At 31.8% G+C, this 210,597-nt stretch overlaps 2 protein-coding genes across 5 annotated transcripts; one reads left to right on the forward strand and one right to left on the reverse strand.

Moving 5' to 3' along the window:
- Positions 1 to 22,923: 22,923 nt before the first annotated feature.
- On the reverse strand, positions 22,924 to 104,422 carry Afg3l2 (AFG3 like matrix AAA peptidase subunit 2). The gene is made up of 17 exons (XM_085827413.1): positions 104,266 to 104,422; positions 99,849 to 100,023; positions 98,591 to 98,696; positions 94,019 to 94,178; positions 89,398 to 89,469; positions 84,006 to 84,130; positions 83,744 to 83,920; positions 70,711 to 70,813; positions 70,464 to 70,601; positions 69,660 to 69,813; positions 48,604 to 48,733; positions 48,407 to 48,504; positions 45,253 to 45,363; positions 39,396 to 39,592; positions 39,186 to 39,305; positions 37,710 to 37,904; positions 22,924 to 23,249 (listed from the first exon to the last, which is right to left on the reverse strand). Exons 1-17 carry the CDS (start codon positions 104,323 to 104,325, stop codon positions 23,022 to 23,024), a joined length of 2,349 nt encoding a protein of 782 aa, XP_085683539.1. The 5' UTR covers positions 104,326 to 104,422; the 3' UTR covers positions 22,924 to 23,021.
- Positions 104,423 to 104,634: 212 nt separating this feature from the next.
- LOC118198965 (nucleolar protein 9) lies at positions 104,635 to 189,194 on the forward strand. 4 transcript variants are annotated; one of them, XM_085827416.1, is made up of 10 exons: positions 104,637 to 105,065; positions 114,090 to 114,319; positions 135,555 to 135,792; positions 147,632 to 147,754; positions 151,461 to 151,596; positions 153,337 to 153,526; positions 154,939 to 155,067; positions 165,774 to 165,950; positions 170,196 to 170,339; positions 188,839 to 189,194. In XM_085827416.1, exons 1-10 carry the CDS (start codon positions 104,735 to 104,737, stop codon positions 189,097 to 189,099), a joined length of 1,959 nt encoding a protein of 652 aa, XP_085683542.1. In that variant the 5' UTR covers positions 104,637 to 104,734; the 3' UTR covers positions 189,100 to 189,194. The 4 variants fall into 4 exon arrangements, with proteins under 4 accessions (XP_085683545.1, XP_085683542.1, XP_085683550.1 ...); XM_085827421.1 differs by lacking the exon at positions 104,637 to 105,065 and adding an exon at positions 110,217 to 110,268; XM_085827419.1 differs by lacking the exon at positions 170,196 to 170,339 and having other exon boundaries at positions 104,635 to 105,065.
- Positions 189,195 to 210,597: the final 21,403 nt, after the last annotated feature.

Genomic DNA, 210,597 nt, shown 5'->3' on the forward strand with positions numbered 1-210,597 from the left:
ATTCTTGCACGTTTCAAACTGTTTTTCAGCTTCTTCAGTCCATTCGATTTTACGTTTGTCCCTCTTTTTAGCTCCCTTGAGATACACATGTAACAATGCTTGATTCTTCGCTGCATCCTTTATATAACGACGATAAAAGTTAAGTATTCCAAGAAAGGTTCTAAGTTCATGAATTGTTTCTGGTCGTTTGTAGTTAGTAATAGCTTGAACTCTTTCTGGCAAAGGACGGGAACCCTTAGGTGTAATTAGGTAGCCTAGAAACTCGATTTGGGGAACAGCAAAGACAGATTTTGAAACATTAATTCTTAACCCAAATGTATGTAATCTTTCGAAAACTAATTTAAGGTGATTTTCGTGTTCTTCATGGGTACTGGATGCAATGAGTATATCGTCTAAATAGGGAAAAATGAATTCTAATCTTCTAAAGACTTCGTAAATAAATCTTTGGAACGTTGCAGGAGCATTTTTTAAACCGAAACTCATTACATTAAATTCGTATAAACCGAAAGGAGTGATGATAGCCGTTTTACATTTGTCTTCTTCTGCAATGGGAATTTGAAAATAAGCTTTGAATAAATCAATTTTAGAAAAAATATTTGTACCTCTTAAAATATGATGAAAATCTTCAATGCGAGGAATTGGGTATCGATCAGGTATCGTCTGCGCATTCAATCGTCGGTAGTCTCCGCAAGGACGATATGAACCATCCTTTTTCGTAACAAGGTGCAAGGGGCTTGACCACTGGGAGTTTGATGGACGAATTATTCCATTGTCAAGCATAAATTTAAATTCCTCTTTAGCTATAGCTAAGCGTTTTGGATCGAGCTGTCGTGCCTTTGAATAAACGGGTTGACCATCAGTCGTAATAAAATGTGTAACACCATGTTTAATTTGTGTAGGAAAAAGGTTAGGTTTAGAAATTTCGGGATATTTCGACAGTAAATCGAAGATTTTTATGGATTTATTTAATGTGGTTATTGAGTAATCACTGGAAATAGCAGCGACATCACACTGGACACAAAGCTGTGTTACGCCATCAATTAATTTTTTCTTATTTATATCGATAAGCAATTTATATTTGTGAAGAAAGTCAGCTCCTAAAATACCTTTTGTGACATCAGCAATTATGAATGGAAACTGAAAATCACGACGTAATCCCAAATCAAGAGTTAGCGTTTTTATGCCATAAGTGGAAATATCTGTGCCATTAGCTGCATACAGTTTATATTCAGTTTTACATTTATTCTGTGAAGTAGCAGGAATTATGCTTACGTCAGCTCCGCTATCAATAAGAAAGTGCAAATTTGATCTTCGGTCACGAACGAATAAACGAAATTTGCGACAATCCTTCATATTTTCTGCAGCAGCGTTTGCCGCTGAACCTACTGCAGATTCGAGTTTTCCTGGTTTTTGAAATCGTTTTTTACCCAAGCACACGGAGGCTTGCATTTCTCTGAAATGCATTTTGCTCCAAAACGAAAGTGATAAAAACAAAATTTGCCAGTAGGGTCATATCGTTTACGAGATCGGCTTCGAGATCGTGAACGTGAATTACGTAAATCCGAGTCCCTGCGTCTTGAGCAAATGGTTATTTGATCAATTTTTTGTTCAAGAAAGGTAATTTTTTGCAACAAATCATTTGCGGGAACGGAAGGAGCATTAGTACTAAATACTTCTGGTTTCCGATTCATATCACTAATTTTATCTGCCATAGACGCTAACTATGGTTACATCTTCATCACTAACTAATAATATATTTTTTATGGAGTCAGGTAGCTTCTCCAGCCATAAAGTTTTGATTAGATTTTCAGACACATCTGTAGTAGCAACTGATCTCAACTTCTGCAAAAGTTGGCTTGGTTTCATGTCTCCAAGTTCGATACCAGTAATCAAACGTTTAATTCGTACATTTTCACTTTCTTTGAATAAATGTAATAACCTAATTTTAGCATCCGAATATTTTGTGGCACTATCGTTCGTTACAATGTCCCAAATATTTTCGACGAACTTAGGTTCAAGCTGTGAAACTAAATAATTAAATTTCGTTTCTTCTGAAACGATATTACTAAGTTTGAACTGAGCTTCAACTTGAAAAAACCATATTTCCGGTTTATCAATCCAAAAAGGAGGTATTTTTACACTCACCTTATGAAGCTCCGGTGACTGCATCGTATCTTTCATAGCAGTTTCAGAAGAGTCATTTGTTGACATTTCGAAAATTAATCAGGGTCACCACGATGTAGCCTTGGCTACTAATGTTTAAAATTAATTTATGACTAGTAACAGCATGAATTATAAACAAATAGCTAAGTTATTGCATTTTATTTTCCAGCTATCGAAATGTGACGCTACGAGCAACGTTTTGAAACCAAAACCTAGCAATCATGAATCAGAACTAGAACTAGTTGCCATTCAGCATAAAGAAATTTAAATATAAATATGAACTACTTATTGCCATTCAGCATAAAAGAAATATAAATATGAATATTAACAAAATATTAAAGTTAATTTTATAAAATAATTAAATATGTGAACAAATATATGAAATAAAAAATAATTATTTCTCATGCACTAACTGGGCCACTACACTTATCAGTTTTTAAGATAAATTATGATTCTAGCCGGAGCGCACCGAACCCCAAAATAAGATGAGCTCTGGCATTTCTTTTTATAAAATTGAACTACAAAATAAAATTCTTTTAATTTCATAAAGTTTTATTTTCACAATAAGTAAGACCTTGCAATGCTGTATTTACCTGAGATACAAACTCATAAATAGAACATGGGACGCTCAAGAAAAGCCCCCTCAGCCATATGTGGAAATCCTTTCCTTTAAGAAAGGCAATAAATTTATGAGAACTTGTTCAGAAACGCGTAAATTTCTCGTCTTGCCATAGTATTCTATTGCTTTGTTATCGATGGTTACAGTTAATTATTCTCGCAGGACGGGGAATTTATATTCTTAATGCTCGTTAAGGTACAACGGGCATAGTAGAGCCAAATACTGAGATAAACTGCTCAAGAACATCCTATACTATCCTATATATATATATATATATATATAATGCTGTATGATCTTAAATCCATTTAGTGCGAATACAAGTTATTATTACTTGCGCAATTGCTGCAAAGTTAGTTAATAATTTATTTCCTAAACAGTATTGATTAATTGATTATATTATCTCCTAAGTTTAATTAAAGTAGAATTATTTTAAAAGTGTGCATCCATACTGGTAAGTTATATTTTGAAAGATGTTTTGAAGTAATTTGAAAGCAAAATGTTAATAATGTTTTAACGGGGACTGGAGTTAAATCATCACGAAGAATAATATTTCAATTGTAAAAGGAAAAATTAAAACATGTAATCATTGTCATTGATCGGAAATTAGTTGACTTTTCAAGGGGAACAAACCAACTCCCGTTCAATGAACAATAATTGATAAAAATACGTAAATACGAAAGTGTTTCGTCTTTACTCGAGTTATAAGTTAAAGCCAAAACCGGCAATTCTAGTCAGCCCAAATATTTCCGCGAATAGTAGGAATTATGAACCAATGCTGATACTCAAAGAACTTATTCTCATGAAGCATTTTAGTCAATTCAATTTGGAGTAAAAATCAATTACTGTAGAGAAATCCTGTAAAACTCGAGTAACCGTCCCCGACACTTTCATTTTTATGCATTTGAGTACTATATTATTTGTAGAAATTAAACATTGGAAATTGTCATTATGAAATCGAATTCAAAGTAAAGTTGAAATAAACATAGAAGATTATAAAAAAGATAAATGGGACGGTTACTCGAGTTTTACAGGATTTCTCTACAGTAATTGATTTTTACTCCAAATTGAATTGACTAAAATGCTTCATGAGAATAAGTTCTTTGAGTATCAGCATTGATTCATAATTCCTACTATTCGCGGAAATATTTGGCCTGACTAGAATTGCCGGTTTTGGCTTTAACTTATAACTCGAGTAAAGACGAAACACTTTCGTATTTACGTATTTTTATCAATTATTGTTCATTGAACGGGAGTTGGTTTGTTCCCTTGAAAAGTCAACTAATTTCCGATCAATGACAATGATTACATGTTTTAATTTTTCCTTTTACAATTGAAATATTATTCTTCGTGATGATTTAACTCCAGTCCCCGTTAAAACATTAACATTTTGCTTTCAAATTACTTCAAAACATCTTTCAAAATATAACTTACCAGTATGGATGCACACTTTTAAAATAATTCTACTTTAATTAAACTTAGGAGATAATATAATCAATTAATCAATACTGTTTAGGAAATAAATTATATATATATATACAATATTTTAAATACTAACTTATTGTTTGTTATTTATCTAATAAAACAAACAATACGGTAGTATTTAAAATTCCGTTCAACCAAGGGAAAAAAAAAAAAAAAAAAAAAGACTTGCTATGTATACAAAGATACTGATACTGTATTTGTAATTTATTATTTTAAACAGAAATATAACGCTTGAGTTCTTTTTTAACATTTTCTTTTAAATTTTAGTTCATGGAACTGAACAGCAGAAGTTGTATTATTATTAGATTGTAGATATTATTCGAATCATTTAGTAGATATTTTCACTTTTTTTTAGTCCAAAGGGGCTTTGTTCCTGAAGGACTATTGTTTTCGTTTTGCGATTTTGCGTTGAATCACTATAAATGTCCGTTTCACTTTTCAAACTGTTGTCACCAAATGTTTAAGTCCTGCATTATATTTGAAGAAATTAAATAATGAAAAATCTGCATAAATGTATGTCTATTTTTCTCATTGTGATAAAACAACGGTAAATAGAGCAATCGAATTTTGAATGACGTAATCATTCTACGAATATGGGCATGTAGAAGACCAAATTTGAAATTTGTTTTATTATCGATTTCCTATTTTGTAGAACTTTAACGAATTTTTGATCAACAAACTCAACGATTTAAAAGCGAGCAATGGCAACACTCTAACGGCTTTGTATCTCAAGCGGGCGCGGAACTGTGTATCGAAAATTCTAAAGATATGCTCATTTAAAAATTATTTTGTGACATTGCTACTGAACTGAATTTTATGATTTATGTGCAAAGAACATGATATTTAATAAATAAAGGTAACACACAAAACGTTAAAAAAACGCCCCTTTGGACGTAATTTAAAATCTGAAAACTTTCAGATTTTTAAAAAAAAAATTTTAAATTTTTGATCCATCTAGTAGATAGAAGATTTGTTTTTGTTTAGATTTTGTGCCTCTCGTGGCATTTAAAATCTATCAAACCTGCGCAGTTAAATGTAGGTACTTATCATTCGATAAATGTCGGTGTTATCAAATCTGAGTAGAAAATTTTATAAATTACTGGAAACTTGGAGTTTGGAACGTAAATCCTTAAGTCAGAAGTAATTTAAATTTTGTATTAATAATTTTAGTTCATATTATACAATTATATTCAAAACTTCTTATGATTTTGGTTCAAAGCTTCTTATAATTTTGGTTCAAAGCTTCTTATGATTTAGGCAATACAAAAATGTTTCTACTTATTTATTAATTTATCTTAGTTAAAAATGCAAAGAAATCTCTTAAAATTACACGACCTTTATTCTTAACAACTGAAGCAAATATTATCTGAAGCATATTTAAAGTAGCTCAGGGAAAAAAAAAAAAAAAAAAAAAAACTACATTGCGTGTCAGAACACAAGATTCAAATAAAGGCATGAAGAGGGGGCAAGACATTTTTGTCTTATGCTCACTGGAGAAGACACTGCACATAAATTTACGAAGGTCTGCTCCGTTGTTTCGTAAAACAGCTGCATTGGAATGTGGAATGGTTGCTGAAGCACTTGCCATTGGAAAAAGAGCAGCAGAGTACGAGTAAACTTCTTTCGTTGAAAATCTCTTTCGTTTATTTTAATTGAGCTTACTTCAGCGCACTCCTCTCGAGATTTTAAACGCATGTGAAATAAATTATTAGAAATATTTGTTATTGAAAACAATAAAATAATGTTCAAACGTAAAATAAATTATTATTTTGAACCCAAAGCAGGAAATATTATTAATGCGAATTTAGCTATTGCAAATTATAATTATGGTGAAAAGATGAATAATGATGCAGAAGGTGACTTCCTGTTTTTCGAAATCGGAACCAAGAATCAGACGAAAGCAATTTGGCTGAATCTTTGCTAACCTGCTGGTCCGTTCACCATGATATAGAATTTTCACACACACACACACACACACACAAAAAAAAAAAAAAAAAAAAAGTGGTTAATTTTTAAGGATAAAAAATTAGGATGCCAGTGGTGTCAACCAGTGTTACACTAGGCTCAAGGTTTCAACTTTCAAGTCGACAACAGCTGGACCAATATTAGCATTAAATCAAACGGTGATTCGAAATTTAAACAGCAGAAATCGCTATAGGGGGAAAAAAAGTGAGCAATCTAAAACTCATAAATTTCCAGAAAAGGTAAAAAAATAACAAAGAAATAGATGAAATCGGCAGAATTGTTTCTGCTATAAAAAAAGTTATATTTTTAGGACAACATATCATTTGGCAAAACTTAAACAAACCTTTCTATGACTTTGATAAGGAAATCTATGTCCAGATATTGAATGGATTAAATAAGGGAAGGATTTTGCACTCAAACGTGTCAGCTATAAATATAGTTAATCATATTTTGGAAAAATGCAAGTATTTTTATCTTAGGAACCTGTAAAAGAGAATCAGAAGTTTACCTTAATTTTAGATGAATCAACAACGTTACCTGTCTCATCCTGAATACCTCTCTAGGATACCTGTATCATCACACACATTCGTACGCAATATTTTAGTATGGAAGATCTAGTTAACATATTTTTATGTGCTTTGGTATTTTGAATAGGTTGTTTAGTGAATTAAACTGACATAAAATAGACGACAATATTCTTCGAAAACAATTGATGGCTTTGCTTGCGACGACGCATCCGTATAGCTGGGGAAAATTGGTCTATTCAAGCAATTACTTGACAAATTTCCAGATAAATCATACGGCATTTTCTAAACAATAGACTCGAACTTAGTGTTGGAGATGCTTCTAATTTTATTGGTGGAATAAATTATTAAAAATATTTTTGGACAAATTAAGGAATATTTACCATAATTTACAAAAAAAAAAAAAAAAAAAAGTGGCGTAGCTATGGTGGGGCATTGGTTCCCGGGCGCAGCATCCAGGGACCCCAAACTGATGTTACGAAATTTTAGAATGAAACGTTTTTCATTCTTGGCACACAGAAAGGGGCACAAGATCTTCAATCGTCCCCGGACGCTGAAAACCCTAGCTGTGCTTCTGCCAAAAAATCAAAAAGAACTGAATGAATATGCTGCGCACACTGATCAAGTGCTCTTTAGCTGAATTCTAGGTTAGGTTAGGTTATTCAATTACGGCAAAGCCTCAAGGGCTCTCTGCCCTAAGGGGAGGGATGCCTTCGTGGAGGATTTTCTAAGGGAAACTGGCTCGTATACACGCTGAATTCTAGATACTCGTTGGGTAGTTTCAAGTTTTCGTTCCGTGAAAGCTGTATGGTATGATTACTCAGCATTATATGAACCTTTTTTCTAGTTGTTCGAAAAGATGTGAAAAGAGATTCAAAAGAAAAAACTAAAATTTCGGGTTTCTCTTTTGAATCTCTTTTCCTAAAATTTAATAAAAATTCAAAATACGGATACATTTGTTTCAGATCTTCGACTTGGATATGACGCTTTTCAATAATTACCGGAATTATCTTATCAACTTGCCAAATAGGAGCACGACACTTATGCTCATCGTCTAATATGTCTGCAAATACAATAATTAAGAATCAAGAAAATCGAAACCTGAAAAGTACGCCTCCGAAGCAACAGGGTGAAGTTAAAATGAAGTTAATGAACAGCGTTAAAAATGAAGTTAATTTTAATGAAGGTTAAAGCATGTGAGCAAAAGCGGGAAATCTATTGCCCAAATTCAGTATTGTCAATTGTCCACTGCGGAAAAAAAAAAAAAAAAAAAAAAAAAAAAAAAAAAAAAAAAAAATCTGTATCTTCCGTTTTATTGGGCCGACTGACGAAATTCAAATTGCGATTTTCATGTCTCGAAAGCGCGACTTAACGATATATATTAGGCTTATATATAACACTGTTTTAATACAGGTATTTTGACGCAAAATCGGAGTTTTTCCGAAGTGACATGCCAATTTTTTTCCCATATTTCGATTCTACGACTCTAATTATGCCAAACTGCCAAATTTTGTAAAAATCGCACGAGTAATTTTTTAAAAATTAGCTCCTCAATGTTAATTGAATTTCATATATATTTATTAATACCTATTTTTTTTATTAAACTTACTTGATTCCTTTTTAATTCGAAATATAGGCATAATGCAAATATAATTCGCACATTTTTTATTATTTATTTTAAAAAATTTGTATTTTAAAATATTTTTTATAAATTTTTCGAATTTTTTTTTTTTTTTTTTTTTTTTTTTTTTATTATAACCTATAAGATATTTAACATCATCTTAAAATAGTAGATGTTCCTAAGCCTATCTGCGAAAAATTAGAGTATTTTATACGAAATTTTCTAAGATATACGTGAATTTACATATTGATACGTTTTGAAATTTGGCGTATTTAATATAAGTGATAATAACAAAATGGGACTTTGTTAAAATTATTTGAAAGAATGAACGATGGACCTTTTTTCCTCTCGTGCATCAATGAAAAAAAAAAAAAAAAAAAAAAGAAAGTAAGTTGGTTACTATAAATTAAGGATTCCGCCAAGTGACTTACTCTTTGCGGCAAACTGAAAAAAATGCGCAAAGATAATTTTCTCCCCAAAAATTACAAAATTTAATACCTAGGCGTAATTTGAGTCTTAGAATCGAAATCTGGAAAAAAATTGATATATTATTTCAGAAAAGGTCCGATTTTGTGTTAAAATACCTATGTTACATTAATGCTATATATAAATCTAATACATATCTAAGTCTCGCTTTCGAGACATGAAAATCGCAATTTGAATTTCGCCAATCGGCCGAATAGAACGGGAGATAAAGAACTCCCCCCCCGGACGGTACGCATATTTCACAAGTGCACATCAGCGTAGCCACTGAGGGAGGGGTTTCGAAAATGGACCAATGAGATTCTATTGCTCTTATCACGTTAAATCTTCGTGCATGTGAGCATATGTTGTTTATGTTTTAATTTGCATTTGTTTCGCAGTTATAAATGCATGGTGTAATAGTAGAAAATCTCGTAATACTTTCGTTTCATGAGTTTAATTAATTGCTTACATTTCATTTTCGCGATTTTTATCACGCATTATTATTTGATTGATGTTCACGGCATATTATGGTTCTTTACATTGAGAAAATGACTCACGCTACAATTAGCCTCGAATATTACGCATTTACTAACACCTGTGGATTAACAGAATTCAAGTGTATAGCTTTTTTTATTGAGCAGAGAAGGAATGAAAGTGTTTGATGAGTATTTCTTGTGTAGACAGTACAGTATACTTAAGAGTGAGCAGTTCTTAAATGTGGAATTTAAGAATGACTAAATGACTATGAACGCAAATTAGTAAAGTTCACTTTGAATAAAATTCTGCATTGGCTATTAGTATAGAACATCTTTTTCATATGTATTGCAATAGAAAGTGCTGACTTCTATTTACATATATAATTGGTGTAAATATTTTTCTCATATGGCTAGTTTTATGTAAAGATAGCATTTATGATCAGATGTTCATCACATATTTCTTTCTTCACCTTATTTACCTTTTATTAACTAATATTTCACATGGACATTTTTGCGGAGTGTCCAACATGTGTTTGTATTTATTTCAAATTCTTTCAACCAGGTAGTGAAATCTTCACAATTGCTTATATTTGATCTTCACAATGAAGATTTTCAGAAGAAATCGACGATGCTTTAATTATTTTGTACAGAAAACTGCGTGGCAAAATATTTTCGACCATCTTGCTTAAATCTTAAAGCACGCGAAAGGTCATGTGACATGACAGAAATATTACTGTATGTTCATTGGTCCAGCCTAGAAGCCACTCCCTCGGTGGCTACACAGATGTGCACTTGTGAAATATGCGGACGGTACTTATGTACGTTCGCGGTTAGCAACAGGTCATCATAGCGCGCAACGTACAGTCAGTTGAAACAGAGAAAAGAATAGGTAGAAGATAAGAAAATGGATTTGAGTGCATTAAGAAAAATATTTCAGTGACCTTCTTCATAAAGGCTCAATACATAATTTATTGATTATTAGAAAAATGAAATTCAAACAATTTAAAAGTTATTAACAACTGTAACCCAACGGCTTTCATGCGTGTGGTCATGATTAAGACAAAATTCAGAAAATCGTAACAGTAAGAAAAAGTTTAAAAGAAAAAGATTTTTAGAATAACAGTAACTGACAAATATTTGTGAAGATAAACAATATTTTAACGTTGTTGAAGAAAAAGACATTGAAGGATAAGTGTTAGCTATGGGACAAGAGTTCTGTGGATATTTTGTCTTCTGGTTTTGGGTTTTTACATGATTGTTAATTTTTTTGTTTGTTTTATATATATATATAATGTGAATACATTTTAGCAATAAACTTTTCTATTTTAATACCAGCACACATAACTTCAATGTTATGCTAGTTTTAAGAGAATAAAATATTTAAGAAGCTAAATTATTTAATTATAAAATATTTAAGTATAGCATTTTGGTTATACAACGTAGTTTAACAAAACTTTGAACTAATCTATCTGAAAATCTGAATTCCGACTATGTTAAGAATTATGTTTTTAATAATATTACTCATTTTTAACTGATATTAAATAGCTTTGTTTGCATATATTATGTTCGTATTTCCTATTTCAAGCATTTGTTATTAATACATTTGGAAAAAATTGCTTAATTTGTAATCTATGCGAAAAAATACACTTCATTAATATATATTCTTACGGTTTTTGTATTTAGTTTGCTATTTAAAGTAGAATTGTAATTAAATTGTTTCATTCTCCGCGCGACAAGTTTTAAGAGAAAGCTAAGCCGAAAAAGTAAAAACACAGGAGCATGCAAGTTTAACATTTAATAAATATATCATAATTGTACTCTTTCGCTATCCAGAAAAATCGAGAAAATACCAGAATGTTCTCGTGCTTGATTAAAACTCTTATAAAAGCCGGATTAAAACATCTCAGTTGAGATGTTTTATGAGTTGCTTACTTAGTTCTTGTTGTTGATTGTAGCGAATTCGCGATGAGATTGGATTAGCTTTCTCTGTTTTGAATTGAGTTCTGTTTAACGTTTTAGTACTTTAAAATATAACTACTGTGAGATAATGCGATATTGTACGAATATCTCTGAGGAAATTTCAGCATTTTGTTTTATTTCTTGGGATAATAAATTTTATTAAAATTTTATCGACTTGTGCATTCAACCCATTACGAACCCGTACTAACGCAACACTTTTTGGTGTCACGAGTGGGGTACTGAATGCCAATAATACGAGCGATAGAAGAACAGTTAAGGCAATTGATGGCAGCCTGCTGCATTTCAAGAAAATATGGAAACTGGCCAAGCATCCTTTAAAGAAGAGATAAAAGCGAGCCAAGAATCCGTTAAAGAAAAGATTGAAGTAGGTCAAGAGGAAATGAAAAGAGAAATTACTTGCGTAATATGAAATAAATTCAAAGCTATGAAAGACAGAACAGACTCTGTCTAAAATAAAGTCGGACAAATTGAAGAAAAAGTTTCTTCTGTCAAAGATAAAATTAGAAGAAAGAGTTTCTTCTGTCAAAGATCAAAGAGAAGTGAGAATTTCTGTTGTAGAACAATGAATCGAAAGAAGAGTTTTTGCTGTCCAACAATAAATCGAACAACAAATTGATGACAGGGTTTCAGCAGTTGCGAAAGAAGTTGATACCTTAGAGAAGTTTGTAGCGACGGCAGGGAGCAATACTGATAGTTTCAAATTTTTACCTATGCCTGCTCGTCCCTCTCTGAAGCTATCCACTTATGATGGGAAGATCTCCTGGCAATTATATAAGACACAGCTTTCTATAGCGGCGGATGCGAATGGATGGGATTCCGAAGCTAAGGCCTGTCATCTCGCCGCTTTTCTGAAAACAGACGCAGCGGATATTCTGTAGACTCTTCCCGAAAACGAAAGGCTAGATTTCGAAGTTCTCTCCGGCGCACTGGAACTGCGCTTCGGGAAGAAATGTTTGAAAGACTACAGCAGCCTTTAATTAAAGTCCTTCCAAGAGAAGCCCACTGAAACATTCCAGGAGCTTGCCACGGATGTTGAAAGACTGTCTCACATCGCCTTTACGGAGTGCCCGAGAGAAACAAGGGAAATACAGTCCCTGCAGTATCCGGGATTCGGAAATACAGCAAGCTGTACGAATGGCGGATGTCAAGTATATAAAAAGCGCTCTCTTGCACGCCGTGAAATTTGAGGCAGCCCAGCAAGCAACTTGTAGAGATTGCCATCCAGTCAGAGCTGTGCGAATCCACGAGCCAGTGGATCAATTGATGGCGTGTTATCCAGACAAGTCAGTGCTTTGATACGGAGTAGGAGTGAGAACAAACTGGCTCTAAAGTATTGGAAATGTGGTATTGAAGGCCACAAATGACGGAATTGCAGAACACGCAAGGGCTTACAAAATAAAACAGATAATTTGACCAGACAAACCAGTGTCTTGAGACGGAATAAGAGTGAAAAAAAACCAACCCTAAAGTGCTGGAACTGCGGTGAAGGCCACGTACGGAGGAACTGCAGAACAGCCCAAGGCATGGAAAATAAGACCATTCCCCAACAACTGCACATGAAACAAGTTAATGACCATATCGCAGAGAGAAATTTGAAGGATAATGAGAAGCCCCATTTCAAAAAGCTTCAGATTTCTACAATAATGGACTCTTATGGGACATATCAATGGAGTTCCTTGCAGTATCGTGATTGATACAGGAACTAATGTTACCATCATTCAAAAAGACTTAGATCAACAGTTTAAAGATGAACTTATTCGGACGCCATCCTGCGTTATCCTCCAGCCATATGGTGATAAAATCGACATAGATGGGAAGTTAAGCGCAAACATCCTGTTTGGAAGTGCTGCCTTCTCAGGGGCGTAGCTAGAGGGGGGCATCTGTCTCCGGGCGCAAAATCCAAAGGACGCCAAACTGATGTTACGACATTTTATAATTAAATGTTTTCCATCCTTGGAAAGCAGTAGGAGGCGCGAAATCTTCAGTTATCCCTGGGCGCTGAAAACCCTAGCTACGACTCTGTGACTTCTATCACGTGGCATATGTGGCAGATATTGCAGATCCTTTTATGCTCGGATTGGACTTTCTTATGAAATACAATTTTTCCTTGGACTTTAAAAATGCCGAACTGCATTCAGCTTCTGAGGACATAACTGTCTGTAATCGGAAGGGATCATCACATGGAAGTGCCGACGCTCTGTCTAGAAGAGATTGCCCAGAATAATGCCGATATCATATTACGGTCGAAAAGAAACACGAGCTGCTTAATCCGGTCGCACGACAAATTATAACGTCAACATTGGATGATCGAGACTCATGGAGTGACAAGACCAGCTGAAAGAAGGTGAAATTAAACCTGTAATTGGATTAATAGTCTTCAAGCAGAAAACTTACCTGGCAGGACGTTTCCATCTATAGTCCTACGACAAGACAATATTGGGCTCTCTCCATATTCGAAACGGCGTTTTGTACCAGAAATTCGAATCGGATGATTGAAAGGCTTTCCGATGGCAGCTGATACTTCCAATTTTTCAGATTCCGGACGTACTAACAGAACTACACATCAGCTCCACATGAGGCCACTTCAGAATAATTAAGAATTTGCAGAGAGTTCGAGAGAGCTTCTAGTGGAGTAATGCAAAGGATGATGTGCAAAGGAGCCGATCTTGCGATGCCTATGCAAGTCGGAAAGGAAAAAAAGAAACACAGCCGAGGCAAGCTGCGACGTTACAATGTAGGAGCACCTTTCGAACGTATCGCCTTTGACATCTTAGGACCTCTTTCACGAACAACCGATGGCAACAAATACATCCTCGGTGTCATAGATTACTTCACCAAGTAGTCTGAAGCGTATCCTGATCAAAAGGCTGTCATAGTAGCAGAGGTAATGATACAGCACTGGATTTCCAGGTTCGGGGGTGCCTCTTCAATTATGTTCCGATCAGGGAAGGAATTTTATCTCGGCTGTAATCACAGAACTCTGCAAGCTACTCGGCATTGACAAAACCCAAACGACGCCTTTACATACCCAGTCAGACGGCATAGTAGAGAGGTTTAATCGAACCATCCTTAATAACTTCCCACTGGTGGTTTCCAGAAACCAACAGGCCTCGGACAAGAAGTTACCACTGTTTTTACTGGCTTATTGCAATGCTGTCCAGGAGACTACCGGCTGTTCCTCATTTCAGATGCCCTTTGGTCGTGACCTTCGTTTGCCTTTGATCCCTTGTTTGGTTGCCCTCCGGATGCGCGTTCATTGCCTGACGAATACATCCAAGATCTACAGGCCCGGTTTGAAGTGATGCACAATTTTGCGAGAGCGAGTCAACTTGGCGACAGAGAAGATGAAGACCCGATATGACACAACAGCTTCTGGACATCAATTCAACGAAGCAGATAAGGTGTGATCGTGGAATTCGACTTGACGGAAAGGAGTCTGTCCTAAACTACATCCCCCGGGGGGGGGGTTGACTCAGGGAAACACCTGGGAAGTACTGGTTAGGATCTGTACCTAGGCAGTCTCAACCACGGGGGTATATAATTTGACTTCACAGGACTAGAACCCGAGTATTGTACTCAGGTAGGTTCAGGCTTGGCAGAAACCGTATTGGTACTGTCGTGTCTGTTCCTTCGGCTGCGGTGGAGCTAGATCGGAGATCGTCGACTGAATCCCCAGGGGTTTGACCGCATCCAGTTGAGACAGACTGACAGAGTGGACAAAGCACTCAAAACTAAGTATGTTTAGCCAATGGAGTGGTGCCCGGAGGCAAACTGACTAAGTTCGTTCTGCTCAATGTATAAAGCTGGGTGGGGGTTGCATCCACGAGGATGAGGTCCCTTGGACCATAGATATCTAAACTCTGCATGGGTTCGCAAGTCGGACCAGGGCTGGAGATCTATGTAGTCTGGTGGGTCTGTCCTAAACTACAGCCACCCTAGGATGGTCCGTGCACAGTCATAAAACAGGCTGAACGACGTCGTGGTTCAGATCATCGAATTCTAAGCCCCAAGTCGTTCATTACGACAACCTAGCTCTTTGCTATGGCATAATACGTAGTGTATATAATGTAAATAGTATAAGACCATGGTTCTTTTTGTTCTAAATTTGTACACTCATTTATTAATTTGTGCACTCATTTATTGATTTAGGATGCGATTTGTTTTAAGTTACTTATTGCAATTATTGTTTATGTTTGTTTGCTATTGTATTGTAATGTGTATTATTGCATTGATGCTTTAGTTGAAGTAAAGCTTCCTGTCCAGGAATTGCACTGCCAGGGACATGCAGTCCTTGGGAAGGGGACAGTGTTACGAATCTTGTATTTAGATAGCTTTTAGAGACATTAGGTATTTTTGGAAGCAAGCAAGATTGAAAAACGAGCAATCGCCTTCGCCGGGAATCGAACTACGGACCTCCAAAATACCGGCCCAGCGTGCAGAACTACTACACCACGAAGGCACGCTAGGACGTCACATCAAGAAAAACCTGAAAATGTTCATTCTCCAGGATTTGAGTCTAACTAACTGAACTAACAGTGTTCAGCAAAGTGCCCACTGGTAGATTATAATAAGACATTATTTCAAATTGTTTATTACCAACCTTATTTATTATCAATTAATTTTTATCACAGTTATGCATTTTTTTCCAGTATTTGCTAGTACTGGAAATACTTGACGAGAATGTTTGAGAAAATCAATACATATATTAGTCAGTTATTTTAGAATTAGTCAGAAAGGTTTGTGTTAATTCTTTGATAATGAAATTCAAAACTTTACACCTTCTTTTTTAATTCTTTTCATGTTAAAAAATTTCAAGAATGACTCAGAGAAAGAAAAGACCTGTTTAACTTATCTCTTGATATTTCATTCTTGATGGGAAATTGAACTAAGATGCCAATTTGCTCAACTCATCAAAAAATAGCAATAATTGTACCTATTCAATGAATTATCATGAATAATTCTAAGAGAAGTTAAATTACAGTTATAAGAAGCCATAGACTTGTAGGATTCTCCACTGTGTAATTCTAAATTACAATTAAAAGTGAAGAATCTTAAGTAAGAACTAGTAAGCGAATAATCGCTTGAGTTTGTGGGACAATAAATAAACTTGGAAAGAGTTAAAAGACCCTTTATTATTCAACTAAGATTTAACAGAACTCCGTCTTGGACTTGTACAATTAAGCTGACACTTAAGCTTGAATTTAAGAGATTAAGAATCAAACTAAACTAATCTTAACTAAAGAGATATAGCCGAAGACATCAAGATTCTAACAGAGTTGGCTCCTTAACGCTAATTGACTGTGAAGCTATCAAGGGCCTAAAGTACGGCCGAGCATAATAATAGCTTACGAGAGAGCAGACTAAAAAGGCGGACACGTCCAGCCAGAATATCTGGTATATCTCTCACTAAGACAGTAGAACTTCGTGGTTAAATACCGCTCTTTTTCATTAGCATTCAGACGTGATTCTAAAACTACGTTCTGGCCTGAAGTGGTAAGCTGAAATTAAGAAGCGATAGAAAAGGGAGTTTAACTCAAAATTTAACTGTTAAAAAAACATAATCCTTACAGACTAAAATTAAACATCTCTTTCAATGGTAAACTTTATAAGAAAAAACAGAACAAGGCAAACAGAAAAATGGAGGAACAGACTGATAATATGGCTTATTTTATTTTTAGACACTCTTACTCAAGTCTATTCATGTCGTTCCAATGGACTTTGTATTTAGCTGAAATAAAATTTTAGGCAGCTGCCACCCTTTCCACATTCAGTTTCTGAATTTTGGAAAACTTGTTACAGCAAAGTTGAACAAATTTTTATTTTTAACAAGTTTTCTTACACTTGAAACTGCAGCAAGAGCTACAATTCAGATAAGTGGAAGACAGTAGAGTATTAGTTATGGTGGCAGCATGGTGTTTTCCAGTCTATGTAATTCATTACCATAAACATAAATCAACATCAATACTTTAGTTCCAATAAAGTATGTAGAAAATAGTTTATAAAGTACTGTGAAACCCAAGTATACCTGAGACATCATTAATTTCTTCTCTTAATTCAACTGGATTATTTATGATACAAAATATTTCTTTATTTCTATCATGGCATTAATGAAAACCATGAAGCAAAAACTACACATTAAAAAATATCTGACAGCAGAAGTTATAAAATTGGTAAACTGTCATTTAAATAATATTATTGTTTATGGACATTATATTAACAGTCACATGCAGAAGACTGTAACTCAAGTCCAGGGCAAAAAAAATTAGCGGCAAACTGTAATCTTAGTTACATGTTAGACAGTAGTGAAACATTGCAATCTGTGGCTTTACAAGAAGTTATGTTTTATTTTGCAATTTTACCCAATTTGGGAATGACTTTGCATCATTCCCATAGTGATTAATTACTGATAAATTACCACACTACCCTTATAATAACTGAACTGCAAACTGTAATATTGTCAGCTATCAGATTGTGACAATAATTACTCAAGTGAAAACTGATATTTCTACAATGAAAAAATGCCATCATACACATTATTTTTCAGCAATGATTCAGAACTAAGTGAAAATGATTCAGACAGTTGTTAAAGATATACTGCTCTATATATAAATTTGTAAATATTTTAAGGATGTAAAAAATTTTACCATCTGATTTCACACTTATTTTCGACTTTTGTTAGTCAACATGGGCAATAAATGGATTTGCTTGCTACGTATTCAAAATTGTCGAAAATCACGCCTGCCTATAGTGTTAACATACACATGAACTGAGATAATTTTTTTTTTTTTTTTTGATAAAAAAGATGGCTGCGAAAGGCAATACCCAAAGCAATATTAATAACATAATATCTTTAAGTTACTGTAATTAGTGTTAACAAAATTTTATTACTAGCTTTATTAACTTTTTAAGCATGATGTTTAAAACTATGCTTCTTCACATATTTTTAGGGAATTTCTAAATTTTAGATACTTTGCACTCCTTCTACTTACTCTCCCTTGACCCTTTTGGGATGAAATATTGTTTCATTGCTATTTTTTTAGTTAAAGTTTAACTGTAAATGGATAAAAGATTTTACTTTCACTTTTGCTGGTATGCAAAAGCATGCATCAGTAGTGTTAGATAAGAAAATCATACGACCGGGATTAGTTAACAAAACATTCAGATATATTTATTATAAACATATCATACTTAAGATAGAAAGGAAACTTAAAAGATCTATAACAAATTAAAGTCATAAATTTATCTTACATGCACACACATGTATTAAAACCCAATATATATACATAACAAAAGCTTCCTGCAACCGCAAATATTGTAGGCGCAAACAGTTCGCGTTGGCATGTTTAATCAGATTTTGTCAAAGGATTTTTGGCATTTGAAAGAAACGGACTTGCGTTAGAGCACTGCGTTGTGAAATTTGTTTAAAAAAAAAAAAAAAAAAAAAAAAAATTTTATCATTAAGTACAAGGTGTCTGAAATGGAACTATCATGCTACCGGATTACAAACATCATTTACTTCCAGTTCTGTTGCAAAACGTCAGCTACATAATGTCACCAAATTATTTATTATTTATTTATCAAATGACTGGCCATTGACAATCAGGTCATTAGACAACAGGCTCTCCAACACTCCTTTAAAATACAAGCTCTTAAGTGCAGAGCACACATCCAGATGAGCAGTATCCATGACTTGTCCAGAATCATAGAAAGCATATAAAGGTGAGACAGTCAGATTAAAACAAAACAAAAGAGCACCAAGGCAGTCATGTCCAGTCAATAGTCTTAACCACAGCAGTAGTACAAGGTGAGTCCGAGACACAGTCGACTTTTAATAGCACCTTCCATGACTTATTTTCAGTAGCACTAACAGCAGCATTTACGAAAGAACTTTTTATAAATTCTATTGATTTCAAATTTATGTCACCAAATCATGTATACAGCTTTAGGTACTAATGTTGTATCATATGATACTTTGAAGGTTTAGTATTGAAAGTTCAAAAACAAGGACTATGACATTTGAGAAGCAGAGTGCTCTGACCAGTCTACTGATGTTGTTGAGGCCCAACTGCTAGAACTTGTGGAAGTTCAGTATGCAACCACTCGACAGCTTGCTAAGGAATTACACATTAGTGCCATGTCCATAAATTACACTATTTATCGCATAAACTTGGCATACAAGTTTAACCGATGGGTACTGTATGAACTGACTCAAGCAGATACGGATGGACATGTTCGGGCCTGCACTAATCTGCTTGAATGTCAACGCAAGGACAAAATTCTCGATTGGATCATCACTTGTGATGAAAAGTGGATTTACCTCAACAACACAGGCCAAAAAGAGTGCTATTCTGCACATAGTAAACCCATCGGCAGCGTTGTTAAGCACAATTTAAATAAAAAGATCATGCTTTGTATCTGGTGTGACTGCAATACAAGAATATATGTGTCTGCATTCACTGGCTGCACTCTATGAAGACTCGAATGTGATCTTTTGCCCCACCCACCTTATAGACCCGGGATCGCTCCTTTGTATTCCTACCTTTGTTTCACACCTGCAGTTATATCTTGCTGGTGCTATCTTCCATTCTGAAAAGGGCATCTGAAATGAGGTTGATCTGTTTTTGGATTTGTGACCACCAAGTTTCTGGGCTGAAGGTTTTGAAAAACTACCAAAACGTTGGCAGAAAATCATAGATTTAGGTGGTGATTATTACCCACACTAAGGTACTGCTTTCATTTCCCCTTAACCTCATTAAGAACGTGTTTTTTTTTTTTTTTTTCCCCTTCTTGGAAAACTTTTGATACAAACAGACATGTTACACAGGGACATGTTCTTGATTTCTAATACTGGTTATATTAAAAAAAATATGCACATGGACACGTTCTTGATTTCTAATGCTTGTATTTTTAATAAGTTATTAAATAAAAATTATCCAGAAGAAAATCAAAACCATCACATTATATAACTTGCAATCAAGTTACTCTTTTAAATGTTTATTCGATTCTGGTGAATTGATATGCATACCAATGCAGGTTAGCACATAGACCAATATGATCCATTTCCATAATTCAAGTTTCAAAAGCATTTTTGCTGCTGAGAAAACTATTGATTGAATGCTAAAATACATGAAGATGATGGAAGAGATGTTCCCTTATGTATCCAGTGTTCTTCTGGATATCCAATGCATATGTTTCAAGAGCTCTAAGAGAGACAGAAAGTTTCCTATAGCATAATTCTTCTTACCACTTCAAGAAAAAAACATAAATATTAACAACTGCATCATTTATCTGCACCAATATTTGCATAAGGAAAAAATAAAATCATATAAAATGAAATAAAAGCTAGAAACCCTTAAAGAATTCCATATAGAACAATGGTCATGTTTCTATCCAGATTCGGTTCTTATGTTTGTTTAATATTACAAAAAAAGTAAGTACAAGCTATATAAAAAGCTACAATGACTTCTTTTTTCCCCTTCACCTACCTAGAATTGAACACAACGGTATAATGCAATGTACTTTTAGGGAGGGGAGTATGAAATACAGGCTAAAAAGATTAAGATGATAATGCATAGTTGTTTAATTAAACACACACACAAAAATTTATTTTTGAGACAGCCTTTTCACTGTACAAATTCATATGTACAATAATTTTGATAATCATGCTTTGCATATTCCAGAAAAAAGGGATACATACGATGCATGCAATTATAGCATATGGTTATTGCTCCACTTTTAGTATCTTTAAATTATTAACTCAAAACACTTTAGAATTCAATATAAAAATAGAAATCGATGATAAAAATTGCTCAAGTTATGGCACAAAAATTGACAATACTAAATATAATGAGAATAGACCATATTATGATTAAAAAAAAAAACTTTTTTAAAAGGCAGTTGTTTACTTCTCCTTAGAGAATTCTTAAAATGAAATATTTCTTCACTATTCATATTTAATGCATAAAAAACATTTAGCACTGAATGAATCCAAAAAAGATTAAGAATGTTATAATCATATTATTTAAAATGCTATTTCTGATGATAGAATTATGTATATTTCAAAACTATTCAGAGAAAATAAAGATTCCCCTTCTCCAAGAAACAAATTCAAAAGTCTTTCTTAATTATTTATTCAATTTTTTATAAAGATCGCAATTTAAAAATATATTTAAACAAATAAGGGTTTAAAAAAATTATTACACAATAGAAAGCAAAATAAATTCTATTATATTATCTAACATTACACACTTAGTTTGTTCTGGCTGTTTAACTTTAAAATTACATTGATTTTTCTCTAAATTTCTAATTCTTCTTCAGAAAGTTGTCAAAAGTTTCTTCAAAAAGTCTTCCATGTCCTAATTATTTCATATGTGGATTTTTTATCTACTATTAGAAGGTCTGATGTTCTTATTTAAATTAAAAACATGTGGATCATATGCATGTCTATATTTTATGAATAATCCTGCTTTTCATATATATATATATATATATATATATATATATATATATATATATATATATATATATATATATATATATACAAGCCATAAATATTTTTAATTATTTCATTTATGTTGTTTGAATTTTATTTTGGTGTTTTCAGATAATCAAAAGCCTTTTAATAATGTACTACATGAAAGCTTAATGCTTTATGAAAAATTTATTAAATCTGATTTAAAAAAAAATCATTCAGACAATTTAATGCAATATGTTTTGTGAACACAATGCACATTTCATTCTTTTTTTCCAAATATTAAATACATATCACTATTTAATAACTGTATTTTGCAACTTTTGATTAAAAATAAATTGGAATTTGAATTAAAATTTACTTTATCCCACTATAATCTGTTTGCTAAAATTTAAAATCAAGTCATCAAGTAGAATTATAATAGATATCACCTACACATAAATCAAAGGTATCAATTTACAAAATTTATTATCAAGATCATTTTCCCAATATCTGTACTTCACTTGACAATATATAAAGTACAGGTGAAATATATGAAGAAAACCTTCAGACCATATTTATATATCTTAGCTGATTATCAGAATTTAAATTTTATCAAGTAAGGGATTAACTTTTATATAAAATAAGTTATAAAAAAGTGTTTAATTATAAGAAGACTAATAATCTTGTAAATTTTAGTTTATAAAAAATAAAATTATACTGCTTAAAAATACCTTATGATACAAATAAAAAATTATAGCAATATAATTTTAAATGAGCATTAGGTTTAAAAATACCTTTGCTAGAAATATTCAAAAATTTGATTACTTTGATCTTTTTGCTATCTGACTGAGAATGGCCAAAAGATTTTAATAAATTAAATAAATTTAAATATATTTTTAGAAAAGACTTTCTTTGTTGTTATTATAAATCTACTTAATATGCAAAATTTTTATTATTAACAGATCTTACGTCAATTGAAATAATGACTAAGTATAAATTAATTTGAATTGATAATGTTGATTAAAACATAACGTAACTTTATAAGACAGGCCACAAAGAAATCCCAACGATGACTTCAGGAAAACTTAATTTTTACATTAATTCATTAGAAAAGAGAGAGAGAGAGAGAAATTCAAACACAAAAATGACAATAAAACAAGAGAAAGAAACACAACTTAAATAAGAAAAGTATAATTTATATCTATGTACACATTTTTGACAGCGTTAATCTATAAAAATGTTCAGTCTAAATTCCTAATCGTGAACTGTACAACTAACTTAATGCACTTGGTGCCTTTTTTGTGGGAGGCTCTGGACTTTTGTCTTTCAGTTCTTTATTCCAGTCTTGCAAACCTTTTGGAAGTGTAGTATCTTCTTCAAATGAACCTGTACCTTCAACAAATTCTTCATATGTAGATTTTTCTTTAAATGGCCTTGGGCCAAGAAGTTCTATCATGTCTTCTCGACTTAGAATCTCTTTATCTAATAGACGCAATGCAACCTAAAATACAGCAGTAATAAAAGATTAGGGTAAATTTAAAATAACCATAAATTTTTACAATAAAATCAATCACTATTACAAATTTTTACCACTTAATTACTTAGTTTATCACTCACTAAAATATCAAGAGAATCAATCACTATTACAAATTTTTACCACTTAATTACTTAGTTTATCACTCACTAAAATATCAACAGAATCAATCACTATTACAAATTTTTACCACTTAATTACTTAGTTTATCACTCACTAAAATATCAAGAGAAAAGTTGTTTGCAAAAATGTTTAGACATTGCATACCATGAGGTATTTGAAACAGAAATGTTACACAGACTTTCCTGTTTCTGTCAACATATGACAAAACTAAGAACAGGAAAAGTTTTTTTACAAGCCATTACATCCATAAAAACTTATACTAGTGATATTCATATGGAATACCATTACCTTTAAATAAATATAACAAAATGTACAGGAGTGGTGGGATAGCTTTTCTGCAAAGCAGGTTTAGGGTTGCCAAATAGCAAGAGAAGGCAGGGTTGCCACATTTGGCGACAAAAATGGCGGTATACCATGGACAGATGGAGAACCTTCTGGAACGAATTCTTACCGGTTTAGCCCAGAATGTTTTCGAACACAAGCCGAAAGCTATATGAAACCTGCTGGCTTGCAGTTAGTGTGTGTGCCTCATAGAGTGCGAGATAGTTAGTGTCTCGAGTTAGTCAGTCCGTGCAGAGTTGATCAAGTTGACAGACGAGCAGCGAGTGCCGAGTGGGTCATCGAGTGCATCGAAGAGTCTCTTAGTGTATCGTCGAGAGAGTGTTTTAAGCTCCAAGAACAACTGAACCGAAGAGTCGGGAGCTGTGTTCTGTGTGTCGTTGAGTGCATCCCGAGTTCTAGTGTGGAGAGTCTTGAGAGTATGTGGAGTTCCAAGAACGACTGAGCAGAGTCGGGAGCCATACTCTGGTGCTTTGCAGTGAAGCTGCCTCCACCGTTATTGCCTGACAGTGTGAAGGCAGTGTCGCTGATTGTTCCAGCATATTTATTGTAGATCTTCAACTGTAAAAGTGTTTTGGAGCTGTCCTGATTATTATTAGTAAATAAAGTGTGTTTCAATATTTCATCAAGTGTCGTCGTTATCCACTCCAAATCCACACGAATACCGTACGAACGTGAAGGAAGAAAATAACGTAACAATTAGTGTCAGAAAAAAATGTAACAATATATTTGTCATACACGTACATACGATAAATTATTCATGAAATAATAATATCTTTCATATTACATGTCATGAAATGTTCCAATCAAGTAATTAAAATAATCAACTGACTATACAAGAATCGATAGGTGCATCTTTTATTATATCAACAACTTGAAATCTTGACCCTAAAAATGAAATGATTCCAGATGCCTAAGCTGTATTGGTGTCCTAAACTATTTTTAAGATTAATATTTAACCTTATACTAAGAATTTCAGAACATTCTATTAGTCAGCAAATAACACTCAACCACAATATGCAGTCTTCCTTAAATATTTTTTTTTTGTTTTCAATGGATAGGATGACGAATATTGCTAAAAAGGATATAATAATAATAAACTCAGAAGCAGAATATACATGCAGACAGAATTAATTGTATATTCATTTAGTACTCGCAAATCAAACATGATATGCATTCTTAAATAATTCAGCATTATTTATATAAATTTTTATATAAATTTCTTCAAAAATTCAGCACTACTTATATAAATTTACAGCATAATGAAAACTACACAAAGTCCACTGCTCAAGTGCTGTAATTGCTATGATGAAAATTACCACAAAACTGTTAAATGAAATCTTTTATACAGCAAATGCAATTAATGCCCACTATTGCGTAACTTAAATTATATTGAGAAGGAAAAATAAAATACACTTCCACCGAAAAGACAGTAATGATTAGGTACTTATGAACACTGATTATGCATGGAATGAGATACATCAGAATCAAACTTTAGCTGTACATGCTAGCATAGCAACTAAGACACTTTCATCTGATACTGACATTTCCATGCTGTGAAAATGCTGGAAATAACAACATGCACCAAATCACAATAAAAAGATAATTGAGAATCTATAATTCAGGATGCACTGAGAACTACAAGAAATACACACATATACAATGAATGTGTCCAATCACTGAAATTATCATGCTGAATGCTACAAAATGCATTGTGTGATAATTAGTCAAAGGCATCTGGTTAAAATCTAGTCAGCGTACAGTAGGTATCAGCCTATTTAGTATCAATCAGCAAGTAGGTTGCTGGTAAGCAACTTGTAGTAACCAAAAATCTTAATTTGGTGCAACCTTACACCAAATTAATTAAGATTGTTAAAAAAAAATCTGCTCAGTCTGCATTCATTCATTATTTAATTTTAACAGTCTATTAAAATTGTTAAAATTACATAATGAATGAATGACATCAATGAATGCCAAGGTCATTGGTAACAAGTGACACTATGGATGGGAAAGTCACAAGAGTAGAACAATGCAATGTTTGCTGCAATAATAATAGTTGCCACAGCAAGTAGATAATAGGTATGTGGTAGTGAAATATAACATTAAAAAAATTTGAATTCGGCTGTAGATATTTCTAATGTTTTAAAATGTTTCATAACAAATAAGATTACCAAAAAATGATGTGTTTAAAGTGATTTTTTTTTTTTTAAATCTTTGAAAAGCACACTTTTTATTTTATCTTGTTTTTACAGTGCAAAATAAACCATTACAAAGATTTTAAATCGTGTACTAAAGATGCTTCATAAACAAAATATAGAATACAATCAAAATATAAAAATATAATCAAAATTATATCAATATAATATAATTTCTGGAAATTACACTATCAAACAGCAAAATTCATCTGACAAGAACATGTACACTACGTAAAGATCCTTAACACATTGAGTACCATAGCATTTTATATAAATTGGTTAAAAAATGACTATTGATTTTCAGACTTATTCTGTAAGTCTATATAAACATAATTAGTATTTTATAATTTTAGCTCATTTTAAACAAAATGTAACTTTTTTTAATACAGGTTTCGTACATATTTTTGCACACGGAAATTAAGTACTTTTAAGGACCATTAATGAAAAAAATTAAGGACCTGTGAGCAAATGGGAACTGAATAAATTCAATTAAAAATATTATATATATGCCTGAACTTCACTTTTTAATACCCTCCTAAAAATAAAAGAGATTCGTAAGTACGATGCATTATTATTAAACATAGCCTATTTAACATAATTATTAATGCGTTTGAGAATAAAATAAATATTATCAAATCTATCAAGTATCATTAAATATTTTACACGTATAACAACTGGACATATTTGAAAGAAGATAAGTGACATTTTAGTTACGTTTTACTAACAGCTTTTTTATTTTTAATGTCTCATTTTGTCACATACTTGCTCAGTCTAGAGGTTTAGTTAATAGTAAGCAGATTTTATGTCAAGCAGCATAGGTTAAAATGAGCATTAAAATCATAATCAGCATGATTCATAACAAAAGACTGGCTGTTGTCACCGCTCCTGCTTGCCTAGAGAGAGACCGGCTGATCAGAACAAACCTGAAAGGCCTGATGTAGGCACAGTTAGTAAGTTTTGAAAGTTAGCTGAGCTCTGTCTGACGCAGTTAGTGTCGTAGCTTCATGTAGAGTTCCAGGGGTTGTAACTCAGTTAATATACTTTAAGATTCTATTAAGCCACTAAAGCCCTAGAGGTGATAAGTTGTTTTTCATTATTTTAAGTTTCACTAGATGCGAAGAATAAGTTTTACATGAATTTTTATATTTTTGTGTCTTACCTTGTGACCACTGTAAAGGTTAATAAAAGGCAATAACTCCCTTTAATATGAAAATATAATTTTAAAGGGTAACTTAGTTATAAGTAATTAAATTAGGTATTATATAATCTTAGTCATATGGATTTACATGGACACTATCAAATTAAATTTTTTTGAAATAATGTTTGTTAAAAAAACCCTATTAATATCACAATCTAATAAAATTTCACAGTTTAAAACACATGCAATTTACGACATTGAATTTTAAACAATATTACAATAATTACACTTTAAACATTTATATTTTGTAGCAACAAAACTCAACAAAATAATTATGTGGCTTTTTAATTTGAAGCCCTGCCCAGACATTTTGGCTAATTTATATTGAGTTCCTTCTCTTTAAGCATCTTTTCTAACAATTAGAAATTTGTCTCAATGGTAAAAGTTAAATAGTCGCCCCCCCCGGACAAACGTGAAACAAATTATGGCTATGTCTGAAAGTAACTATAAATCAGAGGTTTAAATAAGCTTCTTATTTAAAAAGAACTTAGAACATAAAGGCATGTTCTTATGCTAACAAAATCAATTACAGCTTATGGTGATGTAATTAAACAAGAAGAGTCAAATTCACACTAAAAATATGGACCAGTGGTCAATTTAATTTCAATTTAATCTGGTTCATTAACTCATATATCGTCATAATAAACTTAAATGTCAGCAGCGGTAATGGAAATTATCAGAGCTGATAGGAACTAATACAGGGAGCAAGCAGAGGTCAGAAACATACTCTTGTCTTACACTCCAAAAATCTATAACTGTCTCAGTACTTTGCATTTTGGTGAGGAAATAGAAATGGGAAATTATAGTAAAGGCTGAAATTGTTAACAACTGGGTAATTTACATAATAACAACTAAATATCTCTGAAGAATAATTTTCTTTCTCTTTATATATTTAGTTCGTTTCTTCAACACGTTTCCTTTTCATTATATGAAATACATATTGTAAGGTCTGGTCACAGAGCTGGTGAGGCATAACTTTTAGAAATTAGTGACACACCGAGCAACAAAAATCTAGAAATGACAAAACTTTTAGAATTTAGATGAGGAATTGGAAGCAGAATTTAGAAAGGCACCATGCAGCAGAATTTAGGATCCACAGAGACTGCATCAGGTGGCAAAATGCCTAGCACCAGCCCTGTGTATGATGCATTAAGACATATTAGATGAAACTTTTGAATTGTCAGTTTTCAATTTCTTTATTAATAACAAAACTTCTTTCTATAATGCCTGTCCATATGATAAGATTAGAAGCATTTTTGATATTTTCCATGCTTGCATCTAGTGAAAAGTAGAGAAAAAAAAACTGATACATATTCTGAGAATTCTGAGAAATGGGAAAAACTCTTACTATGAAAAAATTAAAAAGACGTTTCTAATTAATTACATAGCTATTTTGCTTTTGCTAAAAACTGTTTTGTAAATTGTGCTTTATAGCATTATACCTTGCTTATTTTTCAGATTCAAAACATTGTATAATATGTGGCCAAAATGGAACTTTATAATATAACAGTGAAAAATAAAAATGCTTTATTTTAATGTTATTTCTTAAATATAATTCCAATACATTGCCATTATTTTAATGAAATTTATCAGTGTTACAATGTTCTAAAAAAGTGGTCAAAATTTCCCAGAGTTCGGAATTAAAATTTTTCCATAGATACCGATCTTAAAATTGCCATGTTGATAAGTCGCCAAATTTAGAACCATTTAATAAAAGAATTCACATCCCCAAAAGCGGAAAGTTGTTTGAGAGCTCTTCAATTAAAAAAAATGAAATAATTTCGAAATTCTTATGTTTCACTTCTTGCTCAGAAACTCGAGTATCCCACCAGTTACATTACAAATAGGAACAAATTATAACCCATGAACCCATTCAAAAAATAACCATATTTGTCAGTGAATCGTCAAAAATATTGCTGCAAAATGCTAATTCACACTCAAAATGGCAGTCATAAAAAACAGACAGAAATTTCAGATTATTAAAATAATACATTATAAACCTTCTGCCGATTTTGGCCAAAATTAAAGACTTTTAAGGACCAAAAATCGATTCCAAAAAACTTAAGGACTTTTAAGGACTCTTAAGGACCATACAAACCCTGTAATATGTGATCACCATCATGGTGCAAATGGAATAATTTTATCGCATGTGCCAAGCGATTTTACGCACTTTACTAATGACCCCCCACAGTGCTACTGAAATAAACAGATGTTAAAAATTTCTAGATACAGCTACTTTCTCTTGTCCAAATATAGAGATGGCCAGACAAAGCCCAAAATAATGATAAACTGTTGTACATTTTAGGCATTGATATATACTGTGGTATATTTTGTCTGGCCAATTTGCAAAGCGAATACCTGTGGTTTGGAGCACTTGAAACCACAGCTGTACCTGTGGTTTGGAGCACTTGAAATTTTGGTCCTAACATTTATAAAAGGAGTAGATGTTTTTATTTTTATATGCTTTCAGAATTCAAAAGCTAAATTCAGCATGTATTACCATAGATGCCAACCTTGAAATATAAAAAAGGAGGGAGGTTCTCGAGTGAAAATCGGGACCTTTCAAGTGGTTTTTCATGCTGCATGGTGATGGCATTTCAGAACAACTCCAAATACACTTAAATCCATTTTATAATGTATTATTCAGGTTACTGATCTATTTACAATACAGTTCTGAAGAAAAATATACACTGGTGTGCAAAACTTAAGCAACAGCATGGTTTTTTGCCATAACTCCACGAGAAATCAACTGAGAGACATGAAATGCAGAAATGAAGGAGAGTATTATGTACGAAAAGGATGACGAAAGCATCGGAGCTGAAAAAGGAATGCAATGCATACGGTATGGAATCAAACAAAAACAAGCTTTATTGAACGCATAGTATCGTGACTCATGATTGTCTATCCAAGACGAAGAACAACAAGCAGATGTTCCTTAATATGGGATATGCCCTCCTCTCACTGCAATGGTTGCTTCGCACCGTCTCCGCATACTCAGAACCATCTAGTGCAACATTTCTTGCAGTGGAGTGCCCATTCCTCAATCAGCATCTGTTTGAGTTGTTGGGTGTTCTCCGGAGGATGTAAGCATGCTGCAATGTGTCTCCCCAAAGCATCCCACACATGTTCGATGGGATTTAAATCTGGGGAGTACGCTGGCCAATCCATTCGAGTGATATATTCACTTTCCAGTAGCTCCTCAACAGCAAGAATCCGATGTGGCCGTGCATTGTCATCCATAAAAGTTAAGTCTGGGCCAATGGCACATCGGAACAGACGCACATGGGGAAGGAGTACCTCCTCATAATAGCGATCCCCGGTTACAGACCCTCTGTCAAAAATGTGGAGCTCAGTTTGCCCGTTCAGCATAATGCCTCCCCAGACAAGAACTCCAGGACTACCGTTAAGGTGTCTTTCCTTGATGTTACTGGGATAAAGCCGGGTTTCAACCTCTCTCCAAATCAAAACGTGTTGAGAATCGCTTCTGGTACTGAACCGACTGTCATCCGTAAAGAGGACATGACTTCATTGATCATTTGTCCAGTTTTTGTGCTCTCTGCACCACTGTAAACGGTGGCGTCGGTGGCCAACTTTCAACGGAAGGCAGCGTTCAGGACAGCGGGTGAATAGGCCCCTTTTGTGAAGGCGTCTGGCCACAGTAAACCATGACACTTGTCACCCTGTTACTGTACAGAGTTGCTGAGCAATGGCGCTTTCTGACTGCTGACAGCCTCTTTTCGCCTGCAGGACGATGTATTGGTCATCCACTGCAGTTGTCGTACTCGCGTGGCCATAACCAACCATTCTAACAGCTGTACCTGTGGTTTGGAGCATTTTCCAAGCGCGTGAAATGACACTTGTTGATTTTGAACTCTGCAGCTACACCGGTGACAGTATGCCCCTCCTCCAGCTTTCTGATCATTCTTCCATGTGTGAAGTCGTCTAGGTGATTTCTTCTAGCCATATTTCATGAACTGACTCACTGGCACTTGCAGCGAATATGTTGAATTGCGGCTCCGTCCTTCCTTTTATTCTACTGTTGAGCTGTGCGTGCAGACATCACGCATTTTGTTTACGCTCACATCGCTCACCTGTTCACTGTACTGATCTCCAGACCTCCTTTTCTGCAATTTCATAGCTATCTGCTAAATTTTTACATTGTTGCTTAAGTTTTGCACACAAGTTTATTAATACAATACAAAGTCTGTGATTCAGAATCGCTGGGAATGGATTTTAGATCATCAATTTAAATCTGATAAGATGAAATGTAGCAATTATAAAACAGTTGTTTATGAACTAATTGTTGAATATCTGAAAATTAGGGGTTTTTGATAACTTTTAACCTTAACTGACTCATGGTGCCGGACAAAAAAACTAAAAAAAAAAAAAAAAAAAAAAAAAAAAAATATATATATATATATATATATATAATCATAACATTCATATATCATATCGAACAATCGTATAGTAGTAGTGCAAATTAAGTTTTAGGTTCACGTTGTGAGTAACCTATGCAAAAGGAAAATCAATAATCTAAATTCAGTTAAAGCTCCATGTTTCTTAAAAGCCTACCGGCTCAAACAAATGGAGTGGCATGACAAACCAAAGTAAGTTAACACACAAAATAAACAAGTGCAATTAAAATTCGAAATCAAACACATTTATTAAATTTTTGAATATAATAATAACAAATATAGGATAAACCGCTCACTATTCCACCACATGATTCTACTGTGTAAAATAACACATATGTCTCACAAAATTACAGCTCACATTAATTAAAAGTGAACATTTTCCTAACTCACATATAAAGCAGGTGTAACAAATTTTAATCCTCCAAAATAACTGATTCCCTTAAAATTTCTAATCACTTCTTAATATTACCAGCTAGCAATATCTAACTTATACAAGTAATAAAAATTTATATATGTGGATGAATGGTTATTAACTAGTCCACCATGGCATTTAGGAAGACACAAAAAAGAGAGAAAATAATCTTAAAAAATCACTCGCAGACAGTTTTGCCGGATTGAAGGATCTTTAGTGTCCAATCCACTGGGAAATGAGCAAACACATTTTTTTTTTTTCTTTTTTCAAAACACTTTCAGAAGCGTCCATTGATTTCAGGAATCACAGGTGTAGTATATTAAAGACAAAGTCTTCAATCAGCCAGGAATCACTTTAAATATGTCCATTAAGTGAGACACAATTTCCGAACAGAAAGATCTTTAGTGCCCAATCCAATCCACTGGGAAATGAGCAATGACCATTTTTTTTTTTTTTCCTTCTGTCAAAACACTTTTGGAAGCGTTCATTGATTTCAGGAACAAGGGGTGCATGATACCTCCATCTGGAACAAATCTCGGTCTCTTGACAAATTCCTTCAACTGGAAGGTCTCAAACATGACTATTGAAGTTCTCAAAAATACACGATGAAACGGCAAAACTATATTTTGCGTAGAGCACTTTCGGCACAAACTTCTAGCTGTAAGAAATCTCTTTTGTCTATGACGAACAATTCTAAACTGGAAAGCCTCTAACATGATTATTCAAAAATCTCAAAATACATGATGAAACGGTGAAATTAAATTTTGCATAGAGCGCTTTCTCCGTTCGAACAAATTCTCATCAGCGGAAAGCCACGAGAAACCTCACCTCAGACCACAGGCGCAAGCCCCCCGCAGGAGGACAAGCCCCACTGAATCTCTTTTCTGCTTTACATCTTCGCAACTCAAATCTGTTTCCAAATCTGGCTCAATAGCCGGCACTCGCGAGAGCAAGACCCTCAAGTGATCTTGAGTGATCTTGATCAAGTGACCTCTCTCTTTTCTCCTCTTCCTCTTAGCTTGAAAATCAGAATCAGAATCAACTCTAGCCTCGTGCAAGCACTGAAGTAAACTCTCCTTTCAGCCCCCTGAAAAATTTCATTTGCTTACAAAATATCATAAAATTAAAATCACACCAATGCCAGAATTTTACTTGAGAAAATTACACCCCACAACGAATCAAAAACAAGAAAATCTGATAATGAAGCCAACATCTGTACTCAGAAAAAAATGTGTGAACTAAAGTGGACCCCCCAACTAACAAGCAGAAACTAAGCTTTACGAGAATCCAATTACCTAAGTTCACAACACCTCCACTGTCTGAAGTAAGCAAATTGCAACTATAACAAAGCGAAAGCAAGACAATTTTTGTTACAAGCGCCATTAGTAAAAGGCGACAACACAACACCCTACTGCTTCCACTGATAGTAAAAGGCCATAAACCAATAAACCAGGTGGCTCTTGCAACCGTTTCCTGTCTTTATTACACTACCATACTTGCCAACCTATGACACTCAAAAATCAGGAGATTTTTTTAAGAAATCAGGAGATTTTTCACAATGTTAAAAAGACTTTTTAAATGATAAAAATGTAGTTTTTAATAATGAATTAACTTCAAATAGTTACTAATTCTTAAATGCAAGCAACACAAAAATACCTTACACATAAAAAACATTTTTAGTACTTGCATCGTTTAAGGAGGGGGGGAGAACCACACTTTAATCAGTTTTCGTACAAATGTTATGAACAGTGGCAGATTTTGCTTTCATTAAGAAAGAAACTTCATAATTCTGTTCATAGCAATTGCCACGTAGGTCTGCTTTAGCTAATAAAAGTTTTTCTGATGTGTGATCACTAATATTAGATCTAAATTTAGTCTTCATTTTCGCAACAGCACTGAAGATCCTCTCACATTCTGCATTACTATGGGGAACTGTTAAAATGGCCAACATAATTCTAGACAGTTCAAGATATTCTAAAATTCCATCAGCACCTTTCAGTTTTCCAATTAAACTCCACTGGAATCCTAGCTGATTTTATAACTTCATCCAGTTTTTTAATTGTAAACTACAAAATTACGACTGCAATATTATCAGTGGCAACATCAATATCATCATCTTTCATGACTAAATGAAGTAACACAGGAAATCTGTTCAAAAAGTATCTTATATCAGAAAAAAGATGCATTTGCTACAGCAGAAACATCAGCAACTTTAGCATGCAAAATCACTTCATCGTTGACTGGAAATTTATGTAGTATGTAATCACATACTCGACAGAAGTAACTTCTAACATAAAGATAAAACTTATTTTTGTCTTCTTCTGAAAGTTCTTCTACTTTTGTAGTTGCAGCTCCTATTATCAAATCTTCATCTTTCTTCTGATTTTCTATTTCACCATAAATCACATCATATATAGAATTACAAGACAAAACAAAGACTGGTTTTACAAACTTTGATAAAATGTCTTTAAACAGATCATAAATCATTGATTGCAAAACATGAATTAATGGAATTCTGCTTTGTAGAACTGTGTTAAGAACATCGAATGATGGCAAAATGAATTGTAAAAAAAAGCAAAAAGCTTTTTAAGGTCCGAAGAAAAAAACATAAATATTCGTTCTTCACAAGATAAACATATAGTAATCAGAAAATGTTTCGTGTGTTGAGCAATTTTTTTTATTTTGAGAGAAATTTGTATCAGCTTTACGCTTATATTTTGCAGTATTATTTTGAGAAATGCCAGTTAAATTGGTAAATTGTGCAGAAATTACTTTATTTTTTTCAAACCTATTTTTAACAATGGAAGTAGCAACTACATCTCCATTTACTTTAGGTATTTTATAACTTTCAATAGAGCCTTTTATCTTAAATCTCGAAGCATTTACTTCTTCTTTAAAAAATGCAAGAAGTGCGTTCCATTGATCGAGGATTCTAGATAAGCATTTCTTTAAAGACAGCCAGCATGTACACACGTTTCAAAATGTTTCTCATTTCAGTATTATGCAGCTGTTGGAACTGTTTCAATTTTTCCTTCCTTTTAGAACTCCTTTCAAGATTATAATAAATATCAAAAATGTGTTTATAAAACATTTATTGGTAAAGAAGCTAGCCCTTTTTCAGCAGCTAAATTTAAGAGGTGACAGGTGCACCTCATAATCTGCAAATCTGAATTTTCCTTTCTTAAGATGCCTGCAACATCAGTCTTCAAGCCTACCATTACTGGTGCATTATCGGCACCAAGTGATCAGCAATTATCCAGAGGGACTGCATTTTCTTTTAAAGTTTTAATAATTAGCTGTGCTATATTAAAGCCTGTCGAATGTCCTTCTCAATTGGGGACATAAAGTAAACAGCACTCAATTTCTGAAGACTCTAGATTAAAAAAAGAAACAACAATTGGATACAGTTCTGAATCGGTATCATTGCTTCCATCCGTAGAGAGGCAGAACGAAGTTGTTTTAATGCAATCAGTAACTGAAGATTTATTTTTCAAACCCATTTTTTAAACAACTGCACCTGTTTTGGTCCTTGCACTTGAGTATTTCTTAGCGACAGGAAACATTTTTCTAAATAAAGCTGCAGCGTGATCCAATGCATTCAGTGGCAGGTTGTGCTCCAGTAAAAAAGCACAGAACAGACATTCTGCATTAATAACTTTTTGGTTCTTTGTTTTTGAAGAAAAATTTAATTTTTCGTTTTTTTTTTCAAAACAATTTATGTTGTCCTTGTGTTTTTGTGTACGCACATGTTTGAGAACATCCACCCTTCCAACATGCGAAATCGAAAAATCGCAATGACAGACAGTACACACCGCAAATTTATTACATTTCCTTGAGGAAGTAATGGAAGGAAAGTCGAATGTGTACGATTTTTGAAACATATACGATTATTTCACCTTTCTCGCAGACATAACAAAAGATGATAATTTCTAAAACTATTTCCCGAAGGCACATGTACGCACACAACTCAGCACAAGATAAATGAAATAACTAAAGAACATCCAAATAACAGCCTTAAGCTTGCTTTGTGCTTATTGGCTAATATACATGGACCTTATAAGAAAGGACTCTTATGAGGTCCATGCTAATATATACCAGATAACATGCAGTGGAGCTCGATGCCCATTGGAGAACTGGAGAATGACGTTTCTTGATATGTATATGCTTTCACTCACAAAGCAGAAGTTCTCATCTGATTCACAAGGTTTTGTTTTAGATATAATCTAGAGAAAATTCAATTGCTTTCAGACGTCCAAAATTACTTTTTTTTTTTTTTTTATAACGAAGTACTAAGCCAAGTTCCATAAAAATCGTGAGAAATTTTAAGAATAAGAAAAAATCGTGAGAAATATATTGTAAATCAGGTTGGCGGGAGAGCTGTTGAAAATCGGGAGTCTCCCACCTAAATCGGGAGAGTTGGCAACTCTGCACTACACTTTCAAGAACTACCAGTTAAATAAGGCTTTAACAATTTAAGAACACTTTTTTTTTACAGATTAAAATACACATGAGTACAAATAAAAATACAAGAATAACGATAACTTAAAACACATATTAATATAATTAAAATTCGCAACGTAACATAATGAAGCATTTATGATTTTAAGGAAATCGAAATTTATAAAAAAGCTCAACATTTATTTGCCTGTTTTATTAAACATTTCTCCTAAGGGAACTGTTTCCCTTTTTGTACCATTTTCTCTTTAATTTTATGAAAGAGGCATAAATTATTTTTACTTACAAAGTCCACTCCTCAAGTTCTGTAATTGCCAATATGAAAATTTCCACAAAACTGTCAAATGAAATCTTTTCATTCTCGAAAATCTCTCTGTCACATTTGTCACTATTTGTAGTGATATTTTCTGGATTTAAAACCATACTACAAATTTTGCTGTATGCTAGCTGATTGGTAATTTTGGTCATTATCACTGCACTAGAAAACTGGTTATATCACCTTCAATTATTATCACTCCTCCACATTACTTCATAAATGCCATATATCAGAAAATTTCTCCTTCTATCTAAATCTAAGCCAAAATAATGTTGTTGTTTTCCTAATTTTGAAATTGTACTTTCTTAAGCCCAAATTGTACTAGTGCAGTTTTCTCATACCACTAGAGAAGGCAAGTAATTAATGAAAAAAATAATTAAATACAAATATTAACACATTAATCAATGGTTGAAATGTTCATAAGAAGTTCTAAAGTAAATTAAAACAATTCAGATCTAACAATATTATGCTAAAAATCACTAGAAGAGGGGGGATGTAATTTATACAAGTAAAACTTCACTAGTTAAATGAATTTCATTCATTGCTTAGTAAAGGCTAAAAATTAAAAACTGGGTGATTCAGTTATCTGCAGAAGATATGGTCAAAAACTGAGAAAGTTGGCAGTTATGAACTGGTTTCACATATAATGTCACATTTACGCTTCTTAAATAATAATAATACAAATTAAACAGGCCATTTCCTGGAGAAAAGACAATTTTTACATCTGATGCTCTCCCCCCCCCAAAAAAAATAAATTTTGCTTACAATTTCACAAAAAATTGCCCACAATTTCACTAATTCACTGAACTAGTGAAATTTTTACTTTATAAATTCCATTCCCCCCACATCTAGTGATTTTTAGCATAATTTTCCTTTAGAATATTACTATATGTTTGTAATTTAATGCAAAACAAATGTTGTAGGAAAAAAAGAAAATAAAAGCAAATAACTCTATTTAAATAAATGACACCTACCTTTTCTACATCTTTCCTGCGTTCTTGCAACAGTTTCATAGTTGCATCATAGGCTTTTGATACTAAATTACGAACTTCTAAATCAATAATCTGAGCTGTTTCTTCACTGTATGGTTTGTCAATAACAACATCTCCAGGCTGTGGCAGGTCAAAAGAAAGGTGACCAACTTTTTCATTCATACCAAATTGAACAACCTGAATGGGTTGGAATATTTTAAATGAAACATACATTACAGCACATACTAAATTAAAAGGTTAATAATAAGTTTAAAAAATAAAAATTACTGAAATTAAATCAAAATTTGTTAAAATTAAAATACATTGTTTTTCCAACAATAAGAATTACATATTCAAACCAAAATATACCACTAAGCTTCTTTTTAAAAAAAATCAATAGCAACACAGATATATGGAATTTTTTCATATATCTGTGTATTTTTTCATATATCAGCTGGAGGATGGGACATTATCAGAATCATTTTACAAACTGACATTCGTGCAAAGAAAATAATCATAAAAATATTTCAATTTTAAAAGCTTGATAACTCATCTATCCATTTCTTTTTAAAAAATTGAAAACTGTTGAAATATTATTAAAATGTACATATTATTTTTAACCTGTTCACGGCAGGCACCTCAAGTCACCGAACCGCTCTCTCAGGACGATGCACTGACTTGATGCACTGTCTGGTAAAAACAGGCAATTCACACTTCTATGCCTAACTTTGGAAAAAAATTCGCATAAATTAAATTTCTGGTTCAACTGCTCTAAATATTCATACATTATGAGAGGAACACTCAGGCAGTTATCAGAATTAATTTTAAAACTTTATCATTGCATTTTTCTTAAGAATTTTATAAAATAATCCATTCTGGAGCAATATAATTTCTGACCTACCTTAAATAGATATATAGCGAAAAATATCCAATCACAGATTTAACACAACATATCAATAAAAATAAAAATTAAATATCTTTCATAAAAAACCAGCCTGTATAATTTTTGGCTTCACTCAAATAAATAACTCCATATAAGAATAGCTATAACTATCACTTTCCAATTCTGAAAAACTATTTTTGAGTGCATACAGGTTCGTAATAGATTGAATCAAGTTACCAGAATTGATGTAACTTGATAAAATTGTTTTACCAAAAGGAATGCTTCACAACTCTGGAACTTTCCAGAAAAATACTTGTACAACACTTCATAGTATCACAAAGTACAATCAATAATAACAATTCAAATTTCTAAGAATGTTAAACACAATACAATGCAAAGCGCATCTAATGAAAGCTAACACGTCCCAATACTTTGAATTCAGCTCTGAGCTAACAACTGAGAGCAGATGCTCTTTCCGGTCTTATCATAATCTATTGACTTTGATGTGTTCTTATTACATACACAACCTGAATCAAATGAAAAACAGTAGTAACTGTAAAAAAAGACAATAAAACTATGAATTAAAAAATCTTTACCTGTGCATATGCACTTTGTGTAACTTTCTTTAGATCATCTTGAGCTCCTGTTGTAATTTTTCCAAAAAATATTTGTTCTGAAACTCTCCCTCCTAATGTCATGCACATTCTATCAAAAAGCTAAATGAAACAAATGCTTCCTTTTACAATTTATCAGCATATAAATTAAAAGCATGTAAAATAAAATATATGAGATAAGCTTATCATTACCTGTTCCTTTGTATATAAATACTGTTCCTTGGGAAGATACTGTGCATATCCTAAACCTTTACCTCTTGGTATTATAGAAACTTTCAGAAGAGGATCAGCATGTTCCAAAAACCAGCCAGCTACAGCATGGCCAGCTTCATGGTAGGCAACAGTTCTTTTCTCTTCAGGTTGTAAAACATTGGTCTTCTTTTCCATACCTTTATTAAAATTAAAATTCTTGATAAACTTATATAACATGTAAAATATCTCTTAGTAATCTTCAACAGGGTTCATAGCCACATTTTAGTTAAAAAAATAAGCACCTATAAGCACTTTTCAAGCACATTTTAAGAAAAAAATAAGCACCTGTCTAATTACATTATACACAACTGCATAACCTTAAAAATTAGACTTGTAATTTAAAATATGAGAAATGCAGTATTTATTAAGAGAGAATAAGCATTACCTCAACCATGGAAAATAATTACTTTTTTTTTTTTTTAAATTTTAAATAACAGTTCAATTTACATAACTAGTTTACAATGAGAGAAAAAAAAACTATGCAGAACTAAACTATATTACATGATTTAATGATGAAATTTCAGTTCAAAATAGAGAAAATAAATAATAATAAGGGATATTTATTGTATTTGCTTGGAACCTAATAATAAATACAATTAATTTTTCCACTCATATTGATATTCAAATCTTTATTTCTAAATTCTGAACATTTTATAATTTTCATTGTATATCAGTTTTCCCTTAACAGATATTGAGAGCAAAGTAATTTAAGTAAAAAAGGGGAACATTTCTGAAATCAGAAGACAGAAATTTGCTTCATGCAGTCATCCTTTAACAGCAAAAGCTTAACTAACCCGCATACTAGGAAATTGGTGAATATTCAGACAGTTGAGCATAACTTGAAAAAGAGGAGTGGAGGGGGGTTAGACTGTAGCCTCTCTTTAAATTTTTCCGCTAAATAAATGCTTTTGACATTTTGATATGCGCATCATATAAAAATAAACCAATGGAACTGAAATATATTCTGCTTAGCAAGCACAGTAAAACTCTTTTAAGTGTTCATAAACAAATCTTGGACAGAACATCAAAATTAATTATCTCTGAAAAATATTGCAAACGTTATTGTGCAATACGTGCACCATAATTCTTCCCTACGTGATATTACGCAATCGGAATCAACAGCTGGCTGTATTGGGAGAATAAAGAACTAAATAACTGGGGTTTTTTTCATTCTAATTTTCAACAGACGACATTAAATTTCCGGAATAGAATTGTTCTTCGCTTGGGTTGGTAGACCGCAGAACTTTTAGTCCTAAGTCCTATTCAATCCAGATTGGAAAGTGACCCCCTCAAAAAATCCGTTGCTTGCTTTGCAGCAAACTTTAACAGTTTAAATATTCGAGATTTTGCGGAGAAAGGGGAGAACCTCCCACTCTTTGTAGTGTATAATGTATTGGCCAAAAAATGAAATTATTTTGACTATTCGATTACTTTCCCTTTATTTAAGCCATTCCAAATATTATTCCTTAGAAAGCTCATCTGTGTTAAAACACAACCATTTTTGGAAGTTTACTATACTTCAGCAGTTATTGCAACTATGTTATTATAAACATTCATACATATGCTCATAATATAAGCATAACGATCATAATAAACATGAATATGAACTGACCAAGCGGAACGAGAATGCAAATTATTAAGATCTTGATAGAAATTCAAACGTGTTAAGTATTTGAGTAGGAGGAAAAGAATGCCCAATGTACCGGAATTTTCTACTGCTTTCACAATTCTTTGACCAATAGAACGACGGGCACCTGTCCGTACTCTTCGTGCACACCAAAGGTTATGTTAATGCAGAGAAAGGGGAAAAGCTATTTCCGGGAGCATGATTCACCATCTGACATTCCATATTAGGAAGAAAAGTTGTTCATTTAGTTTTGGCTTTGGTACGGGGAAAAATAGCACGCTCATTAAAAAAAAAAAGCACTAAAAGCAAAAAATAAGCACTAAAAACAAAAACATAAAAGCTTTAAAGAAAAAGTAAGCACCTATAAGGGCTTTTATATTTTATTTTCAAATATAATGACTTATAAGCACTTATAAGGACCGCTACCAACCCTGTTCAACAGTAACTTAAGACAGAATTGGTGGGTTTGGGTAAAATTTCAAATGGCAGCTTAAAAATGCTGCCATATCAAATTAAACAAGAAAATCAATAAAAATATTAGCAAGTATAAAAATTAAATACTATATATAAATTTTTCAATACTGTACATACACCCTAAAAATGGAAATAAATTCTGATCATTAGCTCATGTCATTAATATGGAAGAAACTTACAGATATTTTAAATTGGTGTTGTAAAACCTCCAGTATCAAACACATACATAAAATATACTGTAATATTTAAAATATAATTATAACTCATCTTAAACTAAACTGAGCTATATAAATTATTGAATAAAAACTGAACTACATATCCTTTGCTACTAGGACTAAAAAAATATAAAAAATCACTATTGAAAACATTGGCCAAAAAATATATATATATATACCACAAATAACTCCAGAATAATTTAATGCTATTAGGAAAAGATAAGGATGAGGTGAGTGAGACTCTTGTCTCAGATACATAAACAAAAAGGACACTATGCTGCATACAGAAAATAATAATGTAAAGAAATATTATAATTAAAATTATTTACAACTCTTATAAATACTTTATGTAATTGAAGTGATCTTTTTACACATATAATTGCCATTAGTGAATCAAAGAAGAGATTGAGATGATATCTGCATCTCAGAAAATTTTCTCAGTTAGAAATGTTCAAATTAATAATATTAATTTATCTTTATAAATATTGCAGTTTATTTTTACAATACTGTAAATAAGATTTCACCTTAAGTTAGTTCTTATTTAATTAAGATTCCTTTTAACTTTCAACTGAATTGCCTTAGAAATCTCGAAGTACAGACTAATAGCAGGAGAACAATTATATATTATCAACTGAAAGAAAACACGTGGTGTTCTGGAAATTAATTGAAAGCTGGAATTCCTATCCCGAATAGAAAATTGATAAATTTTTCAGCTATGATGTTTGACACAAGATCTTTTACAGTGCTTTCAACTTTTTTATGAGAAATTTTATGAATATGTATAATATATACACAAGAGATAAAAAGTAAGAAAAAAAATGTGATAAATAATTAATGGCTCCTTTACCCCCAAAATATTCCTAAAAGAAATTATAAGAAATATTCCCTTTAATAAGTTAATTCATTAAAATATTATGTTCAAAAAATTAAATTTTATGTTTAAATAAATTCATTAATACTTAACAGGGAATTTCCATATACAGCTTTCTAATATAAAAACATATATTTTTGTTCCTTGATTAAAAAAAACACACACACACAGAGAGAGAGAGAGAGAGAGTTAGAGAGGCTTATGTTTGCATTCTTTAAAATGAAATGGAGGAAAAAAAAAAAACCCTCTATAAAACTAGTCTTAATATAAAAATTGAATTCTGCCTGATTTTGAAATGGAAACATATTCTTAAAATTTATGTAAGATTTTATTCAAATGCTGGCCATAATACAGATTGGCATGAATTTTATTTAAGAACTAGCTGTATGAAATTTTCATGTTTAAGATTAAGACACTTTTCCTCGCAGATAGATAAATCTAATTCTTGAGATAATCAAATAATCTCTGATCAATTAATTATAATTAATAAGTTTTCAAATGTGAAAACAAATTCTAAAAATACTCTTATACAACTTTAATTTTTTATAGATGTTATAAAAATTAAACCAGAATATGTGGTTTTAAGAAATCATGTCATTTTAATAGTTCTAAACATTGAAGAAGATAAAAATTCCTATCTTTTAACCATCTGTGTAGGATGACTGCTTTTACCATCATGAGATTTCTTTTGTCATTTGATGTATATTACTTTATTATTCAAAATATTTTGTTTTCTTATTTTTTTTCATGGTTCAGATGTTACTTTTATGAATGAAAGTTTATGAAAATAGAGATTAAAATAATTAATTACAATTACACAAATTTAGCAAACAAATGCTGCTTAAATACAGTTCTTCATAAGCAGATTTAAAAAGCTGTTCCACTTTGACGCGCGGTGGTCGCGCTTTGAAACCACCAATTTTTGAATCTTTTTCTCTTCTTTCCGAAATTTTTGAATGAAAATCGATTGATTACTGATCTTTTACCTCTAAATAACACAAAATAACTGCAGAATCATACATGTTTTAGGTCTTAGTACTTCAAATCAGATGCCTTTTAAAATTCGTTTTCAATGAGACAAAATAACTTCCTTTTATTAATATAAAAAAACTTTAAATTTAAAAAGTTATTCATCGCACATCATGGTTTCTATCATAAACAATAAAAAATAGCAATAATTAAATTGCATATATTAAAAAAAACCCTCTCTATATAAGGCACTTGCTTTGTAGTTTCAGAGTGCGACCACTGCCACACTAGAGCATTGTGTCACAATGATCACAATGCTCTAGAGGCTCGGTGGTCGCGCGTTGAAACCAGTGCTTTTCGCAATGGCGTTTGCTTGCTTCTCAAATAGGAATGTTTATTTTTACCAGGATATAGATAAGGGGTTTTGAAACCACAGAGTTATTTTATTACTAAACAATACATGCACTTGCCCAGTAAAAAGGTCTTTCTTTTCCAGAGAATTTTCTATGACCTCAACACACTTGCTCCCCAAGTTAGTATTGTGGTTTTATAAATTATTTCCTATGATTGAAATTTAATGTAAATATACTTTGCTATAATTAAAAATAGGAATCGCTTAAAGTTGTTTTTAAATTTTAAATATTTTTTGAATATTTTGGGAAGAAATACGAATCAAATAAATATGAATGGAAAACAAATGTACCGAAGCCAAATGTACCGAATCCGTACCAAAGCCAAAAAGACCATGCCCCCCTCATTAACATAAAAAAACACAAATTTCATGTGCCAGATGAAAAGAAACTAAATAATGCTGGACATATACCAGTGAAATTTAGATCCAGACAGTGTACATTTTGTAGCACAAGGAAGAAACCTCATAGAAGATATATGTGCGAGACGTGCGATGTGGGTCTATGCATGTACCAAAAAGACAAAACATGCTTTGAACAGTGTTACCCCCCCCCAAAAAAAATAATCGTTCTTTGAAATTTAAAAAAGAAAAAACATTAAGTCTTTTCCCCCTTATTTTACTGAGTTTTTTATACATTTAGCCAAACATCCCTATTATGTAGGTACTTATATTTTCACCCCTATAGAAGAATTACATAAATGTTTATTTTTATAATTTTTTTGATGATTTACTTTGTAAAATAATGTAAAAAAATTATATACATGCAATTCTTACAAAATTTTTTTAAAATTCATAAATTTCATAATTTATTGGAAACGTGCACGTAGAAAGGTAAGTCCCCCCCCCTACAACCTCGGTAAATTTCAAAGTCCTAGACGCGCAGTGGTTTCGCAGTGCGACCACCACCCACAGAACAATGGGCAAGAGTAGATTTTTTTAAATTCATATATTATTTGTCTCTAGGATCATAATATTCAATTTCTAGAGTTTTTAGTTAAAAAATTATAAAAATAATATCGCGCACGTCAAAGGGTTAAATTTGGAAATTATTTTCAGACTTTTTTAATGATAACATTTACTCAAGCTACAAGTGGGAAAAAATGGATAAATATAATGTAACATGGTATAATTATACTATTAATAACATTAATAAGTATAATAATTCATAATTCCAGAATTTTAGGTAGCATATACATAGTTAAAACAGCTTAATATGTAAACAGAAATACCGGCAACAACTCTTTCAATGGCTTGTTCAAAATGGTTCATCTGTATTGTTTCATTTAAATCTCTGGCTGCAATCAAGGCAGCTTCATTACAAACATTTGCTATATCAGCCCCTAAAAAAATTCATTTGACATTTAAAACAAGCAGTAATAAACATGTCAAAAATATAATAGATAAATAAAAAACAAAAAAGAATGAAATAACTTAAAAAAATTACAAAATATATCTTCTGTTTACATCATAAAGATTAGTACACTGGTGTGCAAAACTTAAGCAACGGGTGTTCTTTTTTGCATAACTCCACGAGAAATCATCTGAGAGACATGAAATTCAGAATTAAGAGACAGTATTTTGTATTTAAACAATGATGAAAGCATAATTGCGCTACAAATGAATACAATGCATACAGTATGAAATCAAACAAAAATAGGCTTTATTGAACTCATAGTATCGTTATATGTGATTGTCTGTACAAGAGGAAGAACAACAAGCAGATGTTCTTTACTATGGGATATGCCCTCCCCTTACTGCAATGGTTGCTTCGAACGGTCTCTCCATACTCAACACCAGATTGTCCAACAGATCTTGAGGTAAGAGTGGCCATTCCTCAATCAGCATCTGTTTCAGTTGCTGGGTGTTCCCCAGAGGATGTAATTGTGCCACAAGGCATCTCCCCAAAGCATCCAACACATGTTCTACAGGATTTAAATCAGGGGAGCACCCTATCCAATCCATTTGAGTGATATCTTCACTTTTCAGTAGCTTCTGAACAGCAGGAGTCTGGTGTGGCCGTGCATTATTATCCATAAAAACGAAGTCTGCATCAATGGCACCTCAAAACAGACGTACATGGGGGAAGGATCACCTCCTGACAATAGCGATCTCCGGTTACAGAATTTCTGTTGAAAACATGGAGCTCTGTCCGCCTGTTCAGCATAATGCCTCTCCAGACGAGATCTTCAGGACACCATAACGGTCTCTTTCTGTGATGTTAAAGAGATTAAACCATATCCGACCTCTCTCCAAATCAATTTGTGTTGAGAATCACTTGTGACACTAAAACGACTCTCATTCATAAAGAGGATATGACTCTATTGATGAGATGCCCAGTTTTTGCGCTTCTTGTACCACTGTAAACGGTGGCGCCAATAGCTAACTTTCAAAGGGATGCAGCGTTCAGGATGGCAGGCGAATAAGCCACCTTTGTGAAGGTGTCTGGACACAGTAAATTGTGACACTTGTCACTCCGTTGCTGTATACAGTTGTTGAACTATGGAGTTTGGTGACTTGTTTCGGGCTCTTTTCGCCTGCAGGACAATACATCGGTCATCCACTACAGTTGTTTTCCTTGGGCAGCCACCTCCAACCTTTCTAACAGCCATACCTATCGTTTGTAAGGCTTTCCAAGCGCGCAAAATGACACTTTTGTTGATTCCGAACTCTTCAGCTATACTGGTCACACTTCGTCCCTACTCCAGATTTTTTATCATTCTTCCACGTGTGAAGTCATCCAGATAATTTTTTCTAGCCAATATTTCATGAAAGAACTTCTTGTACTTGCAGCGAATGTCTTTAATTGCATCTCTATCCTTCCTTTTACGGTAGTCTCGAGTTGGGTGCGCCGACCATACGTGTTTTGCGTACGCTCACCTAGCCTGTGACGTTTTTTCTTGACATTTGCATATGCATGACCTTTCTACTGAATTGCGTTGTCATTGTACTGAACACAAGAACCCCTTTTCTACAATTTAATAGCTATCTGATTAAAATCTACATTGTTGCTTAAGTTTTGCACTCCAGTGTAAAATAATGATATTATCACTAAATTTTTTAGAATTTTAAATTTGTCTCAGTATGGAATAAGAAAAAGCACGGCAAAATATCAACTAAAGAGCAAGGGAATTTAAAAAATAAAAATGGATGAATAAAAAAAAAGGAGCAATTATTATCCCACATCTAGTAACCAACTGAGCAATAACAACAGATTATCAGAAATTAGCATAAATGGGGAAATAAACTAAAAGTACAATTTTATACTTTTCATGTGTGAAAACAAATCTATGTTTAAGCCATTTATATAATTTAAATACTTTGTTTATATTGTTCTGTAGTATTCTGGAAGCAGGATTCCAGTTTGAATATTTTTTCACCACATTCTACATAAACTTAACATTAAAAATGTTACACACAGCTAAAAACTGTTATGTTAATCAAGAAAGAATATGGCAAAAGCATACAGTCTATTTCAAATTGAACTGAATGGATAAAATGAAAAACTGTTAATCTTGTTTTGGTCACTACTTCTAAAAAATAGACTTCTAATATACAAATAAACATTACTAATGACTATCACCTCCCTGAAATGATTCTTCAAAAGAAGACTCAGAATGTCTATGTCTATGGGTAGTTATTTAAGAGAGGATTCATTACCTATTATCATATGCCTGTAACACTGAACAATTGAAAAAAAGGCTAAAAAAGCAATTTTATTCAAAGATAAAACATAAAACATAAAAATTTCAGTTTCAAACATAAAAAATTTTGCAAGACAGCTTTATGGTGGTAGAAAAATTTCAGAAAAATTCATTACTTTCTTTACACTTGAAATCGTGCATATTAATAATATGAATATGTACAAAAAGGCTACAGATAATATGACCTTTTTGTTACATTACATAATATAGAGAATTTTGTTTACAAAACAAAAAATATATAGTAATGTTCTTTTGTGAAAAGCACCATTATTAATCACCTAACTTCTATTACTGAAGAGTTAATGTATTACTTCCCAATAAATAATTAAATAAAAGTGAATGAATTATACAAATTGATTCAGGTAAAAGTTATCTATTAATAAAAATTTAGTGTCTTCAGCTAAAGCTACATTTGGCTAATATAGTTCATTTATTGTAATACAAAACTTTTTAATATGTAACTTCTAACGATATTATAATATTTGACAAATACAAGTTATTATACTCCAAGTAAGTTCCTGTCTAGGATTAATCCATTCACAAAACCAATAATCTAAGGAATTTTAATTTAATCTGATTTCTTAAATACAAATCTAATAACTAAAATTTTCACTTATACTAGCAACAAAAAATTAAAAGTAAAAAGAAAATGCATTATACTTAAAAATATATATATATATACCAGTAAATCCAGGTGTCAAAGCAGCCATCTTTCGAGACAATTCTATTTTGTCTAGCAAAGTTTTTAATGGCTGTAAATGTACTTTAAATATCGATGCCCTAAATAAAAAAACAAAGGGAGAGTATGAATATTAAAAAACACTTTTAAAATGAAATGCAAAAAATATTTTAATAAAAAAATAAGAGCCAAATCATTACCTTCCTTTAATATCAGGCGCTGGCACAAATATTTGTCGATCGAATCGTCCTGGTCTCAATAATGCTTGATCTAAAATGTCTACTCGATTGGTTGCAGCAAGAACTACGACATTCGTAGTTGTGTTGAACCCTAAGTATGAGTAACAAGGTATATATAATTTTATTAATATATTACAAAACTGGCATGCCAAACAAGAAAATCAATTTTACTGAAAAAATTAATGCTTATTAATACTAAGAATATTTTAAATAAAACATAAGTTAATATTTACATTCTAAAATTTAATTTCAATATGGATCCACCCAATTATTCTCTACAAACATCCTTTGTTTGATATTTTTTAAACATTAATTAAAATTACTGTTACTGAAAACATGATAATTGTGAAAGCAAGAAAATATTTTGTCCTAGCTTTTAAACTACTCACATTATTTTTCATGCCTTTATGGATTTTGAAATGCATGGAGGTAAAATGTGTCTTCAATTTCTACAGTAAAATTGATACTGCTTGAGTAACTGTCCCCCGACACCCTCGTGTTTATGCATTTTACTTCAATATTATTTGTAAAAATTAAAAATTGGAAATTGTTATTATGAAATAGAATACAAAGTAGTTGAAAAAAAAAAACATTAGAAAATTACAAAATATAAGATAAATAATGCAATCTTTGTAAAAACAAATCAAAATTAAAAAATAAAAATTTTAAACACGATTCTTGTTCATTTGCGGTTTTGCAGCTGATGGTTGCAGCGGTGGTTCGGTAAAACCATCGAAACTAGTCCTGTGAAAATTTTGTAAATATAACGCTGATTTTTGTTTTTGACTTCTGAATTAGTATAATCAATATTATTTAGTAAATAAATTATTACTTACTTTGCAGCAATTGTGCAAGTAGTAGAATAACTCGATTTCACACTAATGAATTTAAGATTATATATATATATACCTATACCTATATATATATATGCACACACATACATACACACATGCATACATTTCTGAATATAGTCTTGATAAAAAAAGAGTACCAACAGCTCACTAGGATATTTATTAGATTTGTTATATTATTCATTCCAGATGATTAAATAAATTTAATTATTTGCAAAATCAAATAACATGTACACTGCTCAAAAAAAAAAAAAAAAAAAAAAAAGGGGGGGGGGACAGTCCTATATCTCCCGATCTACTGGGCCGATTGACAAAATTCAAATTGCGTTCTTCATGTCTCGAAAGCGCGACTTAGGATATATATTAGATTTATATATAGCACTATTCTAACATAGGTATTTTGACACAAAATAGGACTTTTTCTGAAATAACATACCAATATTTTTACATATTTTGATTCTACGACTCAAATTACGCCTAAATATGAAATTTTGTAAAATTTGGAGCGAAATTTACGGAGAAATTCACAACTTTATGTTGGCACTTTTTTGTCAGTTTGCGCCAAGAATACTTCACTTGGCGAACTTCTTAATATATGGCAACCTAGTTTCCTTTCCCGTGAGAGGAAAAAAGTCACCATCATTCCTTTTTTCCAAATAATATTCTTTATATTATATTTTTAATTATAACTTATTATTTTAAGTAATTTTTTCTTTTTCGAATTTCATTTTAATTGTTTAAGTTGCATGGTTTTTTCGAATAACTGTTTTAAAAATTTCTATTTACCTATTCGAACTGCGTAAATAAAGGTGCAGCGTTTATTTTTTTTTCAAATAGTTTTCTTTATATATATTTTTTGTCTTAGTTATTATTTTAGGTAATTTTTAAATTCTTATACTTTTATTTTAATTGTTTGTGTTGCATTGTCTCTTCAGATAATTGTTTTAAAATTTTCTATTTATTCCTTCGAACTGAGCATTTTAAATATATTTATTAATATAAATTTTCCAGAATTTGATTTTATTTATTTGAATTGCGTTTCTTTCGGAGGAATACTTTGCAACCCAGACTACGATGCGTTTGAAAATTGCATTTATTAAAAGAGAAAATACAGTAAAGCACAGTTAACACGCCTTTCAATGTTCCGTTCAGAAAAGATATATATAAATAGGAGAGATGTATAACCGACATTTTAACTTAGGATGACTTGCATACACTGCTTTAAACAGTTTTACAATTGTGCCCATTGCTTTACACAATTTTATCCTACATTTGGTTTCTTAAATGTTACTCATATTTTAGACAAATATTTCATTTTTGAAATCGTAAGAATCAAATAGCATAAGGTTAAAAAAGTTTTAAATTTAATAAAAAATGCAAATACTAAATTTTACCCAAAAATTTATTTTTTCTTCTCTTTTTCTTCAGGCATTATACTTTATTCTTGCTCTTTTTCTTTAGGCATTCTGCAAGTATATTAAAAAGCATCCAACTTTTCGAAATATCTTGATATTTCTGACAATCATTTTAAATAAAGTTATCGCCTTCCATTTCATAAAGGCCCATAAACGGCCGAGCGGTAAAGTCGCTGAACACTGGTAGTTCACTCCGGGGTTTGAATCCCGGTAAACGGGCTGGTTGCATGGGCGTTTTCATGGATTTTCTCATGTGTATCGTGTATGCCAACTGGTTTCCCTTAGAAAGTTATTCACAAAGGCATCCTTCTTTTTAGGAAGATAGCCCTGCTTTGATGTAACTTAATAATCCAATTCAATCCATTTCATCAATATTTGGTCAGAGCCTTTATCAGTCTTTAGAGGCTAAACATTTTGAAGGTATGAGATGAAAGGAAAGATTAGTTTCATCAAGAGGTTTTGGTTTATTTAATTATGACAAAGCACACCAGGGCTATATGCCTAAGGGAAGGGATGCCTTCGTGGAGGACTTTCTAAGGGAAACTGGCTCGCATACACGTTACACATGGGAAAAAACCACGAAAACGCCCATGCCACCAGCCCGTTCACGGGATTCGAGCCTCGGACCGAACTACCAGCGTTCAGCGACTTTACCGCTCGGCCGCTGTTTCACCAGGAGGAAAAAAAACCTCTTTAGGTGACACCCACATACATCACTGGATAAACTCCTGAATCTTAAAATAATTCAAATGAGAAAATCATGGGATTCTCCATTTATGATACGATATGATGTTCTTAAATTTATACAACAATATAGTCTAAAACCAGTCGCTTTTCACTTTAATCTGCAATGATATATCGTTTTTATCTTTTCTGTTAACACAAACCCAATTGATGGTATTTTCTAGTGTACACGTCCAAGTGTTTTCTCTTTGAGCACCTAAATTCTTTGAAGTATACTGAAAGTATATTCAAAAGCGTCCAACTTTTTGAAACATCTTGGTATGTTTGACAGCCAAATTTCCCTGCAAATTCTTGCTTACTTTTCTCCCTAATTTTCTTCTTTCCTTCTACAGTTATTTTCAGTGCTCACACAAGAAAATTAAAATTTTTCGATTGCTAGACTCCCATAAATTTTGCATTCTTCTCAATTTTTTAAAATATGAATTACATGAATTGCGTTTCAGCTGAAGACAGCTTTTCATTTTCTAGTCATTTTAACTATAAATAAAGTTTAAAGCGAAGTCCAAAGGATAAATATTTTAATTAAAAGATTTTTGCTAAATGACAAAGAAATAAAACAGTCCAGCAGGGTTTATTCTGTACCACCGAGTGACTCGATTCTTATATCGGCTGAAACAATCTAAATCATATTAAAGATCATGTTTTTTATACAATCTATAACGCGAGAAAAAAATTAAGAGGATTAATATAAAAGATTATATATATATATATATTTTTAAAGCTGGGACATGAACCAAACTGTCAAACTTTTAAATTTACATGGTGGTTATAATTAAAATTGCAATTTGAAATGGTCATAAAAGGAAAACTACCGGACCAAATGTTATCAAACTTGGGAATCGTGTAAAGGAGGTTACGGGAATTTATTTTCCGCAAAAAAAAAAAAAAAAAAAAAAAAAAAAAGAGTTCAAAAACTCACCACCAGGGCGAAAATGGCGCTGTATACGATATTGTTAAATGAAATAACACATGAAAACATCTGTTTAAAATGTGTTTAATAGTTTCCGAAACGTGTTACAAAGCATGTTCAATGTAGCGTCCAGCATTTTCCAAAAGCAAGTTAAATCCTGTTACTGCATTCTCAACAGCAGCTTTTAGCATATCAGGAGGAATGTTATGGACATGTCAGTGTATCACATTTTTCATTTCTGCCAAATTGTTTAGATTATCACCATAAACAGTGCTTTTGAGATAACCCCATAGTCACAGAGGTTGAGGTCTGGTGGGAAGAGGGGAAGTGTTGGCCTATAAGACGTTCATTCGTGAAATGTTGCCTAAGTAACTGTGCGACACACGTGAGGTTAGGCCCAGCTCTGCATAAAAATCGTAGTATCTAAAATGCCGCGTTACTGCAGTTCATGTATCACGAAACATTTTAACATTGACTCTAAGTGAGCTGCAATCACAGTGGTCCAGCTGTCGACTGCTCTTCAGAGAAAAATGGTTCAATTATAAAACTAGCTGTCATTCAACACTAAACGATGTGGAATGACCGCTATGCAATCGAATGCAGTAGGAGAATGCAATGGAACTAGGTAGATAGCATGAGGGACTTCTTTCGCCCAAATCGATTAAAAGCGTTTTGAATCAGTGTCTTCACGTTTGAGGGCCGAATTCAGCGTTCAAAAATTACAATTTAGCGATCTGTCAGAAAACGATTTCCAGATTGTACGCACTTGTGCGAGTGATTTGCGATCTCACATTTTCTAATCGGTAATTCGTGGTTTTCACGGAAGAATTTCTCACTTACACGGATGGCGCACTCGAAGTTTATCGAATTTAACGCCTTTAAATGATATATTGCTTAATTCAAAGTTTCTTAAGGGTATACAACATATTAAACGCGTGTAACAAAAGGTTAAGTTAGATTCTGACCCATATTTCATTTAACAATATTGTATACAGCGCCATTTCGCCTTGGTGGTGAGGTTTCGAACTTCCTTTTTTCGCGGAAAATAAATTCCCATGACCTCCTTTACACGATTACCAAATTTGATAACATTTGATCCAGTAGTTTTCCTTTTATGACAGTTTCAATGTGGAACTTTAATTATAACTACTCTGTTTATTATTAAATTTTAATTTGAAGCTATGCATTATATGTATACCATGCGTAAATTTTTTGCTTTTATGGAAAAATAAAGAATCGAAGCAAATACACTTAGGGTAATGGACCAAAACTGAAAAAATTTCCCCTCCCTCCGAAAATCAAATATTGAAACTTCGACCTTGAATTTATTGGGTTATCGAAATATTTAATTTGACTTATTTCTAAGTCCTAGTTCTGACAACAATGCCGTCAAGAATTCTGAATTACTTAAGCTGAAGTAAAAGATTTAGTATATATTCACTGTATGTTAATAATGTAATCAGAGTGTAATAAAAATAGATTATAGAATTTGCGCTGATGCAACTTTTTGTCTGACTGCACAACATGTAATGGAAGAGAAGGCTTGTAGAGATCTGTTTTTGACATGCCTCTAAAATTAGATGTCATACTTCTTTTGTCTCAAAAAATGTCAAAAACGTGAAAACAACGTCAAAAACATTTGTTTCAATGTCAAAAAAACTTTCGTTTGAGAGGCAACTTTAGTTTTTGGGAAAGAAAAAAAAAATCACAAGAAGACAAATTTGAAGAACATGCAGGACGATTGAGTACACATACTTATTTTAGGAACAAAAGCGGTTCTCTGATTGGTTATTGAATAATGAAAAGATGCATTGTCATGCAATACAAAACATTTAGATTACGTTTTCTGACTGAATAACGTAAGATTAAAAGTCATCTGCTTAATTCAGAGCCATTTACAAGTCAACTACTTGGTAATTGCAGAATCGTTTTGATCCTGAGCTTGTAAGACAAACCTAATATCACTGGATTTAAACATCCATAAACACTTCTTTAATCTTGCAAGAACATTCCTTCTTTAGCTCATATTCCAAGAATATTAAGTGAATACAATTATTGCAAAAGAAATTGAATATTCATTTGCACTACGGCTTGGTAGTTAACTAACGAATTAACAAAACTTAAATTCTGCTTTTTGTGTCTAAGAATACAACAATATTTTTTAAACATTTACAAATAAAATATTAAATTGGAGATTTACTTGGAGCCTCATCAGTTGCCTAGCATTTGAAGATTGTTAAATACTAATTGTTTGTTGCAACGTCTAACCCAGGCTTGCATGGTTGGTTTTCATAGTTTTCTATGTTCTCCTTACAAAGGTTCTCTATGAAAGCATCTTAATCAAATAGCTCCCATGTTCTTTCTATGTTCAAATAACCAACTAACTTAGTTTAAGCGCGATTTCCAAGGGAAGTTACTAGCAAAACTCGAATACTCATTAAAAATCATGTAGCTTGCCAATCGGGAGTAACATGAAAGATACGGTGCCAATAATTGAATTGCTGTTACGGTACGCTGTTTCTAAACTTAGATGGTCATTCCTTAATTAAATAGCCCACCAGCGGCTGAGCGGTAAAGACGCTGAGCACTGGTAGTTCGGTCTGAGGTTCGAATCCTGCTAACGGGCTGGCTGCATGGGTGTTTTCGTGGATTTCCCCATGTGTAACGTATATACCAGCCAGTTTCCCTTAGAAAGTCCTCCACGAAAGCATCCCTCCCTTTAGGCAGATAGCCCTCGTGTGCTTTGCCATAATTAAATAATCCATAAAATCCAATTCAATCCTTAATTAAATATTATTGATTTGTAACTTCTACTTGAGTTGACGGTAAAAATTGAAGTGTAAATAAATAATATCATGTGCAATCTTGATTAATATAAAATTAAAAATATTTGCATTCAGACAGAAAGTTTTTTGAAATATTTGCAGTTACTTTATAAGAAGGATTTATTAATAACTGTAATAATTACTTATTATACTACTGATGATCAGGATTCAGTTCTTGACAATTACATTCTAAATTAGAATTTTAAGGATCATCCACAGAACCTGCTGACTTATCCAGCCATTAAGTAGCTGCAGATCATTTCTACATAACCATTGAACTTCCATTAATTCAGTCTCTAGAGGGTTGTATGTTTATATCATAATTTGACTATTATAAAAATGATTATTCTAAATCTTATATTTCTATAAAAATACACTGTGATTTAAAAATATGGATGATAGTATCAGCCGCTCTTTCAGCCACTTCATAAGCAACAGTTTGTTTAGAAATAAATTATGCAGTTAATGTCATAAAATATTTTCATAAAATTCAAATAAACATCAAATGAAAATTCTCAGTTTTGGACAATTCGAATTAAGCGAAGTTAAAGTAAAGTAGCAGACGATAAAACGCTGAAGGTAAAAATTTACTCTTACAAAAATTTACTTTTATTTTTTCTAAAAAAGGAAGAAAGAGAGAAATTTAAAAAATAGTTAAAAATTTGAATAATATCATCTATAATTTAAAAAAAATAGCTTTTCATATAGTATTAAAAATATTTATTACGCATCTTTGAGAGAAACAATATCATATTATTAATTCTCCGTAAAATTTTACTTGAAATTTAAGGTTAAAAATAGCTGTGGCAATTCACTGTAACAAAAAATCCATAAACCACATTTGGCGTTATTATCGCTCAAAAAAAAGATGCCAAATTTCAAAACGCGAAAATGTATAAATTCGTGTATATCTTAGAAAATTTTGAATAAAAAAGTCTAATTTTTTGCAGATATGCTTAAAAATACACCTACTTTAAGATGATGGTAAAAATTTTGTAGGTTATAATTGAAAATTTTTTTCGAAAAATTTATAAAAATTATTTAAAAATAGAAATTTAAAAAATAAAACTCAAAAAATGGGTAAATTTTATTTGGAATGAACCTAAATTTCGAAATGCGAAAGGAAAAATAAAAAAAGTTTAATAAAAAAAGAGATTAATAAATATTTGCCAAGTTCAATTAACATTGAGGAGCTAAAATTTTGAGAGCTAATATTTTAAAAACTACTCGTACGATTTTTACAAAACTTGGTATTCTGGCATAATTTGAGTCGTAGAATCGATATATGGAAAAAAATTGGTATGTTATTTCAGAAAAAGTCCAATTTTGTGTCAAAATACCTATGTTAGAATAGTGCTATATATAAATCTAATATATATCCTAAGTCATGCTTTTGAGACATGAAAAACGCAGTTTGAATTTTGTCAGTCAGCACAGTAGAACGGGAGATATAGCACTGTCCCATTTTCTTTTCTTTTCTTTTTTTTTTTTTTTGAGCAGTGTACACATCATAATATATCAAACTCCATCATATGCATATCATAATACATCAAACTGTCACATGGAAAAAAAAATAATGCTATTTATTTTTTAGCATTACTAAAATGTTTTAGAACGTTTCAAATATATAGCATAAAATAAAACAGAAATACAACTCAGAAGGTAGCATGTAAAAGCTATCAGTATCAATACTTGGTACTATTTTAATTTTTATCTTATCTTGTTTAATGGTATCAGTATCACATCATTAAATTGAGCAAACTATGCTTTAGACAAAATCAAATTAATTCTGAATATCATCTGCTTTCTATTTTTACCAGGTAGGCTAATTTCTGCAGTTGAATAAAAGCCTGGATGATACCTGTTTTTCTAATTTTATATTTCACATTTATTCCTACTATGTTGGAACAGGCAATTTCTAATTTATATTTGTTTGAATTAATTTTAAATAACTTTTGTTTAATGACAGATGGAAAGCAATGCATGTTCAGTAGATATCAAACATTAAACACAGCATAGATGCTGATAGTCAACTATGGGATGCCTTTGTTTGCAATTAATACATATCTTTTTGAAGAAATTATGGGTGCTAAATTCTTAATAAATAAAGATTTCCTTACAAGAAAATGCAACTGATAATCTTATTTTCTATGATATTCCTGGGCCTATCATTCAGCAATTAATTTAAATTATTCAACTATTCTTCAAGCCACTTTACATTAACAATGATTATCCATAAACCAATTTCCTGCTCAACAACTTTGCCACATTCATTAAATTAAATTAGATAGTTAATGCTTTGGGTTTTGCATTATTTTATTCACTATATGATAATATAAACCATTTAAAAATTTCAGCACATTTAAAATTTAGGCTATTTTATATTAAAAATTTAAATAGGTTATCATTCTAGTGAATTAAGCATAATAGATGCTATTACATATTTCCGGAGTCATTCTGACTAGAGGGCGCTGCATTCGTCCTAATAGTCAGTGGCAGGCAGGATACTAAAGGTGTAAGACGTGGAAGGGAGAGATGCCTAATAATATATCTCTAATTGATTGAGATTTTCATATATTTTCTTGTAAATAAATGTTGTTATTGTTTACAAAGACTCTTATTATCTCTTGGATGCACCTTTAGTCTCACAGAACCATTAGATGCAAAATTGGTGCATCTTGTCCGCGAATGTGGAATACCGGAAGTAATTAGTCAACATTACTGGATTATATTTCTGAGAAGTTTGGATACTTTACGCACACTTTTGGATACGTAACATTACATACTGGACTGTGGAGGTAAGATCTTTTGAACTCACAAATTCGCAGTTAATATGGATAAGCTTTCGAAAATAATTGAAAAAAGAAGTAACGTTCGCGCTAGTGTTACTAAACAAGTTAAAAGAGTGCAGAAGCTCGATGAAGCTGTCGAAGACGTAAGTTCATTATCAGAACTACTGGAACTATTAGAAACGAAAGAGCAGATCTTGAAAAGCCATGATTTAGAGGTGGAAGCACTCATAGACGATCCGGAAAAATTTAAAGGTGAATTAAAAGCTTCAGAAGAATACGATGACAAAATATTGTTAGCTAAGATTAAACTAAAAAGCAAAATTAAAGAATTAGCAGCAGAAAATGTTCAGCGGACTTCTTCAGTTCTTAACACGTCTAGTGTTTCGGAAAACACCGTTACGGCTTTAAAATTACCAAAGTTAGAAATTTCGCGATTCTATGGTGATTCTGGCAAATTTATAGAATTCTTAAACTGTTTTGATAGCGCGATCGGTTCAAACAATTCACTTAAGAAAATTGAAAAATTCCAATATTTAAAATCTCTTCTTTCTGGTCCTGCATATAATGTTGTTGCGGGTTTTGAATTAAATGAGAAAAACTATGACTCATGTCTTGAGCTTTTAAAACAAAGATATGGTAGAACTGATTCTATTATAAATTCTTACATGACTAAATTATTAAGCTTAGAACCCGTGAGAAGTTCGTCTAATGTTAAGGGTTTGCGTAAATTATATGATGAAATAGAAGTTAATATAAGAAATTTGCGTTCATTAAATATAACGGAAGGTTCATATGGGCATTTATTGAATCCAGTATTATTGAAGTTGCTACCACAAGATTTGATGTTAGATTTTTACCGAAAACGAAACAAGGAAGTGAATTGTGAGGTTTCGTAAATTATTACGTTTTTGAGGAATGAAGTCTAATCTAGGGAAATTGCCGAAAGTGTGATGAGCCCCCTAAAAAGTTACGAAACAAAACGATCCTTTTCCCAAAATTATCAAAGTGGTCAAACTTATCAGAAAAACTATTCAAAGCCTAAAAATATATCAACCGCTTCAGCGTTAAATACACAAATAAAAAATGCTTGTTTATTCTGTGACGGTCATCACGATTCCGTAAGTTGTAAAAAATTGGATGTAGGACAAAAAATAAATAAGCTTAGGACTGAAGCTAGATGCTGGTGTTGTTTTCAAAAATACCACATGTCTCGCGTATGCAGGGCAAAAATATCGTGTAAAAATTGTTTAAGCAATTTTCATCATGAGTCTGTGTGTAGAAAAAATAAACCTGTTAATGTTACGATGAAAGGTTGTGAGAAGCGAGTGGAAAGCGAAACTGTTTTGAATGACTCACAATCTAAATCTAATAAAAACGCCGAGAATATTTCTGTGTCTCATAGTAATATATGTACCAAAAATAAGCCCTTTTTACAAACATGTACAGTTTTAGCCTGTTCGGATAAAAATTCAGTCTTAACTAATGTTATTTTAGACAATGGTAGTCATCGAAGTTTTATTTCATCTCGATTAGTTAAAGAATTAAAATTAAAGCCAATACGCTACGAAAGAATAGCTATTTTTGCTTTCGGAGACAAAATAGCACGTGAGAAGGAATACGGTATCATTTCATTGACGTTGCGCAATAGGGATCAAAGTTCGAAATCGTACGAGTTAGAAGCTGTCATAACGGATTATATATCTAATTTGTCCTTGAAAATTCCTGATGTATCTATTCGCAATGCGTTGAAGGAAAGAGGTTTACCTTTGGCTGATTCATTTTCTGGCGACTGTCAAACGGAAATACTTATCGGATGCGATTCATTTTGGGATATTGTTTATGACCAGAGAGTCAAGTTAAATGAAAACATTACTGTGATAAAGTCTTGTTTCAGTTGGTTACTAGCGGGAGTGGATGGAAGTAATAAATTAACTAATAATTATGAAAATGTATGTTTAGTCATGGACTCTTCTTCAATTTTGTGCGATTTGAAAAAATTTTGGGAAATAGAAGAATTTCAGTCAGACAAACAAAACTTTTCTGAATGGGACAAGCAATTGATTGAAAAATTTGAAAATTCTCTGGAATTTAATGGGGAAAGGTACGTTTGTAGATTGATGTGGAAGGAAAACTTGGGACCTGCAGTTGGGTTGAATTCTAATTATGAGGTTGCGAAAAAGCGTTTTGATTCGTTAAAGCACAAACTAAATAAAAATAAAGAAATTTATGACCAGTATAAACAAATTATATTGGATCAGTTAGAATGTCAGATTGTGGGAAAATGTGTTAATGAAGATAAAAATTCAGGATATTATATGCCCCACAGAGCAGTAATTAGGGATGACAAGGAAGCAACTCGAGTTAGAATTGTTTATGACTGTAGCAGTAAGGCTAATGAAAATAATAAATCTCTTAACGAGTCTCTAGAATCAGGAGTAAATCTTTATGCAAATTTATTGGACATAATTCTTAAATTTCGAGAATATCAAGTTGCATTTTGCGGAGATTTAGAGAAAGCTTTCCTTAGAGATTGCGGAGGAAGATAGAAAAATACTTTAAATTTTTGTGGTTTCCCGAAGAGGAAGGTGATTCAACCGAAACTCTCCATTTAAATCGTCTCCCATTCGGTTTAACTACTTCACCATTTTCCTTGGCTTGCGTTTTGAAATTTCACATTAAGAAATTTAAGGAACATCATCCAAAATGTTATGACATGTTAAATTCTTTTCTTTATGTTGATGATCTCTGCTATGGAACCAATACCGTTCAAGATGCTTATCATTTGACGTTTACGGCAATAGAGATATTAAAAGCAGCGGGATTTCATTTGAGGAAGTTAAAAACTAATTGTCCGGAATTGTATAAACGTTGAAATGAAAACGGATATGAGGAAAATACTGACTTGGGGCAAGGAACAGGTTTCTTGGGATAGAAGTGGGATCCGATTGAGGATAAAATTAAATTAGATTTAAGAGATGTTAGGGATTCCATTGATGCTAGAATCACCAAGCATCACGTTTTGAGAGTTATTTCAAAGATATTTGATCCATGTGGACTGATCAGTCCCTTTGTAATCACTGTGAAAATTCTTCTGGGTGAGATGTGGGAATGTGGTCTACAGTGGGATGAAGATTTGCCAAGTGACCTACAAAATAAATGGAGAACCTGGTGTTCTGAACTTTGTGAACTTGAATCAGTATCTATTGAAAGAAGGTTTTTTGAAAGTGTAGAAATAAGTGAAGTTTCTCTTCATGTGTTTTGTGATGCCAGTCCCAAGGCATATGGGGCTGTTGCGTTCCTAAGGTACGTGAATTACAATGGCCAAATCAAAGTGAGCTTTATAATGTCAAAAAGTAAAGTTGCTCCTTTAAAAACTTTGACTCTTGCAAGATTAGAGTTAATGGCAGCTCTCCTCGCTGCACGTTTAGGAAATTATTTACAAGGTCTATTTCCTAATTTCGTGAAACAAATTTTCTTTTGGAGCGACTCTCAAATCGTCCTTCATTGGTTGAAAGGATCTTCTAAACAATGGAAACCATTTGTTGCCAACAGAGTAGCTCAAGTGCAGTCGCTGACTCTACCAGAGTGTTGGAACCACTGCAGTGGCTCCAATCCTGCAGACCTTACTACTAGAGGAGAATCAGCTAGGAGGATTCTTACAAGTTCTCTGTGGTGGTCAGGCCCTGTCTGGTTGTCTAAACCGCTTTACTTATGGCTTCTTCAAGAATCGCTACATGATTTTAATGACATCTGTGATGAACGCTTATAGGGAAAGAGCAACGGACTGCACTGGTTAATTCCATGGTAAACAGTTCAGCTAATGGAAACCTAACTATGTCGTCGTTACTGGTCGTTAATGACTTCAGCGAATTAAGTAGATTACTGCGTGTTACTGCTTGGATTAAAAGGTTTGTGCACAATTCTAAACCTAATTCTACAAAATTAAGTGGACCTATATGTGCTCCAGAACTCGAGCAAGCTTTGTGTTTTTGAATCAAAGCTACACAATTCAAGCATTATAGTACAGAAGTTACCCAAATTCTTTCTAAAGGAACTATCGATAAGAGTTCACGCATATTTAATTTGAATCCTGAACTTGATGATAATAACTTACTTTGTTTAAAGGGACGTTTACAGTTTTCAAGTAACGATATGCAAGCCAAACATCCTTGGTTTCTTCCACCTAATGATAAATTTGTTGAACTACTTATCTGTGATTCTCATACTAAAATGTGCCATTTAGGTGTTGATGCAACTTTAACACATTTACGAGAAAAATTCTGGATTTTTAAAGGTCGTCAATTTGTGAAAAAAGTGTTAAATAACTGTCTGATTTGTAGCCGATTCAGAGTGAAATCTGGAATGCAGGTGGTTGCCCCTTTACCGCCTGATAGAATTCAAGAGCATCCACCATTTGATGTATGCGGTGTGGATTTTGCCGGACCATTTTTTATTTGGGATTTTAATTCTAATGTTATTTACTTATATTCAGCTGTGCAGTGACAGGAGCTATCCACTTAGAAGTAGTTCTTAACATAAGTGCTGATTCTTTTTTGTTAGGATTCCGACGATTTGTTTTTCGTCGCGGATTATGTTCCACTATATATTCTGATAACGCCAAAGCTTTTAAAAAAACAAATAGTGAATTGAAAAAATGGTGGAATCAGATAGATAATGATCAAGTTAAAAATTTGTTTGCTTCTAAAGATATAGTTTGGAATTTTATAGTTGAAAAAAGTCCATGGTGGGGAGGTTTCTGCGAGAGACAGATACAAACGGTTAAAACATGCTTAAAGAAAATTATTGGACGATCCTCTTTCTCTTTGAAGGAATTGGAAACTGTTTTTTTTTTTGAAATTAAAGCTCTGGTTAATTCCAGGCCTATCACGTATCTGTACAACGAACCCTCAGAACCCTCTCCACTCACCCCATCTCATTTTCTTATTGGTAAAAGATTGGTGTCTTTACCTGTAATAAAACATAAAAATGAAAATTTTAATGTTAATAGGGATTCTTTGGTAAAGAAATATAAATATCAGCAAACACTTTTGAATCACTTCTGGTGGAGAAAGGAATATTTACTTAATCTAAGATCAGCTTCTATTTCTCCACAACCAGGTAAAATAGTTTCATTTAAAGTGAATGATATTGTTTTGATTAATGATGAGCGTTATCCCAGAAATATGTGGATGATGGGGAAAATATTAGAGCTATATCCAGGAAGAGATGGAAAAGTTCGTTCTCTTCTTATTCAGACTCCTAAAGGACAAATAAGACGCTCAGTACAACTTGTGTATAATTTGGAAATTAATCCTTAATTGTGTTAGCTTTATTGAGTTGCAACCTGTTAATGCTCTATCTATGTATTAATGATAGTTTAATTGTGCTTATATTTTATTGCTTGATATTTGAACAATTTTCTTTGGAAGTTAAAAGTGTAATTTGTTTTTGTATGTTAAGTTACTGAATAATTTTGAAGCTTTGTATTTGATATAATATGCTACTTATATTCTTATTCTTGTAATTTTAAATGGTTCCTGAATGTAAATTTAGTTAAAATTCAATGGTAAGTGAACTCAAGTGAGTTCAAGTGGGGAGTATTACGTATTTTCGGAGTCATTCTGACTAGAGGGCGCTGCGTTCGCCCTAACAGTCAGTGGCAGGCAGGATACTAAAGGTGTAAGACGTGGAAGGCAGAGATGCCTAATAATATATCTCTAATTGATTGAGATTTTCATATATTTTCTTGTAAATAAATGTTGTTATTGTTTACAAAGACTCTTATTATCTCTTGGATGCACCTTTAGTCTCACAGAACCATTAGATGCAAAAGATGCATTTCTGATTTTAAGATATTTTCATTGTACAATCAGGGCCGTCTTAAGGAATTCGGCACCCATGGGCTACTAAAAATAATGCGCCCTTCTTCCTAAGAAAATACACAGAATGGCAAATGGGAGTCGGAAAAGTTATACAAAACAAAAGTGTCAGAACTAGAAAAAAACTATTTATTACTTTTATAATAAACTGTTATCTTTATTGTAACTTTTCTTTAAAGTCACTTATTTAAAAGATGGGTATAAATGTTTACCCAGATTTGAGGGGATTATCTCAATAATGACAGTTCCGATCAGTTTTTAGTCTAATCCTTAGAACTTGATCGGAACTATTATATGATTCTCCATCAGTGCATAACATAAACAAAAATAAAATTTAATTAAATAAAAAACCATTTAAGAACAAAAACACACCTTAATCTAAACAAATGTAACTTATATATTTACTTTCCTAGCTTTTTCTTTGGCAAACTGATCAATAATATTACTAGTATTTAAATTTTCAAATAAATCTCTTTCAATAGACAAAATACTTAAATCATTGAGTTTACTCTGTCCCAAAGAAGATCATAAGTAATTTTTTATTCTTTTGATTGCTGAAAATGATCTTTCGCTACTGCAGTTTGTTGTGGCGATACGTAAAAATATGCGCAGTGCTGTGGTTACGTTTGGAAATGTAGATTCAATTTTTAACTCGATTATTGTCTTTAAACTTAGTTCTGTGATAGATATATTTTCGGTATTTTCCAATAAATTCACATGTTTAAAATGTAGGCATTCTTCAATAAAGTTGTTTTCTAAATCATTTTGATATATTTTGCACAACTTTGCAGCATTATTTCTAATTATGTCTTCATTTATATTTTTTAAATTAACTAGAAACCCAAATGTTGAATAAATGTCAACATGTGCACATTTTCTCTTTTGTACTTCTGCTAGAATTTTATCAATAATAGCATAATATGTTTTTATGCGGAATTCGTCATTTGCATCAAGTTGCACTTCTTCCGACGTATTTTCGTCGAACTGTCTTTTTCTTTTCCGTAACCGTTTGTATTCATAACAGCCAGATAATTTTATACCTTCTGATTTGTAAAGGTTAAACGAATCTATATTTCGTTTCGATTGTACAAATTTTTCTAAAGAAGCATATAATGAAACAATGCATTCAATTGTAATATCAACTTTTTGAAGCGATATATTAGTTTTATCGATGGTTTCCAATATTTCACTCCAAAATGCTATCATAATAGCAGTTTCCAATGAGTTGAACTCATTTAACAACCCCTGGGCTTCAACTTTTGTTGCAGGCTTTTGAAAATTATCTTCGTAAAGTTTAGTTAAAGCATTTTTAAAATTTTCATAGCCCGAAACCACTACTTTCACTGAATCAGCTCTTGCTGACCAACGAGTGTCGCCTAATTTTTTGGGAACTTTTTTTTTTGCTGTTAGCGTATTTTTTAAAATTTCCCATCTTGATGTTGATGTGGCAAAGAAATTGTATAAGTTTTGTAGAAACAAAAACAATTTAGTTGCTTGTATGCAGCATTCAGCTGCTGATTGTCCAATTAAATTTAAAGAATGTGCCGCACAGGGCACGTAAATGGCAAGATTATTTCTAGATTTAATGCGTGCTTGGAGGCCATTATATATACCCGACATATTAGAGGCATTATCATAAGATTGTCCTCTACAATCTTTCAAACTAATATCTAAATCAGATAATAGCTTTAAAATACAGTCTTGCATTTATGAGCTCTTATGGCCAGTATTCTCCAAAAATTTTAAAAACCTTTCAACGGGTGTTCCATTTTTATTGACATATCTTACGACAATGGTTAATTGATCCATATGGGAAATATCGGGCATCGAATCTACTATAATAGAGTAATATTTTGCCTCTTTTAGTTCCGTGATAATAAAACATCTAACATTTCTGCCCAATATTTTTAGAAACTCATCACAAATATTTGCAGATAAATAAGAAATATTCCCAGTACCTTTATTTGCAAAATTAAATATATGTTGTTGCAAAATAGGGTCAAATTTTGCTAAAAGTTCTAAGCACCCTAAATAATTCCCATTATGTTTATCACCAATAGTTTGATTTTCTTCCCTAAAAGCCAAACCCCTTGAACTTAAAAATTTTATGACTTCGATGATACGTTCTAAAATATTTTTCCAGTAATTCGTATTTTTTTCCATTGATATAATAGAATAATTTTTGAAATATTCCCATTTTTCTGTAGATCTGTTCACAATTATACAGGTGTTTTCTTTATGAAGGGCTGAATTTTCATGGTCCGAAATTTTTTCACTGTGTTTCCAATCGTTAAAACCTGCACTAAATGGATTATTGGCACTACCAAACAGTTTGCAAGGGATGCAATATACTTTTCCTGAAGTATTTGAGTATAAAAGCCAGTTTTTTTTTTTTTTTTTTTTTTTTTTTTTTTTCCCCCGTTTTGTAAACGTCTATAAAATATCATTTTTGTAGCATACTTGCTCTGTGATTTGTAGACCACTTTAGATGCAGAAAAGTCTAGTTCTTGAATGTCTACCTCTACGTTAGATATGTTCTTCATTATATCTATAATTTTATCTTTGCTTAATCTTCCCCATAATGCTGGATCAGTATAATTAACACTCAACATATTACTAAGTTCATCTTCATCTAAATATTCTCTTTCTTGATCTTCTGGCTGTGGCTGTTCCATGTTTTGTTGTTTCTGGTCCTCTTCTTTTTCTTTCACATTTGATTGCTGGGCATTATTGTCATACTGTTGTTGAATTTTTTATTTTCCCTCTTTGTGTTGCTCATCTTTTAATTTACGGTTGGCGGAACCAGATAATTTTTTTCGTTTATGTTCCATGGTTATCTAGTTAGTTAGAAATAAAAATCAGTTTAATATTTTAAGAAGTGTTTTAATTTAAAAATAAGTAAAAACTAATAAAATGAAAAATAAATTTTTACTATATCGCAAATAAAAAATTGCCGCCTCAAAAGGCTTGCGCCCTGGGGCTATAGCCCATTTAGCCCTGTGGTTAGGGCGGCACTGTGTACAATAAAGTATAAAACCAACTTGAGTCAAGGAAAATCTGCATATCAAAATAATAATAATATAATTATAAATAAAAATCTCAAAGGTTTCAGATTTTAAATTACGTTCAAAAGGGAGCTTTTTTAACGTTTTGTGTGTTACCTTTCTTTATTAAATATCATGTTCTTTGCACTTAAACCATAAAATTCAATTCAAGAGCAATATCGCAAAATAGTTTTATATTGAGCATATCTTTAGAATTTTCGTTACGCAGTCTCACACGCTGGAGATAAAAATGTTTCTTCCATACAAAGTTGCGATTGCTCGCTTTGAAATCCTTGAGTTTGTTAATCAAATATTCGTTAAAGTTTTATAAAATATGAAATCTATAATAAAACAAATTTCAAATTTGGTCTTCCACATGCCCATATTCGCAGGAGGATTACGTCATTCAAAATTCGATGGCTCTATGTACCATTGTTTTATTACAGTAAGAGAAATATAAATACATTTATGCAGATTTTTCATTATTTAATTTCTTCAAATATAATACAGGGCAATAGTATTTGGTGACAACAATTTGAAAAGTGATATGCCGTTTACAGAGTTCCAACACAAAATCGCAAAACGAAAACAATAGTCCTTCAGGGACAAAACCCTTTTGGACTAAAAAATATTCTTAAGATCATTTGTTACTGGAAAGTATACTTTATTTGTTAAAATTCTCACCATTACTCAATTTCTACACTATATTTATAGTCTACTCTAACACCTGTACTTGATTTTTCATGATGATCAACATCTGGCTAGATCTTATGATATTAAAGTACTAAATAGTAAAATGAAACCCAATAAAAATATATGCATTTATTCATTAGAAAACATCATATATCATATATATTGGATATTTTTTCAAATATTTATCAAATTATGTAAATAAATGCAAGTATATTGTGAATATACACAACCTTGAATAATGATTTTAAAAAACAAAGTCCAGCTGAAATATATTAAAAACTCAAGTTACCATCCTGACATCTACTCAACTAATCATGAGTTACTTATTTACAACTATGTAGAACAAAGATTAGGTATTATATGCAGCAATTAGCCTTAGGATATATGCTTTTATAGAGAATATTTCATTTAAAGAAACCTGACTTATTTTACTTTAAATTAGACAAACAATGAAGATGTTTATAAAACCAACATACTCAAAAATGCTTACGTAAGCAACATACTTCAACAACAATCAAACACTGGCAAAAAAAATTTCAATGACTTTACCAACCTGACAAATGTTGGGTTCATGTAAGTAGAAGACAAAAATAACGGGTTAAATTTATCATAACATTAGTAAATGGTAAAAAGCAAATTACATGAAATTAATGTCAGATTTTTAAGTGGAAATAAAAGCCATGAAATTAAAATATGTCAGTTAAAAAGAAAATTAAATTAAAATAGTTAATTAAAAATTAAAAACATTTCTTTAAATTTCATATTTTGAAAATGTATTTAAATAACTCTTAATTTATAGTAAAATAAAGCAAAGAAAAATTCTGAAAGGAGGTAGGTGGAAAAGATAGTACAGTCAAACGTCTTTAATCTGGACTCGTCAGGACTTCGGCGATTCAAAATTATCGGTTTTTCCGGATTATAGATCATCAGTTTAAATCTGGTAAGATGGCATGCAGAAATTATAAAATTAAAAATATGAAACTGTAATTTATGAAATAGAGCAATTATGATCTAAAGAGTATCAGAATTTTAAAAAAAAAAAAAAAGCTTAATATTTATTTGTTTACTTTATAAAACATTTCTTTCAATGCGCGCATGCATAAAGCATACATTACGCATAGTCGAAATTAGAAAATTGCAACCAGAAAACTATTTGATGTGTATTTGTGATATTTATAATGACGAGGAAATTGATTTAAATTATATCGTAGTACATCGAGATGAAACATTACATTTAGTGAGGAATTATAAGCCGAATAAAATAAAAAATCTGCCCTGAAGATGAGGATTGAGCTGACAGATCAACTTCAAGTTCATTGCGTGCTGCGACGTCCCCCCCCCCCCGCAGAGCAGCGCGAAATTGATAAACAGATTTCGGAATGGTTAGAGAAACATATCACCACTCTATCACTTTCTTCATGCCTTTATCCATTTTTTGCAGCAATTCCACTTTTTGTTTAATGGACATCGAAACATGCTTTCGCTTTGTAGATCTTTTGGCAGCTTCAGAATTGGAAACTCTTTTTGACATAATCAAAAGTTCAAGCTTACTTTTTATAAAATTGCTTTAACAGTGCAAAAAATAATAAGCCGGATCCAATACGAAGATTAAAGAAAAACACAATCTGCAACATTAACTGAAATAGATAATTAAATAATTTTAGCTTAGCTTATACCGTCCGTTATACATTAAACGCGCATGCATAAACGTATTATGTGCATGCGTAAACACATATGCACATGCATAAAGGTATTATGCGTTTATGCATGCGCAGAAAGTTTGTAGCTTTGAGGTCCGGATTATAGATCATTCCGAATTATGGACATCCAGAATAAAACTTTTGACTGTAAATGACATAATTACCATCCATTTCGACCAAAAGTTGATTCAGAGTATTTTCCTGCTCACTATGACCTCCAAAACTCCTGCCGCCTCTCTTTCTTCCAACTGCATCAATTTCATCAATGAAAAGGATACAAGGAGCATTCTTCCTAGCCATGGAGAACATATCACGAACCTGAGAGGTGAGGAGGAAATGAATGAATGATAAAATCTGAATGAATCAAAGGCAATCCTATATACAAAATTCAGCTTGTATAAAAATATGCTCAATTTCACATACAAAGGCTCATTATCACTATTTCCATATTTGATAATCTGAAGGAGGAAGGCAGAAATAAAAGAAATTACACTTAACTCAAACAACTCTAATCAGATAGAAATTATAATGATTTTTCAAATTATGCCAGATTTCAATCTGTTTTTACACAAAAAAAATGATGAAAAATTAAAACTGAAATATGTATTAGCTATACAATTATTAAGTTACAGAGCTAGTATTCATAATTTTTGAAAATTTTAGATCCTAATAAATGAAATACACTTAAGAAACAGTAAGTACGCACTACTGTTTCACACTAATAAAATAAATAAAGAAAGAAAGATAGCTACAGATAGTATAAACAAAATCTTTATATATATCAAAATGTCATGCAAAAGCAATTTTTTAAAAGTAAAACTGTCACACAGAGTTTATTAACAGATGATTTTATTTCCTTTTGAGAAAAAAAATAAATCATGCATTGGACAATAGTGATTTTAAAAAGTATGCATGACAGTAGATATTATTTTTGTGTAGAAGAAGATAATGAAATATGTGAAAATTACCCTTGAGGGACCAACACCAACAAACATTTCTAAAAATTCTGAACCAGAAACAGTAATAAATGGTACATTTGCTTCACCAGCAGTAGCTTTAGCTAAAAGTGTCTTTCCAGTTCCAGGTGGACCAGTCAGTATTGCACCCTAAATATGTAATATAGAACTATGCATATTCATAAAAATAGGATGGTAAAATTACATTAACAATGTAAAAAAAAAACATTGTATAATATCATTTACAGAGCATACTCACTTTAGGTATTTTTGCTCCCAACTCAATATACTGCTGAGGATTTTTTAAAAAGTTAACAAATTCCATAATCTCGACTTTTGCTTCTTCACAACCAGCAACATCCCTAAAAGAAGGAAATCATCAGCAAGTATCTACTTAAAAAGTTCAATATAATACATATTGTTTCATTTTTCATTTTTTCTGACACCAGTTGGATTTGGAGTGAATAATAACGACAATACTTGATGAAATATTGAAATACACTTTATTTAGCCAATATTAATCAGGACAGCTCCAAACTCACGTTACAGTCGTTGAAGAACTACTATAAACATGCTGACACAATCAGCGACAGTCTTCACACTATCAGGTTATAACGGTGAAGACGGTACACTGCAAAGCACCATAGTACAGCTCCCGACTCTGCTCGGTCGTTCTCGGAACTCCACGTACTCTCAAGATTCTCCACACTACAACTCGCGATGCACTCGGCGACACACAGAGCACAGCTCCCGGTTCAGTCGTTCCCATAGCTCAACACACCCTCTCGACGATGCACTAACCACGATTCACTAAGAGACTCCTTCGGTGCACTCGACGACCCACTCGGCACTCGCTGCCCGACTGTTAACTCGATCGACTCCGCACAGACTGACTAACTCGCACTCGACGAACTCACATACTGCGGGCTAGCAGGGTTTATATAGCTTTCGGCTTGTATTCAAGAACATTCTGGGCCAAACCGGTAAGAATTCGTTTTAGAAGGTTCTCCATCCATCCAGGGTACATTGCCAATTTTGTCGCCAAATGGGCAATTTCTCGCCAAATGTGGCGATCTTGCCTTCCCTTATCATTTTATGGCAGCCCTAAAACTGCTTTCTGAGAAAGCTACCTTATCGCGCCTAGACATTTCATAACAATATGGTAACAATTTCCAACCACTTAATTTGTGAATGCCTATAAACTACTTTCATTTTTTTATGAACAAATTTAAATTTTAAGATAATTTAATGAAAAGTTTTTCTTATATATGTATGCTAATAAATGCTTTAGCAAAAATTTAGCAAAATATTTGCAGTGGCGTAAATAAGGGTATGCAAGGAATGCCGTCGCAGAGGGGCCCTTTAAATGTCATGCTGAACTACATTTACATGTTTAAACTTTAAGACGGATTCCATTACACATATACAGAAGCTTTAATTCATTTTCACTTGATGAGTTCGGAATTAGAATTTCTATAAAAGAAGATTAATTATTATTTTTATATTTTTTATCTTGTATTTTTTTTTTCCTTTTGCTTTTCATTTTTATTTTTAGAATTTGTACTACTATAAATTCTTATTTTAGTTTCGATATGTTTTGATTTTGTGTTAAATCCCTTTTACATGATTGTTAATATTAATATAGTTGAGGAACAGCCTTGATTTGACTCCAATTTACTTTTAACTTTAGAATCTTTAAGTATATGTAGATAATAGAATTCGTTTTCTTTTAAGTTTTTAAGGGCCCCCTTACCTATATGGTGCAGTGACGCAGATAGCAGGCCCTTGGAAGCACCTGAAACAGCTAAATTCAAGTGTTTGCAAAGGTTAAAATTCCAGCATTCGACTATGAAATAATAACTTCATGACCTACCCCAGCTTAGGGATAGCAGTGAGCGGGAAATAGGAAAAGTTCCTTTGTATTCCTTAGTCTCAAACCTGAAAATTATTAAAGGCGACCCCCCCAAAGGAAAGATTTCTCCTTTTGCAATCTTAAATCAAAAAGCGATGGAAGTGGAAATTAACTGTAACTATTTATTATAAAGTACTTATTTTATATATTAATTTGTTTCTGCATAATTCGCATTATGATCGAATAATCAGTAGACATATTTTCTAAGTATAAATCAAAGAAGTAACTAGGCAGGATTCTCGTACTTTGGAATGAGCTTTGCAAGTTAAGAGAAATCGTGGTATATTATTTGCAGTTCGTAATTTTCATAATATGTCATTCCATAGCGTTTAATTTTGTTCATATATTGAATCTCTTACTAGCTTTTCCATTAAATGCAGGTCCAAAAGTCAGTCCTAATATTCAATTTGAAATTGAATTTATTAATGTGAACAATTCTTAGAATTTAATATAACATGTATTTCGTTGGTTCGCTATACACGGCGTATCACTTTTCAAATTATTGCCACCAAATAATTTCACCCTGTATTATTTTTAAAGAAATTAAATAAGGAAGAATCTGCATGTTTGAATGTATAGTTCTCACAATGTAAAAAACGATGGTACTTGCAACCTGTGCAGTCGCACGAAGAGGCAAGGTAAGGGACAGAAACATTTTAGATTTAGAAGCACGATTGACATTACAAAATGGCAAAGTTAAAGGCGGATTGATTTTTTTCCTCTGTTTTTTACACTAATAAGCTGGAGGGGAGGGGAATCATTCGTAAGAATTAATTGCTAACTCCAGAATACATGCTTTTCTTTCTTAAGGACACAAAATCATTGACGTAAGTTGAGCAGTTGTGGCATGAAAGGACTTTGCCCCACCCCCATGTCGAATTGCCGTTTAGTCCAGAAAACGCAAAGAATTTATGGCACCAGATTTGGAAAGGAGAGATTTTCCATTTGGCTTAGGGATCTTTGAATGAATTCAAAGTCCGAAAAAAAGGAGGGGGAGTTTTACGACAGGCTACGAATACACAGATGCTCAAACATCAAGCGGCCAAATATTTCAGTTAATTGCCAGCGTAAATTTAATGAAATTTTTTTCATTAAACTGATCGAAATTCATTACTTTTTTACTCATGGGGGGTTAGGAAAAGGAATGGATGAATATTTTTACTTGAAATAATGAGTAAATAAATATTTATCCAATTTTTTCATACCAAAATTTTCAAAATATTCTCACATTGCAGATAAAAAGCAGGTTAAGAATTCTTTAAAATTTCTAATCGAGTATTAAATCTGAAAGCACAGAACTCGTTTGAGGATTTACTTGATTTGCTTTAGAAAAGAGAAGTGCTTTCTTAACCTGTAACTTACCCATCTACGAAAAATTCACACGTATCTGTAAAAGATAATTTGAAGACATTAAATTTGTTTTGAAAGTAATATATTAATCTCTCTTCGTTTGAAAAAAATATGATAAATGCAATTTATTTTAACAATGTGAAACATTTAATCATATAATTGTGTAATGCACAATAATTTGTACGTTATTTAAACGGCATCGAATTGAATTATTATATAATAATAATAAAGCACTCGAGGACTATTTGCCTAAGGGGAAGAATGCCTTCATGGAGTACTTTCTAATCGTTATTTGAAATGAAATTTAACAATTTACTTTACTTTCCACAGCATTCAGTACATGAAATCATCAATAATAGTATAATAATGATAATAAAAATGGCATCACACAACTAAAAGTATATACTACTTCATAAATTTTGATGAATTAATTATTGAAAATATTAAACATATCAATGGCAGCATTGCCCTAATAGTTTTAAGTTGCATTTCAACATCTGAAAGAACGTGAATTACATTGCTATTTTCACTACACAAACAAATGGAATATTTCTGAAAAGAATGCTGCCCCGTTATTGCAATATTTCAATAATTTTTGCAAATTAAAAAATTTAATTAACACGTTTTAATAGTAAAGATGTGATTTTCACTCATAAAATCCCTTTGTACGTTATTGTCTTTCATTTCGGCATCACTGCATAACTTTTCTAAGACATAAATAGCTTCCGTTAATATATGTTCTCAGACATTATATTTATTTTTTATATTTTTGTCATTAATAAATTAATGATTAAGATAAAAAATTTATACTGCTTAATTTATAAGCAATGTAAAGACTGGAAATCTGAGGTCATTAATTTCTGAGCCATAAATAGCTTTCTAAGATGCAAATAAAACAGATAACAATAATCATAAATATTAATGCTCCTAAAATATAGCCGCTTTTCCTAACTGACTTTTGCTTTCTGATCCACCTGGAGTACAACAAACTTATTTTCATTAAATGAAGTTTTGCACATTTCTCTACGAAGTACGCAAAACTTGTTTCATACAATTTTATTTTTACTAATTATGAAGAAACTTTATACTGGTTTCCTAAACAAGTATTTATGTGTACTACTTTTAGAATCCATGTGATAGAGTGTGAGTACTCATCTTCAAATATACGTTAGTGTCAATAAGCTTAACTGTAAATTATTAAACATTTCTGGGACTTTGAAACTTGGAAGGGAATCGTCATATTTTGTTATAGTGGATATTTAAATTTAGATAAATCCTCATACCATAAGTATTTTGTGTTTAATTTTAAAATTTCCATTTCATATTACATAATCATTTTCAAAGCTCTTTGGATCCATATCAATAAAATTTGTTTCTACCTGTTTATGATTTCATCGTAATCTTGTGAAGAATTTCCTAAACATATTCGAATATCCATAATTTTTACTGTCAAAATATTTAATAATTATACATTAACTGAAATGCATTTATAGTACAGAGGAAATGTAGAGAGATATTGCAGGTGATGTATTATGTATCACTGGAATATGGCAACAATAATAGTACAATTTGACTAAAGGGAAAAAGAAAGGGGAGGGGGAAAAAAGATGTTTCAGCGTTTTAAAAGGGAAATGGACAATGGACATCATTACAGTAAAGTCTTGGATGAAAGTTTTACTGTGCCTCAACTTGGGAAGACACTGTAAATTTACAGTGGAGGCGCGGTCCCTTTCTTTGTTAAACAGCTGCATTGAAGGGTGATTTTGGGTCCCTTTCTTCGTTAAGCCACTGCATTGAAGTGTGAAACGATACCCCTCAAGTATACTTGTAAATTGGCTGATGACTTAGAACAGTAAACTGTTCCTTTTTTTACTTCCTTGTACGAAGTAAAAAGGAAGTATTGTAATCGCGAAAAGTTTCAGGCAGCATATTTCAATGAAAATATCCATTTTGACCGCTATCGAATGCAATTTAACGATGTTTTTGCGTGATATCGGTACGTAAGGACAGAATAAAATACTCTTTTCCTTTAAAAAATTATAAAACTGCTTTAAAATTAATTGTGAAGAGAATTTTTCGTGGCATCTGTACGAACGTATGTACTTAAGTGCGTGCGTACGTATCTCGCATAACTCAAAAACGAGTAGCCTCAGAACCTTGAAATTTTGTATATAGGACTGCTATAACATGTAGATGTGCACCTCGTATTTTGGTTGCAATCGGCTGCACCAAACGTATATAAATATATTTATATATATATCCACTCTGTTACCTGGCTCAGTGATCTCAGTTTCTTTACTCTTATATGTTGGTAAATTGTACATTTTTTGCTTTAAAAATGATTGTATTATGTTGTTTTTATCTTCCAGTTAAGGATTTTATGCCTTTAGTAAATCTGTGTGCAATATTTTTAGAATTATCAGCAATTTTAAAGTTGTTTAATTGCCGCTAAGCCCTTTTTAATGGCGGCCATTTATGTTTACATTTGAAACAGGAGACTAGTGGATTTGTTGCCAATCTAGAGAAACTTAGCTTCGTAACAACAAAGATAACGCCTTCATTTATTATTTAAATCATGCTTAATCCTTTCTGGAATTTTTTTGAGGAAATAAGCGTTTAAGATTTACTTCGCAATTTTTAATATAGATATTTTGAGTTTTTATGTATTTTTGCCTTCTCGCAAAGTGAGAACTGAATTAATGAAATGAGAAATACTCAATGGTCTGTGAAAAACTGTTTTGTTTTTGTTTTGTTTGCTTAATTTCTTTTATACATCATTCTAGCTTTATTATAGTTATTTGAATAGAACATGTGGCAATGATTAGATAATCCTATTCTTTAAATGATATAAATTTTGTGCATTATGAGTTACAGTATGAACAAAATATATAAGTTAACTGTTATATAATTATTGGATTATGTAACAGTTAACTTAGTTTCCATTATGTAATTATTATATAAGTTAACTGTTATATAATTATTAATACTGTTAAGTGAATCTATTCAGTGTGTCGCTATGGTAATCAAATACTAGAGTGAATTTTAAAGAATGCATTTATTCTATTGTGGTTTATGCGCTGTCGGCGAAGTAGATTTAATTCAATCCAATAAGTTTAAATGAAATGCAAGAAAAAATGAGTATAATTTAATATTCCAATACAAGGAAGTCATGTGGTGTACACATCAGATTTTTTTTTATATAGACTTATTCATTTATTATCAGTATGCATCTCAGTGAAAGGAGAGAAAAATCTGTCTCTCGCACTCACACAACAAGTCTTAAGTAACTGAATTAAAATCATCTGACGTCAAATACCCAGGCTAAAGCAAATTTTCATTTCACCAGTTGGTCAAGGGAAATTATTTTCCTTTTTATTCTTTCTTCATGTTATGTACCTTTCAACAGGTTCCCTAAGAACGTGCTTTTATTTTTTAACAATTAATCCAGATATGATAAAAATCATCATGAAAACATTGCCTCCTGGAATCCTTGAATTATTTTTAAACTTTTCGCCTTTTTTTTTTTTTTTTTTTTTTTTTTTTTAAGCACATTAAAGTTATTGGGAAAGGGGCCCAGGAAAAGTTTTTGCATAGAGGCCCAAGAGTTCTAGTTACGCCACTGAATATTTGTAATATAGTTTGTCTGAAGAAATGAATTTATTTTATTTAAGTTATTTAGCATGTTCTGCATGCACATCAGAGCTCTTATATAGTAAATGGATGTTATAAATCTCTTCCAGCAAGTGTGTTTATACTGGCCACATATAGAGGTAGATTACTAAAAAAAAATAGCACATGTAGAGGTCTTTTGCTATCAAAAATGAGAAATATAGTAAAGGAACATAGTTTAAAAACATTAATAATTCAAAATTCCAATTCTAGCACTTTTTGTTAATGGCAAAGTCAGTGAAGGAATTAAATTTAGAAAAAAACCTTACCTTGCAAGGACTTTTAAAAACAGGATATTTTATTTATGCATAGATAGGGAACAAAATAACATGAACATCTGTGAAGTTAGAGAAATTTTTGATTAATGGGGGAATAAACCGACCCTTTGGCTGAAGTATACAATAAATGACATATGGGAAAGACAAAAATTTACACAACATCTAAGGAAATATATAGCTATTCCTACTGTATAAAAGTCTCTAATTTTGAAAGAGTAACAGGAGGCAGAGTTTGAACATGAAGTTTGGACATCAAATAACCTCACAAATTTTCAATAATGTTTAATTCAGGGGACTAAGGGTTAAAGAAATGTCCTACTGCCTCATCATGACCTTCAAATCATGCTTGAATGCACAGAAAGGTGCTTACACATTTTTAGAATGATTTCAATAAAGAATTTTATAAAAGTAAATGCTTTAAAATAAAGATTTCAGGCAACTGCTTATTACTTGAAATGAAATATATCATCTGCTACTTTTAAATCTATTCTTCTTTCAAAATGCCACATGTAAACAAGCTGCAGATTGAAGGATATGTTTTTATGCTTTTATTCTTATTTCATTAATCAAAAACATAGTGAAATGCATGGTATTAAAATTTCTAAGTGCAAAATAGGCAACATTATTAACTGAAAAGGAAAAAAACGTCAATTGTTACTTTTACATGAAAAGAAGACGAACAGCTGAAAAAGATAAGTACTGTTTCTGATGTTTCTAAAGTTAAACTGTAGATAGCAAGAAAAAATCCACCAATGCAAGCTATCATATTGAATATTTAAAAGAGTACTCCTAACATTTCAAACTTTAATTAAACGGCCCCAAAATCATTCTAAAAATGTGTGAACACCTTCTATAGCAGTGGGAATAAGAGTGCTGTCGTCTTGAAAAAGTAGCCGCCTCTCCAGGGAAAGTGTGGATGAAGAATGGATATTTTTGCAAGGATACTCCAACAGCGATAGGTTTATCTTTCTAAACAAAATAAAAAATGGCCCAAGATTGCATTAAGATGCCACACTCAATAACAGCAAGAAACTGCCTGTATGCTTCACAGTTAGCAAAAGATAGGTAAGCATAAATGTTTCTTTGGGCCTTCAGACATAAGCACATGTCTGAAGTTCTGATATAGAATGAATGCTGTTTCATCAAACCAGCTTGCTTTTTGCCATTCTTATGCGGTCCAACCTTGGTGAACTGTGCATTCTCTCAAAAGCAATATGTGGTGTTACCAAAGGTTTATGAATTGTCACTTTACCACATGGAGTTTCCATCTGACAGTTTTACTTGAAAGAGTTCAAGAAATGAATGTTCATTCTGGATGTTATTTAGAACAACAATTGCTTGTGCTTCTAGGCTATTACGCCCTTTAATATCCATCTATTATTATTAGTCAGCTTTGCCTTTCATACACTGCTGTGCTTTGCAGTCATCTACAGGGGGGTGATCTTTCTAAGTTGCTCTAGGCTACGAAGGCAATTACAGCAGTCAAAGCAGATGATGCAGTTATGAAACCTCCATCAGTCTCACAACAAACATAATAACTTGTACAGTTTTCAATGCCTTTATTTTTCAAAGCTTAACATTCAAAATAAGCTATAACAATAAACACAAATTTAATAGCAAAAAGAAAGTAAAAATGATTGAATATACATATAAAAATGGAAATTGCAAAAAAAAAAAAAAAAAAATAAAATAAAATAAAATTAATGAAGTGGGAAGGGAACATAATGCATATATACATGTAATTTAACCATTCATTTACATAAAAGAAGAAAAATAAATTGTTATTTCATATATAGTATAAAATATAACATATCTTGCTGATAGTTAGATTTATTATAAAGTGTACTTTTTAAGTATAAAAAAAATTATACTTAGATTATTAATGTCGCCTTAATACCTTAGTCGCAAAATTTTCAGAATGTACCAAACTAAACTTAATCTCCTTAAACAGGCAACCATGCTTATACCAATCCTTCAGTTAAGCAACACTGCCATTTTTATCTGTATTCCTTTTTGTTACATTCCAAGTTCCAACAGTTTTTATAAAGAAATCATGATATTTTTTGCCTCAAATTCAGTTTTAAAATATTAGCTTGAGGAATTTGCCAAAAGGGGACAATGAAGATATGCGTTTCCTCAACAGCCGCTGTTGACGAGGGTTGCACTAAGCCAAACCTCTGCAGTTCTCTGATTTTTTTTTTTTTTTTTTTTACGCAAAAACAGATCGCTGCAAACTTCAGGAGAAGTCTAGCACAAAAACATTACAGAAAGATTTGAAGTAGATAAGTGTTTTATCTTTTCATTATTTAATAGTTCAAATTTGTAGTTTAAATTGATAAAGTATTTTTTTCATATGCTGATAATTAAGATACAATAACACGCCAAACAAGTATTAATTTAAAAGTCAAACAACAAAAATTAGCATTATATTTTCAAATTTTCACAGGACTAGTTTTGACGGTTTTACCAAACCTTCATCCTCAGCTGCAAAAGCGCAAATGAACTATGTTAAATATGTTTTAGTTATCGTTTCATCAACAGATAGTGTCAGTAACTTAACTCCTGTCATGTCTTTCTTATCTTATTCAAGCATTATATCTTATCTCGTTCATTTGTGCTTTTGCAGCCAAGGATAATGGTTCTGTTAATTACAGAATTTTCAAAAAATAAATAAACATTTGTTTTTAGTGGAAGAATCAGAAAATACTCAGGTGGATTTGAACCTCGAAATCAGGTGGTTCATGCAAAATTAATGCTTCAATAAATGTGTCAAGCAATTGAACTAGTTAGACCTAGCACAAAAGTTGAAAATTCACAAACAATAGAAAAATGGAAATATAATCAAATGCAAATAGATGATTAATTAAGCTTTTCTTGTTTGCCAAACTTCTCAGAATGTAACAATACAGTAATCTCCTTAAACAGGAAAAATATTCTACCAGTTTTAATTAGTGCTAACAAATGAAGTAAAAATAACAAATCATATGCATAAAGGTGAAAATAATATTCTATCATTTATAAAAAAAAATCCATTGGAAATTATGATAAAAAATTAATGTTACATCATAAATCAAGTTTGTTAAAATAATAGCAAAACTCCAAACAATTTACTGCATGTTATTTAGTAAGCACAATGGTGATTCAGCAGCTGTCATTGCTTTTGAGACACGATTTCCATATGCAATTTAACTGGCTTTCACCATATAAGTCTCCCGGGAAGAATAAGGAAATCTTATTTTCAGATAACAAAGGTAATGAATCCAAATGGTAACTTTAATGCCTGTCACTTTCAATACAGATCTGGCAAAAACAAATTTCTATAATTTTTGGCTCCTTTAGATAAAATTTAAATATTCATAAGAAATGAGTTTTAACTAGTATACAATATTCATTCATAGAAATGATTAAACATAAAACTAGAATATTTTTGTAAAAAAGGAGAGGGAAAAACTGTAAAAGTAGGCAAATATCTAATTCTTTAAGTATATATTATTTGAATGTAGTGAAAACAACTATGTTTAATTAAATGTTCTACAGCCCTAAATCAAAGTCTGATCATCTATTTAAAGCAGGGGTAGGCAATGCGGCGCCCCCCCTCGATTTTTAATGCACCCTCGCTGGACTAATGTAAATGTATGATAGCCACAGTGATTTACTTACTCTTGTCAAACGGTGATATACAGCAAGTACTGTCTGACCATGTATTCCAGATCTATGTAAACATCCGGTTTGGGGCGGAAGTGGGCACAGCTATCAGTTATGTAGGGGTGAATGCAGTAGCCCGGTAGACACTAAATGTCCCCTGACCTTCGATTTCACCCACACCCCTTCAACCTTCGAGAGGGGAAAATACCCGCGCTTTTCGCCCACACACCCCTTCAATTAAACTGACCCATCTTGGCCCTCAGCCAAATTGCTCTCGCTAGCGTGGTTAGGCAGTAGTCAGTTGAGTTTAGGATTGTGCATAGATTAGCAGTTTGCTAACCTTGAGCGTATCTATTAACACGCACGTATATTTTGTTAGTGTGTGATCGTATTTCGAATAGACCATGCATAGACCGTGAATTTAAAACTACCAAGTAATCCGAAATAATTCTTTTCTTTCAAAACCCTTCATGGATAAATGTAAAAGAAAAAGAACATATCATTTTAACGATGAATGGGAACATCTATATTGTTTCGTTGATTACAAAGAGAAGTGTATTTGTTTGTTGTGTAATAATAGTGTTGCGATTTCCAAGAAAAGTAATATTGAACGACATTTTAAGACCATTCATACCAATTTTGATAGTAACTATCTAATGAACTCTGAAATTAGAAGAAAAAAAAATTATTTCTTTAAAATCTTCAAAAACTAACCAGCAAAGTTTTTTTACTAAACCACTGCAACAAAATAAGCAGCAACGATCGCGTCATATAAAATATTGCACTTGCTAGCTATGAATAAAAAACCATTTACAGATGGAGAATTAGTGAAAGAAGCCATGTTAGAAGCTGCTGATTCACTTTTTGAAGAATTTAAAAATAAAAAGGAAATAGTTTTAGCTATAAACATGTTGCAATTATCAGCACGAACTGTTACTAGAAGAATTGAAGTAATTGCGGAGAATTTGGAGGCTGAATTAGCAAATGATATGGAAAGTTGTATTTTCTTTTCGCTACAGATGGATGAATCGGCAGACGTGACAAATATATCACAATTAGCAATTTGCATGAAGATGGTATTTTCTGATTTTACAACAAAAGAAAAATTCCTTAAAGTTCTGCCATTAAAGGGAAGCGCCAGAGGAGAAGATATCTTTTCTACTTTTCAAAAGTATATAAAATTACCTGTACAAAAGTTATTGTCAATTACAACAGACGGGGCACCAGCGATGACTGGTAAGAAAAAAGGATTTATTGCCTTATGTAGGCAGGATTCCTTATGCCCGAAATTTATTTCTTATCATTGCCTCATACATCAGGAAATGTTATGTGCAAAAACAATCGGCTTTCAAAATGTATTTACAATAGTATCAATTAGAAAATAAGGATTGGCTAATCGACCTCGGATTTCTGACAGATATAACAGCAAAGTTGAATGAATTAAATTTAAAAATACAAGGGAAAAATCAGCATATCGCTGACATGATTAGTGCAGTAAATGCATTCAAATGCAAGTTAGTGTTGTTGAAATCCCATCTATTGAAAAAATCATTATCACATTTCCCAAATATAAAATATACTGTTAAGAGTTTAAATTTGAATAATGAAAATTTTACTGCTACATCATATTTAGAAATTATAGATAAGCTAATAGAAGAGTTTTCTTCTAGATTTGAAGATTTTGCAGCATTAGAACCCGTTCTAAGATTTTTCATAAATCCATTCCATGTTACTGAAGATGTCTTTGAAATAGTTTCAGTGTATTTCGAGCTTCATAATATAAAAGACCTAGAATTAGAAATAATAAACTTGCAAAGTGATATTATTTTAAAAGTGCATAGTAATGATAAAATGTTTTGGAACTTAGTCGATGAAAATAAGTATCTTATTTTAAGGAAATGTGCGCTAAAAATTTATTCATATTGTGCAACAACATACAATTGCGAGTCTTTGTTCTCAAATATGAAATATTTGAAATCAAAATACCAAACAAAGCTTAATGACTCACATTTAGATAATTGTTTAAGGACTGGGAACTCTAAATACATCCCCAATTATAAGAAATTAGCTGAAAATATGGACACCCAAGTTTCACACTGAATTATATATATTATTATGTTTGACACCAACAAAATAAAGTTATAAAAAATCTGTTTTTTTTAATGCCTATTTATACCTGTTGATTATCTGTAAAATATGCGCCCTCGGTGATTTTCAAATTTAGTATTGCGCACTTAAGGACAAACAGGTTGCCAACCCCTGATTTAAAGGCATATCCTTATATAAGTAGTTGCATGGTTTTATTATAACATTAGTTTTAAAAACATTTTCCTAATTTAAAATGTTAATAATATGATTTAAGGCATTAATGATTCTTTTTAGCAGACATAATTATATAAACTAGAATTCTTAAAAGAAAGAGTATGAAAATAACTTACCTAAATTTAACACCTATTTCTGAAGGATTAATAAGCTTTGCAGTAGTTTCACCCATTCCAAATAAACCTCCCACTCTTCTTCCACCACCACCTCCCATCATACCAGTAGTTCGTCGCATACTCCAAAATATGACCCCAGCAATAATTATTCCTGGGAGATATGAAAGTACTCCAGCCCTTCATAAAAGAAAATAATTTTAGGTCACATGCCTAATTCAGATAGCTGGTTGTTATTTCAGTTTAGAGCTATATAATGAATTACCCATCCATTTCTGTTTTATATATAACAGGAACAAAATTCGCTGGTTCAATATTCATTTCTAACTGTACATTTTCCAAATTTCTTTCAAAGGTGTCAACACTACCAATATTAAACCAATATTTATTCTAGGAAAAACACAAAACACTATTATAAATTATTCAAAATTAAGAAACTATATACAATTTAAAAATTTTTCTGAAAAACAGAATTAACTCTCTGAGTGGCACAGGTTTTTGGATTTGTCATGAAGTATTTAAACAGTCTTTACTAGGTAAATCTTTAGATTTATTTGATTTAGTCTGTATTTTTACAAACTTGATATTTATGATATTTATGTTATTAAAGATGATATTTATGTTATTAAAGAAAAATAGTAAGCAAACTATCCTAATTATAAGCTAATATATACCAAGTGACAAAAAATCTCATGACCAGTTAAAGTTAGTCATGGCACTCAGAGGGTTAAAATATATGTAATAAATAAAATACAATAATGGAATTTAAGTTACTTTTTTTCCTCTTTTGCCAACAGAATTTTGAAACTAATTCAGAAGTCCAACAAAAATCAGCGTTATATTTACAAAATTTTCACAGGACTAGTTTTGATGGTTTTACCAAACCACCATCCTCAGCTGCAAAACCGCAAATGTAATTTTGAAACTTCACAATGAAAGAACATACAAATGATATAACAGTTTTTTCCAATAGGATAAATAGTAAAGAAGAACACAAAAAATGAAGAACTCAGAATTTAACCTCTTGGTATTTACTATCATTCTCCTTTACACTGTAACAGGAACTGTAAAATTCAGCTATTATCACAAGTATGTCTATCTACCTAATGTACTTTACACAGAGTTATATCTTTGATGTTGCTGAGTTATATCCTCGATTATTATTTAGCTTGTAATCACAGATAGAGTAAAACTTTACAATATGCTTATTTTCTCACTCCTGGCAGATTACAACTAAAGCCAGAAAGTACAACATAAAAAGATCGATGAACTTACTGATGTAATGTTAAAAAAATTGAAGTGAACTGCCTTTTAGTATCATAAATTAGCAACAAGTTCTTCTGAAGCATCAAACTTGGTTTCTTCCTACAAAATAAACAAGTTCCTTAACAACCTGATTAGCAATGAAATACTGTGGCTTCAATCAATACAAACTTGGAACTAAATTTGTAGAATTTGCATATAGGTATTCATAATAGAGTTAAAATTACCTAGTTTTTAAATTCTTTTTAACATGCTTTTAATTCGCATGAAAGAAGCAAATATATGTGATGTGAAACTAAGATAGAAGAGTGTTTTAAATTAAGCTTAGCTATTAGCAAAACTTAAAAATAACTATCCAACTGGAAGCATATTTTGGCAGTTAAGAGATTTTTACAGCACACTCTCATTATTCATACCTTCTTCCCCACTAATGAGTCATGAAAAGACATTCATTGGCAAAGTAGTATGCCACCAAAATAGTTATGTGGCAACCCATGATGCTGCCAAAACGTATTTATGCTGTAAGGATTTTAAGTTTTACTAACGTTTATTTTATTTTAAAACTGTAGTGTCCTCTCTTATTTTCTTCTTCTGGCCAGAATAAACATGTTAATTTGTTTATGCAAGTTGTACTTGCTAACGTCCAAGTATTTAAATTGTCGCTTTTTGCCAAGAGCAGAGTTAGATGGAGAGAAAGTGAGCTGCCTTGCCACTGTATTTCACCCGAGCTTGCCATCAGTTGCTGTCTGCCTTTAAGGCCAGAGGTTTTATTTCTTTCAAAAGCTACAGATGTATTGTAGTTTTCCGCGGTTTGTGTACTACATACGTAGTAATTTAAAAGGGCAGTCTTAGCTTTAGTCATTTGTGTAAAGGACTCAAAGTTAACTTTTTTTTTAGTTAGTAGATTTTTATATTTTTACGTTCAGACCACAAGTGGCTGGTCTTCATATCCCGAAGTGCGGGAGCACCTATAATATAGTGGAAAATAATGGGTAATTTAAACCTTCTTATCTTGTTATCCTTGTTGTACTCCACAGGACACAGCTTGTAGTCAAACTCACGTCATTCAGGGCACGTCATGTTCCCAAAACAGATTAAAAGACATAAAGTCCTGATAATGTGGCAACTTAAGTATGCATATAGCACATGTTTGTTTTGAATGGTGTGCAGTACTGATGCTGTATGATGCCAAATTTGTGCAATTTTCTGATTTTAAATGAAAGCAAACATTGTATACTTGGGGAAAACAAAACTTCCAAAATATGTCTATAAAAAGGTAACTGTTTCATTACCAATATTTCTTCCCTCTTCCTTTTTTATTGACTGCTCTTGCATGGTATTCATTGTGCATCGAAATTTTGAAAATGGCAGTTGCTTTTCATGCATGATATTGGTGAAAAATTAATAGTCAACGATTCTGTGTTTTTTAACAGTTGCTGCAAATAATCAGAAAGTACCAGTTAATTTTTTGAAAAGAAAGTTATGTTCTATATTTCTTAAATGAATCCTTGTTCTTTCACACATTAATAAGAATCCTTAAAATTCCAATATTCATTCAATATGGAAGAAAACACATACTAAAAGCATCTCATCTTGAAAGATTAAAACATATTTCATAAATAATGATAAATAAATAAATTAATAAATAATACATAAATATTTAGCTATTTGAAAACAGATATCCTTTTGCTAAAACCTGCAAAATGTTTTCCCCATTTCTTCACCTGAGGTAGTTAAATTACTGAAGATTAAATCAACTATAAATTGCAATACAGATACATCTGCTTTATATACATATTTGTTTTATATTCCACTCTTACAACAGGCCTCCATTAGTATTAATCTTAACAAAACTGCAAAAAGTATTTTTACTTTAAGTCATGCCTTTAAAAAAAAAGCAGGCACGACAAAAATGAAAATATTTTCTAGTATTTTTTTATATTATGATTGAAGAACATATCTTTAATTATGAGACAGTACATACATTTAAGACAGTTCAGTAGGATATTTTGATTGTTTACAAAAAACTGCATAATAGCAAAACAAATCACATTCAGGATTCAAGTATATTTAAAGCTTCTCACCTCAACCAGAGCAGATGAGACGAGCACTGACTTTTGATACTTGCATGGACAGACACAGAAAGTCTAGATGTAATTAGCAATACCCATAGGATACAAATGATAATCAAATCTGTATTCAGTATACTCTACTCTACAACAAAATTCAAACTGTAACCAGGCTAATCTTTCACATTATTTCCTATATATGATCTAAACTTTACCTCAAATTAAGTAAATGGATTTAATCAATGTTATGCTAGACATGCCGAATTGTCATTCTATCATCCTGTGAAACACCTCGGATGCAAAATAATTCAAAAACAGTAAATAAAAACTAGACAGAAAAGAAAGACAGTAAGAATAAGAAGCAAATTTTACACTTAAATGCAGATGAAAAAGAAACTTATCTTCTAATTCATTTTTCAGTTTTCATTTCTGACTTTCATACATAACTTATCAGGTGACTTTCATTAGTTTATCTTTAATATTCATAAACATATTAAAAATAATTGTAAAATGCTGGCTCATTCTAAACTTAATAATAAGAAAAAAAAAAAGGGTAAGCAGATAGCTGGAAAAAATACACTACATTTCAGAGTAAAAACTTTTTCTCTTTTAAGCCGTAGCAAAATCAGCATATATAAATATTTACTAAAATACAAAATCTACTATTTAGGATAAATCTGCAATAGTAATAGTGATTATTTACTTTCTTATAAACAGCAAACAACTACCGTTACAATAATTCAATTAATATTTAATTATTATAATTCCATAATCTGATATTCTTGCATTTATAACTTTTTTCTTAAAAACTTATACAGTCAAAAGTCGTTAATCCAGACTCGTCGGGATATCGTTCCGGATTATAGATCATCAGTTTAAATCTGGTAAGATGGCATGCAGAAATTATAAAATTAAAAATATGAAACCGTAATTTATGAAATAAAGAACAATTATGATCTAAAGGGTATCAAAATTTACAAAAAGAAAAGCTTACTATTTATTTGTTTACTTTATTAAACATTTCTTTCAATGTAAGTTGTTTAAGTTGCATCGTTTCATGTGATAATACTTTCTCTTTAATTCTATTAAACAGACATAATTTCTTCTTTAGTTACAAAGTTCCACGGTTCAAGTCCTATAATTGTTGTGTCCAGAATACCGACTAATTTGTCAATCGAAATTTTTTCGTTTTCAATAACCTCTGTGTCACTTTCTTCACTATCGGAAGCGAATTATAATGACGAGGAACTTGATTTAAATCATATCAATGACTGAGTACATTGAGATGAAATACTACATTTAGTAAGGAATTATAAGCCAAATAAAATAAAAACATCTGCCCTGAAGATAAGGATAGTGCTGACAGATCAACTTCCAATTCATTGTGCGCCACGTCGTTTCCTTCCCCCTGCAGAGCAGCGTGGAATTGATAAACATATTTCGGAATGATTAGATAATCAAAGGATATGCCTTTATCCATTTTTTGCAGCAATTCCACTTTCTGTTTAATGGACTTCGAAACATACTTTCGCTTTGTAGATCCTTTACATATTAGTAACTATATATCGAAAATTCTATTTGACATAATCCAATTAGATAATTTTAGCTTAGCTTATAACTGAATTAGATAATTTTAGCTTAGCTTATACCGTCCCTTATACATTAAACGCATATGTGTAAACGTATTATGTGCATGTGCACACGCATATTCGCAGCCGTAAAGGTCTTACGTGCACGCGTAAACGCCTATGCGTGACGCATGCACAGAAAGTTTGTAGCTTTGAGGTCCGGATTATAGATCTTATAGATCATTCCGGATTATGATTGTCCGAATTAATGACTTTTGACTGTATCACATTTTTGACTGTAAAAGAAAGTTTTACATTAATCAATTAATTATTTTTTTTGAAGAATTCATTCCTTTAGATTATGAAAGACATTTAAAAAAGAATAAAACTTCCAAGATTTTATACATGGTACACAAAGGCTGTTTAATAGAGTTAACAAAAAAGAGTATACACAAAGAGTTAACAATTTATACTGTATTATTGTATTATATTTACAAAGTTTATTGTTCCTCTACATTGTAAAAAGTTAAACTGGCTGATAACTAGGGAAAAAAGGTAATGACATTAAATGTACAGTTGTTCTTTGCTGTTTATTTAAGGGTTATAGTCTCAGTGATCAGCAAAAAATGGTGATTAAATGCATGAAACCATTTAATAATAAATTTTTAATAAAAACTACAATAATATGCAGAAAGTGTGCTAATAATATTTCACAACTAGAGAAATGATGCAACTACGAAGTAACAAAAGTACTTACATTATCTATTTGATTTCCAGGTATGAATTTTACTCGCACCCATTTCTTATTTACAACCTCAAGTTTTTCAACCTATGCAATTTTAAAAACACAACAATATTAGATAAGACAACACCTGTAAGCATAAAGAAAAGATTTAAAATCAATGCAAACGTTGAAAATATTTTCAGTACTGTTCTGTTATCAGGACCTGGTCCAGAAATGTATGTATGTATGCATGTATTGGATGGATTGATGTGTTCACATATGCATGTATATATGTACAAACATATGTGTCTGTGTGTGTATACACATATATATGGACATACATACACATGTGCATACATACCTACACTTCTGAATCCAGTCCTGGTAACAGAAGAGTACCATATTTTCTTCTAAAAGCGAGCATTACAATATTATAATGCAAAATACAATGTTTTATAATTTTAACAATATTACACACTACATTTCAAGGTATCTGAAAATAGTTGGATACATTTCAAAACTATATATAAAAAAGTATGATCCCTTAGCTGTTTGTCTATCTCAAGCATTACTAACACATTATTGTAAAGTTTTGTTTTGCAGAAATGTTTTGTACAGGAATTGATAGATGGTCCTATGTGTGATATCATGAGAACTGCACTAAATAATTTCAATCAGTAGGCATGAAGTTCATACAGCAGAGAGCTATGTGAGTATTATGGCTTACAGATTTAAAATCTATAATTTCAAATAAAAATATGGCACTGCGTGGAAGATAATTCTAATCCTCTGTCAATCAGTTAAGCACTAGACAAAACAGTTTAAAAAAAGTAGCAGCATGTGAGTATGTAGGCTACAACAATGAATGAAGTGGTTTCATAGCATTTTTCAATTAAAACCACAAAGTTTCTTCATAGACAAGCACAGAATTGAGCATTCCAAATCAACAGTTCAATGGTATCTTACATAAAAAATTAAAACTTCAGGTACATAAAATTCAAACAATACAGAAGATGTTTCCAAATGATAGCAATGTATGATATCTGTTTATTGTGGGTATGCTGAATCAAATTGAAAACAATAACTTTCCTTATACTGCTATTTTTGGTGGGGAATCTACATTTCACATCTAAGCTACAGGGTATCATCTCAACTGTCAGATAGCAGCAGTGAAATGCTGGATGCTTCAATTGAAATGGAACATGATTCTTTGAAATTTAATGTGTGATGTACCCTACCAAAAAACAAAGTGATTGTCCCTTTTTCAAAAATACCATAAATTGGTGACATCTAATTTAATACTTTAAAAATTTTTGCTGCATCTAGATTATAAGATATGTTTTCTAACAAAATGGCATGTTTCCACATTCATCAATGTGTGTATGTAATTGCCTAAATGAGAATTTTTCCAATTTTCAATGGATGCTCATAGAGGTCTCATTCTGTGGATCTCATATTGAAACTTACTATCTTTTGTAGTTACACTGCAAGTGACTAAAAATATTTTACATCTATTTCTTAAAAAAAAAAAAAAAAAAAATACCTTTAATTTCAAAATGTGTTTAGTAGCTCTTGAGCATATGTATTATACACTATATCACATGGATATGCAGCTTCATTAATAAACATATGGAGATAATTTAAATTGAGTTTAATGATTTTGCTCTAAATTACTTGTTTTTTTGTATTATATTGAATACATGATTTATAAAAAATCTGCATTAATACAAATTTTCTTATGATTCTTCCATTAACATGAATTTGAAAAGCCTTAGCTTCTGAAACTCAATTTTGGAAATTAGTGATGTTCCCAATATGGTACCGATTCTCCTGAATAAAATACTGGCATTCAGAGTTGCCATATATTTCAAAGGATAAATCAGTTATATATTATTACATCAACCATAAAAGTTGGCTATCATCAAACCATACAATTTGGTAAAGATTCCTCCAAAGTTGTGGCAGGTCGTTCTAGAGGAATTCTGAGCCTCACTTCTATCTGCATCTCTTACAATAAAGCATTTGACAGTCTCTGCACAATCTACAAAGAGGCACTGTTGCAGAAGCATACTACCTCTTCATTTCAGAGCTTTGTAAAAAGTCACCAATTTCTACAATTTCGTTAGACCTTTCAATTTTACTAGAATCTCTGTTTAGAGAACTATGTGTAACACAGGTGACTGTTCCAACTTATTAAAGTTTTGCTGTCCATATTCAGGTGTTTTCCCCATTCAACAGATTTTAATTCTCTAACTCAGCTGTAAATAAACTGAAGTGCAGACACAAATGTGATTTTACAGCCCTCAAACAAATTTTTCTTTTTTTACAAAATGTAAGAAAAAATACAGCAATTATAGTTAATTTATATTTTTGTTCATAAACACTAAACATGGTTTATGAACAATCCATTGGGGTTACATTAAATGAAAGCACAGAATGTGTGAGAAGCGTCTGACATCATGTTTATCCATAACTGATGCTAAATCGACATGGCGACAATTTCAGAGATGATGGGATAACATGTTAATTCAAATATTCTTCTATCAATACATTTTCACACAAAAGGGAAAATTAAACTATTAAAAATATTTTAATATTATTAAACTAGCTTAAAAAATAAATTTATTGTTTTCTATACAATTAAAAAAAATCTGATATGTACACCACATGACTTCCTTGTATTGGAATATTAAATTATACGCATTTTTTCTTGCATTTCATTTAAACTTATTGGATTGAATTAAATCTACTTCGCCGACAGCGCATAAACCACAATAGAATAAATGCATTCTTTAAAATTCACTCTAGTATTTGATTACCATAGCGACACACTGAATAGATTCACTTAACAGTATTAATAATTATATAACAGTTAACTTATATAATAATTACATAATGGAAACTAAGTTAACTGTTACATAATCCAATAATTATATAACAGTTAACTTATATATTTTGTTCATACTGTAACTCATAATGCACAAAATTTATATCATTTAAAGAATAGGATTATCTAATCATTGCCACATGTTCTATTCAAATAACTATAATAAAGCTAGAATGATGTATAAAAGAAATTAAGCAAACAAAACAAAAACAAAACAGTTTTTCACAGACAATTGAGTATTTCTCATTTCATTAATTCAGTTCTCACTTCGCGAGAAGGCAAAAATACATAAAAACTCAAAATATCTATATTAAAAATTATGAAACAAATCTTAAATGCTTATTTCCTCAAAAAAATTCCAGAAAGGATTAAGCATGATTTAAATAATAAATGAAGGCATTATCTTTGTTGTTACGAAGCTAAGTTTCTCTAGATTGGCAACAAATCCACTAGTCTCCTGTTTCAAATGTAAACATAAATGGCCGCCATTAAAAAGGGCTTAGCGGCAATTAAACAACTTTAAAATTGCTGATAATTCTAAAAATATTGCACACAGATTTACTAAAGGCATAAAATCCTTAACCGGAAGATAAAAACAACATAATACAATCATTTTTAAAGCAAAAAATGTACAATTTACCAACATATAAGAGTAAAGAAACTGAGATCACTGAGCCAGGTAACAGAGTGGATATATATATAAATATATTTATATATGTTTGGTGCAGCCGATTGCAACCAAAATACGAGGTGCACATCTACATGTTATAGCAGTCCTATATACAAAATTTCAAGGTTCTGAGGCTACTCGTTTTTGAGTTATGCGAGATACGTACGCACGCACTTAAGTACATACGTTCGTACAGATGCCACGAAAAATTCTCTTCAAAATTAATTTTAAAGCAGTTTTATAATTTTTTAAAGGAAAAGAGTATTTTATTCTGTCCTTACGTACCGATATCATGCAAAAACATCGTTAAATTGCATTCGTTAGCGGTCAAAGTGGATATTTTCGTTGAAATATGCTGCCTGAAGCTTTTCGCGATTATAATACTTCCTTTTTACTTACTTCCTTTCGTACAAGGAAGTAAAAAGGAAGGCTTGAGATTTTATTACTAGGCTTAGTACATATTATTTAATAACATAAATTTCAATAATATGCCAACGATTTTGCAGATGTTCAAACAATCAATTTAAATGACACACTTATAATTTTATGCAGGTTATTTAAATGTCTTACATTTCTTTAACACCACCACAAAAGAAAATTAAATTAAAAGAAAAAATCTTAAATACTTATTACATGATTATTAATTTAGAGCTTATTTCCTGAATTACACAGTACCTAAATAAGTAAAATAATAACTTAGAAGAAAAGAGATAAAATTTATCTCTTTTCTTAGACTAACAGTTAAAATAGCTCAAGTATTTAACATCAAATCGCACTCAATGTTTCCTTCTACCATGTAATAAAAGTGTATTAATTTATAACATGATAGAATGAAGTATTAAAGTGCAATAACTTCATTATCAAGATAGCTCTATCTTTATTTAAGAATGTGAAATATCCATTGCCTAACATATAGTCATACTTTGGGGTATGGGTGAATGCATGTGCATGTGTTAAATCAATTACTTCAAAAGTCTAATTTGGAATAAAACTAAGCTAATAGATTAAGTAAAGTTTAGGACTCAGAATTTGAAATGAATTCCAGATATTTGAAAACTTTATTTATATTAAAAAATAATATTAAATTCAAAACTTACTATATTCCTTGCCAAATAAGAATTAACAAATTCTTTCCATGTAATTTCTTTATAGCGGAATTCATGGTAAAGTAAAAATGAAAAAAAAGCCAAGGCACCACATAATGTTAGAGCAATAACTCTATTATCATCATCAGGACTAAATGGGTTTTTTCCTCCTCTGAAAAATACACAAATTAATTAGCTCAGTAAATTACTCAATTAAAATATATCAGCAACCTTGAAACCACAAAATATAACCATGTCTTATTTTATAAACTGCTCTTCGTGAAATCTTGGAACTAAAAATTCATATTTCAAAAACCAAGGTCTTCCAAATCCCCCCTTCCCCAATCAAAAACATCTAGTTACATATATTGTTATAGCAAAGACATTAAGGAGGTAAAATTTAAATTCATAATTACACCTTACTTTAATAACTAGGCAAGGTTACTGTACTTTATGTATATTCTATTACAGCAATTCTCAACCAGTGGCATGCAGAAAAACAAAGTATTTTTAAATATTAAATTCAAAAATCTCGCAAAGAAAAAGAACAATTGATAAAATTTCCTGTGATCAAACTTCAACTGAAGATTTCAAAAATAATACACTCATTAACTTTTGGCTGAATCCCCCCCCAAAAGGATTTAATGGCATTTCAAATAAAGTTATTAAATTTTTATTGCCTTTATGCACATTTTATTGCCTATTTGTGTGAACAATGATTTTCTTCCACGTTATATTTGAAATATAAATACAGAATCAAAAATTAAAGTGGATCCTTATTTACGGTTAAAACTATGTAAAATAAGGCAAGACATAAAGAAATTGATCTCTCTTAAATGGGCCCAAATTTCGCACTAAATTTTAGAATTAAATTATTATAACTTAAATTTTGATAATTAAAATGTTAACTAATTCTTAAGCTAATATTTTGATGTAATACAAATAACCTCTCGGTTGTGCAAATGGCAAAAGATATTTTTTTTTTTAATATTGAAATTGAAAAATATTCATTGTAAAATGTAGTAGTGGCACTAAAGTTTTTTGTGTTTAGATGATAGGTGTTAGTCAAAAGGTTGAGAATCGCTATTCTCTCAGATAGATACTTAGTGATGCTAGTTATACTCATTTAATACATATAAAATTTATTCATGTAATGCATAATTTACATTTATATGACATATAAATTACATTACAGCATGATTTTGACCCTAAGTAACTTTTTGCAAAACACGCTGAGAAGTCTTGAAGTTCCTTATTGAAGACACTGGTCTTTCATATCCTTATCTGAGCTGTGGGCATGACAAATTTTTATCTCTGAATGCACCATGATTATTTATAAAAACACATTTCACTACATGGGTTTGGTGGGTTCATCAATGCACCCATTACATGCACAGGCACTTTTCCATTAAGCACCTGCCATGATTTTTGTTGCCTGTGAAAGAAAGCCAAACCTTAGGCAAAGCTGAGACCCAATGATTGTGGCTTCTGGACTATAGTTACATGTCTGTGTGTATCTAAAAAACTATTCTAATAACTCGAAACCTTTTACGACTAAAAAAGGTCCACCAAAATGCATGGCAAGTGCATAACAGAAAAGCACCCATGCACAAGAGTGGAGACAATTCTACATTTTCCCTGATCTCAATATATTAATTACATTGCAAACAATAATTCTGTTAATGATGCTAACACTTTTTTTTTTTTTTTTTTTTTTTTTGTCTCAAGCCTTTACTAAGCTGACCAACAGAGATTAATGGCTGAAAAGCTGAACTTTAGTATAGAATTACAAGAAAAAAAAAAAAAAAAAAAAAAAAAAAAAACTGAGTATGGCAGAGTACTTAGTTATGAAGGAAATTTACTTTTGTTGCTATTACATAAAGAAGCTATTTTTTATTGTACTTTAAGACTTTTCTAATGGAAGTCATCATTATTTAATCTATGTTATATTTTGAATCCATGAAAGAATACAGTTTTTTATTTGGCACCTAGTTTCTCATAACAGAACTGCCATTAATGCAAAAAATAGCAATTGCAAACATCTAGTCATCTTTTGGGTGAGTGTATGCATGTGCATGCATTAAATAATTACTTCAAAAGTATAATTTGCAATAAAACTATGCTAATAGATTAAGTAAAATTTATAACTCAGACTTTGCAATGAATTCCAGATATTTAAAAATTTTATTTATATAAAATAATTATTAAATTCATAAACTATATAGTTTATCATAGCAGAACTGCCATTAATATAAAAATAAGCCCTCCTGCAGCTTGACTTGTTAAAATATCAAGTAACTTGCAAGAATGATTCAAAGTTCACAACAACGGAATATGAAGAAAGTTAACAAATTTTTCACTGAATTTAAAATTTATATATATGTAAAATATAAAAAATAGGACGGTTTCGCTCTATGTGAACAAGCAACCTCTAATTAACTTTCCGCAATTTCAGGATCTTCCCCCTAACCGCTTCTATAAATACAGAACTCATTTCTGCCAAGCTTCATTCATGTGCCCGACAGCCAAAATATTACATATGACATTATTTGTATGCAAATTATGAATTTAAATTGAAGATATTCCATTTTTTTAGAATTACCATGATCAAGGTTAATAATATTATGCAAATATGTTTATAACATTAAGTATATTATTATTACAGACAATGTTATGTAATTTATTACAGTAAAACCCAATTATCCAGCATTCAAGTAACAGAAATATTTTAAGAAAAATTTAATAAATGAGAAATTTGTAATGCCATTATAGAGCTCAACTATTAATACATATACATTGTCACCAAGCAGTGTAATTTAGTGCCAATAATGGATAAGTATGATCACAATACTATGAAGTTTGTTTTGGTTTAATGCAAATTAGATTAATTTTAGATAAGTTTGTTTAATTTTCATAAAGATGAATGTAAGTTCTAAATTTTCTTCACATTTCTAAAAAAATTATTAATATTTGGGACTGCATGAAATGCAGTGTTTTCAAGGTTACAAAATCCAGCCATTAAAAAAAAAGAGAGAGAGACAGCGTTATACGCGATTTTGAAAACAAATAAGCAATGATGTGACATGAAAAATTATAATATGGAATTATTTTTTATATGCTTATATCCATAATTTGTACCTCTTTATTATCTAACTAAATAAAGAACAATATGTTCTGGCACTTCAACATTCTGAAATTTCCAGTTAAATTATTTAGTAGTTAATTGAACATATTGGAATTACCTAAAATAAATGTCAACCTAAAATTTAATATTTAGCTGTCAATATATTTCATTTACAAAATATAACGGTACTTACGTATTAACACAACCAGGCCAAAATTCGCATAAATTGCCAAATTTGGCGACCCTACTTATGGCAACCCTACGTGTTATACGTAATTTTGTAAAAAGAGCATGTGGAGATTCACAAAATTTTCCTGCATTTTCGTGCAAATTTTTGTAATTTATGAGAAAATAGCAGTGTACATGGATAAAGTCAAGAGTGTGCGCAATGCCATTTTTGTGCAATTCTGGGATGTTTTTTTAAGTAAAAATAAGTCGACGTGTACATGGTTATGGCGAATACGGTTTTCAATCAGTGCTAAAAGCAATAGCCAAAAGATTTCCGCCGAAAAAATAATTCTGCAACTTATTCAAATTCGAAACCGGAAGGGTTTAATTGCTATTTTATATTTTAAAACAAAATAATATAAAAAACTGTATTAAAAATTATCTGTAATTAATAAATGTACATTTTCTTTCTATTCATACTTTTTTACACAAACTTACAAATAGCGCCAACCTGGTTGCGATAATACGTAAATACCAATATAACCAACAGAAATTTATTGCAGGTACTAATCTTTAGACATCAGATAGAAAAAAATGTAACTTTGAATATTTTCCTTTCTGTTATTGCTTTGATAAACATTCAATAAATGAAATTTAATACTTATTTATTATTTGTATATTAAAATTTTATCAGAAAAATGTTCATATCATTGGCTTTCAGATCGAACATGTGGCCCGCAAGCAATTCGAGTTTGAAGCCACTGACATAAAGAACTTAAAAGTATTACAATACAACGTCCGAGATCAGAACTTGTCAAGACTCCAGCAGTTCCAGGTTTGGGAATTTTATGATTTTTAGATCATCAGTTTAAATTTAGTAAGATAACATGCAGAAGTTAAAAAATCTGAAATAGTTGTTTATAAAATAATAAAGCATTTATGATCTTAAGAGAATCAAATAAAAAAAAAGGGCTCGATATTTGTTTGTTTGCTCTGGTAAACATTTCTTTCAATGCATATTGTTTACTATGTTGCTAAATTTTTTTGCTCTTCTTAATTTTATTGATAGGCATAATTTCCTGTTCAGTTACAAAGTTTAATTATAATAGAACTTGCATTTGTCAGTGAATTCTGGCACTATTTATCAACAGCTAATTGACTGTATTGACTTTTTGCTTGCATTTGTTGTTTCTACATATTAAATGCATATCAGAATATAAAAATCTTTAAAATTAGATGCAGAATATGAAAGTCTTCAATTTATGTTTGAAAATATTCTTATATTAGCTTACTTCTTTTGACCACTACTCCCGAAGTTTAACTTAAAAATCCAGTCAGATGGGGGTACTGGCTTTGAACTGCTGGGAGAACTCTTTGAAGGAGTTTCTTGCACTGGTTCTGCACGTACAAAATAAAGCATTAAAACAGAAGAGCTATTACTTATTAAAACAGAAGACAAACTGATTGTTTTTAGAAGCACTGCTATACACAATTTCAATTAAAATTGAATGAATTTCCATTGAAAATGTTACATCTTCTACATAGTTATGTAGAAGATAGTTATGTTCATAGTTATGTAGTAGTACATAGTTATGTAGAAGATATAACATTTTCAAACGTATGTATTTATCTTCTACGTATTCAAAAGTTTTCAATTTTCAAAACTTGTCATACAACAAAATACACATATGTAATTTATCAATGCACATAATTTCACTGAAAAATTTCACTAAAGCACTGAAAGTGACAACAATGCTCTGCTATACATTTCGAAGGTCTCTAATAATCAAGCACATAGGAGTGAAAGTCTTCAAAATCTAAAGCATGAAACCAAGAAGTGGCTATTGTCACTCATTTCTTCCAAAACTTTATGAAGCAGTTACAGTATGTTTTCAAATAACTATATTTCATAAAAAATACTTCAAAAAAAGAAAGAGAGAGAGAGAAAGCTTTACTCATGTACACACACATATGTAGATGCATACTTGAACACAGGCATACATGTTTATACACATACACTTCTGAATTCAGTCCTGATAATATAAGAGTAATAAAATAATATTCTTAAGAACTGCAACTACTGGTTTCTAGTCGCTTAGTCTGTTAATCAATAGCAGACATATTATATTTGGACAACAAATACGTCACATTTTGTCGAATGCCAACAAACAGGAAAAAAATTAAACAATACAAAATTGTGTTTCGAGAATAACAGCTCTTTTGGGCTAAAAAAAAGTTTAAAATGAATCCTCTTAAGCCATGAAAATAAAATGATCAATGGTTGTCATCTTAGCATTCACTACATACTAACACCTTAATTTAACCAAAAAAAAAATTATGTAACTGTATTTCCCATAATGAATAAAACTATGATTATCAAGATTGTAGATGCCACTATACATAAAGTGGTTTAATAAGTAAAATAATGACAATGTAGAGGTAAATGATATTTTAGTTATTAAAATAATTACAATAATTCAGACAAAAAGAGTGTTTAGTTATATTCAAAGCTTAAAAAAATATATATTATTCAATTTTATATAACTATACCTTCTTTTTTTTCTGAAGATACATCCTTTTCAACATTTTTTGCTTTTTTCCCACCAGGATAATACTTCTCAAATCCTTTCGGAACTTTTTCACAGTACGTCTGTAACTGAACTAAGTATCTAGATAAAGAGGCATCTAGAGTAGAATTACGGATAGATGCAAGCCTTGGATTTATCTAGAAAAGGTATGGGGGAAAAAAAAAAAGCACAGCCTATTCAGATTGGTAATAAAATATGACACAATTTTAAAAGGTTTTAAAATGTAGCAAATTTTGCAAATACAGTTTCAGATGAAAATTTCAAATGAATTAATTCTAAGTTTCATTTACATTACACTGAGTGAATAATGTTCAAACCTCACTATAACTAACTTCAAAGCACTGGAAGTTTGGTTTTCTATAACTGATTCGATTAGAAAAATCAATCATCTCACATAAATATGTAAAAATTTGAATGACGAATCAGGGAAAAAAATGATTAACACTGTCATATCAACCAAAAGAAGAGAATAATAAATATAATTTTTAAAAATATTAACATTTAATTACAATTATTGTGTTATGCAGTCATTAAATTTGTTGTTCTGTTCCAGTTTCACTAAACATTAATAATTTTACTGACATATTACTTAATTTATATCTATGAATAATTATTTTATTCACAATAATATAAAAACACAAAAAATAATAGCAAAAAATACTGACAAATTTGCTGTTAACTTTTACTTAACTCCTAAATGCAAAATAATATATAATTTTCTGATGTCGCAATTTAGATGGCAGAAAAAATTTATCCATGGTTTCAAAACAAAAGATTCAATAATTTTTATTAAGAATATTGTATGTCTTAAAAAACCTACAGAATGCAAAATTCTTATTCAAAAGACATAAACAACATTTATACAAAAACAAAACAATCCAATAAGCATCAAAACTTCATTCCTTAACTCTTTGAAAGTCAAAACAACCGAGACAGACTTTCATTCAAATGACCACAACCACACGGAACAGCCGAGACTGTGATGTTGTTCTTTTCCCTTCCCCTAAGATATGCAGTAATAACAGATACATTTTTCCCAAATGCATTGGATCAGTTTATTGCATACAGCTTGTCCTAAAAAGCTAATGGAAACTTCTTTGTTAGAAAGTATAAAGGATGTCATTTGAAATCTTTACAACTCTTTGTGTGTTAATGAATTTGGAGGGGAGGGGAGGAAACGGACATTAAGGGTTGTTTCTGTATTTTAAACATACAGGTTAGCAAAAGGTTGTTTTTTTAAGGGTTAAAAGATGAATCAATTGCATAGTCCCGGCTCATAAAATTCAGTACACTCAAATAGTGAAATTTTCAGAATTTTCATCTGAGAAATAAACTTGGATCATCAGAAATCACCTTTTGGATTTTCAGAAATTATCACCTTCGATGCACCTCTGCTTGACAGCTCAGTCAAAGACAGAATCAGAGAGCTATTCACATCCTTTGATTCAATGGTCAATTAACACCATATGGCTTGCTCTCATATACTTATCATGTCATCAATGTCTTAGAATTGGGTTCACACCTATCTTGCAGAGCTTTTGTTTAGAACAAAGAGAAAAATAAAAAAATGAAAGATTTAAAAAAAAAAAAAAAATCACAGTGTTTTTCTTTACAAATGGAATGTGGATCTAACATTCCTAATGTGAATGATTTTAAAATTCAGTAATTTTTTCATTTAACCTTGCAGACATTCTAAAAAATAGGAAAAACAAAACCCCAAAAAACGTTTCTATTGAAAATATCCATACAGGTTGTTGCATCTAATTTTCGTATTTTGGAGATTCACTATAAGAGTATAAAATAACATTAAGTGTACAAGAAACTGGATGGGTTCATTTGCTGTATCTAGAAATTCATTATCTCTTTTGCATTGAGACAGGACCAAATTGTTTTCCCTCAAACACTGAAAATGCCCATGTGTACGAATTTCTCTTGGAATAGTTTTCCTTCCCCCATGACAAGTAGAATACTACAGTTAGGTGACAATTTCTTTTTTGGATGCTTTCACCACTGCATTCAGTTTCTTTTTGGAACAAGACTGCAACTTCAAGTATCAATAGCTAAACATTGACAGTAAACAAAGGAAAAATAAGGTGCATTAAAATAACAGAACTACTTTTAGTTGCTTCAAAAGAATGACTGGCATGTCATTTAACAACTCCTGGAAGCAATGAGCAATGCATTAACGTGATGGGAAAAAGCAACAGGTAGAAAATAATTCAGGTGCTTAGGCGACCTGTCGATATCTGAATGGTCGGGTGTTTGGGGCAACTTCGATGCGAAAGAGTTAAAATGGAGTTTGAATGTATTATAAAATTTATTTCAGCAAATGCACTCATTCAGCATTTGATTTCTCATTTGTCATTTAAGAATCCATACATTATCATTCACATAATTCTCACCATTTCTACTTATTAATCCATGATAATATTATATTTTTTAAATTTTATTTTAATATAAATCTCATTGTCGTACATAATGAATGTTCATTTTTTATTTATTATTGTAAAGCAGTATATAATAAAAAATTGCATTAGATTAAATTATAATTAAATTTATAGTGTTTAGAGAGTTCTTATCACAATCATAATTTAGTATGTTTTATATACCATATATGAAGTAAGATGGCCAGAGCAAAGTTTATCTGAAAGTGTAGGAAGATAAAAATAAATAAATATGCATCTAAAAAAAAAATCGTAAAAACGACCTTGTATTTAGCATAAGTATAATGAAACACTCAATCGATTTTGAGGGCAGCTATTATACTTACGCTAAATACAAGGTTGTTTTTACGATTTTGATTGTCACATTAGCATGTTTCTCTTCTAGTCTAAATATGCATCTATCCAGAAAAATATTCTGCAACAATATTTCAGAAAAAAGAAATTTTATTAGAAATAATTTAGAAAGCTGTTAATAGAAGAATAACAACTAAATCAATTATTAAAATTTATATTTATTCGGTTTTATTGAATATTTTTTCAACTTCTACTTTGATGTAAGGATAGATTATAATAAAAATAATCGTTATAATCATTTAACTTTTTAACGAACATAACAATCATTTAAAGACTAAATGGCAAATTCATGATAGCAAATATACAAAACATTAAAAAAATTCTGGGAAACTGCAGAATCGCACACTGCTTGGTGCGTTTTTAAGAATTGCACATACTCGGTATCCATGTACACATCGACCTATTTTCACTTAAAAAAAAAAAATCCCAGAATTGCACAAAAATGGCATTGCGCACTCCCTTGACTTTATCCATGTACATCGACCTATTTTCACTTAAAAGGTCAGAGAAAATTGACAAAAATCCAATTCTTACTCTCGTAAAAAGCGTCAAACAAATAAGTGGGTGATTCTGCACTTTACCCAAAAATTCTTTAGTAAGAATCTGAATGTCAATTTGTGGAAGTTTTATCAACACATTCTACCACTACACCTTCTTAATTTTTTAATCTTTTCAAAATTGAGAGAAATTTTAAAAGCTATGAAAAAAGAAGTGACCATAAATAGATACACAAAGAACAATTCACACCAAAAGGAAGTTTCACCTGAAGTAAATTAAACAGCAATAAATAACCTTATGTGAAGCATCAATGTCTCAGTGTGAAAAAATACATTATCAGTAAATCTGCAGATCTGACCTTTCCAGTATTCTCAGATTAAATTTGCCTTGAATACATATTGTTGTACACAGATTCCTTTAGTAACATAAGCACAATTACTTTATAATTTTGTGATGTGAGGAACACTCTCTTTCAATCAACATAGCCATTAATTCTACATTAAATAGGTAGCCCTCAGCATTTGTTAAGCATCAAATACATATTATATTACATTTGCAACTTATTAAGGCATTGACACAGACATTACTGTCATCTCAAATGTTTGACAGTCATCATCTTGCATCGCAGACCTATAACTAATAGTTATATAACTGAAAGACTTTCAAAAGTTATTGCCAATTACATAACCTAAAGAGAAATAGTACTTTTTTCCCTGACATTAAAAACAGACGTTAAATTTGTAAAAGATGAAAACAAAGGATCTATGTAATTTTCTAAGATACTAAAACAATATTAATTAAAGATACTAAAACAACATTAATCCACCTCTGAATTTAAATACAATTAAAAAACCAAAAACGAGTTTTCCCTAGTTTAATTCTTTAACTAGTAATTTTACAATCATCATATTTAACGCTCTATTTCTTAATAAAGAACTCACAAAGAACAAGCAATATTTTACTACAATAAGGTTTATTTAGGTGGTTTAAGCTCATTTATTTTGTAAATAATACTTCCAATGCAATTACCGATTTTGGATGAGTTTCAATAATTTTAATTTTACAAGCAAAATTATCACTTACGATCAATTTTAAAAAATACGGTTCCAAATACTGTGCAGCACTATACAGCCTATAAGCCATCACTAAAAGTTAGGTAAGTCGCGTTTTGTAAGCATTCACAAGAAAACTAACATTACATAAACAATTCAATTTTTAGTTCAACGGTTACAGTTTTGATTCCAGTCGTGTACGTGGGAAATGTATATTTCTATTTCCAGTGTTAAAAATGGTAAACGAATAATTAATTCTTGATTAAATATTAGGAAACTAGACACACATTATAAAACACAACTAACAATGCATCAAAGTTCGCTCATATTTTCTTTTTTTATGTTATTATTTCATTTTCTTTTCTTAATTATTGCTGATAAAAAAATCGGGAAAGCCAATTTTGACTGGCAACACAAGAAAGCAAGTTGAGCAAGTAAATGTAAACATACTGTATTTAAAAATTTAGTTTTATCATTCTAAAAAAGTTTCTTATTTGGATATGCCGAAGAGAGATCGCAGTCATTATTCCAAGTTTCCGCGTGATTCATTTCGTGGTAAAAATGAAATTAATACTCAGGATTTCGAAGAAGATGGTTTCCTGCACAAACAAATTAAACAGGAATCATTATCTAGTATGAATTTTAAAAATATATCCAACAAAAAGAATAAACGTATTAAAATTGAAGGCAGGAGTCGGAAAGAAAACCATTCGAAAGAGCGTTGTAATAAAGTGAAGCCTTCTGATACGGAATTACAAGAATGTGTAATATACTATGAAAATTTATTACGCACTTTAAAGCATGGGCAAACAAGTAATTCGATTGATAGAGGTAACGTTTTTCAAATTGTAGCATAATTTTGTTAACAATAATAAAATTGTATCATCAGTTTGTTTAAGTTAAGGTGGATATTAGGTAAAATATGAGCTAATTTTATTTCATGGTTTCTTTTCAGATTAAGTATATATTACTCAGATCAGAATAAATTTGGCTCTCAATGAATGAATAAAACACTTCGTGAAAGTATTTGACATGAAGTGTTAGACCTTGTAAATGCATTGATATTGTGTTTTGTTAAATGAATAGGTAATTAATTGCATTGTTGGTATGAATTGTGTACATGAAATAACCGATGATTTTAATTGTTTTGCAGAACTTTTTTTATAACTACAATTCTATATTCAGTGCATTGTTGCATTAGATTCATGTGTCCTGTTTTCTGCATTTTTACTTCAAAGTAAATTTTTACGCAATGCTTGAATCCTTATGAATCCTTGCAATACATTTCAAAATGAAACAAAGTCTATTCACTATTTCAGCAATACACTGCAAGATAATCAATATTGCATCCAACAAAGTTATATTTCGATCATGAAGACTTATAATTGGTATTGTAACATCTGCACATATTGAAAAAATGTTAGATTATGTATAAAAAGTGGGTTCAAAGGATGCTGTGGTAAAGTGCAGAACCGACTTATTTGTTAGGTGCTTTTTACAAGGGTAAAAACAATTGGATTTTTTTCAATTTTCTTTTACTTTTTGAGTGAAAATAGGTCAATGTGTACATAGATAATGTCAAGGGAGTGCGCAGTGCCATTTTCATGCAGTTCTGGAATTTTTTTTAAGTGAGAATAGGCCAATGTGTACATGGATACCGAGTATGTGCTATTCTTAAAAACGCACCAAGCAGTGGGTGATTCTGCACATTCCCCGAATGCTGTATAGCAGGGTTTCTTAAACTTTTTTCAGTCGCGACCCCTTTTTATCACTGAGATTTTTTCGCGACCCTAAAGTCCCCATAATATTTACAAACATTTTGTGGGACCCCCCATAAGTACTGTGCAAATCTGATACACACGTGAGTGAAACTGTCAATTTTTTTCATTTGTACTGTAATACACTATTGCAGTTCTAGGTAATTAATTTCTAATTTAAAGATATAGAACAATGTAAAAATTTTAAATAAGTAACAGACAAAGGGACGAAGTCACGTGCAAAGCAAGGAAAACGAACGTTTATATTTTAAAAAGAATGTGTTGAAACGTTTTCGTGTTCTTCTTTATCTGTATTGTCTCATCATTATCTATTTTCAAATATATTGTATAAAAATATTTGGTAATTGTAAAATTATCATAATAAGTTAAATATCAAAACTGCTACAATTTTTGGTGACCCCCTGCTGCAAGCCCTTGGGAGTTACGACCCACAGTTTAAGAAACCATGCTGTATAGCATATACAACAGCTTTATGATTTATTGCAGGTTTGAAGAAATACATCAATCAAGTTCTGCCAAAAGCAGGAATAACAGACAAAACAGTTTTTAATTGGAATAATTATCTGTGGGAGATATGCATCCTTGAAATGGTGGAACAAAAACATGAAACATTTGGCGGTGTTAACTGCATTGTAGAGATTAACAAAAGTATGTCCACAAGACATAAAAATAATATTTGAAAAAAACTCTTCCCAAAGAATATTTGGGGACATTTGTTGTGAAAAAACGTTTGGTTGATCTTTGGATTATGGTAACTTGGCGATTTCTTGGCGAAAATTTGGCGACCAACTCTGCTACAGCAACCCTCTATTTTTTTTTTTTACGCCGCCATTTTGTCTTCACGAAGTAAAGACATGTTTCTTTTCTTTTTATTTACTGAACACTTTTTCCAACAATCTACTAGCCAAATTACACTTATACTAGAAATTTTATCTAACAAAACTGCTTAATCATGACAAATATTCACTGCAAAATTGGGAAAAAGTACACAATCGCAAACTCCTTGCGCGTTTTTCACAATAACACATACTCATAAACCATGTACACGTCGACTTATTTTTACTTAAAAAAACATCTCAGAATTGCACAAAAATGGCATTGCGCACACTCTTCACTATATCCATGTACACTGCTTTTTTCTCATAAATTAGAAAAATTTCACGAAAATGCATGACAATTTTCTGAATCTTTAAACGCAGTAAAAAGAACATATATGAAATTATCTTATCGCGAAAAAGTATATACCCTTTCCAAATATGAACATTTCCACGTATAAAATAAATAAAATATCTAAAAACTTTTACATCTAAATTATCTATTATATTATAAACGTCACCAACGAATTCATACCGCAAACATTACAAATACTTAGTGTCAAATATTTAAATTATTTCCATGCACATTTACTTCAGCTAAAACGTATACCAAATTCCTACAAACATAAAATTCACAAAATAACTATCATTTAATTAAAATATCACTAAACCATGTACACGTCGACTTATTTTTACTTAAAAAAAATCCCAGAATTGCACAAAAATGGCATTGCGCACACTCTTCACTATATCCATGTACACTGCTTTTTTCTCATAAATTAAAAAAATTTCACGAAAATGCATGAAAATACTCAACGTATACTACTCAACTATATTCCAAAATACTACAAACATATAACTCACAAAATCATGATCATTAAATTAAAAAATACTACGTAAAATATAAATAAGCACATACATTAAATTAATAAAAATTAGATTACAATCCTAATTACTTTAAACTAAATCATTGCTAATAACAATTTTCAAATAATACCATTTTAATTTATTTACTCCTTACATTTAGAACAATGCATAAAAATAATATCCTAAAATGATTAAAAATACTAACTTACCTAATCTTCTTCAGAATCTTCATTACGTCGCTGCAGTACTACTGTTAATTTCTAAATCCTAAATCCAGTAGTCAACTAGAAGTCTATTCACCAAGTAATAAGAAGTTAATAAAATTTCACCTATACTCAAACTACTTTCAGCAAACCAAGTACCCTTCCTTACACTCCTTTTCACAAAATGTCCATTTTCACCATATTTCTTGCACCACCATTTAAACTTGTAATATCCTTCCTTTCACACAATCTCAACTTATTATTATTATCAGATAAACGCATTAAAAATTTAGAATTCACTTTGCAAAGCACCATGCAATCGAAAAATTAATCAACACTATTTCACACAACACACAATGAAGCTTTTCCAAATTAACCCCGTTTTCCGATTAAAGAACTGTAATTCGTCCATTAATGTCACGTTTCACACAACACAGAATATAGCTAAATACGAAATTTCCAGATTTCCCCCCCTTTCCGATTAAACAACTGTAATTCGTCCATTAATGTCACATGACCATATCTCATGATCTCTCATTTCCCTCACACAAAATAATGCGTAATCGGAACTGAGTGCTTCTCACATTATTACCAAAGTCCTAGGTAATAACCTTTATCGCCTCCAAAATCTCGCCAAACTACCAGTCACCATATTCCAAAGATCAGCCAAACGTTTCTTGTCATGATCTTCAACCATAGTGCTGCCACATTAATGAATGAAATAAAATGCATTAACGATAATTGATAATTTTTTCCAACTATTGGTAGGGTTATAAGACAAGAGAACTGGAACAATCTAGTTATATTCACTGTCAAGTGAACCCAAATAAAATTTCATTGATCCTAAAACTGGCAAGCATGTGCATTATATAGAACACATCTTGGCAAAATGAAAAACATGGAAGAATATTTTGCCATCACCTCAAACCCCAACCCGTGGAATTTATGTGGAGGATCAAGTGAGAGCATTATCAGGACTGGATTCAGAAATCTTTGTACAGTCAAAAGTCGTTAATCTGGAATGATCTATAATCCAGACCTCAAAGCTACAAACTCAACGCATAATGCGTTCATGCATGCGCGTAATACTTTTACATATGCGCGTTTAATGTATAACGGGCGGTATAAGCTAAGCTAAAATTGTCTAATTATCTATTTCAGTTAATGTTGCAGATTGCGTTGTTCCTTAATCTTCGAATTGGATCTGGCTTATTATTTTTTGCAGACTGTAAGAGCAATTTTATAAAAGTAAGCTTGAACTTTCGATGATGTCAAATAGAATTTTCGATATATATTTACTAAAATGTAAAGGATCTACAAAGCGAAAGTATGTTTCGATGTCCATCAAACAAAAAGTGGAATTGCTGCAAAAAATGGATAAAGGCATATCCTTTGTTTCTCTAACCATTCTGAAATCTGTTTATCAATTTAACTCTGCTCTGTGGGGGGGGGGACGTCGCGGCGCGCAATGAACTGGAAGTTGATCTGTTAGCACTATCCTTATCTTCAGGGCAGATGTTTTTATTTTATTCGGCTTATAATTCCTTACTAAATGTAGTATTTCATCTCGATGTATTCCGTCTTAGATATGATTTAAATCAAATTCCTCGTCGTTATAAATATCACGAGTACACATCAAATACTTTTTTCTGGTTCAATTTTCTAATTTCGACTATGCGTAATGTATGCTTTGCGCATGTGCACGTTGAAAGAAATGTTGGTACAACTCTAATATACGCCCTAATTTCACCAAATGTGGCGATATGTGTTCTGCGCTGGTTTTTGGCACGATTGCGTGTTCTATGGCAACCCTGTTGACGTTGAAAAATCTTTCGCTGGAGCTCGTTGATTCGCCTCTGTGTCTGAGAAGATGGGGGGGAAAGATAAAATGGTAGTTATTAAATTGAAGTTCGTCAAAAGGAAATATCATTGTGGCTATCCTGTTGAGGGGTAGTGGGTATTTGGAAGTGGGGAAAGAGGGTCTGGGAGATTATTTTTAATAGCAGTGCATGATAGAAGTAGAGATTTGTGATTTTATTTATTTGTGAACCATAGTATAAATTTTCTGGATAGTGTGTCTGGTTGTCACGTAAATACGATAGTGATTACGTGGCGGCATGTTAAAGGCGGTATGAAATTTATATTTCTGCTATTTGAAAACGCATTAATTCATGGTAAGTGCATTTTATTTAATCCTTGTTCTTATTTTGTAGAATGTTATGTTCATTGGTTCTTTAGTATGAATTTCTGTCGTTATTGTTGTTTTTTTTTAAATTGTTTGAAATTTATTTTAGTTTATTTTGTTGTTTAGTGTCTAGACTGTGCAATTCGTAGATGTTTCTTAAAGTTGAAACAGAACGCTGTGTACATGGTATTATTTGAAATTTATTGTTGTTATGTTATTTTATTAAAGCGAGGAGTGCGTAGATCATAGATTCCTTCCTTGCCTAAATTGTGCAATTTGTAGAATTTTTTTTAAGTTTAAACAGTATGCTGTGTACATGGTATTCTTTGAAATTTATTGTTGTTATGTTAATTTATTAAAGCGAGGTGTGCGTAGTTTGTAGATTTGTTCGTTGCCTACATTGTGAAGTTAAAACATGTCGCTGTGTACATGGATTCTTGTCAAATATTTTTGGTTAGAAACTTTACGTTTTTGCTATCTAAATTTTTTGTTTTTGTTTCGGATTTTTAGCTAAATTGTATGTTGAAAATGTAGTTTTTGCATGTGCGAAAACCACGTTTTTGGAGACATTTTAGGCTAAAAGTTCGAAATGTAGACAAAAAATTTAGATAGTAATATGGCAGCGTAAAGTTTCTCTCCAAAAATATTTGGCGCGAAATTTGGCGACTTGAGGGCGCATATTAGAATAGTTCCAAAATGTTTAATAAAGTAAACAAATAAATATTAAGTTTTTTTTTTTGTAAATTTTGATACCCTTTAGATCATAATTGCTCTTTATTTCATAAATTATGGTTTCATATTTTTAATTTTATAATTTCTGCATGCCATCGTACCAGATTTAAACTGATAATCTATAATCCGGAATCGCCTAAGTCCCGACGAGTCCGGATTAAAGACTTTTGACTGTATGTGTATGCACACATATACATCTTCAGAATTAAAGGATAGTGGCAGAAGTGAAATGTAACTGGATACTTAATAAATATTATCACTAAAAATATGTACAAGAGCATTACTAACATAAATTATAATAGTTGGCAGTTGATTGTTTGTAAAATATCGAAATTAAAACCAAATAATAAGAATAGAGAGAGGGCTACGTCTTGTATTATCGCCAAGCGGTGGTTTATTTATGGTAACCTGAGTAGTTGTATGTTATGGGTCATGAGCAGATGATCGGGATATCGCACAAAACAGATTGATTTTGGGCAAATCTCGTACATGTTCAATGACTGCATGTGGGTTCTGTAGGCCCCAAATTCGAACATTGTGTTTGTTTACATGATCACTAACATGAAAAGTTGCTTCATCACTGAACACGATGCATTGTGCGAAAGTGTTATCATTATCAATAGCATCAGTAATCTCGTTACAAAATGTTACACGTTTGCGTTTGTCATCAAGATGCAGAGCCTGTAAAAAATGTAACTTGTACAGCTTCATAACCAACTGACGTCTCAAAACATGCCAAATTGTTGTTGTAGGCAGCTGTAACTCCCGACTGCCACAGTGAGTTGATTTTGAAGGACTGCCTTGGAAAGCAGTTTGAATTCGTGCAACATTTTCGTCGGGAACATGAGGGCGGCCAGGACTTTTTCCTTTACATATACATCCTGTATTTACAAATTGTTGATACCATCTGTGAATGTTCCACCGATTCGGAGGATCACTTTGGTACCTCAACTCTAAACATCTTTGCACTGTAATCACGGAATTGCACTTCGTAAACTCAAGAACACAAAATTATTTCTACTGCGGCGTAGCCATTTTTAACATGTGAGGGTTACCACACAAAACAGAAGACAACTGATATCTAGCGTCTATTAATATAAACTAGACTATGTATTTGTTTCGCCAATAGCTGAACCAAATCGCAGTGATCGATAGTTTGGACAAAATGACACTTTGTAAGACGTATATTCTTTTTGAAACACTCTGTATTTACTTATTAATATGTCAATAAAATAGAAAATAACTATTTTTTAATGTATATACCGTCTTTTTCTGAAAATAAGACATCCTCCGAAAATAAGCCCTATCGGGATTTTCGGAACTTTTTGTAAAATAAGACATTCCCTGTAAATAATTCCTAGTTAAAATAATGTGACAAAAAGAATTCGTTAAAGAAAGTGGGTTGATTTTATGCTGCCACCACTGTTGAGGGTTCAGAATAGAGGTTTACTAGTTTGGGATTCAGCCAGTACTCACCGCGCTAAAGACAAACTTTCTTGCTGAGAGGAAGATTGATCAAATAATGATTCCGGCAGGAATGACTGGTTACCTCCATACACTTGACATTGCAATAAACAAGCCATTCAAGGATCATTTGTGGATGAAAATCAATGAATATATTGAAAACAGAATGGTGAGAAATCATCGAGGTAATTTTGTAAAACCAGGCTTACAAGAAGTTGTGAATTGGGTAAAAAATTCATGGGACAAAATAACTGATAGTGATGTTTCCAATGCGCTAAGAACAGGCTGCTTAGACAAGAAGTATTCATATAATGATAGCTATATTGCAACAGGAAATGGATTTGGAAGAAAATCAGAATATAATTCAGAATTTTATTTATGACGATGTTCCAGAAGAAGATGACATGGCTGTAACTAAATAAATTTAAATTTCTGTATTCTGTGTAAAATAAATATTAAATAAAAATATATAAATATAATTTTATTTTTGCCCTTCCCCGAAAATAAGCCCTAGAGTGTATTTTGGACCAAATCAGAAAGTAAGACAGTCTTATTTTCGGAAAAAGATGGTAGTTCATAAATAAAAATATTAACTCAGTTTGTCATTGAAATTTTTTTTCAATTCACTTTAATTTCATTTCAAATTCAAACTGTCCAACAAAAACTGGAGTCAGAGCCAAATTGTTTTTAGCGACTCCAACTCCGACTCCTTTTACCCAACTCCAATTCTGACTCCGACTCCACAGCCCTACATTTTATTGTGAAGGCACCTAATAGACGGCCACCATTACCTCCTATGAAGGGACAGACACTTTTACATTCATGCCTTCTCTAGGATTCGAACCTGGGCCCTACAGTATTGCAGTCAGGCTTCCCTAACTACTATACCATCTGGGCGGCATATTAGCTTATAATTTAAGATATTTTGCTTTTTTACTTTCTTTAAATGTAATTATCATCTTATTGAATGTATGTTTATGAAAATAGAGACTAAAATAAGTAATTTTACAAATTCAGTTAATAAATGCTGTTTGAATACCGGTCTTCATGACAGATCTAAAATCTTGCACTGCTCAGAGGGTTAATTACTGCAGTACTAAATCTGAAACACTAGATTCTGAAAAGCAAAAACTGTTAAATCTTGCATCTATGACTTCATATTTATCCATAACTGGCATTAAATTACGCTGCTTGGCAATAGTTTTATGGTCAGTAGAATAATACAAGAGTGCTCAATTTTAATTGATTATTAAAAGAAAACTTATTTGTTAGGCATATTTAGTTTACCAGTCTTCTACTAAATGAATCAAAATTAAAAAAATATATAAAACCTTGATTTTCCATGCAACCTTGCACACTGAGGATTTTTAGAATGCTGCATTTGACAAAGAATTATGCTTTATTAATTAACTTTTAAATTTAATCAATTGATTATTGAATTACAAATGGATTAATAATTAATGTACTTCTTAACACTTTTAACTCTTTTACTTTTTATAAAAATTCATGTAAATTATAATATGTGCAACTTAAAAATTTTATGATTTTTATGAAGATTTGCAACTTTGTTATTATTTAAAAAAATTTTCTAATGTTAAATGTAATCTAAATAGTACAAAATTATTTTTTATTAATTTTTATTGTTTTATGTAATTTTTAATATAAATTTTAAAAAGTTTTAAATGATAACTTCTTTAGTAAGATGTTATATTGTAAATCAAAATTTCCATATTGCAGTTTTCTTGTTTATTTATTACAGTTTTTATTTTATTTTCATAGTTTACAAGTGTAAAACTCTGTTATATTTACAGATGCTTTTATTATAAGTGCTCTTCAAGAAAGTGTGCAGAAAGAGGTGGAGTTATGCTGTCGTTGTTCTAGTAGTCATTGTATTGAACTTCTATTGTCTGAATGTCAAGAAGAAAGCATACATAAGCGATTCATGGCAGCCTTTGCACAGAATAAAAATGAAATATTCTCAAATGCAAATGCCAGCCACATTATGGAATTATTAATACACTTTGCATTTAAAAATATCAAAGTAAGTTATTATTGTCAAATATTACTACCTAAAGTTTAATTTATTAAACCTGTAATGATTGAGCTTAATGAAAACATTTATTTGATAAATTTTCCAGCTATGCATTGTTTGTGTTCTCACATGCTATGATTTGTAATAATATCATTATAACATTGACTTGTCAAAATAAAATAATCTTACAGTGCATATAAACAAATATATGGATCAGAATTTCAATTAAAACATATTAACATCTCTTAAATATATATGTTTCTGTCAAACAGAAAATAATACAGTCAAAAGTCTTTAATCCAGACTTGTCGGGACTTCGGCAATTGTGCAATCTAAAGAAAAGCTTTCATGTTCACATCAAAAATTAGAAATAAAGTCTCAACCAAAAAGGACAATATATAAAATGATAAGGCTGAATAAGTGATAAGTTCATGATCAAATTATGGGGCGGGAGGATAAAGATTTATAGATTCTTATACTGTCTAATTTAACATGATGAATTCAGTTACCAAGTTTTACTTCTTAAAGATCTTATCATTTCTTAAATATGTACTATCATTTTTAGCTTATACAGTCAAAAGTCTTTAATCCGGAATCTTCGGGACTTCGGTGATTCCGGATTATCGGTTTTTCTGGATTATAGATCATCAGTTTAAATCTAGTAAGATGGCATGCAGAAATTACAAAATTAAAAATATGAAACCTTAATTTATGAAATAAAGAGCAATTATGATCTAAAGGGTATCAAAATTTACAAACAACAACAAAAAAAAAGCTTAATATTTATTTGTTTACTTTATTAAACATTTCTTTCAATGCGCGCATGCATAAAGCATACATTACGCATAGTCGAAATTAGAAAATTGCAACCAAAAAACTATTTGATGTGTATTCGTGATATTTATAATGATGAGGAAATTGATTTAAATTATATCGGAGTGCATCGAGATGAAACATCACATTTAGTGAGGAATTATAAGCCGAGTAAAATAAAAACATCTGCCCTGAAGATAAGGATAGTGCTGACAGATCAACTTCCAGTTCATCGCACGCCGCTCCTCCCCCCTTCCGCAGAGCAGTGTGAAATTGATAAACAGATTTCAGAATAGTTAGAGAAACAAAGGATATGCCTTTATCCATTTTTTGCAGCTATTCCACTTTTTGTTTGATGGACGTCGAAACATGCTTTCACGTCGTAGATCCTTTGGCAGCTCAGAATTGGAAATTCTTTTTGACATAATTGAAAGTTTAAGCTTACATTTATAAAATTGCTCTAACAGTCTGCAAAAAATAATAAGCCGTATCCAATTATAATATTAAGGAACAACGCAATCTGCAACATTAACTGAAATAGATAATTTTAGCTTAGCTTATACCATCCGTTATAAATTAAACGTGCATGCGTAAATGTATTATGAGCATGCGTAAACGCATGCACAGAAAGTTTGTAGCTTTGAGGTCCGGATTTTGGACGTCCGGATTAAAGACTTTTGACTGTAGTAATCAGTTCATATTCAGTTAATATAGGTTAATTAGATTGTGAAGATTTACTGACTCATAAAAGCACACATATCCAACACATAGCATTGTATGTTATTTACACTTTTAATCTGATCATTTTGGTACAGCATTACAAACTTACATGTTCATTGTTCAGCATTAGACAAGGAAAAAGTGAAACTCTTGGCTATCAGTTGTGGGTGGCCAAAATACTTCATCAACAACTTGACACTCTGAACTCACAGTCACAGATGATATTGTTATATCATGTTGAACATAATGCCTCACTTCAGTGATGACAGTAGACATGATATGATCCACTCGTATGAAACTATGCTAAAACAGCTGTGCATTAAATATCAGTGCATTTAATAGAAAGAATTCATTTTAACACTACTGAGTTATTTAAAATACAAAAATTATGTTTTTCCTTTTAATAATCAAAACTAGTAAATTAACTTATTGTACGATGCCTTCTTCCTGCTCATAACTAAGATTTAGGTTTATGTTTTTTGAAATATTTTGTCTTTATATTATATGTTTTAGTACTGTCAATTGATATAGCTAGTCATTATTTTAAAAATGTGCAACATTGCTCTAAATTTTTTTTCTAGCCCTTCAGGTCAGTCATTCTGATATGCAAACAAAAGTTAAAACAATTTTAAAGTATTTTGATGGAGAAGAAAGCTTAAATACATTATAGCACGTTAATCTTATTTAAAAGCTCTGGCCAAGTGGGAAGATTGATTATTCATATTATAACCAATTTTTATTTTTCTTTCAAATGTTACATATTTTGAGCAATGATTAACATTGAAATATTCAGTGTAACATTTAGTTTTTTTATTGAACCTTTTGAAGGTCACCAAAACCAGCAATCATCACTTTTCTATTATGTATAGTATTTCATTGCTGCACTGTTAAAAAACACAACCTGTTTCTCCCAACTGCTTTCTTAGATAGTACTCAACATCATCAGTGCTGTTTCAGGGTTGGTCCTGTCAGACTTGCATTAATCATTCCAGCAGAAGTTTGAGGTAACAAATTGGATACATTACAAATGCAACATATAAAAATCTTAAATAAATATGAGCTCGAACTTGTGTCGATTATTCCAGCAAAAGACTGAAAAAAAAAAAAAAAAAACAGATTTTTTCTTATTTAGTATTATGTTATTATTTAGTTATAAGGTGTTTCTCCCACTTTCCTAGCGTCCTTCGTGGTGTAGTAGTTCTGCACGCCGGACCGGTATTCCAGAGGTCCGTGGTTCGATTCCCGGGGAAGGCGGTTGCTAATTTTTCATCTCTCTGGCTTCCAAAAATTAACCTAATGTCTCTTTATAGTAAAATATCTTCATGTTTTTTTAAATTTTATTTACTTGTTTATTTATTTTGCGAAATGTTCTTTGTGGTGTTGTTAGACTATAATCTAGAATTTCAGTTTCAGATTATAGATCTGTAACTTTTTAAGTTACTCATTTCAGTTTAAGATAATAAAAAGATACAATATTTCTCTGTTTTCTTCTCTAGACAATAATTGATACTTTTTTATACCTTGAATATTTATTCAAGTGCACAGTTACACATGGCATCACCAAACTACACTACTTACAATTAAACTGTGGGCTCCCATGAGCCCTTCTTTGTCTGACCTTTCGTCAGGTCTATCTCAAAACTAATTTCTGACATTTCTGTAAATCAGATGCAGCACTTCCTTTGCATTTTGATTTTCTGACATCACCTATACATCACACCCCACATCCAAGATGAAAATTGGGTGAAAACCTATTGAAAATATGATAAAAGAATGGTGATGCCAAAATAGAAAAAATCACTTACCTATTAATGCCAACAAGTCAGTTAATTAATGCAATTAAAAACTATATTATGTACATTTATTTTTGACTCTGAAACTTCTTTGTCTGTGAATTATAACATACAAATAATTAATAATTAATAATCAAAATAATTCTAAAATGCAATAGAATGATAATTGTCTTTCGTTGTCATATAGTGTCTAAAAAAGCAAAAATGAAGGGGAAAAATAAAGAGTTTATAAGTGTCCATAAAGAGTCTGTTTTCTTTTCACACTGGTCATTTGATGATCTCCAGTCTGGACAATCTGTCAACATTGTTCAGTCTGTCACCTGGATAATGCAAAGTTATATTATCATATATCTCTATTGTTAGTGCCCATTGCTGCAGCTTAGAAGACTGGGAGTGATTCTTGGTGATGAAAGTTAATGGATTGTGATCAGTAATCAGTTCCATGGATGATTCGGATATCCATGTTTAGAACTTTTTAAAGTTCCAAACCAGTGTAGGCTTCCTGGAGGTTGTTGGCCAAGTCTGGTGTGTTTTGATTAACTTCTGGGTAATATATCTAATTAGGTACATCACACCATCCTACCACTCTGATAAGCAGCCAACAACACCTGAATTATAAAAAGATACATCTCACTGAATTTTGAAGGGTATATAGGCTGGCCACCTCTTTAATTCCTCAAATGCCATGTTTAGTCTCTTCCTAAGGACATCTCTTTTGGGGAAGCTCTATTAGTGGATAAACCGTCTTTATGTAATGTGGAACATAATCTCTGTAATAGTTATATGGACCAAGAACACCTTTTAGTTGCTTTTTAGTTTGAGGCCTAGTCTGTTTCATGATAGCCTCCACTTTATCCGGATCAACGTGATGACTGCCAGAAACCAATATGCCCCAAATGCTTAATGTAAATCTTAGTAAATGAGTATTTCTTAAGATTTGCTGAAAACTTTAGTTCTAACAGTTTTGAAAAAATTATGTAAGGATATATTAAATGTCCGGTCCAGCTCTTTGAATAAACCACTGTACCATCGAGGTAGCCTTAAGCAAAATCTTTATGCTTAGCGAGTGCGTGGTTAATCACTCTCAGAAACCTTGGCAGTGTACAGCCTAAAAGGCATGCCTTTAAGCCGATGCTAACCTTGATGTGTCTTGAAACATGCGAACTCTTGGCCTTCCCTTTCTAAGGCCATGGCTGAATATTTTTTGATTAAATCAGTGGTTGATATCACATTGGGTTTACCAATATGGAATAATGGTTCTTTGGGATTTTCCGTAGGGAAGTCATTGGGTGTCATTACTCTATTTAGTGAATTTTAAGTCTACACATAGATGGAGAGCACCATCTTTCCTCAAAATACAGACAATAGGGTATAAAATTTCAGCATTAGTTCAGTCAATCCCATTGCTAACATTTCCTTGATTTGTTTATCTACTTCTGGCTTTAATGCTTCAGAAATTCAATAGTGTAGGGTTTCTTTCATTCGATGTCATTGAATCTTAATTTATTTTCATTTACTTTGGCAGTTTCTATTTTACTTATAAAGAAGTTTTCGTTTTTTCTCAACAGTAAGATAAAAGTAATTGGGCTTATCATTCACACTGGGTATGGAATGGACTTCTCCTAGTTCCTCTTCATTCTCAAATATTACACCCACCACCTGTATCACAGGATTAAATTTCTTGATTTTATTTACATATGAACCCTCTTTTAAGACCCATCTGTTAATTTCACTCTATGAGAATCTGGATCTGTAGTAATGAGCTAGTATCTCTGCAGGTCCTGTCCACCTAGCCTATAATTTATTACTACAGTCTGGTGTCAACAGACATGTTTGGTCTCCCAGTCTGAATTCTTTATATACTGCCCTATGATTAGCATATTTTATCTATGTGCCTTGCTTCTATTCATTTAAATGGTGATACTCTGGTAGTAAAATTTGGAATCTCTCTGTAAGCATATAGAGGTAATGAGATATGTTTATCCCAATTTTTGTCAGACTCTATTTGAATGAGATGATGTAGAACTTGATTGTACTGTTCAAGTAACCCAGGACATTGTGGATGCCTGCCATTGCAATCTGAGTTTCGCTCCCAACCCAGGATTAAATTGAGCAAATGGCTGATATTCTTCTAATACCAGTTTTTAATGATTTTGTAAATTTTAATTTTTCATTATTAATATAAAATGTTAATTGCCTTGTTATCTGAAATGTAATTTTTGGATTTGTGCTCTTCTGATATGTTTTTTGGTAATGAATACTCTCTCTAATGTTTTGAAAAACAAAATAAGTTTCCTGATCATTCTGAAACTTGGATGGTTAATGTTTTGATACCTTTTATCAGATTTTTCTAAATAATTTCTCAAGCCTGCAGTGATATCTTTATTCAAGCGATTAATCTTTGACCACATTCTCATTTCTGATTTTTTCAGTTTTAATTCTTTTTCTAGCTTGCTGAGTTTAATTTCTCAGAATTTTTTTTTTTTTTTTTAAACTTTTAAGGCTAATTGTGTGTCATTAGCTTTTATCTCATTCTCTTTTCTAATTTTTTTCCCCTCAACTACCGAGTTTAGTAATCCAATTATAAATTCTAAGTTATCTTTAAATGTTTTACTGTCATCAGTTTTATTTTTTAATTAACCGTTGTTAAAGCAATGCTGGTATTAATTTCAATAAGATGTTTTGCTTTTCTTTTTGCTTATATCTCCAGTAAAATTATACTCTAATTATAAACAAATCAGAAGTTCCTACCTGCAGCTTCTATTGAAGTTTCTCTGCTTCTCTGGTCTGCTAGTCAGCTCTGGTTGGAAAAAAAGGCTTGTAATATTCCATTATCTTCTTCTCAACATAATAATTGGCACCTCTTTACATCTTGAATATTTTTTCAAGCACACATGGAAACATATGACTTCACTAAATTACTAACATAGACCTTAGAAGAGATAGACTAACCCAGTGGGCGGGGCGCGCGTCACTGACATGTCGCCAAGAAAGAGTAGGAACGATCTGGTTTACTTTAACACTGAAACCTATGGCGTTTGTATCACATAACTCTTTTAAATTATTAATTGTGATACATTGTATAATGATGAGATTATGAAAGCCACAGTTTTTTCCAAATAGGATTTAATATATCTCATTAAAGCACTTTTTACTGCATTTCACGAATTTTTTTCACGCGTAATTCTTGTACAAACTTCTTTACTTTGGTAAAACGGTAAAAACTCTAAGCACAAAATTTATGAACTTAATTTTGCGTAAAAATAATGTAAAATTAAATAAGATTGATAGTACGTGATGCTTTGAAGTAAATAAGGTAAAATTAAACAAGATCTGATAATATTTTTTTTAATTTAATGAACATTTTCAGGCAGTGATTTACCAAACTATAATAACATTACCAAACATCATATTTATTTGATTATATGATCATTAAATTATTAACATTAAAGTGGATTAGTTATTTTAATAATTCAAAAATTTCGGAGCATAAAATTTTCTGAGCGAAATGAAAGGAAAAAAAAGAAAAGATAAAATAAAATCTAGAAGCACTCAGATTTTATATTACGCCCAAAAGGAACCTTTTTTTTAAAGTTTTGTGTGTTACTTATATTTATTGAATATCATGTTCTTCACCCGTAAACCTCATACATTTGAAAACAGCATATCTTTAGAATTTCCGCACTGGAGATAAAACTGTTATTTTCCGTACAGTGCTCGCTCTGAACTCGTTGAGTTTGTTAATCAAAAATTCGTTAAAGTTTTACAAAATATGAAGTAGATTGAAACAAATTCGAAATTCGGCATCCAGATGCCCATGTTCGGGTGTAGGATTACATTATTCAAAATTTGATGGCTCTAGATACCGTCTTTTTTATCACAGTGCAAGAAACATACATGTATTCATGCAGATTTCTACATTATTTCATTTCTTTACATATAATGCAGGGCGATAATATTTGGTAACAACAATTTGCAAGGAGACACGGACACTAATATAAATATAACTATATATATAGTAAAACAGCGCAAAATGCCTCTTCGAAACTAAGAGCCTTTCTAGGCTACCGCCGCTTTGGGTTAATAAATTAAATTAACAGTAAATAAAAAAATCTTATGCAGAACTAAAAATAAATTAAAAAAAAATAATCACTATAAAATACAAGCAAATTAATTATTATGGTTAAATACAATTTTAATATTAGAATTAAATGTATAAAAATTAAGATGTCAAACTTGCTTATCACTATGATGTATTATGAAATATAATTCCTTTATAGAAATTATGCTATAATACTCATCTATAATTTTAAAAAAGCAGCAAAATTTAGAATTTTAAACAAAACTTTCAAAAATTCGTTTTTAATATTTTAGTATTTTTTTACTTATTTACACCAATAAAAAGCATAAAAATTGCAAGAGAAAATTGTTTGTTTGAAATTTTCCGTTAGTTCAGATTTAAAATATTATTTTCTAAAAGAAGTAGTCACAAATTTCCTTGCAGCATAGGAAAAGCTAAAAAAATATCCAGCCCTGAAAGCATGCAATAGCTTTATAATTATTTGGAATGTTAATTATGCTTGATAAATATGCTAAAATTTTAAAAATTAATCTCAATTTAAAAAATAAAAATATGTCGAAATTCTAATTTGTGAAATGAAGCGCTACAACCAGCTTTTTCTTGACAATTATACATGCTGCAATAGGCAACCAATGTTAAATTTGTGCAAGTCGTCCCTACTCCTCTGGATGTGATCAAGGAGACAGCTGGCAATGCCTCAGACGAGGGAGAAAGCCCATTTGGGTTAGTCTATTTCTTATAAGGTCCATGATTACTAAAGCGTAAATTCACAATTGAAGCACATGCAATAATTAAGGTACTTACAGTGTGATTTGTCATAATTTTCATCTCCCATGAGCCCTTCTATCCTCTCACCAGATCACTTGCTTAGAATTAACATCTGGCATCTCCTTCAGTGATCGCACCTCCTATTTGTTTCATTTTCTGTCATCACCCATACATTAAGACTTCAATTCCCCTCCCCAACATATTTTCTTTTAATTTTATTTTGTTGATTGTTTTCTTTGTATAAATTTGTTCCAGGATTATGATTAAAGCTGAAATTAATTGCAGAAAAAATTTGCAGAAATTCCCATATCTTGTATTTTGTTGCGGTAATAACAGGAAGAGTGGGCAGAAGGGAGCATTAATTTTGTTCAGCGTTTTGTTTTTTATTATTATATATGCCAGCCTCTTGTGCAACCAGCTACCTAAAATAGTTGTTATAAAAAATATGTAATGATCCTAATGAATTCATCTAATGTAATTTTATATGCATAGCTGGTAATTAATAATATAGAGATGAAGATTTGCATTTGCTTCTTTTAAATTGTTTATTTTGTTAATCAATAACAGACTGATTAAATTCAAAAGAAAAATTGGTATTCTGTTATCAGAACTGGGTTCAGAAATGTATGTGTATAGGCATGTGTATATATATATATGTATATATACACATGCCTATACACATACATTTCTGAACCCAGTTCTGATATATATATATGTATATATATATGTGTGTGTGCGCGCACAGACACGTACTTTCATATACATACATGAAACACATATATATATATGTGTATGTACATATATGTGTCTGCACACAGAAACATACTTTCATATACATACATGAACACGTACATCCATACATACATTTCTGAATCTGGTCCTAATAACAAAAGAGTACCAAACAATTGATGCTTTCTAATTATCTGCTTAAGCCTTCTGAAAAGTCACCTATCATTGGTCACTAATTTTTCACCAATCTAAGATGCAAAAGATAGCAGCCATTTTTAACATGCTCGCTGCCAAGCGACCTACAAGACCTACTTTGATCTATAAGATAACTCATGGTTGGCAGCGAACATGTTAAAAATGGTGGTACACTAAGAATTACCGTAATTTCGCCCCTATAGTCTGCAGACTATCTGTGTTTAAAATGCGAATTTTTGAAGCTTCGGACTATCCACCAATGCGGATAATACGCTGGTTGTTCACGGTTAAAATCATTGAAATTTAAAAAACACACTGTCGTGAATTGCCGATGATCAAATATAAAAAAACCGCGAGATTCCAAGAAAACATTTATATGTATCGTATCGATAGTAAAGCATAGAGCATAGTGCAGAACGAATGAGTAGTAGCAAGTATAGCTCCTAAAATCCAGGCTGGCGCATCAAGCGATGCCGGATATGAGCACTCAGCACAACCAGAGTCTTGTATCCCAGTATCCTTTGCACTGCTTTAGCGCAACTGCCGGGAGGGGGAAAGTAGTTGATGCGTCAGCTCGATTTTTAGGAGCCTTAGTAGCAATTACCTGGAGTACGAAAAAAAAACCGTGATTTGATAGCGTGGTTTGGCAACACCGAGTGAGTGGGGTCAAAAGTCACATTTTATTACCACTTATCACGAAGATACCACGTTGCACAGTATTTTGTTTTCATATTTTGTCTTTCATCTTCGATGACGTTGATGAAACATCGCCGGAGTTTTACTGCCGAGTTTAAACTCAAGGTAGTTGAGAAAGTTGAAAAAGATGGAAATAGAGAAGCGGGCCTTTATTTTGAAGTGGACGAGAAAGCGGTGAGAAATTGGCGCAAACAAAAGGATGTGTTAAAAAGCATGGGAAGAAAGCGATCCAATTGGCACGGAAAAGTAAAATGGACAGCTTTAGAGGAAAATTTACTGAGATGGGTTCTCGACCAAAGAAATGCCGGATGCTCCATTTCAACAGTTAAAATCCGTCTTCGAACGAAGTCCATGGTAGAAGAGATGCAGATAACGGATTTCAAGGGAGGGATAAATTAGGTTTACCGCTTCATGCGTCGTAAAAACTTGAGAGTTCGCAGCAGAATGACAATGTGTCAGGCTGTTCCGGACGACGTTGATGAAAAAAAAAAGCTTCTTTCCTTCAGTTTACAAGGAAAGTTATTGCAGAAGGGAAGTACTCCCTAAAAAATATTATAAATATGGACGAAGATCCATTAACATTTGATTGCCCACCGAATCGCACCGTCGATACTTGTGGAGTGAAAACAATATCAATAACAACAACTGGTCAAGAAAAGACCCAATTCACAGTGATGCTTGCCTGCTGTGCTGACTGCACAAAGTTGAAGCCGCTCTTAATCTTTAAGAGAAAAACAATTCCCAAGGAAAATTTTCCTCGAAACGTCGTAATACGGTGCAATGAAGAGGGTTGGTGCAACGAGGACATTATGCTCAATTAGTTTCAAGAAGTTTGGAAGAAGAGAGAAGGTGCCTTTTTCAATTCCAAAGGAGTACTAATTATGGATTCCATGAGGGCACATAAGACAGTGTAAAGGCGGAAGCTAAAAAAAAAAAAAACATCGGTGCTGAACTTAGCGTTATTCCAGGAGGTTTAACAAAAATCCTGCAACCTCTGGATATTAGCGTGAACAAAAGTTTCAAGTCCCATGTACGTGCTTGCTGGGAGATCTGGATGTCGGAAGGTTTACATACTTTCACAAAAGGAGGAAATATGAGACGCGCTTCATACAGTGAAGTTGCCTAATGGGTCGATAAATCCTGGAAAAGTGTTAAAGTGTCAACCATCTGATTGGGATTTATAAAAGCCAGGATTGTTAGTGAAAGCGAGGAAATTACTGACAGTGAAGATTGTGATGCTGAAAATGAACTTTCGGACACTCTTCCTGAAAATATATTAGAACTGTTTAATTCTGATACCGATGAATCGGACTTTGAAGGTTTTCCTGAATGTAGTAGAATGGGTAATTAATTAAAATATGATTAATTAGTAAGCACTGTTTTTATTTGTATTTAGCGTTTTATTTCTGAAGGTATATAAGTAAGCAAGTACTTTTTTTCTATTTATACTTAGTTCTTTGTTTCTAAAATACATTAATATCGCCGTATTAAAAAAACGTAATTTCGGACGTATAGTCCGCGGACTATCTGACGATATTTGAAATTTTTTTATATAAAATCGTGTCTGCGGACTATACGTGCTAAATTACGGTACATGAAGCAGCAACCAGTTAACAAAATTAAAAATGCAAGAAACATCCATAATAAATCATTTACCTTTTTTTACACCGTTTCCCTATGTGCACATCAATTTAAATTATCAATTTAAATCAATTTATCATTAGCTTAAAAAAATATCAAAGAATTGCAGAAACTTGGCATCTTAGTAAAATTTGGCAGTGTTTGTTCTCTCTGTGTACACAGTGATCTGTTTTTGTTTAAAAAAAAAAAAAAAAAATCAGAGAATTGTTCATGTAATGCTGTTGTTTTCCCATGTGCACAGCAATCTATTTTGGTATTGGGGGGGGGAAACTTCAGGAAATATTTCAAATGCCAACATTGATTGTCAAATTTGATTGTTTATGAAAAATATCTTCATGGAATGCAAATTTCTGCATATCAGGGAAAACACCATATTTCTGAAGAAATGCAATGCTTTCTTTTTCCTCAGTCAGAAAGTTTCACAGGGGTGTTACAATTCAATTAAAAGAAATAAGTATGCAAAAATTCATTAAGCATTAATTAGAACAAGTATTAAGCAGAAAAATGACTGTCAAATTTGAAATGCTGAAATCTGCATGTGTTCTGCGCATGCACATACCTGAATTGCCAGATAAATACCTTTTTGTGACCTTCGTGACATAATGCATTACCTGGTGAATTCTTTTTAGGATTTGGTGGGATAATCTGAAAGTACTGAAAAATTAAATACTTTTAATGCTTTCCAAATCTCAAAACTCTAGTGCATAGAAGAAACATTTATTTTATTTTCAGGCATGGCAACACACTTTCATTAAATTACAGAGTTTTCTGATGAAATTTGAAACAGAAATATCTTACACGTTGGTGATTGGCAACATATTCATTTTAAAATGATAAGTTTTCTGATGAAATTTAAAACTTAAAATATTTTATGCTTTGCCAAGTGGCAGCATACTGCTTTAAGTCATCAATATTGTTAATAAAAAATTCATTAAATTTACACAAAATACAAAAATAAAAAACAAATTTGGAATTCAAAATTCAAGCTGTAATGTGCACATTTTAGGATGGCCTGTGTGTTAAAAATGTGGCGACTAAGTGCTGCTGTTTTTTTTTTTTTTTTTTTTTTTTTTTTTTTACAGTGTGAGGAACATACATGCATATGTGCATACAGGTTCTTCATCATTTATTTCCCTGTGGAACATGCTTGTGTGGATATCATATACATGCATGCTTGTGTCATATACAAGATTGGTAGAAATGGAAATAAAGAAATTTTGAACGCTTGTTTGTATGTGTATTATTATGTTAAAAATGATGATAAATCGTTAATGTATTGTCAGCTTTGCATAAGAATAGATATTTAGCACCACTTTTTATAAAAGCTTAGTTTTTTTGAAGTTTGTACATATTTTATGTTGTGCTTGAAAGCAAAATTAATTTGTGCATAATTAATTTTTTGTTTTATTTTTTAAGTCTCCCCCTTTTAAAATAATGTAAAAGCATTGAAGTGTAGATAAGATCTTGGTACACGTGAATGCACACAACCATATCAGCTTTGGCAGTAAACATGTTAAAATACACAAAATTAGATTTTATGATCAGATCATTCTTCTTATATCGTCTGCATTAATTATAAATGATCTTATATAACTGCAAGAATGTCTATTGATAATTGCCAAACCTTTATAGATATCACCAGTTTTGATAGGCTCATAAACTTTCTGTGTTAAAGCTTATCAAACATATTTAAAATACCCGCAAAGAAAGAAACTTATTACAGTCAAAAGTCGTTAATTCGGACACCCATAATTCGGAATGATCTATAATCCGGACCTCAAAACTATAAACTTTGTTGTTTGTGGTGATAAAGTCAAAGCATATTTTGCTTCCCTTAAATAAAGCTAAGACTAAACTAAATAAAATTCATGCTTTATTCCGTAAACACTGTAGCCTTTACATTTAAAATCATTAAGTGAAAGAAAAACTAGCATAATGCTAACTGATAATCACACAAGAGAACAAGAAGCTTTGCCGATACCGGCGTACATATATATTATACTCGGCCAACCCGCCGATCTTGACGTCATCGGCCAATCAGCGGCAACCACGTTAGCTTACCGCCGATCGACCTCCGATCAAAATTTGCATGTGGAAAACTAAAGCCAACAAACGGCCCTCTTTTCCCCATGCAAAGACAAAAACAAAACTTTCACAGAAGTTCATAGTTCAATTCTATTATACGAAAACACTTATTGTCTTTAAACACTGAAAACATCTAAACAAAACTTTCTTAAATTAACAGCAGTCACTGCTTTTGTAAATAAGTCGGAAGTATTTAATTTACTGGTGATAAATTCAAGGTCAAACACTCCATCATTTACTAGTCTTCTAACAAAGTGATATTTTACGTCTATGTGCTTAGTTCGGCGATTTTCTATTGGCAATCTAGAAAAATCAATGGCAGACTTGTTATCACAAAATAGTTTACACTTCTTAAATTAAACTTTAAAATTTCATCTTGTAAGACATTTTTCGTCCACATTAATTCCTTCGCTGCTTCAGATAAGGCGATATACTCTGCTTCCATGGTTGATAAACTTACACATTTTTGTTTAACAGTTTTCCAGATTACCGGTACTTCATCTAAATATAATATAAATCCTCTCATGGACACGCGGTCATCTCTATTACTTGCATGATCAGTATCTGAATAACAATATAAATTTAGATGTTTAATCTTCGATAAGTTTAGCTTATATAATTTAGTACTATTGAGATAACCAAGCAATTTCAACAATGCTTCCCAATGCCTAATTCCAGGATTCTCCTGAAATTGTGATAAGATATTCATTGCATATGTAATATCAGGCCTTTTCCTGTTAGCTACAAAAACTACACATCCTAACAGATTTCTAAAGGGTAATGTATGCATTTCCGCAATTTCTGCACTTGTAGATGGACAATCTAATTTTGTAAGAATAGTGCCCTTAGCTATGGGAAGTGAAGTTATTGGTATCTGGAAATGTTTAAATTTTTCAAAAATTTCTTCGATATATTTTTGCTGATGTGTAAAAACCCCATTCTCATTCTCTAAGAATTCAATTCCAAGTAATGTTTTAGTTTTGCCTAATACTTTAAGATCAAAAAACTTACTCAGCTGTGAAATTAGTTTATCTATACTATATTGATCTTTACTAAAAATCACAATATCATCTACATATAACAAGAGAATTACATTTGAACCCTTATAAACACAATTACACCATTGTATTTTCTTAAAATGTAGATTTTCTAAAGTACTTTCAAATTCACAAAACCATTCACGGCCGCTTTGATGTAGACCGTAAATGGCCTTGTGTAATAAACACACTTTATTTTTCTCTTCGATAAATCCCTCTGGTTGGGTCATATATATTTTCTCATTTAGGTTTGCATATAAATATGCGTTTTTTACATCTAACTGACAATTAGTCCATGCATATAAACATACCAGGATAGTGAAAAATATTCTTATGATTGAAAAATTTACTACAGGACTGTAAACGTCATCAAAATCTTCACCTCTTTTCTGCCTGAATCCCTGTGCTACTAAGCGTGCTTTGTATCTAACCACTTGATTCTTTTCATTTCTTTTTAGCGTATAGACCCATTTGTTTCCTATTATAGTTTTATTTTCTGGCTTTTCGACTAATTCCCAAACCTTTCTTTTCTTTATTGTGTCGATTTCTTCTTTCATAGCCTTATCCCATTCTTCGGCATTTACTGATTTTCGTGCTTCTTTAAAATTTTATGGGATAACTATTTCTACGGAATTTGCCTCTTCAGACACAGAGCTAGTCTCCTGTTCTACGAAATTAACTTTCCCTGAGTATTCGTTTTTTCCACTAAAATTGAACCTATCTTTTTCATATTTAATATTTCTTGCCTCACAATACTTTTCAATATCATTATAGGATCTAAAACGGGTGTCTGTTCCCTCTACATAATAATATATGTCTGTACGTGTTCCATCTGACCTTTTAACTGCTTTTCTTTGCCAGTTTAAGTCTGATACTTCTTTCGGAGTAGATTTGTCATCTGACAACTTTATTTCTTCTCTAGAAATTTCCTGTTCTTCATCTGATTCTGCTAATAGCTCAGATTCCTCTAGTCTTTTAAATTTAGGTTTTGATTTCTGTTCCAGGATGCCATTTGCTGCATACAGTTTTTCATCGAACTTCACATTACAGGTTTCTATTAATTTGCATTCTTCTGGCAGCCATATCCTATAACCCCTAGTTTCATTAGCATATCCTACCATGATTCCTTCTTTGCACCTCATTTCTAATTTATTCCTAATCTGTTTTGGCACGCCAACATAGGCTTTACAACCAAATACTTTAAAATAAACAACACTGGGTTTTCTATTTAGGAACATTTCATAAGGGGTTCGGTTGCTTTTATGACATACTCTGTTCCACGTATGTACGAAACAGCCAAGAGCTTCTGCCCACCATTCTTTTCCCATTTTACCATCATTAAGCATAGCTTTAACTGCGTCTAATGCCATTAGGTTAAAACGTTCACACACACCATTCTCTTCTGGGGTGTATGCGTTCGTACGTTCAACACTAATTCCATTTTCGGCTAAGTACCCTTCGAATTGCCTGTTACAGGATTCCCCACCATTATCGGTGCGTATACTTATTAATTTTTTATTCGTCAGTCTTTCCATTTGCCTATGATAATTCTTAAAGTTGTAGAACGATTCGTTTTTATTTTTCATACAATACACTGTTACTAATCTACTATAGTCATCTACAATAGCAAGAAAATATTTACTCCCACCCTTAGATGGAACTGGTAGTGGGCCACAAACGTCTAAGTATACCAACTGCAATGGTTTATCCGATCTCTTTGGAACAGATTTAAAAGTTATTCTACTAGATTTAGCAATAATACACGATTTACACCTCTCTATTGGTTTTTCAATTTCTGGTAACCCTTTCACGCTTTGATTCTTACTAGTTTTCTTAATATAATCAAAATTTACGTGGCTAAATCTCCGATGCCATAGCATTGCATCGTCTACTTTATTTAACTTTCCAATTTCTGTACCGTAACTAGCTTCCCTTTTACCTGTTGCATATCTAAATGGTTTTACGTGATAAAGTCCGTCATATCGTTTAGCGTAGCATAATCTATCCCAATTATTAAAGTATATCCACATCTTCCCTTTTGAAATCACAAAATGAGCACCAGCCTTTTCTAACCTTGCTCCCGATAATATATTTCTTCTTAGATTTGGATTATATAACACATTATCTAACTCAATCCAATTTGATTGCCTACTTTTACTGCAAATTTGACAGTACCCTTTCCTAGTACTTTACTTTCACAATTTCCTACAGCTAAAGACATGCGTATATCGTTTATTTCTTCGAAATTTGTCATTAAATTTCTATTATTACAGAAATGAGTTGTAGCTGCAGTATCTACGACCCAATTAAATTTATCTGCGTTACCTCCTTTATCTGTAGTTGTTACATAATTTTCTACTAACATTAATTCTTTATCTTTAAACTGTCCATTTTTATCGTCTATTTTAAACTTCTGATTTTTACTTACATTTTCTTTACATTGAGCAATTAAGTGCCCAAATTTATGACATCTGAAACAAGGTCCTATTCTCATATTCCCCATTTTTTTCTTAGATTTAGTTTTATTTTCAACTTTATCTTTCCCTGCGTTTAAACTAATAGTATTAAACACACTTACCTTGCTGTCTTCTAAATCGGCAATTACCTGGCGAAGTCGGCTTTCTTCCCTTACCAATTCTTCAGCAATTCTTTCCAGCATAAAATCTTCATCCTTCCACCTATATATCAACTGTACAATGCCGGAGTATTCCTGAGGTAATCTCCTTATTGCCTGGAATCCTTTAAAAAGATCTGCCAAGTTGTGACCAGCTTCAGCCAACTTCTTTGCAGTCATTCTTATCCTTGCGATAAATAATCCTATTTCTTCATTTGGCGTATATCTAATACTAAAAAATTCATCCAGTAACTGAATTATCCTTGCTCTTGTTTTGGGTTCGAATTGCTTCTGTAGAACTTCCCACGCTTCTTTACCACTTGAACATTCTTGTATCAGCAGTCTGAACTCACCTTTAATTCCGTAATATAATGTAGTGAAGGCTCTGTTCTCTCTCAGTGTGAACTCCTGCTTTTCACGCCTTGTTGCACTTTTATCTAATTCTTCTTCTTTGTCTTCTATGAAGCTCTAACAATTTCTATCCAGTAACAGCATTTTCATGTCGACTTTCCATCGATCCCAGTTGTCATGGTTTAACAACTCAAAACCTTCAGGTAGTAATGACATCTTCAATTAAGTGTGAGCACAATGTCTTGAACAAACTTCTAAGACAAGTCAGCTTCTTTTCGTGGATAACGGCCCTCTTCACCTACATTCCTTTAATGCTGAGTTGAACTGGATGACTGATTAGCTGTTGGCGCTGGGCCCATAACCCTGTTGTTTGTGGTGATAAAGTCAAAGCATATTTTGCTTCCCTTAAATAAAGCTAAGACTAAACTAAATAAAATTCATGCTTTATTCCGTAAATAAAATAAAAGAGCTAACACTGTAGCCTTTACATTTAAAATCATTAAGTGAAAGAAAAACTAGCATAATGCTAACTGATAATCACACAAGAGAACAAGAAGCTTCGCCGATACCGGCGTACATATATATTATACTCGGCCAACCCGCCGATCTTGACGTCATCGACCAATCAGCGGCAACCACATTAGCTTACCTCCGATCAAAATTTGCATGTGGAAAACTAAAGCCAACAAACTTTCTGCGCATGCGCCACATTGACACATGCGCATAGGCGTTTACGCGTGCGCATAAGACCTTTTACGACTGCACATATGAGTGTGCACAAGCGCAGAATACGTTTTCACGTGTACGTTTTATGTATAACGGACGGTATAAGCTAAAATTATCTAATTATCGATTTCAGTTAATGTTGATGATTGCGTTGTTCCTTAATTTTCGAATTGGATCTGGCTGATTATTTTTTTGCAGACTGTAAGAGCAATACTATAAAAGTAAACTTGAACTTTCGATTATGTCTAATAGAATTTCCGATTCTGGAGCTCCCAAAGGATCGCACAAAACGAAAGTATGTTTCGATGTTCATCAAACAAAAAGTGGAATTGCTGCAAAAAATGGATAAAGACATGAAGAATGTGACAGAGAGGTTAGTGAAAACTGTGTTTAACTCTTATAAACGAAAACGAACTTATGAAAACGAAACATTTTCGATTGACAAGTTAGTCGGTATTCTCGGCACAGCAATTAACGGGACTTGAACAGCGGAACTTTGTAACTGAACAAGAAATTATGTCTGTTTATAGAATTAAAGAGAGAGTATTATCACATAAAACGAAGCAACTTACATTGAAAGAAATGTTTAATGAAGTAAACAAATAAATATAAAGCCTTTTTTTTTTTTTTTTTTTTTTTTTTTTTTTTTTTTTTTTTTGTAAATTTTGATACCCTTTAGATCATAATTGTTCTTTATTTCATAAATTACGGTTTCATATTTTTAATTTTAGAATTTCTGCATGCCATCTTACGAGATTTAAACTGATGATCTATAATCCAGAAAAATCGATAATCCGGAATCGCTGAAGTCCCGACGAGTCCGGATTAACGACTTTTGACTGTATCAATTATATTCATTCATTCTTAGTTGATGTCCTTGAAGAGACTGGATAATTGCTGCAACAATATATCTTATTTACTTTATTCATAATGTGGAAGATCACATTAATTATGGCAAAGTGTGCGAGAACTATCTGCATAAGGATTGCCTTTATGGAAGACTTTGTAAGGAATTTTTACTTATATTTACATTTCTCAGGAGTAAACCGCAAAAACCTGACACAGTTAGTTATTCAAACGTCTTATGATCTTGCTATATTCATAGCTTTGGCCACTTAGTGAAAGAGAGACTCATAATATAAGAAAATAGGTGTGTATAAGATCAAAGAGTCTTACTCATTCGTTATTAGGTGTACATATGTTTTATTATTAAAAATATGTAGAGAAAGAGAATCCTTTCATGTCCCAGTTGTATTTTTTTTTCCTTCCTTTTATTTCTGTGTGGTGTGCTAGATTTCTACCTGTTTTCTTTTAAATAATATATATATATATATATATATATATATGTGTGTGTGTGTGTGAGATAAAAAATATGAAAGCAAACTTCTAAATTTAATTCACTATAACCTCTATTTCATTTGGAACTTCATCTATCTGTCCTAAAAATAGCGCTTCAGTCTAAACTGCATCATTCAAAATAATCATGTGATCTTATGTAACCCTTAATGCAGATGCCTCATGACTAATCACCAAACTGTAAACCAAAACTAAAGAACTGAAACTTTTGACTCCCTTCCTTTTTTCTATGAACTGATGCATCACTTTTGCTTGTGCTTTCCTCTGCACCAAATGCTTTACTGCAATTATATATGAAATGCTATATTCACTTCTATGGCAATAATATCAAAAATTGTAAATGTTCTTTAATAGGCATGAGTGGAGTGCCAAGTGAATTGTATCCACAAAATGGGAATTTAAATAAAAAAGGAATTTAATCCGGCTCAACTGCTTCTTCTTCAAAAATGGATGGATGCTTTAAGCATCAAGTATCTACGCAATCAGCATTTGTACGCATCTATGTATCAATGTTCTTATTTCAGTGCCTCCGAAAGTGTTCTGTCATTACATTCTTCGGGCAATTCTAATTATGAAAAATTCTACATGTTCATTAACCCTCTCACTGCGTACACTTTTATCAAAATAGGTTCAAAAATTGCATATTTTTATTACATATTTCAAATCTACATATATTATATGAAAACTTTTTGTAAAAGAGTTTTTTTTTTTTTTTTTTTTTTCCAAATATAGAACTAGATCATAGAAAAAGGTTGTCAGAATACTGAAATTGAAGAGTAATGATATAAAAGGAAAATTTTGAAAATTAATATTGGTTAAATTATGATTTCTTTTATAAAATACAAAGGTAAAACATATATACTATGAATATATTTGCATAATATAATATTTTGCATATCAATTTGCACCACTGTCGAACATTTTCAATAGAAAATGAATTTCCAGATTCATCACTATCTACAGAGGAATCCGAGAAACTCTCATCAGTTTCGCTATAACTATCTTCAGTATACTTGAAATCAGAGTCAGGACTACTATCGGTGTAGGAAACATCGTCAGGAATATAGGTTAGATCACTCGCGAAATGCTTCCTGCCAGACATCTTTGAGCTCTGAAAAGCATGCGCAAAATGCTACATTATTTATTCTTGTATATTTGGCAGAAATGTGGACAACTAATGCCATCTGTTAGCCCACATCTAAATAAACAATTAAATGTCACAGAAAAGCTGAAAGGAAACCTTGAACTGGGAAAGAGCGGGTTGCACAGTTAAATAGACGGCAAAAATTCATCTCCGCGGAAATCGCGGGTTGCTCAAATTTTGCTACATCTATGTTGCCTGTGGAAAACGCAGGATGCGCAGCAAGCGTGTTAAGCTTTGTTCACAGTGAATCATGAGAAAAGTCCTGTTTCATCGGAAATTTTAATGCAAGTTTTACCGCATTCACGACAAATCATTGATGTCGTGTCATCCAACCTCAGTTTCATTACATATATATATTACTTTTAGGAATAAAAAGGAGTAAGTTAAGTAATGTACATCACATTTAATAACTATTATTTTGATTTTAAGGCCTACTGTGTTATTATCTTTTTATGGTCTTTTTATGGCTAACTTATTTCCCCCCTTCCTATTCAGATACCTATAGTAAATGAAGACAGTGAAGAAGCTAAACTTGTTTCTTATTCCGAGGGCTGGCTTTGTGATTTTGGACTGTTTGTTGTGGAAAACTTTTTGATCTGTCTTGATCGGCCATATACTTGTCACATACTTTGCACAATGATACAAGCTCTTGGTGGTGATCTAAGCAGATGTACAGAATTCCAGAGCAAAAAATCCGAAAATCATAAAAAAAACTTTCATCAAGAGTATTTAGGTTTGTTTCTTTTTAATATATTTGTGTTTTTTAAAAGTGTTTCTTAGTTATAATACTGTGATTTAATCAATAATTTAGTAACTAACATGTTGGTCTTTTTTATTTTGTATTGATTGACCAAAGCTTGGAAAGTGTTAGTCTTTAGTAATTTTGAAGTCATGCTGTTGTAAAGTTTTATGTAAATCTGAGCTACTAAAATATAATTAACTTTTGCTGAAATGCTGTAGGTAATATTTCTTTCAATATTATAGATTCTTGAATAAGAAAGAAATGACTGCATTCAATAATTATATAATCCAGCGATTCTCAACCTGTGGTACGCAAGAGCAAAATGGGTGGTACGCAAAGAAACAAACTATTTTCAACTATTAAATTAAAAAATCTCATAAAGAAAAAGAACAATTGACCGAAATTTCCTGAGATCGAACTCTAACTGAATATTTAAAAAATAACACTTTTTAATTTTTGACTGAACCGAAAAAAAGCATTTAAAGGCATTTCAGATAAAGCTATTAAATTTTTATCACCTTCTTGCAAAATCTATTTGTGTGAACAAGAATTTTCTTCTATGTTATACAGTACAAAGTATGTAATCCGGATGTCCATTATCCGGAATGATCTATAATCCCGACCTCAAAGCCACAAACTTTTTTATGTATGTTTTACGCATGCGTGTTGGGAGGATGTGTCTCAAGATACGTTAAAAAATGCTTGGCATAATTTATGGTCAGCTAACCATATTTCATGGTGAAGATGAAGATGATAGCCGCGAATCTGAAAGGTTTTCGGACATCGCAAACTAAAGGTGAAATTTTCCAGTTATTGGATTTTATAAAGAAATGTGGAGTTGTGATAATAAATGAAGATGATGTAACAAGTTTTTCATTATGACAATGCCTCAGTCATCAATGAATTAACGGACGGTGAAATGTGTTGTATGGTTCTAGATCCAGAAAATACCGCTTCCGATAGTGAAGAAAGTGACAAAGAGGTTATTGAAAACGAAAAAAGTTCGATTGACAAGTTAGTCGGTACTCTTGACACAGTAATTATAGGACTTTTAAACAGTGGAACTTTGTAACTGAACAAGAAATCATGTCTGTTTATAGAATTAAAGAGAAATTATTAGCACAAGAAACGAAGCAACTTAAACAACTTACATTGAAAGAAATGTTTAATAAAGTAAACAAATAAATATTAAGTTGTTTTTTTTTGTAAATTTTAATACCCTTTAGATCATAATTGCTCTTTATTTCATAAATTACGTTTTCATATTTTTAATTGTATAATTTCCATATGCCATCCTACCAGATTTAAATTGATGATCTATAATCCGGAATCGCCGAAGTCCTGACGAGTCCGGATTACGGACTTTGTACTATATTTGAAAAATAAATACAGAAGAAAATTAAAAGTGGATCCTAATCTACGGTAAAACGAAGTGAAATAAGACCAGACATAAAGAAATTGATGTTTGTTAAGCAGGCACAAATTTCACACCAAATTTTAGAATTATAATTTAAATTATAACTTTAAGTATTATAACTTAAATTTTGATAATTAAAATAGTAAGCAATTTTCAATCTAAAATTTTTTATGTGTATCTAATATTTTTATGTATGTTTTTATTTGAGAAATTGAAACATAATCAATGTAAAATGTAATGGTGGTACTAAGGTTCAGTTTTTGTTTAGATGGTACGCATTAGTTAAAAGGTTGAGAACCGCTGATAGAATCTTTTGCATCTTTGTGTTAGAATTATTTGGTTTTCACTTTTTTTTTTTTTTTTTTTAAGTTTACATGGGCAATTTGCTGTGAAGGACTATTATTTTCGTTTTGGCATTTTGCGTTAGTTCACTATAAATGTCTGATTTTCTTTTCAAATTGTTGGCACTAAATATTATCGTCCTGTATTATATTTGAAGAATTTAAACAATGAAGAATCTGCATAAATGTATGTACATTTCTCACATTGTGATGAAACAGTAGTACCTAGAGCCATCCAGTTCTGAATAACATACGTTTCTACCTGAATATGGGCATCTCGAAGCCCAAATTTGGAATTTGTTTTATTATCTATTTCATATTTTGTAAAACTTTAACGAGACTTTTAGATTAACAAACTCGGTGATTTAAAAGCGAGCAATGGCAACACTGTACAAAGGGACTTTTTATCTCCGCGTGGAATATGTATCGGAAATTCTAAAACTATGCTCATTTTTAAATTATTTGCAATATTGCTGTTGAACTGAATTTTATGGTTTAAGCGCGAAGAACATGATATTTAATAAATAAAAGTAACACACAAAACGTTAAAAAAAAGCCCCTTAGGACATAATTTAAAATACAAAAACTTTCAGAGTTTTTTTTTTTTTTTTTTTTTTTTTTTTTACATTGAATTTAAAATATTGTATATTTCTTTGTATACCCTGAGAATTTCTAGCAATTTTTCCTAATGAAGTTTGAGACTAGTATATATGTTGTAGGATTCAAAAGTTCCCGGACTGAGTCTATAATGTAAAGATTTTTTGCAGTAGTGCGACTACGAGAACGTTTTTGTGTGAGAATCTTTTGCATCTTTGTGTTAGAATTATTTGGTTTTCACTTTTTTTTTTTTTTTTTTTTTTTTTTTTTTTAAGTTTACATGGGCAATTTGCTGTGAAGGACTATTATTTTCGTTTTGGCATTTTGCGTTAGTTCACTATAAATGTCTGATTTTCTTTTCAAATTGTTGGCACTAAATATTATCGTCCTGTATTATATTTGAAGAATTTAAACAATGAAGAATCTGCATAAATGTATGTACATTTCTCACATTGTGATGAAACAGTAGTACCTAGAGCCATCCAGTTCTGAATCTACCTGAATATGGGCATCTCGAAGCCCAAATTTGGAATTTGTTTTATTATCTATTTCATATTTTGTAAAACTTTAACGAGACTTTTAGATTAACAAACTCGGTGATTTAAAAGCGAGCAATGGCAACACTGTACAAAGGGACTTTTTATCTCCGCGTGGAACTATGTATCGGAAATTCTAAAACTATGCTCATTTTTAAATTATTTGCAATATTGCTGTTGAACTGAATTTTATGGTTTAAGCGCGAAGAACATGATATTTAATAAATAAAAGTAACACACAAAACGTTAAAAAAAAGCCCCTTTGGACATAATTTAAAATACAAAAACTTTCAGAGTTTTTTTTTTTTTTTTTTTTTTTTTTTTTTTACATTGAATTTAAAATATTGTATATTTCTTTGTATACCCTGAGAATTTCTAGCAATTTTTCCTAATGAAGTTTGAGACTAGTATATATGTTGTAGGATTCAAAAGTTCCCGGACTGAGTCTATAATGTAAAGATTTTTTGCAGTAGTGCGACTACGAGAACGTTTTTGTGTTACTATGTTCTCTCTCTTTTCTGAAAGTGATTTGTCCCAAATCATGTGGCCAAAAACTTGCGTCAACAGCATTTCTTGTAGACAAGTGCATTTAGTAACTGGTGATAGAAAGAAATGCCATCAGTTGAGCAGAGAATCAATATCAAATTTTGTGTTCGCTTGAGAAAGAGTGCTACAGAGACTTTCAAAATGTTGAAGCTTGTGTATGGAAGTGAAATGTTATTGAGAACACAAGCTTTTGAGTGGTATCATCGTTTCAGGAAAGGCAGGGAAAATGCCGAAGACGATGAACACTTTGGCCGTCCCATGACTTTACGCATCGATGGAGACATAAAATAGATATCTGTGGCAGTATGTGCAAACAGGCAGCAAACAATTTGCCAAATAGCGGAATCAGTTGGGATATCAGAGGTCGTATGTCAGCGGATACTGACTAAGGGTTTTAACATGCATAGGGTGGGCCAACACATCGAATTTCGCCAAGATCGTTCTGAAGGAAAGGTCATGTTAGAGGTATTCTTTGATATCCAGGGCATTGTGCATCTGATATTTATCTCTGAAGGATGAACTGTGAACAAAGAACTCTAGATCAAAATCCTGCGTCTTTTGCGCAAGTCGATCAAGAAGAAGAGACCAAAAATAGGGGTTGAGCAGTAATGGGTGCTGTTGCATTACAACGCTCCTGCTCACCGATCCCTACTCGTCGATGACTTTCTTGCAAAAACGAAAACAACTGTTTTGCCTCATCCTTGTTACTTACCTGATCTCACACCCTGCAATTTCTTATTATTTCCTAATCTGGCAAGAGGCTTGCAGGGTCGTAGATTTCAATCTTCAAATGAAATTAAATGTGCTTCGTAGACTGAATTAAAGAAAATGGATTCCAGACATGCTTCAATGAACTTTACAGGCATTGGGAGACAGTGTGTTGTTGCACAAGGGTCTTATTTCAAAGGAGGATATGTTTCTGCAATTTAATTCATAATAATTTTACTCCAAAGTGGCAATTTGTCCTGAAGAACTATTAATTTTTTGTAAAAACCTTTAAAAGGCTGAATCACTTTTCAGATCATTGCCACCAAATATTATTGCCTGTGTTATATTTGAAGAAATTAAATAATGAAGAATCTGCATAAATGTGTGTATGTTTCTCGAATTGTGATAAAAACAATGGTGCCTAGAACCATCAAATTTTGAATGACACATCCTACTGCGAATATGGGCATCTGGAAGCCCAAATTTGAAATATGGAATTTGTTTTATCATTGATTTCATATTTTGTAAAACTTTAACAAATTTTTGATTAACAGACTCAAGGTTTTCAAAGCAAGCGATGGCAGCATTGTACAGAAAAAACATTTTTATCTCCAGCCTGTGAAACTGTGTATCGGAAATTCTAAAACTATGCTCAATTTAAAATTATTTTGTGATATTGCTCTTGAACTAAATTTTATGGTTTAAGTGTGAAGAACATGATATTTAATAAATAAAAGTAACACACAAAATGTTAAAAAAAAGCCCCTTTGGACATAATTTAAAATACAAAAACTTTCAGAGTTTTTTTTTTTTTTTTTTTTTTTTTTTTTTTTTTAACATTGAATTTAAAATATTGTATATTTCTTTGTATACCCTGAGAATTTCTAGCAATTTTTCCTAATGAAGTTTGAGACTGGTATATATGTTGTAGGATTCAAAAGTTCCCGGACTGAGTCTATAATGTAAAGATTTTTTGCAGTAGTGCGACTACGAGAACGTTTTTGTGTTACTATGTTCTCTCTCTTTTCTGAAAGTGGTTTGTCCCAAATCATGTGGCCAAAAACTTGCGTCAACAGCATTTCTTGTAGACAAGTGCATTTAGTAACTGGTGATAGAAAGAAATGGCATCAGTTGAGCAGAGAATCAATATCAAATTTTGTGTTCGCTTGAGAAAGAGTGCTACAGAGACTTTCAAAATGTTGAAGCTTGTGTATGGAAGTGAAATGTTATTGAGAACACAAGCTTTTGAGTGGTATCATCATTTCAGGAAAGGCAGGGAAAATGCCGAAGACGATGAACACTTTGGCCGTCCCATGATTTACGCATCGATGGAGACATAAAATAGATATCTGTGGCAGTATGTGCAAACAGGCAGCAAACAATTTGCCAAATAGCGGAATCAGTTGGGATATCAGAGGTCGTATGTCAGCGGATACTGACTAAGGGTTTTAACATGCATAGGGTGGGCCAACACATCGAATTTCGCCAAGATCGTTCTGAAGGAAAGGTCATGTTAGAGGTATTCTTTGATATCCAGGGCATTGTGCATCTGATATTTATCTCTGAAGGATGAACTGTGAACAAAGAACTCTAGATCAAAATCCTGCGTCTTTTGCGCAAGTCGATCAAGAAGAAGAGACCAAAAATAGGGGTTGAGCAGTAATGGGTGCTGTTGCATTACAACGCTCCTGCTCACCGATCCCTACTCGTCAATGACTTTCTTGCAAAAACGAAAACAACTGTTTTGCCTCATCCTTGTTACTTACCTGATCTCACACCCTGCAATTTCTTTTTGTTTCCTAAACTGGCAAGAGGCTTGCAGGGTCGTAGATTTCAATCTTCAAATGAAATTAAATGTGCTTCGTAGACTGAATTAAAGAAAATGGATTCCAGACATGCTTCAATGAACTTTACAGGCATTGGGAGACAGTGTGTTGTTGCACAAGGGTCTTATTTCAAAGGAGGATATGTTTCTGCAATTTAATTCATAATAATTTTACTCCAAAGTGGCAATTTGTCCTGAAGAACTATTAATTTTTTGTAAAAACCTTTAACAGGCTGAATCACTTTTCAGATCATTGCCACCAAATATTATTGCCCTGTGTTATATTTGAAGAAATTAAATAATGAAGAATCTGCATAAATGTGTGTATGTTTCTCGAATTGTGATAAAAACAATGGTGCCTAGAACCATCAAATTTTGAATGACACATCCTACTGCGAATATGGGCATCTGGAAGCCCAAATTTGAAATATGGAATTTGTTTTATTATTGATTTCATATTTTGTAAAACTTTAACAAATTTTTGATTAACAGACTCAAGGTTTTCAAAGCAAGCGATGGCAGCATTGTACAGAAAAAACATTTTTATCTCCAGCCTATAAGACTGTGTATCGGAAATTCTAAAGGATATGCTCAATTTAAAATTATTTTGTGATATTGCTCTTGAACTAAATTTTATGGTTTAAGTGTGAAGAACATGATATTTAATAAATAAAAGTAAGACACAAAATGTTAAAAAACTGCCACTTTGGACGTAATTAAAAATCTGAAACCTTTCAGATTTTCTTTTTATTTATGTTATAGACTCAGTCCAGGAACTTTTGAATCCTACCTCATGAGTTCAAAATGACTTACAAATATGACTTACAAAATTGAATGAATAAAAAAATATTAGCATTTGAAATTATTGAACTGAAAAATAGTCTTTTAATTGTAATATGTACCAGCATAAGCACACAATGCAAATTAGTAATATAATAATTAATTTAAATTGAGTTGCTCAAATGAATTGCAGATGCAATTGACACTATACTAATATCATATGTTACAGCCAATCATGATTGATTATCAGAACGTATGCTGTTGTTGAAGAATGTTTGCATTCTGAAGAATTTGGAAAGGTTTATTGAAATTCTGATATACAGTGTTTATGGGTTTTGTAAGATAATTTTTTAGGATATCCAAGTTTGTTTTGCCAGAAGAAGATAAATGGCTGACAGTGAACACTGACATATTGTGGGATGCATTGAAACAGGACACCTAATCAATGATGTCAGACTCTTTTCTGTGGTTCATTCACCAATTTCTTGACTGTGGAAACACTCCCAAGCAAGTCAGACACTTGTCTGGAGTGCTGTGTCTACTCGACTAAGAATTGCCACCTTTTCTGAAAATTGAAATATTATTACAGTAGCCAAGTGGAATTGACAAGCAGCCTCCACAACTGACAACTGTTACTTCCATGCTTGCAGCATCACTTGCTAAGATCAGTACTGTGTGCCGAAGTTTTCAGATGAAGGGATTGTATGTCCGAGTACTGAGTGTTCGTGTTCCACTAACTGTTCATTCCAAAGAGGTGAGATTAAGGTAGTGTCATCAGCATCTTGATTGGACTGTCCCAAATTGGCACAACATCCTTTTTGAGGATGCATCAGGATTTGCCCTGGAATCAGATGATAAGCATGTAAGGATCTAGAGAGAACGAGGCACAATTTATTAATATACCACTTTTTTAGTTGAGATATTTGTCTGTTGTGACATAAATATACTGGTGTCCAAAAATGTTAAGCATAATTCATAAATATTAATTAAATTATTCAAAATTACTTGTGGAGAATCATTGTTTGAAGGTGAAACAGTGTGCATATGCAAAACATTTCAGTCAATGTCGCCATGTGCAAAACACAGATCAGAAAGATTATAAAACAATTTCTCGTGTCATATGAAGATCAGGCAGGTTATGTGCAATTGCTGTGCTGAGGAGTGAGTTAAACGATAAAAAATACTGAAGGATGACATAAAAATGCAAAATGGACATGTTTTTGAAAGGAAGAATTATTGGAATGCTGGAATGTGGACAATCTCAAACAGAAGTGCGTTAAATTCTGAATGTGCCTCAGTGTGTGATCTCAAGACTGTGACAGAGGTTTCAACGTGCAGGAGATGTTACTCAACAACCAGTACAAGGTCAAACAAGAGTAATAATCATTCATCAAGATGATATTTGGTGAAAACTGTGTGATGTCAGAGGGACAATTATGGCTGAGAACTTGGTTCAGTTCACACAGCCGCCACAGGAGCAAAGTTTCAAGACAAACTGTGTACAAGAAAATCAGTCATGCTGGTCTGTATGCCAGATGATTAGCCATTTGCATGCCTATCGTGCCTGTGCATAAAAGTGCTTCTCTAAACTGGAGTTTCAAACATCAGCACTGAAGTTTGCAAGAGTGAGCCAATGTGATGTTCAGTGATGAGTCTCAGTTTATTTTGAACATTGGTTCTCATAAGGTAATGATATGGAAAGAACATGGAACTCATTTTCACCCAAAAAACATCATGGAAAGACATTATTTTCCTTCAAAGGGCATCATGGTGTGGGCAGGCATAATGTTGGTTGGTCATACAAACCTTCATGTCTTTGACACGGGGGTCTGTTACTGCTAAAAGGCACAGAGAGAAAGTCCTTGACTCTTATGTTCTCCTGTTTCAAGGCGCTGTTGGTCCTGGATTCATATTCATGGATAATAATGTGCCTTGTCACTGTGCAATCCTGGTTGACAACTTCCTTAAAAGTGAAAATATCCAATGCATGCAGTGTCCTACTCACTGTTCTGATCCTAAACCTATTGAGCCGTCCACATCCACCAAACTGTGTTATAGAACTGAAAAGAGCTCTCCTTAATGCTTGGATCTGTTTGTGGCCACAACTCATCCACACTGTCATAGCATGGCAGCTATGAGAGCCACATGTGCTGCACAATGGACAATGATTGTGCAGCCTATGTGGCTACTAGAGGCAACCACACGCCATATTAAACTTCCAAATAACTTTTTTATTTTAATTTTTTTTCACTTAAGTACAAATTATTAGTTTACATTGTTTTCTTTCAAATATAAATTCTTTGGATAATAAAAGGGATTAATAGCCTTCGTTAGCATTATTTTCTTATGTTATAACCATATTACGCTCGCATATCATGTTTTCCCATTCTGACTTGGATTTCCTTAAATATTCACGTAAACATCAATTATGCTAAACTTTTGGACACTTATGTAAATAATGCATCTTTATTGCATGTTGATATATTTGCAGTATTGTCCTGTTGCTTCAAGCCATAATTACTACTTTCCATCTGTAGGGGCATTCTAATAAAGCACAAAAGTATTTTTTATATTATTGGTTTCCATTTGTATGTCAAAAAGTTTACATTAATACTAACCTACTGACAGTTATTTTCAAATATTAGAATGTTGATTGCCAAAAATTATGATTTGTAAATGTTTATAAAATCATTGGATTGTTAAAAAAAAAAAAAAATCTGAAAATGTAACTGTTTAATGTGATTTGTCTAAGAAGTTAGTAAAGGTTTTTGGAGACACTATAGCCGCAAGTAGAAGATAAGCAATTAATCAGTTTTTTTTTAGTTTTTGATTTAAAAAAGAAAGTACTTTTCAAGTTTAGATAAAGTGTCAGTTAATATCAACCAGTGAAAATGGTGTTTTGAAGGCTAAAAATAATTTTATAATAGATGTGTTCCAAAAATGAAAAAACTTTTATTCAGTGCACATAAATTAACTTGTTAGATATACTAAATATAAGTGTTAGTAACTTCAAATGCTCCAAAAAATTTAGGTATTAATTATTTTAAATTACCAGAGTAATTACAAGGTAACCAAAAAGGTTCTTGCCATTTTTGATATGACATTGGAAGAGTGAACCCCAACATAAAAATAGGAGCCAAATCTGTCAATGAAGTGGTTAGGATGGGAGTCCGGACATTGACCAAGAGTATAAAAGCGCATTGCATCGATACTTCAAACGTAACTCGCAACAAATTGAAATGGGTGTGCCAAAGGTGCTCATTTGTAGTTGTTTGCTATATGATTTTAAAGTGGGCTGATCAGCAGCAGAATCAAGTGAACGAATTTGCCAGTCCTTTGGGAATGAAGTTAACGAATGAACTGCTAGGCAATGGTTCCAGAAGTTCAGGTCAGGGGATATGTCTCTTAGTGATGCACGCAGCAGTTGGCCACAAGCGCTGGACGATGAGGCCGTGAGAGCAGCTGTAGAGAGTGACAGTAGCCAAACATATGGTGAGCTTGCTGCACACTTCCAGAAATCTGATGAAATGATCGGACTCCATTTGCATCACATAGGAAAGGCATACAAGCTGAGCAAGTGGGTACCCCACTTACTGTCTGATGCAAACAAGCAACAACGTGTCGCTGCCTGTTTGTCATTGCTTACTCGGCACTGCAATGCATCCATATTTGATCGAGTACTTATCACCGATGAAAAGTGGGTCCAGTATGACACACCCAGGCTTTCCAGACATTGGTTGTCACCATGGGACCCTGTGCCTCACACTGCGAGACCTTCTCTCCACCCGTGCAAGATCAGGCTCTGAATCTGGTGGACTAGTCACCAAATGGTGCACTATGAGTTCCTGCCAGTGGGCCAAACCATTATGGCAGGCCTGTACTCGCAGCAGTTGGAACGTGTGCATCAGGCACTAATGCATAAAGAGCCAGCATTGGTCAGTCCTATTGGTCCTCCTCCATGACTGTGCAAGGCCACATGTGGCTTGGAGGGCCAGGGACACGATCCAGCAATTGGGCTGGGCCCCATCCACCATACTCCCCAGACCGCGTGCCAACAGACTACCAGCATTTCCATTCCCTGGAAAACTATCTTCATGGGAAATCCTTCAACAACCAGCTAGACCTCGAAAAGTCCCTCACAGACTTCTTTGCAACCAAAGCTCCTGTGTTTTACCATAATGGCATCGCACAGCTAATCACTCATTGGCAAAAGGCACTGGATGCCGATGGTGATTACTTTGAGGATTAGTGGTGATTATTATTTGTTTCATGTCTTTTCTTTCTGACTCTTCAAAAGGGCAAGAACGTTTTTGCTTACCTTGTATCTCCATTTCCATGGGTAACTTTAAGAATTAATTTATTTTTAAAGATTTGTATGTTGAAACTGTGCTCAACACATGTCTACTAAATGTTTAGAAATTTCATCAAATTAAGTTACATTCTGTAGTGAACTAAATCAATTGCTTGCAGAATAATTTATGTTACTAACATGCTTTTGTAAGGTAAATTATGTCAGAAATAAGAGCGAAGTACTGAAGAGATGTGGCAAACAGAAATAAAATTAATTTACTGCTTTAATAAAGAAAATTTTTTGAACAAAAATATTTTCCTCTAATGATAATATTGATGTAAATCTGATGCTTCAAACCTACATATGGCCTTTTTGGCAAACCACAAAATAATGTTTTCATTTTAGACTCCACTTTGCTCAGAGAACTAAAAATTTAACTGTCCACTAGTATATATGTTATCTTCTGTGGCTGATTGTGTCAAGTATGTTTTAAATGTGACAAGTATTATTATTCTATATCTTTTTTTAATCTGTGGGTTTTTTTAAGTTGAATTATTTAATTAGATTAATCTGAAAGTTTATAGGTATAAATAAAGATGTTAGTACATGGTAAGGAATGTTTAATCATGCTGGAATGTTAAAATGTATGTTAAAATGTATTCAAAAAATCATATTTATTAAATAGTAATTAAGTAAAATGTATGAATATGCAATTTTAGAATGCTTTATTCCCCTCTCTTATACTTTAAAAACAACCATTTTTGTTTATAATGATAGTTTTTTTTAAAGGGAAAATCGTTTCTGGAACTGAAGAGCAAAATTCAGTACTTATTCTTGATCAAATACCTGAATCATTTGCTAAAATCTTGAAGAAGATTGCAAAATGCATAAAAAAGTTGGACAGTGTCTTAGGTAAGATATTTTATGGTGGAAATAGTTTTTACCTGAACCATATCCTTGTTCATAACTAACAATGTACATATTCTTCACGTAGGGAAAAATAAAACTTTTCTACAAGACATAAATAAGATGTTCAAAAATACCCATAAGAGTTCAAAATGAATAAATAAACCAAGTAAGTGAATGATGAAAGAAAAAATTGCATTATGTATTGGAATTTGTAATGCCACTGGCTATTAATGCCCAAAGTAGTTTCATTAAACTCATTCATTTGTGCTTGTGACTTATAAAGCTTGTAAGTACTACCTAAATTGGGGGGGGGGCTGTTGAATGAGAACACTGGTAAAAAGTTTGCAGGAAATTAGTTTCTTGAGCTTTTCTGAAGGAAGAAATATTTCTGGGCCTAAATTCAGTACCTCATTTGCCTTAATATTAGATTGTAGTCTGTTATTTAGAATAGGCAGTTCAAAGCTATACCCCCTTCTGGTATGCCTCATATCCAAGGCAATGACAGCTTTAGCAATAGGTCAAGTTGTGTAATTTGCTAAAATCCTGCAGTCCCTTCTATGCAATGATGACAACACATGGTGTGATCATGAATGAGGGAAAAATCAGTACCAACCATAAAGTGCCTGCGTACTTTAAAATGACAGCCTATATGGAAGAGAAAAAGTAAAACTTAAAATCGAAAAAGCAACAACCTTGTGTTTGGCATAAATTTAGTCAAAAACTTTATTGATTTTGATGGCAAACAAGTACAAATCTCTCTTCATCAGGAGCAAAGAAATATGCCTTCATCAGAATCTGACAGATTTCTTTGTTTCTATTGAAATGGGACTTGTACCTGTTTGCTCTCGAAATTGATTGAGTTCTTGACTCAATCTATGCCAAAGTAATTGCTTTGCTGATTTAACAACCTGTAGTTTACTGCTTCTGTGCTATCGGATTTGCATAAATGCAGCATCTATGACTCATGCTAGCATGATATTTTGATCTGCTAGGGATCCATAGGTTAAGTCACATCAATGTTCTCTCCATCACTTCATTGATGAATAACCATCGTGTTGCATACATTAGTAGCTCCTTTCCTAACTGTCTTACCCATTTTATGGGTTGCTTCTTCAACAAATTTCATCTAGAAATATCTATATCATTGATTGCCAGGGGAATTTTTTGTGTTCTTGTGCATAATAAACTTTTTCTTTCTCTGTTCCTAAATCTGAATATCATTGGCTCAAGTGAACATTTAAGAAATGCTGAGCTTTTGAGTAGTGCTAAATAAAACTTCCAAGTATTAAACTGTTATATAATGTATGATTTACGGAAATAAATTAATTGTGACAGTCACAGGTATATTTTCATTTTGTGCCATTTATTTTGAATTATCCTGCGTTTTCATATAAATTATACTGCTTTATGTATGTATTTTTAAATATTTAAAAATATATAGTGCTTCATTTTTATGGTTAAGATGGCTTCCTTTCTCCTTATCATGTGTGAGATTATATTATTAACTTATTTTTACTATTCCAGTTGACACATATGTGAGTCAACTGTTAAGATAGTTCTCCAAATACTAAAAATATACCAGAAATTTTGTAAAAATGTCTTTTTTTTATGTTGACTGACCCCATAATTTTTACTGCCTTGTACAAAATATTGTAATTACGAAAAATTTCAGGTGTCGTATTTCAATGAAAATATCCATTTGGTCACTCCTGGATCCGCTTAGATGATTTTTTGTGTGACATTTGTACATACAGATAGAATAAAAATGTTCTTTTTTCCAAGATGGATTCAGAAGGAATTTTTCCTTGACATCTGTACATATTTACGTAACTTTCTCAGCACGTCTGCAAGCAGCTTGGCCTCTGTGCGTCTCTGCAGTGCCATTACTGCACTATGCAGAGATGTAATAAGAAACAGAAAAAAGTTTTTAGCCCAGAATTGCTATTAATTTCGTTTGGCATTTTGTGTCGAAAACTTTAAACATCCATTTCACTAATTAAGACACAATAACACACTGAATAAATACTAATTCAGAAGTCAAACAACCGCAAATTTTTGAGGTTTTGCAGCTGAAGATGGTGGTTTGGTAAAACCATCGAAACTAGTCCAGTGAAAATTTTGTAAATATAATGCTGATTTTTTGTTGTTTGACTTCTGAATTAGTATCCATTTCACTTTTCAAATTGTTGCCACCAAGTATTATCGCTCAGTGTTATGTTTAAAGTAATTAAATGATGAAGAATTTGCACAAATGTATGTATGTTTCTCACATTGTGATAAAACAACAGTAACTAGAGCCATCAAATTTTGAATAATGTACGTCCTAACCCGAATGTGGGCATTTGCAAGCCCAAATTTGGAATTTGTTTTATTATCTATTTCATATTTTCTAAAGCATGTATGAATTTTTGGTTAAGAAACTGAATGATTTTAAAGCAAGCAATGGCAACACTGTACGAAAAAAACATTTTTATCTCCAGCATGCGAGACTACGTATCGGAAATTCTAAAGATATGCTGTTCTTAAATATTGATTGATATTGCTGTTGAATTGAATTTTATGGTTTAAGGGCAAAGAACAGAATATTTAATAAATAAAAGTAAGACACAAAATGTTAAAAAGCCCGCCCCTTTAGATGTAATTTAAAATCTGAAAGCTTTCAGTTTTTTTTTTTTTCGTATCTACATCCCATGCAGTAAAGCTTCACGATGCCCACAAAGGCTTACCTAGCAGCACTGATGCTGTGAAGGATGTAGTGAGTTTTGAACCTGTATTGAAAGCATGAGGTAAGATTCTGTGTGTGTGAAATAAAAGAAGGATACATCATTGGACTGTCGCTCCATGCACATTTCCAAGGTGTGCTGTATCACTGGCAGATTCAAGTTGTATGCAGCATGAATGTTCTGTGATCGTAAATATGCTTTGCTACCTGGTTGTTACTGCCAGTAGTCATATGCTTGTCTCAAAAGATTAAGCCATGCTTTATGTATCTCACCATAACTGAAAAACGATTAGTTGTAGAACATTGAAATTTTTGTATTGAACTGCTATAATGCCTAGTTGTGCATCTTTCTTTTTTATTGCACTTATATAAACATTTGTATATGTTTTATCCTTATATTATATAAACATATGTATATGCATCCGCCCCTTTATCCAGCTTAAATGTCCTTATGTGGCCTTTATTTTCAGAGTCCTTTGGTCGTAGCCATATACTTTCAATTACAAAAGTGTTTTAAATGATGAAAATATTCATGTTTTCGCAATGTTGAATTTTTTTAAAAAATTAATTTTCGACAATTTCCTGTATCTTATATTTGGGAAAGTTTTATACATGTTATGAAAAAATAAAGTTATAAGAAGTATGACAGTAAGAAAGTCAGTTTAAATTTTCATCATATTCTCCTAAGACAAAAACTGACCGTAATATTTGAATTCCAAATTTGTAATTTTTTATGTAATTTTCTCTTTTGCCTTGAAGGATTGGTTAATTGACCATAATATTTAATTTCAAAATTTGCAATTTTTGATGTTATTTTCCTTTTTGCCTTGAAGGATTGGTCAATTAAGTTAGAATATTTAAGGAAATAAGTTTAAATGAAGTACAGCAAAAAGAGTGTATAATTTAATAGGTTGTACGAAGAAGTCATGTGGTGTCTACATCAGATTTTTATTAAATTGTTTTGATAATAATTTTTCTCTTATTTAGATTATGCTACTGATAGTTCTGCTGGTGTTGTTATTGAAGCTCTTCTGTTTATATTAAAGAAAAGACTTCCAAAGAGGTGTAAAAAACTTGTTTCTGCATTAATAATGAAAATATGTTCTGAAAAAAATGCAGAGTGGTGAGTTAATGATTTATACAATAATTATGTATTATTCATATTTAAAAGTTTTTATTTTAATCCAGGGAGCTCTTTTTTTGGAATGCAATAAAAAAGTGGTCTGTGGCCTTAAGTGAAAAATAATCACAGAGTCAGCTACTAATGTGTAAATATAGATGAAAAATTTCCTAGGTCTGAGGAATAAGTAAAAGATTAGGAATGGTTAATTTAATACATAAGTCAATGTGTACTGCATTCTTGGATTGAAATGCTGTTATGATTGAGGCATATAGTATTTATAATTATTAAGAAATTTTATATGGTAGTTTAAAACACAAAATATTTATTTTGGCTTCAAAATCTAAGCTTAGGAATCATTTACTACTTTCACTTTTCATAAAGCCAGCTGTTAACTACTTTGACCAAAGGCATATTCATGCACTGTATTTCTTTTTCTTTTCTCTTTCCCACCTCTTTTTTTTTTTTTTTTTTTTTTTTTTGCGCGTTTGTGTGTGCGTGCATGCTGATATTTTTGTTTATGCGTCTTTTTTCTCATTCTCCTACAATGTACAAAATCTGTTTAAAAAGCTTTTGAACTTTTGCAGCATGTTAATGATGACATTGATGTAACCAAATTTCACACACTTTTATATTCAAATAATAGACTGATTGTTTGAGAAATCACTAGTAATTACTTTTCCGTTAGATTCTTTCATTATATTTTGAGTGAAAAATTGCAAATGGACTAAATAACTGCAAAATTTTTCCTTTTACCAAAAGTTAGTAGATTGCATGGTGAAGTGTTGAAGTTCCATGAAAAGTTATCACTGGTGATTAGGCTTGGGTTTAGGGCTCCAAAGTCAAAACGAAAATGCAATCTTCATAGTATATTCAATAAAATTCCCCAAAATGAGAGAAAAGTTAGCAAATTGCATCAAACATGAAGATCATATTCACCAACCTTTTTTGATATCCAGGGTGTATTACATCAGATATTTTTACCACAGGGACTAAAAATGAATAGATGTTATCATCTAAAAGTACTGAGACATTCTACAAGAAAATTTCAAGAGAAAATGATGCAGATTATGAGTAAGCAAATACTGGTTCTTCCATCACAAAAACAGATCTTTTGCATTGATTCATGACTTTTATACCAAAACAAACTTATTTTCCCAGCTTCATGTTTCCTTGACCATGCGTTGTTTGACTTTTCCTCTTTGTAAAGTTAAAATTCACTTCAACAAGACTGTATCTCAAGATGCTGAAATGACATGAAAGAAAATGACAAATATGCAATCTAAAGAAAAGCTTTCATGTTCACTTCAAAAATTCGAAATGAAGTCTCAACCAAGAAGGGCAATATATAAAAATGATAAGGCTGAATAAGTGATAAGTTCATGATCAAATTATGTCACGGGTGGATAAAGATTTATAGATTTGTATACTCTCTAATTTAACATGATGAATTCACTTCACAAGTTTCACTTCTTAAAGATCTTATCATTTCTTAAATATGTACTATCATTTTTAGCTTATATAATTTCTTTATTAATGGAGTATATATCTTCCCTATAAAATATTGCTAGTATAATACATGTGACAAAAATGCTTTCTTCGAATTGTTTCAGTGTAAATATGTTAAGAAAGCATAACATTAATAATCATTATGCTAAGCATAACATAATAAGCATTTTGTATATTAGAATGGTTTCATTATTAAATTAATATAGCATTTTAATAGCTTTTTTTATGTTGTAGCATTCCTTATGCATTGCTGCATAAAAACTGTTCCTATGTAATAGAGAATCTTCTTATGGCTGCAGATGAAGATATCCAGCTTATGTTTTGGAATGAATATGTTGCAAATTACTTAGAGCAACTAATAGCGCATCCTATTGGTAATTACTTGCTTCAAAGGTTATTTAATGCTACTGTAAGCAAATCACAAGTACGTACCATATTTCGAAATGTTTAAGTATATTTAATTCATTTTAAACATTAAATTAATGTGCTGAAATTATAAGAAAATTCTTTAGCTTGAATCTTATGGGCATATTCTCCTTTATTTATTTTTTTTCCTCTGATAATAGCCATTGATTATATATGTATTTTTTGTTCAGAATTTTCCCTACTCTTTTTTACTTGTAAACAACATAAAAATTACTGCTTTTCATTTTGTCATTGTTAATTTATTTCAAATTGAATTAAAGAGTTTAGTTAATTGTTGGAAGTATATGAATTCATTTATGCTAATCTAAATTACTTAGAAAAACAATAAGATTGATTCTTCAAAATTTACAATTTAAATAATTTTTCTCTTTATTGTTTGAAGTCGGTTCTTATTTTGTTTAATTTATAATAAATTAATCTTTTCTAAAATAAACTAAAATTTTATGATTACTGCAAAATTTTAGCTGCAATCAGCATTCATTTTAACTGCAATATTCTCTACTTTTCTTAAATATTTGGACTGCTATAGGATTCGAACCTGGGTCGAAAAATGTGGTTGCCAACAGCATCATTAACCATTATACCAATCAAGGTGGCTCTTCTTATAAGAGGAAAAAAAAGTCTGTTTTCTTATGTGAACATACAAGACTGAAATGTGAACACATAAGACTGGAACAGATCTGCAATACTTGCAACATTTGCACGAACAGCCTCTTCAGGCTTGGCAGTAGTATGGAACTATGTATGTAATGTATATAAATTTGGGTCATTAGCACATGCTTTTTGGCAGACAATGTTATTGCTTGTGTGTGCAGATGCTATATGTCAGTGTTGCACATTTTCCATGTGCCAAAACTTTATAAACATTGCATTCATCTACATCCTGTGTTGTTCCAGCAGGATGGATTACAAATCTATGCAGTGAGAATTGTAGTGGCAGTTATCAACTATAGGTTTTTTATATGTCATTTCCCATATGGTGACATTTTACGGCCACTAATGTCGCCAGATCTCTGTCTATGGCTTCTTCATTTGGGAATGTCTTGAAAGCAAACTTTTCATTGAGTAATCCTAAATAGTTGCTGATCTGAATCAAATAGTTTTTCTCTAATTTAGCACCATATTCTTAATAATGTTTCAGTGACATGTCAGAGCTTCATTGACAGAATCAAGGAATGGATATGGAGAAAAATCATCATTTGGATAACATCATTTTTAGACCAAAACATTCTGTCAGCTGAGTAATTTTGTTGCCAAGTATTTTTTTTATCTGACTTTGCATTCATTCTGCTTAATACAATATGGTTATTTTTACTGTGTTTGTGATTCATTTGTAAAAGTGATTCAGATAAACAGAAGATAAGAGGTCTAATTGGACTTTATTTATTTATTTATTTATTTATTTAATAGTTTGAAATAATGTGTGAAGCTATTGGAAAGCTCTTTGAAGAAATATTAAAATCTGGCCATTATGGAATTTTTGTTTCCATTGCTACAGCCTGTAATAGATTGAAAGCTCAACAAGCTCAGTTTATGAAGGTATGTTTTTTAAATATCATAATATTAATATTACAAGTCATAAAATGTTTGTTAATACTCTCTTATTAAAAGCATCATTTTTCAAACTCATTAAAATTTTGCACTAGCTTGATTGTCTGGTAACTGCTGTTTATAATGTATCTTGCTAAATGATGTGCCTGAGACTTGTTTACTGTTTCTGTATTAGTAAAAATATTGGTATAAAAATGTATTTAATTTTATCTTAGTCTGCACATTATCTGTTTTATTTATTTTTTTAATCTTAAGATATGTTTAACACATTAAATTTGATTTCATTTAACTAACCTTAATATTAAAAATAAATATGAGATGCTGTAAAAATTAAAGGGTTTGAAACTTACACTTTTCATTATTTCAAATATATTTATTAAATTGTAGCAATTATGCATAAAAATTGTTAACACAGTATAAAGTCTGAGATTCAGACTCCCCCCCCTTTTTTTTCGTTTGTTCTCAACAACCTGTCACTTTCTTCACTGTTAGTAGCAATATTTTTTGACTTTAGAACCATACTACAGATTTTGCTGTTCATTAGTTGATTGATGATTAGGCTATTGCCATCACAATGAGAAATCTTCTGTTATATCATCTTCATTTATTATCACTTCTGCAGAAATTGTACTGATTGAAAAATTTTACTTTTTGTTTGCAATACCTGAAAACCTTCAAATTCGCTGCACTCATCATGAGCTTAGCTAGTGTGTGCTGTATAGTATTGGCAATATATCATGAGATAGGTGACTAAAGACATATTGTTCTGCTAAATTTTGCCTTGCTTCTATCATATGCTGATGAAATTATGCCCGAATTATATTAATTAAGTTATTTATTATACTTATACCTATTTACTGCACTTGCTATCTAATCCCAAATAAATAAATTCCCACATATAATTTAAGGCTTATCCAGTGCCTGCACTAGATATTCTGTGGCCTGTTGCAGTCTTTGCAGGTACTAAATCTGATGCCAAGGCCCCCTAAATTCTAAAAATTTTGCCATCTCATAATTTTGGTACTCGGTGCTTCTAAATTCTGAAAGTTTTTCCCTTTCCTAAATCCTGCAGTACCATTTAGATCTGAGGTTCGGGCTTGTTTGAACAACAGATCAGTTATTTTTCAATTCAAACAGCACTAAATTTAATCTTTTGTCTTATCCCTTACAAAGTCTATTTTTTGCACTGAAAAGAAATTTCTATTAAGTTCATCATCTCTGCATTCAGCACTTCTCAATGCAGTTAGCTGAAGTCAGTAACCATCGCCAAGCCTATATCAACATAAAGGGTCACCATGCTGTTTCGTATTCAGTTACTAATATTTTTTTAAAAAGTTGTTTGGACATCGTTGCAGAGTCATTTCTCAAGCCACTGTGTGTTGATATGGTGATCAAAGCAAACTATTATAAATAATGGTTTGCTAGGTTGGCATCAGGCATCTAAATTATTCAATAGGTGTTAAAATCAATGATGTTTCAGTTTGAGATGTATGCCAAGCAAAAAAGCAGCTACAAGAGCCAAATCATTCATCATACAGATTTATGCTAATAAATGATTGTTTTATCAATATGAGATATTTTATTTGGTGTTGTAGTAAAATCAATAATTGAAACTTTCCATGTTTTATTATGAAAAAACAATAAATGCACGTAGGTAAAGCATACAAAAAACGAAAGAAAGAAAAAGGGGGGAAATCTGAAAGGCTTCAGATTTTACATTATGCCCAAAGGGGTGTTTTTTTAGCATTTTCTGTGTTACCTTTATTTATTATATGCAGTGACGGAGCTTGGGCTTTAACAGGAAAACATTCTGGTGTTATTTCTCAAATAATGAAAATTGCACTTGAAACTGAATTTACTCACTGCTTCATTTATCACAAAGCTTTAGTAGCGAAAACAATCCCCGTAAACCTGAAAATTGTTTTCAATCAACATTTAAAGATTGTTAATTTTATTAAAAACTGAGCTTGAAATTTAAAAATATTTACAATTTTATGATAAGAGATGGGCATTGAACATGAAATGCTTTTGTTGTTACTATCTAGAGGCGAAGTTTTAGATCATCTTTTTGAACTTTGATCAGAAATTCAAATTTCAGGGTTTGTAGTGGTCCTTACAAGTGCTTATAAGTCCTTATAATTTAAAATAAAATATAAAGGCCCTTATGGGTGCTTACTTTTTCTTTAAAGCCCTTACTTTTTGTTTTTAGTGGTTTTTTTTTTTTTTTCTTTTTTTTTTTTTTTTTTTTCTTTTATTCTTTTAGTGCTTTTTTTAATGAATGCGCTTCCCCCCCCCACACTTACCAAAGCCGAAACTAAATAAACAACTTTTCTTCCTTATATGGAACGTCAGATGATGAATCATACTCCCGGAAATAGCTTGTAACCTATGGTGTGCGCGAGAGTACAGACAGGTGCACATCGTTCTATTGGTCAAAGAGTTGCGAAAACCGTAGGAAATTCCGGTGCATTCGGCATTCTTTTCCTCCCACCCAAATACTACACACGTTTGAATTTCTATCAAGATTTTAATAATTTGCATTCTCGTTCCGCGTGGTCAGTTCATATTTGTGTTTATTATGATCATTATGCTTATATTATGAGTATATGTATATATATGAATATTTATAATAATATAGTTGCAGTAGCTGCTGAAGTATAGATAAACTTCCAAAAATGGGTTTATTTTTACACAGATTAGCTTTCTAAGGAATAATATTCGGAATGGCTTAAATAAAAGGAAAGTAATTGAATAGTCAGAATAATATTTTTTTTTTTTTTTTCCAATACATTATACAGTACGGAGGTTGGGAGGTTCTCCCCTTTCTCTGCAAAATCTCCAATATTAAAACAGCGTACTTTTTTTTTTTTTTTTTTTTTTTGTCACTGTCCAATCTGGATTGAATAGGACTAAAAGTTTTGCGGTCTACCCAACCCAAGCGAAGAATGATTCTATTCCGGAAATTTAATGCAGTCTGTTCAAAATTAGAATCAAAAACACCCCAGATTAGTAAGTCTCTTTCTTTTCCTTTATTTAGTTCTTTATTCTCCGAATAGTGGCAGCTGTTGATTCCGATTGCGTAATGTCACGTATGGAAGAATTACGCCGCACGTATTGCGCAATAACGTTTGGGGTATTTTGCAGAGAGAATTAATTTTGATGTTCAGTCTGATATTTAGTTATGAACACTTAAAAGAGTTTTACTGTGCTTTCTAAGCAGAATGTTTCTCAGTTCCGTTGGTCTATGTTTATATGATGCACATATCAAAATGTCAAAATCATTAATTTAGCGGAGAAATCTAAAAAACAGCTACAATCTCCCCCCCTCCTCTTTTTCCAGTTACGCTCGACTATACGGAATATTCGGCAATTTCCGAGTATGCGGGTTAGTTAAGCTTTTACTGTTAAAGGATGACTGCATGAAGCAATTTCCCGTCTCCTGATTTCAGAAATGTTCCTCTTTTTTACTTAAATTACTTTGCTTGGAATATATTACCTCAACCATGGAAAACAATTAACTTTTTTTTTTTTTTTTTTTAATTTTAAATGACAGTTCAATTTACAGAATTAGTTTACAATGAGGGGGAAAAAACTATGCAGAACTAAACTATATTACAAGATTTAATGATGAAATTTCAGTTCAAAATATAGAAAATAAATAATAATAAGCCATATTAATTGTATTCGCTTGGCACCTAATAATAAATGCAATTTATTTTTCCACTTATATTAATATTTAAATAATTTAACTTAAATCAAAATTCTGAACATTTTCTAAATTTTCATTTCAATTCAATTAAATTTCATAACATAATAATGCAATGAAAATAATTTCTAAGGGAAAACTGTTATGCAATGAAAATTTAGAAAATGTTCAGAATTTTGATTTAAGTTAAATTATTTAAATATTAATATAAGTGGAAAAATAAATTGTATTTATTATTAGGTGCCAAGCGAATACAATTAATATGGCTTATTATTATTTATTTTCTATATTTTGAACTGAAATTTCATCATTAAATCTTGTAATATAGTTTAATTCTGCATAGTTTTTTTTCCCCTCATTGTAAACTAATTCTGTAAATTGAACTGTCATTTAAAATAAAAAAAAAAGTTAATTGTTTTCCATGGTTGAGGTAATGCCCATTCTCTTAATAAATATTGCATTGCTCAAATTTTAAATTGCAAGTCTAATTTTTCTTTTAAGGTTATGCAGTTGTGTGTAATGTAATTAGACAGGTGCTTATTTTTTTTCTTAAAATGTGCTTGAAAAGTGCTTATAGGTGCTTATTTTTTTAACTAAAATGTTTCTATGAACCCTGAAATTTTCTTCTGTGATTCAAAATTTGAATTGCAAAAATGTTTATTTAGTGAATTATGGTTAGTACATTTAGCATATTTAGCTGATATCTTTGGAAAGTTAAATTAATTAAATTTAGGATTACAAGGACAGTGTGTTAGTTTACCATTAGAGATAAAATAAATGCAATACAGTCAAAAGTCGTTAATCCGGACTCGTCGGGACTTCGGCGATTCCGGATTATCGATTTTTCCGGATTATAGATCATCAGTTTAAATCTCGTAAGATGGCATGCAGAAATTCTAAAATTAAAAATATGAAACCCTAATTTATGAAATAAAGAACAATTATGATCTAAAGGGTATCAAAATTTACAAAAAAAAAAAAAAAAAAAAAAAAAAAGCTTAATATTTATTTGTTTACTTTATTAAACATTTCTGTCAATGTAAGTTGTTTAAGTTGCTTCATTTTATGTGATAATACTTTCTCTTTAATTCTATAAACAGACATAATTTCTTGTTCAGTAACAAAAGTTCCGCTGTTCAAGTCCCGTAATTGCTGTGCCGAGAATACCGACTAACTTGTCAATCGAAATTTTTTCGTTTTCACTAACCTCTCTGTCACCTTCTTCATGTCTTTATCCATTTTTTGCAGGAATTCAACTTTTTGTTTGATGGACATCGAAACTTACTTTCGTTTTGTAGATCCTTTGGGAGCTCTAGCATCGGAAATTCTATTTGACATAATCGAAAGTTCAAGTTTACTTTTACAAAATTGCTCTTACAGTCTGCAAAAAATAATAAGCCGGATCCAATTTGAAGATTAAGGAACAACGCAATAATCAACATTAACTGAAATAGATAATTAGATAATTTTAGCTTATATTGTCCATTATACATTAAACGCGCACGCGAAAACGTATTCTGCACTTGCGCACACGCATATGCGCATGTGTTAACGTGGCGCATGCGCAGAAAGTTTTTAGCTTTGAGGTCCGGATTATAGATCATTCCGGATTATGGGTGTCCGAATTAACGACTTTTGACTGTAATAGGAAAGCTTGAGCTAATAAAAGAATTGGATAATAATATTTTAAGCTTTTTACCACTTTTAGAAAGTTTTCTGTAACCAAAAATAATTTTAAAATAAAACAAGAAGTAGCGACCGTTATTAAAAATCATTGTATTTCATTGCTAATTAATTTCATCATGTATTTTTATGAGGATAATAAAAAAGAAAATTGGATTAGAAATCCATTTTGTTCAAATGTACCTGAAACTTTATCTCATGAAGAAAAAGAACAATTGATAGAAATTTCCTGTGATTGAACTCTAACTGAAGATTTCAAAATTAACACACTTGTTAACTTTTGGCAGAACGCCCCCCCCAAAAAAAAAGGAATTTTAAGGCATTTCAAACAAAGCTATTAAATTTTATTGCTTTTTTGCACAACCTATTTGTGGAAACAGGGATTTTCTTCCATGTTTTATTTGAAAAAAATAAACAGAACAAAATTAAAAGTGTATTCTAATTTGCGATCAAAACTAAGAGAAGCAAGACCAGACATAAAGAAATTGGTCCATCTTAAACAGGCCCAAATTTCCCACTAAATTTTAGACATAAAGTATTATAACTGAATTTTGATAATTAAAATGGTAACCAATTTTTAAATCTAATATTTTTTATGTGTGCATATTTGATACAAATAGCCTATAACTTGTGCAAATCGCAATATATATATATTAAATATTTCCATTGAGAAATAATCATTGTAAAATGTAGTGGTGGTACTAAAGTTTTCCAGTTTTTGTTTAGATGGTACGCTTTAGTCAAAAGGTTGAGAACTGCTGCTTTAATGTATGTAGGCAAATTCAGTATTTTGAAAGGTACCCAGATATTTTCCATTATTACTTAATATGTTAAAAAGTTATGGAATTTTCAAGGGATGAGTGCACATATATATTTTTTATTTTGTGTATTTATATTGCAAATTTTCAAATTTATAAGCATTAGTTATAAGTAAGTAACTTTTTAAAAATATTTTATGATATAAAGTTGTACAATTTTCTGTATTGATTTTCAAATTCATATAAAATTACTTGTAACATGAATATGAGTTTTGTGTTTTTGAATCAGTTTGCATTATGTCTGCATAAATAAAGAATGATGTATAATTATGGAATATTTATGTTAGAATGATGTACATATATATGAAATAATAAAAGCAAGGAAAAGACAGAGCACTGTTGATGCATAGTTATGCTATATTGAAGAGGAAGTATTCTGATTGCGTTGATAGCGGCTGTTGATACTGGCGTATTGGTTGTCATCACGGCTATAGCTCTTGTATTCATAATTTAAGTACCAATAACCAGTTTACACAAAATTCAATTTTGAAGCACCAATCTTGAATATGAAATCATCACTAAAAATTTGTCACATTATACCAAAATATTAATCTGAATCACGATACACTTTGCTGAAAAATTTTCACTAATCCTTTACACGTAACACGTATAATGGCACACTTGAAAGACACTTCATTTTCATAGCAGACGAAAAGCAAAGCGCAGGGAAATTCTGTCTACAGATGATTTGGCGCACTATGCAATGTCCTTGACCCACTGTTTAATTTAGAAGTGCATTAGAAATAAATCCAGGAGCTTTTTTCTCCCGTAGAGGATAAGTCCTGCCAGCTAATTAATAAAGCTGTGATATTTTAGCAGTCGTGAACATAAATGACGAAGCTTGGCATTAAAGTCCGGGCATTGCTGTGGCTGAGTGTTAAGGCTGCAGAATGATGACGCAGAAGGATTTTGCTTTTAGTTGCACATCTTTATTCAATTCCAATGGCAGATAATCTTTCTTTTAGATGAAATTCTCCTAATTACATATCAAATAGTGTTTCAAATTAAATACGAAGAAATCTAGGCTTTTGATGTCATAACTATTCTAACAAAGGGAAAAAAGATGAGAAGCGCAGCAGCAAAGATCTTACTAGCAGAGGGAGAGAGGAGCTTCTGATGCAAAATGGCACAAGTTCTCTATTTATAGAAGCGGTTAGCTCGAATGTTCTTGGAAAGTACTGGTCTAGTGAGAAGATCGTGAATTGCAGAAAGTTAATTAAAGGTTAAGACACAATAACACGCCAAATAAATACTAATTCAGAAGTCAAACAACAAAAATCAGCGTTATTTACAAAATTTTCACAGGACTAGTTTCGATGGAGTGAAAATTTTGTAAATAACGCTGATTTTTGTTGTTTGACTTCTGAATTAATTAAAGGTTGCTAGTTTGCATAGAGCAAAGCCATCCTATTTTTTTAATATTTTACATATATATATGTAATAATAAAAGCACAAGAAAAAGCCGGAGCAGTGTCAATGCGTGCTTAGATCCATATTGAAGAATTTTGATTGTATAGTATGCTAAGAGTGTTAACTTGGTAATATCTAAAGAACTTGGCAGTTGAGGCAGTTTTAATACAATTTTTATTTTTAATTGACATTTGTGGCCACAATCACTTGGCACTCTAGTCGTGCCTTTCCACAGAGAGCAAAGCTGAAGTGCATAGTTATGCAAGATGGAAGAACGCAAAGAGAAAAGTTTTGGTTTACAACAGTAGTTTCAATTCCCAATTATTACGTCATCAGAGTTGCACAGGCCATAGAATGATCTAGAAATGATGCAATCCAGAGAAATTATTGCAATTTTTAGAATAGAGAGGGAGAATTAATGTTTTAATGTTAATTTAAATTATAATTTTGATTCACATATTTTTTATCTTGCATATCCCCCCCTTCAAAGAGAAAAAGGCGTGGCAACAGAAAAGCCTTTTTAGAAGAAAGCATTACAGAATTAGCAAAACTAGGTAAATACAACAGTGAGAAAAAGTCACAAAATTTTGATATAAATAACTTTTTTTAAATAGCAAAATCTTGTGGGTATCATTTTAACAATAAATTCAAGTTGAAAGTTCTATTGAAAATTAAAAGTTTTCAAGGTCATCGTAAAAGTTGTCCCAATTTTTCTCAAGAAAGTTCACAGTCCTGTAAAATCTTTGCTTGAATATCATAATCATAATATTTTGCAGTCCTTAGCTTGAAAGTCTTAGCTATCAGTTTTTATACAGATGTTACCAATATAAAACAAAAATTTTCTTTTACAGATTCATGAAATTTGAATTAATTATTTATAAAATAAGTCACATTTTCTTTAAAATATATATATATAACACGGATTTTTGTTGTTTGACTTCTGAATTAACATCCATTAACATTACAAAATCGCAAAAATTTCAAAATTTTATAATGTAATTACATTTTCATTTAAAATAATATACTATTATTATCTAAATTTTTAATTGACTTATTTTTTACAAACTGGAAGACCCCACAGCTTTCTCCTAGTACACACTTCCAGCTATTTAGGCTGTTACTTGGAAAGGCCTCCGTTCCTTTTATAAGGCAACTGGCCTTTGCGAACTGCATTACAACACCCCATTTTAAAAAAAATAATTAACCACACTCCATTATATTAAAAAAAATATAAATTATTATATTCGAAAAAAAAATGGGAGCCTTCAAAGTTTATCTAAATATATTATGATCCATACATTTTTTAATCAACCTAATTGTATACTACTTATTATTTCTATACTACTACTCAAAAACACTATTTTTTTATCATATTTTCTACTAAATTTTTCATAATTATTTCATTCACTTAAAAATTCTCATCAACAATTCAAAATTTTCAACATAAATTCAACACATCGATACATTAATATCCTTCCCTATGAACAATTTAAATAGCTTAAAATTCGTTATTTAATTTGCTCACACATACTTATGAAAAATTAATGAACAAGAATTCCACACAGAATTATTTTTGTTAGGAGAGTCAACTATGGTCGAGAAACTGGCTTGTTTTTTTTTTCTTTATACCAACCACGATCCTCTGACCATAGTTTAGCATAAAAGTGCTACCACATACATATTTTTCACATAATTTTTAGAAAAACAAACATTTTCTTTCTTACATTATTTTTTAACAATTATTTTCTTTTTCTTTCTTCTTGTTGTAGGATAATATTCATTTTTAGTTTATATCACAATGTTTTGTATTGAATTTTAAAATTACTTTAAAACATGTCAATGTATTGTTAGTTACCTACGATGAGAAGAATGAATGCACATAATACAATTATGCATAAATTGTGTATCTTCTAAGATTTATATAAAAAAAAATGTTCCCTGCAAAAATTTTAAACATCTTCTATTCAAAAATTATTATGGAACCATATTCATTGAAAACAGTGCCTAATATTTGTGAGCTTATGTGTACTTACTGGCATCAAGAGACTTCATCAGCATCTTCATTCGATGAAAAGGACTTGACAAACTTTTCAATGGACATTTTGAAAAAAAATTGAGGACTTTCATGCTTGTAATTTATTTATTATTACTCTTCCATATAAAATTTAGTTATATGTTTATTTATAAATCACTGTAAAATTGTATAATTCAAAAACTTAATCTTCCATCTTAATTATATGAGAAAACATCATGATTTATGATAGGACCTAGCTAAAGCCTGTAAGCTATGTCCTGGATGTTTCTTCATGCCTTTCCTCATACTTCTTGCTTCAGAAATCTACTAATGCTTATCTCATCCGGCCTCTTGTTTTTGAGGGGGGGGATGTAAAATATAAAAAAATATTGCGGCTTTGCTCAATACGAACCAGCAACCTTTAATTAACTTTCTGTAATTCAGGATCTTCTCCCTAGACCAGTACTTTCCAGAACATTTTAGCTTATTATGTAACCGCTTCTATAAATAGAGAACTCTCGCCATTTTGTGTCAGAAGCTCCTCTCTCCCTCTGCTAGTAAGATCTATGCTGCTGCGCTTCTCATCTTTTTTCCTTTTGTTAGAATAGTTATGACATCAAAAGCCTAGATTTCATCATACTTAGTTTGAAACACTATTTGATATATAATTAGGAGAATTTCATCTAAAAGAAAGGTTATCTGCCATAGGAATTGAATAAAGATGTGCAATTAAAAGCAAAATCCTTCTGCGACATCTTTCTGCTGCCTTAACACTCAGCCACAGCAATGCCCGGACTTTGATGCCAAGCTTCGTCATTCATGTCCACGACTGCTAAAATATCATATATATGTATATACACAGACACCTGTGTAATAGATCTATTTTAAACTATATTTAACAATAATGCAAGCATATTTAATATGTACTTAATAATAATATATATGGAATTTCAAAAAATAAGTTGTTAATAATTGTAAGGATTTAATTTTTTAGAGAAAGCTAAAATTTTTAACTAAGCATTTTTTTTTTTTAAGTTCTTCTTTTCTCATCCTGAATATATAGAACATTATGCAATGTCTGCATTGCATAGAACCTGAAGAACGGCAAGCTGTTCTAGTTCCACTGCTCATTGGCTTCCAAACATATGAAAAGTATGTTGCAAAAGGTGGAAACATGGTTGTGTGTTTGCAAGGATCGTTGCTTGTACAAGCTATACTTAATTTTCAGAAGCCGATAAAAGTAAGTAACTATTAGGTTGGATAGCATTATGTTCATTTATTTCTTTTTCTGTCAATCTTATAATTTTTTTCTTTTGAGATTTGACAATTGACACTTTTAGTTTGCTGTAGAAACAAATACCATGTATTTTTGTTTACAACTGTTAGTTTATGGCCAGTTTTAACATGGGTTGCAAAAGTAAACATTTTCGGCTTATTTTACTTTTTTATTTTCATAAAGGCAAGAAAGCAGCTGAGGCTTACAAAGTGATATATCAAGTTTATGGTCATTGATTAACAAAGTGCATGTGTCAGAATTGGTTTAAAAGTTTTATTTCTGCAGATTTTTCACTTGAAGAGACCAGTATTCTGTCTGACCTTCTGAAGTTGATGATGACAAAATTGAATCAAATCATCATATAACTAATAATTAAGCAATTGCATCAGGTAATTTTTCTGGGACTATCTATAATTTCTACATTTGGATGAAGACTACATAGCAACAAAATGTTTTTTATCATTTTTCCCTTGATAAATAGTTAGACTGATGTCTTTATGTGTTAGTACCGTAGTCACATGCAATGAATTTTTAGACATTTTTACAGAGACTGGTATTTCTCTTCTTCAATGTTTTATACTTCCTACAAAGCTTGTACTTTTGGATTTCAATGCCTCTGCAAGCTTCAGTGTTGCGAAAAAGTTATCTGCAGTGAAATTTCTACCTTTGTTTTCATATGGACTTAATAGTTGCAGTACTACATATTCAGAAAGAGAAACGTTGGATAGACTTTGTTTATCATTTCTAAGATAAGGGAATCCATTTATTAGATATTTTGAATCACTATCTGCAGCTAACCAGACTTGATTCCAAATTTATTCAAATTCCAGTTCAAGTCCGTTTGCACAATATATACCACATGCATATAAAATTGCTTCTACTGTTATATTCCATTCATTTTTATGAATCTGTTGATGAGCTTCATTTTCAGTGCATTTCTTTATGTGCTTCAGTATCCATTCATCTATGAAAAGTCTCCAGGCACTTGATGGACTGTTGTCTATAATATTGCATTTACCTTGTGGTGTTGGGTCCCCAACTTTCTTAAATATTTTACTTTGACTTTCTTCCTTTATTATTTGTTCCTAATTGTACTACATTCCAAACTATCCCATCTACGCTAATTCATTATTATCAACTTTGAATGTTACTGCTGATTTCTTTTTGGATTTCCTTGAGTGCATGCATCTTTTCTTAGAACTTTTTTATTTTCTTTTTTATCTGATAAATTATCATCATTATTGCGATGAGAAGATCCAGCGATTGTTAGGGCACTGCCAGAGTCATTATCACTTTCATTTTCTTTATCTGAGTTCCAATTTTCTTCATTAGTGGACAGAAGATTGCTGAACAGGCCTGAACGATGTTGTGACATCTTATCTATCCTTATACTAAATATACTAGAATAAAAGCAACTTCCAAAAGTCTTTCAAAATATTCATTGTAATTTTCCACTACATTTGAACTCTGTTGCTGTTTCGAACCTTGACTTGAAAACCACACTATTCCCCACCTGGTTCAGTCCCTTTGAGGAATTAGAGGATGAAGCAGATATACTTTACAGTTACTCCCGAGGAAATGCACCTGTTTTTCTTCATTTAGCCATAAACATTTCTTGCGGGTCAAATTAATCCGCTTCGCGGTTCCAGGTATAAGTGTTAATAATCAGAAATTTATATATGTTACGCAGTTTCAAATTTGGTAAGTTATTGTTTACTTTAAATTATTAAAAGCCATAAAAGGAATTTGTTTTCCAATCAATACTTTTCTCATGGTGACAAATTAAACATCGGTTTGGGTCAAATTGACTCACTCTGCAGTTCTCTTGTTAAACATTTTGCAGCATTTTATGAACAATGTGGCTGTTGGGCTATGCACTTCCATTACCTTGAAAGAACCTCTTTTCATGAAGTCGTTCATTTATGGTTGAGAAAGACCAGAAATTATATGGCACTAAATCTGGGGTATATAGAAGGTATTTTGGTGTTATCAAACAGTGCTGCCAGTACAGCAACATGTGGCCAAATTGTTCTGAACCAAAAATCACTCTAAACAAATATGATAAATTTTCACTCTTATTGTTCCACACAAGTGAGTTTAGGGAAAAATCATATGTAGTAAAAAGCTAAATAAAAAAGGAAAACATTGCAGAATTTAAAGTCGTCACACAGTCTGGATTCATTGCTCTATGGAAATCCATAATAAATAGTATGTTCTTCATGTAGTCCCAGACCTTATTGCAAAGATATGCAAGATACTTCCGTTACCATAACTTGGTGATAACAGTCGTAGCCAAAGGCATTTTTTGCCGGTAACTTGTTTTTCATTTTAATCATTGTATTTGATCCAAAATCATTCGTAAAAATGAACAAATTGTATAAAAACTACTTCTAGTAGCTTCAGTGACAGTGCCATTGCAATGTGGCTTTTCAAAATAGAGCAGTAGTGCAATATATCTGATGGGCATCTGTGTATATAACTCAATAGTACTCAGTTGAAGAGAGGTTATTTAGACAAATATGTGGATGCCTGTAGCATTTGAGATAGGTTTTGCTTCTTTTCATTGAAGGGAAAATATATAATTCTATCTTTGATTAATAATCATCACATCTACAGAGCTGTTAAGGGAAAATGAGTTTTTTTTTTTTTTCCTTCTTTCTTTTAAATTTAGAAATGACATTTTTGGAGACATCCATTGCTGATACAACTTTGATGACATTTTGTCCTACTTGAAAGCATCCATCTGCTTGTTTGCATTCAAATGATGTCTCAAAACATTTTGCTGTTGGTATTTGCTGTAAATCATGATATTTTATTGAAAATTTATGGTACCATATTCCAACACCTATAATATATATAGTATATATTTTTCTGTCCAGGCACATTCCAACTATTTTTGAGTGAACTGTAGCTGGTATAATATACGTCCTTCTTTATGTAGATAACAAGGGGGAGTGGATAACACTACTCTGATGGCATCACTCCTCGTGGTGACTGGTGTGGTTATGTTTGTTAAGGTTGCATATTACTTATTGCGTATAGAATAAAATTTTTAATATAAATCTATGAGAATTTCTATTGCAATATATAACAACATTGCAGGCATAAGAGAAGTTATTTTAGGTTATTGTCCTCATTATGTGAAGATCTTGCTAGCAGCAAGAGTCTCTCTAGTTAAGAGTTTAGAAGCATTCTGAGTTCTTGTCTTGTCTAAAATAGTTTGCAAACTGAATTAGACATACCCTCTTAATTTTTTATTGTTTTTTACATCCTCTAATTCATTACAGCTGAAACAATATCAGAGAAGAAACAGGATCATTGGTCCGTCAGGCCACCCTGAAATCGAATGGTTTTGGTGACAGACAGAATACAGATCACTAAAATCCCTTGACACAGGTCATGAAATTATGATTCTTGTAATGTCAAATGGGGCCGTTAACTGAACGAATTATTGCTTCTGCAGTGTTAGAGCCTGTCGTCTCACACCTCATAACAGCTCGAACACTGCGAACTGTGGGTCCCTCACTCATGAATTTCTTATCTTTGTATGGTCCGCCCCAAAGGATTGCAAAATAGTGCTCTTTGCAGTTTTCTTCGTGCAATCATGTTGTTCCTAAATTAAAATTAAATGGGGAAAATGGATAAATGTATGAAATAAATTAATATCTAAGAAAGAAGATTATATTTCTGTACTTAGTATTGATATCTAGACTTATCCATTATACAGTACAAAGTCCGTAATCTGGACTTGTCGGGACTTCGGCAATTCCAGATTAAGGGTTTTTCCGGATTATAGATCATCAGTTTAAATCTGGTAAGATGGGATGCAGAAATTATACAATTAAAAATATGAAACTGTAATTTATGAAATAAAGAGCAATTATGATCTAAAGGGTATCAAAATTTACAAAAAAAAAAAAAAAAAAAAAAAAAAAAAAAAAAAAGGCTTAATATTTATTTGTTTACTTTATTAAGCATTTCTTTCAATGTAAGTTGTTTAAGTTGCTTCGTTTTTTGTGCTAAACGCGCATACGCAAACATTAAACGTGCGTGCGTAAAGCATACAAAAAGAAAAGTTTGCGGCTTTGAAGTCCAGATTATAGATAATTCCGGATAATGAATGTCCGGACTTTGTACTGTATTAATTTCTGCCTTAAATGTATGTCATATAATCTCATAATAAATTGGACATTTTATTTGCTCATTTAGGTAGTGAAGAGTATTCTGAACATGAAACCAAACCAACTTGAGTTTTTAGCTTGCCATGTACAAAGTTGTCATATTCTACATTCATTTTTCATTTCTGCTTCTGTGGGTGAAAAAAACAAGGACAAATTAATTCATTTGTTAAAAGTAATACTTGCTTATATATAATTCAGTTTTGTTGTTATGGTGTGATTTAAATTTTAACTAAATTGTATTGAATAATGGATTATTTTTTAACCCTTTCGTAACGGCGCACCCTTGTTTAAGATGCCCGTGCAGGACGGAAGGTACTCGAAGGCAGTCACTCTACAGGATGGTGGTTTCGCATTGCTAAGCCTAATTTTATAAAAAAATGTCAGAAAAAAAAGTTTCACTTCTAGCATCGTAATTTTTGGTATCATTTTAGATTACTACTTGAGCTCTTATATTAAAATTAGCATTTAATAACATTTTTTTCTTTATTTTACATGAAAATATATTTAAAAAATTGCTTATCTTGTAAAATAATTTCAGAAGCACTATTTTAATTATTCCAAAGTTTTAATTTATAAAATCCATCAATAAAGCTTTAAATTAATAAAACAATAGAATAAAGACTTTTTACAGTAAGAAGTGACAAAATTTAAAATTAAGACTGAGGGTGGTAAATTGCGAAGCACAAAGAAGTATCGCTTTCTAACTTTTTAGAAAATGAATCATCACTCTCATCAGTGTTAATAAATGGTTCATTAAACATATGAGTGTATTCTTCCTCTGAAAAATCCTTCACTCCATAATAGACTGGAGGTGAGGCTTTCCGAAATAAAAAGAGAACCCGAAATATGTCTGAAGGCAATGCAAAATGTAATAGAGCTCCACATAGTGAACCTAAAAGACTGTACGTGCTAGAGGAAAAAGTAGAATAAAAAAAGGAATTGGATTTAAATCAGACACGCAAATGTTTATATTAGCACGTGGCGATTTAAGAAGCCCACCTCCATTTACGCCCTCCCCACCTTTTCAGCAGTTGATGAGTAAAATACCAAAGTCAGGCAGAATATATCAAGGTCAGGAACATAAAACTGTGCCCATTTCAAAAGTAATGGACGTAGAATGCCATCTAGTGGTCTTCAGAAAAAGGTTCCAGCTTAAAATGCATATACGCATCATCTGTCCTTTGAATGCAATCTCTAGTGATGCGTGGATGGGACGCCCGACTGTGAGAGACGTTCATGGGGAATGCATATATGGCACGCCCGTCCTGAAAGGGTTAACAGGCTTATATTGTCTTTAGGAGAGATATTTAGATTTTCCTGTACTTCACAGTTATAGAAAACCAACATAAAACTATTGTGTTGCATTAATACAGGGTATTTTTAAAAAAAAAAAAAAAAAAAAAAGAATCATCTGATTCTAAAAAATCATAATTATTCAATTTTTAATCCGTTTTGATCGAATAATGTGTAGGTAGAAAGAGGGAAATCTTGAGTTTTATGCAGTTGGCGACAGGACGTGTAATGCTATTTCTTCAGCCCCTGTTTAAGTGTTTGTCTAGACAACGACTGCACAACAGAAATCATTTTGTATTCTGTGCTTTGCAAAGTGAGAGTCCATTAACAACTGTTCAATGTGATTCACCTTTAATTGGGTTTGTAAAATAACTTTATGATTAGTCATATAATATAAAATTAATCTTAAGTTTCTGTGTTCAGTATTTTTCATAATATATACATTTCATATTGGGTATTTCTTTTTGAAGAATCCTGTATTTTATACGTGGAAGTATTAAACTTATGCAGATTTCACTATGTGTAACTGTGACTGAAAAAGTATTCAACTTGTTCATATTCCTTTATAACAAAAAAATAGAATGTATTGGAGAAGGGAAAGTATAGTATAGTACTGCTGTGATCCATGCTAGTATTTAATTTAATCTGTTGATTAAAATATTAATTCGACCTTCATTTGCTGCATTAGTTAGAAAACATGATTATGGAATCCTTCTAAATTTTAATATTCCTCCATAAATATAAAGCACGAGTTCATTTACCAAATTATTCATTTATTTCATATGTTGAGAAACAAATGCACATTAAAAACATAATGATAGTTTAAGAAAGTGTCTGAATTCAAATTCATGTAAGTAGACCCCATTTTCCTCATATTTTACTTTTAAATGTAGTAAATAAATGTAGTTTTAAATGTAGTAAATGTCAGTTGCATTTTATATAGATAATACAGTACAAAAACTTCAAATACTTTATCTTTCATATACACGCATGGGCCAATGAATTAGAAACCTTTGAATCCATGCTAAGGATGAAGTATGCAAATTTTTTTTATGACATGCGTTGTAGTTAGAAAGCTACGACAGTCAAAAGTCTTTAATCCGGACTCGTTGGGACTTCAGCGATTTCGGATTATCAATTTTTCCGGATTATAGATCATTAGTTTAAATCTGGTAGGATTGCAGGCAGAAATTATAAAATTAAGAATATGAAACGGTAATTTATGAAATAAAGAACAATTATGATCTAAAGGGTATCAAAATTTACAAAAGAAAAGCTTAATATTTATTTGTTTACTTTATTAAACATTTCTTTCAATCTAAGTTGTTTAAGTTGCTTCATTTTATGTGATAATACTTTCTCTTTAATTCTATAAACAGACATAATTTCTTGCTGAGATACAAAGTTCCGCTGTTCAAGTCCTGTAATTGCTGTGTCGAAAATACCGACTAATTTGTCAATCGAAATTTTTTCGTTTTCAATAACCTCTGTGTCTCTTTCTTCGCTATCGGAAGCGAATTATAATGACGAGGAATTTGATTTAAATCATATCAAAGACGGAGTACATCGAGATGAAATACTACATTTAGTAAGGAATTATAAGCCAAATAAAATAAAAACATCTGCCCTGAAGATAAGGGTAGTGCTGACAGATGAACTTCCAGTTCATTGCGCTCCACGACGTCCCCCCCCCACACACACACGCAGAGCATCAGGAAATTGATAAACAGATTTCGGAATGGTTAGATAAACAAAGGATATGCCTTTATCCATTTTTTGCAGCGATTCCACTTTTTGTTTAATGGACTTCAAAACATACTTTCTCTTTGTAGATCCTTTACATATTAGTAAATATATATCAGAAATTCTATTTGACATAATCGAAAGTTCAAGCTTACTTTTATAAAATTGCTCTAACAGTCTGCAAAAAAATAATAAGCTGAATCCAATTCGAAGATTAAGCAATCTCCAACTTTAACTGAATTAGATAATTTTAGCTTAGCTTATACCGTTCGTTATACATTAAACGTGCATTCGTAAATGTATTTTGCACATGCACACACGCATATTCGCCGCTGTAAAGGTCTTACGTGCATGCGTCAATGCGACGCATGCGCAGAAAGTTTGTAGCTTTGAGGTCCAGATTATAGATCATTCCGGGTCCGAATTAACGACTTTTGACTGTATAAGTAAGGTGTAAGGGTGCTTTTCAAGATGAATGAAGTAAAATGGGGAAAACGACAGATCTTTCACCATTTGAAAAAGAACTTATTGATGGTACCTGTTTATCAGGGGCCTCGATTTCAAAGACAGCAAATCTCACTGGGTTCCAAAAGCAGCCACATCAAAGGTTTTCAAAAGTTGGAATCAGAACACACAGTCCTTCTCCAGAAGACTGCAGTTCGAGTACTTCAAAGGGAGTGATCGGCGATGTCTCTGACGAATTGTACGTCAGAACAGGGACTCTACTGTACTGCAACTGGTACCAGATCGTCAACCAAGACTGTTCCCAACAGATTTCAGCTAGAACCATGCGTAGAGAATTGCAGAGGATAGGAATGCATAGTCAGGTGCCTGTGAGAAAAACCACTCATTTCTGCCCGACATGCAAGTATTTGTTTGCAGTGGTGTTGGGAAAGAAGACACTGGACATCTGAGGATTGGGAACAGGTAATGTGGTTGGATGAATCAAGCTACACCTTATTTTGCACTGATGGAAGACATAAAATTTGGCGAGAACCCCATGAAGCCATGAATCCATCTTGCCTTACTCGCACTCTGCAAGGGTCTGGTGGGAGTATCATGATATGGGGCATGTTCTGCTGGCATGGAACTGGTGCCCTGTTGTTCCTCGAGGGTACACAAACAGCCATGAGATACCTAGATATACTGGTAGATCAAGTGCACCTTGCAATCCTGCATTTTTACCCTGATGGCGACGTATACTTTATGGATGATAATGCAACCGCACATCATGCCAGAAGTGTTCAAAATGGTTCGCTGAACATCAGTCTGACTTCCAACACCTTCTTTAGTTACAACATAGCCCAGATCTTAATCCCATAGAAAATGTGTGGGGTATGTGGAAAGATGCATGCGATAGCACTCTTGTCTTCCATCTAATTTACAAGATCTAAAAAGTTGCATAGCCAGTGCATGGTATTCTCTAGATGTAAATGCACTCTAGAAGCATATAGCAGAGTTGCCACACTACCTGAAAAACCGGGAAAAGTCAGGGAATTTGAAAATTGACAAAAAATGTCAGAGAAAAGTCAGGGAATTTAAATATTTTAGTCAAAATCTGGAAACATCAGGGACTTCATATGACGATCCCCCAAAAATTGATTTTTACGCCATCCTTAGAAGCGATTATTTTCTTGGCAAATTATGTATAGTGTGAGCGTCATTTGAGCAGCTGGCGTAGAGCCAATTTTTTGCAGCTCCTATTAGATTGTCTTTTAGAAAGGCAGCGCAACTTTCCAGCGACTTTGGTTTCCAGTAACCTCGAGAATCGAGAAATTTGCATGTGCAGTACATGTTTAATGAAAGTAAATACCTTCCCATTCTCATATAAAGCAAAATCAGTTTAATCTTAGTATACAGTATACATGGGATTTGGCGACATGATGAGTACTGAACGAGTCATTTTGGTGTTGATGACAATTTTCAAAATCATGCTAAGGCCGTACCATATATTAGGATTTTACTACAAAATCTTTTAAACCTTTTTTTCCCTTCTTTTTTCTAATAAACGCCTTATTTTTCATCTTGCAGTAAAATAAAAAATAATAAAAAAAAAAAAAATAGTAATCAGTCATGTAGGCTAACCATTTAATATAATTATATTCACCAAAATACCGTTGGTTATTGTATTTCAGTTTTTAATCTTAACTTTTTTAATGTTGTTCATATCATTTAATGTGGCTTCTTCCTTCAAATTTATTTATTATTAGATTATAATACAGTACAAAGTCCTAAATCCAGATTTGTCAGGACTTCAGCAATTCCAGATTTGGGATTTTTTCCGGATATTAGATCATCAATTTTAATCTGGTAAGATGGCATGCAAAAATTATACAATTAAAAATATGAAATCGGAATTTATGAAGTAAAGAGGAATTTTGATCTAAAGGGTATCAAAATTTACAACACAAAGTTTAATATTTATTTGTTTACTTTATTAAACATTTCTTAGAATAAAAGTTGCTTCCACAAAAAATTCAAAAAGTTCCTTTTTCTTTTTTTCTTGTCATATACAGTCAACTTTCTAATGCCATACTTTTCGCATAATTTTGAATTGGATATGCCTTCTTTAGGCAGCCCCAGAATAAAAAACTCTTTTCGACATAATCGAAAGTTCAAGCTTAATTTTTATAAAATTGCCGTAATAATAACAGTCATAAAAAAGTAATAAGCTGGATCAAATTAGAAGTTTAGGAAGCAGCGTAGTCTGCTACCCTGGTATCATAAATTAACGCAAAATCACAAAAATAGCGATAACTCCCTCAAAAATAAGCCAAACTGTGTAAAATTTGAATATGTTCCCAAGTAAGAGTAGCTGATTAAAACTCCAATATGCAAATTAGTGGCGCTGCACTCGGAATACGTCATCTGCGAGGAGTATAAAAGTCCATGTTTGAGAGCAAACCCACATATTTCACTGTGATAGTGACATCAGAAATCTGAGATAGCCGATTCGTAACAATGATCTCCAGGCATCATTTGCCTGCAGAAGTACGATAGAAAGCCATTGGGAGACTAGAGGCAGGACAAAGTCAAACAGAAGTGGCCAAATGGCTAAATGGGAGTCCTTCTGTGGTTCATAGACTTTGGAGGCAATTTCAAATCGCAGATTCGGCACCTAGGAGGTTCAGCGAAGGACGGCCAACTGCTACGCCGAGCACCGATTACCGATATTTGACATTATGTGCACTCAGGAATAGAACTGCTACTCTGACTCTTCTTAGATCCTTCCTTGCTGCAGCCACCGGAAGGTTGGTGTCAACGTCAACTGTGCGTAGAAAGCTTCACGAATTTGCGTGTCGCTCACATCACTCCATAGGAGGGACCGTTTTCAGTGGGCACGACAACATGTCCACTGGACGCCTGATCAATGGAGGGTGGTTCTCTTTACGGATGAGTCCAGGTTTAGTCTAGAAAGCGATAGTAGGCGTTATTTGATATGGAGAGAACCTAGAACCCGTTATCATCCGTCAAACATCTGTGAAAGAGATGCATATGGAAGGGGCAGTGTCTGTGTTTGGGGGTGGCATCTCTTTGGGTGGACGCACAGACCTCCATGTCTTTCCAAGGGGAACTGTGAATGCTCAGATTTATAGAGATGACATCCTTGATGTTTATGTGCTCCCATATGCCAGGGCAATAGGTAATGCTTTCCTGTTACAGGACAACAATGCAAGACCACACAGGGCTTGCATCGTAGATGATTATCTTCAACAGGAAACAATTGTGCACATGAAGTGGCCAGCTCGATCCCTGGACTTGAATCCTATCGAGCACATTTGGGATGCTTTAGGGAGACGTCCAGCTGCTCTCACCCTTGCCATGCTTGCAACTGCTTTGCAAGAGCAATGCCTCTCGCTTCCTATGGAACTGATAGACTGCATAATTGAAAGCGTCACACATCAGTGAATGTGCTGTATTGCGTCTAGAGGCGATTATATTCCATATTGAAGGTACTTATACAATAGCAAACTGACATCTTCGATTTGTTCATTTTATACATGTACTAATTTCTATACTACCATAATTGCCTGGTAATTTCTTTTTATGTTATTTCATACCTTACTATGTGTTGTATATTGTGGGTAAGTTTCATAAAATTCTACATGTAACTTTTTCAGTAATCGTGATTTTTGTGATTTTTCCTTATTTTATGATAACCAGTGTACATTAACTGAAATGCCTTAGAATCAGTAAAGATAATTTTAGCCTAGCTTAATAGTGTCTATTATACATTATTGGCTGTGTATCACAAGATTGGCAACGAAAGCCAAGTTGTTTCGCTAAATTTTGTCTTGCTCCTATTGCATACCGAATTAAACCTGAATTTTATTAGTTTAGTTATTTACTATACCTACATTTATTTCTTGTACATGCTTAAAACTAATCTGAGTTCTGAATAAATAAGTTTCCACATATATGTAAGGCTTTATCTAGGGTCGGCGCTAGATACCGCCTGGTGCAGTCTCTACGGGTCCTAAAATCTGCTTCAAAGCACTTTTCCAAATTCTAAAGGTTTTATGGTGAATAACATATCAGTTATTCTTAACTAAAATATTCATTAATAAAATCTACTTTTAGCATATGAAAAGAAATTTTTGTTGAATTTTTCTTCGTCAACATTTCTTAGAGCATTTAAAAATCTATGATCATCGCCAAGCGTATGATCATCGCCAAGCGCAGAAAAGGTTGCCTTACTCTTGTTATTCAATTACTAGTATAAAAAAAACTTTAGACATCACTGAATGAGTTATTACTGAAGCTGTCATTACATAAACATGTGGTGATGAAAGCATAATATAATTAATATATGACTCGCCAGGTCGGCGTCAGGGATATAAAATAGGTGAGTGTTTGGTTTGAGATGTATGCCAAGCAGATACTCAACTACGGAGCCAAATTATTAATCTCATAAATTTATGCTTACAAGAAAGTTTTTTCATAATGAGGTATTTTATTTAATCTCTAAGTGAAATTAAGGATCAGAATTTTTAAGTGAAAATCTCTGCATGTTTTATTATAAGAGGAAAAATTAAATGTGCATGCATAAAGCATACCCCGCCCCCCAAAAAAAGTGTGTGTGTGGCTTTGAGGTCTGAATTTTAGATTATTCCGGATAATGGACATCCGGGTTTCGCACTTTGTCCGGTACTTTCAAATTTCAGGCAATTTTCTCTGTCATACTCCTGAAACTAATTATAGCAGTATGATAGCATACCATCACAAAATTTAATGCACATATTTTTTGCTTATGTGTGCTTCTAAATAAATATAAATACCTGAATTTATTTTTAAATATCATTAAATAGATTTCTTTCTTTTGTTTAACTTCAAGATGTTTGCATAAAAAGACATTTTTTAATCCAGATTTGGCAGATTCTAATATTGGTCTTCAGTGGAGAAAACAACTCCTATCATAGTTATAACAGTAATGCTTTGGGGATAAGTCATATGTAATTGGCAATTTTTTGTGTTTTTAAGTGGTACCACAATTAATTTGCCTGTCAGTACAGCCAGTGCGCACTATACGGATAGACTGGAATTTTCTTAAAACACACCTGGAAAAACTGAAAAAGTCAGAGAATTTCATTCTCCTGTTTTGAGTGGCAACCCTTATGTAGACTTAATGCCCAAACAAATCAGAGCAGTTATTCATGCAGAAGGTGGTCCAATAAATTACTGATCTTGGGTTTCTAATTCAATGGCCAGTGTGTGTAGAAGTAAACATATAATGAGAACAAGATATTGTTGTTCTTGACCTGGGTAAATGTACTATTTTGTAGTGTTCACTTGCTTTAAAACATTCATTTCAGTTTTTATTATTATTATTATTATTATTTGAACAAGGATTTATTTCTCCATTGAAAACTAAAGAGAAAATTTTTCATGTTATCAATAATCATGTTCATAAAAATGTGATATCTAAAGAGTTTCAAAAATAAAATTAACACTTATAGTTTTGTTAGGGCTTAGAAATCTGCTTTTATGTAATTTCAGAATTATTTAGTACACTACTTTTTCTAATTAGTCAACATTTAAAAATTATTCCAAATTTAGCTGGTGCTTAGAGTAATTTTAAATAAATGTATTAATATTATATATTGTTTTTTAAAAATAATTCCAAGCACTTTTTAGAGACCTAAGCCAGTCTTTCTCAAAATGCATGAGTTCTCTATAAAATCCATTCAATCTAAGAATGAGTATTGCCATGTATTAAATTTCAGATTAGCTTGCTCATTATCCACCGTTTCTTTCCATGACACAAAACTTAATTTTTTTAATTTCACAGCATTAAAATTCAAAATTTTTTTAATGCCAAAATAATTATTTAAGCAATATAGGAATTGATATATGATGAGTTCAAATTATTGTCTGCCAAAATCAGCAGTTTTTCTGTGTGATATAAGATAAAATCAAATTGTTGGCTATTTAGCAAATTGCTTTGTTGAAGGTATTTACAAACAGTGACAGTTGATGCTCTGATGCAAGCCAAGCATATAGTTGAGCCAAAATAGATGCTTTTTCATGCAGTTAACCACAAATATCAATATTCTACAACAGTCAGAATACATATAGAGCCTATGTTTAGGAAATGATTCCACAGTTTGTTGAATACTCATCCTGAATTTCTCAACACCAATAATTTTAATTAATACTAAGTAATGTCTGACTGATCTGTTTTAAACTCTTTCTCATTTAGTCAACTATGACTTGAGGTCACTGCTACTGAATACTAAAAAGAAATAAAATTTTCTTTGAGTATTTTGTATGCTGCTATTCATTTTATTGATAGCAGCATTAACCTTTTTTTCTGTTGGTGCAAAGAGAATGAAGTTGTCATTAAATTCAATGAGTTTTGGAACCTTGAATGTCATTGTGTAATATCCAAGCACTGTTGAACTTTGTATATGATAAAAATTTCTATAAATTGAATTGTGTCAAAAAAATATGAATTTTGATATATTTATTAATTCAGTGATGAATTTCTTTACTTAAATGTGATTTTCTTTACTTAAATGTGATTTTCTTTACTTAAATGAGCAAAAAGATGTGATTTAAAGAGTATAAACTTATTAAGAAAATTTTCAAATTAATAATGATAATTACACTTATTTATCAAAATACATTAAATATGCATTTATGAAATGGAAAACTTAAAAGATAATGTCTATTAAATATTGCAACACATACAAAATTAAATTTTTTTTTACTGTGGGTGATACTGTTCAAAACACTTCCAGGTGTGTAGATTAGTAGCACATATGTTATAGTCCCAAAATAAGTTTTTCTTGGGTGGTTCACTTTGTGCAAGTGTTTTTACCCTTTTTATTATTTTTATACATTTTGGGTAATGCTGTCTGATAAAATCTGAAAGATTTTTTCTTGGAAAGTTTTTATATGTTTTGGTTAGGTGTCAATGAGTTTAATCAGTGGATTAAAATAAATAAATAAATAAATAAACATTTAAAATAAGATATTTTCCCTTTTTATGAAATGATGAAAAATTTGTTAAAATCAAAATTTTAACTGATTGTCATCTAGATATTTAACACTTATAGATAATTTATTGGCCAAAGATTTAAATATATCAAATGTTGCTGAGCAGTTTATTCAAGTCATAAATTATTTTTTAAAGTATTAGCTTATCTGAGCCAATTCAATGAGTTGTTTTAACTATACAATGTGAAATATGTTGGAACTAGGTAAAATCCAGAAGGACAACTGCATTGCTGAAGTTCAGGAAAATTTCAAAAACAGCTTAAAACATCTTGATTAACCATCCATAAAATTGTTTGAAATGTTGAAATGTGATATTAAGGAGTAACATTTTCAGCATATTTTTAGCATATACTATTTTATCACAAAATATAATACCTTCTTAGCAACTGAAAAGGAAGCACTAGTAGTAGTTAAAAAAATATAACTGTAACTGTAAACTGCAATGTTTTCCCCTTTCTGTGAAACTCTTTTTGAAAATGAAGCAGTTGAATCACTGACCACACCTAAGCAACAGAAATCAACAGCCCTTGAGAAAGAATGCTTGCAGAAAAAGAATGGGACATTCTTGAAATGTTAATTGTCCACGTGCCATGCCTTTTGGATCTGCTGATGAAAATCTGTATTTAAACAGACTCTATGAGTTGAATTTTTATAATTACTTATTTTCTGTATTTTCATAAACTTCCATTGATTAAGATGATATTTACATTATTAAGGAAAGTAAAAAAGCAAAATACTTTAAATTATATTGTGACAAAAAAATCTCATGAATGGATAAAGACAGTCATGCCACTTAGAGGATTAAGCACAGCAAGATGATCATCAACATAGTCTGCAGTCTGTCTATCATAAGAAATGCTCTCGCCAGTGTTGCCTCAGAAATGAGCCTTGACCCATTTTTCAAAGGTGTGTCTTGAATATTTATTTTTCAGTTTGACATCTTGGCATATTTAAAGATGAATTGGCGATATTCATTTTTTGTTTTAGTTTCAAGTAAAATGCTCGTTTACCCTTTGTTGTCAGTGGATTAAACATCCAATTTCTGAAAATGAAAATTCACTGGAGTAGATAAAGCTTTTGCTTCTTTTGCAGCCAAGAAACGGTCTTTGATTTTGTTACGTGAGGTAGTTGCTGGATTTGCCATCTCTCTAGATGTATACTGAATAAAATTATGTCAAAATAACTTGTAGGGAAATAAATTTAAACTCTGTGCTTATTTTTCAAGAATAGTTTTACTTCTTATGTTTAAAAATCGTGCTATTATTTTGCTTCCCCCTTTTTTTTTTCAAAACGGTAGATGACATTTTCTACTTGATAACTCCATTTCCTGTAACATAGTATAAATAAGTATGAATAATAAACTTCATAATAGTATAATAATTTCATAAATGTAAAATAAATTTTTATAGTTCTCCTCTCTAGCTACTGTACTGTGAACATTCAAAGCAATTTCTTCAATCTGTGAATGACATTATGCTATATTTTTATTTCATAATTTTCTCTTAATTTATGTCTTGTACTTTAATAATGACTAAAAATTTCACTAAATGGATTTGTAATCATCTGAAAGTAAAAGTGTTTGTTGCTGCCTTTAACTGTAATTGTGCCGAACTTGGTGATCTTACAATTCAAACCTGAATGCTGCTAACTAGGCGGGAAAATTGTCAGTTCGTTCGTCGGCAGATACCAAGTTGCATCGGTGCCAATTGTCGAGAACTTCAATTCTAAGTAATGTATCACATATATTATTGTTAAGTTTTAATAAAACTACTAAAAGATATTATCACCTCATACAGTCCACATTTCGGTACAAACAGTTTTTATTTACATACCTTGCTGTCAAGAAATACTTTTTGTGAATATACTATTTTTCTGTACCTTCAGACTAAATCAAAAACTGGTAAATTTAATGGGGAAAGAAAGGGGGAAGTTAAATGAAAATCAGAATTGCTTTTACCGTAATTACCAGTGGTTTGGTTTATATTATTATGGATAGCCTCGAGGGTTATATGCCTAAGGGAAGGGATGGCTTCGTGGAGGACTTCCTAAGGGAAACTGGCTCACATATATGTTACACATGGGGAAAACTACAAAAAATCCGATGCAGCCAGCCCGATTCGAACCTCGGACTGAACTACCGTTGTTTAGCTCAACCACTGGTGGGCCTCTTAATTACCAGTGCCCATTTATGTATTATGCTGACTTTTATAGACACTGTAATAGCAAGTAACATAATAAAATCAGAAGAAATTTAAGGTCTTTTAAATTATTCAGTTACCTATTTTATATTTAAAATTAAACAAAATTTATATAATTATACAAAATTTGGATTTTATAACTGCAGTTAGCTTTCTTGCAGTAACATAATTTTGTATTAATATTTTCATAATAAAATGAAACTTATTTAATTACCATTAAAGATTAAAAATTCATGTTTACGTAAAGTATGCCATTGCTTGTGGGTCCCCAAGAACATAATAATGGGAAATGAACCACACAGTGTTCTTTATTATCCACAAGGGTTGTTTCGTCTCTGCAAAGGCTCATTGTTGCCGACTTTTCATAGTCTTTCATTTATATTGTGGCAAAGAAAATACTGAATCTAAAAGTATCCTCATAATGTAAGAGGGCTATCAGATGAAGAAGGATGCCTTCATGAAGGACTTTCAGTGAGGACATGGCTCATATTCACATTATGCATGCAATAAACCACAAAAAATCCCATGTGGCCAGCCCGTTAGCCAGAGCTGGAGCCAAATTTAACCACCAGCATTCTGCCTTTGTTAATAATCGTATCCAATCTAGCCAAAATAATGTAGCATTTAAGGTGTTCGTAGAGGTGTAGCATCTGAATTACTGTCACAAGATTCTGTTTCTTTTGAATCAGAATTGAAATTACTGCTGCCAGTTTCAATTATTAATTCATACACTATCTCTTCTAGACGTTCACCCTTATCCCAATAAGAATTTTCAAGTTTTTCTACATGGTTGCAGTGCGGCTGCTATTCTTGAGAAGTGACTTCATCCAAAGCTTTTTGTGTTAAACTTTTCAAATTTTCCAAGCTTAAGTTCCTAGTTACATTCCTTTCCCTGATCAGTCATTTAACTGATAACCAAACATATTCAATTGTGTTTAGATCACAGTGGTAAGGAGGGAGACACACAGCATGGTGCCCATTTTCTTTTATAATGTTGTCAATTTTATGAATTACTTTTTTAGGACGATTTCATTAAGTTAAACAATTTTGCTTTTTGCATTTTGGGATCGTAGCATATTGTCTTCCTCATCAGCCAATTTACCATTGTTTGCTTTGTAGCATATTTCGTGGGTGTTGGATCTTCAATTTTTGTGTCATATGGAGCATTATCCATGCATATCATACTTTGGGGTTGTAAATTTGGAAGAAGCTTTTACAACACCCATTTTTCGAAATTTTCATAGTTTATTCATGCATGGTAATCCTTACTTCGAGCTAATGCTTTATATACAAGTTGAGCACCTGGAACAAATCCTGTGGAACAGCCAGCATGGACAACAAGCAGTCTATTTTTTGAACTGACATTCATTTGTGTGCTCAAAACATGGGCCTTATAAGAAATAGACTAAACCAAATGGGTTTTCTCCCTCGTCTGACGTGTTCCCGCCTGTCACCTTGATCACATCCGGAGGAGTAGGGACGACTTGCAGAAATTTAACAGTGGTTGCGTATTGCAGCATGTATAATTGTCAAGCAAAAGCTGGTTGTAGCGCCTCATTTCACAAATTGTAATATCTATATAATATTTTATATATATACATATATATACATATTTTTATTTTTGAAACTGAGATTTATTTTTAACAATTAGCGTTCCAAATAATTATAGAGCTATTGTATGCTTTCAGGGCTGGATATTTTTTTAGCTTTTTCTATGCTGTAAGGAAATTTCTAAGTACTTCTTTTAGAAAATAATATTTTTAATCTGATCTAATAGAAAATTTCAAACAAGCAATTTTTATGCTTTTTATTGGTGTAAATAAGTAAAAAATACTAAAATATTTAAAAATGAATTTTTGAAAGTTTTGCTTAAAATTCTAAATTGTGCTGATTTTTTAAAATTATAGATGAGTATTATAGCATAATTTCTATAAAGGAATTTTATTTCAGTTATATTTCATAATACATCATAGTGATTAACACTTTTGACTCCTTGATTTTTATACATTTAATTCTAATATTAAAATTGTATTTAACCATAATAATTAGTTTTGTTTGTATTTTACACTGATTATTTTTTAAATTTATATTTAGTTTTGCATAAGATTTTTTTTATTTACGGTTAATTTAATTTATTAGCTCGAAGCGGCATTTTGCGCTGTTTCACTATAAATGTCCGTGTCTCCTTGCAAATTGTTGTTACCAAATATTATCACCCTGTATTATATTTAAAGAAATTAAATAATGAAGAATCTGAATGAATACATGTATGTTTCTCACACTGTGACAAAAATGACGGTATCTACAGCCATCAAATTTTGAATAATGTAATCCTCCACCCCAACATGGGCATCTGGACGGCCGAATTTCGAATTTGTTTTATTATCTATTTCATATTTTGTAAAACTTTAATGGATTTTTGATTAACAAATTCAACAATTTTAAAGCGAGCAATGGCAACACTGTACGGAAAATAACATTTTTATCTCCAGTGCGGAAATTCTAAAGATATGCTGTTTTCAAATGTTATGGGCGATGTTTCACATGTAGTTTATGGGCGAAGAACATGATATTCAATAAATATAGGTAACACACAAAACGTTAAAAAAAGGTTCCTTTTGGGCATTATATAAAATCTGAGTGCTTCTAGATTTTATTTTATCTTTTTTTTTTCCTTCATTACACTCAGAACATTTTATGCTCCGAATTTTATAAATTACTGAAATAAATGTTAATAATTTAATCATGATATAATCAAATAAATAATCGTTTTGTAATGTTATTATAGTTTTGAAAATCAATGCCTGAAAATGTTCATTAAATTTAAAAAAAAAAAAAAGAGATCTTGTTTAATCTTACCATATTTATTTCAAAGCATCACGTACTATCAATCTTATTTAATTTTATTTTTAATTATTTAAAATTAAGTTCATAAATTTTGTGCTTAGAGTTTTTACCGTTTTATCAAAGTAAAGATGTTTGTACAAGAATTACGCGTGAAAAAAATGTGCGAAATGCTGTAAAAAGTGCTTTAATGAGATGTATTAAATCCTATTTGAAAAAAACTGTGACTTTCACAATCTCATTACTATACAACGTATCACATTTAATAATTAAAAACAGTTATGTGATACAAACGCCATAATCTTCAGTGTTAAAGTAAACCAGATCGTCCCTACTCTTTCTTGCGGACATGTCGGTGACGCGCCCCCCCCACTCGGTTAGTCTATCTCTTATAAGGTCCATGGCTCTAAACTGTATCATGCTGCCAACATTTCCTAAATGTTAAATTGCTATCGATCCATTTGTTCTCAATGTAAACAATGTGGCATTCCCTTGCTCTGAGTTTCATTTCTCACAAATAATTATTCCTCCAAAATACAACATGAGGTCATTGAATGCAAATCTTTGCACAAAGTGTCTTTTTGCCTTATCGCAGGCAGTAATTTCCGCATGGATGGCACTTTCTTTTCTTTGATGTAAAGGTCTTGTATTGTCTGCCATATAACACATTTGTCAAAATTGTCAGTTTTGCACTTTTGCTCACTGGGGTATTTACGTTTCTTTCCAGGTGTACATAGAAGTTTATTTTCACCCATTGTCAATACTTCGTACTTAATTTTTTTAATTGTATATTCCGATACTCAAGTAGCTTCTGATGTTCTCTTCAAAACTTGAGGGAGAGGAACTACTAAAGAGTTTGCCGAAGCTTCAGAAGTGCAAAATTCTGCGACATTATACATGATTACTAACACGCCAGATGCTTTAGAATTATTGAGAAATGGAAAATTCTGTCTAGTTTCATTTTAATCACTTCAGAGTTCATTCAGTATTTCAAAAATCTTGCTTTCAGTTAAGCATGGCCTCCTATCCCTTCTATCAAAAGACTAACAAAATACTACCAAATAAAATATAACTATTGTAAAACAGCAATGAAATACCTTATTCTTTCATGGTGCCAGAGAAATATTTCCATCAAAAGGTAAACAGAAAAGCAAAAGTAATTGGCAGTCACAGTTATTTAGTTTAAGAAAAATACAGTGTATGTGCTAGATTATATTAGTGATTTCCATCATAGCTGAATATTAAAACAATAAAATAAGGCTCGTAAAATTAAGCTTACCATTTAAGACAATCCATTCTAATCATTATTATAAACAGTACAAAGTCTGTAATCCGGACGTCCATTATCCGAAATGATCTATAATCCGGACCTCAAAGCCAGAAACTTTTTATTTTAAATGCGTGTTTAATGCTATGCATGCGTATTTAATGCTACGCATGCGCATTTAATGTTTACACATGTGTATTTAGCACAAAAAAATGAAGCAACTTACATTGAAAGAAATGCTTAATAAAGTAAACAGCTAAATATTAAGCTTTTTTTGTTTGTTTGTTTGTTTGTTTTTTGTAAATTTTGATACCCTTTGATACCTTACCATAATTGCTCTTTATTTCATAAATTACGTTTTCATATTTTTAATTTATAATTTCTGCATGCCATCTTACCAGATTTAAATTGACGTTTTATAATCCAGAAAAACCCTTAATCCGGAATCGCCGAAGTCCGAGTCCGGATTACGGACTTCGTACTGTATTATCCTTTTCATGTTGCTCAAAGTTTCAGCTTATTCAAATATTAGTTTGGCTTTTAAAGATTCAAATGAAACTTTCTGTTTTAGTGTATCAAATAAGATACAGCATGTCATCTTGTTTCCATATCATGCTTGATATATCAGGAATATAAAAGTGAAATGCCTTATATATGATATATATTAGAGTGGAAAGTTTAAATTGAATTATTCTAAATAATGGCTTTTCCATGCATCAGCTCTTTTTGAAGGATTTTTTCATTGACCCCTTCCTTACGTTTTTCTCTATAATATACAACATATAACATAATCATAATACAAACATTTACACATAAATAACTTAAAGACAGCAGTTATGCTAATAATATGAACAAAAATTTTCAAAAAATGGTTTATTAGATTTTTGTTTTATTATTATCTTTAATTTTAGAAATATAAAGAAGTTTTTAGAATCAAAATTGTAGATTCCAGTTGCACAAAAATTCAATTTTAACTAAATGTGATTACTCCACTTGAGGTAATGATGCATTTTTTTTAATATTTGGCATATAACTGCTTAACTTAATAATTCTTTAATCACCTCATTCAGAAATATTCAACCTGTTTCTTGTTTTCCATAGTAAATTTCTGATTTGACTGAAGCCTGCTTGTACTTGTTAAGAAGAGTTGAAAGTCAATAATATTGTTGAGTAAAAACTTTTATTTGGGAATATTTCTCTGGGATGATGTTTAAATTCCAAAACTTGCATTCACATGTGTTTTATATAAAACTTATGCTTGAACATAACATCTTCCATCAATGTAATCAACTCATCTTTAATGTCAGCATCAAATATATGTATTTCATATATGAGACATGCTGGCACATTCAAACTTTCAATGTTTTGGAAGCAAACATTAAATTCTTTTAAATTTTGCAAGTAGCTTTGTGTACAGCAGTATCTTCTGATGAAGTTTTGCTGCTTTTTTTTTTTTTTTTTTTTTTTTTTTTGTGTGTGTGTGTGTGTGTGTGTGTTTGTGTTTGTGTTTGTGCATTTAATTTTTTTATATTGCACTTTTTGCCTACAAAATTTTTATATTTAAAAAAATATTTATTTTTAAATAAACAATTTTTGTATATTTTTCTTTACATTTTGTATGGTTTCTTCCTTAAAGTATATTATAGATTTATATCAATAAATAATTATCAATTTTTCAGTATTAATAATTTTTTGTAATCAATAGAATATTCATTATGCAAATGAATTTCCCGTAAATATTCTATTTGTATGTAGTGAAATTTGTTAGCTTTTAAGAAATTACCAGTTAAAAAAAAATTTCTTTACACTTCTGGTTTATTTTACAGCCCATAACAACGACACTGGCATCTGATCGAGAAGGAAGTTTAACTCTTTCACGCATATGGACCTTACTTTCTATTAAACAGAAAAATGTAATTGCTGAAGAACTAGCCAAAAATGAACAGATATTACAGTCATCTCGCAATGGCAGCACAGTTTTGAAAAAATTTGCTATCTTTCGTTATAAACATCATTATGATAAATGGAAAGAAATTCAAAATAACTTATTAAAATTCAGAAGCATGAAGAATGCAACAAATGTGTGATGTTTGTATAAATCTAAGTAAATATGTATAGTTATGCATTAGGTATTTTGTTATAAATATTTACATCAAATATAAAGATTTTACATCAATTTCAATTCTATGTGTGCATCTTTTCTAAATGACTTAAATACACTATAATTATAATCACTCACTTTTCCTTGATAACTATATCTAAAAATACTATTGTATTTAAGGTCTGTAAAAAAAATCCCTGGTATGGTTGTATGGTATCATTGCAGTGAGTGGTCGCATTCATCTCTGCTGTGCAATATGCATATGTGCTTGCCATAGAAATGAGGATAAAAACTCAAGCTTTTTCGCCAAGATATACTACTTACTTCTAACCTTATTTTGCTTGTTCATTGCCATGGTTTGGCATCGGCTCATGTGTGTTGATGTTTAAATATTTAGCCTCTTGTGAAATGCTTATTTTAAAATATTAAATAAAGTTGGTTTTAACCTATTAGCTGAACTTTTATGATTATTTGGCCTTTCTGATAATCTGATGCAGTCTAATGGATATAAAGCACTGCCGTAGTTGCCCAACCCAAAACATTTGCCGAAGCCTTTTCTATTTGGTGTCCATTGTTTCTAGTGGTGCTTGAACTGAGAGCAGTTAAACTCTTTATATTAATGAACTACTGGCTATTAAAATTGGTACACCATGAAGGCAACATACAAGTAATATGAAATTTGAATGAGAATTACTACATAATGGGGTAAGCAAGTTATTAGCATTCCAGCACAAAATAGTGTGAGGCATACCATCTACACTGTGTATAAATGGGAATAATGCACAAAGTTTCATTTAGAAATTGCATTTTGACATTGGTTTTTGGTAAACTTGATGTTACTCCTTGTGCAAGAATGAGAAACTCCTACTGGCACATGTCAGAATTTGATCATGGCCTATATCCCATGATTGTTGGGTGAATATGGAATCGATGGGTCCAGGAGTACCATATTGAATGCTGTGCAGGATTTTGATGGCTCCAGATCACTAACAGCTAAAAGGACAGACATGTTACCTTCTTTGACTAATAGATTCTACATGCACTCAGCTCAAGTGTAGGATGAAAAGTTTCTGCATGAACAGTGCGAAAATGTCTGCAGTACCACGACCATTGTCGTGGCTTCTGTTGGCTCTGCAGCAGAGACTGGTATGCCTACAGTAGTGCAATAAATGAAAACAATGGACAGAATTTACATCACATCTTTTCAGATAAATCACAGTTCTGCATACAGCATCATGATAGGGGTATCCATGTGTGAAAACACAGAGAACATATTCTACAGCTTGCATTTGTCATTGTCATAAGGGCTGAGACCTGGCCTCTGGTAATATTGGCAGCCACCATTACATTTTTCATAGTTGTGCACTATCTTCGAGGCTAGCGTGACATATTTTAATATGATGGTTCATGACCACATTGTTGTCCATTGTGCTTTGATCTTGCTTGATTAGACTGCTCATCTTGCTCGATTAGACTGTTCCCTTGGTCAGTATATTCTCCAGATATGTCACCCACTGAGAACATCTGATCTTGGCTTGCCAAGAGACAGGCACACCACCATTACAGTCAAAACCGAAATAGATTAACCCCTTCCTGACTTTTCCCAAAGATTTTTAACGTTAATTTTCAGGAAATTTTGTATGCAAGTCGTGCTATTATGTTTAAAATGATATGTATGAAAACAAGCATAAAAAATTGGCATTTTTTATTCACAATTCTGAAACAAAATGAGCCTGCAAGTGTTTAAGCCATATGGTGGTGCTTGGTGTATTGAGAATACGGCAAAGCACACTAGGGCTATCTGCAGAAGGGAAGGGATGCCTTCGTGAAGGACTTTCTAAGGGAAACTGGCTTGTATACATGTTACACATGGGGAGAACCAGAAAACGCCCATGCAGCCAGCCCGTTTGTGGGATTCGAACCTCGTACCGAATTACTAGTGCTCAGCGATTTTACTGCTCTCCCGCTGGTGGGTCAAAGCCACATGGAATGAAACATCTGTTACCAAGCTCAATTCAAATGGATGCCCAGCTGGATTACAGCCGTTGTTGCTGCCAGCTCTGTGTATTGAATTCTGCACCTGTGTACCCTAAACTACCTGCATATTTAATCATGTTTTCCTCTCATTATACAGTCAAAAGTCGTTAATTCGGACAACCATAATCCAGAATGATCTATAATCCGGACCTCAAAGCTAAAAACTTTCTGCGCATGCGCTGCATTGACACATGCGCATAAGACCTTTTTTAACACTGCGTTTGCGCAAGCGCAGAATACGTTTTCGTGTGTGCGTTTTATGTATAACGGACGGTATAATCTAAAATTATCTAATTATATATTTCAGTTAATGTTGATGATTGTGTTGTTCCTTAATCTTCGAATTGGATCCGGTTTATTATTTTTTGCAAACTGTAAGAGCAATTTTATAAAAGTAAACTTGAACTTTCGATTATGTCAAATAGAATTTCCGATTCTGGAGCTCCCAAAGGATCGTACAAAACGAAAGTATGTTTCGATGTCCATCAAACAAAAAGTGGAATTGCTGCAAAAAATGGATAAAGACATGAAGAATGTGACAGAGAGGTTAGTGAAAATGAAAAAATTTCGATTGACAAGTTAGTCGGTATTCTCGGCACAACAATTAACAGGACTTGAACAGTGGAACTTTGTAACTGAACAAGAAATTGTGTCTGTTTATAGAATTAAAGAGAAAGTATTATCACATAAAACAAAGCAACTTAAAACAACTTACATTGAAAGAAATGTTTAATAAAGTAAACAAATAAATATTAAGCTTTTTTTGTAAATTTTGATACCCTTTAGATTATAATTGTTCTTTATTTCATAAATTAAGGTTTCATATTTTTAATTTTAGAATTTCTGCATGCCATCTTATGAGATTTAAACTGATGATTTATAATCCTGAAAAATCGATAATCCGGAATCGCCGAAGTCCCGACGAGTCCGGATTAATGACTTTTGACTGTATTGTGCGTGTACAATGAATAATATTGTTATTTGCTTTTTTTTCGTGGTACAGCAATTTTATGACCAGCACCATTCCTTAGGCTTGGATTATCTAATACATGTGGATACTTTTAGAATCTGCTGAATATCTCTCATTGCGAGTGGTTGTTTTTTTATCCATATTCTTGAAGAATTTCTGGATTGACTGATAATGTGTCAAAGCATGACTTTTATGAAGCTGATGCTCTCTCTGATCTTGGTCATTCTTTTATTACAGTAGATCAAACCATCAAGATCCAATAGTTTTTTCTCATAACATTCTTGTTGATTACTCAGTTTTTATCTTCTGTCAACTCAGATAAGGCAGGTAATGTTTTCAGTCCAAAAATTCAGTGCAGAGTTTTTCACGAATAAGCACAAATTAAGGTTCCCATAAACAATGCTTATCTGTGTATGATGATTTTTCCATCCATAACTCTTATATCAGAATTTCAGAGATTTCTGTTTTCTGTATTTTAGCTTTTTGCATTCATATAAAAAGTTGATTGGATTTTGGGTAAAATTGGACAGTTGAAAGTAGTACTTTATTAAAGACCATAGTAGTTTTCTTGAAAACTATAATCCAAAACTTTTCAATTTTATTTTATATCAATGAGAACAAATTAAATTTTGACTATATATGAAAAGCTAGATTCGATACATTACTTGGAATTCTTAACAGATTTTCATGAAAAAATATAGAATCACTATAAGAGCATAATAATGCAGCATGTATCAAGCCTATTTCTATGTATTTAGATACAGCCATTTCCTTTGCAGAACTTCAAATCTCTTTTAATGCAGGCATGTAACAAAAAATAACTTACATTTCACTGATGATTATGCACAAAAGCAAATAACACATTTGAAAACTTATATTGCTTTACTACTTACTGATCCAAGAATGCATGGTAGTCACTGTTCAGTTGTATTTCCAAAAATTAACCCCTTAACTGCACGCCTTGCTCAGCCGATAAGTTAACTGCCCCGGGCATATATATACACCCTTTTAAAATACTATCATTTGCTTTGCGCTGCTAGCCGTAAAATTTTTCGCAAAGCTTTGGAATGCAACACCACAATGACCTTGACAAAGATGTGAAGGAGGCTACTATTTCAGAGAAGTGTGGGGAGAAATTGGAGAGAGGAATGTGTCTAAAGCGGTGAAAATAATGACTGCGCGGTATTGGCTAGCGTTGTTTAAGTAAAACGTATTTTTTTTAAATTATTCTGAAACCTCCGTTTTCGTTTACTTTTTGTAGTAGGTTCCAGGAATAAAGAAAGATATAACGGATGTTTCAAACCCATTTATCTTTTTTGAATTATTTTTGATGAACTGCTCGTGCTTCATATTGTTACTGAAACTAATCGTTTTGAAGACGAGTACATGAACCAACACCTTGCAAACGAAAAATCAAGAATAAAATCGTGGCATTCAACCAGTTCAGAAGAAATATGTTTTTTTAGGCATACCGATTTCACAAGGTATAACACAAACCATATATTCCCCTTTACTGGTCTAGAAATTAATTAATCGAAACTCCATTTTAGGGATCTTTTTTATTATAAGAACATCATTTTTATTATACTTTTACTTAAAACATTAAATTTTGTGCATTCATTTTTTTCTTTTATTCTTTATTTTGTGAAATTGAACAGTTTTTAGAAAGTAAAACTTGCACTTATTTTCCCACAAATACATCGCATAACTACGCGCACCTGTGTGAAAACTGTGGCACTGGGAAATGAATCTTGTAAGTTTTCCATGGCAGTTAAGGGGTTAATGATCCATATCATACTAATTCACAAGTCAAACAACAAAAATCAGCATTAATTTTCAAAATGTTTTTCACAGGACTAGTTTCGATGGTTTTACCGAACCACCATCCTCAGCTGCAAAACCGCAACTGTGAAAAAAATTTTGAAAATTAACGCTGATTATTGTTGTTTGACTTGTGAATTAGTACTTATTCGGCGTGTGTTTGTGTCTTGATCCATATCATGTTCAAGGAGTCAATCCTAGGTTTCAACTGAACATAATTTGTGTCTTAATTTAGAAAAGTTTAATCTGGCATGTCAAACATCAACAAGACTAAAAGCCTCTATGCACTTAATATTTAGCTGTTTCTAATACAGTCAAAAGTTGTTAATCCGGACTCGTCGGGACTTCGGCGATTCCGGATTATAGATCATCAGTTTAAATCTCGTAAGAATGCATGCAGAAATTCTAAAATTAAAAATATGAAACCGTAATTTATGAAATAAAGAACAATTATGATCTAAAGGGTATCAAAATTTACAAAAAGAGCTTAATATTTATTTGTTTACTTTATTAAACATTTCTTTCAATGTAAGTTGTTTAAGTTGCTTCGTTTTATGTGATAATACTTTCTCTTTAATTCTATAAACAGACATAATTTCTTGTTCAATTACAAAGTTCTGCTGTTCAAGTCCTGTTAATTGTTGTGCCGAGAATACCGAATAACTTGTCAATCGAAATTTTTTCATTTTCACTAACCTCTCTGTCACCTTCTTCATGTCTTTATCCATTTTTTGCAGCAATTCTACTTTTTGTTTGATGGACATCGAAACATACTTTCATTTTGTAGATCCTTTGGGAGCTCCTTCATCAGAAATTCTATTAACATAATCAAAATTTCAAGTTTACTTTTGTAAAATTGCTCTTACAGTCTGCAAAAAATAATAAGCCGCATCCAATTCGAAGATTAAGGAACAACGCAATCATCAACATTAACTGAAATAGATAATTAGATAATTTTAGCTTATACCGTCCGTTATACATTAAATGCGCACGCGAAAACGTATTCTGCGCTTGCGCACACGCATATGCGCAGTCGTAAAGATCTTACGTGCATGCGTAAATGCACATGTGCATGTGTCAACGCGGCGCATGCGCAGAAAGTTTTTAGCTTTGAGGTCCGGATTATGGGTGTCCGAATTAACGACTTCTGACTGTACTAATTTTTTTATGGCTTTTATATAGCATAATTAGTGTAATCCCTTCCATTATTACCATATAAAATTATATAGGGCAGGATAACTGCAATTTGTCTTTGTCCACATAGATATACAGGCATTTCATGTACCATGGGTCAGAAATGAGATGTATTGCACAACACATACAATTAGTGTCAGATATAAATACAATTAGTGTCACCTGCAAATACAATTAGTGTCAGATTATCAACAAGGGAATTATTTCTTCTACTCCTCGACATTACAGCACAGGAGTCGGAGACTATAGCGATATGTTCAGTAATTCCTTAAAAAATGTTAGAATGTTGTATCCATTGTCAAACATGGATAAATACGAGGGCTATCCAGAAAGTAGATTACGTTTTGGAATAAAAAAATAAACAAAGTATAGGAAACAAATTTTATTATATACAGATGAATGCCACACTCAAATACTACTTTTCTACATAGTCACCATACAAATTAAGGCATTTATCGTAGCGATGTACGAGCTTGGAAATTCCTTCGTCGAAAAATTCGGCCGCCTGCGCCTTCAACCACTTCGTTACCTCTTCTTGCAGCTGTGCGTCGTCATCAAAACGCTGCATAGCCAGCCACTTCTTCATTGCTGGGAATAGGTGGAAGTCGCTTGGTGCCAGGTCGGGACTGTACGGCGGATGAGGAAACAACTCCCACTTAAAAGATTCAAGAACTTTACGAGTGACATTTGCCGTGTGGGGCCGGGCGTTGTCGTGAATCAACAAGATCTTAGAGCTCAACATTCCTCTGCGCTTGTTTTGAATTGCTCTTCTGAGTTTTTGGAGAGTTTGGCAATACCTTTGAGAGTTTATTGTAGTGCCTCTTTCCAGGAAGTCCACCAAAATTACACCTTTTCTGTCCCAAAAAACAGTCGCCATCATCTTCCTTGCCGACATTGTTTGCATGCATTTCTTGGGTTTTTGGGGAGAACTTGTGTGCCCCCACTGCATTGATTGCAATTTCGTTTCACAGTTCACATGTTTCACCCATGTTTCGTCACCAGTAACGATGCGATCGAGTAAAGAGTCACCATCCTTATGGTAAGCGTCCAAAAAGTTCAACGCTGCAGCCATTCTCTGATTTTTGTGGTCCTCTGTCAAGATTTTTGGAATCCATCTTGCACAAAACTTGTGGTAACCAAGCTTTTCGCTGATGATTTCGTGCAACAAACTTCGCGAAATTTGTGGAAAACTCAAAGAAAGTTCCGTTATTGTGAAATTTCGATTTTCACGGACTTTAGCATCGACTTTTTCGAGAAGTTCGGCGGTCACTATGCTGGGTCTCCCACTTCGATCTTCGTCGTGAACATTGGTTCGGCCATTTTGAAATCTTATGACCCACTGACGCACTCCACCTTCAGTGATAATGTTGTCCCCATACACTTCACGAAGCTGCCGATAGATTTCTATCGGTTTACAGTTTTTTGCAGTCAGAAACCTTATTACTGAGCGCACCTCGCGGGATTTTCAATTAACGCAGACATTTCAAACCGTCACAGTATCTGAACGGAGCACAGCACGAACCTCTCACTAGCACGGCTAGATGCAGACTGAGCTGCGCAACGCTCTGACCCCAAGATGGCCGCGCTAGCCCCGCCCCTAGCGGACACAGACGGAAACGTAATCTACTTCCTGGATGGCCCTCGTATTACAACGTTAGGTACACTGCTCATAAAAAAAAAAAGAAAAAAAAAGGGACAGTGCTATATTTCCCGTTCTACTGGGCCGATTGACAAAATTCAAACTGCGTTTTTCATGTCTCGAAAGCGCGACTTAGGATATATATTAGATTTATATACAGCACTATTCTAACATAGGTATTTTGACACAAAATCGGACTTTTTCTGAAATAACATATCAATATTTTTCCATATTTCGATTCTACGACTCAAATTATGCCAGAATACCAAGTTTTGTAAAAATCGTACGAGTAGTTTTTAAAATATTAGCTCCTCAATGTTAATTGAATTTGGTAAATATTTATTAATATCTCTTCTTTTATTAAACTTTTATTATTTTTCCTTTCACATTTTGAAATTTAGGTTCATTCCAAATAAAATTTACCCATTTTTTGTGTTTTATTTTTTAAATTTCTATTTTTAAATAATTTTTATAAATTTTTCGAAAAAAATTTTGAATTATAACCTATAAAAATTTTACCATCATCTTAAACTAGGTGTATTTTTAAGCATATCTGCAAAAAATTAGACTTTTTTTATTCAAAATTTTCTAAGATATACACGAATTTACATATCTTCGCGTTTTGAAATTTGGCATCTTTTTTTTTGAGCGATAATAACGCCAAATGTGGTTTATGGATTTTTGTTACAGTGAATTGCCACAGCTATTTTTAACCTTAAATTTCAAGTAAAATTTTAAAATTAATTATATGAAATATTTTCCCTCAATGATGCGTAATAAATATTTATTAATACTATATGAAAAGCTATTTTTTTAATTACAGATGATATTATTGAAATTTTTAACTATTTTTTTAATTTCTCTCTTTCTTCCTTTTTTTAAAAATAAAAATAAGAGTTAATTTTTACCTTCGGCGTTTTATCGTCTGCTACTTTACTTTAACTTTGTTTAAATCGAATTGTCTAAAACTGAGAATTTTCGTTTGATGTTTATTTGAATTTTATGAAAATATTTTATGACATTAACTGCATAATTTATTTTTAAAGAAACTGTTGCTTATGAAGTGGCTGAAAGAGCGGCTGATACTATCATCCATATTTTTATAGAAACATAAGATTTAGAATAATCATTTTTATAAAAGTCAAATTATGATATAAACATACAACCCTCTAGAGACTGAATTAATGGAAGTTCAATGGTTATGTAGAAATGATCTGCAGCTACTTAATGGCTGGATAAGTCAGCAGGTTCTGTGGAGTAAGAATAATTATATGAACGACACCAATTCTGGATTTAATTAACAACGAGGATACGATGTTTATTAAATGAATTTAAGAAGTTTTAAAACATAAAAAATCAACTAATTTTTTATCCTAAAATGAATTTTTGTGCGTAGAGTATTTTCATTATATCCTTAAAATACTAATTTAGAATGTAATTGTCAAGAACTGAATCATAATCATCAGTAATATAATAAGTAATTATTACGGTTATTAATAAATACTTCTTATAAAGTAATCGCAAATATTTCAAAAAACTTTCTGTCTGAATGAAAATATTTTAAATTTTATATTAATCAAGATTGCACCCGATATTATTTATTTACACTTCAATTCTTACCGTCAGCTGTAGTAGAAGTTACAAATCCATTATATTAGTTAAGGATTGGATTATTTAATTAAGGCAAAGCACAGGAGGGTTATCTGCCTAAAGGGAGGGATTCCTTCGTGGAGGACTTTCTAAGGGAAACTGTCTCGTATACACGTTACACATGGGGAAACCACGAAAAGGCCCATGCAGCCAGCCCGTTCGCGGGATTCGTACCTCCGACCGAACTACCAGTGTTTAGCGTCTTTACCGCTCGGCCGCTGGTGGGCTATTTAATTAAGGAATGACCATCTAAGTTTAGAAACAGCGTACCATAACAGCAATTCAATTATTGGCGCTGTATCTTTCATGTTATTCCCGATTGGCAAGCTACATGATTTTTAATGAGTATTTGGGTTTTGTTAGTAACTTTATTTGGAAATCACGCTTAAACTAGGTTAGTTAGTTATTTGAACATAGAAAGAACATGGGAGCTGTTTGATTAAGATGCTTTCATAGAGAACCTTTGTAAAGAGAACCTAGAAAACTATGAAAACCAACCATGCAAGCCTGGGTTAGACTTCGCAACAAACAATTAGTATTTAACAATCTTCAAATGCTAGGCAACTGGTGAGGCTCCAATTAAATCTCCAATTTAATATTTTATTTGTAAATATTTAAAATATTGTTGTATTCTTAGACACAAAAAGCAGAATCTAAGTTTTGTTAACTCGTTAGTAAACTACCAAGCCGTAGTGCAAATGAATATTCAATTTCTTTTGCAATAATTGTATTCACTTAATATTCTTGGAATAGGAGCTAAAGAAGGAACGTTCTCGGAAGAATAAAGAAGTGTTTAAATCCAGTGATATTAGGTTTGTCTTACAAGCTCAGGATCAAAACGATTCTGCAATTGCCCGAGCAGTTGACTTGTAAATGGCTGTGAATTAAGCAGATGACTTTTAATCTTACGTTTTCAGTCAGAAAACGTAATCTAAATGTTTTGTATTGCATAAAAATGCATGTTTTCATTATTCAATAACCAGTCGGAGAACCGCTTGTGTTCCGAAAATAAGTATGTGTATTCAATTATCCTGCATGTTCTTCAAATTTGTCTTGTGATTTTTTTTTCTTTCCCAAAAACTAAAGTTGCCTCTCAAAGGAAAGTTTTTTGACATTGAAGAGACAAAAGGAGTATGACATCTACTTTTAGAGGCATGCCAAAAACAGATCTCTATACAAGCCTTCTCTTCCATTACATGTTGTGCAGTCAGACAAAAAGTTGCATCAGCGTAAATTCTATAATCTATTTTTATTACACTCTGATTACTTTATTAAACTACAGTGAATATATACTAAATCTTTTACTTCAGCTTAAATATTTCGGAATTGTCGTCGGAACTAGGACTTAGAAGATAAGTCAAATTAAATATTTCGTTAACCCAATAAATTCAAGGTCGAAGTTTCAATATTTGATTTTCGGAGGGAGGGGAAATTTTTTCAGTTTTGGTCCATTATCCTAAGTATATTTGCTTCGATTCTTTATTTTTCCATAAAAGCGAAAAATTTACGGATGGTATACATATAACACATAGCTTCATTAAAATTTAATAATATACAGAGTGTTATAATTAAAGAGGTTATAATTAAAGTTCTACATTGAAACGGTCATAAAAGGAAACTACTGGATCAAATGTTATCAAGCTTGGTAATCGTGTAAAGGAGGTCATAGGAATTTATTTTCCGGGAAAAAAAGGAAGCTCGAAACCTCACCACCAGGGGGGAAATGGCGATGTATGCAATATTGTTAAACGAAATATGGGTCGTAATCTAACTTAACCTTTCGTTACACGGGTTTAATATGTTGTATACCCTTAAGAAACTTTGAAGTAAGCAAATTACCATTTAAAGGCATTAAATTCGATAAAAGTCAAGTGCGCCATCCGTGTAAGAGGATCATAAGGGAGAAATTCGTCCGTGAAAACCACTGCAAATTACTCGCACAAGTGCGTACAATCTGGAAACCGTTTTCTTACAGATCGCTAATTCGTAATTTTTGAAGCCTGAATTCGGCCCTAAAACATGAAGATACTGATTCAAAACGCTTTTAATCGATTTGGGCCAAAGAAATCCCTCATGTTATCTATCTATAGTTCCATTGCATTCTCCTACTGCATTCGATTGCATAGCAGTCATTCCACACCGTTTAGTGTTGAATGACAGCAAGTTTTATAACTTAACCATTTTTATCTGAAGAGCAGTCTACAACTGGACCACTGCGATTGCAGCTCACTTAGAGTCAATGTTAAAATGTTTCGTGATACATGAACTGCAGTAACGTGGTATTTTAGATACTACGATTCTTATGCAGGGCTGGGCCCCACCTCACGTGTGTCGCAGAGTTACTTACGCAACATTTCACGAATGAACGTCTTATAAGCCAACACTTCCCCTCTTACCACCAGACCTCAACCTTTGTGACTATTGGCTATGGGGTTATCTCAAAAGCACTGCTTATGGTGATAATCTAAACAATTTGGCAGAAATGAAAAATGTGATACACTGACATGTCCGTAACATTCCTCCTGATATACTAAGAGCTGTTGTTGAGAATGCAGTAACAGGATTTAACTTGCTTTCGGAAAATGCTGGATGCTACATTGAACATGCTTTGCAACAAGTTTCGGAAACTATTAAACACATTTTAAACAGATGTTTTCAGGTCTTATTTCATTTAACAATATTGCATACAGCGCCATTTTTCCCTTGCTGGTGAGTTTTTGAACTCTTCCCCCCCCCCCCGCGGAAAATAAATTCCCATAACCTCCTTTACACGATTCCCAAGTTTGATAACATTTGGTCCGGTAGTTTCCTTTTATGACCATTTCAAAGTGGAACTCTAATTATAACCACCATGTAAATTAAACTTTAAAAGTTTGGTTCAAGTCCTAGCCTTAAAAATATATATATAAATATAAATTTTTATATTAATTCTCATAGAAAGAATGTTTTAAGAAGATAATTTTTCTCTCGCGTTATAGATTGTATAAAAAAAACATGATCTTTAATATGATTTAGATTGTTTCAGCCGATATAAGAATCGGGTCACTCGGTGGTACAGAATAAACCCTGCTCGACTTTTTTATTTCTTTGTCATTTAGCAAAAATCTTTTAATTAAAATATTTATTTATCCTTTGGACTTCGCTTTAAACTTTATTTATAGTTAAAATGACTAGAAAATGAAAAGCTGTCTTCAGCTGAAACGCAATTCATGTAATTGATATTTAAAAAAAAATTGACAAGAATGCAAAATTTATGGAAGTCTAGCAATCGAAAAATCTTAATTTTCTTGTGTGTGAGCACTGAAAATAACTGTAGAAGGAAAGAAGAAAATCAGGGAGAAAAGTAAGCAAAAATTTGCAGGGAAATTTGGCTGTCAGACATACCAAGATGTATCAAAAAGTTGGACGCTTTTGAATATACTTTCAGGATGCTTCAAAGAATTTAGGTGTTCAAAGAGAAAACACTTGGACGTGTACACCAGCAAATACCATCAACTGAGCTTGTGTTAACAGAAAAGACAAAAACGATATCATTGCAGATTAAAGTGAAAAGCGACTGGTTTCAGACTATATGGTTGTATAAATTTAAATTACGTTATAGAACATCATATCGTATCAGAAATGGAGAATCTGTGGCCTTGGCTACTAATGTTTAAAATTAGTTTATGATTAGGAACAGCATGAATTATAAACAAATAGCTAAGTTTATTGCATTTTATTTTCCAGCTATCGAAATGCGACACTACTAGCAACATTTGGAAACCAAAACCTAGCAATCATGAATCAGAACTAGAATTAGTTGCCATTCAGCATAAAGAAATTTAAATATAAATATGAACTACTTATTGCCATTCAGCATAAAAGAAATACAAATATGAATATTAACAAAATATTAAAGTTAATTTTATAAAATAATTAAACACATGAACAAATATATGAAATAAAAAATGATTATTTCTCATGCAATAACTGGGCCACTACAAGTCCCATGATTTTCTCAGTCGAAATATTTGAAGATTCAGGAGTTTATCTAGTGATGTATGTGGATGTCACCTAAAGATGTTTCTTTTTTTCCTCCTGATGAAACAGCGGTCGAGCGGTAAATTCGCTGAACACTGGTAGCTCGGTCCGAGGTTCGAATCCTGCAAACGGGCTGGATGCATGGGCGTTTTCCTGGTTTTCCCCCATGTGTAACGTGTATGCGAGCCAGTTTCCCTTAGAAAGTCCTCCACGAAGGCATCCCTCCCTTTAGGCAGATAGCCCTAGTGTGTTTTGTCATAATGAAATAAATCAAAACCTCTTGAGGAAACCAGTCTTTCCTTTCATCTCGTACCTTCAAAATGTTTAGCCTCTAAAGACTCTGACCTGATAAAGGCTCTGGCCAAATACTTCGTGAAGAACTTTCTAAGGCAAACCACGGTATACCTGAGAAAATCCACGAAAACGCCCATGCAACCAGTCCGTTTACTGGGATTCAAACCCCGGAGTGAACCCGGAGTTCAGCGACTTTACCACTCGGCCGTTTGTGGGCCTTTATGAAATGGAAGGCGATAACTTTATTTAAAATGATTATCAGAAATACCAAGATATTTCGAAAAGTTGGATGTTTTTTAATATACTTGCAGAATGCCTAAAGAAAAAGAGCAAGAATAAAGTAGAATGCCTGAAGAAAAAAAAGAAAACTAAATTTTTGAATAAAATTTAGTATTTGTATTTTCTTAAATTTAAAACCTTTTAATCTTATGATATTTGATTCTTGGGATTTCAAAAATAAAATATTTGACTAAAATATGAATAACATTTTAAGAAACCAAATGTAGGATAAAATTGTGTAAAGCAATGGGCACAATGATAAAACTGTTTAAAGCAGTGTATGCAAGTCATCCTAAGTTAAAATGTCAGTTATACATCTCTTATTTATATATATCTTTTCTGAACGGAACATTGAAAGGCATGTTAACTGTGCTTTACTGTATTTTCTCTTTTAATATATGCAGTTTTCAAACGCATCGTAGTCTGAGTTGCAAAGTATTCTTCCGAAAGAAACTCAATTCAAATAAATAAAATCAAATTCTGGAAAATTTATATTAATAAATATATTTAAAATGCTCAGTTCAAAGGAATAAATAGAAAATTTTAAAACAATTATCTGAAGAGAGAATGCAACACAAACAGTTAAAATAAAAATATAAAAATTAAAAAATTACCTAAAATAATAACTATGACAAAAAATATATATATATAAAGAAAACTATTTGAAAAAAAAAAAAATAAACGCTGCACCTTCATTTACACAGTTCGAATAGGTAAATAGAAATTTTTAAAACAGTTATTCGAAAAAACCATGCAACTTAAACAATTAAAATGAAATCCGAAAAAGAAAAAATTACTTAAAATAATAACAGTTATAATTAAAAATATAATATAAACAATATTAATTGGAAAAAAGGAAGGATGGTGACTTTTTTCCTCTCACGGGAAAGGAAACTAGGTTGCCATATATTAAGAAGTTCGCCAAGTGAACTATTCTTGGCACAAACTGAAAAAAAAAAGGGGCCAACATAAATTTGTGAATTTCTCCGTAAATTTCGCTCCAAATTACAATATTTACAAAATTTCATATTTAGGCGTAATTTGAGTTGTAGAATCGAAATATGTAAAAAAATTGGTATGTTATTTCAGAAAATGTCCGATTTTGTGTCAAAATACCTATGTTAGAATAGTGCTATATATAAATCTAATATATATCCTAAGTCGCGCTTTCGAGACATGAAGAACGCAATTTGAATTTTGTCAATCAGCCCAGTAGAACGGGAGATATAGAACAGTCTCACTTTCCCCCCCCCTTGAGCAGTGTACATATCTTAATCGCCTTTACCTTACAGAGGTTAAATGCTCATGGCTGTGCCATATTTTTGACGACTCCTGTCATTCCTTCTTTCAACAGAATAACGAGAGACTGCATATTGCCCATGCAATTTCTTTAATAGATAAGGTGTTAGATTCCTGCCTTAATGAGCATGTTCTCCAGGACTCTTACCAACTGAAAATATCTGGTTAGTGATTAGAATGGCATGGCAAACCCTGCCATACAATGCAACACATGAACTCTGGCATAGGACTGAAGTTATATGGACTACAATAACAATTACTAAGTCTATCCAGCTTCATTTCCAACTATAAAAAAAGTTATTGTTTCCATAAGTAGATAGTCAGGCTATTGATTTCTGCATATTCTATACACAACATTTCCTTCTATTAGAATGGATTCTGCTGTTCTTTCATTGTATAGCAGATTTAATGCCCAGCAGTGTAATTTAGGATCATCACTAACATTATTAAAAAATTTAAAGCAGTATAAAATAATTTAAGTTCAATCTGCATATAAAAATTTACATATGCTGAAAATTTCACAAGTATGAAGATTTAAAATTGTCCATGCAAGTTCAATTTATGAAATTTGAGCATATAAGAATAATTTTATTGAAAGTGGAAAACATAATTAAGATACAAGATACCCTACAAAGATGTCATCATAACTGGTAATTTAGAGAGATTTGAGCAAGATGTCATATACCTTACAGTGTATTGTTTGTTAACACACAATCTGAATATACAGTGTTGACTTAACTAACACTTTTTTTATCTTCATTCACAATCTCCTGGCATCATGCCCTGTAACTTTTGGTTACAAATGACTATTTATGTGAGAAAGATTTTAATAATCTTTGCCAGTAAATTGCCAACACGATTCAATCTGCTGGTCATTATGCATCACTGTGCAATGGGGAGCATGATCGAATAGATATGCAACTGTATCAACAAATATGGTAACAAATTTCATGTTTACTAATGATAATGAGAAGTGAAGCTACCTGCATCCATAAAATACATTTTATATCATTGTCATGTCTATACATAACTTATACTAAAAATTAATATATCCATACACATCTTGCATATCTGTTACATATGTTTAGGTGAATAGTTTTAGATTTTTCTCTGTTGAAAGCTTTATCAATGGCAGGAAGTTAATAAACTTTCTAATTTATCATTCGTTTTTATTTTAACTGAATTTTTTAACATGGTAACAACTTTTCAATAATAAATCCATTTGTAATGTTAAATTCCAATCTTTTCTGCCTTCCTTTTGATGACAATCTTATCTTTAAAGAAAAGCTACTTTTGTTTTCATGTAATTTTCCCCCCTCAATATTGAGGGAGGCAGTTAAATACAAATTTTAAATCTCCAAATAAGATTTAGGCACTGATATTAATAAATCACAAACTGTCAACTCTAAATATCATCGAAACAGCTACTTCTACAAACTGGTAACAAGCATTGCTTCAGATAAAACATGGTAATTGAAATTTTTAGTCATAAAAATTAAAAACTGCAAAATATATAAATATGAAGTTGTATTTTTGCATTTATATAGCTTCCAAAAATAAAGCATTCAGTGATTTATCATGCCTAAAACACCATAAAATCATTTTACATCCAAGACACAAGTACTTGAAATTATTACATTTGGCAGACATTTCTCAGATTATAGATAAGGGTTTTAAGAAATTCAGTATTCATTTCCTTTAATGAAAAAAATCTCTAGTTTTCATTCTTGTTTCTCTTATCAATTAGAAATCATCTAATTAAAACTTCAAGTTATTGTCTATCAAAATTTGCCTGTGCCCTTACAAGATCTATTTGTTAATTATGATAAAGCCTTTGTTTATTTGCCTAAAGAATGATATTTTGTGCAAGTCTTTGTTACAGAAATTAAATTCATACTGCATGTTTCTCCCTCCAGTATAAATTAAAAGCATTCCAAATCTTTGAGTATTTATCCACTAGTAGTTCCTTCTCTAGATCTGAATTTTTGGACACTTTTTAACACTGATTCACATGATTTAATATTTATTGGTCAAATTAAAAGCTTTACAATGGCATTTTAGACAGGGTTCGTACACATTTCTGCACATGGAAATTAAGTACTTTTAAGGACTTTTAAGGACCATTAATGAAAAAATTAAGGACCTATGAGCAAATAGCAAATTTATAAATTCAATTAAAAATATTATCTATGCCTGAACTTCACTTTTGTAATACCATCCAAAAAATAAAATACATCCACAAGTAGGCTACATTATTATTAAACATAACTTAATTAACATTAATTATTAATAAGTTTGAGAATAAAATACACTTTATGAAATTTATCAAATATCATTACATATTTTACACTTGTAATAGTTCGGTATATTTGAAAGAAGATAAGTGACATTTTATTTACGTTTTACCAATAGTTTCATACTGATTTTTTAATGTCTCATTTTGTCACATACTTGCTCAATCTGGAGGTTTAGTAAATAAGAGGTAGATTTTATGTCAAGCGGGATTGGTTAAAATGAGAAGTAAAATCAGAATGATTTATAACAAAAGACTGGCTGTTGTGACCACTGCTCCTTGCCTACAGAGACACCTGCTGATCAGAACAAAACTGAAAGACCTGATGTGGGCACAGTTGGCATGTTTTGAAAGTTAGTTGGGCTCTGTCTGATGCAATTAGTGTCGTAGCTTCGTGTAGAGTTCCAGCGGTTGTAACCCACTTAATATACTTTAAGATTTAATATACTTTAAGGTTTCAATAAGCCACTAAAGCACTAGAAGTGATACTAAGTTGCTTTGTATTATTTCAGGTCTCGCTAGATATGAAGAATAAGTTTTATATGAATTTTTACATTTTTGTGTTTTATCTTGTACTATGATAAGGTTTAATGAAAGGCAATAACTCGCTTTAAAATATGATAGATATTTTTTAAGGGTAAGCAGTTAGTTATAAATAATTAAATTAGGTAGTTGGATAACCTTAATCATTATGGATTTACATGACCACTATTAAATTTTACTTATTTAAGAATATTTCTTAAAAAGCCCTATTAAAATCACAATCTAATAAAATTTCACAGTTTAAAATACATGCAATTTATGCCATTGATATTAGGATAATTATACATTGAAAGCTACAAAAGATTTATGTTTTATAGCAACAACCCTCAACAAAACATTTATGAGTCTTTTTAATTTAAAGCCTGACCAGACATTTTGGCTAATTTACATAGATTTCCCTTTCTTTAAGCATCTTTTCTAAGAATTAGAAATTTCTCTCTATATGCAAACCATTGTTCTCACTAGTTTCTGCGTACTTTATCTCCTAACTTGTCAACCTCTCCACAATGTACCTATGGGGGTTTACTTGATCTGGTAAAAGTTAAATAGTTCAAAACCCCCCGATAGACATGAAGTAAATTATTGCTAAGTCTGAAAGTAACTACAAAGGTTTAAATAAGCCTCTTATTTAAAAAGAACTTAAAGGCATGGTCTTATGCTAACAAAATCAATTGCAACTTGTGGTGATGTTATTAAATAAGAATGGTCAAATTCAAACAAAAAATGTGGACCAGTGGTCAAAGACTATACAATTTAATTTAAATTTAAGCTGGCTCAGTAACTCTATTGTCATAACAAATTCAAATGTCAGCAGTAATAATGCAGAAAAAATATTAAATTATCAGAGTTGGCAGGAACTAATGCAGTGAGCAAGCAGAGATTAAAAACATTCTGCCTTGCGCACCAAAAACCTCAGTTTAAAAACTAAAAACTGTCTAAGTCATTTGCATTCTGGGGAGGAAATAGAAATGGGAAATTATAGTAAAGGCTGAAATTATAAACAAGCGAGTAATTTACATAATAATATCTGTATATATATTTGAAGAATAATTTTCTTTCACTGTATGTATTTAGTTTTTTTATTCAACACGCTTCCTTTTCATTTTAGAATTTTTGAATTTGTTATTCCAAAAAAACTAGATGCATTTAGAATGTATAGAAAAAGCTGCTAATTTTATTTCTTTAGTAATACAAACATTCAGAAGAAATATGAAATATATATGGTAAATTCCGGTTACAGAGCTGGTGTGGCAGAATTTTTAGAATTTGGTGACACACCGAGCAAAAAATCTAGACATGGCAAAACTTTTAGAATTTAGAGCAGTCACTGGAAGCAGAATTTTGAAAAGCACACTAGTCAGCAAAATTTTGGATCTACAAAGATAAGTTTAATGTTCCACATGATTGCACCAGGTGAGGCAATGCCTAGCATCGAACCTGTGCATGATGCATTAAGACAAATTAGATTAATCTTTTAAAACTGCCAGCTTCAAATTTCTTTATTAATCAAAAAATTCCTTTCTATAATGCCTCTCCATGTGATACTATTAGAAGCATTTTCAATATTTTCCATGCTTGTATCTAGTGAAAAGTAGAGAAAATAAAGGGAAGACTAACACATTAAGAAAAAGATTCTAGTATCAGAAGTAAAACATTCAAATATTATGTTTTTCATTGTTCTTCTAGATGTTCTCCAAAAAGTAAGAACTTCATTGCAAACTTTCTGTAAAATACACCCATTACATGTTAATACCATAGAGATCTCTTTCATTTTGTCACATTTTTCTAGAATCTTCTAGAATCGTGGGTCTATAAATCTTGCTTTCAAACCCTTCTAAACTTTCCAACTTGCATCGTTCTTCAAGTTGTAATGTCTAATGTCCCGAAGCAAAATTACCTCTACTAATTTTGTAACAGCAAACAGCCAGAAATATTTTTTTAAAAAAATCACAGGAAAAATGTGTAAAATTAATTTTATAGAGAAAACTGATGCATAAGAATTCTGAATATTCTGAGACAATAACATGAGAAAACTCTTATCATGGGAAAATTAAAAATAAGATAATTTTAATTAATTACATAGCTATTTTGCTTTTGCTAAGAAATGTTTCGTAAATCGTGCTTTATAGCATTATACGTTGTTTATTTTTCAGATTCAAAATATAATAAGTGATATAATATAAGTGATAAGTTTTCAGATATAATAAGTGGCCAAAATAGAACTTTATAATATGACAACAAAAAATAAAATTGTTACATTTTAATGTTAATTTTTAAATATAATTTCAATATATTACCATTATTTCAATGAAATTTATGAATGTTACAATGTTTGAAAAAAAAAATCATAGAAAAATTCCCAGGTCTTGGAATTAAAAAATTTACTATAGAAATTGATCTTAAAAACCACCAAAATGTTGATAAATTGCCAAATTTAGAGCTGTTCAATAAAAGAATTCACATCTCCAAAAGAGAAAAGTTGTTTAAGATCTCTTCATTAGAAAAAGTGAAATAATTTCTAAAAGCTTATGTTTCACTTCTTGCTCAAAAACTAGAGTATCCCACATTTACATTAGAAATAGGAAAAAATTATAACCCATTCAAAAGATAACCATATTTATCAATGAATAGCCAAAAATATACCTCCAAAATGCTAATTCACACTAAAAAATGGCAGTCGTAAAAACGGACAGAAATTTCACAATTTTAAAATTAAGGACATTCTGACGATTTTGGCCGAAATTAAGGACTTTTAAGGATCAAAAATTGATTCCAAAAACTGAAGGACTCTTAAGGACCGTACGAACCCTGTTTAGAGCACATCTTTCAGAAAAGCTAAACCTTCATTGACAATTCTCTCAATTTTAACCCAAAATTATAATATCATTTGATTTCATCGAAGTCTTCCATGTTAATGTAAACTGACCAATTTTAATCAAATTTTCATTTTCTTTTAAGATGATACAAGTACAAAAAATGTAAAAGAATTAAACAGTACCAATTACCAGTTATGCACTAAAGGTAGCTGGATGAGTGTACATAATTTGCTTAAGAAGAGACTTTCATAAATTAATTTCCATAACTGTTTAGGAATGCATATTATAAAAAATTAATTGCAGCAGCTCAAACTTTTAGCACTAAATATAAATATCTAAAATGTCTAAAAATGCATCGGAAACTTTTCAATCAAAATCTTATAACAGTAATTCATTAACACATTAATGAATGAAATTTCAGTTATCACAAATAATACAACTTATTGAAATTTAAAATGCATGTATAACTAATATTATATACTTAAAACTTGACATAATCTGAAGTGATCAGAATTTCTTGTAATTATTAATATCTTTTGTTATTTAATTTGTACAGATTTACTGTAATCTTACATTCTTTAGAAATCTAGGCAACAGAAACTGGCAAATTTTAGTTTAAAAAATGACTG

This window comes from Stegodyphus dumicola, chromosome 1 (assembly GCF_044657685.1).
Source record: "Stegodyphus dumicola isolate Sdum_Otavi_A_Nest chromosome 1, ASM4465768v1".
Taxonomy (NCBI): Eukaryota; Metazoa; Arthropoda; class Arachnida; order Araneae; family Eresidae; genus Stegodyphus; species Stegodyphus dumicola.

What these genes read in the sequence shown, in the direction of transcription:
- Afg3l2 (XM_085827413.1), bottom strand. Translation starts at nt 104,325, where the DNA reads ATGGCTTATAGGCTGTATAGTGCTGCACAGTATTTGGAACCGTATTTT. An exon ending in TGGGAGCAAAAATACCTAAA is followed by an intron (nt 70,602 to 70,710) that starts GTGAGTATGCTC and finishes TTACATATTTAG; the next exon opens with GGTGCAATACTGACTGGTCC. An exon ending in GCGCCTGATATTAAAGGAAG is followed by an intron (nt 48,505 to 48,603) that starts GTAATGATTTGG and finishes TTTTTTATTTAG; the next exon opens with GGCATCGATATTTAAAGTAC.
- LOC118198965 (XM_085827416.1), top strand. Translation starts at nt 104,735, where the DNA reads ATGCCGAAGAGAGATCGCAGTCATTATTCCAAGTTTCCGCGTGATTCA. An exon ending in CTTTCATCAAGAGTATTTAG is followed by an intron (nt 135,793 to 147,631) that starts GTTTGTTTCTTT and finishes TTTTTTTTAAAG; the next exon opens with GGAAAATCGTTTCTGGAACT. An exon ending in AACAAGCTCAGTTTATGAAG is followed by an intron (nt 155,068 to 165,773) that starts GTATGTTTTTTA and finishes CTGAATATATAG; the next exon opens with AACATTATGCAATGTCTGCA.